Source organism: Columba livia, chromosome 5 (genome assembly GCF_036013475.1).
Source record: "Columba livia isolate bColLiv1 breed racing homer chromosome 5, bColLiv1.pat.W.v2, whole genome shotgun sequence".
NCBI lineage: Eukaryota > Metazoa > Chordata > Aves > Columbiformes > Columbidae > Columba > Columba livia.
This window is the reverse complement of record NC_088606.1, coordinates 18719900-18945494: the sequence shown is the minus strand read 5'-3', so window position 1 is coordinate 18945494 and position 225595 is coordinate 18719900. Positions and strand designations below refer to the sequence as shown.

The window sequence follows — 225595 nt, the reverse complement described above, 5'->3', positions numbered from 1 at the left end:
CTAAATATCTTCAACTCTCTTTTTTCTACACGTTATCATGACTCACCAATTACAATGTTTGCTTCACTTGGTGGAGTCACGGTTATGTTAATTTTGGAATGTACTTTCTAGTGCAGCTGTGATATCATCACTACTGCTGCTGTGTTTTAGCAATCCTAAATTGGGAAGATACAAGAGAAGAGATTTATTAACAGAGGTTAAGTTTCCTTTACTACTACACTTGATATAATGAAAAAGGGAAAAACTGAAAATGGGATGGTAAATATATAATTGAGAAGTTTTCTAGACCACTGGGAATTGCTGTCCCTGCTCAACACACGGGCCTGTGCCCATCCTGGGGCCCCAGTAAACACTGACACACCCAGAAGGCAGAGATCTCTTGCTGGGTAACCTTATAAACATATGAGGTAATTCTTACTTGTTGGTTCAGCACTGGTGAGGTCACATCTCCAGTATGTCCCCAGGAGGACCTGGAACAACCAGGGACATATCAGATGTGAGGATCAAAAGAGATCAGCTGTTTAGAAATCACAATCTGCAAATACAGGCTGAATGAACTGGGGTTGTTTAAACTAAGGGGAAGTCTGAGCTGAGACACAACAGCATCCTTTAAGTACAACCCAGCTGTTGTACAGAGAAAGGAAATAAAGCAATTTCCATGTTCATGATGGATTGGACAGGAAGTAAATGGGGAGAAGTAATGGATGAGAAAGTAATTGCAACAGTGACAATTTGAGAGATTTAGGTTGGATATTAGGAAAACCTTAAACAGGATAGAGATACACTGGAAGAGATTCACTGAGGTGGCAGTAGAATCACCATTAAATGAGGTCTTTAACAACAGGCTAAAACAAACCTCCTTCAGGGTGCATAGCCTGACTTTCAGTCAAGCAGAAAACTGATGCCTTGCAGCCACATCTAGCTTTGTTCCACAAGCCGTGTCTACCACGGCAGTTTCCACACAGGTTCCCACAATCCCAGTGCTCTGTCTTGGCCCTGGTAACTACAGAGAAAACAGTCCTCCACATGTAATTCACCCTCTAAAGGTGGGCAGCATGGGGTTTATTGACTGACAGATGTAGCAGCAGAGATGTCAAACCTCCTGGTACACTGTGCAGAGACACATGATGTTCATATCAGCACGTACACTGTTACATATGCCCTCCCTGAGCCATATTATTTATATGAGCCATTCCGTTCTGCTTGCAGTTATGCAAGTGGGGAGACCTACAAAACACAGCAAGTTCGAAGGGGGCAGTGCCTTGAGCTTGAACAGCACAAGACATGAAAGAAAATACAGTCTTTAGTATCCTGGGAAGCTCCCAAACACTATCTCACTTCAGCCATGCACAGATAGCCTTTATCTGTGCTAAAGAGGAGCACATTTTCTTTCTATCGCAGCAGCAAGATGCCCCAGGGCTGTTGCTTCACCCCTGGTATCATGGCTCTAGAAGAAGCAGCAAGAGAGGTCAGACAGGGCTATAGTTTCTGTAGAGCTACCAACACGCTGCTCAGTTTCTCTGTGTATCTCAACTATGAATCTACTTCTGCATGTCCCCGAGGTGTGCAGATTAAACTTCAGGGCTGTAGCCTGGCTCCAGCAGTGTAGGAGCTGGCACCGGCTGGCTGGGATTGTGACTGTGCACACTCTGCACCCCAGTTCTCTGGGCCGTAGCTCACAGCTTGCTAGGTAAGAGGCATTAGCTGTGACTGGCTGTATTACACTGTGATGGATAGAAGTAGCCCAGCTTCATTTTGTATCCCAGTTTCTACATAACTGTGGAGAGGCTCATTGAACTGCCACTTGCCAGGGGAGGAAAGGAGAGTGCTTTTTAGTATGATCTTTATTTCTTTCCTGGCTGATGCCAGCAGCAGCCACAGCATGAAGCATGGTGACAACTGTGAAGTCCTTTGTTGGCCTGTGGCTTGTAACAATACATACGTTAACTCCCTCAGGCTTTATGAGGATTAATTAGCTAACATTTGTGAAGCTTTGAAGATAAAAAACACTCTGCAAGTGTTAAAGAATTGCTGTCCTGATGTGTCATCAGGATATCGAGGAGTTCCTTCTTGCTCTGCAAGGTGCAGTTACTTCAGGTGATTCTACACAGCAAGCTAATTTATCCCACTTGTGCTAAACTTGGGACTTGATTGGGCAATTATTTCAGTTAAAGATGCAAGAGTCTTCTTTTCATCCCAGGCTCCCCTCACTTACATGGGCCATGGCCCCGCTGCTCCAAGACTGTGTCATGAGCTGTGCTCCTGAAAGGTTTATTTAAGCTTTCCAACACACTTTACTGCAGGAGGAAACACACTGCCGGGATGCCAAGAAGAGCAGATGCAGCACACCTAGCCCTGCCCTCCTCTTCCGCAGCGACAACATGCTGTATTGGTCCAAACATACACCTCCGTGGAGTGGCTTCTCAGGAATCAGGATGCAACTGGAACAGCTTTGCAGCTCAGTTTGTGGCTGACTGCTTGGTTCCAGCCACGCACAACACACCAGTGCTTTGCTTGCGTTGTCCCTCGTATCTCTTCTCTAATAGTAACAGGAAACAAGAGAGACTGTCAGGTTTGGAAACCAATTCACCTATAAAGGCATATACAAATTTCAGAGAATGATAAGGGTATGTGTCTGTAATACACCTTCCTAGACACATACAATCACAAAACGTTTGTAACACATAAGCTGCAGCTCAGACGCCAGTGATCCATCACACAGGGGCTGGACACAATTCACTGCTTCTGGAATATCACCTGGCTCACCTCTGAGCTGAAATCCTTCTCTTCAGAAGTAAGTTAATGATCATTCAACCCTGGATGCTTATAGCTGGTTGTAACTCCATAACAACTGTCACCTATAAAGCATATTAGAAACTAGAAATGAAGTTTGATGAAGGGAGAAAAAAAATCCTCCAAAACAAACAAACTACAATAAAACAACAACAACACAAAACCACTTTTCTAAGCTTTCCAGGAGATGAAAAGCCAATTCCTTGCCTGGCAGTGCAATGGAGGGCCTTCAAGTACTCCACTCAGTCTTAACATTCTGTGGACCAGATTTTACAAAGCTAAGCAGGATCTGGAAGCAGTCTTTAGGTAGTATATTTGGTGGTATCTCTAGGTACCCAATTTCTATCAATACCACTTTGAATCACAAAACTACAATCCAAACTTTACTTAAGAACTTAAATCTCTTCATTTTTCCTTGGTTACTCTGAAGCAAATTTGATTATTAGATTTAAAAATGGCAGAAAATTGAACATATGGCTCATTTTTTCTAAAATACCCTTTGCTCTAGTTGAATGAGGTTGTACTTTCTAAGGGAGATGATGTTTGGAAAGAAGTATGAGGCTTTGCCAAATTCAGGATAGTTTATTCTTTGTCAGTCTCCCTGGGTATAAGGTTTAATATGTGGCATAGGCAAATGCATTTCATCATTCAAACAGAAGTCAACAAAAATTTTGGCAAAGATATGAGACGATGTTACAAATATTATAATTCACAAAATATTGTGTAACTTGGACCTAAAACTAAGCCTGAAGTTCTGAAAGTTTCCTGGTTTGTGCCTTTATCACCCCAAATCTGCTGTTTTATAGAAAGCCAAAGATGCTGGTCTCAACATATTGCATGTCCAAAGTGAGAAGCAGCAGTATCACCTCAAATGTCTGCTGGAAAGAGGGTTTCCTACACCAAATTCATACAGTCATGCTGTAGGACTTCTAAAGCTTGAGATGCACAACTGTTTAAGAATTAGGTGAGGCTGCTTTATGATTTTTCAGCTGATTTTCTTGCTTAGGCTAGAGAAGAGACATCTCTGCGTTTTTACAGGATCTCTTCAGAGCAGTTGCAGAATTGGGACATCAGGCAAAAAATTCTCCAGACTTCTCTGGAGAGGAGGCTAGTGCATAAGCATAAGGCTTCATAATTTTATCCAGAGAAAAGACTTTTGACCTTCTAGTTTTGGACAAACAAGCCATGCTACAGTGTCGCTATTTGAAAACTGGAAGCTCCAGCATTTTTTATAAATCTTCCAAAAGCTTAAAAGCTTCCTGTTATTAGTAGTCAGCTATACAAACATCTTCACAAAAAAAGGGAATAGCAGTAGCTACAGAAAAGAGTTAGACAGATGACCACTCACTCTGTCTCATTGTTTATTTCACAAAGGGACTACCATGTGCTCTCTCAGCCAAAATGGCCCAGATAAGGCAAATCTGCATTTTGTAACCATAACTCGCTGGGACGCAAAGCTAGAAATCCCAGCAGGGCTGTTTCAGCTACAGCAGCATTCCTCTTGCAGTTTCTGGTTTTTATCCCTATGCCATTCACATCTTTTCAGCTCCAAAATGCTTCCTATTTTTAGTACACAATTTGAATTAAACATTAAACAAAGTGGGAAACAGCAGACTGGAAATCACTGTCCCAAGGCACTGCATGCTAATTGCAGACACACTACATGTCTTGGCCCCATTCTCTTTCTACTGAGTTGAATGCAAGTTTAACAGATCTTCCCTCCTTGCTCCTGTACTTGTCTGTTGCCCTTGTTTTGCACAGGGTATAGTCAGTTCCTCCCTTTCCTTTTCTCTTATTTTCCTCTTACTTAATTTCTCATAATGCACTTGCTTTTGGGCTAGTTCTTAATGTGCTTGCACCGATGAAGCTCCTATTGACTAAAATGCTGAGGAACAGCTAGGGGCAGGAGAGGACTGGCAAGGACCGGAGAGGGACAATGACTCTATATAGATGAAAAATTTAAGTGGCACAAATAAAAAGTAAATCTGAAGCATAAAGCTTTTACTCATCCAGAACTGCTTAGAACTTAATAGAAAATAAAGTCTTTGTAAGAACGCATGAGGATACAATCACTGTCACTCACTCTTATTTACAAAGCACAGACGCGTTGCCTGGTGATGCACAGGCGAATAAAAGGGGAAGAGTTTAAATGATGGAAATGCAGAATAACTTCCTGAAACAAGCAGTTATTCCATCAGTATAAATGCCTTCAAAATTGGATCCCTATTCTAAGGGATTAATAGTATTACAGTCTGCTCCAGAGACCTCTGAAATCAGCAGAGATCTTTCAGTGTGTTTTTATCTGTTTTTTGTTTAGCCTCTTTGCATAGACTAAAAACATGACAAGGTACAATAGAGCTGAGAAACAAGGAATAGAGAAGGAAAGTTTTGCCAGAATATTACAGACAACTCTCATTAATTCAAGAGAATTATGATGTCAGGTCCCAAAAGGCTGCAAAATGTTTGATCTAATATGTTCTTTCTAATCCATACTTTATTTTTAAAGTGGAATCATTATGCAAGTGTCATCTGAAAGATCTTCACTGCTTCAATTTGTTGCATTAGCCTTAAAGTTACTGCGTTACTAGAATTCAAGATTCCCAAGGTTAAATAGCAAGTAGCTCTGCCCAGAAACCCCGCAGGTTACATCTCTCCTGGCTATAAAAATCATCAAAAGTCCAGACCCTGGTTCACTGGACTACAGGGCCCAAGCCCACGGCAGCCACACTGCTTGGCTCGGGCAGCTGGTCCATGCAGTATTTTGGTTCCTATCTCCCACACCTCTTGTCTCCGCACGCAGGGACCTTTGAGGACATCCAGCTGGCCTGTCTTATGCTCCGAATCTCCAGCATGGCCTCTGACAAGTGTCCTGCCCACTTTGGGCCCTCAGTGCACAGATTACCCTTTGCGTATGAGCAGATACCCTTTTACACAAAGATGCCCAACTGAGAGACCAGCTCAGAGCAATTTTTCTGAATAAGGCTCAGTCACAACCCTACTATTGCCCTAGACAACACAGCCACCCTCAATTTGGCAAAACCCAGCATGGAGAGAAGCAGTCCATCTCAGTAGGAAAATGTGAATTTGAAAGTCAGAGATACACCATTCCACCCAGCGTTTACAATTGCCAAACACATAGCGCTTTCACGTAAGATGGCTTTGCAAACTACATTAGCAGCAACACACACACATCAGTGATCTGCTGCAGTCTGCCCAGAGGAGCCTAGTGCCATGTGTATACAAAAAATAGTAAAAAAAAACCCAAACCTGCTTTGCTGCAATTCTAAGGGCCTGAGGAACGTCAAGGCCACTTCACATACAACCAGGACACTGTGTGGCTGTACCTTCTGGCCTCTTTGCTGCAAGCCAGGGCCTATTCTTGCTGTGAGTAACACCACAAACAGGATCACAGTGCCCAGTCTCTCATACCAGAGGTGCTCACTATCACCTTAAGCAGGGCTTAGTCCTGAGTGCCCTACAAAAAAGGCAGTAGATGAGCATGAACCCTTACACATTCAACACCTAATGAACAGGGCAGGTGTTTCTATTTGTCTCTGAAGGCACATTTGGAAGATGTGGATGAGCTGAGTCAAGCCAGCTGGGTACTGCTGGCACCTCTATCACTCTTAGGGCTGGGATTTGTGCACTGGCCAGCTTCTCGACACCAGCATGGGTTTAACTGCTTGCAAACCTACTGCAATGAACCACGCAGAAATGCAAACGCAAGTGGAATGTGGGAAAAGGGTGAACTCAGCTTCATCTGACAAGAAAGTTAAAGGTAGCCAGAGAGATGGTTCAGCCACTTAGCTTTTTAAAATAAAGCATTTGGTTCATAAATTCCTGCTGGGTTTGGTAACAGTGTATGAAGATCTCTTTCACTGCAGTTAGCATGTGCAGATCACTGCATACACCAAGTATACAAAATTACCTGCTTGCACACTCAGTGGTTATTTTACAAACCTCAGTATCTTGGTCACCTGAAAAAGTCAAACTGTAACAACCTGTGCAAGGTGTTTGGGCCATGTGCTGAGGCTACAGCCCCAGTCTGTCAAGCCCGTCACACGTGAACTTCCTCATAAACCCAGGGCTAGACACTTTACTTGAAGAAGTAGCCTAGAAGAATATTGCATACAAATAACTCTTCTAATTTTGACAAAGACATTAAACTGTGATGAGGGTTCAAAGAAGGAAGAGGAGGGTTAGAGCATGTTCAAGGAGGTGAATGACCTGAGCTCCTCCCCTAGAGATGGGAGGTTATTGCCAAGTTCCCTTAGTGCAAGTGTCATTGCACAAAGTGCAGTAATGGTGTGAGAAGATCACTGTTTACACAGAAATGAAGCAAAAAAAAAATCTGTTTCCAAACATTGTCTCTTAAGCACACTTCAGTGCCAAGGCAGCCTCTGTGCTGTGGGCATGAGTGCTTTGCAGTGAGCCCTGACTTCTGGTCTCTGGGTTATTTGGGTGGTTCTCCACAACCCTCTCTGTCCTCCTACATGCCCAGGTTTTTTTTCATGGAAAGAAGTATGTGAGGAAAGAGGAGATGTTGGATCTGCAGCTTGTACCTGGGTGTGGGGCTCACAGGGTCCATGGAGCAGACACAGATGGAGCTTAGCAGACCAGCCTCAGGAGTGCAGGGATACAAGATGCTGCTGTCTTGGCTCAGGCTCTTTCTAGAGCTCCAGAAACACCAGAATGAGTTGAACCAACAGTTCAATACACGACTGTATAGACTGGTGTTTGATAAGCAAAACTTGATCTATATTGCTTAACAGACAGGTTCCATGATTACTCTAAAACTGCTCCTTATAAAATCACCTGTGCTTGAAGAAGTATTTCAGGAACACAGCATCAGAAAGGGGAGGTGTTGCTGGACCTATTTTAACAGAGCAGCACAGGAGGTACACAAAAGTTGTTTTACATAATCATAGATCAACAGATATGTTTTTACAGGCTTTCTTTTTTAATTCTTTCCAGATAAATGTGTTTAAACATAAATAAGTATGTCTTGACAGTATTTACTAATTGAACATGGAAATATTATTGTATTGAAACATCAAAGCCTAGAAGTAACATTGACAGAAAACAGATACAAGCAGAAGTGCAATGATACTAAGTGGAAAAATGTGAGAAGAAAAGAAACCTGCTAAGTAAAAGGGAATTAAGATCCAACCTTAGTTTTCTAAGCTGCAGTGTCACAAGAAACAGAGAACACAAGCTCTTAAATGTGTCATCCAGTATGATCATCTCTCATACAGAAATACAGCAAAGCCTCTATTTTAGAATTCAGTAGGTTGAAATTCAGTACTCCAGCCCTCTGCTCCACAGTGGCAGCCCATTCTTTCTTTTTTTTATTACATATTCTTTTTTTCCCCAATGCACAAACTTTAAGGAATTGCTTATTTTGATGTGTTTTATACCAAAATGTTGGGTTTTCTTTAAACACAAAACCCACGTTGCGGTACCTCTGCAGAATACATACCTGCATGAGCAATGGCCACGTGGCAGGAGTGTGCACCTAGTCTGACTGGAGGCATGGTTGCAAATCCCTCAGAGGAGTTCATTGTCCATATTCAGTTTATCTGAAAAATTATTGTTTGAGGTGCTTTGGCCAAGTAATGTAAAGGCCTTCCTGACAATATCAGAAAAATAATCAAGAGAAATAATGTAGCAGATGTAAGTAATTTGCCTGCATCAAGTAAATATTCATCCGCCTGTCTGCAGGTGAGGTTACCCGCATGGCTTTTCAGAAGGGCAGAGGGAATCACTTCTATTCACTACCTTAGAGTCAATTCAGAAATAAGAAGTATGCCTGCTGGGCTCTCCTAACACACCTTAGCAGAGGTATAATAAAGTGTTATGTGAGCAGATGTTGTTACTGACTGACCTGCAGCACAAGTGCCAGTGAGTTTTAAGGGAAGATGAGCTTGTATGTGCTGGAGGAACTTTTGAAATTCCCACCTATATTTTCTCAGTTGTGCCTTAATTTTTGTAATTTGCCACTGGAACTAAATCAAACCACAGAGAACAATTTGCGCTCATTGTGGTAATGGACAAATTGATGTTGCCTGAGGACAGCAAATATTCCAACTACCCAGAAATTTAGGCAGCATCTCAACACTTGCTGTGAGAAGCTGAAGTGTGGATTTTTAAGCCACAGAGCTTGGCAAACTTTGAAGAGGCTTGAAAATTAGATTGATTGAGCATCATACACAAGACCATTATTCTTACAAAACTCTTTAACTGTTCCAAATAAAAAGATTGTTGTAAGCACAGAAATGTAAAGTGCTTGGACTAGAAAAAGCAACAGCAAGAAGTAGACATTGGCTGACTTCTGTAAACCTGAAAAGAATTAATCTTTTGAAAATAGGAGTCAGATTCTCAGCTGTGGGATAAAAAAAGGCTCAATTCCACTGTCTTCAACATAATCATGCTGTCAGAGCCATCTACCACTGTGCCATAGTCACAAGACACTCTTGTACTATTATCAGAGATTCCTCCTTTTTCTAGCATGGGCAAGGAGACTGCAGAGCTGGACATGGTGGGGAGAGAAGTACAAAACATAAAGGGTGGAGGAAAAAACCCGTAAGGAAAAAGAGAAAGAAAGAGAAAAAGAGAGAGAAGGAAGGGAAAGGGAAAAGGAAAAGAGAGAAGAGAGGAAGAAAAGAAAGAAAAAGAAAGAAAAAGAAAGAAAAAGGAAGGAAGGAAGGAAGGAAGGAAGGAAGGAAGGGAGGGAGGGAGGGTAGCCACTGTCTAGATGTGATTGCTTTGAGTAGGGCTGTCATGAGTTTTAGAGGAGTGGCACTGCATAGTGAAAGGTCTACCCTCAGACCAGCTTTCTCTAGGGCATCAGGAATGAGTCTTCTCAGAAACTCACCTAGCACCCCAGTGTCAGAGTACACAGGAGCCAGCCAGACAAGCAGAAAGCCAAGTTCTCAGTCCAGAGGGGACCAGAGATTGCAAGGAAGAGAAGATGGATGCAGTATTGCTCTTTTCATGGGGACTAGCAGGCAAACCAGGCTCAGTTCACACATATGGAATTTCAGGAACAAATTAGAGGAAAAGAGCTTGGCCAAGCGGGGTTCAAGGACTCTCTGTAGGAAGGGACCAAGTAGGGACATAACAGCAGGAGGAAGGGCACAAAAGGGGCCCAGCTGGAGCCTGGCACGGGGCTTAGCTCTGGGACCCCAGAGGACTGGTGTGGTGGTTGGGACAGCCGCAGAGGGCACCCGGAGCTGCTTCAGCCACTGCAACAGAGGCCTTCCCCGCGTTCAGGTGTCCCCTGCTCTGAAGGGACTTTCTTCTCCCTGGCCTTGCTGCCCTTCTCTCTGGCTGGTCCCCTCCCTGTCACCAGCCATCCATGTTCAAAGCCTCAGCACAGCGCCCACATTCCCCTCATCCCCACTTATTCCACAGCAGCCCTGCCTTTCCCTTTGCTGCTCCTTCTCCTGTGTATTTCCTTACCAGCCACCCTCTCCTACCCACCTGTGCTAAGAGGGAGATGCTGGTGGCACCTGCAGTGCCTGAGCCTGTCAGCTGCCATGGGCCTGTCCTGTCAGCTTGGGCCACAGGCTTCTTAGGAGCGGGCACCATCATCAGCTGGAGTCCCAGGACATTAGCCTAGCGACCCAGGGGTCAGCCCTTGAAAGCTGAGTGGTGGGTGCAAGTGGGAGAGGCTTTTTGACGGCTCCATGTGTGGGAGGAGGAAGCGGAGAAGGAGGCCATGAGGCTTGCCACAAGCCTGAATTGTCAGCAGAGAATTTGTTTGAGAGGGACCACAATGTGCCTGTTGTTGTCAGCCCAAAGAAACACAGGGAGCTGTGGTTTAGAGCAAACCGGTGCTCTTGCTGGCTGCTGAGGACCCGTTAGATGACCCAGCGTGGTTGTTCAGCCAAGGAGGACCAGGGGCTGCAGCTTGTTGGCCATCTGTGCCTGCCAGGCTCCAGCCAAACAGCTCCCCGCAGGAACCGCACTGATGCTCGCTCTCATTTTGGCAGGCAGGGAAGGGGAGAGGAAGGAGGAGTGGTACAAAGCTCTGTCTTAAGGAGGATTATTAGTGTCAACGAATTTCTGTTTTCCTGTAAGAGCTGTGACTGATTGCACCAAACTCCTCTTGCAGACAAAATCTGAAGAGTACTGTATAAAAAATGCATGTGTTATGCAGAGCCACACTTGTCTTATCGCTCTCCTACCTGCGGCACATCCTGTGTGCCACTGACTTCATTTAAGCTATATTAGATTGAGGACCTATTTTAAAGAAACACCCACTATCTAACTGAGAAGCATTGATTCATATGAATACCTACACTCAGGCATCAAATATTGAACCCCTTGTCTACTGAATTCATTGCCTGAATAAAGGCAAATTTGGGGCTGAATAAAAACCCCTTGCATATTTATCTGAGTCTAACAATTCTTCATGAAATATTAATGTGCCTGTCTAACTATCTACTTGTGCATTAAAACTTCACACTAGCTTCCCTAACACATATGGCTGGACTTCAGGAGCAGCAACGTGTGAGTAGTTCTCAGTGCAGCAAGGCATCAAGTGCCTGGGAGCATTTTTACTCCTCCAGTGTAATATCCTACACTTCTCTCAGCCTATGCATGGTTATTTACTTACTCCCTTCTCTCTGCCTTAAACATCTGACACAAAACAAAGGTGCAGAAAGGAAAATGGGTGAAGGGTATCCAGCATCCACCTGACTCTGAGCTGTGAAACGCTGCATGTGCTGTGGGTTGTATTTTTGACAAGCCTTCAGATACAGGGGATTTCTCCCAGCAATTCCCCATGCTGTGAGAAGCATAAGCCTGATCACAGACACTTTTCTCATTCAGGGAAACCTCCTGGCCACGTCAGTGGGAATATGAGGAAACACCTCTGCCTTCCCAGCTGCAGGCTGCAGTGCCATAGCCACGTGGAGTTGCTTGTAGCCATGTTTGACATGTCTGAGTCAGACCAGATGATGTAGTCAGAAGATCATTTTGAATTTGTAGATAATTTAAAAAATGAAATCACATTGAATGAAGCATTAGCTTTGTCAAAAAGCCAACTTATTCTGGAGTTACCAAACATCACTCAGCTATGAAAAAACCTCTGTTATTTCTTCTCTGCACTTATTTGCTCTTTTCATGTCCTCCGCATTAATTTGCCTTGGGTTTCCTCTACCCCTAAGTACTGTCTGATGAGAAGAGTCTTGCACTTGGTCCCTGTTACATGAGCCTCCAACTGCCCAGTGACAACAGACATAATTAGCCCGAACAGGAGGGAACAGTCAAAGATAATCCTGTGAAATGACAGCTGCAAACATCCCATCTGATAGTCTTCAGTGTGTGCTAATGACTGTTTTCAACACATGCCAACAAAACACTGCAAACACGGCTGTGGAGCGGGCACACATGAGAGCTGAAGAAAGTAATGCAAAACCTTCTACCAAATAATAAATGGGCAAAGAATCATTATAGTAAGTTCTTTGCTGACACATATGAGCAGACAGATCTCGGTCCATTTCTGCCCTCAATTACATGGTGCGGTGACCAGGCAATTTAAGGGGGCTGGCACCTGTGTTAGTGATGGCACTCTGGATCCTCCACATATAATTACAGGAGGCAGGGCAAGTTTTCAAACATGCCTAAGCACAGCTCACACTTAGTTCTGTGAACAACGCATCTCAAGCATGCTAATATTTCTCCATTGTTCTAGCTTTATATCTAATAATTGTATCTAATAAAATCAATCTAATAATTATGCTATCATTACTAATTAAACAAATACAAAGAGTGTAGCATTTTGTCATAGAAACGTATAATTTTTTTGACTTTCACATTCCTTGGAGCATTTACCTTCGTCTAGTGAATCACGTCTTTCATCTCCTCAGCCTTTCAGAGGATGTATCAGATTAGAAGCAGCTGTAACTTATCTTTACTGTAAAACCACTGAAGTGACTTGGGTTTCTTTGGAGATCAGTTTGTTCAGCTATTTGTACTAGCCTTAAGAAAGGGAAGAGACTTCTGGAACTGAAAATATTCTGCATCTTGGAATACACTTATACATAGGTATTTAAAAATGTATGACTTCATTGCCAGGTAGGACAATGTAACTGTCAAGTTCAAGTTCATTGATAATGTTTTCTGCTTACTATCATTAATAATAAAATGACAAAGTAATTCTAAAAGTCAAAATTGATGTGCTGGATTTAATGTGGACAACAAGTAAAGAACAAGTCAGAATATTCTAGGGAGCAGCTCAAGTCAGAGGTCTTGCTATGTGGTGAAGAAAAGGGAATTTGTTACTTGACATGGCAATGCTTTTGTATTTGTTATGTATATTGACCTACAAGATTCACCGTGAGGTTTGCACAGTCCATAAGTATTAATTTCCTTGCTTTTAAGTCTTGTTTTGTAAATGCTGTGATAGTAATCATCTGTAGCCATTTCAGAAATGTGGCTTTTACGTCTATTTTCTACATTTTCAGGTCTTTTCAGATTTTATTTTTCTGATAGATAGCTAGACAAAATAATAAAATAAATGGGGTCACCAAGGTCACCAGATAACTAAAACAGAGCAAAGGTAACTGTGGCTGCAACTGGATATTGATTTCCCATTGTAATTTCACCTGGAAAGTATCAGGGAGTAAAAGAGCACTGTGTGCACTGAATATGAGTGGTTGATGTGCTCACCAAGGTGCAGGGCAGCGCAGGCACTGGGTAGCAACCTGGGTGCCAGCAGCACCCCAGCAGCTCTCTGCTTTGCTTGCGGACAACATGAGCATCAAGGGGACACAGCGCTGTGCAGCACAGCCTCTGCTTTGCCCTCAGCTCTGCTACGGAGATGTGCTTCCCATTCTCAAACAGAATCATAGAATCATAGAATGTTGTAAGGGACTCACAAGCATCATCAAGTCCAACTCCTGTCCCTGCATATGACAACCCCACAGTTCATACCATGTGTCTGAGGGTGTTGTCCAGTCTTTTCTTGAACACTGTCAGGCTTGGGGCTGTGACACCTCCCTGGGGAGCCTGTGCCAGGGCTCCACCACCCTCTGGGTGAAGAACCTTTTCCTAACGTCCACCCTAAACCTCCCCGGCACAGCTTCCTGCCATTCCCTCTGGTTCTATCACTGGTTGCCAGAGAGAAGAGCTTGGTGCCTGCTGCTCCTCCTCCCCTTGCGAGGAAGCTGTAACCACGATGAGATCTCCTCTTAGTCTCCTCTTCAGGCTGAACAAACCAAATAGAGGCAATTCCCTTTTGACTGTACTGCTTCTCACCTTGAATACTGTCTGATTTAGTATCAAAAGCCTATCTATGTATTGGCATCTCTAAAGCACTTATTTCCATGGTTCCTTAGCATTATACATGGAGTAAAAGAATTACACTAAGCCTACCTATGGACATCTTGAAATGATGGCAAATACTTTCATTTATGCTACTATTTCTATAGGTAGTTTTGAAATAAAAATGTGTACTTGCTCAGCTTCCTATGAAAAGGTTTGTTAGATTTTTTCCATTCATATTTTTTCTGTTTCTCCTGAGTTTCTTCCTTTTTCTCCTCCTACACTTGAATTTCCTCCCTTCTTTCACATTGCCCCTAAAAGAGATGAGAACAGAAAAAGTAAAAACCTTTTAAAATAACATTTCCAAAAGGTTTCCTGAAGAAAATGATTGTGCTGCCTAAAAGAATGTGAATTGCATCTGCTGTTACTTAACTCATTTATTTTAATTTGTAGCAAAGCATAGGACTGGATGAGGCTAAATAGATATGTGAGCTATTTTCTCGTTCAAGCTTATGTTGTCTAAGTTTTAGTTCCATCAGCTAATAAGCAGACCTGTTTTTACTATGCTATTATTTCTGGTGACAAGATCAAATAAATTAACAAATACAATCGGGTTTATTTAAAACAATGATTAGAAGATAGACATGGTTCTACCTAAACTCTGACATAAACCTGAGAAAACTATGAGTTTTCATCCTGAGACATATAAGACACAAAATCCCTTTCTGAGGGACAGCACTCAGATCCGAAAGGAGGCTCAGACATAGTTATGGAAAAGGGACAATTCACTGAAATTATACATGTTGAATTAGAAAAAAGCTTGAATTATTTAAATTGTTTGCAAACAGTCCCTGTTCTCATGCAGCTTATTTCTAAAAAAGATGAAGTGTCTTTTTTTCTATTTTTATACTTCCTATAGACCTTAACTAGAATCAGTTTGCCCTTAGAATCGGGTATAGATCCATTCTTTTACCATATGATTTAATAATCCCCCAAAACCTGTTGGAGTTCCTAAGAGGCCTTTATTAATCTTCAGCACATAGATAAGTATGACGTAAATAACAGTTTATATTGCTATTTACAACAAAGTAGCAACCAAAACTGCCAAACATCTTCCTTCTCCAAGAAAAAATTCATCAGTGAGGTCAATGGGTAAAATGAGAAAACTTGTAATTTACCATGAATTCAACAGGAGAAAAAAAAAAAAGGATTATTAACAAATCCTTGCACATCTTTGTACACATCAGTAGAAAAGTTTGCTGGGAAGCCTCCTCAGCTTGGGGACACCAGATGGGGCCCCAGGGATGGCCCTGGGGGGGCCAGTAGCCAGGAGCAGACCCAGAGCTGCGGGAACCCAGGGGGCAGCAGGTGTCCCCAGGGAACCAGGAGAGCTTCATGGGCTTGTGCTCAGTTTTAGACGAGAATGCTGAGTTTATCTATCGAAAAAGGTTATCCTGGTTTAGTTTAATATGATAGTATATGGATGAGACAAAGCTCTAAGGATGGGACTGTGCTGATGTCTTTTCACGTGCTCGCTTTGAAGGAAGAGAGGGATGTGCCTGGCCCAGGGTACATCATGGTAAGCACTGGTTCACAAAGTGCTGCTCTGCGTGGGGAGGAAAGGGTCAGGCTTCTGCTGGAGTAAGAACAGAACTGCAAAACAGAGACAACTGGATAAAATTTACTTTCTTATTTTTATTTATCCTTTATGTTGCTATGTTCTTAGTGCATGCAGCATTCAGAAACAGTTCCATAGAGGGAAATTTCAGATTCTCAGCCATTGAAATAAACTGAGGCCAGGTCTCTGTTTTTAGGAAAGTGTTATTCTTTTTGTAATCATGACAGATTGTAAAGGTTTTTGAGGGATACAGAGATCTGCTCAGTCTATCAAAATTCTACCCTACAAATGAGAGTTATCTCACCATGCACCGCTTCCCAGAGCCCAACAGCTAGATATGCTTATAATTGGCAGCATCTTGGCAAATTCTGCTCAATGTCTTAAGCAAAAACAGTGTAGAAGAAAGTTTCTGAATAGCAGGTGGCAAGCTGTGCTTTCAGAACACTGGGGGCATGGGGGAGAGCAGTCCATGGGTTTCCATCAGCTCAGCAGTGCAGCAAATGAGCAGCATCACATCCCCCTCACTTCTACCCAGTTCCAAGGAGCATTCGAGCGCTATCAAGGCAGTCAGACATCTATAACTTTCACTGAGCACCTGACTTTAAACACCAAAATTTTCAAAATGTTGAGCAGCCACAGCTCCCACTGAGATCATTGAGGGGTGTAGCAACTCAGCATGTGTGAAAGACCGGGGGATTTTAATTTTGACATTTAAATATGAACTTTGGTGTCTGACTTCAGGTGTTCAACACTTACAATGGGAGCCAAAGCAAATAAGCATGTCTGCTCCTGACTAATACTTTTTGGAAAGCTGAGCACATCAGAAAATAATCCTGGGAATGAAGGCTTCTTTCAGTAAAATTGTTTTCACAAAAAGATTAGCAGAGCAAAGATTTTTTTTTTTTTAAATTTAAGTATTTCTTAATTTATTTGCTCATACAAAATAACAGTAATTTCTAATATAGGGCCATGTGAGCAGAGAAAATAATAGAGTGGACTGGAGTTTGCTCCGGCATATCTTTTCATATCCTCACTTCTGCTTTTGATTAGGTTGGAAGCATGGTGCTGGGATGGAGTAATGAACATCTACCCAGTAATTTATGTGACAGGAAATTGAACAACCAGCTCCTTGACCATTATTTCTGTGAAATTCCCAACCTGTAAATGCATCAAACAGTAACAGAAAAACATACATTCCGTGAAGCAAAATGTCTCATTTTTCTAGGTACATCTACAGGCTTTATGGGAGTAAAATCCTCATAATTAACCTGTTGACAGAAAACCTGTGAGACCAAATGTTTGCTCATTTGATAATGAATTACCATGGTGGCCTAAGCTGTCTGAAAATGTTAACGATTTTAGATGCCCCCTAATATCGGATCTTAAAACCTAAAAAATGGTGTTTTCACAAAAAACCCACACATCTGCCATCCAAACTTCAGACCTTTTAGATAACATTTTAAATTGGGAGTCCAAATTGCTGAACACCTAAACCAGCTCAGAATTTTACCCAACTGTTGGCTGGTGGAATTGGACATGGAGAAAGGGGAGATTCTTGGTGAGGAACATTACTCTGACAAGTCCGCAAAGAGATGTTAAAGTACTGTCTTCCAGGTGTCCTACAGATATAGGACTTTATTTTATTTACCCAAAATTAGGATTAATACCACTAGAAGTTTATAGAATTAGTTTTGAGAAACTGAAGAGAATTACTAACTCTGTGAACCTGCCAGACATAAATTTATAATCTGATAAAATATGATTGAACAAGGAAAACTCTGGTTCCTTAGTTACCAAAACTTCAGTGAAGTTTAATTCTTAGGTGTGTTTAAATTGTCTGAAATATCCTACATCAAAAGCCTCAGCAGCAGCAAAGAGCAAGGTGTCTGTGTCCATTGAGTAAAACAAGTATAAAATTCAATTCTATTTTTTCACTTTGACTGCCAATTTTATGGCACTTCATTTAAGCCTGAATCTCCAAAGAATCAGTTCAAATTAGCTTTATAATTTTCCCCAAAGAATCTGCTTTAAAATAAATTGAATTGAAACGTAAGACTTAGTAAATGAGTATAAAATTCAAGTGAACTTCTCTGAAGGAAAACCCTCTTTTAATCAGAAGACAAATAAAGCTCAGGTGCAATAATATATGACAGCTCTAAAAATAGTTTGTCCTTGCTGGTGGTTTAACATTGGACAAACCATACTTCGTGTAGTTGTGATGTCTAAGGGTATCATGCCATGTTACTGGGAAGACGAGTTGTTATGTAAGATTGTGTTTTAAGGCAGATATAAGAATCTTCTTTTTTATTTTATTTTATTTTTTTTTTCCCCAAGAACTGTCACTTCATCAAATCTTAGTGATGTTGTGGCAGAACATCAGTGCTTTTTTACTTGTTTTTGTACAGTTGAGTGAAATGTATGCAGTTTTCCATCAGTGACAGCGGCATTACTTGTTACAACTTCGGATGTTCTCCAGCAGAGGTGTTCAAGTTTATCCTTCCTAAGCAGCCGATAGGAAGTCAAGGGACTGCACACCTGTGACCAGGTACATTGACCACTGGCAGTGGGCAGAGGCTCCCAGGGACAGAGCAAGGACGTGGGACAGTTGCAGCAGCCTTCTGTCAATTAGGCTCAGGCTTCACCCCAAGGATGAGGACAAGAGCACATCTGGCTCCAAGCCGGAAATGCATAGCTAGCAGACAGTGGAATTGTCAGGAAAAAAGATGAGGACACTCACCTGAGGTGATATTAACAGATTTCAAACAATGACGCAATGTTCAGCAGAACATTGAGCCAGATGTCAACAGTCCTTCTGAGTCCTACCCCCATCATTAATTTTCACTGTGTCTCCTTGACAAGTCATTTAGCTTTCTTTTACAGTTCTGAATAGCAAATGCTCAGAAAGTGCTAAGTTTAATTATCATATCACATATACATATACATAAAAATCACTTTGCATTCTACTTACATGCAGTTATGTTCAAGGTAGAAAGCTGAATTGAGATCATATTAATTTCAGCCGCAGCTTCCAGCTGCCCCAGTGCCAGGTATCCCCAGTAAGCTACCTAGAGAAGGATGGCCAGGACATGGGGTGTTGTCCTGTGGAATCCTGCGGCTCTTGACCCGTTGTTGTTTTCAGAAAGTTCACTTGAAATCCAGATGAGGGAGGTGTCTCTTGTTGCCCCAGCATTGCAGCAGAAATCCAGGTCCCAGCTTACTCAGCACTGATCGTTAGCCCGTTAATAAAGTGTTCCAACGAAAAAAATTGATATCTTAACTTCGTGTGATGCCACACATTTACAGAGATACCGAGTAGTCACTCATGGTGTCACCTTCTTTTTTTTTTCTGTAAAAGCAAGTGAAATCAGCAAATCAGATTACCTCTAATTTTTTTTTTTTTTTTTTTTTTTTTTTTTTTTTTTTTTTTTTTAGTGCAAGGAACAGATAAAATAAGCAGTTGTTTGGAATGGCTGAGGCGGGTCTGTGGCTGAATCCAGCAGCTCCCACCCCTCACTCTGTCCTTAGCTGCTTCATGGACTATGGGAAGGGTCACCCTTCATGCCACTGGTGTTCCAGTGATTTGAACACTTCCTACCACCATCCACAGCAAAATCATGAATTATGGAAGACAGCATCTACATCCAACATGGTGCCAGTAAACAAAAATACCCCAACAATTCACAGAACTCAGTTTCGTATCAGAACAGACTTTACAACACTTCCACTGTAGCCCTTCTACATTTCTTCTGAACTTAAATCTCCTCACAAGCTGCTGAGGCACATGGGCTGGGGCTCCTGTGGGAGCTCCGCGGGGTGGCAGGGCAGGGCAGGGCCCTGCAGCTCAAGGTGGCTGGGCAGGCTGGGGGCACCAGGGGCAGCCCCAGCCAGGGTCATGGGGCACTTCCCTAGGGGTGGGAATGGGCCGAGGCCGAACCGAGACACGGGCCTGCAGCTGAGCCCAACTCTGGGACCCATGGCTGGGCAGGGCTGTGGCGAGCTGGTGACCGGCCCTGCTGTGGCACCACCCGGGGGCTGCCATGGGGTCGTGGGCTGTGGGCAGCGTGGGGAGCCCTGTTGAAGCCAGACGGGGCAGTCAGGCCTGTCAGTGTCCTCAGGACTACGAGGCAAATTCTACTATTCTTGTATTTTATGCTCTCATGCAGACAGATACACCACTGAAGAGCAAAAGCCCCTTTGCTTATCCGACAGCTTTCACTAATATTATGTCTGGCTTCTGCTTGAAAAAATACATTGCTGATATCCATATGGGCAATGTGATGCCCAACAGAGAACAAATGACAGGAGTACAAATACTCCATAGACACTGTCAGTGAAGTCTTCATTCAGGACACCTCATTATTCACTTAATTATTCATTTTGTTTATTTACAGTAGAGATATTACACATAATATGGTGTAAATCCCTAGCATCCTCAAACACCAGATGCTGGTTTTTCTCTCCAGTCCCAAAAGGAAAAACGAAAGCATCACTGTGAGAATTAACAAAAAAGTCCAATTAAATTCCTTGCCAGAATGTTAATTTCATGAAGATAAAAGCAGGAAATTAATAATAAGATTCTAGTCACCTCCCTTATCACTTTTGTGCACATTTGGAACAACAATAATCTGTGTTTAAAATGGACACTATCAGGTAGACAAGCAAATGTTAAAACTGATTTAAAAAACCCCAAATATCTAATGCTCCATCATTTTCTGGTCTAAAGCACAGGTCAAAGGGACGAACTGCTAAGGGCATTGCTCCTTTGAATGACATTACACACAAATGTCGGTATAAAGGCATGGGAGATGAGAAGTCTTCACACAGAATACAGAGGATGACAGCAGGGGCTGGAAGGATCTCAGAGTTCATTCTTTCATGTTCCTGCCCCATGGCAGAATGGACTAAACCTAAGCTTTTCTTGGCAGGTATATGTTCAGCCTGTTCTTAGAGCCCCCTTGTTAATGGGCATTTGACAAGTGCTCCAGGCAACAGATCCCTGCCAGTCACTCCCCAATCATTAAAGAGTTGTTACTGCTTTAAAGTAAATCTCACTTGCTGCAGTTTAATCACATTACTTTCTGTACTATTAATGGACACGAAAAAAAGGTTTGGGTTTTTTTTCCCATATCTGCAAGTCTTTTGTGCATTTGAACAATGTTACCATGTCCTTGCTCACTTCTTCCTGGGATTTTTCCAGATTGCTCTGACACTGTTCCCTGTTTTGGGGAGACAGAGGTAATGTCATACACACTCGTGTCAAAGGGAGTTTTGCCATGTACTGCAGTGGACCCTGGCCTGAGCCCCAGACACCTTTGAACCCCGCTCTTCCCTGCATTTCCTCTGTGCCAGGGAAGCCCTAGTATTTTGTGCTAAAAGGGGCTGAAGGCTTCACACTGCCACTCCATGTGCATATTAGATACTAAATTTTTCAAGCCCAAAACAATCAGGTATCTTGCAGCCAGATTTTCATTAAATTTAGAAAAATTATTATTAAATGCACATTTAAAAGGTTTTGACAAGGCATTGCTCTTTTTTTATATCAAGGTCCTACAAAATCATGCAGGCTTACATGAAACACACTTCCGTTTCATGTGTGGGACCACATCAACGCTTTCATTATCAATGAGCAACACATCTTAAGTTGCAACCAGATGGCACTTGAGCAATTATGCACATATATTATCTGGCGCAGGGAGGAGAAACATCAAACATAGCTTGCCAACATACCGTTGCCCATGTGATTTTTGTGATAATACCAGAGACTGTTTCACAGAGGTGAAATATTTAGGTTTTCTGTTGATTGATTTGGGAAGGGGCATTAACGGGTTTTGCAAAACATGCAAAAAATGCAGTATTTGCATAGCTGGAGATAAGTAAAATTGGTCAGAAAACAGTCGAGTAAGTACGTTATCTCAGCAGGAAGAAAGATGAACTATGCACCCTGTTCTTAGAGGCAGAGACTCTTTTCGGCACGTTTGTGGAGTACTTTGCCTATTGGGTTCCTGTGCAAGGATAGATACTGCTGCAGTAAATATTCCTGAAATAGTAATCAAGTGTATTTAAAGGAAAGAAAAGACTTTTTGCTGGATTACATACAGTTCGCAGCACGGTGGCTTTAAAAGTCATAAAAATACAACGTTTAAGATAACCCTGGTGCTATATTTCAGGTAAGTGAACATCACACACATTTTGTAATACACAGTAACAGTGCAACTGCAGAGTTAGATTAACTGCTATGCTCTCAGAAGTGGCTATAAAATGGTAACATGGTGTTTCTTGTTTATTGGGCAGCAATGATTTTTGAGTAAAATATAAGTTGTAAGTAAAAAGATGCTTTGCATAGATGCAAATCTTCCTACAAAACTTCCAACAGAAGTTGACACGTAACTATATCACTGTTTTCATGCACTATCATCAGAATTAAAGATTCTGCTGATAAAACAAAATCTTCACTGACACCTCTGATTCCATTGACTATAGATGGGATATTGAAAAATGTCCGGGGTATTTCTCCACTGTGGCACCAAATACAGAGATCTCTACAGTTAGCAACAGATGAACTAGCTTAAATACCGGAAGCAGCTTAGCTTCAGCTATTTTCACTAACATAAACTAGTTCATGTGTATCTTTATGTCCCAAATTAAGTCCTAAGTTATTCAGCAATGTTGTACGTAACTTCAGTGACATAGGCCACTAATTTTGGTAGACACTTTTGAAAATCCCACTTTTACCTTCACTGGTGCCTAAGTAGCCCTGCCAGTGTGGGACTTGCATTGGGTGAAATGGATTACAGAGCAGCAGACACAGTTAAGAATGCTATTACAATAATAAAATTTTTAAATTAAATTTAATTTAAATTTTAAATTTTTAAAATAATTACAGAATAAAAAGATATCAAACAAAAAAAGTTTGATGTTCCTATAACTGCTTTTGTATGAAAACCATTATCTCATTTGTTTGTGTATCTCCCTCAGTACTTTAAGTCCATTTCTAGTGTAATTTTCCAGGGTTTTCTCAGTTCTCCTGAGATACTCTGGTCAATCTGACATGACACTGACAGGCTTGGTCTAGGTTGTTTCTGGACCCTTTTCAGTTCTATTCTTCAAAAGAGTGTCCTTAGTAAGTTCCTATCAGCATTTCTGCTATACAATCAGCAGGACTGTTTAAAGACAGGAACATATTTAAACCTTCTCTGTGTATAACAACTTTATCAACAGAAGTCTAAGTTTTGTTTAGACTGGTGTAAACTAAATTAATGCTGTTGAAAAGTAAATAGAAAAGAAAGCAGAAAGGAATTTGAAGTAATTCGTGTTAAGAGTATGAAGATTCAGGCTACCTCTATAAAACACCAAAATACAATCTGTTTAACATGTATCTTGGTTTAGGATTCTCCTTCAGAAGAATTTTTAGGTAGACTTCCCAGGAATAGAGGCTCAGAGCGTCCTTGCATTAATTGAGATTTTATCTCCTGGAAATCTCTACTTTTTAATGTAATAACAGCACGTCACGTCCATAACAATTGTGCAACAGAAAGCGTGAAGAAAACCTCTAAAGTCAGAGATGGAAGATAGGTACTTCAATTATCGCCATTCACTTGGGAAGATGTAATATCTCATGGAATCTGAGATACTCTGTACAACCTCTCAGAGATGCTCACAACTTCAAACACATACAAAGTTACATAAAAATAACCATGCCTGTGATATTCATTTGTTCGTTTTATACCATTTTAGCAATATAAGTGAATGTTCAAAAGAGTATAAACTACATTTATGCTCATTCTAACATCCCTTCACAGTGTGAGAATGGCATAAATAGGCTTAAATATAAATAAGAATTACAGATAACACATGAGATAATACAATATCCAGTCAATAAGAAATCACAGGATGGTACTATACGTATGTCAATCAACACATTTTTTAAAAAATCAGATCTTGCTAAATAAACTTGATACGATTTTCCTATGAAATTACAAGGCTGGTGTATTAATATTCTGATATGACAGCCCCTGTGAGGCATTTGACTCAGTACTAAACAATATTTGGACTTTGAAATTATTGTATAAAAGGAACACAGCATACACTAAAGGGATTCAAGTATCCAAAAAATACCGTCATTTATAAGTTTATGGAGAAACTGTTCTGAATTGTTTTCTAGATACTCATTTTGTGATCTTTATTAATGATTGTATTAGTTTGTAGATTAATGAAGACTTGCAAATAATTAAGTGGACAGCTCATTTTTTTACCACATTTAAACACTTGATGAAATACACAAACCACATTGGGCATATCTTTGTGAAATAGAGGGATATGTCATCAAGACAAAATAATCTTTTTATTTTCAGCCCAAATAGATAGAGGTTTTGAAATAAAATATAACTAAAAGATTTTCCACTTCTGTGTGCAAGTCCATCTTTGGGTCTTTCCATCTTTGATACCAAGGTCTCTGTTAAGACCTATAGCTTTGCTGACAGCATGATAAAAGTCATTTAAAACAAAGTAGGTTTAAGGGAGAGCAAAGCTCCCACTGAAGAACTTCCTCTGTTGCCAGAAGGCTGTGGAACACTATTAATTAGCAGTTAAAATCTGATCTTATTTGTATGCTTCCTAGAAAAAAGGAGCATGCTGTAAAAGAACACTGAATGACATATCTACATAAAAGATCACAAATATACTCTGAAAGCCTTTGACTGTTTACATTTTCTTATGACAAAGTATAGGGTTTTTTTTCCACAATGACTGGAAGGGTCCCTGCCCATGCCAGGGGGTTGGAACTAGGTGATCTTTGGAAGTCCCTTCCAACTGGAAGGGTCCAAGCCACTTCAAGTTCAGCTTAGCCTGTGTTTAGCAGTTCTTGTAAATGTTTGTGGTTTTAGGTTTTGTTTTGTTTTGTTTTCTTCATAAGTCTTTGAAACTAGCAGTGTGCCCTCCAACGTTCTTAATCTGGTGACTATGGATGCTGGGGCAGTATGAAAGGACTGAACTGCAGGTACAATCCAGGCTTGTGGACTCTTCCTCAACAGTGTTTCCCACGGGCACAGTTGGAGACAGGCTATTGAACTAGACAGACCATGGACCTAACCCCATAGGGCATTTCTATTAGTTGTTCTGATTTCAGTAGTACAAAGGTGCCTGAACTTCTTTGTGTCCCTTGGCCTATGTACACCGTTTCTAAATTTTTTTTGTTCTATACTTCAGTTAGAGAACTACAATAGAGAACAGAGAACTGCAATGATGAATCACTGCAATAGAGAACTGGTACAAATCAGAGAGCTACAAATATTTTCTTTATGATCCTACTGTTCTTTTTGCCATGACCAGCTCTCAACTAGAGATCCAACATGTTTTCTTACCCTTGACTTAGAGTTCTCAGTTCTAAATGTCTTATAATTAGCCTTTTCCTGATCTAAATTTTAATACATCACACCAACTTGTAGATTGTGACAGTTTTCACAATTAAGAGCAAAATATTATAATCATGGCAACAATGAACACAGTTTCTGACCAGTCTTTGTCAAAGGAACCTAATAAGTTTCAGTATTAAATGATTTCTTATTAAATCTGGATGACTCATTTTTCTTAAGCTCCAGTAAATTTAGGTGATTTGCTAAGTTTAGAAATCCACAGCTGTTCTCATGGATCACTGTGAACAGAGAAAATCTCTCTACGAAGTAGTCTCTCTCTTATCATAGCACACTCGAGTTGTGGCACTGCATAAAGATTTGAACACTGCTTGCCTAGCAAGGCAGATGAAGCATGGCGGGCACTGCAGAGGTTCTCAGCAGACGCTGGGGAGGATCGCTCCACCACTGGAAGCAGCACAGCTGGGTCGGCACGATGGAGCGCAGGACCCAAACCTTGCTTCTGGACAGCGTTTTGCATGACACTGCCCTGCGGCACATAAATACAGCAGTGGTCAAGTATCAGTCTGAGGATCTACCTTATGTTCTCAGCGAACTGCAGGAGTGAGGCTGTCTGTGATACGTGTCTGATTTTTAAAATCCTTCTTTTTCCTATATATTTATATGAAGGGTCTAATTTTAAAAACCTAAAAATGCAGGGTGATTTCTACAGGATTTTCAAAGCTATGTGTGTACTTAGTGCATGAACTATTAGATTCCAGTAGAAGCCAGCACTTAGCTGCCTCAATCATTTTGCAGATTACAAGAGCTATCTTCCTATTCATTTAGGTTCTTAAATATCACAAATAATCTGAGTTATATTTTTTATTTCTTATTGATGATATATATATATATATTTATGATAGTAAAGCTATATAATGTACAAACAAAGATAATGGCAAAACTAAAGAGAAATCTAACCACTTACTAACATCATTTCTGAATTAACTGCACATCCATTTCACTACTGAATCTTCAAATTGTTATTATGAAAGCTATAGAACATAAAATGGGAAACATTATTGTGCTGCTATATAAAGCTACAGTTATTTCCACAACTTCAGCAGTGAGTCTGATCATCTCAAAAAAGACGGTAGTACGTCTGGAAAACAAACAAACAAAGAGAAAACAACAAAAAACCCATACAACAACAGAGAAAGGAGCAAGTGGGATTCAAGACAGAATCACTTCCACAGTACAGGACATAACAGAGGGGAGGTGTAAACCTCTGGCAGTTGGACACATCGAGCGTGCTGGGGAAACATCACTCTTCTGCACCCCAGCTGCCATGTGCTTACATCACTACTGCCAGCAGTCAGAGACCAGACATTGGAAAAGGTGGGTCTTAGGTCTGTCATGTACGATCGTTACAATTTTATGGCATTTAGCTTAAGTTTCAGGACTCTGCTGTTTATCTTTTATTTGGTGAAATTCAGTCTCTGTCCAGATAGGACTTTTGGGATGCATCACCTGCGCTACTCTGCAATTGTCCCTGTAGGTCTGACTTCAAGGCAGTATTAAAATCTCCAGTAAAACCTGTTCATTTCACAAAGCTAACTATGAAACAAATAAACAAACACAAAACACAAAAAAAAACACAACAAACAAAACCACCCCAAAAACATTTAATTAAACATATTAATTCAGATCAAGTGCCTCTCAGGAAAAAAGAAAGCTAAAAACATGTTGCTAATATATTTGCTAGATTATCAGAATATACTAGTATCAGAATATATTTGCTAGATTATCTTCTAAACAGGAACTTGGAAAATCTAGGAGACTCAGGGTCCTTCTTCAGGGCTGCTCTCTTTAGGCACAGTGTATCAGTTCTGGAATAAGGCTTCCTCTTCCAAAACAATGCTGTCAAAAGTCAGAATTTCATGTTTTTCCTCTTTTGAGGCCTTTTGAGACAGTTAAATGTATTCATGCACTGCTTCCCCAACAGAGTGGGCAAGTAGAATTTCAAATGAGTTGTTATTTGTACTCCTTTATCACTAGAATTTCATATTACTAACTCTCAAGGTTGCCCTCAGCCAGGAATAGCAATGCTAACAAATATATGACACTTGCAAAATTAGTACAATGTTTGACTAAGACATGATTCCATAGCATCTGTTACATCTCAATATGTCACTGAATATTTCACAATTATTTAACATCTATCACAGCTTTCTTCCCCAAGAAAGATTAAGTATTTCAAAGTTCTTTTCTCTCTAGCATAAACGTTCTGCAGCTACTACGGTTTTCTCAGCAGACTTGTTTCAGGTCTTCTAATGCAGCAACTCATCCGAAGATGTACTATTGTAGGTGTCTTATTTTTCATAGCTAGTTTGTAAGCCATCTATACCTACATTCTTCAATATTTTCTTATATTTAGTAAAGTCAATGATAAAAGAAACAAAATTTTTGCCTTACATTTTAAATGTATTTAAATTAGAATGACTCTAAGAGACCTATATATCTAAATGCAAACTTTAGTATTACAATGCCATTGGTGCTGATTCACTAGATGGAATGTTCTCAACACGCATTTTGTTTAAAGTTGTCTGAATAGAAGCTATGCCACAGAACTCTTGTTTTCTTGTCCAGGGGATCCTCCACCCTAGAAAACTCCTGTTGTCTGGCTCACGCAGAAGACAGCATGTCACTGCCCTGTGTCCTTACGGTCTCAAATTGAAAAGCAGCTTTTTTTCTGTTCCTGCTCATTTCTGGATGACACCATGATGCCGGCAGACAATCTCTGCCCTCACTCTATGTTTGATCAACATCCAAAGGTCCTAATGAAGGGACTAACATAGGACTGGAGCTATAGCGTTACCAAGTCCAGTAATAAGACAGAGATCACAGCAGGCATAGGGAAATCACAGATCAGGCACCAGGAGCAGGAGCCCTCATGGATCACAGCCATCAAAGAAGGCCAGTCCCCAGCAATTTCCTTCTTATATATGGAGCATGATGTTCATGGTATGGAATGCTTAATTGAACACACTGGATGTCAGCGTAGGTGCTGTCCCATTATGTTCTCTCCCAACACTATCTTGCATCTGCAGCTGAACAGTTGAAAAGTCCTTGGTCCCTTTGGCAACAGCCAAGATATCAGTGAGCTCTTAATATTCTCTTCATATCAAATCCCAAACACCGGAAACCTACCAGAAGAAAACATTAACTCTGTCTCAGAGTGCTCTCTCATTATTCTCAAACTATGTCCAAAATAAAAGGTGGTGCTAGCTACTAAGAATAAAAAACTAACTGCATGAAAAATTACTTCAATTTCAGGTAACCCAAACAAATCCAAGAGAACATTGTGATGGCAGTGACACTGGCTTTTCTTTCAAATGAAAACCCAGACATCGAGAATGAGATGCCTCGCTGTTTTGACTGTTTTGCTCACAGTTGGCTGGACTGCTTGATATATGCTGGAGGACTTGGAAAACTTCATGGTGGTGCAAACTAGTCACCATTCAGATTCATATCTCTGTTAGGTATTGCAGCATGTTTCATGCATGCCCAGAGTGGTCTTCTGTTATAGTGTACTCCAACATGAATCTTGATGTGCATGTTCCATAATGACTCTGCAAACTGAACCAATACACAGAAAGTGAGGAAGATTGGGAGTTCACTTCAGAACCTGTGTTTTGAGTCAAAATGTGCAATTTATGGGGTCTTATAAAATTCATCACAAAACTTTTATTTCTTGCAAATAAGGGACTCAGATATAGATTCTTATAGAATTATGATTTAAAAACCCACTTGTTATTCTTGTTTCTTATGGGCAACAGTGCAATGTATTTTCTCAAATCATTATTGGCAATCTCCACCCAAAAGCTTACACAAACAGGTCTCAGTTTCTTTATATTTGAGCAGCCTTCCCAAAGAACAGTGTTAAGGAATCAAAGCAGTGATGCAGTTGTAATTCATACTAACTTTAAGGCTGCATTTCATTACCAGAGAAGTGCAAAGCTGATATGTTATAGTAAATGAGAGTCATGCCAAAGCTTTTCTTTGAACTGTGACATTTTGTGTGTCAGCTAGTTACTGGATTTGACTTGTCAGCCACCACCCACCCAGCCGATTAAAGACAGAAGACACAGTAATGCTGCCACAAACCTAATGTACTATCTTTACACTAGGTTTTATTTTAGGAAGCTTATAAGAACATACTGCATATTCTATAATGTACTGCAATTATTATTATTATTACTGAATAAATTGATGAAATACTTATAATTTGATACACAAGGAAGAAAAAGTGAACAAAATATTTCATTGAGGAAAATCTCAATTTTGGGCTTAATCGTCTGAATTATTTTTCAGGCAAAGCTCTCCCTGATTTCAGTAAACTACACTGTGCAGGCTACCAGGAACGTTATGTTGCCCAAAGACTACAGTTTAACAAGTACTCACTCTATCGATAAAACAATAGAATCATAGAATGGTTTGGGTTGGAAGGGACTTCCAAAGATCACCTAGTTCCAACCCCCCTGCCATAGGCAGGGACACCTTCCACTAGACCAGGTTGCTCAAGGCCCTGCCCAGCCTGGCCTTGAGCCCTTCCACTGATGGGGCATCCACAGCTTCTCTGGGCAGCCTATGTGTCTCACCACGCACACTGCAAAACATTTTGTTCCTAATGTCCAATCTGAATCTACACTCATTCAGTTTAAAACTGTTGCCCCTTGTCCTGTCACTACAGGCCCTGGTGAAAAGTCTGAATCATCCAAATCCTTCAAAAGGAAATTACAGCTTACTCGATTTCAGCAGCTATAGTAAATTAAAGAAGCCCCAGGGGAAGAAAACAAATATACTTTTATTGTGTTTATGGTTATATAATTTATCCATTTGCTATAAAATGGCAGCAATAAGCTAAGTGTATAAAGGATCCATTTACAAATAATTTGAACAGATGATTCTTCACTTGAAAACTTGAGAAAAGTAAATATTCTGTTTATGGATATTATTAAGAAGGAAATCCTGCTTGTTAAGTAACTGAGGTGTCAGAAAGCAACAAAAGTCTACATAATAGGAAAGAAACTGTGCTTATAAACTTGGAAAAATCAATATAACATTATGGTAAATAAATCATGAAGATCCACCTCTGTGCTGTTCCATAGAGTACATGGATAATTGTTTGTTAAAGAGCTATGGCTCTTTAGCTACCACAACTAATTTTTTCAGTGCTGGAGGTTCAGCCACAATTCAATTGCCAGGGTTCTGCCAAAGATGGTAGCCATCAAACAAAATAAAACTTCTTATCTGGGCTCATATCAGTGATGTCCCTACAAGCTTGGAAATGCTGCAGATAAGAATGTAACCTGCTAATAAGTGCACAGTCCCATTTTATGTCACACTGGAGTTGACATGCGTTGTCAGGACTGCAGCTTGTAGGCTAAGGCTTTGCCAGTCCTTTCATGGTGACCTTTCATGACGAGTTGTTACATCAGCAACAGAAAACACACAAAAATGAAGAGGACATGGCCTCTTTCATCCAATAGCTGGATAGCTATTGCTTTTGTTGTTTCCCAAGCCATTGCTGAGAATAGGCCACCACCTAACCTGCCAATAAATGCCATTCCTAATTTTATCAATTTGTAGTGATAGCTGAAGTGCTCATGCAGTTTGCTGGCCAAAACCCAGGTAAGCATTAACTAGTAATTAATTTTTATTCAGCTATTCAGTAGGAGGAGTGTCACCAGGGCCTACTAAGTTCCACATAGATGTGGTCGTCTGCAGTTTCTTTCTATGAGTCCCCACAGGAGAAGAAATAAGAACACTTATGATCCTTTAATACAGTTCTGTTTGTTAAAAAAAAAAATCAAAATAGATAAAATATTTTCATTGGCCTCTCATGGAGTTTATATTCTCAGTAATTCAAGTTCATAGCAACTTTTCAAGTTCTTGAGAAAATGAGGATTGAGAGCATATGGAAATAAAGGAGATAGAGAGCACTTTCCTCTCTGGAGTTCCTTGCCATATATACAAGACATATATATTCCTTAAATCGAAAAGCATACAATGACCTTTCTGTTGGTTATAACATTTAACAGAAGACTATACTTGTAAAATATAGCAGATATATTGTCAAATATTTAGACAACAAACCACAGCTGGGCTAGAAATATAAACAAGACACCATAGTCTTCTTAACTGATAAATAAAATCTAGTACTAGAAATAAGAATTCCAGCAGTAGGACATTTCTAAGATCAGCTGTTCCTTATGAACTAAGTAATTATTTTTTAAATAAGTAAAATAATAAATAATAATAAAATATTGTAATAAAATAACAGTGCATGGATTCAGTGTTTAGGAAGGGTACAGGGTCTGAGCACCATAAAAACTGCAGTCTGCTGACCAAAAAAATACAATGTAAGTAATATCACTGCAAATCATCATACTTTTTTTCATGAATGTGTCTAGACCTGTGGTGACTAAACCTGTGAGATAATAATTTAATCTCCTGTGTCTCAGAAGAGGCTGTGACGATATTGGTAATTAACTTACATGATGATGATTCTCAAATGAAAACATGAATCTTTTGGGAAATGGCATTTCTAAGACAAAACCCCCAATCTACTGTCATGTTTTGCCATCAGCTTTGAAAGGTAACACCAGTTTGCTCCCACTGAGTAGCACATAAGGCATGCTATTTGAGCTACGGCTCATTTCACCCAACGGATGTCTGGTTCTTACATACAGAATCAGACATATCTGCTGATACATTCAGTGTCTCCAACTTCCTCCCATTATTTATATACTAACTACCATGTAATCAAAGAAAAAGATTCCACTTTACATGTACCTAGTGAGATACATTTATGTAATAAGAACAGAAAACGTAGACATCATATTATAAATACTTCCCCTGTAAATTGTACTCTGGAATGCTTCACTAAAATTTGGAAGAAATTGGAGACTCTCCTGACTTAAGAATAGAACTGATATTCTCTTGCTCTTACTGATCATTTTTATTTGTTACTTATTTACAGCAGTATTAAGTATGTGCTAGAGTCTGTAAGCTCACTTAAGGAAGGGATTGCTTCTGGACAGTTTCAAAAGAAACATAAAATCCCAACAATTTAACAACTGGCTGGTAAACAGAAACGAAGCAACTGAATGGACCATAATGAAATCTCTTTTATCTATTACTATTAATATGAACACACAAAGGCAGTAGGAAGTAAATTATCACAGATAAAATAAATTGAATAAGAAAGATTTATCTAACTATAGCACAGCTTGGATGGATGTATATATAGTTACAGCAGGCAAGAATATCTCCCATTTACTGGATAAGAGAGAAAGAAGGGAAGATAGCCGTGTAGACAATGACAGATTCTACCTCTTACTTCCTTTCAGCTCTTGGAAAATTCTCTGCTCTTGCTAAAGTACATGTATCCAAATCCTTCCACAAAAGTCAGCTAAAAGTTTCAATACATATTATTTTCAGCCTGCCAGACTGAGGTAAATGATGTGTCCATTTAAAAAAATCATTAAAAATATAGAAAGCTAAGTATTTATGCTTACTTTACTTCCTTACCTGTACAGTTTTTTATAATTGTTCAGACTTAAATAATGAAGCTAATAAAACAATATATGTATAATTTAAAATAATGTGCAATATATAAAAAAGAACAATATATGGAAGTGAAATAATAAATATAAAAATAATAAAATATAAATAAATATATAAAATAAATCTAAAAAATAATAAAAATTATCTGTCATAAATTTAGTAAGTTTCTATACGTGTGAGACATTTTCGTCTGTCAACAAAGGGTGTTGAAAAAGTGAACAAATACATTTCTCAGTAACTGGAAATTATAGTTGCTCCTTTTTCATCTGTTAAGTTAAAAATAAAAGTACAGAGCTGCAGTTCCTAACTAGGGTGACTGGGAATCAATTGAGATTTCAAATATTTTAAGTATTCGACACACACATACACATGTAAATTAATATACCCAACTTGTCAACAGTAAAGCTTCAAAGGCCCTTCTTCAGAGCTACACTTACAGTCAAAGTCCTTAAAACGCTGGCTGAAACAAATGAAGTTTCATTGATTTTTAAATATCTTGAGATCTGAAGTTTTCACTTTGTCTTTCCACCAGAGAATATTCTCTAGGCAAAGTACACTGGTGATACTTCATCTTGTCCATACTTCATTGCAGATTCAAACTCTTTGAAGCTGATGCAGCCATCAGAATCCTGATCGACTTCTCTGTAAGAGAAAAGAGATTTGGTATTTAAAACCCAAAAGACATTATGTAAAACAGACATTACACTTAGTTGTAGATATCCAACACCAATATTGTTTTTGAAGAGCTCAAGAGTCCTAACATTTGAATTTCATACAAAGAATTAATGAACTAAAAATGTTTTTTTGTGTAGTACCTCTCATAAGAGGATCTCAAAGCTTTTTAAAAAGAAATATCATTGTGTATTCAACAGGAGGTAAAAGTTAATTACAATCTGACCTGTGCATACTTAGCACTTTCAGCACACATTCAGTGCTTACACCTCCTTTCTAAATCCCAAAATGCAGCCACCTGTGGCACAGATCCTTGAAGCTTCATAACACAACATGCAGCTCAAGGCCTCTAAGTCTTAAGATACTGCAAACTTATGTTTAAAATTTCCCAAATTGCCCCACGACTTTTCACATGCTGCAAGCGGCATAATTTGAAACAAAGATCATGCTAACAGAAGACCTACTCCTTGTGGTTGCAGGTTTGCTGGCAGGACTTGTGACCCCATGGGGACCCAGGCTGGAGCAGTCTGTTCCTGAAGGACTGCACCCCATGGGAGGGACCCACACTGGAGCAGGGGAAGTGTGAGGAGTCCCTCCCCTGCGGAGGAAGGAGCGGCAGACACATCGTGTGATGAACTGACCACAACCCCCATTCCCCAGCTCCTTGCACTGCTCGGGGGGAGGAGGTAAAGAAATCACGAGTGGAGTTGAGCCCAGGAAGAAGGGAGGGATTGGGGGAAGGTGTTTTAAGATTTGGTTTTATTTCTCATTACTCTATTCTGATTTAATTGTTAACAAATTAATTTCCCTGAGGTGAGTCTGTATTGCTCATGACACTAATTGTGAGTGATCTCTCCCTGTTCTTATCTCAACCCACGAGCCTTTCATTATATTTTCTCTCCCCTGTCTGGCTGAGGAGGGGACTGATAGAGCGGCTTTGGTGGGCACCTGGTGTCCAGCCAGAGTCAACCCACTGCACTTTCTATAACACATATTGTAGTCAAAAAGAAGAATGCTAGGTTTGATTATTTTCTTACTGACTCATGCTGTGGTAGTAATCATTACGCATTTAAATGCATTGTATCCTACATGTCCCTATATTTATACTGATTCTTTTCAGATGCACAGGAACCCCATATGAAAAAAGAATAGGTCTCCCATCCCAGATGATTGGTTCATATACCCAAACATGTTGTTTTGGGCAGAAGTCAATATCTGGATGTGCATGGAAGAAAAGGGTGAGTGTAGTGATACTTCCTTTGTTTATTTTCCCTTGATATATTCACTGTACACTCAGGAGCTTCCTAAACCTCACATGTATGTCTGAATGTAATTATTCGTGATGTGTATTTATTGCATGTAATTGTCTGACAGCTTTTTGAACCCATGTGAAGCTCATGAACACCTGCTCTATGATTAAGTATGGCCTCTTACTTGTTTTGAACCTTCAAGTCATTTGATACTGCTTATAATGTAAGTACCCTTCTCAGTGACTATATGTATCAAAGGGTGCATAAAAGGGATCTGTTTTTAAAGATCAACCATTGAAGCATATTTTTTTCCAAAAAGCCTATTTTAATGACAGTAATTATTATTATAAACTTGCTCTTTGCAAGTAAATTAGTTCATTCAAGGAAAATATACAGATTGAAATGCCTCTGAGAATGTATAATAATCAAATAGCAACATAATATGATATACTCTCAGAATTTAATTCCGGAAGATCACCTCATTAATGTTTTAGAAGTTAGTGCTGACAGTCTGGCTAAACTGAAGTTGGTGGGAGTTTTGCCATTAATTTTCAGGAGGCAAGGATTTTGGCCAAAATATCTGAGTTAAGGGCATAGATCACATATTTTTTTTTTATATATTCACTATTTGTGCCTGTTTGGAAGCTGCTCTTGAAAAATGGCTCTCAACTTTATATGGTGTTCAACACCTGAAAGCCACTAAATGACTCTTTGAATTAAGAATCAGTTTCTGAACAACCTTTCAGCAGAGATTAGCAAGATATGTTGGGTGATAAATAAATGGCAAATAAACCAGTAAGGAGTTAGCTGTTGTAATCTGAAGAAACACTACATTTATTTAAATGTTATGGATTTTTGGAACCTTGCCAAAAGTAATCTGAAAGCGAGAATGGCCTTGAAGTGTTACATTTTCATTTTCATCTAGCTGAATAAAATGATATATTCATCCCTGTGATTATGAAAATACTATGTCACAGCATATTGATCTTTATTTCACAGGTCACTATTCATTTAACACTCTCAGTAAAATATATATAGATATTTCAAGGTACATAGTGCCTCGGGTAGATTGTCTGATCTTTCACTGAAAATTGAGTAATAATCAGCATCACAAGTTACTGGCTGTGAGATATAAATTATTCTCTTATACAATTAGGTAATTGAAGACTCACAAAATCACCTAAGTGTATTTTCATAGGAAACTGGATTAGTCAAATGGTACTTTCCTTCTGACAGGAATATTTTAACTGTACATCTGAGTAGAGTAAATGAATAACCTAAAAGACTGATGTTTAATATAAGTTGCCTCTTGAAGTTTCATGTTTATTAATTCACTGAAATAAGTACTTATCAGAAAAGTATTCACATGCAAATACAGCCTACCCTGTTATTTTATAAATAGCTGTATATATTAATCAGTCACTTAAGCTTTTTCCCAGCTAACCCCACAACAATTTACACATGGTCAGATCCTCTAGTTCCCAAGAGAAAAACACAAATATGGAATTTGGCAAAAATATTTCTTCTTTTCGTATGGAAAAACTCTCACATAAGCACAGCCTCTTAAAGTAGGCATACAGTTTGAAATATATGGTATCTATCTGATTGATACTTTCTTTCTCATTAATCCATCATACCTACCCAAAACATGCAAAAGTATAGATCAAAGGTTTTAATTCTACCCCATATATCTCTAGGTAACTCAGTATCTATTCTATGTGGTAAACCAGAGAATTAAGAAATAATTTCTCTTATTTTCACAAAGGAGTAGTGACTGCAGTGCAGAGCCAGCAGAGACTGCCACTGACTCTGCTTTCAACTGCTTAGCTCAGTAGGACAAGCCACAAGAGTCGAATAAGAGCCAGGATAAATTAAACTCTGCTCAGATCTCTGATGCCATGGCCATACATCAGATATATGCAAGTGAAGAAGGTAGGTGGCTTAAAAGTAGCTTAGATTTCTCCACTATGTAAACATCCTTGGAGATCATTAATTATACTACTAAAGACGGATGATACTCACTCTGACTTTGAAAGAAATGAAGTTAACCCTTGGGAAGGAAGTTTTCCTTTATTCTATTCTACGCAGGCAGCAGCTTTCATAGAAATCACTGGAGAGAAAACACCAATTATGTCACGTAAATTAAATACAGGAAGAGAAATATAACATATGGGATATTCCACTGAGAATGAAAACTTCACAGTTCCTTCTCACGGTGTTCTACATGAATAGGGGTTCAATTTGGTTACTCCTAAAAATAAAAAAGTATTTCTTTAAAAGGGATAGAAGTGGTTACTTGACTTTTGAAATAATCTATTGTCCACTGTATGACTTAAAAACACTAATAGATTTAAGTTTGAGTAAAACAGCATTAACAATTATCATAACTAAATATAAAAAGACAAATAAACACAAAGTTAGAAATTTGAGGAATTTTAAATACTTGTTTCCAAACACTTTTATTTTCCAGTTAACTGAGGTATGATGAAAGAGAACAAATTACAGGTGCCCCTGCTTTCCATATACAGTTGCAATGTATCAAATGCCTACATGCGGAGGCATAATACGTGGCCTTCTATGTATTGTTATACAACAATTTTCTCAGAGCAGATAAAAATACAATGAGATATACCATGTGTATAAGTAACTTATTTTGGTAATGGTCTGTGAACCAGGGCGATTTCCTTAATTGTCTCTATTTTTTCTTCCACTCTAAAAGACCTAGCAATATTACATATTGGTCCACTTGAATTAGAGACAAAAGCAGGCCAGGCACACGAGGCTAGGTCTTCAAATTATGATTTCTCTCTAATTTACATCTGGTTTTAGGACATACCAAGAATAGCAGTGTTTTTTCCTTAGCTATTGTAGCCATTCAAACGAGATTCATACACGTTTCTATCAGAAGTCTCCAAAAACTTTATATATCAAGTTCCCTGCTGTCTCATTATTTACATGTCTACTGTGAGTAAAGAGAAGTTGTGCATTTTCTTTATTTCAGAGAAGTGCTAAGGAGTGCAGTTCCCTGAATTACCACGTTAGATTGTATATGAACTGCTTCTAAGCACTATGAGTCATTCAGCGGAACTGCCTTGCAATTATCACAATATATTTATTGTCTTGTTAAATATTTCCTATATTTCAAATGCTATGTCTTCCTTAGATACCAGAGGCCAGTAGGATTGCTGGCCATGAATGATTTAGGCCTGGAGTCCTTTTTGCAAGTATTTCTAGGCATAGTTCTTTTATGCTCAAGTTCCCGACACCATTCAGGTCTAACAATGTCTGCCTTACCTTCACTCTTCTGACCTAGCTGTGACATTCCAAAACCCATTTTCCATTAAAATAACTTTTCTCATTGTATTATTTATGGAAGTCTAATATGAATGTGATAGGGAGCCAGCCTACAAGGAAACTCACGGTGATTCCATAAGGAAAAGGCACCTAAGAACCCCACTGCCCTTTTCACTAATATCAAATGCTGTTAAATTTTGATCTAACTTGTATTTTGAAGGAAGCAGAAGTACTGAAGAAATGCAACTTACCTTGTGATCCAGGGATCTTCCTATACTGCTCTTCTATTATTTCTGACACTATCCTTCCTCTGCCTCAGTCAGAAAAATCTGGATTCAATTTCCAAGGGACCCATCTTTCCCATTAAAACTTCCTCATCCATTGATGTGCCCCAGTGATAAAATCTTCCAAATTATGTTTGTCTATGGTATGCAAATTAAATTTAACACTACTACTGACATCCTTTTCTTCCATATTCATTTGCTCTACAGAGCCACCTGACACAGTGCCCAAACCCCCTTGATGCACTATGGGTAAATGATACTTGCTCGTACCCTGTTAGCCCTCATTTTAGCTTATTCCTTGTGATTTGAACAATGTCAAGAGATCTGCAGGGTAACAGGTTGCCTGCCTGCCACAAGTCAGAGATGGCTGCTTTTCTGCCTTTTTCTTCAAATTAAATACTAAGAACATGGGGCTTAGAATTTTCATTTATGTCTTCACTATCTGACCCAGAACTTTAATCCTGACTTCTTTCTTTGGGAATTACAATACAAATAACAATTATAAACCCCTAAAAATAAAAAAAAATTACAAACACAGGCCTGTTAAACATATTTTCCTACTATTTGGCTACAGTGTAATAAATTAATATTGGCTGCAATAGGCAACTATTATAAGCTAGAAAAGTAAGTCATATTAACTGGAAAAAGCCCTGGTGGTTTGTGTGTGTGTGAATGTGTTTTGTTTGATTGGTTTGGTCTGTTTTTTTTCCTATGTAAACTGCTTCTGGAAACAGCAATGAAAAGAACAAAATGTTTTCTTAGACTTTGAAAAGTACCAGCCTGTGAAACAAACAGATTCATAAAAATATTCCATATGATTACAATATAATTCCATAGAGTAAGCAGAATCACAGAATGGTTTGGCTTGGAAGGGACCTCTGGAGATCATGATCATCCAGTCCAACTCCTGTTAAAGCAGGTTCACCTAGAGCAGGTTGCACAGGAACGTGTGCAGGTGGTTTTCTAATATCTCCAGAGAAGGAGACTCCACACCATCTCTGGCTGTTCCAGTGTTCTGGCATCCTCAAAAGTGAAATGTCACTTGAATATGCATTCAACTATGTAATGACCATACAGATTTGTAGGTCTACAACAGCTTAATCTCGTATTCACGGCTTGAATTCCTCTGAGTAAGAAACTCACTACTTGACAATTACTCAGCAAAAAAACTACCACCATCAAATAACCTGAAAACAATTGCTAGAAACCATAGAAATTAATCACATGTACATAATCTCAACATGTAAGGAACAAAGTTTTCACATCCAGAGTTTAAAATGGATTCTATCTTTTACATCTAAATTGTATTGCTATTACATTTATTTGATATTTTAAAACAAACCATCAGAGAATAATTTAAATTAGAGCCAAGACTTTCACTGCATTTAGAACCAAAGCTGTCATGCTGATTGAGCAGTAAGAGTAAAAATCACACTTCATGCAAGGAGTCCCTGCCGAGGACAAAATGACCCACCAATTGAAGATTCAAGGATGACAGCTTCTTCAACAAGCTGCCTTCTCTTCTGATTAGCCAGCTGGTTCTTTCTACTCATCCTGCTTGCTTCCTTGTTGATGGGATTCCTGCAGAGTTCCACAGCTGTTTTGTTACTAATGTGTATATTAAATTCACTTCTTTAAAAACCTAAGTGTTGAGAAAAGCCATTCTGAACTTCAGTAAATGCAGGAGAATTATGAGGATACCCCTGGTTTTGCTTCCTGAAACAGGACATACTATTAGAGTACCAACAGTCAGAAGTTTCAGTTAGGCAGGAGAGCTTAAGGAAGCATTTAAACTGTCATAGAACTGTATTACCATTAAGGTAGAAAGGCACTTCACTTTACCTTCAATGCTGTTCAGTTTTTTAGAATTATTTTTAAAAGTGGGGAAGAAATGAATTACCAACTGAGGGGATACCAGCACCAACAACACACTACATCAGTTGTTTCTTCTCTGGGATAAATACTGTCCTTTTTTTCCTGGGCATGCTGCCTGACTACTGCTCTCACTAACTGTAATATACATCCTGATCGATGCTCAATTTTCTGCCTGCAATATTCCTTAACCATTGATGTATACTTTCCATGATTTTCTTCTCTTTGAACAATCAAAATAGTCCTGCACACCCTAGTCCTGCCAAATTTTGTCCCTTCTTTCTTAATTGGTTCTGTTTTCTGAAGTCTTTAGCATTCATACCATGGTTGATCCCATCAGGCTAGTAGTGGTACTTGGGTAGAGTAACTCTTCAGTTTATTTCTCTGAACGTTTCTCATTGAGCAAACTACCACAGAGACCCTCTTCCTGACATCACTTCTGCTTGCTTTTTCTGCTGATCAGGAGAGCTCCACCGAGCCTCTGCTTCTCTGGGTGTGTTTCCTAGCTCATCTTGCATTTTATGGTGTGTAACTGCCCACTGTCTCTTGTCTTCTCACGGCTTCTCACTCTCTTTCACTTAGGAAAAATAATTTACCCTTTGAATATAAATGACCCTTGCTTATGTCCATCCTTTTTACTGATTTTTCTTGTTCTTAAGCTTCTGGCCCTTGGAAAAGGTCTATTGAAACCTACAAGGATGTCCAGGTTTTGTAAGTGAACTAAGAAATGCTTTGCAGAGCTCAAGAAAGAACTGCCATTTGGAATCACTACCAAATGTGTGTGTTTCTGGTGGATTTATTTAATGAGCACCTATAGGAACAATATAATTTAAAAATATTTTCAGCCCTAACTTGGAAATAAGTAGAATTTATAATATATGGTACATGTTATAGCAATATCTAATAACATAATTATATATAAAACACATAATATATAATATATCATATATACTCAATAGGTAATATTTAGTGTGTAATATAGAATATAATCATCATATAATGATTCAATGATATGCAATATTGCAATTATAAATAATACCTAATGTACAGATGATTCAGAGAATGATGCAACAGTATATAACATGGAAGACATGGTAGTTGGATGCAACAGTCTGAATTGTGCATTAAGCTTGCCAGTTCAAACAAAATCACTTTTTGCAGAGTCAAAACTAGAAGCCTATGAAAAAGAAATGCAGATTATATCTCCAATGGGAGGTTTATCACAGAAAGATGATCATAAAGAGCTCTGGAATCTTAGTGGAAAAGCAACCCAGTGTGAGCTTTTAGGAGCAGTCAAGACATAAAGAGTGAACACATTTTTAGTTACACAAATAAAGGAGAAGTGTTATTTATGCTGCAGATGCAAAATGCCATGGATAACACCAATACTGGGATATTGCATTCAACCCTGGTATCTGTTTTTTGAAAAGAATATTTTAGAGGATGCAGAAACCTAACTTGCAAAAAAATTACTTGGAAGCAGAAATTGCCCAAAGGAATTCAGTTCCTCTGTTTCCAGCAGGCGCTGTTGACATGACCCTGATGTACCTCCACGGAGACAGTACTTAATATCAAAGGGCTTGTGCACAAGAACCAGTGACAAAGGCTAAGAAGAGAGAAAAAGAAGAATAAACCAAAAATATTTAGGGAAAAATGAGTCAAATTGTATAACCTGTACTGTACAAGTATTCAAGCTAGTATCTTTTAAAAATATTAATCACTATTCTTATGTCAAAAGTTCAGATAATCCTTCATCTCTTCAAATTTTACTAAGCATAACTGCTTTAAAACCATCATCCTTGCTGAGGACTAGACAACTAAGCTTAGAGCTACTGGTTCTGCCTGCAATTACTGGGTAAAAGCACTGAGGCTGACTCAGAGATTGACTATTGTCTCCATAGTACTAACTCATCAGCTGAGGTAAAAAGGGAGCTTAAAAATCAAGTTTTTATTTATATCCAAAGAATTTAATATTTTCATCCTTTTATCTCCTCTGAATAGATTTATTTGAAAAGATGAAATACCTTACTTCATGGCTAACGTAGTTAACATTTTATCGTTGATATTCATCTTCTGAGAAAGCTGAGTCTTTTCAGCCTGGAGAAGAGAAGAGAAGAGAAGAGGGGAACTCATAAATGTTTATAAATATCTCAAGGATGGATGTCAAGAAGATGGGACCAGACTCCTGTCAGTGGTGCCCAAAAACAGGATGAGGGTCAACGGGCACGGACTGAAGTACAGGAGGTTCCATCTGAAAGTGAGGAAAATTTCTTTACTTTGAGGGTGTCAGAGCACTGGAACAGGCTGTCCAGAGAGGTTGTGGAGTCTCCTCTGGAGACATTCAAACCTGCCTGGACACATTCCTGTGCAATCTGCTCTGGTGAACCTGCTTTAGCAAGTGGGTTGGACTAGATGGTCTCCAGAGATCCCTTCCAACCCCAACCATCCTGTGATTCTGTGGTTTGTCCAAAGCTGCAAACCCATGACGAGAACTTCAAAAGAAGTGGCAAATGTCCTCCTTGATGAACATTTTTCTCACACTTTTAAATGTTTCTCTTTCATGAGCAGCCTACTGGTTGCTCATGCTTTCAAATGCACGTCTGCTCATCTGTGTGCAGCTGCCATGCTGCAGCAAAGCTCATACTTAGAGTTAAGACAGCAACACGACGTGGCAGTACTATCTGCACACATCTGAATCCAGAGTCACATTCAGTATATGTTATCACTAAATCTTGATTATTATATTCTTGTTGCCTACACCTTCAACTGGATACTACCAACCACCTGTTATTATCTGAATTTATTGCAGGACACAGGACAGAAAGCACATTACAGTCTCAGTCAGACAATCCATACTATAAACACTGTAGTTATCCCTGCTCCTTCTTTTCAACTTCTACAGCATTTGACATAACTAATGAACTACAAACTGTATGTAAAAGAGGCTGACTGTTTTGAAACAGTTTATTTCAAGAGAGCCATAACCAGAGAGGAGCAGTAGAAAAAAGTACCTCACAGTTCCCTTTTTCTTCATCCTTATTTAAAATAGAGTTGCAGAGACTGAAAGAACTGGCAAGATGTCATGAACTCCAGTGAAAATACTATGTAGGCATTACAAAATTGAATGCTTTTATCATATTGTATTGAATACAGTAACACAATGTCACCAAACTCTCTCAGTACCTGAGCTCATGGATAAAAAGCAGAAGGTGGAAGCAGAAACTGAGAAAAAGGAAGTTACACTTCGTGGCAGGAAGGAACACTTTAAGGAGCTTGTGACCCAGTGAAGTACCTACTGGCTGATGTGACATTATCCCATTTAGGCAAGTCAATCTCTTATTTAGAACTGATCCTGGACTTATCTCTCTCTGACAAGAACTCTAAAACAGGTACAAGAATTCATCCTGTCCTTACTGTTGATGATTTGGCCTCTGTAATACATGCCTTTGTCACCTTTCAGCTGGACTACAGCAATGCAATATCCTGGGCAAGAAGCCATTAAGCCCTTAGGAAACTCAAAATAGCACAGAACACAGCAGCACATTTCCGCTGCAACCCAGGGTAGCACAAGCACATCAAATCTGCTTTCATCTCCCACACCAGCTCCTGTGAAACACTGAGCCAAGTTTTATGTCTTTGTCATTATCTTTAAGGTGTCCGATAGTCTAGGAACAGAATATCTAAAGGATCAACTGAGAACTTGCGGCTCTGTACCGTTAAGGACAAAGCTTATTTTGTGCTGTATAGAGCTTTGACAGAGAATGGTCTAAAGCGGTGGAATAAATGCTCATAACATCTAAAGCATCATGACTTGTTATTGAGTATAAGATGCACTTTATGGATCTTAATCTAAAGAACTAGTTAAGAATAATAATAATAATAATAATAATAATTAATAATACAGCAGTTTGAAAAAATTCACAAAATTCTAACAATTTTTTGTTCCTTGTAACAGGAGACAATGAGGTAAAATAGAATTACACGTAACTACGAAGATAATAAAGTACATATAAACATCTGAGTAGAAAAGCACTCACTGTTTCTTCCAAGTGTAGTGGCACTGCATGTCTTACATGAACCAGGATATTCCACATCAGTGACAACTAATCTAATTGTTAAAAAAAAAATACATTGGAGCAACATGTTCTAGAAAACTTTAGGAAAAAAAGTAAAATATTAACAGGCATTGTGAAAATTTCTAGAAAACTTAAGAAGCTTGAGAAGCTAAGTGTAATTTGTTTTCGGTGAGACCAAATTGTAAATGCGTAACAGACCCAGAAAGTAACATGTGTGATAGGTATTTTTAATAATTCCATTTTAATTTTATCAAAAGTAATATATATAAGGTGATAGAAATTTGAATTTCTTATGCCACATTTTGCATGCAAAGGTTAAATTTTAAGAAAGGACTGAGAATCCAGTAACACTTTATTCAGTAAAGGACAAACATAAATGAACATTTCTTCAAGGACATACTAATCTTAGTGTTTATGTACAAATTATCAAAATGGATGCTATACAAAATTAACTAAAATATTTGTTTTATCAACAAAAACTGTTTTGTAGTCAATTCATTTTAGGAATACTAACAATTATATAACCACCATGTAATAAACGCTTTTTAAAGCTGACCATTATTCAAGTGAAAGGTCCTGCCTCCCACTAAGCCTCCTCTGAGGTATCAAGTTCCCATTCTCTACACTTAACTCAGTTACAGAAATATTTATTGATTTTTTAATTGTATTCACTAGTATAAATGTGAATAAGAGAGTGAAATCTTACCTCTAGCATATCAGTTCCTGTTATACAGATTTATACTCTATATGTCACTCAAGTCTTCAAGACGGTTACAAGGAACCATAAATATATTAACACTAATGGTAAGAAACACACCTGTCTTAAATGCTGTAATACCAAAGAGGAGATCAAATAATTTATATTTCAAATACATAATCACTTCAGCTGAGCTATCCAGTACCATCTTGAAGTCGATTACAAGATGAAAGAAATGGGACAGAGATGATAATCATTTAATCCCTTAAGAACAGCTATTCTGAAGAGCTTTTAACTTTGTGCTCAACAGTCTTCTAGTATGTTATGATCCAAGTAGAAAAGAAGTATAATGATGAGGAAAATTATGTTTCCAGTAGCAGTGAATTTTCACAGTAACAGGAAGTCCTACAAAAGAAACAATCCAGGAAAACTGAGCACTTGGACAGCTGGTGTCAGAGATGAGTGTGCCAATGCAGGCCTTGACAACAATGAGTTCATATCATCAGGTGTGGTGAGGATTTGCAACTTCAGAACAAATGTAGCAGAGATTAATACATATCTGCCAAACCTGGATGTTGATGATATATCCACATGGGACTGGATAGGATGAGAGACTGCATGGTTCTGACTGTACATTCGCTGATATGTTCAAGTGAAACCCTAGTCAGGATTCCCAAACAGGGGGTGCAGGCAGGTGACCCTTGAATACTCCAGCAGCTTCGACGTGGACTGCGGGAAAAGGATGGACAGGTGCTCAGGGGGAGTGTCAAGCACCCCCATGAGGATGTTTGACTAAGTACGATCTCTCTGTCAATTTACTGGGTTTCTTCACTGCTGACAGACGGCGATGGAGCCCAAGAGAAAGGGGTGTCCCGAGGTCTGCAGGAACTGTTGGCCTTGCTCCCGTGGAAGTCTGACCCCACCTGCCTCTGGGGTGAGCACCAGAACTCCACTGCAAATTTCACTCCCTGCAGAGTCCCCTTTCTACAATGTTCTCAAAGGAGCATGAAAATGACCACATAATCTTCCTATCGGGTGATTTTGATGGGACCACTTTTACATTTTCAGTTACCACGATATTTGAAATGTTTTTGGAGAAGCTTGTCTATTACTTTGGAATGTTGTAAAATGTTTTAACCTGATTCCCTTTAGTGGCTGTGTAAACACAGCACTAACATTGTGATGTGATGTAAGTCAAACTTGCATGCAGTCTATAAGACTAGTTTAAAGAAGAAAACTAGTAAAGATACCACTAAAGCAACTAGCACAGCAACACTTGAATAAACGTAATTAGTAAGGTCTGCTTTGTATACGGGTTACCAATTGTTTATGACTAACTTAATTTCTTTTTATAATATTGTATGTGGTCTAGGGAGGACAGCACACAACATATGCTATCCTTTTCAAAACACAACACAATTTCCTTAAAGAACAAAATAAAACAAAACCAACAGAAAACAGGAATGAATGTCAGTTATTGTGCTACGTAAAGGGAACAGTTTATGTAGTGCTTGTTTCTAATAATTAGAGAAAATCAGTAAACAGGAATGGAATCAATGTACCCTGTCAATTTTTACCTTGGGATGGCTATCATGCTGTCATATTCTGAGGTAGCCGAAGTTTTCAGTATTGTAAGATTTGAAAACATCACTTCAGCCATTAAAGGCACAAAAAAGATACTTCAAAGTTTACACTGTCCCACGATATTTCAGTATGATGAGGTCCACTTTGGTCCCTTGCAAAATATATTTCCTAAATGTTTGGGCAGCATATAAAATTAAAATTTCAAACTTTTAATAGAAAGTCTAGCTCATATAATGTTATAGAATTTCTTTGGACAATAATATTGAGTTTTCTTCCTCATTATATGTGGTCAGTCCAATTTCTTTAGAATTTTGATGCAAACCAACATCATTTCTTCCATACCCACTTACAAAAAAAACAGGTGCAACCAAAACGTAGTCTAGAAGATCAGCAGACTGTTAAATGGATATATGTCTGAAAAGCAGAAGGTATCTGAGAAGATATAATGTCCAGTATAAGTTATTTAGGAAGAAAAACAAAATAAATCACTACGGGAAACCAACACACTTTTATCATGCTCCCAGTAGAAAAGAACAAACGTATAAGAAACCTAACATTCTCTTTTTTGTTTCAAAACAAAGTAATATTTTTCACTAGAATTTCAGTAAAACATAAATCCTTCTGTTTACATGTAACCTTAACAAGCCAAATACAACTGATGGACAATAGATTATGCAAAAGACACTGACAAGTTTTGGCATATTAGGGCTCTGGTTCTTAATATTGCCATGTGTTAGCAGCTGGAATTAGTACACACCTCTTCACTTACTGAAGCACTGAGATACAGTTACAATAGATTCCTACAAAAAGTTCATATGGTAGATCTATCATGCTGCATCTTCTACCTTCAGATTTACATAATTGATTTCTTAAACCATGCATGACGTGTAACATTATTTTGTTATTTTTAAAATTATTTTTTTGAGGTAAACTTCAGATACACAGATTTCCCATAACATTTTATACAAAAGGGAAGAATGTGATCATTTTGTTACGTGTGCTACTGGAAAAAGTAAAATGTCAGCAAGACCTCTTTTCAGAACATGGGCATTCATATGAGATTTCGTAATTTGTATGTATTTGGCTTCTAATAAGAATGTTTTCTATAACTTTTCTACACTTAGTGAAAAATTAATATCTCCTTGTGATTACCTATTGATATTACTAATTAACCAGAACAGATGTATTTGCCTTCTGTATACTTTAAGAAATATGGGCACTATGGTTTCTGTGAATAGCATTCCATGAAAGATATGTCCCTCACAAGATAAAGAATTAGTGAAGCACGCAGTCAGCCTTATGCATTCTGGTTATTGATTATTTGATTATTACATTCTGCCTACCTAAACAATTCCCTGTAATTGCATACAGTAGGCCTTACATATTTATTCCAACTCGATTTTTGCATTACCGTAAGTTTCTGCCACATTTCTCCTCAGAGGTGCCTTTATTCCAGCGACGGGTTAATGAGTTTGCATATATGATTGTGAAATGTGAAGTGATGCAAAAATGCAAGAGTATTTGTATTCGACTCTGTAAATCATAAATTTTCTTCCAGTACCAATCAGTTAGATTATATTATTTGTTTTGAGGCATAAATCTCAAGGAACATCAAGCAGGAGGTAATACAAATTCTGAAAGTGGTATCAAGAATTTACACATTTCACTGACGCTGTCTGCACTCTAGTAAGAGAACACCACATGATGGACACCTTAAAATAAATACTTTCATGCAAAGACTTGATATTTTAGTGTTCTGCTTTCTCCCAGATTTTTAATATGCACCTTCATCTCAACTTGAGAACACAGAAAATTAATTTTTGTAGGTATTAAGAGAGGTCTTAGGAAATTATTTTAAAAACAAATGAACCTGAAAAAAATGGTAGTCACAATGAATCCGAAATCACTTTTGTGCTTTGTTTTTTTTTTTTATTTACTAAATATTATTGGGAAAAAAACATTGTATAAGAGGTAAAATAGCATTAACTGTGTGTCAAATGTTTTTCACTTTGGGCTTTTCAGATATTTACGACTTCTGATTAATTCTTCTCATTTATCTCCCTGTTTAGCAACTGGATTCACCATCTGTTTTAGTATAAAGCATCACAGAGGATAGCATAGAGCTGGATAACATAAACTGCCTCAAAAGTTGCCTCGTTAAAAACAGATGGAATCATACAAGCATAATCTTTAAATGTGCAGTTGCTGAAGTTACACTTTTCCTTTATAAAAGAGAAATTCTAGTATTTATTTAAAGAAACCCAGACCAGCTAGCTAGACTATTTCAGTAAATGACATGTTACTATATACTTTAAACATTGAACTAAGCTATCATTAAACCTGCATGCTTCATTAGGTGTGCTCCTATATAGCAGCACTGTTTTCAACAAGAAATAAAGATATGCATCAAAGCATAAAAATACAAATACATTCCAAGAACAGGTTTAAGAAGAAAAGAGCAGGGGTAAAAACATCTCTTTCCAGATTTATGGAAACCATAAATTCAGAAGAAATCCCAGTTATTTACTAAACTTACTAAAGAAATATCTTTTATACAACCCATTTTTCTACACTGGCCAAACCATATTTTCATTAAACTGTCTTTCTTTATGTTTAAAAAAAATATATATTTGATAGATGGACTAAAGAAGAATAACCTGGTTTTACCAATATGATAATAAAGTTATTTCAAGATGCAAAATACCAGCATACGCTATGCCTCAGAAAGAGAAGCAACACCTTTATAGTAAAAATTCTTAAAGGAAAAGAAGGCTATTTACCAGTCAGTGGAGTCAGAGTATTCTGTTTCTGCAAATCCCCACTACTGGGAAGTGCACACTTTCACTGTTGAAAGCAGAGGTCATTGGACCTGGTTTATGCTACATGATGAATACAATACCCTATATGGACCTTCATTAAAAGCTACGTTCATAGGGAATGTCCACAGATTAATTTATTTTTAAAAAGCCCTAAAGAAGTGGGAAAATCAGAGAATTTACTCTTCAATTCTTCCACCCACTGGAAAAATTCCTTTTTCTTTCAGGAATCAGTTCTATAGTTTTCTCTCTGCTCTTGAGATATGATTGTAACAGATAAGAAAGGAAGTGTGAAAGAATAAAAATAACAAGATGATGTTTCCAAAACAGGAATCCGATTAGACTCAGAGAGTATAATTCTTCACTGGCACTTGGCATTTTTTTCAAAATGTACACACTCCTACAGCAACCTATAGAAAGCTACTTCACATTTTATGGTTAAATGTTCTTGTACAAGTGCACCCTCTAACACCGTAAGAGGATTTAATGCAAAACCTAATCCATTTGCATAGCATCTGAAATGAACCAGTTTCCCCTTTAACCTTATGTTTTCACATTAGAAATGAAGAATACAAACACAAAAATTGCCACACTAGATCAAATAATTGGTTTTATCTTTTACCCGGCCATATACTCCCTTATTGCTGCCTTATACTCTAAGCGTTCATATTTTCTCACCTAAATAAAAATCTACTTATTATAACTTTCTGTACTTTTACTCCTACTCCTCATAGGAGTAAAAAAGGCCTAAGACTTTTGTGAATACTATTGAATATTAGTGTTCTGTGTTCACGCAAGCCTCATTGCCTTTTTTCACATGGTGTTTGTACTTTTATTACAGTAGAAGATAAGTACTAGTTTGGAGTTCCTTGTCTTTTTTAACATCCTCTTTTTTGTTTCGTTCAATCATGCAAGCTCTTATTCATCTCTTATCCAAGTTAACTGATCCAAATCTTTCCAATTTCTTCTCACATGCAAGTTTGCCCTTATCTATAATATTTGCCCATTTCTGGAATTTTTCTATTAAAAGCAGAACCCTTCTGAGTCAGGAGGTAGAATTTATGTGGTTTAACTTGTCATCACAAAGTTCTGTCTAGTTGAAACTGGTTATCTTGTTTTCCTCTAGCCACTGGAGAGAGGGAGAGGCACTTCCCAAGGGGAAGGTGTCCCATCCTACCACAGGCCTTTAAGATAGGTGGGATGAATCATCCCTGCAAACAGCCCTTAAAACAGGATGAGAGATGAGAGTATCAGTTTCCACTGAATCACGAGGAGCAACCAAGGGAAAGGAATAACAGCAGTTTATACCACTATATTACAAATATTCCAATATTGCCTTTTTTCTAGTTCCTTTTACTTCTTAACACTATCCCTATATGTTTTTTATATTGCTGAATACAACAGGAGGTATCCATTGACACAGCTCTGACAGTACGCAGGTCAGTTCCTAGAGCGGCTGTTGAGTTCATTTAGAACTGAGGCTGCACATGACTATTGCAAACCAGTCCTTGGGCTACGCATCACCTTAATTCTTTAGGCAATGATGTTCTCCTATTGGGCTACCAATTTACTTTGCATTGAAGGTTCCATTTGATATCTTGATAAACTCACACAGTCACAACCAACATTAATAATTTGATACTCTTCATTGATTAGTAACTTTGTTATTCACTTTCTTTTAGTTAATAAATGTACAAAAAGAAAAGTAGGATATAATGAGACGCCGTCTCACTATTCAAGTCTCATGATTGCAGTTTACGCTTTATTTTATGTATGTACTTTTCTGTTTTTCAGACACAGCCATATTCTTAATCCTGAAAGAGCCCAAAGCTCCGATCAACACGGAAACTTGTACGGAACAAAAAGTAAAATGTCTACAGAGGAATTCTAGTGCCCTTGTGGAAAGAAACATATTTTTCCCAACTGTAAACTCTTTCTGAAAGTAAGCGTGCTTTTTCTCCTACTTCCACACCTGCCAAGACTAGGTAAAAATCAATTTAAATTAAATACATAAAGGTAGTTAGGTACACTAGATCTTCTATACCCATGAGTCGCAAGGAAAGTAATGAGATCCCGTGATTTAGCACTGTAGATTATGTAAAGAGCCCATATGAAAAAGGAAAGAGCCAACCTGCAATGGTGAATGCTTTAAAAATTTAGTAAAACTTCTAGCACACAACATTATTAATTTACTTATCATTATCTTTATTTATTAGAATTCAGTTTTCTCAATGGCAAAAAATCTCTGTGATCAGATGCAACTCTTTATTTTATGCTGAAATGCTGCGAAGAAACTGTCAACAGCTATATAAGCAGAACAGAAAAACAAATGAAAGCAGAGCAATAAGTAATGTCTATTTTACTATTTACATATACATAGTATATTCTTTCCCATGAAGGCTTTAGTTGCTCTGTAAATAAGTTACCTCTGTTTCTCAAAGGAAATGATATACAATAGGAAAGGCACTGCACAAACATTGGAATGTGTCATTCCACTTTAAAACCCTGATATATGAATTTAATAACCAGTCATAGACAGAATCAGAAAGAAGAAACACGGCTGGCAGACAGATGGCCGACTCTAGAACCAGAGCCTGTGTTCGGTGACCGGTATTTGTTCCATGTGTGACACCAGCCAAGCCATCGCATCTGCTCTGTGCCTCAACTTCCCTGTTCACAACACGGAGCAAATGCAGTCCTGCACTTTTCAAAAACATCTCATTACACACTTTAAAAGTGGCTGTAAGATACTCAGATCCTCCTCTGAGGACATAAAAGTTCCTAAGAAATTTTTTACACTCATCACTAAGCTAATTCATATTTTTTTATGATATCCAACAACAGAATAAATTTTTCCCCTGTTTTGTCTAACATGTAGATAAAATCACAGCTGCTTAGTAGTTTAACCATGAGCCAACTACAGTTAAGGCATTGTTTTCCTCTTTTCATTCCTACTTGTGCTTCTTTTTATCTGTTTTCATTCTTTTTTTTCCCCTTTTCACTGCAGGTATTGAAAAGGAGTTGAAGTAAGGAATCTGTATTTTGATCCTGAAGACAACAAGACTAGGTCAACTTTCTCTCTTCTGGTAAGAGCTTTAAAGCTTCTTCCCTTGTATTGATGAAACTCAGCTTTGTAGTTCACGATGGATTGATGAGTTGAAAAGTAATTACTGGCATTTGGGAAGCACTACCTCCAGCACTTTTAACCAATACTGTTAAAAGTCCTTAATATGAACACTAAACCACCAAATTCAGCTAAGCATAACAGAAAACTTTAGTGCTGGGTAGAAAACATTAGGCTCATGGTCTCAAACAGCTTATTATCTGAGCTACAGCAAAGACTATCAGAATGGAATTGCAGTATCTGCATTAGTTTGTGAAGACAAGCACCACTGTGGCACAGTCCATGTGTTGTAAGACAGAATGCAGTCTTCTATTTATTTGCATGCACACACAAAAAAGATGTGTGTGTTTGCATATTTCTGTCTCACCCAGTCATCCCGTGGATATCAGCTGCAGACTGAAAAGTAACTTAGCAGCTTGAAGAAAAAGTTCCTCTAATCTACCCTTGAACTGTGACAAATATTACAAAGTAAGTTAAAGCACTTCTTCCTACTAATATTATTTGTGTACTCTTTTTTCTTTGCAGAGGTGTTTTAGTCTCATCCAAGCAGATGAAGAATTGGAAGGCAGTGCTATCTGTGACAAGTGTAAAGGAGATGCAGAGCTGGATTGTATCTGCATAGACCAGACATAAGGGACTGCTGTCTCTCCAAAGCCTGCATTAGCCTAACCTTAGCATTAAAAAGGAAAGAAAAACTAACTTTATGAATTTTATAGGCAATTTGTCTGTGATCACAGAAGCTGCTCAACATTATTTTCAATGACAAAAGGAAAAATATTTATAGAAGCAATTAATGCACTTTTCCAGTGTTCTGATTTTTCTCTTCATTGTTGATCAGTTGTAAAAGGGTAGAAAACGTAAATATGGCATGGCCAGACTGCTCAGTCCTCTTACTTTGGGAAGTAAAAGACATGTTATAAAGGGAATTTAATGTCTGAATATTTCCCCATACATTTCCAAGTGATCTGGAACTCCAACATCTAGTTTCTGTAAGACAAATAACTTTTTAGGTGCAGAATATCGGTTGTGATAAAATCAATGTAATGTCACAACTGAGACAGTCCAAGAATTGAAAACTTAGTGGGAAGTGCTAATAACTTCCATTAGACAGATGGTAAATCAGGCAAGATCAAGTTCTTAAACACCATTTCTTTGAAATGAATTATTTTTTTTAACAAACAATAGATTAAACGCAATATTATGATTTAAATGGAAGTAAGATAAAGGGAGTTTTAACAAACCCAAGAATTTTCAAAAACAAAAATAGCATATGCGAGATTTTAGCACATTTGGAGGCTGCCACTGGAAGTTTTTTATGTGTGGCATCTTAACAGCTAATGTACATAATGCTCTTAGTTACAATGAAAAACAATGAGAAATAATGGTCTAAATGTTAAAAGATCGACTATATCTGACTTATTAAACTCTTACTAGAGCTAGTGAAGATATTATTTCACAATTTCTATGAAGAAATTACATTTGAATTTTTATTTTGTCGGAATCTGACAATAATGGTGCAATTTCAGAAGGAAAAATGTTTGCTGACCATCATTCTCCAAAAGTAATTTTCTTCATTGCATCTGATGAGTTTTATCCATTTGTGCAGAACACAGTGCATTTAGTGTTTTAGAAAATACACTTTCAATCATCAATAGTCCAATAGAACAAAATATTGAAGCAAAGTGCTGAAAAGTGTATAGCTGTCTATGAATTCTGGTGGGTATTTATGCAAGACAAACATTATACATTCGTAGTAAGTGGTATTTACCTTCCTTCCATCCAACCATTTTTCTCTCATAGAAGAAAGTCATGCTTTTAATTTGTAGCTCCTCACATTTTTACTACGCAAACCAATGAAGCAATAAATTTGTTTGTAATGAAGGAATATTTCTGCCTCTTGAAATTTTAATGATAATGGCATCACAATACAGATTTAATCTCATAACTATAAAAGAGAAAAATAAAACCAAATTCATATACACTCTAGTGTATCCTCAAAGAAAATACAGTTCTGAAAGGTACAATACTGTTAATCCTTACTATGACTTTACAAATTAGTAGATTGTTCAGATTCTAAGTTCACCATACTTCCCAACAGATTACTTATTAAATACTTTTATGCAGATAACATTGTTTTAATAACAATTTTTGTGTTTGTCTTTCTTTTTGTTTTTGTATGAACTGTTTTAGAGAAAGAAAAACAATCTTTCTCATGTGTGAATGAGTCAGAAAGCAGATATGCAAACTAATAAAAAAAAAGAAGAAATTAGTTTAACATCTCGACTAGTTTGAATCTATATGCTACCTGCTTCTCCTCTATCAACACAGAGGCAGTTAGCAGCCCAATTCCCATTACCATTCTTGAATATTTTCCTTCATCTAAATTCATCTTTTAAAATTCATATTCATCTTTCCAGCCCATCTGACCTTTTCTCCTATTGATTAAATCTTCAATGCTATTAAAGAAAATTCCTTCCTTCCTTCCTTCCTTCCTTCCTTCCTTCCTTCCTTCCTTTTTTCCTTTTTTCCTCCCTCCCTCCCTCCCTCCCTCCCTAAGTTCCTATAAGAGTTGTATTCAGGAACAGTAGCACCTATATGATCTTTCCTTGTTACTCCAGTTGAAAACGTATTAGAAAATTAAATTAGTAATGTACTGGTTGGAAAATAATTATAGCTAAATGGAAATGGTCTAAGTCAAATGATGAACATTTTGGATGTACAGAAACAGTTTTATTTATCACCATCTTCAGAGGGGGATGAGAAATTGCCAAAGTTTAGATGGATTGAGAAGAATACTATTCCAAGCTCAGTGCTATAGGAGCAATACAAATGAGATATTTCCATATGGAAAGATTATGATGAAAGATATTTTAATAAGAATGTTAATAGTGGGAAACTTAGTAGTTACTAATGCAATTCATAGAAATTATAAATACACACTGAACTGTAAGTCTTGGCAAGAACTAGAGAATAGTGCTATAATATTTCAGTGTAGGACACGTACGATGCCAGAGCTGAGGGTCATAACACTCACAGATCAGATTGTCAAGCAGATTAAAAGGAAAGTGACGGCAGAACTGAGACTTGCAACCAGGGGGGAAAATGGATTTAAAAGATTCAGCAAGGAAGGGAAGCCAAGTCATCCAGCCTCTGCACTCCCCTCCCAAAGAAATTCTCTAAATTCTCAATGATTTGCTATTGAACCTTTCAGTAACTGATTTGGTTTCTTTATTTGTCAGCTGTTGCCCTATTTACTGCTGTGGATAGCCCATTTTGAAGGTCCTTACCTAAACAAACATTTCATTTTGACACGGTGAAAAATTCAAAAGAGAGCGGGCAAAGTGATAAATACTTAGTAATAAACAATAAAATTCTTCACATACAAAATCAGACAGAAAAAGAAGGTCCGAAGATGGCTCTATCATCTCTCAAAGCAGGATTCACTTCTGGAACATTTCCACTTTCTTGACTACCAAGGATTTAAATACATTTTCAAAAGTTAACTAAAAGTATTATTTCATATAGGTACAATGCAGCAAAAACCTTTTCTTACTACATTGAACTCTTAACTAGTGAAAAGAAAAAAGGTCATTTTTTTCAAAATACAGAAACATACAGTTTCAAATGATTCTCCATCTGACAACAGTGAAATTGTTCTTTTACCTTCTGGTGGCTCGAAAACACCTAAAATTCAACTGATTACAGACAGATGAGTAATAGATTCATGGGATTAAAAATAAAATGGGTTGCTATAACCATCTGGTCTTCCTTGATGCATAACAGGCCCCAAAATTTCCAACCACTATTGCCTTTGATGAAGTAAATTTTTCAATTCTGTTTTACAGCTAGTCAGTTTAGGTTTTTACCTTACATATAGATAAAACTGCTTTATTTTCAGCAACTTTTGAAGAAGAGCTGCTTTCTATGGGATAGGTATCTATATATTCATTAAATGTTTTAATGAGCTAATTTAGATAAATGGATGAAAGGAAACAGCTTTGATCATAAAATACTATTTCACTCTCGGAAACCATCCCTTCACTATAACCTTGAATTATATTGTTAAGAAATATCACTTCATAACATTTTACACTGTGAAGTTGTAACAGTAGCATTTTATACCATTTATGCCTGAAATAGTCGCACACCACCAAAATATTGCATGAAATAAAACATTTTAAATACTGAATTTTGGTTTAGTCGACTATTCATTAGAATGTTTTGTGACAAAGATAAATGATGATAGCTTAATTTACAAAAATCCACGCCTGGAACACATGCTGTGATGTGCAGTATTGCCATTCTGTGGGAGAGCCTAAATGACATCTCACGTCTCCTTGGATCTCAGCTAAGGTATAATTTTTACCTCTCTGAAGAAATAAGAAGCCTCGTGCTCCTGTCCACACACATAAAATATATCATTTAGAAATGCTCTTTTTATTTTTTATATTTTTTTTTACATATATTAGGCCTGTTCAAGGCTGTGGAAAATACCTTTGATTTTTACATGAGCCTGAAAAAAAACATAATATAGAGTGTATTATGTTAGTAAGGGATTTGAACATAAACTGCCTGCTTTCCATCACTCACAGATCTTAGGAACCTGAAGTTACCAGAAGGGCTAGCTGCAACAAGTAACATTATCTTTTCATATACAATTTCTGCATTCCATCTTCATAGACAAAGAGCTGAAGATAAAATCCCTATCCAAAATCTTTATGAACCATGTAGAAATAAAAACAAAATAAAACCAGAACGTAACAACCTAGCATTATACATCAGTCTGTCCATTTCTCCACCTCAAAGCTTGCTATTTGGAGAAACACTAGTAGAAATCATCAGACAGGGTTCTGTTGTATGCGAAACATACCATATGAAATGAAATACTTTATTTGACAGGTCCCCTCACCAATCTTATATGCCTATAACCATGGAGGCAAAATCTATAATGAAAAAATGCAAATTTCGTTATTGATTTCATTCAGCATGGAGTGTTGCTTCTTGCACTATTTTTCTCATATGGTAAATTGAAGTAAAAGATAATTCTTTTGCCTGATGAACAAAGAAAGTAGAATAAACCATAAATACAAAAAAAAAGTTTAAAGTTGTAAAAAACTGTATCACCAATATTATCAAACATCTGGCACAGTCCCAGATCTTCCTAAGAATGGAACTAAATGTGTACAAAGCCAACACATACAAAGTAAATGATTCTTCGACTAGCAGAAACTCACTAATCAAAAGATTTGCATAATAATCATCCATCTGTATGAAGCACCATATGGCAAACAAGACTGTAATTTCACTAAATATGTTTTCTAGGAGAAACATGTTGCTTGTGTTTTCAACTAAGTAAAAAAAATGCAAAACCCAGTCAGAAATGGCTGATACACCCAAGCGAGGGGAAACTTTTGATGTAAATATGTGGAAGGCATGGAAAGCAGCGTGCTGCAATAATCACACATCTGAAAAGTGTATTTCATGTGTGTAAAATAATATGTAAAAAAACAGATTCAAGAAGATGAAAAGCAGTGGGCTTCTGGCAATGAATTACATTACATCTAATCTTCATCAGTTTTCCTAACAAAAACTGAATTTCAGCTTAGCTTTTAAGATTTACATTTGTACAAATAAAATGAACACTTCACTATTATTCTCTTATACGCATTTGAAATAGCAGGAAAGATAATCAAGATTACACATGCAGGGATACGATCCAGAACTCTTGTATCTCCTTATGTAGATTCTCTGGAAATCAATATTGACAGCTTCTCCAGGAACAGAATCAAATTGTAGCGTATCTATATAAACCACATACCAGTCTATCTATATTCAGACAGCAGTTCTTCACCAGAAACATGAGTACACTGATTTTATAGTAAACAACAATTAGCAAAGAAATATCTTCAGAAAAGATTCCAGGAATGCTGCAGGATTGTGTGTGTGCAGAGAGGTTTCCTGGTTTTAACCACTGGTGAGGAAGCTTTTCAGGAAAAGCATTTAAATAGACTACCCTAGCTGTCATGATATATAAATCCATTGCTTGCCTTTTAAAATTCAGGGGCATAGTAAAATGTCAAATCAAAAGCTCAATGACTGAATGGACCTGTAATAAGGACATATTTTTAGAAATGTGGTAATTGTGTTGAGGAGTCTCTTGCCTTTGAAGAGGATAGGCCAATCTATTTTTATAGGCATCTATTCTTACATCTTTGAGCAGGCTACATTGACAGAAGACCACTCAGTAAGAAGATACAATAAAAGAAAATAATATTTTGCTTGGAGATGACATTTTTGGTGAACCAAGCAAAGCAACGCTGAACAGCTTCTATTATTTAATGTTAAGGTTAGCCAAGAACAGAGAACCTCACATACACTCTACAAAACTTGGCATCTTAAGAAAAAATTAGTAAACCTCAGACTGCTACTAACTCGCCAATAATGATGTTTGCTATTTATATAAAATTCAAGATTTTTGATTACTATAATAGGTTACATGAAGAAAGCATTAATTGCAAAACTACTGTAGTTTTCTGAAGCTGAAGAACTGAACAGATTTATAGCATAATCTACCTATTCTGATCTCAGTTTCTGTAGCTTGGGCAAGGAGGGGATTAAAACACTGAAGTGTTTTTAATATAATAATGGTTCAAGAAGAGTATCTATGAATATCCATAAAAAAGAATATTTACAATCTGCTGAAGTTTACACATGACTAATTAAAAATGCAAACATTGTGCAACTTCAGTAATTTTCTTTACTGTTTTAATTTTACATTTATTTGTACGAAGGTGGAACAGCATAAAATATAAAACACTTCAGTGCAATCACTGCGGAAAACATAATACAAGCGGAAAGAGAACATGCACACATAACTCTACATTTCTTCACATGTAACAAACATTAAATGATCACCTTAAAATGGAATCTATTCCAGAAGCAAAAATTTCTCTAATTCCTGTGTACAATAATGCCATTTTGCTCCAAAACTTTAAAAACTGCAATGAGGTATGGAATTACTGTGTCTTCTTCCACTCTTCATACTAGTAAGTACTTCAAAAAGTTTTATGTTTTGGGGAACTGAGAGGACTTGGAAGAGATTTATAATTGGACAGAGGACTCCACCTTAAATTTACCAGATCATACCTCATACAAGTTCTTGAAAATTCTTAAAATTGTTAAAACCAATGATTGCCCAGTGATAGTGTTAGTCTAGTTCCCTGCAAGTTAATGCCTCTGCCAAAAAAAACCTACAACTTCATTGGCGTTCTCAGCAAAGAACCTGGGGGTTGAAAGCTATGAAAACACAAGAACTGATGGTAAAACTGGCATGAAACTGAATTCTTCTCTTACTGTTAAAGGCTCCTCCAACCTAGGCTTGAGGCACAAGAAATGGGCTGTGTGGAACAGCATATAGTGGAACTGTATCTATAATACTGTCATTCAGTTAAATCAAACATGATGATGGATGTGGTCTACCTTGACTTCAGTAAAGCATTTGACACAGTCTCCCACAGCATCCTTACAGCTAAACTGAGGGAGTGCTGTCTGGACAAGCCAGAGAGTCATGGTCAATGGGGCAGAGTCCAGTTGGAGGGCTGTATCTAGTGCATTGCCTCAAGGATCGGTACTGGGGCTGGTATTATTCAATATATTCATCAATGACTTGAATGAGGGAATAGAGTGCACTGTCAGCAAGTTTGCTGATGACACCAAGCTGGGAGGAGTGGCTGACACGCCAGAAGGCTGTGCTGCCATCCAGAGAGACCTGGACAGGCTGGAGAGTTGGGCAGGGAAAAATTTAATGAAATATAACAAGGGAAAGTGTAGAGTATTGCATCTGGGCAGGAACAACTCCAGGTTCCAGTATAAGCTGGGGAATGACCTATTAGAGAGCAGTGTAGGGGAAAGGGACCTGGGGGTCCTGGTGGACAGCAGGATGACCACGAGCCAGCACTGTGCCCTTGTGGCCAAGAAGGCCAATGGCATCCTGGGGTGTATTAGAAGTGGGGTGGTTATTAGATCGAGAGAGGTTCTCCTTCCCCTCTACTCTGCCCTGGTGAGACCACACCTGGAATATTGTGTCCAGTTCTGGGCCCCTCAGTTCAAGAAGGACAGGGAACTGCTGGAGAGAGTCCAGCACAGGGCAATGAAGGGAGTGGAGGAGTTAACCACGAAGATGATTAAGGGAGTTCCTTATGAGGAAAGGCTGAGGGAGCTGGGGCTCTTTAGCTGGGAGAAAAGGAGACTGAGGGGTGACCTTATTAATGTCTACAAATATAGGGTGAGTGTCATGAGGATGGAGCCAGGCTCTTCTTGGTGACAGCCAATGGTAGGACAAGGGATAATGGATTCAAACTGGAACACAGAGGTTCCACTTAAATTTGAGATGAAACATCTTCTCAGTGATGGTGACAGAACACTGGAACAGGCTGCCCAGGGGGGTTGTGGAGTCTCCTTCTCTGGAGACATTCAAAACCCACCTGGACACATTCCTGTGTAACCTCATCTGGGTGGTCCTGCTCCGGAAGGGGGATTGGACTACATGATCTTTCGAGGTCCCTTCCAATCCCAAACATACTGTGATTCTGTGAAATACAATCTCTATATATGTTCACATAAGTATGCCCTCTCTGTATCTTTATGCAAAATCTTGAGTATCTAAGATAAGGAGATGCCTTGGTTGGGATAATTTCAGATTATGGAATTACTTTGGAATATTTAATTTGATTACAAAGAAACAGGAGCTGTGAATTAATTTTCCTTGATTTGCATGATATCTTCCTACAATAAAATATTACTTTATTTAAACTATTATCAGGTAAACTTTTGTAAATTACTAATGTCTAAGGAAAATTACAGCAGGGTTTAGAACACTGATATTCTTTCAGTCTTGAATAACATTATGTTTTTATTTTTCAAAACCAGAGCACAGATTTTTTTAAGCCATTATTGGGGGCTGAAGCTTCCACACAAGTTCTTCGGGTTTAACCACTTAAAGATTTCAAATGTAATTCTTCTGGAGAACCTTAACATTCACAGTATTTCTTTTACAGAAAAAAAAAAGCATAAATGCAAGATATTAATGGGCTTATGTGGATTGGGAATTTCACACATTAAACTTAAGATCCTCAGTCATATCCAGCACATGTAAAAGAAATCGTTTCAGGCTCCATATTTTTCTTAGGTATCTTTCAGAACTGTTACAACTGTTTATATATATAATTTTTAAAGAGAAGAGGTGGGTAAGATACTTAGCATTGGCTAGTAATCATAAAGAAATATACATATAGGGCAGGTAGAGGCTTCTATTTGAAGAAAGTCTCTTTACCAATGGAGTCTTCCGAACTTCTACATAGTTGCACTATCTATCACATTCTTTTTAATGAGCTCTACAAAAAGGTCACATTTTTGACCCCTGGAGCTCAAAGATCAAGTTATCACAGTTACACTTCTTGTTAAAACACTCTTGAATCTATTCATATCATGGGCATTATATGACCAATTGTTTTAATGAAAATTGGGCAAATACTGAACTATGAGTCAAAGTGATGTGTTGCCTACAGCCCCAGTGTCCATAATTGATTCATCTTTAAATAATTACCATATCACCTATAACCCTGCCAAAGCATGTTTTAAGACTCAGGACTCCCTGGAGAGAACCATGTTTTATTACTAATTGGTGTTGAGAAGATGGAAGGAGAGGGAGGCTGGCTTTAACTCTACTTCTTCAATGCTAGCATAACAATCAAGTAATTATTTCTTTTTTATGCTGGTCTTCAGTGTTTCTATGTTTGTTCAGTGCTTACCTATCTATAACTGGGTAGCAAGGCTAACTGCGGGGTGGTCCCAGGTCTCCAACGACAAAACCGCAAACTTTGCATAATTTTAGCAGCTATGGTGCAGTAATTTCAGTTTGCACTTTGCTTTGCTTTCTGAGCAGAGTTAATGAAAGTGAGGCATACACAGAACCTGAGGCAAAATAGAAAAACATGCAATTATTTCAGAAAGATGGCAGTAGCTCTGAACTTGTTTTCTTTTGCTAAAGTGCATAGACCCATGCACATTCAGGAACAGAGCTACAATACTGAGTGTCTCCTTCACAGTATTAGAAAATGGAGGTTGAAATGGTTGGTAAAACAGTTACAACAGGAATGATGAGTGGGGGAAAAAAGATCCATCCAACGAAAGGAGAATGACTTTGGGGTCACTATGCCTGCCTACACTCATAAACTCTGTGTTCAGTTTCTGTTTCACATACAGATTGTGTTATCTTCTGTATATCTTATTTCTGTGACTCAGTATTCGATCTGTCAAATGAGAATTAAACCCCATATTTATTTCACTTCTCATTTCCCACAGCTCTGGCATAGTTCCATTTGAGAATAAAGCAATGTGAAGACCCTGGATATATTGCCTGATAGTTCAGCTCACCTCTAAATGGTAGCTGTCAAAAGCAGTCGTTACTGTAAGTTACAAAGAAATCCCAATAGCACCTTGTAACGGTTTAGAAAACTCATTTTTGAGCCAAAGAATACCAGACGCTTCAGAAACATGTTAACCAAACAGCATTATTTAAATTATAATTAAATTTCACTCTTTTTGTCCAAGCTAGAAGAGATGTGAACTCTCAGTGGCAATTATGCCTCACTGTTGATATGAGACCTTGAATTTAAGACAGATGGCTGGTTTTGACCCAGGTCGAGAAGCGACACATTCTGCACCTCCCTGGGCTGATCACGGGTGTCCCTGTCAGCGCTGCTGCCAGCAGAGGTCTCGGCTGTGTGTGTCTGCACTGTCCCCTGAGCCTGCAACAACGTCCTTTAGGAGCCTGATGACGTTCTCGGAGAACAGTGTGGCATGCACACAGACGGCCTTAGTAGCCGGGTACGTTATTACACATACCCATACAGGCTGAATGAGGGTTACCAGAGAGTATGCTAATTTGATTTCTTCACGACTCCTCCTAAAAGCAATACAAACAGAATTACTTGCCTTCTGCTACTAGAACCGGCAATATTACTACTGCCTATTGAGACAGTTTTTCATAAAACAGTAAATTTTGAAGCTAAAAGGAATCATTAGAAAATCTTGTGTGACTTCCAGTACTGCAATGACTCAATTTTTTCTGTTAATTGGCTGCACTGAGTCAAATAACATCTATGTAGTTAAGGTAACTGATATTTATTTAAAAATAACAGGTAGCTCTCTATTTCTCTTGCCAATTTGCTCCGATGGTTAATCACCAGCACTGTTAAGTATCAACACTGCATTTCTAATTTTAACTTCCTTGGCTTTAGTTTCCAGATCCTTTTTGTAATACTTTTCTCCTCAATTAGAATACTTTTACTATCTAGTATTTTCTCCCCATAGAGACATTAATACAGTATAACCAGATGGGTCTCAACCTTCATCATAAAGTGATTTCAAACCTCTTAACAGAAGGAGTATTTCTAGATCTCATCCCACCTTTGAGGTGATCTATTATAGCCTCTTCAAATTTGTAAGTATTTGGACATCAATATTCTACCACAAATTTCAATATCAGTCCCACAAATGCTATGCAAGGAGAGAGATAAAAAAGCCCTCACACATTCTTATGTCCATGGACTGCATTTGTGTTCTTTGGGATGTTGCTCCACCCAAATCTCATGTTTGATTGCTTCTCCATTGCTTATTTTTGATGCATGATTCCATTTGTTTCCATTAAAATACACACTTCTGAATTACTATCAAACTATCTAAATCACTCTCTAACTGCCTCATCACCATCATTCTTTGCTATTTTGCTGGTCCTAAAGACATCAACATTTTCTACCAGCACTGACAATTCACAAAAATGTTTTCAAAATTAAGCTTTGTATTAATAACTGCAAAAACCAAAAGGAACCACCTCAATTCAATAATAATTTTCCAATGACTTTCTGAAATCTTTCACTCAGTTCTTGGTCCATATAACACGTCTAATGCTATGTTTTAAGTCAGGGAGTTGTGTAAATTATGTTGTGCAAAATCATAATTATGTTAAATCTACACAATTGTCTTTATCACCAAAGCTTACATCTCAGAGAATGAAATCCAGCATTGTCCAAGTTCTGCCTTGCCAGGGGCAGTAAGCAAAAACTAATAAAGAGCGTGTCACACTATTCATTTGTACTGTCAAACGGGACCCTACAAGACACAGGAAACTTGCATAACTTGGAAAATCACTGCTGACAGAAGTTGTTGAGCTTGTATGCATGAGCCACATGCACATTATAGTGAAAGCCACATTTAACTCTCCCTTAAAAGCAGTATTTCTCAGAGATGTTGGAATAAAAGACTATTTGGCATAAAATATTCAAAAATAGTAGATTAAAATGTGACAGTATGACTTTCAACATAATAGTATTTTTATAATGATAATTACAGTAGATCTAGAAATTTTGTGGGACCATACAACATTTTAAATTATTTTTTAGTTACTGTTTTATTAGGAATGAAAACTATGTGATAATTTTTCTATTATATTTATGGGGTATTATTGAACGCTATGCTTATAAAGACATTTTACCATTTCTACTGTATATTTGCAACTGCCAGCCTTCCACTTCCAAACAATACAGACACAACATAATTTTAGAAACAGGGAGAGAAAAATATATGTTGAGTATATTACAAAGGTGAAAATCCTGTATTCCTTTACAGAATCCATTATGTATCTAGTGGAGGCAGAAAAATAGATACAGACCTTTTAATGCTAATGAGAAAAGTGCTGTTGTGAGAAGAGCAACAATTAATGCTAAGCAAGAGAAAGATATAAACTGGAAAAATACCAGAAATAGCACTGTAACTGTAAAGCACACTATTGATTTTAGGGTAACAAAGGAGATCAGTTAAAACTGGAAATAATTTGTGGCTGTGGATTGTCATTTATACACATACACAGCACATGTACATGGTAGGGTTCCTTATGATAACAGTAATTAAACTGAAATCACTCTCTGGGAGTAATATAAAGTTGGGGTCCCATTCACAACCCAACACTTCACTGGCTGGTTTCTTACCCAACAGCAGAGGAGTTTCTCATCATATGGCTCTAGGAATAATTACAGCAGCAGACGCACACTCCTGAAGAGTCACAGTTTTACTTATTCTGCCTTTGCTCAGGGCTTTTAACAACTGCTACCATCACAAGCTTTATTAACTCCATCCAAGCAAAGCACGTGGCTCCGTGAGCTTTAACAAGCATATTTTTAAGGAATCTCTTTCTTCTCAGGATAGATCTTCTGTTTCTACAACAGGTAACTTGTTACTTTAGGGAAGATTTTCACCAGAAAAAAAAAAAAAAAATCAAAATGAAACAGGGTGTGAGGATTTGGAAAGTGCTTTAAGTCTAAATTATTCTTATCTACTCCATAGTATTAATATCTTACAGAATTTTTACATTAAATCTAAGTCAACGTTTTGGACATTTTATTGTGCACTTGCTTCTGTCCAGTTTTCTGGTTGCTATTTTCTTTAGCCAGCAAGGTGCAGGATCAGGTCACCAAGGTTTGATTCCTCAGCCCAAGCAACTAGATACCCATTTAGAACTGATGAATTCTGGCACAAAACCAGATAAAGACTGAATTTATACTCAAGACTGATAAAGAAAGACTCGGTCTCTGACCTCAATAGAAGGTGGTATATCTGAAAACCCCAGTTTTTCCAACTGCATCAATTGGTCTACACAAAATATTACTTTAAAACACTTTCTCATCTATGTCAGTGTCATAATTTGTCCATTCTGTTACGATATCCACAGAAGCCAACAGCCAGTTCCCAGCTCAAAGACCTTTCATGGTCCTTAAATGATATTCCTGCACAACAAAAATAGAAGATGATCTGCTTAACTGACAAGATAGGTACTTTGTCTTTCAGGTACTCACCTAATGGAGAAACTTCATTTCAATGTGCAAAGAGTAACTTTCTTATACATTCCAAAAACTGCAAACAAGCAACTAAGAGAAAAAACAAACCAAATCAAAAGAAAATACAAGGGGTTTTTGTTTGGTTTGGTTTTAATCTAAAGAACACTCAACAATTGACAAATGCTTTACCATGTTTCATTCAGAGAAAACAGCATTAACAAACAATAAAAAATCGGCATTTGTCTAATATGTCTTGAATATGCCCACTTCGCTTAATTTTCTAGTCAGTTCTGGTGAGGTCACCACATTTTGCATCTGTGAAATGGAAGAATGACACTATCTCATATGCAAAGAGCTTTGTCATGTGCTGATGTCTCGTATACAGAAGGATTATACACTAATTAGGTATTTATGAAGTTTCCACTGCTCACACTCTTCAGAAGAACTATATCATGTTCTACCTTATCTGATTAAAAAAATATTCTGTCTTCAACCAACATTTAAAGGCCGCCTGGCCAGTACACACACAGCTACGATAAATATCATCTTACTTTCTATCCACAATATTTTCCTCTATGCACATCTCCATCCTCTTTCTTCAATTTCCATTTTATTGCTGGTTTTGTCAGAAAACATCATCTTCAAAGTCTGGGGCAAACAATACTCTCATGACAGAAGCAGCTTCATAGCCACCAAGCAAGAACTGGTAAAAATAGTTTGAAAAAAGCTTCCAAACTTTAAAAGGGGATTCTTTATAATTACATATGCTGGACCACTTTCAGAATGAAAGAGGATTTTCAGACTAGAAGTATGCATTTCTCTTTACCTCAGCTCCCTGTTTCTAATGTGGTGGTTGTATGAGTCAGCTGTTTCCAAGAGATCTTGCATGGTGTTGGTCTTGAAACATGAGAATCAACTGAAGACCTGTTTAATTCAATTTCTGCTCTCTGTGAACAGTTATTCCTAGACCCTTCAGAGAAGGGTACCTGAAACTCCATCACAGTAAAACACTAAATAGATTGTTCACAGATAAATTTCCTCTTAATCTAATCCATCTACAGCTGGTGACTGGCTGTAATGTAACTCTCAATGTGATTTAATTAAAAACTCAACATAACTAATGTACTGTCAATGTAACTGCAAATAACTAATGTAACTGCAAATACCTGTATTCAGCACTGGTGAGACTGCACCTCAGATCTGATCTTCAGTTTTGTGTCCCTCACTACAGGCAAAACATTGAGGTGCTGGAGGTTGTCCAGAGGAAGGCGATGAAGCTGTTGAGGGATCTGTAGCACAAGTCTGATGAGGAGCAGCTGAGGGAACTGGGGCTTTTCAGCCTGCAGAAAAGGAGGCTGAGGGGAGACCTTATTGCTGTCTACAACTACCTGAAAGGAGGTTGTAGCATGGAGGGTGTTGGTCTCTTCTCCCAAGTAACAAGTGATGGGACAAGAGAAAATGGCCTCAAGTTGCACCAGGGAAGATTTAATTTGGATATTAGGAAAAATTTCTTCATGGAAAGGGTTGTCAAGCAGTGGAACAGGCTGCCCAGGGAAGTGGTTGAGTCACCATCTCTGGAGGTGTTTAAAAGACATGTAGGTGTGGTGCTTGGGGTCATAGTTTAGTGGTGGGCTTGGTAGGGTTGGGTTAATGGTTTGACTCGATGATCCTGAGTCTTTTCCCACCTAAATAATTCTATGATTCTATGTTTCTGTGACTATTCATTTATCTGCCTCAACTTCTGGAATACAGCAATCCCTAATATTCTGTGATTCTGTGATTCTGTGATGGAATGTATTCTTTAGACAACTATTCTCTGGTCTGGGCAACAACAAATATAAAAAAGTATATCCTTTCAGCAAAATGAAATTCCTTCAGTTCTCTTACTACCCCGTTGCTTTACTACCCTCATCAGATGAAAATTGGAATTATAATATTGTACGTCCATAGTAAGAACTGGTACTATGTATCCGAATACTTATCTGGTAATCTTAAAGAAGAACTAAAGAGTCCATAATTTTGCAGTCTGCTCTCATTTGGAAGTCTAACCAGGTTTGTTCCTGTTTCCTTAAGTTCTTTTTAAGCTGGAGAAAGCTGGTGTTCAAAGGCACAACATACCTTTGATTCACACATTTCTACACTTGTTCACAGTATTTTTTCTACTCCAGTCTTACCAGATATCCTAGTGTTTTTTGAAACTAAGAACACAATTCAAGTGAAACCTCAACATTAGCGCTTCTCTTAATTCAATAAAAGATATTTGAAATCCAATAATTATTCATTCTAATTCATATTATCTTTATTGTTGGACACATCTCTTAACAACCATTTGGCAATTATCAGTCATTCCTCTTAGCTTTACTGGGAGCCTTTGACTCATCAAAACCTTCTCTACATATAACTAAGGTAAATAACATTATGTCATTTGTAAGTATTGATACTTGGTTGTGTATCTTGTACACTGAATTTTGAAACCCTTAGGCATTTCCTTAAAAGTCTTTAGAAAATTTAAAATGGTCTCATTTTCTTACTCTTTTATTCTCATTCACCATTGTACAGAAATGTATTTTAACTGATAGGTAATATCACTTAAGTTTCTCCAAAAGGTTATTATATAAACCCTTCAAATATATTGGAAGCTTGGCTTCAGTTAATATTAATAGAGTTGTTATTATTATTATTCAGTTAGTATTTTTGGAACTGTAATCTTCCCTGAGAAAAGACACACCTATCTTTTAATTCCATGTCACCACAAAGCTGTTAAGGTTGGAATGGACCTCTTGAGATCATCTAAGTCCAACCCTCTTATCAGCAAGGTTGTCCAGGATTGTTTTGAGTTATGTTTTCAGTGTCTCCACAGATGGAGACTACACAAACTCTCTAGGCAACCTGTTCCAGTGTTTGACTACCCTCACAGTAAATAAGTGGGTTTTTGGCTTTCCACCACCATTTAAATAAGATCTTCACTAAAGGCAAGTTGCATATTGAAAATAATTTTCCAATTTAAACTAACAAACAAATAAATAATGTACATATGCAAGCTAAGATTAATCTCAGCATTATCTTGGTTCTGAATTCAAAAAATTTTGGAATGAAAGTATTTTGGCACCTACTGGATCTAAATTTTCTGTTTTTTAAGCATTCTCATCCAGCTATTCTGCAAGCTTGAGCTGTCTCCTCTGGGAGACTTATTGTTGCTATGTTTGTATACAGAGTTCATTGTTTCAAGTGCTCTGCAAGTCAGATGAATAAAGTATTCGTTGTGTTTATTTCACTGCTGCTGAATCAAGACAGATCTACAGCTTGTAAGAATAGAAGTACTTTACACTTCTACTTTTAGAGCACATTCTACACAAAGTAATTGATTTTCCTCATAGGGACCAATTATACAATACGAAGGAAAATGAAACTTACTGATATTGCACCTTTAAAAAGGCCAGCAGAAACAGTAGCAGAAGAAAGATATTTATTACTCATTTTTGGCTTCTTGCAGCATAGGTATTCATCATGTTTTTGTTAGAACACTGACACACTTTGGAGAACTTCACTAAATTTTAAATGTTCATTTAAATCTGTTTATTTCTCTCTGTAAATGAGCTGTGAACTGTGACCAGGGATTCACCTCTTCTTCAGCTTCCCTTTCTGTTCCTTATTCTTTCCCTCTCATAGCTGAAAAGAGGAACAATAACCTTGCTGTTGCTGAACTGTCCCTGTTCCTGACAGGCTTACAAATAGGTGTTCCATGTGCAAAGAGCTAGCAAAGGTATTTGCAGATATTTAAAAAGAGGATTGCAGGAACTGCCCTTATTTGCAGAACTGGAATCACCAACAGTTGTGCAAACAGTACCAAGACTGCGGAAGGAAAACAAAAAGTAGTATTACTGACAAAAGATTTTCTTTTGGTTTTAGTTAAAGTTGCGTTCTGGCTAACAGGGATAATTTTTTTTCATTAACATTTTGGAGGCATTCCTCTTCACATAGAGTACTTAGAGACCAGCAGTCAACTTAATTTGGCATAGTATTACACATTTTATCACTGATTTCAGTTAAAGCAGATTATCGTTTCAGTGTTAGTAACACAGCACACTAAGTTATACCAGAAAAAATAAAAGAATAATATAACTGTTCTGCTTAAATAAATACCATCTTCACACTTAGGTCTGGGATATCCTAATGACCCTGAGACTTTCTTGTACATCAGTACTTTGGAAAACTCTATATCTGGCTGTTCACTGTCACCCAGTTAAGTGGAAGACAGACACTGAGGCAAACACTGGAGTGAAGAAGCCACTGGAAGCGTCACCAGAAGCTCTCAAGTAAATAAATTCCATATGCAGCCTGGAATTAAGCTTTTAAAGGGCCTAATTAACAATGGGATTTTCTTGCAAATTTAGACCTGAGTATCTGTCTATTAGATACCTCCAAAGATAAATGGTAATGCTCCTATCTTTTGCTGTCACAAAGAAGCTGGCTGAGGTCATTGCTGGACCACTCTCCATCATCTTTGCCAAGTCTTGGGAAATGGGAGAGGTCCCTGAGGACTGGAGGAAAGCAAATGCCACTCCAGTCTTCAAAAAGGGCAAGAAGGAGGACCCAGGTAACTATAGACCGGTCAGCCTCACCTCCACCCCTGGGAAAGTGATGGAACGACTTATCCTTGGTGCCATCTCATGGCATATCAGGGATAAGAGGGTCATTAGGGGCAGTCAACATGGCTTCACCAAGGGGAAGTCATGCTTGACCAACCTCATTGACTTTTATGAAGACATAACAAGGTGGATGAATGATGGCAGAGTGGTGGATGTGGTCTACCTTGACTTGAGTAAGGCATTTGACACAGTCTCCCACAGCATCCTCACAGCTAAACTGAGGGAGTGTGGTCTGGACAATCAGATAGTGAGGTGGACTGCAAACTGGCTGAAGGGAAGAAGCCAGAGAGTCGTGGTTAATGGGGCAGAGTCCAGTTGGAGGCCTGTATCTAGTGGAGTGCCTCAAGGGTCAGTACTGGGGCCGGTATTATTCAATATATTCATCGGTGACTTGGATGAGGGAGTAGAGCGCACTGTCAGCAAGTTTGCTGATGACACCAAGCTGGGAGGAGTGGCTGACACACCAGAAGGCTGTGCTGCCATCCAGAGACCTGGACAGGCTGGAGAGTTGGGCGGGGAAATAGTTAATGAAATATAACAAGGGAAAGTGTAGAGTATTGCATCTGGGTAGGAACAACTCCAGGTTCCAGTATAAGTTGGGGAATGACCTATTAGAGAGCAGCATAGGGGAAAGGGACCTGGGGGTCGTGGTGGACAGCAGGATGACCATGAGCCAGCACTGTGCCCTTGTGACCAAGAAGGCCAATGGCATCCTGGGGTGTATTAGAAGTGGGGTGGTTAGTAGGTCAAGAGAGGTTCTCCTTCCCCTCTACTCTGCGCTGGTGAGACCACGCCTGGAATATTGTGTCCAGTTCTGGGCCCCTCAATTCAAGAAGGACAAGGAACTGCTGGGTCTCTTTAGCTTGGAGAAGAGAAGACTGAGGGGTGACCTCATTAATGTTTACAAATATATAAAGGGTGAGTGTCACAAGGATGGAGCCAGGCTCTTCTTGGTGACGACCAACAGTAGGACAAGGGGTAATGCGTTCAAATTGGAACACAAGAGATTCCACTTAAATTTGAGAAGAAACTTCTTCTCAGTGAGGGTGACAGAACACTGGAACAGGCTGCCCAGGGAGGTTGTGGAGTCTCCTTCTCTGGAGACATTCAAAACCCGCCTGGACACATTCCTGTGTAACCTCATCTAGGTGTTCCTACTCTGGCAAGGGGAATTAGACTAGATGATCTTTCAAGGTCCCTTCCAATCCCTAACATTCTGTGATTCTGTGAAGCTCCTATCACCAAGCTGTTTGTTTGTTGTTGTTGTTGTTGTTTTTTTGCTTCGTTTTAGTTTTTGTTTTTTGTTTTTTGCCTTTTTTTTAAAGAAGTTTACACTTTCAAGAACAACAGTCTATGAATCAGGATGTTTCAATACTTACTGGCGGTGCAGGACCAGAGGATATGGTAACATGAATATGGCAACACAGTTGCAATTAACTTTTCAGAGTTGGAATGGCACGGATTAAATCAGGCACAAGGCCTTGCACTCAGCAGTAACACTGAGCAGATGCTCATTAATTGAACAATATCACTTGATGACTATGAACAAAACAATGGAACAGGAATTCCTTCTTTAAAAAAGAAAAGGAAGCAACATGTATTCACATAACTGAAGACTTACAAAACACATAATCTTCAAGTCATTCAAATAAAAATATACAGTCAACCCATCTTTAACTGCTTGATTCTGCAACTTCACTATTCTTTTAAAATAAAATTTGTAACCTCAGTTCTTCCAGGTTTAAATCAGTACCGATATAACAGCATTCATATAGGTTATGACTGAAGTTGGAATCTGTGTATATATATATACATATGTATATATAAACACAACTTTTATCCTTGTGTGTGGAATTGGAGCACTGTAATGATGTCACAAATTCCTGCTGAGTAGGGGAATACAGAATCTCAAGAGTCTTGGGATTTCAAATAATTCCATATTTTTAGGTGCAAATTTCCAAATGTCTCCTGTAGAGTCCTTCCTACTAATTTCAGATTTCAGCTCCTTGTTACCACATGGCTTTAATCAAGTCATAATTCAAATTATTATAGTCATAACAATACAAAAAACCCTACATCTGAACAACAGATTAGAATTTACATTGATCTCTACTGTTAAGTAGCCAGTTTTTCAATAATTCTTTATGAAAAGAAGTTTAATGTACTACCAGACATACATTACAATAATATTTTGCAGTCCTCCATTATGGCACTGCACAAATAGTCAAACTTCGTAAGAACATTTGTGATTATGATGTGAATGTGCTCCGTGTGGCTTGTGAGAAATGCCATTTTGTGATGAGGAAACTGAGGCACAAACAGCACAGCAATTTGTAGAAGGGTACACAATAACCTCCAGCAGGTATATAAACCACAGACCCTCCTACCAGACAACAATTCTGAACATATTCATCAATCTGTGAGTGTCAGACACCCTTAGCATAACTTTCTGATTCAATGGGTGCAGAGGAAAAAAAATGGAAAGGGAAACAGAAAAAAACCCCTAATACTTATTTTGATAGATTTTTAGAAAAAGTGTTCTTCATAAATTCCAAACCATATTTGAAGATGGTTAAGTGAAAAACTGTACTATAAGGAATTTCATCTAAGCTTTAGAAAATTAAGCCTTTAAAAGCACCCACATGAAAATACTCTTTCAAGGATTGATTCAGAAGAAGCAACTGTGGGCAAATTGGATTCTTTCCAAAAGAGAATGGTATTATTTCAAATGCTGGTTTTCTAAGTAACTGAAATCATAATAAATCTGTGTTAATGCTACATTGCAAAACAAAATTTTATTATATTTTGAATTTATTATTTTGTGGAGGTTTTTTTTACATTTTTCTTTACAGTTAATTCACATTTTAAAATTTATGTTTCCTTAGGGTAAGCTATATTATATTAAGGCATTGTTACTGAGGAAGTTGCTGCCTATTTCTTGCTTGCTGATGTTACAAGGAAAAAATCAGTCTACAAAGAATAAAAAAGTTTCAGTATTTCCTTAAATTTGTTTTTTCTCCATCTTTTTTTTTCCTCATATTTTTTGTATTCCTGGTTATTATATTGTATCATGCCATGCACATGCCTCTTTCCTTTAATTACTTTTTGTACTTACTTCTTCATCCACACTTTTACTACCTGTTGCTAAGCAACATGCATAACATTAGGACATATATTCATTTATCTTTGAACATGTTCTGCTTCCTATTTGTGTCATTCTTTTCCAATACTTTATCCCATTCAATATTGCTGTTGATTTCCATATTTTTTTCACATCTTTTTCAGGGTAACTTGCCTAAGAATATCTAGGCAATTTTTAAAGTAATTACTGAACAGCTAATACAATTTTGATACTCAATGTTGATGCTCTTTTTCATTTTTATCTCTTTTCAATTAAAAAAAAAAATATACATTCTGCATGAAGAGATGCATCTGTTAACTTCAGCAGAGGTATGAAGTCAAGAATAGAAGAGAGAGATGAAGGCTACCAAAATAAGGGACCTGCAGGAAGGGCAAGAGACAGCATGAGTCAGCATCTGAGATGGACCTTGTTTCATAAATATGGTGGGGTCTTAGAGGCAGAGAAAAGTGTAGATTTGATGTAGTTAAGGCACAGGAGCAAAGGTAAGATTTAAAATGCAGAATGTCTCGGATAAACCAATTACTTGAGCCATTAGGAAATTGTAGGCTTTGTTCCTGTATGTTTCTTGAAAGCTACACAGAATAGCAAGCAGGGAAACTGCAGTAAGTCTTCTCCGAAATATTTTTAAGACTTACTATACAGACATCACAGGTGTCCACTCTTAAGGGTTCATATTCACATTAAAAATTGAAAAAGTTTGGTTATAAACTATTATAGAATATGAAAGAAATTCAACTACTTGCTATCCTTCAGCCTCCCCTAAGTCTATTCATTTTTTGTTCTCTTTCTTTCAGAGTCATGTAATATTTTAACAAATTATCTTCAAAAAGCCAGACAGGGTTATGACAGGGTAGAAATGGGTTAATAATGTCCTAAGGAATTAGCCTTGCCAAATAACAGATGCTGTCAGCATCAATCCAATTTTCTCTTTCAGAAAAAAAATTACTTAGAAGATCAGAAAGAAGATGTTTAATGAGTAGAGAAATAATGAATCTAGCCTTCTATAGATTTGCTTCATCCACCTACCATAATAACCTGATTCCTAGTGACTTCTCACTTTACAATACCTCCAACTCTCTTCATGCTTCTCACCCTTATAATTTTCCATGTTGTTTGGCTGAGTAAGTGGGAGTATATGGCACAACTGCCCAAAATTGTCTGTATGTTTAAAAACTATATATATGTAAGAAATTGGTAAATACAGCCTTAACAGATAGCCTGCTTTTATTTCTCAGAATTAATAAATAGTATGTCTTCTGCCTCAGCTGGAAAACCACACATGTCGCTAAAAATTTAAGTTCTAGAAACTTAGGATGGCTTAGATTTTTATTTGTCTCCAGTTTGGTTGAAATTGGCCAATGTATTAAAAATAATTAAGGCAGGATAGACAGAAGATGTGAATGCATAAGACTTAATTCCCTAGAACACCAGAAAGGTATATGATGAAATAAAAAACAGAGGTGGCAGTGATCAAAAGTGACCATATAGAATGGTCAAGGTGTCCTCCTACTCCAGAGTAGGCAGGATTTCTTCACCAAAAGGGTTGTTGGGCGTTGGAACAGGCTGCCCAGGAAAGTGGTGGAGTCACCATCCCTGGAGATTTTTAAAAGATGTGTAAATGAGGTTCTAGGGAGATGGTTCAGAGGTGGACTTGGCAGCATTAGGTTAACAGTTGGACTTGATGATCTTAAAGGTCTTTTCCTACCTAGATGATCCTTTGAACCTTCAAACACAAGAAGCCACAAAGAAAAGAGTAAATAGTTGATATAATTATTTCAAATAAGAATTGACATGCCTTTTAAAATTACACAAAAATGTTTAATTTTTTTGCAGAATTATTTTAACTACAAAATTAATAAGAGGAAAAATTTATTAGGTCCTTAAACTAGAATAATACTCATGCTTAAAAATTCTAGTCACAGTGTAGTATGTATATTTATGCATAATAAGAAGACAATGCTCTATGTATTTATATTCAATAACTTACATAAAGAATTAACATTGCATTTGGCATCGTGGTGTATATGCCATATAAACATTACTCATGGGAGAAAAACCCATCAGATAAAGACCAACAGAAGGAAGAATAGAATTTGCCGCCAAGTTTGCGATTTATATGTATAAGACAAACAGCTTAGTATTTATTAGATGAAGCAACAGACACTGTCAGTTAGAGTAGATAAAATGAATCAGAACTGTCTGTTTAGAAAACAAGGGTTGTTCATTCACTCATTTCTTAAGACTGTTTAATTCCAAAAGAGATTAACAGTACTAGAAGCTTATAATCCAAGGACAAAGATGCACACATAAAACACAGTAGATAGGTTGACTAGGAATATACTTTAAAAAAAATAATCCTTAATACAAGATAGTTACAAAAGGATCATTATTTTTGCTCTGCTAAATGTACTTACCAGTTAAATTACACAGATAACAGATCAATTTCTCAACAGCAAAACTTCATTCTAAGTATCGAATTTGGCTTACTTTCAGCAAAGACTCATAACTAGCTTGCAGAATAAGACTTCAAAAAATGAAGGACTTGAAATAACTTATTTACTTGTTTCTGCAGGCTATTTGGCAATATAGACTGGTGGGTTACCCTGATAGGAAGATTAGAATTTGCTTCCTTATGCTTTCCGAAGGTAAGAAATATGACCTCTGCATGTGTCTAAGCAACCCCAGGAATGTACTCTACTGCTTGCAAAGTGAACACGTGTTCTGATGCCCTCTACTCACATAATTCTGACAACAGGCTTTCAATAGGCAGTCAATCAAGTAAATAATTGAAACATCATAACCCAGCAAAAATGTGGTTTTGTTGAAACTGGTTTGCAGTTCTCCAACCAATTCTTTCATAATTCCTATAAAATTCAAACATTTAACTGAACTCTAAAGAAAGCAGTTTAACTGCTATAAGAGACTTCACAACCATATCTAGCTAGGAAGTCTTGGTGAATTCTAGATTGGCAGCAGAAACTTGGAACTGGGGAAGGAAAAGAAGACAGTCTCTGTTTACAAAGTAACCAATATTCTAGACATCAGCAATGTGCTTTAAAGCCTCTTGGTACTTGACAATTAACTTAGAGGAAAACATCGTGAAAGAGAAACAAACATGATCCAAATAGTGGAACAGACTTCTCAGACATTTAGTGTTTGTTAAACACATGTAAGGATTGGTAGTAGATTGAATACACCTGCAATACTCATACAGGATATACATGGCATTTCCCTTATAAAGATATAAAGATTATATAATGCCAAGTAGTCCTAACAGAGGACATAGAACATTGGTGGTATATTGGATTTTGACAAAAGGCTCTTCTGCTCATTTTGTCTTATTAATGCCTGTCTGGATCCAAATATAACTAATAATGAGGTCACAAATAAATAAAAATAATTTATTTGGAAGAGTCTGCATTCAATGCAGAGAATGCAATTACAGCTGTTGTACAGTTCTAGGATATAGAATCTGGACAGGGATTTCCTGGCTGAAATGGAACTACGAGTTTCATATGGGAAACTAATAGTTTGAATTATTGAAAAGTTTCTAAAAAGTATGACACGATTTCTAGGAAAAATGATTTCTTGTTCTACAGAAATATGGGAATAACAACAGCATATCTGACAAGCAAACAGTTTCCTGACCCATTATCTGTCTATCACAGTGGGTATTATCAGATGTTCCAAATAAAAAATAATTATGGAGCATTTTACTAAGAAGTTTTTTCTTATTCCTACGTAATAACTCTTGTAGACATAGGAAGAGAAATAGGAAAAAATAGCTGTGAATTCATGGGGATGTGGCGGGATGAAAGAATTATAAGTTATAAGACTTTAAGGGCCTAGAAACCAAAGACTAATGAGGTGAGAAACTACCATGAAAGATCTTTTTTTTGAAAAGGGAAATAGAATTTAGTGTGAATCAATTACTTCTCCTACAAATGCTACAGTACACACACACAGAGGGAAGAAAACTGAAGCCACAATTTCTGGTCACGTCTGAGAGAAGGAAGTCTAGAGTGGGGCAATTAAAGCCTTCTCACAGAAAGCTCTTTTCAAACAAAATAATAACACAAGAGGGTATGTTTCTCCAGAATATGTGGCAGGTAAGTACCACAAGCGCTCAAGGATGATATTAACAAAGGATCCTAAATGGCCAGCTTTTTATTTGGAATATCTAAAAATTGTTCACAATGACAGGAAATTGAATCCTTCTTGACTGCACTGAATCAATGGGTTGAATAGAGCTTTCTCTGAACCAGCTCCCTGGGAATTACACTGAAGTTCTGTGTCAAAACCACATACGCTCTTTTTTATATTTAGAAGCACAGAACACAAATCCAGAGAAATAGTTTGTTAAAAGAACTGGTTATGAAGTTAAAAAATCTGTTGATTCAAATTACTGACAATTTAGCACTTTGAATTACATGTCAAATAAAAGATGCAGTTTATTTTGCTTTTTATTCTTAACACTGGAGAAAAATCTACTTTTGATAAAAAGTACACTCAGAAAGAGCTTAAGAAACATTTTCCCCTTCAGGATAGAGGTTCAGCTTTGGATGAAAATGAATTGTTGTTATCTAATAGCTCTTTAATAGTTTATTTGAAATTAGTTTCTTGGGATAGGTCTCCTTCCCAGTTTCTAATCATCCAATGAAATTAAAAATAATTAACATTCATGTAGGTAGTCCCGGTAAAGAGATCACCAAACTGAATAAATATAAGCTATTGCTAAAAGAACTGATTCACATTTGAGGCATGTTGGCAGGTGAGAAAAAAGATATCTGCACTGCTATTATCCCAGATGTTATTCGTAACAACAACAACAAAAAAGATGTTGTGAATTTGGTCTATTTTATAGTGGCCACATTCTAATATTTCAATTATATGTTACAGTTTTAGCCCATCTGAAAGAAACTGTCTTTAAAAGAGAGCCCCAAGGACATGACCAGCTAAGCACTTATTGTGGTATTAACAGATTTTAATAAGTTAGATTACCATGGATGTATTATGGTAAGTGACCACATGCATATCCCTATTCCATGGAAATGCAAAATAAAATGGATTCATGTGAACTAAGAATGGTTTATGTTAAAACAATTTGCTCTGTGCTTCAAATACCAATGAAAGAAACCCAGCATGAAGGGAAGGAGTGATAACTAAGAGGCAGGAACCAGTGACTTATTTAAATTTCCCAACATAATTGCAAATACTTGTTTGGACATATCCTCAAAATTAGAAAAAGCACAAATTATTAAGTTAAATAAGAACTTAATTTAAATTACTAACTTTAAAAATATTTTAAGGTTTATTTCAGTTTGTTTTCTTTTTTTTCTCAAATCAGAAAAAAGTATGTTCAACTATTTAGAAGGAATGAGTGTGTAAATGTGTAGCATATTGTATAACACTCGCATGCTAGATTTTGCTCTCAAACCTGCAAAAATTCCTATGTGTGCTTATGTCAATTGTGTCAGCAGTCCCTTTCTCTTCAGATAAAGTGATACACAAAAAAGTTCAAAATGTTAACTGAATTTTCTGTAGGATTGGGAAAATATATACACCTGGGTCATATCTGCTAGAAATCCTATTTAAAACTTTTGTTAGGATGACTGGTGTCAGATTTATTTATAATGAAAGCTCCATGCTTTCACTAGCTGTGAAGAAGATGTACAACAGCTTCCTGCTCCATAGGAACAGTATATGCCCAGTTCCTCCAGGATTTAGCTAGTGATGCGTAACAGACAAGTGTTAGAGTGAAGGAATAATTTGAATTTACAGTACTGTACTAGGTCTGGCTGGGATGGAGTTAATTTTCTTCACAGTAGCATGAATGGTGCCATGTTTTGGATGTGTGGCTAGAGCAGTGTGGATGCCACACCAGTGTTTTGGCTGCTGCTGAGCAGTGTCACGCAGCCTCCAGACTTTCTTTGTCCCACTCCGCTCCCCTACTGAGTGGGCTGGACATGGGCAACAAGTTGGGAGGGGACACAGCCAGGACAGCTGACCTGAACTGACCAAGGGGTTGTTCCATACCATATGAAATTTGTTGCTCATGCTGTAAAGAGACTTATGATATCACCTATTGTTGCAATAAAAGAAAGGCTGAGAGAGTTGAGGCCATTCAGCCTGGAGAAGCTCCAGGGAGACTGTTTTGCAGGTTTGCAATATATAAAGGGGGCTTATATGAAAGATGGAGAGAGACTTTTCACAAAGGCCTGTGGTGACAGGACAGGGGTTATAGTTTTAAAATGAAAGAGGGTAGATTTAGGTTGGCTATAAGGGAGAAATTTCTTACAGCGAGGGTGGTGAGGCACTGGACCAGGCTGCCCAGAGAAGCTGTGGGTGCCCCATCCCTGGAAACGTTGAAGATCAGGTTGGATGGGGCTTTGAGCAACCTGATCTAGTTAGTGAAAGATGTGCCTGCCCACAGCACAGGACTTGGACTAGATGATCTTTAAAAGTCCCTTCCAACCCAAAACATTCTATCATTCTATGACATGTTCAGCAATAAAAGCTTGTGGAAAGGAGGAGGAAGGAAGAGATGCATGTGGTTATGGTGTTTATCTTTCCAAGTAACCGTCAGGAGTGCTGCTTTCCAGGAGGCAGCTAAACATCTGCCTGCTGATGAGGAGTCATAGATAAATTCCATATTCTCTTTTGCTTTCATGTGCAGCTTTGCCTGACTCATTCAAGTGTGCTTATCTCAACCCATGAGTTTTCTTGCTCTTCCGATTCTTTTTGCCATCCCAGTTAGTGACTGACTGGGTGGGTGCTTAACTGCTGGCCAGGGTCAACCCACCACAAGTAGCAGAGGATGTTAAATAATTGGATTACAAAATTGGTAGCAGAGTTATACATACAAAAAACAAACTAAAACTCACAATTAATATTACCTAAAAGATATATTCATGTTTAGCTGTTAACTCAAGATTCTCTACAAAATGTTTTCAACCATATATGTTTTCTTCCAAATACCACCCCGCTTAGGCAGAGTCTGGAACACCAACAGCCTTAATTATATAACAGTTCCTTGTGTAATTAATCATCAAATAATTACTGCCTTGAAAAAGAAGAATTTGTGTGAGAGTACAGATTCAAAAAGTAAAAATAAATCAATTTTACTCTTGTCTCCCTGAAAATCCTTAGTACTTTTTTAGATTAATTACCAGGATCTCCATTTTTATTCCAGTTCCTCTTATTTCTTATGTCACAGAGGGAAACAGAGCGGGTATTATAAGACAGCTGTTGGATCTTTGTCCACCTCCTAAATGCCAGCTCAGAACAGACAGGAGAATCTGTTGGATTATTTTTACTTTCTGTCTTCCTGGAGAGAGATGCTGGTTACAAAAAACACTCTGAAGTCCAGTCCCTCAGGGGAGATAGTAAATAAAGATGCTGAGACAGGTCCTTTCCACTTTGATGTTCAGTATGGTTTACCATCTTCTTTTACCAGTTTTAGGGCAATGGTATACTATTTGTGGGCAAGGGGTGAGTTTTACCAATGATTTGAAAAAAAAAAAAAAGTACATACACTGATATGTAAGGGCAGACAAAAAATGCATCTTTTCTATTAGAGATGGTTCTCAAGAGATAAGGAAAAAGACTTGTATAGGTGATGAAGTGTGATAATATGAAAGGCTGCAAGACAGTTGCTTAAGAAACAAGAACAACAAAGGAATAAACTACTGCAGGCATCACCAGAGCTGGAATGACATTGTACTGTGTACTACGTTTCCATGGCAACTAGCCATAGGAAGATGAATGTCTCATATTCACTGTGCTCTGCAGTACATGTCTATAAATCAAACTTGCATAAAAGAGCATAAGATTTCTTCCATGGGGTGGTTCTGAAAGCCTGGTTATTTTCTCATTACTAGATAATTACATGAAAGAAATACGAGACAATTAGGTCATTTTCTGTATGGAAAGTACGAATATGTACAAAAAGTACTAATATACCTCTAGTGTGTGATCCTATCAATCTAAAGGCACAGCAACATAAAATGTAGATCGTGAATGCTTTCTTTTCTTCCTTAAAATCTGATCTATGCTTGCTAGCTTTAAAAACTCCATGAGACTTTTCTGTCCACTTTTGCCTTGTAAGACATTTTTCATCATTTATAGGTTCACTCACATTCACATGTGATTGGTTTTCAGCTTACTTCTGTTACTGTTTTCATTATTATGGTCTAAGGATTTAGCATACAAATAACCTATTTTTTCTAAACAAATGGCACAGCTAAGACAAATATTTTCCCAGCAGCAGTAATTAATAATATTGTATAACCTGAATATGACACATTCACAACAAAAAAAAGGGAAACACTACTTGAAATATTTTTTTTAAGAATTTGTATTCCACTTTAAAAGACAACACGTTCACTTACAGACAGCTGTTTATCACAAATTATTATTGCAAAGGACTTGTCACATTTCATATCTGTGTAGCTACATGCAGAACGGCAGCAATATTGTAAAGAAATTGTGGTGTGTGCTGCCCATTAAAAAGAGTCCCATCATGGAAGATCCATCATGGAAGATCCATCATGGAAGATCCAACATCGCTCCATTTACCTTAGCGGGAACCTCTGCCAAGAATGTCCTGGAGCTTTACAACCAACTCAAATTAATTTGCTACATCTTTATACATTTATAAAAGAATATGCAGTGCTAAAGTAAAGCAGGGATACTAACTGTATGTTTCATAGCCCTGTACTCCCGTAAATACAGTACAGCTATACCTCGGTTCCATACCTCATTCATAAATATGTAATACCAAGTTTAATTTGCTGGACTGTGATAATGCCAGCCTTAGAGCTGCTGTTGATCACGACATATCTTCTTTACTAGGTACAGAGTATATCTTAACATTTGGTTGAACTTTCCTTCATTTATAGATTCATCATGATTATAATTTAAATTCAAAATTGGGGAGTTTCATTGACAGAATGATGAACCAAAGGTTCTCAGGACTATTTTACAATATGAAGCTATGTCTGAATTTATTTGTCATTTTTTCAATGAGGAAGATAATGAAAAAGCATGTAAAAATGCAAAATAGAACAGTATGAAAAGCAACTACATATGCTTTTTTGACCTAAAAGGTGTTGATAATCAAGAAAAAAACATTTTAAACACTGGGCAGAAAAACTGGCCCTCCATAGAAGTCCCTACAATAAAATATTTAAAAAGGATAACACCTCAAGCTATGCTGCCTACATTTTCCTATTCATTTCTTGACAATATAGCAAAAAGTGACACTAAAATCAATTGGACATCAAAAAAATACACCACAAAACTTTTCAAACCCTCTGAAAATAATTTCTCTCCTCAAAATATATTACATGTTTAGCGCAAAACCACAAAATTATAATCTAAGACACTAGACGCTCTGCACTTTGATTTTGGTATTGTATGCCAGTGGCTTGAAAGATGTACAGACCAATTCCTGTGCTGCTATAACACTTTGTTCCATGACTCGAAATAACTGCAAAGACGAAAAACAACCAACAGTCTGACTCCACCGTTAAAGATTGTGCTCAGCAAACTATCTGATGCTGTGTCTTCAAAAGTGAAGGACTACTCTCAATGACTGAGTTGCTTCCAAACAAATAATTCACATGACAAAAAGAAAGTTTTACACTTTGCAATGCAATGTTTTCCAAAATATTTTAAAAATAATGTTTACTGGCAACTGCAGAAGATCAATTTTTTATGTCTGCAAATGACTTTCAAAACTTTACCCGTTCACTTCTGAGCCAATCTCATTTTGTAGGAAATCTCACCACTACTGCCTTGCAATATGCACTACAGTTTAACTGAATTTTTCAAGAGACAGCTCTTGAATGCAGATTTCCTGATTACAGGAGAAAGTGTAGAGGTAAAAGATTTTAGGCTTCTTAAGAAACAGCACAGGCAAAAAATTACCGTTAATATTTATTATTTTAATTATATTTATTATTTTTATTATTTCTATGTATAGGATTTATATTAACCATTATGTGATTTACAAATATTGTTTATATTTGTAATATATATTATTAAAGGCACTGAAACAGTAATATGCTGAGGTTTGTATTTCAGTTGCCTGATATAATACAATCATTTCAATTAACTGAAATCCTCAAAACAAAAAGCCTGCTATTCAGGAATAAGGATTTCTTTGTTGTTTACTTGAACGCTTCAACTATGATTTTTTGCAGATAACTGAGGAGAAGCAGAATTGAAGGCTTTCTTGAAGTCTTCAAAAGTCAAAAACCCTCTATCTTTTAATTCAAGGATAGGCAAGAGAAAAATAATATGAATGAAGTCCTTCTTTAAAGTACTTAATAAATTATGCTTGCCTGTGAGCTAATCAATCAATCCACATTTCTGAAATGATTTTACACTCTTTAGGTTATTGAATTTGCAAAATGTTTTTGGGTGGCTACATTATATAGACAGCCGAAGAAAGATTTTATACCGACAATTCTTTTTTGCCACTATGAACCCTGTCTGACAGTACTGGGCCTATAACATCTACAACTCTCTTATTTCACTTTTAATTTTAAAAGTAGATAGTTTGAATGGAAAACTTTTGAAAATTTTAGATTTGTAAAACTTTGAAAATACAGACTCTAGAATAAGTTAAATTACCTTTCAAGTCTATCATTTTCATTGACATCTTAGTTATTCTGAGCATTGTTTCAAAAATTGTCGTTCCTTAAAAAATTCTCCTTAAGTCCTTTGAAATAACTCACTAAAAATAACACTGCAAAAGCTCCTTTTAGTTCATGGCAAAAAGCTGAGTGGGTGCTTATCTGATCAGCCCAACGTGTGATCCGCCGTATGTTTCACTTTCCCTCTTTTCAAGGACCAGAGTCCTATCTCAGGTCAGGAAGAAAAGGGCAAAGGATCATCTGAATCTGAGCTCAGAGGCTCCTGATGAAGTTCCCTTATTTCAGTTTGGTGATGGGAGATCCTTTGCCATCTAGCAGAAATGAAAAAGAATCACCACATCTACTTTCCAACAAGAATGATAAAAAAATCCTTGTTGCTTTGGTTTCCCTTCCTCAGTCTATCATGAGAAGTGAAAGAGAACTATAAACATCACCAGGGACACAAATCCATAAAATACATGGCATCAATTAGTAGAGAGTATGAGAAATAATGAGAGGTAGTAATAGCAAGTAGGTTGGGTGAATGGCTAGAGATTTAATAGCTGGAGAAGCTCACAGTACAACAGACAATCCACCTAGAACGCTGTAGCCTACTGAACAAGACTTTATTTACAGTTATATCATCATGATCTTCGTTACTCTGGTAGTGTTCTACTTAACTTTGCAGCATCTAGGTCATCTCATCCTAAGTTCTTTTTATCTCCTTCAGGTGTTCTGTTTTGCTTAATTGTTTTAGAATTAAATTAAGATGCAAAATATTTAGGAGAAAAAAAACCTTGCACATCAAAAACTGTAAATATTTGTCTCGTTTCATTTCTGTATAAATGTGCAGCCTTATTTGCTCTCATGAGATTTAAAAATTTTCCAAATAATAGACCTAGAAAAATGTAAAACATAAATAAATCTCCCTGCAAAAAAGTGAGTTTTATTTTTCTAGTTAAAAATATGTATAATTGTGGTCTAAAAATTATTAATAATTTTAATTAGATAAATAAACACAACAGTAAAACTGAAAGTTAGATCATGATCATGCAAATGTTTCAATAGAATTTAAATTTTCGCACATATTTTCTATATTTGAATTTAATGCTTCTATTTACTTCTGCTTTTTTTCTTCTTGTTACCTGCCATCTCATGTTTCCTTGCACTGGAGAGAAACACGGACTTTTCCACGTCAATAGCACTTGTATGTCACAGATAAAGATCCACGCTGCATAAGCAATCTATCTGGTGTCATCCCCAGCATTGGAAAAAAAGTTCTGAAATAATCTATAACCTCAGATATAGAATCCTATGAAATTCATAATAAAATTGAATGTAAAACTGGATTGGTTATTCTTCCTGTATATGATATGAAAGTCTTTACTTGCACATTTGTCCTTTCAATGAACTGAAAATGAAAGAACTTGAGATGCAAACCTAGTTTATAAGCACTTAATTGATGGTTTATTCTAACATCAAACATAAAAATTAAGAAACAAAAATCTGCCCCTCAAAACTTCAGGCCTCCCCATGAAACATGCAAAAAACTTGATACAAAAATTCTGCAGATACTTAAAAAAAAACCAATCCCACTTCAGCTCAATATTTAAGTAGACAAATATTCCCTTCTCAAAACTTCCTAAGATATGCTTCATGCTCATTTTAAACAACTTAATTTTCTTTAGAAGGCAACATGACTGTATCCTGCAGAAATTTTTCTTTATCAAATAATATAACAAAAGCTCTGCACTACTCTTTCTTTTGATTCATTCATATCCTATTCTTTCTGCAGTGGTTCAAAAGCACAACTCCTTCAGCTCCACCTGCTGTCTCAATGCAAATCTTAAACACCAAGCTTACAGCGCTTCTTATTTCTTCTTGAAAAATCACATATTAAGAACTGTTACAGTCTCAGTTTCTGGGATGACAAAGACTTGCTGCTTTCAACTGCTAGATTCTGTAGATACACAATTTCTTTAATAACAGAGGTTGCCTAAACCTACTGAACTAGCCTGCCTGAAGAGCTTTCCATTCAATTGGAGAACTGTGGAAACGAAACCATAAAAAGCAATATAAGCTTTCCATCCATTTATTATTTCTCTTTCAGAGTAACATACGAGCCCAGAAAATTATAGTATACAATTTTCCTTTTATAGAATGACTCCTATAATAGAGTGCCGCCTATTCATTGAGCTTGAGACTTGGCAATTTATGTGCTACTAGAACAGGCTGTAAAGCTATCTCAGCCACAAAAAGGTCATCTTAAAAAATATTCAGTACCTAATAGCTATGAACAAATCCATAATCTAGCTTTACACATTAGCTCACTATTTTTGGTTCAGGCATTCATATGTTGTTGTTTTCTTGAAAATAATACTAATAAAATCTTTATTCTGTATTTGTTGCCTAACTAAAGACTTTTAAGTAAGGGTGTGGTTTAATGAATATGGGTTATGGCATCAGTGCCAAAATAAACAGAACCAGCCTCCACAATGTCCTTCAAATGTATTGAATACTCGTGGGGCCATGTGGCTAAAGGGATGAGGGAACTTATTGATAAAAGGAACCACATAGTTTCGCCATTTCATTTTTTATATGGATCATTTCTCCAGTAAGACTTGCCATGACCCCACAAACAGATGTATGGGCATAACTGATAAAGTCAAGGGTAAGAAAAAAACAAGCACAACTATGTAAATGGGAAGGTTGTTCCAGAAAGAGATATTTATTGAACTGTGATGTAAGACTCCCGTTTTTCCCTAAGGAAACAGTGGAACCATATAAAAAAACTGTTAGAACTGACACAACCTTTTTCATCACTTACCAACTTGAACAGTAAAAATTACTAATTACTTTTCTCTATCACTAATCTACATAATATTGCTATTAAGAAATGCCACTTCGAAAAGTTAAGAAAAAGTTCAAGCTAAATGTATCGTACAAGCACTAAAAATATTACAAAACTAAATGAAAGAATATCATCCTCTTTAATAGCCATGGTCAGCTCATTTATACAATCACAGATTCATTTAGGTGGGAAAAGACTCATGATCATCGAGTCAAACCATTAACCCAACCTTACCAAGCCCACCATTAAACTATGTCCCCAAGCACCACACATACATTTCTTTTAAACACCTCCAGAGATGGTGACTCAACCACTTCCCCAGGCAGCCTGTTCCCATGCTTCACAACCCTGCCAGTGAATAAATTTTTCATAATATCCAATATATCCATAATATCCTCCCCTGGCGCAACTTGAGGCTGTTTCCTCTCATCCTATCACTTGCTACTTGGGAGAAGAGACCAACACCCTCCATGCTACAACCTCCTTTCAGGTCGTTGTAGACAGCGATAAGGCGTCCTCTCAGCCTCCTTTTCTCCAGGCTAAACAGCCCCAGTTCCCTCAGCCGCTCCTCATCAGACTTGTGCTACAGATCCCTCACCAGCTTCATCACCTTCCTCTGCACTCTCTCCAGCACCTCAATGGTGAGGGACTTATCAATCTTATGATGAGGGACCCAAATCTGAACACAGGATTCATAGAATCACAGAATGTTAGGGATTGGAAGGGAACTCAAAAGATCATCTAGTCCAATCCCCCTGCCAGAGCATGAACACTTAGATGAGGTTACACAGGAATGTGTCCAGGCGGGTTTGAATGTCTCCAGAGAAGGAGACTCCACAACCCCCCTAGGCAGCCTGTTCCAGTGTTCTGTCACCCTCACTGAGAAGAGGTTTCTTCTCAAATTTAAGCGGAACTTCCCGTGTTCCAGTTTGCACCCATTACCCTTTGTCTTACCATTGGTTGTCACCGAGAAGAGCCTGGCTCCATCCTCGTGACACTCACCCTTTATATATTCATAAACGTTAATAAGGTCACCCCTCAGTCTCCTTCAAACTAAAGTGACCCAGCTCCCTCAGCCTTTCCTCATATGGGAGATGCTCCACTCCCTTAATCAACTATCTTCTGAAACCTAGTTTGATCAAAATTCATTTGTTAAATCTGTCTGAAATAAAAACTTTAATAAAAAAGTAGAAAATAATGAGAAGGAAATGAAAAAAACAAAAAACACCACCAACAAAAAAACCAACAAAACCTGTTTGCATCATCCAGCTTCTACAACCGTCCTGAAACCAATTCACTACTGTCTCATTTTGTACTCTCTGTCTCCTTTACTGTCTTTCAATAGGATCTTACCCCACAATTTTATCTGATAGGATCACAGGACTGACACGTTGTTTAGTGTGTTACCAAGATTCACTAATACACACTAATACTAACATGTTATGAATATTCCTTACAGTACAAGAGCAAAAAGCTAAACAACACAATGAAAACGAACAAACAAAAAGACTTTTCAGAACTGAATTAGGAGGTGACCAAGAGCTCACTGGAAAAGATCTTTGAACAATGTAAGGGACTGTATAACCTAGAAACACAGAGGACCATTTTGGGCTATATTTATACTGATTTTTAGCATGACTGAGTTCTCATGAGTACCAACTCTTGCATCTATGCTGTTAGAATACAAGACTGCACATAGCTGTGGCACTGACACAGCTCATACGGGAGGAGACAACATGTTAGCAGCTTCTAGTGTAACCCAAGCACACTCCATTCTGGAGAGCAGACAAGCCAAACATGCCACGACCACTTAACCTAAGACTACATATTCCATTTGGCCTGCAACACTTTTCATGTAGATTGTGTCAGGCATACAAATAGAGCAGGGAGTCCTGTTCAGAAAGCTGTGATGAGATGTGCCAGAAGAGCAGCTGGAAGGTGTGAGCAGCCCTGAGCCCACACTGCTCTGACATCAGCATCTCGATCAGCAGCAGACACCGACCTACCCGTGTCCTGCTGTGCAGGCACGGAGCTGGGTCACGGAAAACACTGGACATTTTGGGAGGCCTGGCCTCCTAGGCACACTGCTGAGAGCGCTTTAGTTAGATCTAGATGTTACAGTACCAGGAATGAAACTTTAGCTCGAGAAACAACATATTTTCACGATTACTCCTGCATTACCCTTTGCACTTGAAACTCTGAACACCTGAATGTGCAGTTATCTGTTTGAATGCTTGTTGAAACACGAGAACATTTTAGATCTGTTAAAATAATTTTGGGGAAAAGAGGATCACTGAATCAAACTTTCAGAGGAAAAAAGTGTAAGTCCCAAAAACATGATTTCCACAATGCTACTAGTTCCCAGAAATTATTATTTTTATATGCTACTAACCAAATATACATACAGTATCAGTCCAACAATCTCTATTTTCATGTTTTCCTAGTTACTTGTCTCAGAAAGCTTAACTTTAATCAGCAGTAAGTTCAGAATCGCCATGAATAACCACACCAATAAAATACTCAATAAAAAATAATATAGCATTATAACAACAAATTACTTTGAAAAAGCAAGTGGAGTAGGAATGTGATTCAAATCTTAGGTCCCACCTTCTCCAGTAAAGAGTTTGTTAATGACATCTAGTGGGTAAAGTTAGTATTACTTTCAATTTATAGAATAAATGAAAACATTACCAAAAAAAAGACGCAGCAACAATTTACTAAAAATGCGGTTGTTTGATTGCAGTTGATGATGCTAAGTAATTGCCATTTCTACTGAAAAGTTTATTGTGGTATCTAGTGTAGTCGAGGAAACAGTTTCACCCTAAGATGTAATGTATGCACACCATTGCCTATTTCTTGTAAAAATCTTGAAAGTACTTTCCTTGCAAGGGTTGTTCTTAGTGACTTCCGAAGACATGCAACAGCTGTTACAACAGTCTCTGATTTTAATCATTTTGACAACAAAATAAAATGCACAATAACATGCTCGACAACTGGACCCTAACAATCAACTTTCAGGATTTTAACTTCTGCATTTGGTTCCTATTTGGTGCACAGAGAAAGTTGTGTTTCTCACAATTAGATTAAAAACTACCAAAATGTTGAAAAGAACACTTACAAGGCCTAGGTATCAGCAAAAGGTCTGGCTGTGCCAAAACCCATAGTTAATGCACATTAGCAAAAGCCACACAGAAAAGTATTTGTCTACCCAGGGCTTCACGATCAGCAGTCATTGGGTAAAGAGCTGCAGTGGCTGCAATTGGGCCCACTAAGGAGCTACCAAAACCACCAGGTAAGAGAATCACTCCTGGAACAAACTTTTTATTTACTTCTTGTGTAGCTGCACAGACAAAATGGACTTGAGCCAGGTAGTGGCAGCACTGCCTAGACACAGCAGGTGTTACTCGGCACCTTTTCAGAAGGAAATAACTAAATCGGCACCTCCACTTCCATTCTCTTCCCAAGAAGGAGCCATCAGTGATTTATGCACAGAACCTGCTCTTGTTTGAATGCATTAAGCATGTTTTCAGTACTTCTACTGGAAGAAAAATTCAGGGAGTTTAACAGAACAGCTAATTTTTACATGAAGGTAAAAACAGGTAGGAGAAGAAAGATAAGGGGAAGCTGAGCATTTTCAGATTCATAATTCAGCAGTTAAGACTCACTTTAGAAGTGTAAATTATTTTTAGACCTGGCCCCGGCTCATTGAGAAAATGTTTACCCTTTTTTTTTAGAAATGTTGTTAGAGATTACTATTTTCACAGTTTAATAAAACATTCATGTGGTTTTACTATAAATTATTGTCAACAAAATTTTGTTTGTGACCTTGTTAAGACTATTTTCCTAAAATATGTATTTAAGTAAAAAATAAAATAGTCACAAGTGTTCCTTGGGGAAGATTACTCAAACTGGAGAAGAAAGATGAATCATAATTTCTATGCTAAATATATGTTCACGGTATATTGGTCATGCCATGAGAAAAACAAACTCTCAGACACATACGTATTTATTTTGAAATCTTGCATGTGTTCTTTTGAGATCACTTGCAGTATTAGAGTAGAAACAAAACTTCCAGAACTACATGAAGCCATACAATTTATCCTGTATCTTCCCGTGATTATGCAAGACATGATTTCTCAATAAATCTTACCTTTGTTAAGATTTTCATACAATGATCTATATTAGAGAAGTCAAGACTAAAAATGCCCAACTGTTACTTGAAACCAAAAACAGCTATCGTTTTGAGAACACACGTTTAGTATTAGGACATGCAGTAGTTTCACATCTACCAAAACCACTGAGTAAAGAAATGGAGTGTACCACTAATAAAAAACAATAATTACTAATAACAAGCTCAGTAAGTCACTTATTTTGTACCTCTTGTACACATATGAAATATAATGCATCTTTCTGCTCATCACAGTCCACAGCAGCAAAAGTAGGGGTTTGATTATTTTCTTTTGAAATAAATACCCCAGATAAGAAAATCACTTTAAGAATCGGTAGGCATTTCTGTTTACCCCAGTTTATGGTAATTTACCCCAATTAGTGCGGACCAGTCAATATACAGAATTCTCAATAGTGAGACATCCGTATAAGCTGAATCTTCAGAACATACATGAAAAATATATATACCTTTGAGGGCTTACAACCAAACAACATTACTACAGCTACTTTAAAATTTTCTCTGCTTAAATAGCCTTTGTTATCTTCATCACATGCTCCAAAATCCTAGAAAGTGATTTGCATTAAAAACCAATAAACCTGATCCATATTTTTTACTTTCAATAACTGTTATAGGAAGAATAAAATAGGTACTTGCTGAATAAACTATACTATTTTAAAAAAGAAAAAAACACAAACCAAACTATTGAAGATTACTCACATCTGTCAGAACTCCATTTACTTTGTTACAGTATCTGAAAATGGACTAAGTGCATTGAATTCTAAATTTTTGTTAAGTTAAAATAAAGTATCCACACTTCCACATTTCCTGTAATTGTTATGAAAAAGCTTTTTGCAAAATTAGAATATATGCTACAGTCTTCTAGAAACCAAATTACATCAAATTTGCTTCTGCAAGATCTTGAATCTTTTCTTGAAAAATGTCAGGCATCTTTAATTCTCTCAGCTAAGTCACTATATAGACAGGCACTATGAGGAGAGACTGGAATGCAAGCGTATTCAGAATTCATCACATTTTCTGAAGTATTTTTGAAAAGAAATACCATTTCTATAGTCTATACTTAAACAATAGATTATGCACACAGCACACAACATCACGCAACTTTCCTAAGAGCTTTTCCCACAGAAGACTTTCAGCAGGGCTTGATAATAAAACATTTAATCTTATAGTAGTGAAGAGTGTATCTGCAGATCGTTTCAGGAAGAGGCATTACATGCAACTCTTCAGAAAAGTACTAGAACTACACGAACAGGTTGAAATTTCATTGATGTTGTTCTAGGTGTAGCTTCCCAATTGTATTGCATGTTGATATAACACACTTTCACTATTCCTTACTGCAGTCACAAGCTCGTAATAAATCAGAGTAACGAGAACCAAATGCTAAGGCAGTTCACCGGCAGACAGAGCAAGCTTTGATGTAGCCCGTGTTCTTACTTGATTAATTTTACACCTGTTTTCCTCCCACTCCCTTCTCGAAGTCGTCACGCAGTTATCTCATTAGCGAGGCACTTCAGACACGGCAATTAACATCGAGCAGAATGAATGGCTATGCAAATACCGCACCTGCCCTAAACTGATGTTAAGGTCAAATAAAGACTTATTAGATTAATACAGGTTATTAAGACGTGACTGTTTTGCCGGTCTAGTAGCTGTGAGAGAGGTGCCAGAGCTGCGTGCCCGCCTCTCGACACACGTGGGCCTCCAGGAGGCCGGAAACGCCCTTCGGGCCCCCCCGGGCAGCGCTGGGCACCCCTCGGGGGCGGCCCCCTCACGCCTCGCGCCGCCACCAGCCGCTGTGGGACAAGCGCAGCGCGGGCTCCCATTGGCTAAAACCAGACGCCCGCCATTGGCTCGGGAGGAGGGGCGGGGCGGGGCCGTGCTGGGGAAAGGCGGGCCTTGCTCCTCAGCTCCGGTTTCGGGCGCGCTGGCTGGGCGCTAGGCCTGCAGGTAAGTCTCTGGCCTCCCGCCGCGGGAGGGGCTCAGCGGCGGAGCTCGGAAGGTCCCGGCGCGGGCGGGAGTGGCCACTGGGTTCCTTGGCGCCGTGTCCCGTACCCTGGCTCGCGCCCCCTCAGTCGGTGGCTGCTCTGGGGATGGTGGCGCCTGCCGCGCGCTGCCGTTGGCCCCGCCCCCTCCCCGCTGCCTCCCCGTGCGCAGGCCCTGCCCCCGCCCCCTCGCGGGCCGGCGGGAGCAGCGGTGCGGTGCGGTTAGCGCGGCGCGGAGCGGCGGCGCCCAGCACTTATTGCGGCTGGCGGCCTCGTCGTGGCACGGGGGGACGGTGGAGGAGGCTGTGGTCCCGCAGAGGCAACCCGGAAGAGCGGCCCTGGCTCGGCTCCGGTCTCCTCAGCAGAGCGCCCGAGACCCATAAGCGTTGGGGTCAGTACGGTGCGAATTGTTCTTTCAACGTTTTAAATACTTTCCTGTCCGTGCCCTTGTCCTCGCTGGTTCTCCATGTGCAGTTTTCCACGTTGGCAGCCTCCCGCTCGATGGTTGCTGCTGTTGCACGTGTTTCTTTGTTTCCTGGATGCAGAAACAAATAGGCCGTGTATGCTATGAAATTTTACTGAGTCAGAAGTTGCATGGAGGTTATACCAAATACAAAAAGCGAAGTTCCTGAGTGATAATTAAATATAAACTAGGAAAGGAAACAGACATGGGCATGGCAAAAATGCCCAATTTTTGTTTGACGTTTTGGTTTTTTAGTCCCTAGGAACATGCTTCAGGAAGATGCACATGGAAAGTGGACAGTATCTAGCAGTGATGAAAGTACTGAGGAAAACTCTGAGAGTGAAAAACCATCTACATCCTCACCTTTGGATGCTGCACATGGCAGAACAAGTGGGCCACCATATCCGTGCTCTGAAGCTAGAAAAGCTGCTCACAAAAGAAAAGCTTCTCCCCTGAAGTTCAGTGATAAAAGTTCTATGGAAGTACCTGCACCAGGAAAACAGAGAACTAGCCAAGAGGGCTCAGGCTGGTGTCTTTCTAGTAGTGATGAAGAGCCTGAAGATCAGGAAAAGCATGCTCACAAAGAAACACTGAAAGAAGAAAAATGTGATGCACCCAAAGAACATTCTCTGAATCTTCACAAAGACGGACTCTCAGAGAAGTGGAAAGAGGAGTATAATGAAACACCCGGTGAAGGCCAGGATACCTGGGATTTGTTGAATGGAGGGAACCCTTTCAGGTTTTTTCTGACTAAAGTCACAGGAATTGAACAGAGCTATAATTCTGGAGCCCTGCACATAAAAGGTGAGCAAGTGCCTTGTACAGAAGGGGAGCTTTGGGAGACTTGTTTGCAAGACAATGCTTCCTTTTAGTTTGTCTGTATTTTTAAATGCATATATTCCTCGGTGTAGCTGAGGCTTAATATTTTAAATGTGCAAGCTGTAGAAATTGATTCTGTAATCTTTGCATTTATCTTTTAGAAGAATAGTGTGTAAAGCATTAATTTGCTGGTGCTGATTCTGTTGTAACTGAGTTATGTTTCATAAATCTCACGTGCATTTAGCCAAGGCAAATCATATGGTGTTTCTTATTGCTCTTTTCTGCGTGAGTTAATCTGGGGAAAACTGCTTGCCTTTGTGGCTCCTAAGGGCATGTTTTTCTTGGGTGCCTAACCATGCTCCTCAAGTAGTTATTTGCACTTGGCTTCATTTTGCTGAGTGGTTTGGACCTAGTAATTCACTATTGCTTGATGCAGTGTTAGATAGTACATCTGAAGTTTTCTGGCTGGGGTTAATGGGCCCATTTCAATTCAATTAGAAGTGAATGTAAGTGAAGGTGGAGTGAAGTCTTCGGTGTATGATTCTGATGCTTCAGGAATGTTGTGTAGTTGCAGTTTGATGTAAGGGGGAGCAGCTTGGTGCACCTGTTAACATCCCCTCATTCAGAAATGAAATCTCTTACATCATGAGACAGAATAAGAAACAAGCATTAATGAGAGATTTATGTGCAGAAGAACAGTAAAATGAGGTAGAAAAATGTTGTAGTTCTTTGAGGAGAACAAATGACTGAAGGCCTGCACAATTAGGTTGTAACTCTTCCTTGACCTCATGTGCTCCTTATGAGCACTGATTGTTGATGGCAGCCTGGTTATCAGAGACAGCTTTAATGCTGCATGTCTTCATCTGCTTTGTGAATTCATTGTGGCTTTTGGCCTGTCCTCTCTCAGGAGTAGTTGTCTTGCTAGGGTGATTAGTTCAGCTGGTGGAGAGGCTGAGTTTTTTTGTTTGTTTGTTTAAGCTGCAAAATCAGATTTTTGTAGAGACAGATGAAATATTTTGTCTATCCTAGAAGATATTTGTAGGGTATGCTTTCAAGTAGCTGCTGTGCTTCAGTTATTTGGGTTACAAACCCTCAGTTGGATTTGTTTTCTGTGTCACCATGAATAAACTAAGGATACACATAACCTATGATCAGTCTGTGACATGTAACTCTTGAAGCATTAATTGTGCCCTTACTGTTTCTACTCTGCCACAGTTCTTCAAGCCCTCTCTAAAGGGGAGAGAATGGTTTGATGTTCCTCTTTCCGTATGAGCTCGGTCTTTTCCTAATGAGTTTAATATTAGTGTTCTACTTTGAGAGGATTAATTATTTTTCTATAAATGTAAGACCATAAGGGTTTCACAGAAGAATCAGTGCCTTGAATAGTCAAAACAGTAAACTTGATGGATGTGTCTGTTATACCAACTCTGTGAACAGTCTAGTACTTGTGTTGTGGCAGCTATGAAACTGTTCAAGATGTGAAATGTTTACTTGATTTTTTTTTTTTTTTTTCTTTTTTTACTTAATTGTGCTTTAATGTTTTTAATAGATATTTTATCTCCTCTTTTTGGGACTCTTGTATCTTCTGCTCAGGTAAGTTTCTGTTTGTCCAGTTGATTTCTCTTGCTTATTTCCCTGTGTTGACCTTAAAATTTGTAATCCATGTTTGTGCCATGTAGCTGATATTAGCAGGGAACTTCATTAAAATATGTAATGAACTTTAAATATTTTCAAGAGTACAACAATTTATTGGAGTATAAAAATCATCCCATGTTTTGCTTAGGATTTAGACAACTATGAGTCTGCTTTCTCTCCTGTTCTGGGATAATGAGCAGCTGAAAAATGTGTATTTATGGGCATGTAAATTATTTCTTTGAAATAAAAAAGTCTTGCAATCTAGGAATTATATTTTCGTTATTGCATAGAAGCTTTTGCTAACAGTCAAGGTATAAGCACATGGCAAAGAGACTGAAGTTAATTCCTGAATTGTTAAGAGATGTGAAAGCAAGCATGTGAAATTCAAAAATAGACCTGTTTTTAAAACCTGCTGTGCATGATGTAAGTGGTGGTGAGTGAGGAATTTACATAGAAGGCTTTTTTGCTGTAGTTAATAGTTCTGACAAACTCTGCTCTTTTTTAATGAGTCTGTTTTCTTTTCCTTATGCACAAGTTTAACTACTGTTTTGATGTGGGATGGCTTGTAAGACAGTATCCGCAGGAGTTCAGGTATGTTGATTTTACAATGATAAAATGATACAGTTTCCAAATCATTCTGTTCATGCAAGTTCCTGTTACAACTGAATGATAAACACTTTGCAGTTTCAAATTGTTACCAATTGTGTATGTGTAGACTCTTGGTTTTCCTTGTATGCTTATTCCACAGTTGTAGTTCTCTATTGTTTTTTTTTCCCCTCTCTTTCAAGACTGTTAATTGTTCAGAGTTTCAGTATGGCTGGTTTCTGATATTTATTAACACTTAGGTGGGCCCATTATAGACCATGGTGACAATGGAGTAGGTGACCTATAAAGATGGAACAAGAAGCTTTTTGCCATGCAGTTTATTGAGCCAGGAGCGAAGTAATGCAAGAGAAAGGGAATGTAGGAAGGGCACAAAATAACTACGTGAAAATGATCAGGAGGTATGTCATGGATATGATATGGTTGGAGTTGCTGAATATTGTAATGAAAGTGGTTCTTATGTTGGCTTGAAATTCCATTCTTATTATTGCAACCTACAGATGAAGTAAGTGTATGATATACAGTTTAATTTTTTTGCATTTTACTGGAAACACAGTAGAACGGAGTATTAGTATGTGAACATGAAACTACTGGCAGAATAGACCTAGCCCTCTCCTTTTCCGTCTCTCATTCCTTCCATCTTCTCTGTAAGGTAACAATGATTATATCCACACTGTGTATATCAGTACTTCTGAGAGCTTTTATATGTCTGTTTCCAGCTATACAGACAAGACTTCCTTGTATTATTAATCTCTACTTTGATGTCTAATTTACTCCATGCTTCCTGTTTTCCTTTTTTTCTGTTAAAGTTTTTTTGTGTTTTTCTCTTAGAGGTTCTATTGTAGCTACTGCTTTTTTGAGTTAGCTAATAAGGCATGTAGATTTTAGTGCCATCTTCCTGCTGGACTATCAGATTTAGGGGCCAGAAGTCACAGCTACATGGAGGAGTGGTTTCGACTGAGTACTAATTCACTTGATGTTTTAATAGTAATCTCCTTCTATTTAAGGAAGAAGCCATTGTTGATAGTTCATGGTGAAAAGAGAGAATCCAAAGCTGAACTGGTTGCACAAGCACGCCCTTATGAGCACATTAGCTTTTGTCAGGTAATTAACATTTGTATCATCCTTTGGTTGAGATTAAGCCATCTGTTGCACTCAAAATCTTGTTATGGATGAAAAGAGACACCTTATATGGGAAGTCAAGAATTTGTTATGCCTCAAGGAATATACTTGCCAGGACCATAGCAGTATGGCAGCTATGTTCCTGGTATCTGTGGTTATGGTAGCCCACAAAAGGTTTGCATGGAATGGCTGCCCACAGAAGTGTCATGGGGCTCATAGAATAGCTGTACACCTTCTGCACTATCATGTTACACTTAAATTCTTGTAATGGCTGAAAAGGAAGCACTTTTTTTATAAAGCACAGAATGTGGTCCTAGTGTCACTGTAATCCAAAGTCTCATCAAATAATTATTTGTCCAAACATGTTTTACACAAAAAAATACTGTTATAAATAGTCTCCATAATACTGTTAAAATTGCTGTGAGTACACTTCTGGCACATGCAATTTTCTCTCTGATGTTGTGCTCACACTTTTGCTGTCCCTGAGTTGTAAAGTTGTTGGGTTCAGCCTTGGGAGACATGTGGTTATGGCAGCTTGCAAATGTTTCAGGATTTTGCTGGGTAAAATATATTATTGATCATGGGGATCACTTACTCTTTGTTAGAAGGAGGTTGTTCTTGGAATTTTCTTCCTTCTCAGGCAGCCTGGTAACCCTGAGCTTCCTAGAGCTTGCTGTATTGATACCAAACATAAGGAGTTCTTAATGTCAGGATTTCTGGGCTGCTGTGTGCTGTACTAATCAGCTGTTTGCACTAAGTTGTGGAGTAGCAACAATTTTATGTGAAAGTTACAAAGATATTTGCAAAACCATGAATTTACTTTTCATAATGTTTCCTTTTCACACACAACAAAAAATTGAATGTAGTATGTCCCATATGATAAATTTGACAGTGTAGGTAATAGTAAGTAGCGGGAGAAAGTAGAATTTGTGATGATTTTCCTGTTTGGGCATGCTGGTTCAGATTCTTCTGGTAGTCTACATGCATTCTGTTATGTTAGTACCACAAAATTAAAGTTTAATGTTTTTAATCTTCTCCTCCATGCCTTTATTAACTAGGCACAATGTTGTAGCCATCACTGGCAAAAAGTATTTTCTTAGCATCTGTAACTCATGTTTCATTGTCTCTTAGAAATTGTGCTGCAAATACTCTCTAATAAGAGCAGAGCACTGATAAAAAGGCATTTCTGTCTGACTGCTGTCCTGTTCTTTGCAATGTTTGCCATTTGGCTGCTTGTGACGGTCATCGTATGCTACAGAATCAAAGAATGCTTGAGGTTGGAAGGGACTTCTGGAGGTCATTTGGTCCAGCTCTCCTTCTCAAGTAGGGTCACTTGAAGCCAGTTGCGTAAGACAATATCTAGATAGGTTTTGAATATCTACAAGAGTGGAGACTCTCTAACCTTGCTGTGCAACCTGTGCCAGTGCTCAGTCACCTTCATGGTAAAAAGTTGTTTCCTGATGTTCAGAGGGAGCTTCCTGTGTGTGTGCCCATCACCTCTGGTCCTCTCAGTCGGCACCACTGAGCGGAGCCTGGCTCCCTCTTCCTTGTGCCCTTGTGCCTTTCGGGTATCTACACACACTGATCAGGTCACCTCTGAGCCTTCTCCAGCCAGTACCAGCTCTCTCAGGCTCTCCTCATAGGAGAGATGCTCTATCGCTTAATCATCTTAGTGACCCTTGATTGGACTGTCTACAGTATGTCTCCTCTGTACCGGGGAGCTTGGAACTGGACCCAGTACCACAGGTATGGCCTTGCCAATGCTGAGTAAGAGGAGAAGGATCGCCTCCCTTGACCTGCTGGCAGCACTCCTGCTAATGCAGCCCAGAACGCTGTTAGTCATCTTTGCTGCAAGGGCACGTTGCTGGCTCCTGTTCAAACTGGTGTCCAGCAAGACCCTCAGGTCCTTTTCTGCAAGGCTGACGGTTTGTGAAAATACTGTTGGTAAGAGATCAGAATGTCTGCTGAAGCAGTTCAGCAAGGAGATGTTTTGCCATTTAAAGTTTAATTTCTAGAAATTAGAGTATATTTGAAGGTGTTGAGAGGAAAAATAATATATTTTGTGATCTGTCCACTAGAGAGCAGTGAAATGAAACAAAAGATCAGCATCTCTCCTCCTTTAACATTCTTGCATATAGGAATGCACAATAGGAGTTTTTAATTACCAACTTTTTAATTTTATAGGCTAAACTGGATATTGCATTTGGAACTCACCACACGTAAGTAACAGTTATGAAGCAGAAAGTTCCACTTCGAAAGATAACCACAGAGTTGGTACATGCAGTTACTGTGAACTAGTAACTAGTGTCTTAAAGTATTTATGGGTTAGGAAGACAGATTGTTGCTGTTGCGAAAACACAGTTCTGAGGGCCTGATGTATATTGGTGAGTTTAAAAGTAGTGTCTTTTATGTTCTATGTAGATCTGTTTAATTTATCTGAAAGTTATTTTAAAGATACAAAACTGGGTTTTATAGGAATTGTGGAGGCTTAAAGAAAAATTTCTTAATTATTTTGTATTTATAGATAATAGGATTGTTGTAGTTTAAGGGAACAAATCAACTCTTAGGTAGATATGTATAAGTTAAACAATTGAAGTCAGTCAGCTGCAGATCCTGGCTCTTAACTCATGCCTTAATAACAAAACTGTAATACAGACTTGATCAGCCATTCACAGGTTGGACACAACACTGATTTACTGATCAGTTTTTGCAGTTAACATGGATGATCTGGAAATAATTACTGAATTTTGGAGTCTTTTAAAAGAAAAAAAAATTTATTTTACAAGTGTGCCAAAGGGAATTTTGTAGATGGCAAGCTGCAGATAAGAATAGGTTTGATCTTATGTGTTGTAGCAAAGACCTTTGGTTTCAGGACACTGCAGTAGTTTTTAATTAAACCTTTTGTTTAACTTGGTTTATGAAACATGGCATTGCATTAAAACATTGAGCCGAAATGCCCATTTAAGGTACATCTGTGTTTCTGGTAGAAAACATACTGACTTCCACATTGCCTGTTTGGAGAAGACTATGCAAATAAGGAAGGAAATTGGCATTTTAAAAATGCGTCTTGCTTTTCTCTCAGATTTAGTGAGGGACATAGAAAGAATTGAGGTTCTTTTTCAAGCTAATAGTTTTTAAAGCTTTAGCTCATTTTCACTTAGAGTTTAAGCAGCAACTCTCATTCTCTGTATGCTCAACTTTAAATTTTTTTTTCTTCCACCACACTTTGGGATAAATAAGTGATAGTGATGTTAAATGCTACAGTTCTTTAAGCCTGTATTTTAAAGGGTTGTTCTGGGTAGTGTATCTCTGAATGTGTTCCATTGCAGATGTAACAGAACAAGTAGGTAGCAGACCAGTAAATTGGGTCTTGGTGGGTAGTGAAAGAATTTGTTCCAAGAGAAACTCAATACATTTCACCCCATAAAATATGAAGACTCAGATTCAGGTCATTCATGTTGTATGGTGTAAAACTTCAATTGCATGTCAGTGATATTTTTATTATTTTTTTTTTAGGTGGGGTGGTTTTGGTCAGTTACCACATTCATACACCTTAATCTTGCATTGTATTTTGCTGTTACTTACTTTACTGTTAATTCAAGTTGTGCTTAGGTCAAGGCATAACACAGATGTGGAGAACTATTTTGTAGTTAGTTGGTCTTGCATGTTGCATAAACTATGCAGTAAGCACAAGTATTTGAATGTTAGTTTCTGAGCTTGATAACATTAAAACCAGAAACCACTGAATAAATCGTTGTCTAAATTTGAGCCTAGTTTGATTTGTGTAACATCTCACCCTGGGACAGCAGTGAAAGCAAGCGTGGTTTTCGTTACGTCTTTCATTCTTGTGCACTGGTTTCTGTGGCAACCATCTCATCCTTCAGGTTCACGTGGATATGCTGTCTTTACACAACTATTGAAAACTCATGTATGAAAATTTGAGCAGTTATGTTACAAAAATACAGACATTTATTTTTAACCTGGTTAGTAGTTTTAAACTCCTTTGTGCTGTAGCTTGAGTTTAGATGTGTGGTAGATAAACAGCTTTTTTACCATCCCCATGGTTGGTTACCTACATACCTTCTTTTATTTTAAAAGTCAGTTTAAGAGAAGCAACGTAGGTTTTAATAAATTCAGCTATATGCAAAGGCCTTCTCGTGTTCCTTAGTTCTTAACTGCCTGCAAAGAAATAAGTTTATCTGAAGAACATGGCAAATACAGGAAGTATTCGGCAAGTATTCGCTGTTGCTTTGGGAAATGAGTTGCATGAGATGTTAAGCTGTACTCTGGAATATATTGTATGATGCTCCTGACAAAATATACAGGAATAGTCTAATGACTGCCATATGAACTTGGCATGCACATGGATTGAAGTCTGTGTGTTTGCACTTGCAGAACAAATCTTTTTAAAATATTTATCTTGGAGCATTTTAATGAACTGTTAATTTGTCTCTTGTTCTCACTGTACTTGAAACAAACTAATATATATCTCTTTTTAAAGGAAGATGATGTTGTTGTTATATGAAGAAGGTCTTCGAGTTGTGATACATACATCCAATCTTATTGCTGAAGATTGGCACCAGAAAACTCAGGGGTAAGCAACAATCTCTAGCAGGTCTATGTTTAGTAATTTCTGTAGGTATTTGCTGCTCCTGGGGACAGGATACCAGGTTACATGATCCAGTGCTACAAGTCTGAGACTCCTGAGAGAGAACTATCTGGCAAAACAACAACAAAAAAATCAAACCTAGAATGGTGGTAGTTGTCTAAGCCTGAACACTACTTGCTTTCTGCTGTAAACAAAATAGTGTCCTAAACTGGGTATTACCTTAAACTCAGTCCAACTGTTTTAATATCGTTCATTATGTCATGGTGTCTCTTTATGGAAAAATCTACTACCTATAAAGTACACCTAATACAAATGTGAAGTAGATACTTAAAAATTATCTTAATACTGCAAGAATAATGTGAATGTGCAAAAAGTCTTCTGCTGGGACTGTATCTAGAAAGTAACTTAATAAATGCTGGGCAGCACTGGTTTTTTAATACAGTAGATGACCCAGTATCCACCCAGTATTTTCTTGAAAGGAATTTTCTTCCTTTTGATGTGTGGGGTTTTTTTGGTGCAGTTAGTGGGTTTGGTTGGTTGATTTTTTTTTTTTTTTTTTTTTTTTCTATTTTTTTTGGTATAAGTTTTCCAACTTAATGGCCAGCTTGGAACTTTTGTGTTTAGAGCACAAAACTTATGACTAAGTGGCACGTTAATGTAAGGTCTCTCAACCCCTTGCTTTCTTGGCCATTTTTATGGGGGCATTTTTTAGTTAGATCTCTGCAGTAATTGATGGTATAATATTTCTTCATCAAACTAATTGAAAATGACTTTTCAAAAGTTACTGTCGCCTGGACATCCATTTTGCCGCTATTAAATATGGCAAGGTTTTGAGGCTTTTCACTTTTCTGAGGCAAGCTCTCATAAGGGTCTTCAAGTGGCAAAAATATAACCAGAGGCCAAAAATATAATTTTGGCCTTTAAATCTCTTACTTAGAGATGACTTAAGTATCTTTTGACAGTTAGCTTTTCAGAAAGCCAAGAAGGCATGAAAATACCTATTTGGGATGTTTAACAAGTTGCCCCACTTGTCAAAGATGATAAATGTTTTTCTTCTTAGCTTTTGTACACCACAATAGTATGTAGTACCACCAGTATGATGGTTCACTGGCTTCTCTGCTTTGTAGGCTTGTGAATTACCAAGGATGGTATCAACATGTTGTAAAGTTGATATTGCAGAACCTTTGGTTTTCATGGCTCCACTAATGTGGGACTGGAAAGAAAAGCTAGATGTTTTCCCTGCATAGTGCCCAACCTGTTTTATTCTGATGGAAGATCCTGAGAGACAAGTTATCATTGTGGGCCACACTTCAAACTATGCAGAATATTCAGACACTCGAATTGCTATTTTCTACATCATTGTGCAAACCAGTAGCTTAGCAGAATGCATTGTGGTGTCCTATTCATACAGAAAATCTTGATGAAAGGACTATTGGTTGGTAAGTCCCAGCCTAGCCTGTTGAACAGTGATGAAAGCTGTAAACATATGCATGGATAAATCTCCTGATATTGTTGTTTTCAGTTAAAAGTATTAATTTTGTATTATTTAATGTAGGACTTGACAGTTCTGTAAATGTAAGGGCAAGTCATTTTATACTTAGTTTCACAATAAATCTATATAGTATTCATTTATGACCTTCAGATGTGTTTTAATAGCTTCCTAAAAGCATGTGTTAATGTGTGGTGTCCTTGTTTTTATGGCTTTGTTTTTAGGATATGGCTAAGCCCTTTATATCCAAGGCTACCTCAGGGAACAACTGGTTCTGCTGGTGAATCTGAAACTAATTTTAAATCTGACCTAATAAGTTACTTGACAGCTTACAATTCTCCTACACTCAAGGAGTGGATAGATCTCATTCAAGAACATGATTTATCGGAGACAAGGTATATATTGTGTTAATAGTGACTTGTGTGCCTTTTTTGCCCCCCAAATTAAACATATGTTAGGGTTTATTTTGTAAGCTTACTTTGTTTCAGACTTTAGTGTTCAAACACGAGTCTAAGTTCAGGCACTTACAAAAGTCTGTTACCCAGATTATGTTAAATTGACCAATTTCTAGTTTTATAAACATACATTTTAAAGGAATGAAAAAAGATGCATCAGCAATAACTTGACAGAAGATAGCTGTAAGTAATTTGGACTCGGTTTCATTTAAGTCGGGCTGGCTTAAATATTTGCTTCAATAAAATTACCAATGGAAAAAACTGTTATATTTGGTTTATCATTTAAGAGGGATCATATAAACAAAGGCTATTGTAATGGAGATTTTATTAAGAATAGGGTTCATTGCTTTTCAGGTGAAATTCAATGAACATTTTGCCTGTTACAGGCATGGATCATGTCTGGTAGGCAATCTTATGTTAAGCAATAGTATACTTTCTCTTGAAACAGTGTTCTCTTATATCACATTGTTGATATTACTTATGATAATTCAGGATGCTTTATTTACTTCTAATAGATACATCCTGTGTTTCCACTGAAATATGGTATTTACTTCAGAAAGTCTAAATTTCCTTGGCTGCTTAATAGCAGTTTTATAAGCTGGCAAAAATTTGTTGAAAAGAAAAGCTAAAAAAATGTCATAAACTGGCAGAAATAGAGACTGAAACCTTGTCTAGCTTAATATATTAAGTAAAAAATGTGCCTTTTTTTCTTTACATGGAATGTTAGAAGATTGGAGGGGGTAAAAAAAAAGTATGTACATTATAGTCAGGTGAGCTAACAGCCTGAGCTGCTGTTCTTATTCACCTGGTCATCTGCATGAGCTTGGACATGTTGGTTGAGCCCTAGCTGATGTGAGTTTATGCATTGGTTAGGGAAGAGTCAGTTGTTAGGGTGAGGATTGGTTCCTTGCCATATAAAATGTGTAGGGAATGTTAATTCATGGATAAAGCTAGGCATGAGATGCAGTAAGGAGCAGCTTCTTAAACCATCTTTTGTGACTGGGCAGCCAGCTCTCTTATTTTTTCAGCACAAAGCCAAACAGGTTGCTAAACCATTATTAGGAAGAGAGTTGAAAAAGCTGTATTTTGTATTCTGAACTACTAGGTGCCCGAATGAAATCTCGTACCTGTATCTGCTGATTTGGATGTAGCAATAGATTGGCTTTACTCAATATTACATGCCCAGTTCTGTGCCAAACAAAGAGCCATTTGTATTTATTGCTAAGGTCATCTATTGTCTGCATTTTTGTACACAGAAATGGATGCAGTTCCTGTCTATGCTGTCGAACAGCCTGGTAGTGCATGACAGCCATATAGGATGCTAATAATAAATGGTACAGCTGAAAATCCACTCTTATAATATAAATCTTAAGTGCGAAAGATTAAATATTTCTGGTTGCACTTCTGTGTTCAACCTTGCTGTTTGTTAGGTTACTTAAATACCTTATACTTTACAAACAGACGCCTCAGAGCTGCAAATAACTTGATGTTGTTTTTTTCTGTTCTGTAGAGTGTATTTGCTTGGTTCTACCCCTGGACGATATCAAGGTAGTGATAAAGAAAAATGGGGTCATCTTAGGCTCAGAAAGGTACTAAAACTGTAACCTTTTTTGTTGATATCCTTTTAACTGTAAATATAATTTTGGAGGGCGTTCTTAAGTCCTTTCAATTTTTCCAGCAATGATTGGTGATCTTTTAATAGATTGCTACATGTTAACGATAACATAAGCTTGCAACTTATGACAGTGTAGACTATGTACATAATGTTCCTGGGCATAATTACCATGGTCAGCTTGTGATCTGAATTACCATGTGCTTACAGATATGTGAGGAGTCACCGTACTTAATCTGCTGGTGGTGTTTCTAACAATTGTGACACTCAGAATCCAGTCTTCTGTGACTGAGAACCAAATATAGCTTCTTTCAAAGGCACTCATTGAGGAGTGACCTGGCAAAACATCAAATGAAAAACCATTTTGCACATGGTCGACGTCATTAAGTCTGTCAGGTTTTTAGTTTTGTTCTACTACATTTCAAAGATCTTGTGTGGTGTTTTTTTTTTGGTTTTTTTTAATCAAGTGAAAAATTAGGAACACGCATCACTCTCCCTCACATTATTTAGATAAGCTGCAATGGTAAATCTTCACGGAAGGTTGCGTATCTCAAATTCTTAGTACCCCTTCTTTTCCAGTATTTATTTAGAATCAGGTAAAGTGTTTCATGTCTTTGGTTAAATGCCTCTCCTAAGTGGCAAAATTTCAACCTGCGTTTCTTGCTGAAGTGCTATATGTCAAATACTGTCCATGGCAAACTTCAGTGACATAAAAAAATGTCCATCGCATTTTTTTCAACACAGGGTAACTCTCTTAGACCTCCCCTTGCTCGTAAAGAGCTTACCCTTCCTGATATATGTTGTCTGCATGTTTCTGGGTTTTTTTTGCGTAGTAAGACACTGAATGAAAACAGTGGCAAATGGTTCTGCGATTAAAAAGATGATCTTTTTTGTGACAATGCAGATAGACCTGGTGACACTACACTGATGAATGTGTCTGTTTAGTTATGTATCCTCTCTAGAGGGAGGAATATGTAGTCACTACCTACAGTTTAATCTGTGCTTGTATCCATCTGTTTTTAATGTGACTTTAAATTCCATTCACAGCTAAATAACTTCTCTAAAAGGATTATTTCATTTTTCTCTTCAATTGTTCTTTTTTTCCCTCCTATTGTAGGCTTCTTTTATAGATGGGGCTTTAGGACATGAGAGCAATTTTATGGCCAACAACCACCAAATATAAAAAGATTCAGTTGTTAAATTTATGTTGACTTCTGAAGCTTATGTTTAATGTTTTTAGGAAGAGCTGCTAGCATTCTTTTTACGTGTTACTTCATGGTTGGCTTTGGCACTTTTGGATGTAACTTGAGATATTTGACCTTCTCTTGAAGGAACAGTGGTTTATTTGGAGAGCCTGATGACTCTTTTATTGCAAAGTTAGGTAGTATGAATGTTAATCTGTTTTGTTGTCAGAAGTGAATTATAGAGGAGTTATTATATTGGAAGTGATTTCAAACCTCTAAGGTTTTCTTTACCTGTTGAAATCTAACCATGTTTTGATTTCCATCGCCAGCTTTTGAAGGATCACGCTTCGTCAATACCAGCACGGGAATCCTGGCCTGTTGTTGGACAGTTCTCAAGCATTGGTTCACTGGGTGTTGATGGGTCCAAATGGCTGTGCTCAGAGTTCCAGGAGAGCCTGGTGGCTGCAGGCAGCAGTGTGACAACTCCCCTTAAATGTGATGTTCCAATTCATTTGGTATGTCTTTTAGATTCTAGTGTCCTTTATTTAACATTTATTCGTTTGTTGTTTAAGTCTTAGTTATTGGTTTGCTTTTAACTTTTGGAAGACATTAATGGAGTTTTCATCCTGCAGTAATAAGGATGCCACTTTAACATTTGTGTATGGCATACTAAAAGATGTACTGTAATTTCCATCTTCATGACACTAGAGTATATATAATCTAATCAAAATGACATTCTCATTATGTAGCTTGTCTTCTATTGAGTTTTGTAGATGCAGCTGTTTCTGATACAGAGATGTTAATGAACACTGAGTGATTAATACCTAAAACAATTTTTTTTCTGAACTTGATTATTTTGGTCAGATATTAGCACAATTAAGTGGAGGGGGAGAAACAAGCTTCTAACAGGAGCTTGTTAAATTAAGGAGAAAATGTCGAACTATGCCATTACCATGTTCTATTAATAATTGCTCCTGCATGCTTGTATCTGAGATCCAAGTCTAAAATCTCATAAAATAATGTTAGGAGCTTACTTTCACCACTGTGGAAAGTGGTTGAAGCAGGATTGAGTCTTGCTAGCTTATTTTAGTAAGCTCTGCAAGAGAGATAAAAATTACTTAAAACTTTTTGTTACTGGTATACAGCTGTTTTTAAGCCATAGTGCAGTATTACTCATTCTGAAAAAAATTAAGCTTTTAATGTGTTTTTCTCAAGTAAGTGTTCTTTAGGGTCATTTTTGTTTAAGAACTGACAGCTTGTGTATTTAGAGCTGCATTATTGAAGTTACTTTTTCCCCCCCACCCTCATCTCCATGAAGGTTTATCCTACGGTGGACAATGTGAGGCAAAGTCTGGAAGGCTATCCTGGTAAGCATATGAACCCCCTCTATTAGCTTTTTGTGGTCATAATGTCCTGTGAAATCATTTCAGTGGTTGGTCTTGAATGAACATGAACTTGTCATCTTGCTGAGAACTTGGTAGTGGCAGTAGAATCCCTGTATTATTGTTACTGGAGCTCTGACTCTGGCTTTCCTATTGCGATTGAAAAGAAAAAGCTTTGTGGGCATTGGTATATAATGTTTAAGTGTGTATAACTGTATTCATATGTCATTGTATAGGAAAAAACAGCTCTTGCTCACTGTTCTAACTCCAGTCATGCTTTCACTTTGGCAGAAAATTCAGATTTGAGTGCGCCAAGTTCTCTGTGTTTTCTCTTTGCGGTGTCATCCTACACATCAGATATAATGGAGAAGATGATGTTTCACTACTCATTAGTCACTTTTTTAGTATTGCAGCATGCAATTGTTCTGTTCAGTCTTCCCATGTTTGTGTTAATGAAGTCTGTGTATTTGTGTAGAAAGCACAGCCCCAGCCAGCCTGAAGGAGGAAGAGGTGCTGTAATATTCTATGTTTCTCAAAAGCAGGCCCTTATGTGGGTTACACCAGGGCATGCTAAGGGAGCTGAGTGATGTCAGTGCGAGGCTGTTGTTGATCAGTCTTCAAAAGGTCAAGGCAATTGGAAGAGATTCCTGAGGACTGAAAGAAAGGGATTCTTTCCTTTCTTCATAAAGGTTAAGAAGGAGGATCTGTGGAACTATAGGCCTGTCAGTCTCGCCTTGATCCCTGGGAAGCTGATGGAGCAAAGAATCCTGGAAACCATTTCCAAATGTGATAAACAAGAAGGTGAATTGAGTAGTCAGCATGGATTTACAAAGGAGAAATTATGCTTAATAAACTTGATATCCTTCTGTGATGAGATGGCTGGGTTGATAAATGAGAGGAGTGCACTGAATGTTGTTTATCTTAACTTTAATAAGGCTTTTGATATAGTCTCCTGTAACATCCTTACAGACAATTTGATGAAGTACAGGCTAGATGAGTAGATAGTGAGGTGGATTGGAAACTGGCTGAACTTCCAGGCCTCAGAGGTTGTGATCAATGATACAAAGGCCAGTTGGAGGTCAGCCACTAGTAGGGGTGTGTGCCAAGCATTGATACTGGGACCATGCGTTTAATATCTTCACTAATGACCTGGATTGTGGTGCAGAGTACATACTCAGTGAGTTTGCAAATGATACAAACTCAGGAGGAGTATTTGATGTGTCAGATGATTGTACTGGCATTCAGAGGGACTGTACAGGCTGGAGAAGTTGACAGACAGAACCCTCACAGAGTTCAGCTGAGGGCAATGCAAAAGTACTGTGCTGCAGCAAGAATAACCCCAGGCACCAGCACACTGGGGCTTGACCAGGGGAAAGCAGACTTGCAGAATAAGAGCTGAGAGTGCTGATGATCATTAGGCTGAAGATAAGCCAGCAATGTGCCTTTATGGCAAGAAGGTCAACAGCATCCTGGGCTGCATTAGGAAGCATGTTGCCAGCAGGCTGAGGGAGGCGACCCATCCCCTCTGTTTAGAACCGGTGAGACCACATCCAGAGTGCTGTGTCCAGTTGTTGGCTTCCTAGTGTAGGACAGACATGGTCATACTGAACCAAGGCCACAAAGGTGAATAAGGGGTTGGAGCATCTGTCATAGGAGAGGCTGAGAGAGACCCATAATTCTTTAGCCTGCAGAAGGAAACTTTACTGGGAGATCTTATCATTGTGTATTAAATACTTGATAGGAAGATGCATAGTAGAGGCAGATTCTTTACATGGGAACCAGTGAAAGAAAAGCAATGGACAAAAAGTTAGATACAGGAAATTTTGGTGTACCCTTAGAGCAAAAATGTTTTCTGATGTTTAAATGGAACAGGTTGCTCTGAGAGATTGTGGAGTCTACATTCTTGGAGATACTCAAAACCTGACAGTACTGAGATAGTGCTGTTTGACTTGCTTTGAGCAGGGAGTTATTCTGGATGATCTACAGAGGGTGCTTCCAGCTTCAGTGATTCTTTGGCATTGCTGAATCCATAAACGTGTTCCTGTTCCACACCAGATACCTGTGCTCCTGTGTAGTATGGAGTAGCTGTTGAACTCCTCTAACAATTGGTAGAACACAGGGCTAGCAGGAATGCTTTCAGCTCTCTTGATCTTTCCTCTGAATTGAGCAGTGTTTGGACAGATGTAGAAACTGCAACCAGTGAGTATAAAGGTATCTATGGTTCCCACAAGTAAATAAGGATCTTTTGAAATGCCTCTGGTTGCCTACAGCATCTGTTTAGCAAAGTCGATACTCTTGAAAGTCAGAGATGCAATCTGCAGTGACTCATTACTGTCACTTTTATATTGTGAAATAACTTGGTGAATTATATAAATCTGTGCAGATGAACAGCTTGCTGGACTCCTGTAGTTAGTCCATCCCTGGGACTAGTAAAGCTTTTATAATAGGTTCCTTATGATGTCTTCCAGGACAGGTTGAATGCGGTAGGTTTTACATCATGGTTTTAGTAAACAGTACTAATATAACTCAGTATGCCATGGCTGATTCTTCTTTGATAAATCCATTTCAAGAAATCACAACATGCTTTAGCCAAAGACCAAATCAATACAAATACAATTTCAGAGAAGCTCTTGCTCTTTAAAATAATGCTGTTTGGTGTTGTGGGTTTTGTTGATGTTTTTTTTGGGGTGGGGTGTGGGTGGTATTTGGTTTGTTTTTCTGAAAGCTATTTGTTTTATTCACTCTAGTTTGTTTAGGTAATTATTCTAATCTATTGATACCAAGTGGTATCATAACAAAAAACTTACCCGTAAACATCTCTCTTCTAAGAGGATTCAGTTCTATGGCCTGTATACTGTTTCTCATTTTCCCAGTGTAAATCTGCTACTTAGTGTTTAGGAACTTGGTAAATTAGAATGAAAAAACAACCCACAACCTATATAACATTTTATGCTACTGGAGCATTTAACCATTTTCTGAAAATAAGTCATAAGGATAGTACAGAACTTATTCCCCAACATGCTTTCTGTTTTTAGAGTGTCTTTCAAAAAACAAATGTACATGTTCTATTTTTTCCTTAAGCTGGTGGCTCGCTTCCGTACAGTATACAGACAGCACAGAAACAGCTGTGGTTGCATTCCTATTTTCAGTAAGTAGAACTCTTGTGTGTGTTTTTTTTTTTGATTGGACTGTACGTTTAAACTCTTTAAAAGCTTTTAGTTCCTTATCTACTGGTCTTATCTCCAAAACATATTCAAAGTGTGCTATTTACTTGCAGAAATGGTATGGGATACTGTTGCTAATGGAGGACACCACCAGATTTTAGATTCTGTAAACTTCTATTTAAGCTTTCCTTCTCTGAACTGGAATAATGTTAATCCTCTTTTCTTTATTTTACAGTTGTATTTCACTTCCCCACTTGTGCCTCAGTATTAACAGGATTTCAGCTGAGCCACAACAGGGTTAGGAACGCGTTTGTTTGTTTTTTGAGCGTACCAGCCCTGCTGCAAAAATTCTCAGTTCCTTTATGGTAACATCATTTGTTCAGTGTGCCTGACGTTTTCCATTAGAAATTTCTATTTTCACTTGCTACTAATGTTGCCAAATTCTAACAGTCTGACACATTCCATGCCAGATGTCTCCCTGAGGCTGAATCTTTAAAAACTTAAGCATGTTTTGAGAACAATGGGAAAAGTTGTTTTGCAAGATCAAAAAACCAAAACCTAAATCTGGTAACCTCTTACAAGACCACAGGTCCCCATTCCTTTCACCAGAAACTTTTAACTCTTCCAGGTGGAGATTGTGCTGGTGAGATACTTTACCGGTATCTAAGTAAGAGTTAGTAAAGTTGTGTACATGTTCAGAGGGCTGAGAACACAGTTGCTGGTTGCAGAGAGCATCCTCTCTTCTGGAGTGAATGTGACTGCTGCTGTGAGCCTTACTGGTCAATGTCCAAGGAATGGATCTGGAAACAGGGAGCTTGTGAGGCTTTGTCTGTCCTGCCTTTGAAGTGTGTGCCCTCTGACCAGAGACAGCAAAGGAAGAAAGCTGCAAATACCTTCAAGATTATTCAGTCATGATTCAAAAAGTGAGGAGATCATAAAGCTGGGGGTGTTTGTGCAGCCGTAATTCAGTTTCTGTAAGCATATATGTCATGATAATATTATTGGAAGAAAAAGGTAAACTTTTTTCACTTAATCTCTTACTCAGCGCACAGAACATTACTTGATAATGAGACCATTCATTGTTTTATTCCCGTTCAATGCAAAAACACCCCCACACCTGTCTCACTGGGCATATTAGGGCCCTACTCTGGCAACAAAATGGCTGTTTTAAATTCATCTCTCGAATTGCTTGCAGCTGACAAGTGGCCCTGCATAATTGCACTATAGTGACTATCCAGAAGCAGATTGTTACCCTGCAGTAATAGAAGACACTAGCCCTTGAGGAGAGCTTGCATGTAAGCTGTTACCGTAGAGCAGATGACATACAGCAGCTTCTTATCCATGATAACCTGAGTGACACAGAAAATGCTAGGTCCTGTTTTCATAGAATGAAGTATAAGATGAACTATTTTAAAGAGTTGCCACAATGCAAAGCTTTGGGCAGTAGAGGGATTATAGGGATTTTTCTTTACCTCACTGGGAAATAAAACAAAACCAGCAAGAAGCTAGAGATCCTACCAGAGCTGAAAGAAGATGAAAACTTTATACCTGAAGGAAAAGGAATAGCTCCTTCTTGCAAGTAGGGAGAGACTAATGGAGTTGGAAAATAGTGTCCCTATATTATCACCCATAGAGTCAGAACCTCTGTTCCAGCCATACAATTTTTGTAATGTCTGTGGGCTGCTTTTCTATCTCTTTTGTTAGTTGAGTGTATTTAACTAACCTGCAGTGCAGCCCTGAATTGTAATTTCTCAAATTTCTAAAAAGAATAAGGTGGCTAAACTTAATATTGATTTCACTTTTCTGATCATAGCAAATGATTACTAGACTGCTTTGTTAGATTAGCTATGGTGAAAATGGTGCAACTTGCTCAGTGTTTTTCTCTGGTAGGGTTACTTTTTCATTTTTGTATTCAGTATTACAAACTGATACAGAGAGATTTGCAGCATTTAACGATTTCTGTTAACTGCTGCTTTTGAAACACTAGATCAGCTTTAGTGTACATAAAACATTGTATTTTAACACTCATTTTAATTGGTTGTCTTTTAGTACCACACACATTGTTTGTGCGGTACCATGTCAAGCTTTATTTTCAAAGAATGGAAGAAGTTGGTTTGACAAGAGCTTGTTTAACTTGCTGCTGGTGAGTCCATTATTGTAGTTGTTGTAGAGCTTTGTGTTCTTTAGGCCTGTAGAGTTTTAAAGAATAATCATCTTCTCAGTCTGAAGAACTACCATGTTGTTCCCCTAACATCATAAAAGATGAGAGAGATGGAGCATTTACACAGAGGACCAACTGTTCTCATACGGTTGAGGCTAACGGTGTGAGTTGTTCTAAGTATGCTCAAGCCTTGTTGCCAGCATCTTGACATGGAAAACCCATTCACTATTTGAAGTAAGAACTAAATGATGAAAGAGGGGATGTTGTAAAAAATGACTTATCCCTGGCTCTGCCTATGGATCGGCTGTGTGTGCACACATTAATTTCCAGGATGTTAGGATTGTTTTCCCTGTCTCAGTAGTTCCGCTTGTAAAGGGGCCTGTGTCTGCTTCCTTAGCTCATGTGTGCCAGAAATATCAGACATTGGTGGCAGTTGATACTTGCTGTATGTCTTCCAGTTAAATGCGCTGTGATTGCCATATAGTCTACTTTTCAAACTCAAAAATTCATTGCAGAATAAACCAAATTTTTATCAAAGGCTTAAAACCAAAAAACATACTTCTGAAATTCTGGAAGTGGTTAAGTACACATGAAAGCAGCAATTTCTAAGCATTCACATTTCTAGTGCAATGCAAGTGAGTGCACAGTATTTTCTGTATTGTAAAAAAATACCTTATTCATTGTAGAGAACTTTTATTTTTCCCCTCGTCCTTTCCCCCTAGAAAAGTGAAACTCAAAAATAGCTATTGGAAAAATGGAGGCATAGGAGGGGCAAAATCTCTTGCATTTTAAGAGTTAGAAAGTAGATTACCTCTTTAATTCAGTGCACCTAATCATCACATTAGAGGCTGTGTAATTAAAAAGAAAAGAGAAAAGCTCCTGACTGACTGAAATGCCACAAAGACTGTGAGGGAGGAAGTAGCAGCAAGTTACTGGTAAAAATGTCAGGATTAGTGGTCTAAAGTCAGTTAAGCTGTATTAGTGATAAGGAGTTCTAGGCATGTAAAAGAATAAAAAAAAAAAAAGGCTTTCATGTTTTACTGTTCGAATTCTGATAATACCTACTCACACCACACTTGAGGTTTTAGTTTATGTGGTGCTGTGACCTCTGACTGTCAAAAAAAGAAAGACTTGAAGCTGTGGTTTTGCTCTGTAAAATTTCTCAAAGATAGTTTCATTTAATTTACTGTATTTATTTCTGAGGCTGAATATGTCTGAAGTTTGCTGCAACATGAGATCAGCCCTGTGTTCAGCCTTTGCCAGTTGCATTCTGATTAAAAGTTTACAGCTCAAAATATGTCAAGTCAATGTGACTGAAAGTAGCCTGAAATTGATGTATTGACATACACTCTCATCCTTGCTGTGCAAAGCAACTGCATTTGTACATTGCTTTAGGCTTTTTCTAATATGTTTTGACTTTTTTTTTTCCTAAAATGGCAGGAAAGCTGAAATTTAGCTGTATTAAGATTATAGCTGTATTAAGCTATAGTGTGTATATATATCTACAGATATATATATATAAAAAATATATGTTGTATTAAGGTGTATATAGATTAAATGAGATATTGTATGCATCTGAAATCCCTTCCAGTTCTTTTCATTTATCATTCTATTATGTAGTCTGGAGATAAGCTGACTTAGTCTGAAAGGAAAATGTTTCTTAAATACTTTATAGCTAAGAATGCTTTTACTATAAGTGTCTGAGTTTCTCAATGAGATAATTACTTTAAAAAACAAAACCAAAACACACTTAAGGGGGAAAAACCCAAACTAATCAAAGAACATAATCACTTTCTTTCCCCTCTTTGTCCTTACATGTTAATATTTGTGCTGCTGTGTTAAAGAAAATATAACCAAAAATGTATGCTTCCCTTTCTGATTTTAACTTTCTGCAATACTAGTTTCAACCACTTGTAACTGAAACTAATTGCAATTAGATTACTGTAGAATGTAAATGAAAGAGAAGCAGTAGTGCTCTTGCTGAAAGATGGTACTTAATTGCATCTGTCAAAGATAAGGAGGCAAAAGGGCAGTAGACTGAGCTAGTATCTCAAAACTATTGCAGATAATGGTGAAGGCAGAAGTTTGCCCTCAAGTAAGGCAGTGAGATAGATCTGAAGAAAAATCTGTGTTCAGTTCCAAATTCTATTGTTTTTCCTGTTTTTCATTCCTACACTGTTACCGGAGTTACCCAATTATTTTTGTACCTTGGACCTACTGTTTTCCTGAACTGTCAGTTGTGAGATAAAAGCTATCAACAAGAATTGTTGAGATACTGTACAGCCTTAAAATCTGTATGTATGTGAAGTATGGAGTGCTGTTTCTATATCATATGTCTTAAGCTGTTCTTCAAAAACAGATTTCAGTGTGGCTTGCATCAGAATATAAAGATCTCAGGGTTGCTCCAAACACATGTTCAGTGTCTCAGCTCTTGCACTTCAGGAAATACAAGACCAGTTCTCAAAACAGTTTTCTTTCCTTCATCGGAGAATAGGGTTGTTATAGTAAGGAGGTCTTGACCCCTGAACTGCAAGCCCCTTGACTCATGTGAAAGTTAGTCCTGAAAGCTGACTTAGGCAAAGGATTCCAGCCCTTACACTTCTGCCTTCTTAGGCTTTTAAAGGAGCACAGTTCACTTAAGAGTTTTTTCAGAGCTGATCACTTCTTTTTGATTTGCCTTTTAGAAAAGAATGCTAAATTAGGGAAATGAGATTGTGACAATTAAGACTACAGTCTATTATAGTCCAGACTGAGGACAGAAGTCTCTGGGTAGAGGAAGGTGTATTTGGAAGCCTTCTTCCTGACTTTCAGTGAGGACTGACAGCTGTGAGTGGAAGGTGCTTCTAAATACCATGATTATGTATCTTCAGTTATGCAGTTGTGTTCTGTAACATTGATGCTAAATTACTCCAGCAATGGCTTGTTGTATTAAACAAGTTTATAGATACATATGTAGATATGACCTCTGCTCTCTTAAGTCCTCAAATTTCTCAGTGACTTAGGGGCACAGCAGAGTGAAGAGGAAGCGTAGTGTCAACAATCTATTGATTATTTGACTGTGCTTCATGCTTAATAAATTGTGATGAGCTTGGGCAATTTTGCAGGGATTAATTTGGTGTCAAGCTCCTTTGATGTAAAAGCATAACCATTTGATAGTCTTTAAAGAAGAAATATTGGTGGGAGTTTTGGACTTGGTTTCTTGAGTGCTAGCTAGAGTAAAGGAATGGAAAAACTGAGAAGAAGGGTTTGTTTGCTGATGTATTTGTAAAGAAAAAAATCCTGCCCTTCTGGCTTTGAGTAAAATTGGATTTCAGAATTAAAAAGTCAGTTAACAAAGTATTTTCAACCTTTCTGTACAGGGGTGGGGAGGTATTAAAAGTGATGGTATTACCAAAAACATGGCACTGTAGTATGGTATCTTTTAGACCTCAGAACTGTATCTGAAAATAATTCCTTTTGTTTTTCTAGCAAATGGGCAGCAAGCATCTCAGGTCGAAGTCATGCTATACCTCACATTAAGACATACATGAGACCCTCTCCTGACTTCCAGAAGATTGCCTGGTTCTTAGTTACAAGGTAAACAGCTAACGAGATACCTCTGACTTAAAAAAAAATAATTAAAAAAAAAAAATATATATATATATATGTGTTTATATATATACATACACACGTATACATATATACACATATATAAAGTTCTTGTCAATTGCAGGCTCGGGTGAGTTACTGCTATAATCTTTATAATATGATAAGCAGTTATATGAATTTTTGTCCATATTTAATGTTTCCTTATTGCGTTGTCCTTTTGGAGGCTGCAAGTTGAAATGATTATGTCAGAAACTGTTGGCAGTCATGCCAAAATCTTGTCTGAGCTGTAACTGCTAATTTCAGGGTTCAGCATCACTGAAATGATAAGTAGTTTTAAACCTTGGGTTGAGTTTCTTTAACATGTGCTGTACTTGAATGTGCTGGTTTGTACAAAATATTAAGCCTAAAATATTAAGCCTAAATCTATCCTTGTGCTGACTTATCATTACAAAACATGTAGACATCTCATGTCTGGAATCTGACCTCTTGCCAGATTGAGTTGTTCAGCAGTCTAACTTGAAGTCTAGCTCTGTATTTCTGTTGTTTGGCTTTTAAAGAAGCCAAAAGAGGAAGCAAGAAATTTCTTGACGTGTCTTGCTGTGTAGGAAGAATACAGATATGTTTCAGTTTTGTCAAAACTGATTTTTATGCTAACCTATATACTGTTGAACATGGTTGTTGTATCCTTACTCTTTTACTTTAATCTTTTTCGTCTTTATATTCTGGTTCCTTACATTTCATCATTCAGTGATATTGTTACCTGCAATAACAGTAATGATTAGGGTGCTTTTGAATGGATTTAAGTCATTCAGATTTGATTTAAGTCATTCAGATATGATGCTGAATCCACCTAATAGGGAGAATCATGGTTGATTTTTATTTTTTCTTATGTTTCTTCTATTCCACCATTTGCTACTACAAAAAGCATCCCGTATGTGTCAGTTAAAACAAAATGTGTAAGCTTTTTCTTTTGTTGAAGTGGATTTTGACAACAGAACTGAGTTTATTTTTTGAATCCAAACTTGATCTATTTCATAGCTGATATTGTTGGAGGATCAAATATGACATGGTGCTGAACAGCCCATTAAAATAAAAATGCCTCTTCAATAAATACTAGTTTTTATAAATATTTCTAAGAGCAAAATGCCAGGAGCGAAAGATATTTTTAGCACATGCAAAATGCTCTATACTAAATGTATTATAATGTAACTAGTTATGATTGCACTAGCCTTTGATTCTCCTAAGTCATCAAATTGAAGCTATTTACCAAGTTCCTTTCTGAAATATGCAGAGAAGATTCAAAAGGTTGAATTTATCTTGTAGGTCTGTATGACACAAGTAGACTTTTATAATTATCTATGTGTTGGATGAATACCCTTCTGTATATTGTCTCTGCTGCCCCCACTGTGCTGTAAAAAATAGCAATAAGGAATAACACACGAGTCACTTCTTATGAAAAGACAGTTCTGATTGTACTCCTGCTGGAAGTGCATTGCTACAGCTGTGGCATTTGAGCATTTTCTGCTGTGAAGATTATGCCTCACTGAAGTGCTGTGTTTCTATTTACAGTGCCAATCTATCTAAAGCAGCTTGGGGAGCTCTGGAGAAAAGTGGTACACAACTGATGATCCGGTCTTATGAACTTGGAGTCCTTTTCTTGCCTTCAGCTTTTGTAAGTTCACAGATCAAGTACCAATCCTGGAATTTGCTGAGATTGTGAATCCACTTACTAGGTTCTGTCTTTCCAGGTTAGAAAGCTAATAGCAAGTGATGTTTACATAAGGTATTCTTTAAAATAGAAATACTGTTTTCCTACACAATGGGTATGGATTTGGCATTGATATGACTTCAGTTGTTTTACTGAAAGGCAATAATAATAATAAAAAATTGTGACATATAAAAAATGTTGCTGGAAACGATGACCAGATTTATTCATGCTTCTTGAAACTAGGCTGTGAGTGCATATTCACATTGAAGTGATGCATATGGGTTATACCTTGAAAAATAGTTCCATGTATTGCACTGATTGCTGTTCTTGCTCTTTCCATGAAGTGCAATTGGAAAGTCATCTGGCTGTCTCTAGTCAAACTTTCTGCTTTGAGAACAAGTTCTCAAATGTATCTTCTAAAATATCAGGTACAGATCTAAGAACATCTTCGTAAAAGGCTGTTTGAAAGCTCAAGGATTGTGCCTCATTAAACCTGGGTGACAGCAGTCTTCTTATGTAGAAGACAAGTCTGATCCATAATAACTATTACTCTAGTGTATGGAGCACAGGACTGGGCAGTGTGAATTGTTTTTGTGGTAACTAAGGTCTTTCTAGCTTGTAGTCTAGTGCAGTTGTAGCAGATGCCATGGGGGTGTTAGCATAATAAACAGTACGTATGTGATATCCCTTTACTATATGTTCCCTATGATTACATTTAAAGGCTTTCTGGCTGTTTCTGGGAAGACATTGGTTGGGTCTCCTCTCATGAAAGGCTTCATTGAAACACTGCAAAAATTTGACCTCTTCTGTCTGTTCTTTGGCAAACCTCTGTTTATGGACTAGAGATAATTCTGCTTGGGGAGTGGAGGCGGGGCTGCATTGCTTTGAATTGTAAAGACTTTTCAGCAGTTTTCACTGCCTTTTACATTGATACACACCTTCTAGAACTGTTTATGGAATGAACCCCAAAGAAAACTTAGTTTTTAAATGTGTAACTGTCCTTGACTTCTGGTATTCTGTTTTTTCCTTTTGACCAATCTTTTGGAAAAGTCAGTCGGTGTGTCCTTGTTCCGGTTCCAGTCTCCAAAAAGAACAAATTCACCTGTTGCTATATAGCTCTATGCTATTGACATTAGTTGAAGCAGCAAGCAGTATGAAAACTTCCTGCAGTGCAGAAGAGTCACTGCTGAAAATTTGACCATTAAGGGTATTTTAAAGAAAGTTTAGTTTATTTTTAATGTTTATAGTAGCAAAAAGGATGGAGACTTCATACATTTCATACACTGGGAGCAAGAGCTGTAGTCTTGTATAATATGCCTGCAAGGTAATATCGGATAAATTAGAGAAGCAGGATTTGTCTGCTGACAATCTGCTCCACTGCTCCCTGTGCTGGTTGTTGTGACTGTCCCCTAGAAAAAGACTGTAATAGTGTTATTGTGGTGCCTTAGCTACACTTGTATAACTGTCAACTTACCGCAGTAACAAAGTTCTAGTTTTCACTTTGGCAGTACCCACCTTCTCTCTTCAGAAGAAAAAAGTATCATGAAGAATACAGTGTCTGTGCTTCTTAAATTTCTTTTTGAAGTTGAAAATAAACATGACTTTAATATAGTCAGTGTCAAATTCAAAAGCTAGGAACCAATATTTTCCAAACTAAACTTTCACTTGTACCCTTAATGTGGTTACAGAAGCGTAAATAAGCTGCATGGTGGGGAGGGTAGGGATGTGGAATGGGGTTGTTTGGGAACCCAATGGATTTTCAGAGCGTGCAGAAACATTACATATCAGGAAGATGAGTCACTGCCAGCAAGTGAGTAAGTACTGCTGGAAACAAATTGAACTGTAGGCATCAAGGATTTGAATGGCTGATGTTTTTTATTGCAGTGTAAATTGATCGTTAAGATGCATGCATAACACAATTTTATATCTAAAAACCAAAAACAGCTTAATGCACACATGATGCTGCTTTTTGGAGAATTGCCAGTTGATGGTTATAAGACTAGAGTTCAGTACAAATTGGCAGAATTATCTAAGAACTGGAGCTAATACAGAGCCATGGTAAGTATCATGTTATGATGACTGCGTTAGGGGGGTCCACATTAGTTTAAGGCGTCTTCAGGCATATCTGTACAAGCTGCTGTCATCACAGTGACATGCCTTTCATTAATTAAATGCATTTGTAATGTTTTAGTAGATACCAATGCTTTTGGCAAAGTTTTTCCTTTATGTTGCTCTAGGAGTCTGCACCTCAAGAAGACGGTTCCAAATATCTTTAAATGGTACTTAATTTAGCATCTGTTATTTGAGAACTTCCTCTAAGGCAATGTTTCTGTCTAATGATGCTCTGCAGTAGATTTTCTAGTGACAGGATTTGGCCTTTGGGATCTCAATCTATCAAAAATCATTAATTTCAACCTTTAAAAATGAAAATTTTGTCTATTGGGCCATCCATTGTCATCAAAGTCCATGGAAATTTTGTATCTATATTCAATAAAAAAAGGAGGCTTCAGGAGGAATTGAAGTAGTTATTCATTAGAGTAAATTAATCCCATTTCTATACATACAGCATATCAAAACAACAGAAGTTGCTGATACAAACCTGGCCAAGCTCTTGATCTCACTGAGTAGTTGTAGGGCGAGTTCAGGTTTGCAGAAAGGATGCTGACAGTCTTGGGATTGCGACAGCCATTTTTGTTTGATGTTCACGGTCTCTTTTCCTTAAACCTACAACTGCTGCAGGCTTAGGCTCTCAGCCTAGGAGGAATAATATACAGTGAAGCTTTGCTGTAACTTAAGATCATGTTCTAGTGACGATAGGTTGCTGTACTGGTCTGACTCAGAAGATGAATCTGTTGGAGAATTAACCACCTGATAAGGTAGGTTGGAATCTGGCTTATCTCAAACATGCCAAAGCAATAAATTAGTTTAACGTGTGCAACTAAATCATCAGTTTGCCCTACTATAACTGCAGCCTGTCCATGGCTGTCTTCACTCCATTAGTTGTACTGGCACTGGTGCTTGGTGAGTTCCTTGTGCTTTAAACCAGCTCAGACTGACCAAAACCAAATTGCATGAGTTTTCAGTGTTGTCCCATGAACCAGCTCAATGTGATGAGCTGAGCACTGATGCAAGGAAGAAGTAGGAAGGCAAGTTCAAGGGGGCAGAAAGCAGGGAGGTGAATGTAGGATCACACTGACATAATCTCCTTTTGACCTGGTTTTGGAACCAGTGTCTGTGGAAAAGGCTGATCAGTGAAGTTTTGGATAAAGGTAGTAGCTAGGGTGTGGCTGAGGAAGATGTATTGTGCGCTATAAATGGTAGAGCCAAGCCAGGATCTGGGGATGTTTCTCTTTTTGTCACACGGGTTTAGTCACTATTGGGGAAGTAGAAGGCTTTAGTTTGCACTTCTCAAAACTCTCAGTGGCCAAAAGCAGGTGCTTATAGAACAGTATAATGGGCAGGTATGTGTGTAGTAGTTTATCCCTGAAGATTTCTTGACTTAGAGGTTGTAGCCTCTTCTATGAATATCTCTTGTTTTCTCTTAAATATCTGTAAGCTTCTAGCATTCACAGCCTGCTCTGGCTGAGTTCCACAACTTAATGTCACATGAAGCACATTGTTCTGAAAATCAGTTTCATTTGATGGTTTTCCTGTTCTTGTGTTGAAAGACACAATGTGTGATCCCTGCTCACCTTTTCCATACCACTCTTTCTATAGATGTTTGTTTCTAGGCTGAAGAGTCCTTAGCCTGCTCAGATGCTCCTGGGGTGGAGATTGATCATGCTTTCTGCTTTTCTCTTTTTTGTTGTTGTTGTCCTTCTGTATCATTTGGATTGGGAGGGTAGTGAGTAGAGGGACAAAGGTTCGCATGAGATGCAGGTGCAAATCTGGAGAAACAGAAATCTGTGAGGCAATGACGTTCTCAAGCTTCTCACTGAGTCTGTTTGACCTGCTGTATTTTTTACAGTGGTATGTAATAGGTTAGCCTCTGATTCTCATTCACTTGCTGAAAAACAAAGTTGTTCATCCAGGTTTGACAGAAATGTGTACGCATGAGAAACATAATTCTAATATATCACACTTCATGATAAAGTTGAGTTGAATTGCATAATTTAAATGTGTGCAATACAAAGATGCTTTGTGTAGGTACAATGCTTTCTCTACAGACCTCACAACTCTTGTCTTGCATAAATTGTAGAAAGTGTGCAAATATGTTCTTCTATACAGGTGGCTGTACTAAAATCCACTAGTGTGCATGATATAGGTTTGTCTCTGAGTTTTAGGTGTTTATTAATGTTCAATACATGTTTTGGAAGCAAATACTTAATTCTTTTCCTCTCAGTTTCCTAAATATTGATACTTAACTGTGAAGACTGGTAGTCAGAAAAAAGTCTCCCATCAGCAGCCACATGATATGGTGCATATGGGAGCAATGTGGGGAGGGGCACTGTAGCCATCTTTATCCACTGGGAAGTGCCTGTAGAGACACCTGAGAACAAGGAGGTAGTCAGAGACAATATTAATACTTGCTGTATGTACATGCAGTCATCTGATACTCAAGCTGCAATGCTTAGCTTGTGAATCAATCTGCTGTATATGCCCTGCAGTTAGCTCTGCATAAAAAGTGCTGCTTTTGTTACTTAGTCTAGTTGTCATGACTCTTCTTGGTTCAGTGTGGTTTTAACATGCTATGTGTCAGAGTAGTCTAAGGTGTAGATAATGGTAAACTAGGAATAGATTAACATTTTTAGAAACTGATTTTTTTAAAGTTTGCTTGCAATTAAAAATATACAGAATACAAACTAGATGAAGTGCTTTGAAACATAACTGAGCATTCCTAAGCCTCAGGAGACTTGGAACACTCTGGTTATTGGAATGCTGATTTAATACTGCCAGTTTCTGGTAGCTGTATTTTTTCAGGTTGTTTCATACAGTTTGATCACAAAGTTAATGACACTTATTCTGGTAGAAGACTTGCATAGCACATACTTAATATTCCTAATCTTAAGAACTCACTAGCTCTGTAGTTTGTGCCTGAATACAAATTTGGAAGATCGTTCCTCACTCGCCATCTGTTGACTGCCAGTTTTTGTCTGTTTTTTTAAATGTTTCCAGAATTTATGCTTTGAGGTTGGGTCTTGGCCTGGTGTGCTAATGCAGACTCTCAAATATGCTGAATGCTTGTTCTCAATGTACCAGCAGCTGTCATCATTTACAATTTTAGTGTTTAGGGAAAAATCAGCTGATGCTTGACATTAGATCACAAGGTTCTCTTGATTAAAAAATGTTTATAAAAACTAACATGTCCTGTGTTTGAACTGCATTTCCCTTTCTATCTCCATTTCTATTTCTTACCTCCTACATCTTCACATGAACACTCGTGTTCAGCTTGTTCTTTCAGCTGCTGGGGATTCCTTCCCAGTGGCTGAAATAAATTACATCTTTAACACGTAAAACATGTTGAGAAAACGTCATCACCTAACAGTATGGATTTCTGGGAAACATGTTGCAGCAATTATTTTGTTTGAAAAATCTTGGAAGTGTCTAATAGAAAGGTTTGTATTTTTTTTTTTAATAGAAATAGTTCCTCTTCAGAGCTTCCATGCCTGGTAAGGTTGTAAGGTAAACTGAGCTTGATCTGTAAAATGGTATAAAAGTTTCTGAAATACTTCAATCTTCTGAATGCTCTGAAAAATATGGTATGATCCAGTGGGCTTTTGAAATTATGAACTCGGAGAAATATAGTAGTTGCTATTAAACTGAGAATTTACATGATTGCCTACCTAGTGCTATCAGATGCTGCAATTATACATAGATAATCAGACAGATAAGTAACGATAGTATTTCAGATTCCGAAATGCTGTATTTGATGGTAAATACTCAGTGGCAATGAGTAAAATATTCATTTATAGTTACCTGTGGCGATGGGTGTATGAGCTGAATCTGGATTGGAGAGCAGCCAGCCATTATGTGTGTGGGATCAGAACTGAACTGCTTAAATTTTTGCTGAGCTCAAAAAACTGAACCAAGCACCATCAGTCATAGCTCAACTTTGACTAGAACCAAAATAAACTAGGTTAAGCTCTTTGACTGTAGCATTAACTTCCAAGTTAATGTAGTACCAATTTCTTCTTTGATTTCTCTAGTTTCAGATGAAGTCTTCTATCCTGTATGAAATAGAGTGGGGGTGAGGAAGTGAGTACAGTGTAGATAAACCAAGACTTTATACGTGGACTTAGGATGTTAAGCCTTGTTTTTAGTGTTGACAGAATTGCTACAAGCTTTTCAAACTCCAATAGTAAAGACACCCAGAGACACTTTCTAAGCTGAGGAACTTTGAGTTTAGATGCTTGAATTTGTTACTGTGGGCCTCTTACAAAAAATGTTCTGTACAGTTGAGTAACGCTCAGTTTTGAATAAATGGCCTCAATGTTGAGGAAGAATTTCATTGTGTGTTCTCCTGGCCAGAAAATCATGGTCACTGTAAAGTTTGTATGTATCCCTAGTTCTTTACTGCCCAAAATAATAAGTTTTTAAATTGTTTTGCCGAAGATCTGGCTTTTTTTCTGTTTACTGGCATAGGAAAGGACAGTCCCATAATCATCCAGTGGAATAATCAGCAGTCTCCTGTAGAGAGTTAGTTCAATAGTATCAAATACTGTATTGCTTTGTGTTAATTCCTGCTCAAGTAGAAATAACAATTCTTACCTCTATCTTGTGTGATGTTTTTATAGTCTGCAAAAAAGAAGGCCAGAAAGCAGAATTTTAAAAGCTGTTCTGCTTCCTTTTCCCATTCTTCCTCCCAATGTCTATTTTTACAATGTGTGATGCTAAGGCATTAATAGAGCTACAACAGCATCTGAAGTTTCATAAGTACAAAATAAATATGCTTTCTGAAATGAGAAATGTATCTCCTAACATTTCAAAGTGTATTGCTGTGAGCAGAAGTCGAAGAGTAAAATATAACTGCAGAGGGAAAAATTCTGAGAGAATAGAATATGGCTGTGGAAAATTTACAAGGCAGACAGGCTATTTTTTTTAGGCAAGATCCTGCTGGGTTTTTTTGAAACAGCAATGAGAATTGTCAGCATCCAGGAAATGCTCAAAACAGACAAAATGTGTGACTTATTTCAGTTTCTGTGTGATCTTCTGTGTGAAGATAGACACATGAGAGTTATTTTTAAAAGCATGTGAATCTCCTCAGAGAGCCTTGTTAAGGAATGTGTTCCATAACCTAGAATCTTACTCTGGGATGTTTTGAGGAAAACTAAGTATCTTTTTCTAGATTAGCATTTTCTGAATGGAAGAACTCTACAGATTAAATTGATGGATAAATAAAACAATTTTGGGATCAACTGATGGAGCCCATTGGGGTTGGAGGACACCATCAGTGCAGAAATAACTCTCAGAGAAGAAAATATGACTGGTGACTAGTGAGGAAAGCAAAGGTGTAGAACAAGAAAAGGAAGCTAAATGCTTGAAAATAAACACACTGAAGTTAATAACAGGGCACAGAGAGCAGAAGAAATGAAGCAGAAGCAAAAAGCATTATTAGGTTGAAAAAAAAAAAAAAAAAGAAAGAAAATGAGATTTAAAATGTCCTACAAGTAGTGGTTTTTTTTTCCATATTGTTTGAAAAGCATCCACTGCTCTGAACTGGGGTGTAGTTCTTGACACTTGAATGAAACTGAGCTTGCTATGTGTGTACATAGATGCCTAAGTAGGTGTTGTTCTGCACCAGGTGTTTTGGTAGCAATGGTTGTACGAATTTCAAACCCGGGTGGTGTGTGGCAACAGCTGTGTGACTTTGGTGCTCTTGGTCAGGCAGGTGTATGAAGGTCACTGTAGAATGACAACCAACTCACAGGACAGCAGAGAAGCCTTCTCTGCTCTGCCACATTTCTCATGTATGGAAGACGAGAAAAGCTCACCAGTACTCAGGGCAATCAAACCTCATACAAGCCATTTTAGCTTGCAATTAAAACGTCACCTTATGAGTAGTATCTAGGACTGTGCTCAACTCAAACCTTCCACTGACTGAAACCTAACTACTATGAGCTGTGAAGAAAGCTCTTACCACTACTCACACAGTTCCTGTTCTTTGTGAGCTACAGCATCGCTGGCATATTTCATGTTCTTCGCACTGCAGATAGAAGTATGGTTATTTGCATTTTTATACAAATTTCTACCAATCCCTCTGTGATTCATGTTTGTTGGAAGTATAAAGCTTTACAACTTGGTTGTTGCATATTTTTCTAAATTAATTCTGAATTTTGAATTTTTCTATTCAGTTTCAAACCTGTAGATATTTATCAGCTTTTAAAAATAATCTTTCAACTTTGCATGGATTTGGTTTGAACATATTGCTTGTTACTTAAAGGCTAAGTTCTACAAATGGCTGTAGCCTGATTATAATGAAGTTTTATCCAAATTCCACTGACTTTCATGGTATAAGAGGAAGTTAAAGTAGATTTTCATTCACACTCCTTTAGAGTGGACCTTGTTTGTTTCCCCTGTTCTTTCATTTAAAAGTCAATGACTTTTACCTAGTCCTTGAAATAATACACAGTGTTTCTTACATCGTAACTAGTAGTTTCCTGTTACTTTCAGTCATGAGACAAAAGAAGCATCTATATTCTAAAGGAGTTTCTTGAACTGACTTGCTAGAATTGCTGTAATGCAGGTTGACATGGTCTTCGGCAGCTTTCCTTTATCTTGGTAACTCTGCTTCTTGAATATCAAAGAAAAAGGTGTAAGGCTGGTTTGTATCCCCTGTTTTGTGTGGTCATAGGAATGTTGCTTCTTTCAAATTACAATGCTAATGTTTGATGAAGTAAGATTGCAGTAAAGACCTTAGTGTAAAAGTACTGTATACAGATGGAACTCTCAGTTCCTTCAGCATTTGTTTGAATAAAATGGGATTATTGAGTGATAATCAAGAAGCTGCTTCTACTGTCACGAAACAGTAATCCAGTAAACTTGGATTGATGGATACTACAGTTTGGATGGAATGTGTAAGTTAATATTCAAACATTTTAAAAAGGAAAATACAGTTGTTCAGTAATGTCTTAAAAATAAATACTAAAAGCTTTTAAACTTTTAGTCTATTCTAATCAAATTGTACTTGATTAACAATAAGCTATTGGATATTCAGTATTAGAGATTTGCTTTTGTATAACTCATTACAACTGATGAATGGGATTTAGTTCCTCTGGAGAAGTGACTAAGCAATATCATCTGCCCAAGTTATTAATACTTGAATCACTTTAAACGTATCTGCCCTTGTATTGCATTATAGCTTTTTATTGCATCCCTTAATCTTGAAATCCACTCTCGTTCTAATATGAGTGTAGTCTTTGAAACTCTTATGCAAGCAGTTTCAGCTGTTCATTAATTTTTTGTTATGTACATGGATGGTGTTACCCAAGATACTTGAAAAGCATGGGATTGAAAAGTTGTTTCTGTATCACAAGTTGTATTTTAATTCAGTTTGGGAAACACACTGAACATCTAACTAGTATGGTCAGGATGAAACTAAACAGCAAAGAGAATTTTCAAAGCTCTTTCCTTTAGTTAAATATTAAACACCAAAGGTGTTGATATTTTGTTTAATAATTAAAATGTAATTCCAATTTCCATAAGTATTTATGCAAAATGAGCAACATCTTGTTGGTTTGAGATCTGCTGCCCATATGGTACTAGCAAAGGCCTTGAGCAATTCTATCCAAATTGCCTACACAAGCAAGGCCACCAGCATGTGCATGTGGAAATAGATTGGTGTATGTGTAAGGTACTGAGAAGGGTAGGGTATATCCAGTGTGGACCTGCCCATGGAGCCAAGCCAGTGAATGGAAAAGAGAAAATGCTGAAATACTAGTAATGAGAGAAACTCAGTTCTTAAGACAGAAAAGTGCTTTAGGATGTATCTAATCTCAGTAAGGGAGGCAAAACATTTTGTTTATTAAAATAGCTCTTAAGAAATAATGTGTATGGATTAGGTTTGTCTTTTTCCCCCCAAAACTGCTAAGTCTTTCTTCTACATGTTTTCCTTCCTTCATAGGGGTTGGACAAAGGTTACTTTTGTGTAAGAGGGAAAACGCTTTCAGAAAGTAAGGAGTCAGCAACATATTTTCCTGTCCCTTATGACCTACCACCAGAGCAGTATGGAAGCAAAGGTAAGCTGTGACTTCAGAAGAACAGTGTGTGTATTGTATATGGAGCAAACTAATTCGAGTAACTGAGTAAATTGAACACTGCTGAACTTTTTTTTTTTGAGGGATGACTGCATTTGAGCTTGTATCAGTCCCACATTCTACTTGAAACTTCAGACACAGCAACTATGAAGTTTTTTGGTTCTAACTTTGTTGTTTGTTTCGTATCAACCTAAATGTTTTTTCATTCCTCGTCTGAGATTCTTGTATGTATTAGGAAAATAATACTCCTTACAGCAACAAAATGTTTTTCTGCAGAACTGATGAGAGAAGGGGTGTTGAAAGAGGAATGTTTGTAAGAGAGCAGATGTAAGGGGGAAAAAATCCTCTGGAAGTGCGATGTGAAAGAAATACCATACAGCAAATGTGAAATAAATTGCCATAAATCAGAAGAAACAAAACTTGCTTTTGCTTCATTCTATATTTCATAGTTCCGTAGTTCATTTTCTTGAAGATCTGTGGTGGAATTCTCCTTGGAGGGATAGAGGAGATATATTTTGTAACACTTGAAGAGATTTTCAAAATCTCAGCTTCTGAGACTGTCTCTAGAACATGCAAATCAAGAAAGTGATAAGTGGTGCTATGGGGTGATGATGGCTTGAAAACCTAAAAATGCCTTGGGGATAATGATGTTGATGTGCAACCTGCCATATGTGGGAAGAGTAACTTTTAAAATTTTTCTTCTAAACTAATGCAAAAAGATTGTAACTTTTTTGAGATGCTATGATTTTAAAAAAGACAACTACAGTAGAGTTTGAAATGACAGAGAGTAACAGTTCAGGAAAGAGAGTGTTCATAGCAACCAATGTAGAGAGAAAGAATGTTTAAAAGCTGTGAAGTAAATAGACTCATAGTCTTTTATAGTAAATAAAAGTAAAGGCACGTGATTGCAGGATGACTGAAGTCCCCCAGCAGAATCAGAGCCTGTGAGCGTGATGCCTCCTGTAGCTGAAGAAAGAATGCTTTGGCAGCATCCTCCTCTTGATAGGGTGGCCTCTAGTAAACAGTAATCATGAGGTTTCCTTTGTTGGCTTCACCTCTGCTTTTTCACCCATAAACTCTCAACCTGTTCAGCCCTGGCTTTTTTGTTTGTTTTTGTTTTGTTTTTTTCCAAACACAGCTCTGTGCAGTCAATCCACCTTTTTTTACATAGCAGGCAAACACCTCTCCCCCACTTTTCTTCCTTGCCTGTGCCTTCTGAACAGTTTATAGCCATGGATTGCAGTGCTTCCAGTCAAGTAAGTGATTCATCCCACCAAGTTTCAGTGATGCTTATTAGATTTCAGCTTTGTAGCTGCACAGTGGCTCCCAACTCTTGTTTGTTACTTACGCTGTGTGCATTGGTATAGCTGTGCTTCAGCTGGGCTGTTGACTGTGTCACCTTTTTAGAGAAACAAGCCCTAATTCCTTTGCAGCATTTCACAGGTGTTTCCCTGATGGTTCCTAATTCATCAGCAGCTCCTGCCTCTTATCTGTTGTGGAAAACTCTATCCATTTCCACCACTGAATCTGGATTAAAGCCCTACTTAAAGTCTGGCCAGCTTGTTGGCAAAGAGGCTCTTGCCCCACTTGGTCGGGTGAATCCCATCAGTTCCCAACAAATCTGGCTTCTCACAGGTAGATGCATGATCATAGAAGCCAAAACTTGGGTATGGCACCAGCTATGCAGCCAGGTGTTTGCCTGTTCAATATTGATGCCTGTTACTTTTGTAACTTGCAAAGATGATTTTTTTCTGCTTTTGGAGCTTGCTACTTACTTGAAAGAATTCTTAAATGGTATTTCAGTTTTCCCAGAAAAAAAAAATACTGTCTCAAAGTAGAAATTGTAATACAATCTATTATACTGTTTTTTTTAGTATAAAACGCCCTGTCCATTTAAGAACCGTTAGTGTTGTTTTGGGGAAGAATGGCAGGGTTTGTGCCTGGGTTACTACCTAACTAAAGGGGAGGAATCTATTACATACTGTCATTACCTGGATTGACCTGGATTTCAACTCTTCTTAAGAAATCTAAGTGGTCAGATATCAGCTGATACTCCAGTAAGGGCTGTGAATGTTTACACTTGAGGATGAATTCTTACATACAACCAGTTTTAACTGTTGTGCTCTCAGACATGTATGCACTGTATGCTTGGTAACTAATGCTGAAACTGATGTGTTATGGAAGGTTTTTTTTTTTAAAGGTCATACTTACATTTTTGGATATTTTAGAACAAATATTAAAAATTAGAATATATGTGTATTCTCAAGTATAGTACATACACTATCTTTCTTATACAAAAATGTAGTTGTATAGTTAACGTTCTTGTTTTAATTCCTGCGTTTAACCTACTGTGTCAGTGAGTTCTCTACATATTTCAACTAAATGTAAAGGTTTTTTTTTCCAAATAACTTTTTTCACTTTCTTCATGGAAAGCTTTGATCTGTAGAGAACTTGCTTGTCTGTAGTTCAGCTTTTGGGTTTCAGCTTTCTCCCATGATATGAACAGATACCAGAATTAAAGTTATCTGGGCTTTGGCAATGGAAGTGAAGTCAGATGCCCGTGCCTTTTCACATCTCTTTCCCAAATACATTGTTGTAGTTCCTCATCCTCCTGGTGGAAAAGGTGTTTAAAGAATTCCCATGTTATGGGATGGATTTGTATAATAATTTCTCCTTAACAATACAGTTATCAACTCCCAAGGTCCCTAGAGAATGATATAAATAGATTTATTTTAATAAGGTCTTGAGAAGCAGAAATGCAAGTAATTATTGTTTCCCTAAAGAAACCATATTGACTGATCCCTTTAATTGAAGGAGAAAAGGCTCCTGGGGATTTTCCATTAACTGAGATTCTTTAATCATGGGAAAACAAAGTACAAGTCTCTTTCATATAATCAGAAAAACCCTATCAGCAGCAGGAGGGAGGAGAAATGGGCAGAATAGTGAACCATCTGCTCAGGAGCAGGGCTGTACATTTGCCATTTTACTTTCTAAGTAGAAGATGGGTATATCAAAATACCTGAACTTGTGCAAATTTGAATCTTGGATTGGACATGGAACTGCTGGAGGGGGTCCTGTGTAGGGCAACAAAGATGATGGAGTGGAGCATCTCCCTTATGAAGAAAGGCTGAGGGAGCTGGGTCTCTTTAGCTTGGAGAAGAGGAGACTGAGGGGTGACCTTATTAATGTTTATAAATATATAAAGGGTGAGTGCCATGAGGATGGAGCCAGGCTCTTCTCGGTGGCAAACAATGATAGGACAAGGGGTAATGGGATCAAGCTGGAACACAAGAGGTTCCGTTTAAATTTGAGAAGAAACTTCTTCTCAGTGAGGGTGACAGACACTGGAACAGGCTGCCCAGGGAGGTTGTGGAGTCTCCTTCTCTGGAGACATTCAAAACCCGCCTGGACACATTCCTGTGTAACCTCACTTAGGCGTTCCTGCTCCAGCAGGGGGATTGGACTAGATGATCTTTTGAGTTCCCTTCCGATCCCAAACATTCTGTGATACTGTGACATACTTAATGTTACAGAATTCACTCTGTTACATAGTATAATAATGTAAAAAAAAAAAAAGCAGTTCCTTGGTTTGTGGAAATAGTTTACTTGTAGAAGTTCTTCGTCATTTTGTCACAATGGCTTTCTGTCATTAGTCTAATCCCATCTGATTAACACTTCAAGCGAGAAAATTGTTACAGTGAAGTAAATGTATCCTGAATCTTGAAAAGCGATAAAATAATTCTCAGGGCATCCAATGATAAACTCATCAGTAAATGATGTAAATAATCTGTCTGATTTCAGTTATAATAATTCATTTAGTTGATTTGGTCTTTTGAAGTCCATTAAGTTAAATAATAAAAAAATTATTTTTTCCCTGTTCTAATTTTGCCTCACCTTGTATAACAGGTTGGAAAAAATATACAGAGAACTTATCCAGCTTTGCCTCGTTTGCTTCTTTAGTCAGTGAGTTTCATTCTAAAACTCAAATCTAGGCAAAATGAAAAAATATGGTCTCTTGGAGAAGCAATCAAAGATTTTCTTCTTCTGAAGATTTCTAAAGAGTATAAATTGACATCATTGTGAGGCAGATAACTTTTTTTTTTTATTTTGCACTGTTTTTCTCTCCCAGAAGAACAGATGAGCCTTCACTGAAACATAATCATAGGCTAAGCTTTAGATCACTGAAGGATGTATTGATGTGCTTTAAGATGTCACTGGTAGGGTAATTATGATATATTACCTCTGTGGCACATAATATATTCAAAATTTTCACATTGCTTTCATTTAGTTTTCAGTTGTATTTTAGACTTGCACAGAGCTACATTTTATAATACATAGGCAAGTAAATTCCAGCTGCTTGTGCTAGCCAGAGTCCTTTGATCCAAAGGGAGCGCATAATAAAATTTAGCTCTATCTCAAGCCATAGTTGGCTGTAGCCAACACTCTTCAGGTTGAGGTGAGGAGTTTGTAAGATTTCTTCTGTGGGAGAAATCACACCAGAAGTATTTTCAGGTCAAGTAGCTCAATTTAACTACATAGGATGACCTTTTAAAGAAGGGAGGAGAGGGGGAGAAAGAAGTCATGCTTGAAAAAATATTTTTGGACCTAAAAAATGTTTTAAAAAATTATATGATTACTTATGTAATTAATCAGTGAATCTATGGTTTACGTGTATTGTCAACCATGTTGTTGTGTTACAATAAGCTTTGCTATTTTGGGCTACTTCATCTGCTTTTTTTCCACTGAGTTACACTTTCCAGGTATATTTAAGTGTGATTACATTTCTGCTTAATTGGCTCTGTTTGCTGCTTTTTCTAGGGAGACTTCAGCATATGAAACATTTCAAAAACGTTTCTCTGTATTATTATTCTGCCAGATTTCAGATTTATCTCATGTACTTATTACAGAACTTTCTTACAGCACTACTGAAAAGGGGATGAGCTAAGACTGTGTTTATGAGGAGCTCTTTGAATTGTGACTGGGTTACACGGCAGGAATGTATATAAGCGTTTTCTGAGCTCTTAGTTCAAAATGATCTGGAACTGCTTAGACCTCTGGTAGAAAAACCTACGGAGTAGGTGGTGATTTCTGATAAACAAGTTATTTCTCATTTGGTTTTCAGTGTATGCATTTAAATCAAAGAAAGAGTGGCTGTTCAGTTGGCTAATAGTATACAGAAAATATATGTATATACAAGAAAATAAGACAGGTTCCAGCTCAGTTCAGGTTAGTCTAAAGTTAGAGTGAAATTACTTTATTACTCTCTGTAATTGCCAATTATGTGAATTATATTAGTCATTGGTTATTTTGTTCTTTGTGGAGGATTTATTTTCTAACAATTTGAACCATTTGTACAAATGTATTAAAATGTATTTATTTTCCAATGGGAAAAATCTATTTTACCCTTGGTAACTGGAGGCTAAAGCTGTCAAATCTCATGTTATGAGAGGCTGGAAGAATGGTGGGCAAATGCGATGGAAATTGCTTTAATGCAAGCTGAAGCATTGTGGAGAAATGAACAGGCTACTTAATTCATTAATTCTCTTGCAGTAGTTTGCGGCCTCTGCCAGCTGTGATTTCATTTTCTTAAGGATGCACAAAAGGATCTATAACATCTTTCCTGTGAACAGTTCTCTTGCTTGTTAAGGCCCCAGCTCACTGTTCAATATCCCATTGCCACATTTATGTGGAAGAGCAAATGGATGTTTTATTTTTAACTGGAGATAATCAGTGCTTGGTATTTTGTCCAGTTTTCTATGATGAGTGGGAATTGGGAGTATGGTGTAATTAATCTGATAAATATTTATAGTGATTTTAGGAAACTAGTAACACCCCATCTTGTTTATTACACATGAAACTGCTGCTATATTGAATAAAAATTCAAAGCTTCATGGTATATTTGCCTCCAGCTCTGGTAGGTGTGATATTTGTGTTTATGCTACTATTTAAAGAGTGGGGATAATTTTCATTTATCCTGTTTTGTGCTAGTGACAGGGTGCCTAAAAGAAGAGATCAGTGTTTTGTCCAGCTAAGCGAGAGGAGTCCTTTGTTACTCTGAGCTCCTTCACAGGGACCTGCTGTATCCTCAGGTCAGATAAGTTCTGGGAAAATGTCACTGTTCATGGTCTCTACCTTTCTCCCACCTTTGTTTTTTGTACAAAGTTGTAGAGTTCTCCACTTTCTCTGTCAAGAAATTAAAATATTTTGGAAATTAAAATTGAGATAAGACTTCTGGTGAAGTAATTTGTATTTGTCAATAACTTCCCTTTTTCTAATATTGCAAAGCTACACAGAACCTGTTTACTTTCTAGAGTTTGAAAGAACTCAACTGGCAGCATTGGATATGAATTTTTAGAGAACTTCAAGTCATCTGCATGCTTAATATGGTACAAAACCTGAGACAATACCATTTCTTCTGAGAAGGCAACTAGAAGTTAGTCCTGTTTCTAGTGATACTAATATACTGAATAGAAAATATTTTGCTTATGTAATGCTCAGAACAATGGCAAATGTAAATCTGAGTATGTTTAGAGGATTAGTTTTGAGTTTTTTCAAGCAGCAACTATAGGTTTTCACTGTAGTTCATATACTGGGTGGGTGGTGAGGAGCAGAGGTTGGAACCAGTTTCAGTCATTGTTGGTCTGCATTTCCTTCCTAGGTGGAACCCAAGCGTTATTATTGACTGGTAAACCTGCTATTAGAGGCTGAATCTCTCTTATCCTGCCATCAGACACTTCCTCAGATGGTCCCCAAAGCCCAAGTGTTGCACTTGGGTACATAGCAAAACCTGGTTTTCTTTGAAGTTTTTATAGTGACCATGAAAAATTTAACACTTTATAAGAGGGGAAACTTGAGCTACAGACTCATCATTTAGTTCTACTTCTGTGTATTGTTTTGATAGGAGTACAGACTTGATGACCAAAAAGGGCCCACTAGATTGTCTGATCTGCTTGTGTTTGGCTAAGAGGGATCTTCCAAAATATGTTTCAGATCATTAGTTGGGAGCATCATCATAAGATGGCAAACTCACCAGATGGCAAATATTTTTGCTTCAATAGTTGGCCAGCCCAGTAATTTTAAAAAGCACTTTATTTTGGTTATTGTTTTTCAGGATATGTGTATGATGGCCTGTCTAGTTGTTGAACTCCGGTGTGATGTAGTCCATCTTGTACAGAGTGCAAGATTTGTAACTGAAGTCTGAGGAAATGTAACAATACGTTATCTTAGCATCAGGGTTGCACAGAGAACTTTACTTGGGCACTTTCCCTTTAGGCTATTTCTTTCCAGCTGCTTTAAATTACCAGCACAGAACAGTTTTATTATGCATGATATACATAGCCTGCATCTTTTTCTCGCTGCAGGGAATAACATGCACATTTTACATCTGGCAGTTTTAAAATAAAGATTAAGATAATTCCCACTTTGAAGTGATAAAGGACCTCATCAATTTTTAGGAGGTAACACTTGTTGTATGTTGTTAACTCCTAGCAAATTGCTGTTTTGAGCAGTTGTGGTAGTTCACCTCCAATAGTCAGCTGAACAGCAGAAGGCCATTTGTGGGCAGCAGATGCATCTCCAGGGCAAAACATTTAAAGACTTTTTTAAAAAGAAAAAAAATCTGGTAGTTGATGTAGGAAACAATTATTTTGCAAATATAAGGCCCAGGCAGGATCTCTTGGCAAAGCATATTTTAATAACAATTTTGCAAGACTGGGTGTTCTACCTATAGGTAGGCACACCTAATAGGGCAAAAAGCCCCTGTTCTATCTCCCCAAAATCCCGGCCGCAATTTCCCTCCCCTGTTCCCTGTTGGTCGGGTACTTCAGGGTTTACAGACTATCCCAACACACACAATACCCTTCCCCTTATCAATCTATTTAAGATATGGATTCCTGGCACTTTGGCTACACTTGCCCCTAAATTAACTTATCAATGTATACAGGTGTCAGTACATATTCCAGGAAGAGACTGTGTATTACATTAAGAATTCATAGTCTGATGTCTCTTGGTCCTTCCCCCATGCTGGGATCGGGCACCAGGTCCTCAGTTATGTAAAAACAACAGTTCTTCATTAAATGTTCCTTACAGTTGACAATACTACTTAATACCTAGACAGATAAACCATGTAGATACAACAATCTCCTGAACAATCTCCTGTGTTGTTAACCAACAGATTCAGGCTGTCATAAGAAAAAAGCTGTGACAAAGCTTAATGTATTGATGATACTAAGGTAATAGAAACCTGTAGACCAGCAGTATAATTTGGGAGTTTCTTGGAAGGAAGACATAATATGATCCAGTGTGGTATTTAGGAAACATGCAGACAACAGCCAATCTTACCTAGCAAGATATCTTTATAAGTAAAATTTTTGTACCTTTGATAAAAAGATTTTTCCCTCTAGAATCTTTCAGATCAGGACTTGCTGTTTTGTTGTATAAAGTTCTCTTCTCACTGAGCTCCATTGTCACATCGCAGTTTCTGTATTGCTATTATCTCTCTTCCCCATACAAGGCACCTGATCCTCTCATGAAAGCCACAGCACTTCATTTAGAGTGCTTGAGGACTGATTCCCTTAGCACTTTTGTTTCACCCTGTTGAGAAGTTTTTTACAACATACTTAAATTACACAAAGGGATATGGCCCCAGGGTTGTTTCGGTTGTTGAGGTTGGTTTTGCTTTTGTTGTTGTACCTTTGCATGGGAAAGGTACAAGCTGCTTGCTGTAGTGGAGGAAAAACCATCTGTGATTTAGCTATTACACAGTTTACTGACTGGGGAAATCTGCTGAATGAGAGGTACCTGAAACGTTAACATATGAGTATATCAATATGTTTTTGTTTTAAAACAACTTGGGGAAGACCTCAGAAAAGTGCAAAGGGCTTTTTTTTCTCATCATATCAACATTGAGAAGCAATGCATATCCTGCTTTTAAACTGCAGTACTGGTTTTGGGGTTTTGTTTGTTTTGTTTTGGTGGGGGGGTTTGTTGTGTTTTTGTTGTGGTGGTTTTTGTTTGTTTTGGGTGGTTTTGTTTTTATTTTGTAGTGGTGTTGTAGTGGGCTTTATAGATTCCACATCTATACCCTATCTTTTTTTTCCCCTTGAGATCTTTCAGGTATGTTTTTTGGATTGAGAGGAACAAGATGAGTTCCTTTGTAGATGCCACATTCGTCCAAAGGGGGGACAGAAAAGAGGCTGAAGTTCAGCGTGCGCTTTCTGCAAGTGCTGGGAGAACTTCTCAGCCTCATGCAGCAGGGAGCAGGTTTGCTGTGTTAGAATGTATATGTAGAATGACTTGAACTCTAGTTATTTGTGAGTAACCTTTCTACATATGTGAACACTTATTACTTTAAAGCTGCATTTTTCAGTTGGAAGACTCATGAAATATTGTGAAAGATGATGTAAGAACTCCGTCTCTGCTTTTAGAAATTAGCCAGGAATCACTGTCATCCAGATTTCCACTCACAGTGCAAAAGACTCTAGTATTTTCAACTGTAGGAAGAGGATTTGCATTTATTATAATTAATGCAATATAATTAATTTATACTATGCTACTCAGTTGCATGTTCCTGTAATTCACAGACTTCTCTGGTTGTGGTTGTGTGTGCCGTACTGCCATCTGTCATACTTACAAGAACGTGAAGTTTTAAGGTGGCTTGCTGGCATGCTTTTGACCTACATTATATACTGCTTTTGTGAAATAGTATTGTTAACATTTGCAATACAACCTTGTGCTTGTGCCAGCTGATGATTTTGTGTTCTGTAACCCGATCTCAAAATGTGAGGGATTCCTTGAGTGATTAATCAGGTGTACTTGAAAAAAATGTGTGTGTTCTCCAGGGCCTCTTCATCTTAAAATGAAATGTGATAGTCTATTCAGTTGTGAGAGAATCTTCAACAGTCTGTCTGAGTGTAACTGAAATAGCACTTTGTCTGAGATTTCAGCGGGGTAGGAATGTTCCTGTTCATTTTGCTGTGTGCTACCTCTGGTGCTGCAGTTCTGCTGGTGAGGCAAGGAGGAGGCAGTGGTACTGGGTCACTAGGTAACACTAATTCCAACAAGGTGCAGTAGAGATAAAATTAAGGTCTCAGAAATGAAGAACCAGACTGAAAAGGTGTGGAAGGTAGGTCCATTGAGCACACCTATAGTGTAGGGCTATAAATTTGGAACAGTGATTTTTTTTTTTCTTCCAGATGATCAAAGGATTTAACTTTCAAAAGTTTTACAATCATGTTAGTGTGCAACAGAAAGCAGCTACAGTCATACAGTATTTGTACAGTCATTGTCTTTCTCTTGCTGCTATAGCTCTTATTAAAAGTGATAAATAACTTTAAATTGGATCTGACATTTTAAAAATAACTGAATTATAATTTGCTTCAGCAAGTTTTACATATGGCTTATTAAAATAGTATCAGGTGTTTTATAAAACAAACAGCATCCCATTAATAGAACAAGGTCCCAAGTATATTAATAGCTACCCTAAGAAAATTTTGAGATAGAATAAAAAAATAACTAAATTAGGTACTGAAGCCTCTTGGAGTGCTTTAACAGGTGACTGAAGTTTTTTGTACATCTAAGTCTTCCTGTGCTCTAAGTAATGAGTACTTAGTAGTAATCCTGCTCCTTGTTTAATTGGGTGTGGTACTTGTCACAATGTGCTGTTGTGTAATTACTGCTTCTGTCACTTCCTTACTCTCTTCTTCTTGCTATCGTAATTCTCACTTCATGTCCTGTGAGAGCTGGCATTGGATCCTGTAAACTTAAAATTGGACAACTGTAATCATAATCAATAGCTTATCTAAAATTTCAATTGACAAACATATAGCAAATCTTCTTTAGCAAGTATACATAGTATGTTGTGTATATGAGTAGCTTGTCTTTGATAAATGAACTACTCCTGTCATCCTTAGTACAACTATGTTTAATCTATGTGCTGTACAGATTAATGTCACTGTCTTCCTTCAGGGCTTATTTTGTAGATGGAGAAAAGAAGCAGGCTAGATTTATATAAACTTATTTGAGAAAAATTGCTGAAAGGACTGATGGAGGTTTCTCAGTATTTCAGTAGGAAAGCCTGAGAGAAGCAGAATAATAGCTTGGCTTCCTATAGACCAGCTGCTTTTCTGCAAGATGTGATGGTGGGAGGGGGAGCCGGGCGCAGGTTGCAGAGGCAGCAGTTGGCTCCTGCCGAGAGAGGGAAGAGCTGCTGCGTTCTGAGGAGCAGGGAGGGGGAACTGTCTGCTCTAAACCTGTTGCTTATTGAAAAATGTAATGTTTGAAGAAGTGAGGTGTGAATTTGAGAACTTCAGAGTTCAGGCAGTGTCATCCTTAGATACTGAATTCTTACTGTCCCTGTGAAAAGTACTAGTATGTTACAGCACTTATTTAGAACTGCATTGTGTTAAGAGATAGGCAGCTGCCTATGGGCAAGACCAAATTTGGCCGCGTTACTGTTCTTGTGTACTGTCTGAAATACCTTTATTTTACAGCTGGTGGGGAGTATGTTGGGTTATGATAATTATATTTTAAATAATGTTTAGAAAAGTGAAGCCTTTTGGAAACTAAATCTTACCATTCTAAAAAATAGCTGAATAAAAATTTCCAGTGAACTGAAATTGCACATAGGGTTATGTGGAAAACAGTGGGAATTTCAACCTTCTTGCTCCTTCAGGAGGGGAGGAAGAGGATCAGAATTTCACATTTAATAACTGAATTTGTCATGAGCATGTTTTTGTTTTGGTTTACAGACCAACCATGGATTTGGAATATTCCTCACACTGACGCCCCTGATACACATGGAAATATGTGGGTTCCGTCATGAATGTTTCCAGTGTTCTGTGATGTTTCATCTGCTGACACTGAACCCTAAAATGCTCCTGGCAAGACTGCTTACTTCTGGGTGTTTGGGGTTTTTTTAAGCAATGATGTCTGCTTTATTGGCTAATTTGTAATTGAAAAAAAACATTAAAATGTTGATAATGGGGAGATTCTTGGAGAATCTGTAACCATATTATTAGAAATTAACTTGTAACACTGCATTTTTAAATACCTTTTTATATGTTTTTTCCTTATCGTGGTTTCTAATACACTCTTCAAGATGAAAACAAGTGTAAACTGTTCTTGGAGATTCTCTTTGTGTTTTTTAGCTGTAACAAATGTAAAGATTACTGTTCTGTGACACTGTCAGTTGGCCCCAGTGGCTGGAATAAAAGTTATTGTATGTAAAATTTAAATAAAGTCAATCTTGTTTATATATGCATTGTTCTGTCTTCTATGTGTGTACATCTCATGTTGGACTGGATCTTTGCAGTTATCACTTATAATGCAAGCTTTAATATTTGCTGCTTGGGCTTCTTGTCAGTGACTTCCAATTTCTTTTGTGTGTTTTGTTTTGTCTTTCCCTTGCAGACATCCAAGTGCTGTCCAGAACACTAAACTGAAGTGGGCAGAGTTGTGTGCTGAGGAGTGGTCTCAGGCAGGGCAGTGGGATGTGTGAGCAGCTGGTGGTGCAGGCCGGACAGGCTGTGGTGTGGTGTGGTGTGGGACCCATCTGCGGTTCCCTCTGGCTTCCAGCTCATCTGCCCTGGTGGCTGTTCAGCGCTGCCTGGTGTGTTTTGTGCTGTCATTCCCCAGGGTGGTTTGGAGTACATGATTAGGAAATCATGGCATTTGGCTAGCAAGGAGAAATTTTCTTTCCATTTCCTGTACCACCATGTACCGATCAGTAGAGAAACTATGAAGTACTGCTGCTTTTCCATCTTTCATACCCCTTCCCTCTGTAGTTGAATTTACGTTTTCTGGTGCAGTTATCAGATGGTCTTTCAAATCAGAGGTTATGACTTTGACTTATTGTCCGGGAAATCATTGTAGGGTCTCTTATACAAAGGGCAAATGGAGCTGGATAGTGGAATAGCCTTGCCTATAATACAGGGGAATCTTACACTTGCTTTTCACAGCAAATACCAGAAACTTGGATATTGAGGTTGTTCACTTCCTAGCTCATGTTGGCAATTTAGAGACCCAATAATGATTCTTATTGCTTTATCTAGTTTTGAGAACCCTGCACATAATGCAAACGGAGTGTGGCTCAGAGGGCTGTTGGGATGTCCACAAAACAAGTAGGAAGATTGCTTTCTCTTTTCACCCCTCCTTGATAGTGGATGTAGAATCCACATGCAGAAACTGTTCAGTTCAGGCCAGAGAGGGTCCAGAAAAGAGCCACAAAGGTGATCAAAGGACAGGGAAGCTGCCATATGAGGAAAGGCTGAGAGAGCTGGGCTTGTTCAGCCTTGAGAAAAGAAGGCTTAGGGGAGGCCTGATCACCATGTTCCAGCATTTAAAGGGTGGCTACAAAGAAGATGGAGACTCCATTTTTACAAGGAGTTGCATGAAAAAGATGAGGGGTGATGGGTACAAGTTACTCCTGGGGACATTGATTGGAGATGAGGGGAGTTTTTAGTGATGAGGACAATTGGCCATTGGAATAATCTCCCCAAGGAAGTGGTGGATTCCCCAACACTGAACACTTTCATGATTCAGCTGGACAGGGTGCTGGGTCATCTTGTTTAGACCGTGCTTTTTACAAGAAAGGTTTGAGCAGATGATCCCTGTGGTTCCTTCCAACCTGGTATTCCATCATTCTAACCCTGATGGGCCCAAAAAGACAGGGATCAGGGAAACTAAACGGAGCAGTGTTCCCTGAAAGCAGAGAGAGAACTTCATAGACATTAAACTTTACTTTTCTTAAGAGAGTATGATCTTATTGTAATTATTTTCATTCTGTGAGAATTAGATAAGATCTAAGTAGAAAGATGTCTTCATCTGAGGAAAGCTTTAAGACTTGTAAAGGGTGGACAAACCATTAGTAGACAGTTATAAATTTGTGAAGACTGTTACAATTTATTAATGCCACATATGTGAGTATTTCTGTGTTTGGCACAGGGTGGTTTGACCAGCTCCAAGGCATTCCTGCTTAAATTCCAGCTGGAATTTTTTGTTTTCCAGGAACTTGATATGATGTAACTTCACCCATCCAGAGTTCAGATTAATGCAGTGTTAGAAGATCATTCCTAAGTCCATCACTGGGAACAAATGAACCAAGTGATCAGTTCTGCTGGGAAGGCTTAGGAAGCCTTTCCAATGCAGAGCTGTGACCCCAAGCGACCGGGACCGTGGCAGAAGTGTGGATGTGAGGCGCTGCTGAGTGGCAGAGGTGGGGACAGAGCAGAGGCCGGGGGCTCAGGGTGCTGGACAGTACATGGTGTGAAGCAAACTAATGGTTCAAATAAAGGTTGAGTTTGGTTGAAACAGGTATGCGTGTACTTCTGTTTTAACTTCTGCTCTTCCACAACAGCAAGGAAAACTTGTATTGAAGAAACTGTCCAATGATAACTAAAGATCCATGGTGGCAACAGTCATTTGCACTCAGCCCTGTGCAACCTGAGCACAGCTGCGCTTCAGCACATCTTGGAGCTGACCCTGACCCGAAGGCTCTTGATAAAACCCTTGGCCAGAAAATGCTGTCTAATCACAATATTCTACATGTGCAGCCTCTTGGGTGCCAGGACAAACTTAAGAACTATTCTTAAGTGTCAGAATAAAATTTCAACATTCCTCTGTGCAAAATATTTTGAAATTCCATTTTTTTAATTGGTTTTTGGTTTATTTTTTTATTTTCCTCTCCACTCCTATTTCACTAAATTCTGATAAGGAGTTAAGGTGTGTATAATCATTTTTATCTAGAAGATTGGTGTATTTCAGATTTCTGTCTGAGGAAAAGTAGGGGAAACTCTTAATAAAGAGAAAACAAATTAGCCTAACCCACAGCAGAGTGTCTGACATATGAAAATGGATTTGACTCTGGAATCTTTGGTTAAAGTGATATTTAGGTCAGAGACTTGTACGCTTCTCCTTTATTTTTAAAAGGTAGTTGGAATTTTAAAAACAAAACAGGCAATAGCATTGTTTGTAGAAGTAATTGTTATTCAGCACATCATCTTTTTTACTCAATAAATTTACAGCTGAGGGTGAATCTGTACTGCTGCCCCTTCAAAATTAAGTGCTTTCCATTAGAACAACAGCGTAAGAGTTTACCACAATGCACATCAATACGCGCTGGTGCAAACAATGTGCAAACATTTCTGCAGCGCTGCTGATTAGGTTGGAAAGAAGGAAGTAAGGCATTTTTCTGGGCCTGAATGGCTAAAGCCGTTTGATCGAGCCCTAGTTGCTTTTAATGGCTAATGGAACTGATTATGTTTTGTAAAAGCTGAACTGGCTCCTAACCCCAGCTGTACAAGGTCCCGTCCTGGTGTCATAAACCATCCACAGAGGTGACAGCAAGGAAGGGAAGGCAACCGCAGAGCTGCCAGACATGCTGCAGAAGGAGGGATCGAGGTGGACAACTGGAAATTTGGTTTCACAATGGCACTTCAATACTGGACTGCATTGCTGTAGTGGGACAATAACAGTTTACTTCTACCTGGAACAAGGAAGGAAACTTAGTGGTTACTTGTGATCCTGAAAAGGTTAAATCTTCTGTCAAGGGCAGCATAACATTGTGCATTTTCTTACCGGAGTCACATAGAAATGCAATGATCTAATTTGGGTTTGTTCAAGATGTTGACACAGTGATCTATCTAGTCTATTCATAGTACTCTAGATTAAATCCAGCCTCACAGAAGGTAAAAAGGTGTTTTGTTCCATGCCAGGTGTGCAAACGTGCAATGGTATTATAGCTGTCTCATTTGGTGGTGTCCATGTGCTTTTTTTTAGCAAGTAGTGATATGTTAATTCCTGGTACTTTCTTCTGCTAAAGCTTTTTATTGTTTTGATATTCCAGCCTGTCTTCCAGTAAACAACTATGAATAAAGTAATAAATAACTGCACACAACATTCCAAGTAAATTAAAATTAATAGAGATGTGATACCAAGAACTAAATATTGAAATCTGTAAATTAATGCAATATGTAGATATTCAGTATGACATACTTTGGATACGCCACGTGTGTATTTAAAAAAGCTAGAATGGAGATGTAATGTTTTTAATAATGCCAGATGCTACCTAATCCCACAGATATTTCTACTGAAATCAATAAAGTTGCTGACATTTTACAGCTGTGGAACTAATCCCTGTGACCCAGGATGTCAGAATTTTAGCTGAACACTGACAGTAGTCACATCATTCCCTCTCCCTTCTGAGCCTCTCTTAATCTGAGCAACTGCAGTTGGCATCCTGAGGGGCAAGAGAAAGAAACAGAGCGAGAAGTACTGGAGGCTGAAATGAGCTGTGTAAGTTTGGAGAAATAAGTGCTTGTGTTAATCTACAGTCTTTATATCCTTGGCTCTTTTTGTAATATACTAGCTTTTCCACTTCTCCGTTTATCAAAATCTTATCTCAAAATAATTCCCAGTTACCACTCTGTAAATGTTGCTGCAGTACTTTCAAGGTATTGCGACCTCATTGTATTAATCAGAGTAAAAAGTTCATCCTTTAGTTGGAAGTATTTTCCATTGCTTAGAATGGAGGAATGCGAGGGGCCTCCTGGGTTCCTTTACTAACTCCTTTTCTGACTCCGTTCTGACTTTGCACAGGTTGATTTGTGTGTCTCGTTTTCTCCCTTAACATGCAAATCCCTACAGTACACAGTTCTCGTACCAATGTAAATAAGCATTAGCAAATTGTGGTGGTTTGTTATGCAGCTTGGAAAACTAAGCTGTTGACCTGACTGTTTTTTTTACCTGTTGAAATAATGGAAGTTAAAAAAAAAAAAGTCCCTTGTAGGGACAAGCCTGTCTATTTCTGCCTCACTTTCCAAACTCTAAAAATAATTTCCAAATATCTTCAAATAAAAATATCCCTCTAGGGTATTCTCTAAGTATAAATGAAATATTATCTTCCGCAAAAACACCGAAATAACTGATGTAAGTGATGTGAAAGAGATGGGAAAAGGTTTCACATTTCTCATTCCTAAAAAGCTCTTTTATACAGTCCCATTCACAGTATCACAGTATCACAGTATGTTTGGGATTGGAAAGGACCTCAAAAGATCATCCAGTCCAATCCCCCTGCTGGAGCAGGAACACCTAGGTGAGGTCGCACAGGAACATGTCCAGGCGGGTTTTGAATGTCTCCAGAGAAGGAGACTCCACAACCTCCCTGGGCAGCCTGTTCCAGTGCTCTGTCACCCTCACTGAGAAGAAGTTTTTTCTCAAATTTAAGTGGAACCTCTTGTGTTCCAGCTTGATCCCATTACCCCTTGTCCTATCATTGTTTGCCACCGAGAAGAGCCTGGCTCCATCCTCCTGGCACTCACTCTTTATATATTTATAAACATTAATGAGGTCCCCCCTTAGTCTCCTCTTCTCCAAACTAAAGAGACCCAGCTCCCTCAGCCTTTCTTCATAAGGGAGGTGCTCCACTCCCTTAATCATCTTCGTTGCCCTACGCTGAACCCTCTCCAGCAGTTCCCTGTCGTTCTGGAACTGAGGGGTCCAGAACTGGACACAATATTCCAGATGGGGTCTCACCATGGCCGAGTAGAGGGGAAGGAGAACCTCTCTCGATCTACTAACCACCCCCCTTCTAATACACCCCAGGATGCCATTGGCCTTCCTGGCCACAAGGGCACAGTGCTGGCTCATGGTCATCCTGTTGTCCACCAAGACCCCCAGGTCCCTTTCCCCTACACTGCTCTCTAATATGTAATTTCCCAACCTGTACTGGAACCTGGGGTTGTTCCTGCCCAGATGCAGGACTCTACACTTTCCCTTGTTAAATTTCATTAGGATATTCCCTGCTCAACTCTCCAGCCTGTCCAGGTCTCTCTGGATGGCAGCACAGCCTTCTGGCGTGTCAGCCACACCTCCCAGCTTAGTGTCATCAGCAAACTTGCTGATAGTACACTCTATTCCCTCGTCCAAATCGTTAATGAATATATTGAATAATATTGGCCCCAGCACTGACCCCTGAGGCACTCCACTAGATACTGGCCTCCAACTAGACTCCGCACCATTGACTACCACTCTCTGGCTTCTCTCCTTAAGCCAGTTTGCAACCCACCTCACTAGTCTATTGTCTACACCACACCTCCTCAACTTAGCTGTGAGGATGCTTTGGGAGACTGTGTCAAAGGCTTTACTGAAGTCAAGGTAGACCACATCCACCGCTCTGCCATCATCCATCCATCCATCCATCCATCCATCCATCCATCCATCCATCTCAGCTGCTAAACATCTCCTGCTTTGTGAGGGATGAGTACACCAGGTAAAGGCAAGAAGCAGCATTTCTTACTTCACATTCGGTAGGACTCCCCTGGAGATACAATCTCTTTGAAGCTCCTAGCAAAGCAACAGGCGTGTTGAAGAGTTTAGCCTACCCTCCATTGCCCCAAGTGTCACATGTTCATGAAGTTTGGGGATTTTTTTTTTTTTTAAATTAGTTTGTTAACAACAAGGTTATTAAGTTCCAGGGGTTTTGTTCAGGTCAAAGGTAATAGAAGGCTGGTTTATTTGCTCCTCTAGCAAGATGTTTCATTAAATACAAAATTCACTCTAGAGTAAATTGCAGCTTTCCCATAGCTTCTCCAGAGATAAGCAGTGCATTTTAGTTAAGTGTACCAGCTTATCGCTTCCAAAGGAGATGTTTAATTAAAAAGTGCAATGAGATAGAGTAAATCTCAGCATGAGTTGTCCAAGTAATTTGCTGATGCATTAATAATAGTTGGATATTTGTTATTAATTGTTACTAGGGTACTCAGTGACTGTAGCTTTCTTAATTACAGAGTTATCATTCAGAACTAGTAAAGACATTGATTTTTTTTCTATTATTTGCACTCGTGCTAAACCTCACCAGCATCATTTTTTTTGTCACAGAATACCTGCACACAGAAACAGAAGGCAGCTGTGTGCTTGTGGTGCTGAGGAGCTGGGTGAACATAGCAGGTCACTGTACTGAGGTTAATGGTGACACATTTGGTGTTCAGGCTCACAAGATGTTAATTTCAATTTGAAGTTAACTTAAATGTCAGCAATATGTTTAACCTGAAACAGAAAGATATTTCTTTCCTTATGCCAGTGAACACATTGCATCTCTTTATTCAGCCTTGCTTGAATGCCCTGAATGGGTGACTGCATCATTATGCTGTTTGTGCTCTTAACACGTTCAAGTTTTCTCAGCTACCTACCCAAGAGCAATGAGAATAGTAACCCTTTTTTTACAATTAAGTATTCTTTAAAATAAATACCTTTATTAAAGCAGGAGAAGTAAAGGAAGAAAAGGAGCTGAAAACAATAAAAAGTGCCACACCTGTGATATTTGTCAGCCACCTACTCATTTTCTACTTAGGATTCAGGTCAATATCAGCTCACACTTGCTCTATCCCTTAATAGGGAGCATATCCTTAAAAAGCCACTTTCTCAAGAGACTGCATCACTGTACGTCCTTATAGTGTTTTAGTTTGGTGAAGATCAGATTGGACCAATTAAGAGAACTTGCCCAGTGACAGTAGTATACATAATTGTCTTTCAAAACCATGCCAGATGTTCTTAGCTGCATTAAGGTAATGCTCCCTCTACACCCACAACCAACACGAAAATAACTATTCCTCACTAATGAAGTAATACGTAAATAATAGGAGGAACTCAAAATCCTCGGATAATTCTTTGGGTAATTTGATTGTTCTTCCCATTCCTTTGGGCAATCGCATTGACATCATGGTTGCAAGCAGTGAAAGGCTTCCACTGTGCTAATCCAAGCCACTCAAGGGCAACTGCGATGAACGGAGACTTTCATGCGGGCCACGGGTGCTCTGCCAGGTCTGCTGCCTCTGCTGCCCAGGAGAGCACTGATTTACACCCATCTTCTTTCTGGCTGGCAAAGCAGGGAAATATACGTGGGCTTTCCTCTAGCACGGACTATCAATAATTTTAAATATACACCAGCAATTTTTATGGAAGCATGTGGTTACCTTTATCACTTGGCACAGAGTCTGGTTAGTTTGACTGGCATCTTGTCTTCCTCTTTTTTTGGTTGTTTAATGTCTTCCAGCATTGCTGCTAATTTTAATTGCCATATGTCAGTCTATGCTGAAGACTAATGAAGAGGGAATAAAATCCTGCAACATGATGCATTATGTATCACCTATGAATAACAACAAACAGGAAAAAACAGAGAGGAAACAAGAGTCCCATTCATCCTCAGCTGTTGGTTTACTCTGCAATGTGAGAAATGAACTTGGCTTCTCTCTGTGCCGCGCAGATTCATTGCCACGTGGCTGGTGATCCTATCTTGAACACAGGCACAGAATTGCCCACAGTCCACCCCCAGGAGTCCGATCAATACAAAAGATGCAAATACACCTCAGGTGGTGAGACCATCAATGGCTCTTACACTAAGTAGACGATTATCTACCATCAAGGGAGATTCATAATTACCAAGACCTTACCATTATTTCCATTGCATTTTAACTGCAACATAATTAACAGAAAATGGGGGAAAAAAACAAACCAAACCAAACCAAACACAACAAACCAAACCAAAAAGAGGAAAAGACAATCAAGCAAACAAAACCCCAAACCAGTAAATGTCGTAGTAATACCTCATTAACTTGGTTTCTAAAGCAAAATACATGTAGGTTAACTTTCACTGAAGAGAATGCTTATACACTAATACGTTTTCAGAGTTGAATTCTAGCCCCAAATAATTTTAAACTAGAATTCAGCAGTGTAGCAATTGCCATAAATTGCTGAGTTTAGCTTTTTCTTTTTATAGTAAGAATGATTTTTCCAGAGGGTTTGGATCGAGAGCTCCTTGACCTTGAAAATAACGCATTTTAAACCACATTGCAGTGGGAGAGCTGCCAGTGTCTTCCACACACGATTTCCCTTCGACTCCCCAGTGTTGGGAGGATGGAGATGTAACAACCTGTCGAGAAGGCAATCAGCCACCAGACCTGCAGAGAACGAGGTGCCCTCTTTTGGCAAAAGGGAGTAATTTTTCTCGCTTTGGTAGCGAGGAGATTTAATCAGCTGTAGATTGTGACTCCGGGTGTCTGTCAGCGCCCGCGTTCCCCGGGCTGCACAGCGCTGCGCAGCCCCGCGGCCCGGGGCGCACGGCGGCCCCAGCGGGCGGGAAGGCCGCGGGCTCTGGGGAGACAGCTCCCCGCCAGCTTCTGAGGGGTGGAGGCCGCGGGCAGCCGTCCGCCGGCGGCTCGCCCTGGCAGGTGCCTGCCCGCCCTGTCCGGGGCACCGGGGAGATCCCCGGGGGCGGCCGCCTAGCCCCGAGCGGCGGCTGCACCTCTGCTGAGGGGACCTTCCCTCAGGGGCACGGCGCGGCCCGTGGCTTCCCGGTGGCCATGGCGCGGGCGGCCCGGGGTCAGGGGCAGCCGTCCCCCGCGGACCGGATCAGAGGAGCCCCGCGGCGCCGGGGGAGGGCGGCGGGGAGAGCTGCCGCCGGTCCCGCCTCGCCCCCCCGGCAGGCAGGAGGCGCCTGGCGGTGCCTGTCCCTGCGCCCCGCTCCGACGTGCTCGGGGCGGGGGAAAGAAGGGGATATGAAACTGGTGGAGACGGGGGCCCGGCGCGGGGCGCAGCGGGGCTGAGGGGCTCTGCGGGACGGGACGGGCGGTTCCCTCGCCCGCAGGATGCGCCGCAGCCCGAAGCCCGTCCGCCGCGGGGCCGTGCCGGGCGCGGCGGGGCAGCGCCCTGTGCCCGGGGCGGAGGTGCCGGCCGGCTCCCGGGAGCGCCGCTCGCTGCCGCCGGGCTCCGCGGCTCCCTGAGCCCTCGGCCGCGGCCCCGCGCACGCCTGGCCGGTGGCGCCGTGATGCCCGGCGGCGGGAGGGCCCCGACGTAGCGTGGCGGCACGGCAGCCCGGTCCCGCGGGGCGGAGGATGGCGTGTCGTGGCGGCTGCTGCTCCAGCGCGGGTCGCCTGAACGCGGACAACGCGCGGTTCCTCCTGCTGGCGGTGCTGATCGTGCTGTACATGCTGTGCGGCGCCGCCGTCTTCTCGGCCATCGAGCTGCCCACGGAGCGGGAGGCCAAGGAGCGCTGGGAGGAGCGGCTGGAGAACTTCACCCGGCGCCACAACCTCAGCCGCGCCGAGCTCCGACACTTCCTCCGCGAGTACGAGGAGGCCAGCGTGGCCGGCATCCGCGTCGACGACATCCGGCCCCGATGGGATTTCACCGGCGCGTTCTACTTCGTGGGCACCGTCGTTTCCACTATCGGTGAGCGGCGGGACCCGCCGGCGGCCGCGGAGGGACGGGCGGGGTCCGGGGCGGCAAGGCGAGGTCGGCCGGGGATGCACAGCCCCCTCTCCTCCCCAGCTCCCTTGTGCTTCGCAGCGGGCTTCGTGCTGGTGCCGGGCATGCTCCTGCCTCCTCGTTTCTCCTTTTTTCCCCTCTCCTATGAAAGAGGCGCGGCCGCGGGCAGCACCCGCTGGCGGAGAGCGCTCTCCCGCTGAGCGCCCAGGTGCACTCGGAAGCCGCGGCCCCACTGGCTGCCGCTCCCCGGCGCGCTGCTCCGGGCGGGCTCCCCCGCGGCCGCCAGACTTTTCCCCGGGAGTTTCGCCCGCCTGCGCGGAGGAACCCGGCCCCGGCACGCGGTGGCAGACTTTGTGGGAGGGCAGCTGCAAAGCCCAAAGCTTTTTAACAAACGCTGTATGTCTTTAAATTCTGGGAAATCTTAGATCAGGAGGTAGGTGGTTTCATAGGCTGTAAGCTCAGAAGGGACCTTTCTGAGGATCGAGTCTGGTCTTAACAAGAACCATAAAATACCTTGTGTAGTGTCCAGCTGCAGAGTGTACAACTTGGAAAGGCTGCATTTCAAACCACTTGGCTTTTTGCTCTTCTGGCTTTATGAGGCAGAATCAACAAGTCGGTGGGCACTGCTTACTTTGCGAACAAACTCAGGTTTCTTCAGGCTGAAGGAGCCTTCGAGGGAAGGTGATGTTGACTAGAAATTCCAGGGGGGCTGACAAAGAGTACATTAAGATGAAAAAGGACACCACCAAGAACAGACTTCTGCACCTGAGGGAGCCCATGGATGTCACCAGAATGTTTTCGTTCAGGCGGCTGCGGACAGCTAAAAGCCCCGGAGAAACGGAGCTTCAGTTAGAGACAGGCAATCTTGTGTGCATTTACCACTGTGACAAATAGGATCACTAAATCTTGGTAATGGCATTTCCAATTCTCATCAGTCTCCACGTGTGAAACGCACACTCAGGAATGATTGTTTAATTAACAACAGCAATTCTTCAGGAAATCTCCATTAACACTCATTCTCTGAAGAGGAAGCCATGCTTTGTGTGGGATGTGTGTGAGTTTGTGCTGTCCTGCAGTTTGTAGAATACCTGACGCTTTCCAGTGGTTCTGCTCAGCCTCTCCCCAGTACTGATTTTCTTAGATCTGGAGCTAGTTTTGTTGTGAAAGATGTGATCAGGCTGGTTTTATATTTCATCAAGGCATCAAGATCTGGATGTTTTGCATCCTTAGACCTTAAGTCCTTAAGACCCAAGAACTATGCCTAAATGTTCTGCTGAACTGGTAATTTAATTTATAAACCCATTTTTGCAAACACCGTTCAGGTGTTCTTGTACGGTCGAAATACAGTGTTGATGCTAATCTTTGTTACAGCCATAAAGTCATAGTAAAGTCATAGTAAAAAGAGCTCTCTGATCTCTGAAGTCCACCTGGTCCACCTCTGTTCCTAGAGATCAATTATATGCGACTTTTTTTTTCTTTTTTTTTTTTTTCCTGATAGATGATTGGCCAAGCTGCCATTTTGAACCTGCACTGTTGGAGATCCCACAACTTCCACAAGGAATCCAGCCTTGTGTATTATTATCCTCATAAGAAAAAAAAGGTTTTCCTGATGTCTACCTTACTGCAGTTCAGTGACTTGCATTATTCTTGTCCTACCATCCTTCATACCCCAAGAATAGCCTTTTAGGTACACAAAGACTGTTGACGTGTCTCCCTTAGGTCTTATCTCAATTCAAGAAGCCACAATGTTGTCACCTCCCTTTGCAGTGATACAGTTACTCCTCACATGTGTTAACCGATGCCAGCAGTTCTAAACATAAATGTTTATCTTATATAAATGAGGTTATTAAGAATGGTATTTGTGGTCTTATTAACTAACTTCTTGCAAACACAAGCATCCACTTATCGACTCACACTTTCTGGCAATTTCTCTGGCTTGGTGATTTCTGTTGCCCACAATTTAGACCTCCATCAATGTTTCTGCAGAAAACGCCAAGAACCGTTTTTCCTTTGGCTTGTGTATGGTCTGTAGACTTCGGCATTTTACATCCTGTCCCTTCTTTTGACATGGTATTGCTCTTCCTCAGTCTTATCCATGGTGTCACTCTCTCAGCGTGTTTTATTAGTTGCATTGTCCATTAATCCCATCAGTGGCATTGCACTTTTTCAATCATATCAATAGCATCCCTTTTTTTCTTAATCTTCTTAGCAGCACTGCTGCTTTGTGAGACTCACTGTGCATTTCAGGGCTTTATCTTGGCTTGTGCTGCGGGCCGGCCTCTCCAGACGTTCACAAGCCTCTTGTGCTTCAGTCAGATCCCCTCAGCTGTGCCACCCAGGAGCGTTCTCCTGCAGACTCTGCAACCATACACTTACTTTCATCTGCTTTATTGGGGTCCTAACAACAGATTTTGTTTTACACAAATCCATATTTTTGCACTCTTCTCAGCCCTTTGCAGATGGTCCACATCTTCTTTCATGCCCCAGTACAGTGCCTCAAAACAAATGTATTAATATTATTCCAACTGCGACCTTGCTAGTTCCAAGGAAAGTGGAAGGATTATTGTTTTATGTGTTTTCCAGTCTATATTTCTGGTGTCTATAGAACTTTCTACAGCTGAATAAAATTTGGTGCCTTCAGTTAAAAGCACTTTTTAAGGAATAGGTGCTTTTATGGCATATTCCTAATATCAGCTAACTTACATTCAGTACTATATGCTAGTATAGATACTTTTGATTTAGCAGGTAAATTGTTGTAAAAGCAGTTATCTTTTATTTCTTTCATAAACTTTTTTTTTTTTTTTCTCTTTTGCATAGTGGAAATTATTTTGCTACTCCACCAAAGAAAATTTATTTCTTCTGCAGTAAATAAGGTAAACCTAACCACTTCAATATACTGGTAAAGTGTCACTCAAACATTACGTGTAGCATCAACTGCCTCCTGTACTTTAACTACAAAGAAATACCATAATGTATTTTTGGCTTTCAGAGGAAAGAAGAGAGTTTTGCAATATCTAAGGGAATAATACTGTCTTTTAAATTAAGATTCACATAAGATGTTTGTCACATAGATATCAAAGCATGATATCAGTGCATCTAGGCAAGAGGTCGAAACTAAATATAAACAAGCTAATTTAATTTGTCAAGAAAATATAAAGCTAAACAGAGCTGAGCTAATAAAAATAAATAATTTGTCTTTTCTCAGTTTAGTAATTTAGAATTTGTTCCGTAAAAGGGTTTATTCCTATCAATGCTCAGCCTGTAACACCTTATTTTGATGTGTCTTTAGCTTAGTGTGATCCAGCACTAAGGTTACTTATACTGGAAACATTAGAAATATAAGAAGGTAACCACAAATACCTGCCCAACTAGGAGACTACCTAGGCTACCCAGGAGGTGATGCCAAGGAAGAAGATGGGGTCACAGCCTCTCCATCCCACAAAGGCAGGTGCTGAACTCCAGCCCGCAGGGAGGAGCCCACATGGGCTTCTTCATAAGCCCTGTTGGGTTTCCAGTCAGCCCTTTGTCACTTAATGAAGTGTCCCTTTTGCCTAGAAATCAGGTGGTAGTAGTACTGTCTCAGGATGTGAGTGATCAAAGCAACTTATTTCTCAGACGGGACTTGAAGCCACACCCCTGCATTGCAGCAGAGTGTCCTGACCACCCGTCTGGGGAATAATTTTTAAGCCAGGACTGTCAGTGTTTTCTGTTGAAACTCTTCCACTTTGCATGGACTAATCAAATATTCCTCAGACCAGAAAGTAAAACAAGACCTGAGTCCCAATTTGTTCTTCAGTGCATGTATATGTGGTTTATACAGCATTTGGTGTGCTCTGGGTGTTCACCAGCATTGGACTGTAAGGTGGCTATTATCAGCAGGCATTTGGCTACTGAAGGACCTCTGTGGTACCTGGGGGCAGTAGTGCCTCCAAAAGATAGGGAGATGCTGTCCAGGTGTTTGAAGATCTATGCACTGGATCACTGCTTGTCTTTCATGACAGACACCTGAGCATCCTCAGTTCCACTGGAAATAGGTGGATACTACTACCTTTGAGCAACGCAAAGGGTTAACATACTGGGATATTTGTAGCATCTAGAACCTTCTCAGCTCTTTGAAACCGCTCGAAAATAACTCAGTTGCATCAAATGAAGAATGTATCAATGGATTAAGACACTCTTATCTCATTTACAGCCTTTTTACTTTGAATAACTTAAGAAAATTGAAGGACTTTGTTTGCTTTTCCCTTCTTTAAAAAAGCCTATGCCCATCACAGCCCCTATTATGATGTTGATTAAATCCTGTTTAACTGTAAATGGAAAAAAATGAATCTTGTTGTAAAGACATAGCCTGAAGCAGCTCCTAAAACTGTCACATGAGCTAGCTGCCCTTTTCACAGGCTGCTGGAGGCTGGAGGAGATCTCTGGAGATTGTCTGGTCCAGCCCCCGCACTCCAAGCAGGGGCAGGTACAGCCGGCTGCTCAGGGCTGCGTCCTGTCGGGGTTTGAGTATCTCCATGGATGGAGACTCCATAAACTGTCAGGGCAACCTGTGCTAGTGTTTCACCACCCTCACAGTAAAAGAGGGGTTTTTTCTCCTGTTCAAATGGAATTTCCTGTATTTCAGTTTGTGCCCATTGCCTCTTGTCTTTTCTGTGCAAACTGTTTATAAGCAGTGAGGCAAAGGAGGAAATTATATCATCTTCACAAAATGAGGTACATTTTCTGGAGAAATTGTCAAAATTTGCATCATTCCTTTCTGCAAGCAGCTGCAGCATTGTGGGCTGGAGGTGTAAAGACTTTCTGCAAGGTGAGAAAGAGATTTGTCCACCAACGCGTGACCTGAGGCCCAAGAGGTGAAATTTCCTTGAGTGAAGGGTGAGATTTTTACAGGAGAGAGTGATGAGCAACCACACGGCATATTGTCCAGAAGGGGTAGAAGGAGTCACAGCAACTTATTTAAGCAGCCTGGGGAGGGTTGCTGACGGGAGCATTGTTTATTAACAAGGAAATCTGCACGGGGTGAGACAGCCGCACTGTCCATGTTAACAGCAGTGGGTTGTGGAGCGAAGGAGGGAGCGCTGATCAATGCCAGAGAAAGTGCTGCTTTCCTCATTTTCACTTGTGTAAATGCAGTACCTGCTACTGAGGCTGCGCAAAAAACAAGTGTGTTTGTGGGATGATACCCAGCAAATTGCCAAGCTCATTCAAACCAGAGAGCTGGGGTACTGCTTGGAGCCTTCAGATCACCCTGTCTTTGCCATGTGCAGAGTGAATGCGGGATGACAACTGCACCGAATTCTCTGCCTGGGCCCAAGGGACAAGCTTATTCCTGGTGTCAAAAAAGGATGTGCCATTACCTAACTATACCATGCCTGAAATACTGGAACTTGTGCAGCACAAGGTGCGTTGTTCTACTAGCTAACATTTTTCTTCTTTAAATATTGCTTATGCTGCAAAAATCTCTAATAATTGAAAATAGCCCTCTTTAGCCACTGAACTATGACCAGGGCTCTGTAATCCCAGGTGGCATAATGAGATAAGCTCACAGGAGCTAGCATTTTCTTTTTCGTAGATTTATTCTGTTTCTGAATTTTTCTAAACATAGATTCTGGTCATCTCTTTTCTGTTGGTGAGCTGACACTTCAAGAAAGTTGTGCATATGGGGCAAGTGTGTCCTACCCTTTAGAGCAAAGCAATACAAGTCTGTGCTTTTAGTTATGCTCCTAGCTGTGCCCCTCATTCATTAATAAAGTGTGAGTGTCATCTCTCTGCTTCACTTTATCTAGCCCAACAGTGAGAAAAAACTAATTTTTGACTCAGAGAGGCTAAGCTCATTTTTATGGCCATAAAGCATATTGTTGTTCTTGTCCCTGTATGTCAGTTGCCTCACCGTGAACTTCAGAAGACACCATCAGACCCTGAATCCCGTTCTGAATGCAACCCTCTATACATTTTCTTTTGGAGAGATCCATCTTTTCTTTAAAAAAACTGGCATGCAGTTGTTGAATAAAAGCATAGTAATTAAAGTTCTGCCACAAGAAAGGGAGCTCAGGTTTTGGTTCCCTGCTTTGACCACAACTCTCACATTCTGGCTGTTCTTGATGAAGGCTACATTTATTAGAAGGTGATGTGTACATAATTTCAGTTTTATGGATCCTTTACTGATTCCAAGATGCTTTTCACCAAGGCTGCTCTCAGTGATGGAGACATTCCTATGAGGAACTCCTTGTTCAGAATGGGGGCTGTTTCAGAAATCCTTCTGAGGTGCCCACCTCCACCCTGGTATGATGTGCAGAACCAGAGCATGCAAGGACTAGTTTGCTTTCCTGGAGCCACAAAGCCTCTTGAGTCCTTTCCTGGATATAAAGTACTTTTTGTCATCTTGCTGTACTCATCAACAGAAGTGCAAAAATTGCACCAGGCCGTTCAGATTCTCCTTCAGATAACTAGAAATAAAACATGTATTTCCAACATGCTCTGTTGAAGGTAACATATTGATGGCTTCTCTGCTTTCTTCTATTGTAGAGTGGCCAGAAGGATAGGAAAACACCAAGTATTGATGCAGTTCATGACTGTTTGTGTTAGTGTGACACCCACTCTCTCTTTCCCTTTGAATTTACCACATCCTGCAGTGTCTGACTTGCTGAGCCTATTCCACGTGTAGCCAGAAAATGTGGAATACAGGTTACTGAATGCCGTGTCTCCTGTCATTTTCCTTTTGTCATACTTTAAAAATGATAATTAGTTTCCATGATGACAAAATATTCAAAGATCTCATTGTTTTAGTGTGAAAAACTAGGAATTCTAATGAGTAGAAATAGTATACAAGAAACAGCTTCATAAAAATGTCATTGCAGTAATTAATGTATCAACAACTGTATGGTGATAATTTAAAAGTGAAAAGTGCATCTGGCTGAGTAAATAACATTGTGCAAGGAGATGAAATTTAGAAGGGAAGATTTTGCTTTGAAATATTTCACAGATATACAAGAAACAAAATTAAAAAAAAAAAAAAGTTACACCGGTTGCTTTGGAGGCTGTTTTTTTCAGAAGCTATTGAAACAATCCTGCTGGCTTTCATTGTGTAAATAGAACAGAACTAGTTTTTTGTTTTTGTTTTTTTTTTTCCAAATAATGTAGCATTTGCATTAAGAGGAGTGCAAGATAAAAAATATCTTGCTCAATAGATGTCTTAAAAGTGGAACTACAAAAGAAAGAGGAACAACAAGGCTTATCCCATGCCAACAAGAGGAAACAGCAGCCAGAAACGATGAAATTAGAAGCAATGAAGAGCAAGGAGGTTTATTTGACATGTAGAGAGCTGACAGAGTTAAAAAAAAAAAGGGGGGGAAGAATGTTTCCTCTCTCATTTTGATACTTTGAGAAGAAACTTTTGTCTAGTGTGTATTAAAAGGTCTTTTATTATAGATTGTGTTTTATAAAGCACTGTAATACTCCTGCATTGATAGCCCTGAGCACCTAAAAGATGTGTGTGCCCTGAGAGTGAGGATGGGACTGATTCCCATCACCCGGGCTTGGGAGGCTACTTCAGGAAAGGCATCTTTAGAGAAAAAGCCTCTTCACTTTCCATTCCCGTCCTTCATCTCTCCACCCTCATTTCCCCCTTTGGTTCTGCGTCTGCCAATAAGGGGTGCTTGGGTTGATGCTCTAGGGAAGTTGCAGGCAAACTGACGCCATTTATGTGCTTTACAGGACCACCAAGTAGTTGTCAACTCACTTAATTTTTAATTTCTACCAGCTGAGGACTGCATCTGTTAATAAAACTAGAGCATTCCCCACCTTAGAAAGATTTCCCTGCTCAAGTGAACGGTCCATGAAAACTTCAACTGAAAGTTTTCTGTAATATAGGACAGATCTGTATAAAGCAAAGATGTAGGAAAAAAATGGGAAAAGGAGAATGGGGGTTATAATGACAGAATAGCCACCAGTCTCTGCTATCTGCAGAACGAAGTAGAAATCTTCAAACAAAGCAAACCATGTAATAGAAAGGAAGTATGAAATTAAATCAACCTGGAAAGCCTTTTAGAAACAAGATCTAAAAAGTTACGGGAGTGATAGCCTGGCAGGCTCCCTCTTGGACAGGGGTTGAAACGCAGTTTAAACCAGGTGGTTATAACCCACAAGGTTAGAGAAAAGGCCAGGTCAGATCTCCTTTGTCGATTTTATTACTTCTGTTAGTGCCAGAGTCTTCAAGTGATCTTCAAGTCATACAGTTTTATGGAAGATATCTAAAATAGGTCACGTGAATTAATATGTCCTAATGTGTCTGTTCCTCCTCCCTGACTGGAAAAAACAAACAAACAAAACCACACAGCAAAAAAACAGCTGAGGTACCAAGTGCGAAGTAGATGTTTATACTATTGGTGTTGAAATTTAGGTGAGATAAATCCCGCACCCAGGCAGGAGCAGAATTGAAACAGCACACCAGTGTTGGCAACACTGACTGTAACTTCTCTGCTACAGGTTTCCTCTCTCTTAAACAAGATCAGTAAGTAGTTAAAATCACTCTGAAGTCTGTAGAGGAAAAAAAAAATTATCAGTGACACTCTCTCAAGAAGATTGGGAACAGTTTTTTTTTTGTGAGGAACTGGCAAGATTCTCCAGGGCATGACTTGATCATAACAGGGGATTTATCTGTAATATTTAGTGGCTTATGTGCTGGGAGATGGGCACACGTTCTTCAGCAAGTTTTTGAAACATACAAGCAACTTAAGAGGAAATCTTTCTGGATTTGACCCTATCCTAGTTTCACTGGCAGTTCAGAAAGCAACTTCAGTGACCACAGTGTGGCAGAGTCCATTATTCTTTAAAAGAGAAGGAGGAAGAACAGAAAACCAGGGAATTTAAAGAGCAAAACTTTTAATAAGCTCAGAGATCTGCAATGTGCAATCTCAGAGGAACCAAAACTGAAGCAAAAGTGAGTTAAGGCAGGCTAACAGTCTCTTGGACAAAAGATACTAAAGATGCTGGCTCTAGTAATCCAAATGTAGAGGGAGGACAGTAGTAAAAGACCAACATGTCTAAATGTTAAGTTAGTTACTGATTTCAGTCACAAGAAGGAAGCATATGGAAAATCAGTGAAGACAATTAAAAGGAATAATATGCAAGTACAGGAACAGAATAAAATGTCCAGTCCCTCAAAACATGATGCCATAAGCGAAGGGGTATCAAGGGTGATGTGAAGTCATTTATCAAGACACTATTGATGAGAAAGACTGAGAAAAATATTGGTCTGCTGTACAGAAAAGAGGAAGAGCTCTCAACAAATTACTCCAAGAAGACTGAAATGTTTAATGCCTTTTTCCGCACCCATCTCCTGAAAAGACCAACTCTGAACTGATGTGTGATACAATTAACGCTTGTGATAAAGTGGAAAGTAAAAGAATGGGTTATAATCCCTAAATCTGTCAGTTCTTTTCAAATCGCTTAAGCCAACTCAACTTCATTCTAGAATATTCAAAGAGATTACTAAAGCAATAAGGAGCCCTTCAGCAACTCATGGAAGGGGATGAAATTCCAGGCAACTTATAATAGCATCCAGTCTTTAAAAAAGGGATGATGACAGGAAGGAATTTTAAAAATAAAATTATAGCTCAAACAACTTAACTTCAGTTCACCTAAAATTGCTTGAATGGGTAATCAGATCAACTATTTGTAAACATCAAAACTGAAACAAGGAGCCAAGTAGTGATCAACGTGAAATTACCAAAAGTAGGCCCTGTCAAATTTAATCTGTTTAGTTGTACGACAAGGTAACGAGCCTTATGGTTAAGAAATAAGCAACTGATATCAGATATCTTGACTTTAGAATGACTTTTGACATTGCCTCACATTTGATAAGTAACCTGAAGAAACGTGGTTGTGATGAATTTGCAATGGGACCAGCTGGAAATTGCATTCACTGAATAGGTTTCATTGGATCATTTTCAGAATAGAAGGATTTATCAAATGGGGTTCTGCAGAGGCCTGCTGCCTGTATCTGGTCTAGAATTGCTGCTATGCCTTTGTAAAAAATTTTTTTTAAAACTCACATCGACATGTATGAGGAATATTGTAGCGTAGTATTTCCACTCTGTGCTGTACTGGGAAGCACTGTCTGGAATACAGTTTTCAGATTTCGTCTGCTTCACTTCTAGAAACAGAGTCTAGAAGAAAGTGATAGGTATAACCAGACACCTAGAAAACAAGACTTATGCAAAGATCAGAAGAAATCAAGGGACTGACACAGCCAAAGGAAGGGAATTAGTGAAGGAGAAGAATGTATGAAAATTTGATGCAGGAAGGATTGCACGTTCTGTTCTTGAAGTGCATGGCAGCTTGGACATAGGTTAATGGGCTGAAATTGCAACAAAGAAGATCCAGATTATACACTAGAAAAAGTTTCCTAAGTCAAGTGAAGCAGTTGTGTCTCCCTAGAACGCTGTACAGACCCCATCACCAGAGTCCTTTACAAGCAGGTTAAGCAAACATCCCGCAAGAATGATGCTGGAATCTTTAATTCCATCATTGGGCAGTGAGTGGATGAGATGACCTTTTTATGCCTGTGTCAGAGCTTTTTCCCAGATTCTATGATAATATGTATTAATTATCCTTGTTATCCTCAGAAAGAAAATGCAAGGTTTTCGGCACATTGCATAGTTTTTTCTTCGGAACTTTTTCACTTGTATTTTTAGAATGCAGATGAAAATAATTTTGTGGCAAATTTACATGGAACTTCATAGATTTTTTATAAACCTTCAGGAAATCAAAGCAACATTTTAATATTAGGATGAAGCAGGCTTTGACATGTGCAGTTATGATACTCTGCTTAAATAAACTTCAAAACAGCCTAAAATAGAATTGATCATGGACTGAGAAGCACTTAATTAAAATAGTGAAATCAGATATAACAATATATTTACTGCTTCTGAAATGAAACAAACAAACAAACAAACCAACCAAAACCTGAGTCAAAAACTATTCATTTTAAAAGGCTAAAAATAAACAGATCTTAACTTTTAAGAACTTGTTTCTTTAAGGAGCAAAGTACTTTGCTGCAAGTCTCTATTTCAGCAGCTGTAATTCATTGTACCTCCTGCTAGAGTTGCTCGTACTAGTATGACTTAGAGACAAAGAGCATGAGGAAAGTACTGTTATCTGGGTTCAACAGATGAAGGCAATTAAAGGCAATGAAATGAAACTTAAGGCAGTGAAATTCCATTTAAACCAAGTAGTGGATATTCTCAACTGTGCCCTCCACTGCTCCCCTCATGTCCAACTTGTTGAAAAGAGAGACCGAGCAAAATAAACCATTGCTCACTTTGGGGCTCTCCACTTGCATTGTTTTCCTGCAGAAACCAGGGGATGGGGGGAAGGGAGGATGGGGGCCTGGCTGTACCCACGCCTTGCCTTTGTGTTCAGGTGGGACGTGGCTGAGGCCGCTGTTGCGGGATCCACTTCTCAAACACAGACAGATAATAAGTCTTAGATAATTGTTGGAAGGCCTAAATAATTTGGATGGCCAAATCCTATATTCGGAAGTGATTTAACGCAATTAAACTTTCTAAAAGCCCATTTACTCCCAAGCCAAGGCATTTTTTGCACAAAACACTACTGCAAATGGAACATAGTCCCTCCAGTGACATGCAGCTGGGACCTCTGTAGGCGGTCTGTGTGTCCAAAGGAAATGGTGTTCTGTAGGTGAACGTTGCAAGAAGATGGCAGGCAGGGCCGGCTGCCCAGCCTCCGTCCCCATGCCATCTACCCTGTGGCCCTTTGCAGAAGGGTGGGTAGGTTGGAGATGCACCGTGCTTGTGGCTGCTTCTGCAGCAAAGACTGTGCAGACAAATACCGGGCCAAGGACAGCCCTGGTAGATGTTGGCTTTCTCCAGATGGGCCAGCTGGAGGAAGTGTCTGTTTTCCAGACGGGCCATGCTCCAGCCTGCTCACCTTGTGAAAAGATCTCTCCGCTGTAATTCTACTACTTCTGCCTAATACTTCTAAGGCATCTATTATTTTCCAAGCCAGAAGTTTCCCGAGGAGCTGCAGGCTGAGCTGGAGAATAATTCTACATATTGGAGTACACAGCTCCAATTTTTGACTGGAGTGGTGACACATGCACTACTAAGTTTTCCTGTTTCCTGGAGAGAAAATTACTTTTTTAATTGAAAGCAAAAGCCTAATCAGGGCTGAGAACATTAGACATGCCATGAAGTGGGATAAGCTGGGTGGAGAAACGAGAAACACTAATTTCAACAAATTACTTGCTGGTTATGGGAGCAGTGTTAATTTGTCCTACAGAGGAATTCTAAGAATAAAGAGGGTCTAGGTATACCGAACAGTGAGATTGTTATAAAATATATATATTATATTGACTTAAGAAATGAAAAACTAGTGAGTTCAAATAACATTACATCATAGTTGAAAATATATTTTTAAAAAATCTTTTAACTTGGATTAGCCCGTATATAAAAAGAATGGGAAAGTTGTTCTAACTAAATCAGGGAAGGGTTGCAAATGTGAATCCAAATATTTGCTGACTGTCTTAACTGAATTTTAGAATAGTTTAGTCAAGATATAGAACACTGAAAATAAAGGCTTTGATTACAATTTATGTTTACTTGTATGGATAGTACTGTCTGTTCAGTAGAATTATTTCATTTGTTAAAGAGAAGCATTTGTTGAGATGATTCATGCATCAACAGTTAATTTATTAAAGCTTTTCAGTGCAGTAAAAAACACTTCAAAACAGAATTGTTTCAATATTAAAAATGAAAATAATACTTTAATAAGTGAATAGTAATTTTTGAAATATTATTATATAATTTAGATTGTCAGGAAAAATATTTAGGATTATAAGACTGGGATGTTGATAGCATTCGTGTGGCTGAAGTGTTCCATTGATTTCACGCTGCCAGCCCTGAGGGAAGAATATAGCTTGTGGAAGTGTTTCAGTCTTCTTGACTTGTGAAAATTCAATATATCAGAAGGTGCTGTTTGTTGCAAATACAGCCCAGGCTTTTTGTAACCTCAAACCAATTTTGAGTTTGAGGTGGTTTTGTTCTCAGAGTAAGAATGCCAATAAGGCCCTAAACGTGATGTTATTCATACACAAGAAATGATGACTATTTTAAGTGTGACACTTTTTAATAGAAAGCATTTCTGCTGAAAATCTGATAGGCTTCAGTTATTAGAAAAATAAAGAAGTAGAAAGCATATATTGCTTCAGTGTCAAGCAGTAACATTGTAAAGAAGTAAAACACGTAGCAAAACATTGAATTTAAATGTACTAAGGATGCTGACTAAAAAAAGTTTTCTATTTTAAGCATGTATTTGCATCGTTTGTACTTTTCTGCAACACTCTTTTGCAGTAATTAGTCAGAACTTCACAGCAACTGCTGTGCAGCCTTCTTGCTAAAATAGACTGTTCCTTGTCTACATCTGTACTTGTGATTCTCTTATTCATGCCAGAAATATCAATGTAGCCTGTACAGACTGCTGAGCTCCTCTGGCTCTGTCTGGTGGAGGATAATACTCAGCAAACAGGCATGGTACTGATTTCCATGTTCTAACATACACGTAGTTACATATGAAGTCAAGCTCAAAAATCATAAAGCTAGTTAGAGCAAAACCAGCATGTTCCATGAATTGCTTTGAAAATAAGGAAATATTATAGGCCAGTTAGAAGCAGAAACAGATTTTTTCTTCTGTGGTTATTTCTATAAAAATAGGAATAGTGCCATTAGGGTAGAACCTTCGCTTTAAACGCAACTTTTCTTTCATATTGCAGATTAATTTCTTTTTTTTTTCCCCTTCCTTTTGCATTCTCCTTACATCACATCACTTTTTCATTCTCTGTATGCTGTGCCTGGCACTGTGGTGCTGTTTGTTTTAAGAAAAATTGCAATTTGTACTTGGCAGTTTCTCTCTTTTTCTAAATAGGAGTTAATTTTGTTATACAGGCTTCCCTTCTTCCTTTCATCTTTTACGTGTAATGCTTTAAATAGGCATTTTCACATGCCCAGGGAACTGGAGTCTGCATGACCCATCTCAAGCTGCAGTATTCCTAGTTCATCGAGTAAGCAGGTGCAAGTTTGGTTTGTGGCTTAATGAGAACGTGCTCCAGACTGTCCTGTGTGCCCCAAGGAGCAGTACTGGGCATCCCTTCCTCTGAAGTGCTGCTTCACCGCAAATTCAAACATCCTTGTGCTGAAACAGATGCCACCTTCCAGACAAGCTGTAAAACAAATTCCCCTATTATTAGAACTGTCCTGGCACCCTCTGTAAGAGTGAGACTTCAGCCTTGCCCATGTTTTAATTTGAATGCTCCTGGTACCAAACAGGAATCCTCCCCACGTTTTCAGCTGGACGCTGTATTCTGGCTGTTCTCTGATACCTCGTGGGTTTTTGCTTGCTATTACATTACAGCCTTGTTTCATGTCAGGACTGCTGGAGTTCAGTGCCATTGACAAGAAACCCCTATATCATCTTCAAAACATCATTTTGGAAGGAAATGTGTTTTGGAAGTTATAAGTACTGAAGTATTGCAAAGAAATAAAACATTTACTCTTGAGCACCCTCATTTACTCTTGAAGGCCGTGACAGTTTCAAGTTTCCACAAATTTGTTCCTTCCAATTTCTGGGTCTGGAATCTGAAAAAGCAGAGAAATAGCAAGTGGCATATAATAGGCTTGTCATAACTAGATACTAAATATTTTGTAATTTATGCTGCAGCAAGAGCTGGGTTGCTGCTTTTCAAATTGTCCTTTTTTTTTAAGGAGAAATACTCCTGTTCGTGATGTTTTTCTCTGATGCTCCCCCAGGATGAATTATCTCCTGCTTCAAGAGCTGATTTAGGTGGATAGTGGAAAAAGAAATTAACCAGATCAAGTTTTATTGCAGAAATTTGGAACTCTTTTCCTGATGTGTTTAAAGTTGAGCATGTGAATAACCAGGTGAGTGAGTCTGCAATCAGTTTAAAAGCCATCTTTTCCAGTGTACTTCTATACCAGTTGTAAAGTATTTTGCTACTCAAATCAAGGACAGAATACTGCTTTTGGAAATAACATCTTATTTAGTCTATAAGTCTATTTCATATCTTGGAGAGGCTGTTGCACTGAAGGGCAGATATTTTTAAGATTAGTTTTTTATCTTACCAGCATTCAAGGGGCTACATTTGATGTTCTGTATAACCTGTCTGCAAAGAAAACATTGGCATGACTCAAAATACACAAGGAACAAATCTGGTTTGTTTACTAGGCCGTTTTACAGCCATGTTTCAGAGCAGATTTGCATTTTAAAAATCAAAGTTTGCTCCCATTGAATAAAAGCCATCAGATGTCATCCATTAGTACTAGTTTATGTATTAGTTCTCCTAAAGTTCTTTCCCTTTATTTCTGAGCCTCATTAACCTAAACACCGCATCAGAAAAGAAGATGTAAATCCAACTTTTAATCTTCTGTCCTTGCTCAAAGGCAGAACTGCAGTCAGCTGGGCATCACCACTCTTTTTAAAGCAGGTGCCTGGGCAGTGACCCAGCAGAAATTAGGAAGAGGTGGCCAGTGGAAGTGATCAAGGCAACTGCCGAGATAAAGGACCTCCCTGTAAAGGGCCAGTGGGCAGGCAGGTGTTTAGGATGAAGATTACAGGCTTAGAGTCACCTGCTGAGCTGGAGCAGCAGCACAGGTGCTCACTACCCATTGCTCAAGCTGAAGTGATCTGGCTTTTAGTGCCACTGATAATTATCCAGGCTAAATCCCTTTGTCCCTCCTTCACGGGTATTCCAGATGATTTGAAGTCGTAGGTCTGGCTACTAACATGTTGAATATAGACACTTGCCTTTCAACAATGAAGCTATGCTTCAGGATCTTTTGGCCTCTGTGTTCCTGGACTGCTTGATTTAGTGAGTCCTGAGACAGATTTTGTCCCATACCCATGACAGTTACAGCATCACACAGCCGCTTGATCCTACAACATTTCGTGTCTTCATTAAGAACTCGGAGTTTGAGACTTGGTTGCTAACTGGCATATCTGCAGTTCCTGAAGAGGAAAGACCTTCAACATAATGAAAAGATCCATTCATTAATGGTGTCTATCCATTAATTTCAGACAGAGAGTGCCTGTCACAAGGAGTGTTTTTCTTTTCACCACTTCAGTAGGAAGCATTTTAATAACTTAGAGCATTTGTAGAAAATATAGTCACTTGGAGTGTTTGTATTTTCTTTTACCTGTGGTAATGGCTAAAATTTACATTATCTCATCCTAATCAAACGCACAGAAGTTAAAACTTCATCTGCATGTATGGATAAGGATGGGACCCACCCTGTGACTGTTATAAGAATTTCCTGAACAAGGAACTAACAGGAACTAGGAAGTTAATTAGAGTAAAACCAATCTCTCCGTGTACATTGCTTCCCTCTGTCTCAGCTTCAGCCTGGCAGTCCTGCTCAGAACCTTCTCCCATGCTGTCTCAGCGTGCTGGGAACCTTCCTAAGGATTTTTAAAAATATACAGATATCTGCACGATCCTTGCTGCAGAGATCTAAATCACAGCACTATAGCTGCGCCATGAGTACTGCTGATAGGACCTGCTTTGGTGGCAGAAAATTCTCCTGCAGGATGAGAAGTTGCCCCAAGAGTCAGATTGGTTTTCAAGCAGTTACTGGAGTTGATGGGGAAAGGGCACAACAGGTGGTTAAGTGTCACTGGTTCTGCACACTTTTGGGAAATCCTTTCTCAGAGTCTCTTGTGCAGTCCTAGCTGGAATTAAAAACTGCTCTGATTTGGTGGGGTCCCTGAGGTGATCTTGCTGCCATTCACATACACACACCCCACTTGCCCAGGAGAAAATTCCCTTGCAGTAAAGCAATGTCTCTGGCTATCTGGTGTGTAACTTCATCCATATGAGGGTAAATCAAGTGCTGGTTAGAATAAATAACTTAAAGTAGTATTTCTTCATATACTTTTGTTTTTGTTGTTGTTGTTTTCTTCTTAGAGCAACACTTTCAATTGCAAACAGATCATTTTTTCCATGACAGAACATGTTGCATGAGAAGGAAGTAATAGGCGGTGTTCCAAACCTAGCATGAAAATGAGCAGCTCAGAGTCATACAAAAATACCAGCTCAGTTTCCAATGTGTTTATTTGCTGCTAGAGCTGTGAGATAGAACAGTCTCATACCTAGAATTGCCTCCCCAGCAGATTAAAGGGAGAGCATTGGCAAGTGTTTGCAATCCTGACAAAATCATGTCAACTCCTGACGTGATGAGTAATAATAAAAAAAGAAAGCATGAAACACATTTAAGTATTGGCTTGAGATACCTTAAGGATGACAGATAATCAGCACCTGATCAGCACAGAGAAAAATCAAAGCAAGAAATATGGGTGAGAAGAAGCGCTGCTCTGAATTCCATAAGCACTTCCCAGCACTTGCTGCAGGTGCCGGCCAGCGGTCCAAGGTTCGGCGGTTGGTGGTGGGGAGGCTGCGGGGCTCAGAAGGCAGCCTGTGCCTTGCTGTGATGTTAGAAAGCTCAGGTGACTAACCTGTAAATTAAAATAGCTGTGGAAGAAAGGGATAAATCTAAAGGGCTAGGAATTTACAGGAAAACAATAAGTATCCACAGCAGGGGAGACTCGTCTCATTAAACTGAAACATTAAAATCAAATCGTTCATTTACCTTTCATCTTAAGTAGTCTTGGTTGCAAATGCAGTCCCCTCTCCTCCCTCTGTGCTGTTCTGACTGTTATCCTATCTACTGATATTAACTGGAGCTGTGCCTAAATTACATCTTGGAAAAACTGAACCCACATGCCTTGACTGATGGCTGTGATTTGTGAGAAGGAAGATGCTCTCAGCAAAGCAGTTTGTAGAAGCCTTTATCTAATACTGGCTGCTCCAAGAGTCTCCTGTAAGCCGGGATGTGGGATATCTCTTACTGGTCCACAATATCAAGCCCACCGTTCCTCAGCTGCCAGGGATTAGGCCTCTTGTCCTGAGGAAGGACTTGTTTTCAGCAAAAATATTTTCTTCCTTTACTTCTGTTCTGTTCTGCAAGTCTTATTTTCCATGTAATGTCTAGTGGACCTTGGCCCTCTATTCTGCTGTACTGCCAAAGTCATGGAGTGCAGATAACCAGCAGTTAAGAGGTGGATATTAAGGGGGGCAATCTCCTCCTGACTCTAGCTGAATTTCATCTTCTGACCTGGAATAATGAGTATTCCTCTTTATTGAAGCTCTTGTAAATCCAAACATTTGGTCACAATTTTATCTACCCTTTAATGGTAAATTAGGCTGCAGGATATCTCTGACTTCATTTCTGCAGTGCTACTGCATAATTTAGAATTACAGACCAAGTTATGAAAAGAAAATGTGTTTCTTAGCAGAACTGTTTACAAAACAGATGCTCAACTTTATTAAGAAAGGAGCTAGCTAGTAATTGGTAATTGGCCCACTAAACCCTTGAACTCTGGAACTGTCCCAGGACACAGTGTCAGCATTCAGTTTTAGGTTGGTAGGGAAAGTTTGCAATAACAACATGTTCAAAGGAGGTAGGGGAAGCAGGTGCCCCAGTGCAGCCAGTTCAGGCTTGAGATGCCACTTGCACAAAGACTGCAAGTTTCTACAAATCGTGTACAGAAAGTTGTCTGCAGGAGTAGATTTTTCCCCCTCATTTTCAAAAGCAATGTGGAGCCGCCAGATATGTAATGTCAGGGTTTCAGCACGCTGCCAAGTGCACCAAGGACTCCACTTGCTGAAGCTAAAAAGGAGAGTGGTTTCTGGAAAGTTTCTGGCAGTGGGACATTCAGAGACCTTTTCCCAGAATAAGGATAATTTCTCCTGATGCCAAAGAAGCCTGAGGAGCACTGTGTGTCTGAGAGCCGCCAGCACAGCTGGGCTGTCGTGAACCTCTGGCTCTGCAACAGGTTGTTTTGGGGTTATGAGTTAACTTGTCACCGGACAACCCACAGAGCAGGGCTGTCTCTCAGCCACACACAAGGACACCAGGGCTCTTTAGCAGGCCACAAAGGCAGATGGCTTCTCAATTGTCAGAATCCTGTTTCTGTTTTGGGAAAAATATGTCAAACCTCAAATTTTTCTGTGAACTGCTTGGGTTTGATGCTTTGTTATTTCCCATGAAAAAATGTTTTTGTTAGAAAATTCCTACTTAATTTCACTACACAGAAACAATTAGAATATAAGTCATTTTCTTTATTTGTTCCCTTATTGTTTTCCATTTTAAAAAAGATATTCTATTTTTAAAATTAGAAACAAATAAAGCATCTGGCAATTTCAGCTTTTCTTCACATCAAGTAACTATTATGTGACTTGGTAAGAAGTCACTTTGTTCTGCCTAGTGAAGTTCATCTACGGTGGCCAACAGAATTTTACTTGAATCCAGAGAAAACAAGCAAACCTTTCTATTCCATAGAGGATGTCAGAAACTTCTGCCTTAACCACAGAGCCAAACTCAAATTCTCCTTGGCAAAACACCTGACACCTGATGGACGTGAACATCAGAAAAGTGAAGTGGGCCTTCCCCATCATTTCTGAGGTTTGTGCTCTTGTGGGGCTGTGACTTGGAGAACAGATAACTCTCATCAGTGGTAAAACATGGATTTAGCCCTGCAGAGAAGTCTAGCTCCCTTTCATGGATTTAATGAGGCTTTGTCCATAGCAAAATAAGAGAACCCTAATGCATTTCAAGTCTTTTGTAGACTTCACTTAGAAGAAGCATCCTGAGAGACACAAGTTATGCAGACATTTCAGCTCCTCATGTTTAATTGCCGCTTAATTTAAATGTTAAAATTGAATAACTTTACTGATTAACGCTTCCAGCAGCAGGAAGACAGAAAGGCAGAAAACGGTGAGGTTGTAACATTATGGTAACATACAAGAAAGGGAAGTTAAGTGGGCATGACAAACTTTAACAATATGCTTTGTGTTAGATGTCAATATAATTGTTTGCCATTATTTCATTAATTAGAAAGTGATAAAAAGTCCTATAGATAGAGAGAAGCAAAAGCCTCAGTTTCATCAAATACAACTTTTAAGTACTTGGAGTAACAGCCATTTAAAAAGAATGGGCAGATTTTTGAACCATATGACAACTGATTTTCTAGCAATGTACTGGCTCTAGCACTTGCCCTTCAGAGGACATCCAAAAAAAGGTAAATCTATGCAAGATCCCACAAAACTCAGCAATGTAAAAGAAGATACTCAGCAGAGTAGATGCATAATTACACACCGCACAATTAGTTTTCTAAGATAGGTCAGGCCCTGAAAAACTGTGAACTGGTTAGTTTTGGGGTTTTTTTTTATCATAAATTCAGTTTTGGTCAAATAGAAGCAGTAGCAGTAGGGTTTTTAATTTCAGAAGTTTCTTTCTAAAATGAAGAACATTGTGTTTACAACTGGTCCATTCAGAGAAGTATATCCCTCTCAGAGTCTCTCTGCGCCTTGTTTTTTGTTTCAGGACTCAGTAGAGCTTTGGGGTCTGATTACAGCAGGAGTCCAACAGACACTGTTACGAATAGCTTAATTTGGATGCTTTGTCCACTTTATATGAAGTCGCTTTCAACAACCACAGACTTTGCACCTGATCTTTCTTTCCCCCCCCACTTCTTTCCTTATTGTCTACTTGTTTGCTCGTTCCTGACCATTACCTTGTCTCTGATGAAAACACAGGCTGCATTAGGCTAGATCTTGCCTTTTCTGAAGAGACTTCTTCTAGGAGGGAGCTCTGGAGAAGCCCCCAGGGGCCCTTGCCTGAGCCGGCTTTGTGGTGCAATAAGCTATGGGGCTGGTAGGAGCAGTTTTTCCAGGAGCGGATTCCTCTGAAGAATCTCATTTTCCTCAGGCAGGGATGAAAGCTGACCACTTAACAGCATTCGTAAGTGGTGACCATCAGTGTCAGGACTTTGCTATGCTGTTAAAATAAAAAAGCAGAGGTGATACAGTCATTATGTCCCCTGGCAGCATTATGTCCATGCTCCGTTCATCTTTCTGTTAGAGTTGGCACCATGGCCCAGGTTCTCCAAGGAGAGACAGACAAGGCTCTCTCCCAGCCTTGTGTTCAAGTTGGTGGTTTAGATACTGCTCCGGGGAATGAGATGTATGCTTGAAACCTCCCTGTGGGCAACTAGGACTTAGAGTTGAAGCTTCTGGCTTCCCAGATGAGTGGTTGCTTCAGTCATTGCCCACTATATGCAATAAAATTAGGCACCACCACTAATGATTTTGATCAGAATTTGTAATTGCTAGTGCCTAGTAAAGTCAAAAAATGTAAGGGAAGAGATGAAAAAAGTTTAGACAACTCCCTCTATGACTCCTGGAATGCAAGATTTGGATAGTCAAGATGAGTTGCTGCATTCGTGGCACCTAAATAGGTGCTTTGGGTATTTGTGAAGGAACAACAAGGCTCTAGGAATTTTGTAAGCCAGGCATCTGCAGAGGGGAGAGAGACTGAATAGCACTCTTGAATTTTTGTGTTGAAAATGTGCCTAAAATAGATAGTGCTGTAGATAGGATCTGAAATACAACCCAGATTTATACAGATGCTTAATCTTACACATCCTCAGTAATCACCCTGAAGAAACAGAAATAGTTACTTTCTTCCCAGAGGAAGTAAAATGTATAAACAGCTATATGTAGAAATGAGTTTTAAATTTTCCTTCTGCAATTACACATAAAACATATGATTAATAAAGTGGAAATTTTTTTTTGTTTTTTTTTTCTCCATTTTTTTCTTCACAGGACACCAAAGTACAGCCAGTTTTCTTCGTACTGGCAGTTCTTACAGCAAGGTGCAACAGAAGAGCAAGTGAAGTCTTTTGTAAAACCATGAGCAATCAATCTCAGAAGGACAAAAAGGGAGCTATTTTTCAGATTTATTAGATTTCAAGTTTTTTGTATCCATTTAATTTTACATTTAAAGTTTTTAAAGTAGTACGACAAAAATATGTAGGCTTGAAGCTCTGATGTGTGAAGTCAAAGAATAAACCCAACACTTGCTGTTGAATAAATCCTTCTGCTGTTGATCTGAGCATTGCAGAATCTACCAGACCTCATAGCAGCACCATGGGAACCTCTGGAAACAGCAAAGGGTTCAGTGATTACTGTCAAAACATGCACAATTTAGCAATGAAAAACAACAACCCTGCAGCATTTTAGGGATTATTATCTCCTTTGAACCTTTCTGCAGAGTAATTGATACCAGTTCAGTGTCACTAAATTAAGAGCATTTTGTTGGAAAAGCAGTGGTTGTCCCTTTTGACATGACATACTGAACCACGAGCAGTAACAGTTTCATGGTTATCAGTCAACTCTATGCATGAGGTGTGCAGCCTGAAACGCGTGGCCTCCTCCCCTCATATCCCAAGGCCTTGGCACGAGATGCCGCGCTGCCAAGGGCCACCGTGATGCGGCCAGGGCCACCGTGCCTACGAGCCGTGCTAATCTGCTGTGATATCAGCTTGGATTTGGGTATAAATTACTTTTTTCAGTGCATCGTCACTTAGAAATGAAGATTTCTACTCTTACAGAGTGCATCCTTGCAGAAGAAGACAGAGAAGGGCTGCCAAGGCTACTGGGACACCTCAGCCTGAATGTATATGTGACATACACCATGCCACAGAATACCTGTGTTCGTTTACACGCCTACACACAAACAAGTGAAGTAATAAATAGGAATGAAGCCAGCCCGCAAAATTTTCCTCACATTTATCTGGTTTTGATATGGGATTTTCCTGTTTGCAGAAAGCATGTTTTCATGTAGAAACCATATATGTAATTTATCTGAGTTCTATGTTTGGTAGGCGATTGAAATGCAGGAGTAATGCTCCTGTATTGAACACCAAAGTATATGTATCTGATCAGAGTCATGGAGGAGACCAGTGATGACCATGAAGTCCACGTGGAGGAATCAAGTTTAGGGATGGTTTTGAAGCTGGTTCTAGCTGTACCTGGTGCCCTCATGCATCTGGTAATAACCTCAGGAAACAAAGCTGAGGTTATAACTTAGGTTTTAACTGAACTGTGAGTGCCTAACATCCCGACTGGCCTAGATGTTTGTAAGGATGTATTGAAAATTCATTAAGATTGTATTAATTATATCTGATTTTTTTTTAATCTCAATTTTTTACTTGAACTCAGTTTCCTTTAGTTTGTTCCTGTTATTGCCTCAGCCAACTCACTCTACAGTAACAGTTAAGTGTCTTCTGAGCCCTTTAATTTCACAAAAGTCATCTCTGTCTGCTACCCAAACTCTTATTGTCAGAAAACCCGGGGGATTATAATTATCTTGGAGACTTCTAGCCTGTTTCAGATTTGACAGAGACTGCTCAACAGATCCAAAAATTAGTCAAACAGAATATGACTGACAGATAATCAGAGAGATCAGCAGGTGGGCACATAAGATCCATTTTATTGCAGAGCCCAACTAAAACTATATATGTGTTTATTTTTTCAGTTGCTATCACTACTGAGCTTTCCTATGTCACGCTTTTCTTTAGATCTCTGAAAGCTTCAAGCTTCACAACGTATCTGTGGGTGTAATTGTTTTCTTGTTAATTGCTGGCTAGGCATGCCTAGAATGTTTTTGCATTTACATGTTTTATGTGTACATACATAGGTTCAAGAGAGGTATAGAGGGCTTCTCATAGAATTAGGCAGAGCACCCATGACTAATAGGTCTTTACAAAGTAACATAATCTTTGCCTAGAATGTTTTTGCTTTGTAAATAATCTCTATTTAGAGAACTAGAATGTAAAGGATGATCAGGAAGAATATAGACTGTGGATGTTCGCACACACTTGGATTAAAACTTGAGCAATTTCTGAGCAGCAAATGAAAATAAGTAAGACAAAACTTTACCTTCATCTTTCAGACACTACCATCTTGACATCATTATTGTTCTCTCCACCATTTTTTCTGCTGAAAAATTTGATTTCTTCTCATTGCTATGGGACTATGAAAAAACTTGCTGGGTAAAAATGGAACAGCCGTGGTTTTCGCCCCATAAAATCCAGTGAGTCATCTTTGACTCTTACATGTTGCTGATGATCACATTTAATGAAAATCAAGAGCACGATGGATCTTCCTCAGCAGCCATAAGAAAATAATTACTGGAGAAACAGCCTTTGAGTCAGTTGAGGAAAATTCTGTGTGGGAGATTTTTACTCTTCCTTCCCCCAGTATAATCCTGGGGCTCATAAATTATGAGAGCTCTCAGTACCCCATAGGGAAAATGCAGGACAAATGATCATAATTGAAATGTAAGGAATGGAAACCATTCACTGCTTCACCCAGGTATTCATAACTTTAAAGATATGCAACCGTTGTTTAGAACCAATGCATAGTTCCAGCTAGAAAAAATAGTATTGCAGGCATAGGCAAGAAAGCCTGCTGTCCTGATGATGTTTGTTAGTTGCTAGGAAAATACAGCCACTAATGCCGTCCTGTACCCATGGCAATATGAGTTTATGAAGCTGAATTTGAGGTACTCAGGTTCTTGTGGTTTCCCTATTGAAATGCAAATCATCCTAAGACTTCTCTCCTCACTTCAGGAGCCATATAGAAATGAAATTAGTAGCCCTGCCATTAGGAAAAAGGTCCTGGTGATTGCACATTTTACAATGCTAATGTCCTTGCTTAGCGCATTGGGATATGAAACTCACTGTTAATGGTGATTTTTAGTTCCTCACTGATAGAGGCAGTGCCACTGATTATTGCTGGGAAATCAATGTGCTTTGAGCCACAGGTCTGCTGTCTTAGATTAGAGCCTGATGGTAATTATCTAAATCCAGAAAGTCTGGAATTTGGAAACGCAGCAACACTTCTGTTTCTTGGTAGTCCATTCATAAGGGAAGGAAGAAAGGAAAAGATATCACAGTTTCTCACCTACACAAGTTTGAATTACGTATTTTTTACTTTATTCCAAACTCTGTATTGATATATTCCTTGAGAAGCGGTGCTTTGTTCTTAAAAATAAATGTGTGATCTGGAAGGAAAGAAGTGTCTTTAAGGAAAGGATAATATCATGTTTTCATGATTATGCATCCAGTTATGTTAGTTGTAATGACTTGTATTTAATCTTGGAATATCGTAAGATTGGATCAGTGTTTTGGAATAGGAAGTGTGCCGAAAAATCAGCAAGCTACGCTTGTCAAGTAATGCTCAAAGGTGTGACTTGACTGAGATCTTTACGATACTGCAAACCGTGTCATCTTGCAAAGGTGCCTCCCTTGACAAGGTATTTTAAGTAGAAAATTAGCATAAAATTGTCTTTTTGGACTACTATGTGGACTTGGCTAGCTCAGTGCAAGAGGCTAGACCCTGAAATTAGTTTTCACACTTGGACAGAAGTGGCAGCCAGAATGTTGCTGTCAGTTTGTTACAGATGGTCTCGAACATTAAATTTGAAGTGGACTACTGCTATGATCTGAGTTTCAGATACCTCAGAGTTCCCATTTATACAAAGTCAGGAATGATTTGCAAGGTACTGAAAGTAAGTGTTTAGTTGGCTTTGAAGAGATGTTTTCCTGCAGATCTTCCTGTCTTTCCAAATTTGATCTACTATGGTGCTTTGTGGGGCTTCCCCTTCTCGAAGTGAAAAGGATCCTTCCTTGGCAGATGGGAAGACTGGAGCGTGGTGAGGACTGCAGGACTTCCCCACGCTTTTTAAATGCTGTGGGATCGTCACATCCCACTCCACAGCAACCGTGCATGAACAGAGGAAACACTGGCTTGATATCTCAGCATGAAGAGAAGCGTTTGTTGTTTTTTGGCTTTACATAAGCACTGATCATCTTTCCTTGCAGGAATAATTCCAAATAGAAACAGAAATAAAGGCAGAGTGTCTTCACTGGAAGAACATGTCTTGTTTGCCTAAAGATTTCTTCACAAAGAACCGGGGCCAGTGTATACCTGCATCTCACAGGAAAGCTGTGCTAGTGCCACTCAAAACCAAGATTTTATGCCTTTTTTTCTTCCTACATGTCAGCTGAACAGCACAGTTAAATCCTGCAAAAGAAACTTGTGCTCACTGTCACAGATTATCACACTACACCTTACTTTGCAGAGCTACCTCATTTAAAGCTTGCTAGATTATGCTCTTGATAATGAGTATATGTATTTGGTATTATTTTAATACAACATTGTTGTTAACTGTATCACATCAAAAGGAGAGCCTGTCATATGGTTCCAGCTCAGAAATTGCTGTCTTTGCTGTTTTGTAATGTCAGCTGGCCATAACATAGAGACCTTGCACACTGCATCTGAGACAATCTGTCCCCACCTGTGTAAGCAGGAGAAAGAAAGAAAATTGAGTATATCCCATGCAATAATATTGTTGAAAATAAAAGGGCTAAGTTTAGCTCCTATTTTGTGCAGCTGAATAAATCAGAGTTTATTAGCAAAGCAATCCTTCAAATACAAATTATGACAGAGCCAAAATATTCAGTAATTAGATCTTGTTAGTACCGCTGAAGCAAATCTTTTAATGCAAAATTTGGCTAGCATGGGATCCCAAAGGGTTAAATAAACTAAGGAGAAGAAAGTACAAAGTCCACTGTCAGTGGGAGGCAAAGATGAGTATGCAAAAGAAGATGCCATAGAAATTTAAGCAGACATAACAGGATTGTTGCTAGAAGTGAAAACAGGAACCATTCTCAGATCTTTTATTATTGTTTTTTCCCCTGTATCTCTGCTAACAATGAAGGCAGCGTGATATCTCCTACCATCAGCACAGTCCTTTAATGTCTGTCTCAAGTGCAGGAGTTGTCTTCTCCCAGAGGAGAAGAGATGGCTGTGGCTGAACTACACACTGGTCAGTGATTCCCACTCTGAACTGGACACCAGGCACTGATTCCTGCTTTGAACTGCACATTGGCCAGAGATTCCCACTGGGAACGGGACACCAGGCAGTGATTCCTGCTTGCTGGTCCAGGTCTGGCTCCCCACTCCAGTGAGACCTGAGCACACCTGAGATGTTACTCCAAACGATCAGAGATAGAAAATATATTTTTATGAATTAGCCAAGTACATAATGCAAATAAAGAAAAAAATGCTTGCATGCTTTTAAGGTATGCGCATATGTATTATAAGAGATATACAAGATGTGTTTTATGTATATGTGCATATACAGTATTTATGAAGTATTTGTGAGGGTGAACACATTAGCGTTATACAGACGTTCTTCATGTTGTTTTGCAGCTTGCACAAATGCTGTTGAGCCTCTAGGCCTTTGCTGCAATAGAATTAATGATCTGCTGGTGTTACCTTTCTCTGCTTCCCTGAGAAGCTCTCTAACCAAAAAGAAATAATTTGTGATGCTCTGTCAGGGTAAAAAGCAATCAGGAGAAAAACGCTCACCTTCGTGAGGTTGTCATCACACATCCTCCCATGCAGTGATGAAGCATTTTGCTTCACAGTATCCTCTGAAAAAACAAGTAGGCAAACAAAACAGAACATTTGGAAGACTGTGACTTACCAGTATTTATTACCACTTTTGACAGCTTTGCTGCTTGCTTTGAAATAATCACTTACTCACTTGGAACCTAAAGACGATAGAGAGACAATAAAAAACTGTGAAGTTATCCACTGAAAAGGAGCAGGTAGAAGTTTAGAAGAACACCAGGAAACTGGTGTTGCTTTCCTGGAAGAGGAAGGTTGGAGTCTGACTTAACAAATTGGCTGTGAACAGCTGGGCACAGTTTGCTGAAGGAATCATTAGCTAGTTAAGAGGCACACAATAAAGACAGATATGAGGTGGACCAGTGACTGCTGTAGTGACAAACAGACAGACAGAAAGACAGCTAGAGAGTTACTGTTATCCCAGCACTGACATGCAGCAAGCAGGTACAGATCAGGTGGTAACTTCACTAAAAAGGAAGATATGGGAAACAATTATCCAATATCTTGACAAGTTAAGCCGTGACAAATACCAGTTGACTTCAATTGACAGCTTGTATTTATGAAAAGAAAATGTTCTTCAGTAAGTTATGATATTTTTATAAAATGAACCACCTGATTCAGGAGATGTTATATACTGTGCTATGCCATGCTATACTATATACTTTTTCATAATATTTAACCTGTATATAGGACTGTGTACTCTTATATATTTGATAATTTTGCCACATACTGATTATTTAATTTGAAAGTAACCCCTCAAATTCTTATTGTCCCTTTGGAAAAAAACACAAAACAGGTTAAGTAAAAAGTACATTTTCCAATGAACAACCAAAACAGAAAAAAAATTGAGCCATAATAAACCAAAAACCCCCAAACAAATAACAGAAAACAAACAAACAATTTTCAGGAAAATATATCTGGAATAAATTGGAGCATGTTCGCTGATTCAAATGGCTTGTTTATAGCAATTGAAAGGTTATAGCTGTTTATTACTGGTATTAGATTTCGGGTTGAAAATATTCAGTTGCTATAATTAGAAAATATCCTTTAAAAAAAGAGATTCTTCTAAAGAAAAAAATTGCTGTGTTTTTGGGGTTTTTTTAATGAACAATAAGTATCAGGAAGAAGAAAGAACAGGTCTGAGAATCAGACAGGTGAGTGGGCCATGTTAGGTGACAATTCGTATAGTTTACAATTTGGAGGGGGTTTTTGTTTGTTTTCTGTGAATTGTCTTTTGCCTCCTGGAACTTTTTGTTTTTCACCTGGAAATTCCTACCTGGTCACACTGCAGTATTTTTAATTTTAGGTAAGTCCAATTTTAGACCATTTCAAGAAAAAAACAGGTTTACTGGTGTGTGTTGCCTGTTTCTAGTCCACTGTAATTATGAAATCAGGGAAAAGAGCAGTCAAAGTTTGGATCCCTGCATCTACAGGGACTGTGGTTACAGCCAGAATCTTTCCTCTATGGACTGGATGTTTTTTTTTTCTTCCTTTCTTTATAATATGAAATACAGAACAACATAGACACTTTTCAGGCTAAATATATATATATATATATATGCTGGTATACTGACAATAGATGGAAAAGAAAGAAAGAAAACTATTTTCTTTCCTGTAAGCTGAGAAAACTTGAGTAGGAAGGAAATAAGGGGCAAAACCATGAAAGCCAGTGTATGAAGGATAGCCTGTACGAATAATTTGCTTTCCATGACAAGGTAATGGGCCTTTTCAGTGGGAAAACAGAGAAATCATCATTACAGAATAAATTTTGATACTGTCTCACATGGCTGTTCATGCACATCCTGCATAAACACTGTCTAGATTAAATTACTGTAAAGTGAGTATAAACTGCTTGCACAACTGCTCAGGCAGAAATAATCACTGCGAGTGTGTGTACCTGCATCAAGTGGTACTCCTAAACAGGGTAATCTGGTCCCAGTGCAATGATTCAGGATTTTTCCTAGAAGTCTTTCTAGGAAGAAAGAGAGAATTAGCTTATTGAACTCACAGCTGATGATGGGAGCAATGCAAGCTTTTCGAATGGCAGGATGAGAACTCAAATTGGAGGAACAATCTGCAAGAATGGGGCAAAATCTGATACATGGGAAATGCAAAATCCTGAACACTGAATGACCAAGTATGCAAGGACAGAAGCTGGACAACAGGTTGCGTAGAATTACTTCAGTAACACGTGGGCATTGGAGAGGATCACAAATGGAACATGAGAAGATACCTTGCTGGGGAAAAAAAACCCAAACACACACACATAAAAAAACCCAAACAAAACCAAAACCAACCAAACAAAAAACCCCAAACAAACAAACAACCCAACAACAACAACAAACACCAAAAGAGGAAGGTCTCCCTCTGTGGCGTATAAGCAGGAATATTGCTTGTAAGGTGTGCAAAGTAACCACTGCTGTCTGTTTGGACCCTGTTTGCAGTTACTGGTGTACTCCCCATTTCTGGGCAGTGCACCCTGAGAAGGAAGTGGAACTAAGTTGGAGAGAGTCCAGAGGAGATGGCTGAGAGTGACCAGAGCCTTAAAACATTGTCTGTTAGCAAACACTGAAGATACAAGATTGTATTGATGAAAGAAGAAGGAAAATGGGATAAGGATCTTCCACTATGTGATAGGACCCTGCCCAGGTGGCGGGAGCCACCTGCTCTCTGCTGGGCAAGCAGACAAGGTGTGTTAGGGGGACTGAGAAAGGCTCAGCCTAGATGTCAGCAGAAAGGGATTTCAGTGCCTTTTGGATCCTACTAAGCAATTAGACAACCTTACTTAGTGTTCTTCTGGGTGGAGTAATAGATAAAATAACCTTTTGGGTTCACACAGATTTACATTGCAGTGGTGTATAGAGTTCTTGTGCCCACTTCTGGGTTGGTTTGTGCAAGTGCCTGGTAAAGTGCAACCCCCATCTCTAGTGACTTATGTAATGTGAAAACATGTTATCTTCTTCATCAGTATCTGTATCTAAATAAATAGCCTCTTGTTCTTGGGTTAGAAAACATAAGTAAGGATGCTTCACTTTCTTTACGCCATTAAGTATCTTTTTTTATTTTTGTCATAGTTTAAACTTCCCTTTATATTTAACAGCCAGGGCCTTTTCAATCTCTCTTCTTTCAGCAGTTTTCCCATGCTTTTCATCATTATTGTGACTACCCAAAATCCTCTTTCTCCTGCAGGGAGAGAAGCCCACAGCTGACAATAATATCTGCTATGAGATCACACCAGCCATGCGAAGTGAGGCTTTGCAGTGCTGCACACTCTGACCCTCAACCCCAGCAATTTACATAAGTGCTTAACTTTAATTATAATATATATAGTACCTCAGCCTGTACCGTATTTTAGATGAATCTCATCTCCTATTGTTTACGTTCTAGCATTTCTTAGCTATTTTGATTGTGACATAGCTCGGTCTTTTTAATGATAATTCTGTGTGGCAAATCAGCATCTCTTTGTATTGTGGAAGGCTGTGTTCTCTCTTGTCATTCTTTCCAGAAGCATGTGTTTGACTACTTTAGGCAGTTTCATATTAGGCTAATTCAGTTCATTAACCTTTGTATTCAAGGCCCAGTTGTGGTCTCCCCGGCCAAGGATGAGATCAGGAGGAGAGCCCGTGCATGCGTGATGCCGTTTTGGACAGGATCAGATCCAGATGCTCTGTTGAAGCTGTCATGAAAGCCTCAGAGCTGTGACCAATGTATAAGGACATGGGCTGGCAATGTTTTTCCACAAGGGAAAAGCCAGAGGTGGAGGTAGAAGTGATTCTTATATGAAAAAGGGGTTTAAGTATCTCTGGGTTGGTTTGTTCTTACAGAGTTGTGAGGATAACAGCATGAGGGCTTACTGCACTGCAAAATCCTGCCTTAAATAATGGGAATGCTTTCACACTTGCCATAGTAACAGTAAAAACGCTAGTGTAAAATTAACTTAGCCTGCGTATACTTTGTATTATTGCCATTTTAGCACTTTGTATGCCTTTTAACTTTGCCTGTGGCCAGGATATATAAAGAAATCAGAAAGGCTACAGTCTATTAGAGTAGCCCTTGATAGTGGTTGTAGTGTATACATGTGAATGGTGGTATAAAATTGATGATTGGAAATAAAGTTTTCAATTCGGAGCCTGCCTTCATCAGAGAAAAACTGAAAAAATTACATTTAATCTAAAACACAAGACACTGTGAGGGGTAAATTTACTGCTAACTGTGCATTTTATAACTGAGGCTGTGTTTGAATTTTGGAGAGTCACCACAAGCTTTATGAGGGACCTACCTGCAGACTTTCTTCCTAAGTGCTTGTTGGAGCCACTCTGAGTTAACTCCACTAATAGATCATTGTTCAGAACATGAACATCAATGAAGACTGAGTTTTAGAGCAAATGATAGTATTAGGCTGCAAACAGCATGAGTTTCCTAATAGATATATTAATGCAATTATTATTGGTTTTGGAAGAACTATGAGGAATCTAAGCGACTTTTACAGACTTTTTAAATAAAACCTTCCTTTTCTAAGAAAGTATTCCAGCAAGTATCCTTGCTAAAAAAAACCCAACAGTTCCCTTCCCTCCCTGAATCACAAACACTAAAAGCAGTAATAGCATGTACTCGTGATAAATGTTTCAGTGGCAAGGAAAATACAGTTGTTTTTTACAAGTCAAATTATGTATTTCCACTGTACTGCTAGAAACCAGAAAACTCAGTTACTGCTTAATCAATTCATTGAGTTTTGTGGAGGTGACAAGGAACTAGAGGAAAGATGTCGTCCTCTTTGCCCTGCAGATGTCTGCAGTCAGGAGCTCGTCCTAGAGCACCTCTTAACCGCCATTATTTTGGCAGCAGGGTGGCAAAATTATTATTTTTACAGAATAAAGGGAGTTTAGGGGAGACCTACAGAAATTTCCAGTGGGTTGAGGTGCAGATAGATGAGAGAGGATTTTAAAAGGCAAATAAGGCATGGTAAGAGGCAGTTAAGTAAGTTTTACATCTGTTGTTTACAGAACATTTATATGTCACTGAATTTGCTGTCTTGATGTCTGACTTATCATTGTTTTCCCCAGTGTAAACAGATTTTTTATAGTGGAGTTACAAAGGCATAAGAAAGGAGTAACATAGCACCAGATCAAACTCTTCAGCTACTGTAGAATTTTCCTATGTGAATATCTCTGCATGGCTGATGAGATTATACACAAATAGAGACAATTTTTCAGACATGTTTTTTGTTTGTTTTCATTTTTATAAGCTGTGTAAATAGTTATGCTTTGGGGTCTAACCTGATGTCTAACTGACACAGAAGGAAACCTTCTGTGACCAATTTATCTTATAGTCAATTGGCAGCAGCCCTTCCCTTTCTGAAGACTAGATATCTGTTTATTTTCAGAAGTAGGATACGCTATGTTGGGCATGTAGGCACCATAATGTCATATCTATATTCCTTGGGAAACCAAACAGCAGCACATGAGTGGCGAAGCGAATGCAATTTTAAAAGCATGCTCTCACCTTTATTTAAGGCCATGTACAATCTTCCAGTTTGTGACCCAGAGCAAGGCTCCCATGCTAAGTATATTGCCTTGTACTGTGTAACAGGCAGAATATTTGAATATCAATGCTGAGGTCTCTTTTAAAACTGCAGATGTAATTAGGCAATGCTGACATGTGGGGCAACACACAAGAGTGGGGGCATCCACGGAAACTGGCCTCCAAACCTGGGTGGGTAGAAATCCTAACTGCGCTGCAGGGTTAACGTGCTGCCTCGTCAGGGAGGCTGGAAATGCAGGAATATCACAGTGTATGGACTGGAAAGATGCGAGGCCATTGCTGTTCATGGTGTTTTGCAGTTTGTCCTCTCTGCCACAGCAACAGTGTACTGGAGCTTTTGTGATGAAAGTGCTGCATGGCATCAAATGTCGAATAACTAGTCAGTGGGGAGTCAGTCAGAGGTCAGCCATGCACTGCGTGAGATGCCTTATGCCATGGCATTAATCTGTTAGAGGATAGGAGTTAAAGAGTCTTTTTGTTGCATTTAATACTTTAATATGTTTTCCTGTTAAACCTTCATTTTATACTCATGGGACAGCTGCTTGGTCAAGGAATTAGTGCTGTAAGCTGTTTAAAGAAATGGGGTTCAAAAATTTTTAGCATTTATTTGAGGTTCTGCCATTAGCTGCTAGACAGGCTTTGCCTCTCCTATGCCTCAGTTTAAATATGTGCCAAATGAGGCAAAAATGATTAATTATCTGATACAACTGCAGCAAGATACAGTTTAATCACATTCGTAATGGAATGTAGTATTTGAGTTTATGAGTTATGAAAAGTAGAAATAAATACCAGTTTTAAAGCCTTGTTAATCATCATTTTCATTAGCTGCTTCAGTTTTCAACATGATGCTTTGCCATCAACAAGCCAAGATTCTACTTGAAGTGCAGGGTTTTTTTGCACATTCAAACCCATGGAATAGTTTCTTTAGCTTACCCCATTCAGCTTTACGGTTTTAGAGAAGCATTTGCCTATTGCCTGACGTGGTTTGAGAGCAAGTACTGTCAGGGCACTGGTGGTCATTTCTTATGACAGATTCTCTTTAACAGCCTGCTTCATTACTTGGGGTTTTTCACTTCACCTGGTTTTTTAAAAAGAGGCCACCTGAGATGTATTAGTAAACTCTTCTCCAGGTTTCTGTCTCTTGGTCAAGTCCACGCTTTAGCTTGTGTCAATTACATGAAACGAACAGAGAAATTGCAAGAGGAGGTCAGGCTCCTCCTTTGGTGAAGGAGATATTTGTGTTCCTAAAAGGAGGTAGAAACCCATGTGGCCGGGTTAGTGCCAGGATATCTGGGGTTTTACGGGGTAGTGAGCAGTAGCAGGCAGCATGCTTTTCAGTTGAAGCAAATGGGATACACTGTGCATTTTGCAACAACGATTGCAGCTGGTATTTGCAGGATGGAGATGTTCCTCAGCAGTTAACATGGTCAGCCGCACCGTGTGCAACCTGCACTGGCTTCTGCAGCTAGAGAGCAAAGGCTGATTTTTAACTGTCTCGGCAAGGAGATGTTGAGAAGTGGGGAAGTTACAGCTCCACTGGTGACTTCACAGTGTTGGGTGCCAGTGAATCTTTCTCTTGCAGGGAGCAGATAAGGTTTTAGGAAAGAGTCAAGGGAATAGCAGAGTATCATGAGACTTGTTTTATAAGAAAAGTCTTGAGTCCAGTCTAATTTTTTAAGAAGGAGAGTGCATGATGCTTTTGTGACCTTGTGAGGAACTGAAAACTGATTTCAGAGACAGCCAGTCTGGTAGGCTGGTTTGTATGGTTTGGCCAGCTCAGGCTTTCTGTGGTTGTTCTAGCTGCTGGAGTTAACCAGAATTTGTCTATCAGCATTTACAGTTAGGGATTCTTTTATTCAGAATCTATGAATAAATATTTTTTGCCTGCTGAATATTTCATTACCTTCCCATGTCAAAAACTACTGCCAGCAAGAATATTGGTATAACTGAAAGTAAACAACTATGTATTATTTTTCTTAATCTAAAAAAAAATATTGCTTTAAACACAATCTTCTTTCTGACATAATATGTTTCCTTTCAGACATGAACAGTTTTCCTTTTTCTTATTTGCCATATTTTCTGAACTTCATGTGATATATGGGGAAAAAAGTGACTCCTCACATAATTCTCTGCATTCTAGGCATTGAAATACACGAGAAGATGCATTGTGGAAGGTATTTGTCTCCAGGGACAGTTGAAATCGTAGAAAGAAAGCTAATTTAATGTTTTTTTCTAGACTTTAATTATCATTCCATATGCTGATGAACAGATTATTGTGGCAGGCATGGTGATTATTTAATGGAAATATTTTTAAATCATTCTTTTTCTGTAGTGTTTGCAGCCAAAATGTTATGGCATTGTATATTTCTGCCTGAAAATCTGCGCAGGTAAAAAAAGCAGAACTCATACCTGTTTCCACTAACTGTAAAATAACTGAAAAACCTCTCAGAAAGGCCACAGATGGCAATTACTGAAATGCTTTGTTGTTGTTTTTTCTGACTTCCAGTAGTCTACAACTGGGTTAATAATGCTGAAGAAGAAACAGAAATACTTGACTTTTGAGTTGGTTTTGGTTACATTTTAGAGGTAAAATTTATCTCTGGGAGAACCAATAGTGATTTTATCAGGATCAACTTAACCCATTAAAAAAAAAAAAAGATAAAAGCAGAGAGCGTCATATTTATGTATAATCGAAATAAAATTTCAAACTGATGCATTGTAACTAAAAGCGTGGCAAAATTTATCAGTGGGATTGAATAGCCATCTATCGGTTCCTTCATGTGTCTTTCAAAGATATACCTATGCACTTCAGTTTGTCATGGCTCCAAGCCAGTAATTTCCCACCATAGGATAAACTGAGCAGATGTGTAAGTTTTTCAGAGCAGTGACAATATTTTCTTTCACATTTTGGTGAGAAGCTCAAGGAGAAGTCTGTGTGTTTGAGACTCTACCCCACACATTGCACACTCACTTCTTACCTGCATGTGCCATCGCCAACTGTTTTCTTTTTAAAAGAGCTGAAGTTCCTGTTTCCCATCACTTCTTCATTTTTTCAAGGCTTAAGCCCCACACCATCTGTGCACATTTCATTGCAAGACTTTAATTTCTAATTTAAAAAGGAAGCATCTTTTCATAGCAGTTCAATATTACTCATTGCAATTCAGTGGGATTCATCCTGGAAGGCAGGAAGAAACATTGTCAGAAAAAAAGGAGTTCTGGGGTGTGGGAATAAGAGTCAAAAGTGTCCATTGCCCATGGAGATAAACTTAACTTTCCATGAGGAGTGAACATGGCACTTTCCTGCATCTTGTTACTTTAAATTGGCAGGACCCCCCTTGTATTAATGGAATTATTCACTTGTTCTACAGTGGGAAATGTTAGAAATTATTTCTTAATTATTGATGTCAACAATTGCATCACATCCAGTGTGCCAAAACCAAATACAGCTCTTTTAAGGGGACATAAGAAGGATAAATTTCATTTCTCATTATTTTGACCTTTAATTTCATTCAGTGAATTTCTTCAATACTTGCCCATGTTGGGCAATGGAGAGTTTTTCATAGACATAGTGCTTCATCTGTGGATGCACACATGCTGTACATCTGCTTTAAAGGGAAATCTTTTCCTGCTCTGTGTTTCCTGTATAAAGCTATAATTCTCTCTTGCAATGTTCCAGTTAGTTTATGTGCACGTAAATAGCAGGGAAGAGAAGCTTAAAAACTGAAGAAAATTACATTGTTGATTTCTCGTGAAAAATATGCCTGCATCAAATGAGGGAAGAGAAAAAACAGGCAGGAAAGCTGGATGCTGTCTTCAGGTAGAGTCACACCTAATTATAAGATATCTCAGGTGTTTCAATGAGGTGCTAGGAGACTTCTTACTGTAGCTGTTTAATGCTGCTAGAAAGTAATTGGAGACCTGAAGATGTGATAGTTCCTGATATGTTTTAGTTGAATTTATTAAAGTTGGACTTGGATAAAAAAATCATCCTTCATTGAAAAAAGTCAATGAAATATAAACTGGCAATGACTATCTATGACTTCTTTGTAGAGCTTGTTTATATCCTCTGGGAAACAGAAGACTAAAATAAATTATATGAAATTAAAGAGCTGCTTTCAAATTTCAGGGTAAGTTCTTGTATTTCTTTGCAATTGATTTCTTGCCTTAGAAACAAACATCATAATGTGTGAAACTCAAAGCTGCGCATGAAAAATGTTTGGCTGAATGAGATCCCAGGAGACTTTAGTGTCATTTGGGTTTGTGTTAAAAAGTGACTCATTTGCTATGTTTGAAAAGAAGGTTGATTTAGCTGAACCACCTTGGTATAAAACAGAGGTGGATGGAGTCTGATCTGGACAATTGTGTCCTGAAGAAGCCAACCTCTGTAATGTCCTGTCTCAGCCACCTCCTCAGCTGGCTGGACCTCACTCCGCGGAAGTGCCTAAGGAAAAGAGGCAAACAAAGTAAAACCTTATCTTGGATTTGGAAAGAGAAAGGCAACAGCAACACTATGGGATGCTAAATTAAGAAAAATCAGTGACTTGATTGTCCAGGTGGCCTTTGAGACAGAAGCAGCAGTATCGCAGTCCTGGCTCCCCTGCGCGAGGATCGAGGGCAGGGCAGCAGGGCAAGGCGAGCTGAAGGATGCGGAGCAAAAATGGTTCTTTTACTGGCTTCCAGCAATAGCACTGACATACCTGATATCTGGCTGTCACTGTGCTTTCTGGCTTGATGCTGTATAGTCATGGGAAGGTTACCAAAGTTGAGGCATGGAGTTGTCCATCTAAGAATCCTAAAAGCAATTATTAAGCAACTGGAGGTGAGGTGAAAGTCAGCCTTTAAACTCAGGTGTATAATAGCCATTTTGGCCACCTTCTGTGTTAATGGAAAGAGCTAACGTTTTTCTTCAATGGAGGTTGCACAGAAGGTTAGCTGCTCTTTTCCTGGACAGGTAAACTGCTTAGACTACACTGGCTTGTATAACTGCCTGTCAGACACTCTGCAAGGGCCTTAAGAGAAATTAATTTCCCTGGTTGTTCAAAAAAAAAGTATTAATTGTGCCCAGCTAGGTGTGAGGAAGGTAGTAAATTGATCGTGATGGTGCAGAGCTGACTGCTTTGCCTGAGTCTCTGCAACTCTCCGTCTGCTCCCAGTCCTCAGAGGAACAGGCACCTCCGCACCCTCATTTCAGGAAGCTTGAAAGCTCACATCTGCTGCAAGGAGTGATAACTTTTAGCCCCTTGGTGTATCGGCTCTGATTTTTTTGCAACTACTGGCAGACTGCTCGAGTTGCCATTATATCAGCATTTATACCCACTCTGAGAGCTGTTCCTGCTGGGCTCCTGTTTCTACTTCATCCCTCTGGCTTTCTCTGCCTCTAGCCTACGTTCTCTTATATACAGTTGCCCATAGCAACTCCCATTTGATGAGGCCCCGGTGTTCTCTCTCCCGTCCTCCAGAGGGGAGCTCTGCCAGTGGCAGCTGGAAGAGCTCAGCCCCCTCAGCCTCCCCTGGTGAGCAGAGTCTGAAGGAAACATACCTTCAGAAAATAAGTGTTTCCAGGAATGAGAGGACAGCATGTCCAAAACCAAAGGCATTTGATGAATCACTTACTAGGAGCTGGTCTGCTGGAAATGCTGCAGATCGTCCTTGAGAGGCAATGCTGCATCCTGTAGCCCTGAAGCTCTTCCATGTCCAACACCCAGCACCACCTCCTCTCTCTATCCTACCTGCTTCTTGTTGGGATGTGCTATTAGCTGCATCAAGGAACTCATCTGGTTAAAAATACTCTGACAAAAGGGTTGTTTTTAACCTCTGCTCTGGATCAATGTTTGGCCACAGACAATTTCACTGTCACGACAAGAAAACCAGCACCAGGGTTGAGTGGGCAAGAGCTGCTTCTGCTGCCATTATCACAGAGATAAATGCTTCTCAAATTTCAGTGTAAATTGAGAAAGCTCCTTTTTTTTTTTTTTTCCCCGCAGTATAGCTGGCAACTTGTGCATTTATGCTGGAGATGCTGAAATAGCTACAGCAACAGGGCTCAGAAAGACTTTGGGATGTGGGACCCCCTCAACCTGGAGTCTCACACTCAAATTTGCCATCACCTGAAAGTAGAAAGGATTTGGTAAAAGATGCCCAAATGCTGATATAAATCCAGCATCTGTCAAGTCTGTGTTCATGGAGATCCAAGTCCCAGACTTTTTCAAACTTAATGCTGGGGTGTTTGAACTCTGCTCTAAACTCCCTGCACCAGGTCATTTGAGCTCACACCAAGCTCCTCCTGCATTCTCATTTTTTCCTGCTTCCACACCACCAGCTGCCAGTTATGAGACATCATGGATCTGTACCTTTCAGGCCATCAGATTACAAAAATTACATTTACTTAAATAGGAGAACTGCAACAGCATTTAGCAAGGCTTGACACAGTGAGGTGTCTGAGCAAGGACTGCTGAAGTTGGTAGGCTGCAACTCAGAATACTGGTGCAGCTCAAAACTGGGCACTGACGCTTTGAGATCCTCAAGCCTGTATCTCACCAATGCTAAAAATACCTTCATTTTCTGGTGTGCATTACACTGAATTTCTCTTAATCACTTCCTGAAGTAGTTCATTATTTCTGTTCTCACAGCTATGGCTGTTCTTATGTCCAAATACAAATTAGAAAAGAAGTGGATGTGGCAAACCTCTAATAAGCAGAGTGAAATAGAAGTATGTTACTGAAAGTGAATTTCTATTTGTTATGTAAAGCATGTGTTTTAAAGACACTTGGAAAACACATAGTAGGTGTGTAACTCCTGGAGGAGAAGCTTATGGAAACGGTTGCAGGAACCTAGATTTTCCTTAGCCAGTGCAGTGGGTAGGAAAGCTCAAATACTCACAGATACCTTCCTACTCAAAGCAGTCAACCCATGCTTTAAATTTTAAAGTAAGTTCTGCCTGCAAAATTGTTTGTATGCCTGATGCAGCTCTCAGGGGATCAGTGCAGGTGGTGCTGTGTGCTTTGCCTCACTCCAAAGGCAGCATTGCTGCAACAAAGGGTTGTGTAAAATGGGGAATTCAGAAGTTTTCAGATGATGTGCTTGCATCTTACAAACCAAAGCAGTAAAGAATGTTTCATTTTAAAGACACCTATACCCTACCAGTCAGTATTGTCACATTGTGGAAGACCTGATCCTTGAGCAGCCTGCTTTAGCTTGTTCCTACTCAGTGCAATAAATCTGTCATTTCCTCACACCTGTTCACATCATTAAGTTAGGCTTATGCTGAATTACTGCCCTCACACTGCTGAGTTTAAAAATAGTCACTTCAACATATTTAAAATAGAATTAATTAGAGGATGCCATAATAAAGACTCACAATTTACTAATATGAGTAGAAGAAGTAAATTAATATCTATTTGTAATATAAGAAACATAACTGCACAGTCTCCTTAAAAGGATGAACTCAAATTTTTACCATTTGCTTTTTATGAGGACGTATAAAGGGTGGCAGGTTGTTGTGGGGTTTTTGGTTTTTTGTCTGTGTGGTTTTTTGTGATTTCTTTTTTGCATTTTGTCATGTACCAAAGTAAGAGACACATTGAATAAACCTGCAGTGAGCAAAGTCCCTGAAAAAAAGTAGTTACCATTCCTCATGCTGAATGGGCTGCAAAGCAAATGATGTCTCTGCCTGAATCATCAGTGATCTCCTCAGACTCAATTGTTCCAAGGTAAAAATAGCAAAGTCTTTAACTGAAATTGTGGATGTTCGGTGGAAAGACAATAATGCAAGAACTGCACATCCTCTTCCTTACAAGGTCCAAGGCCTCGGATGCGGCAAGAGATGTAGGACGTCAAAATACACAGCACCATGTGTTTTTGTAATTGAGTTGTGAACAAAAGTTGAAGTGTGTGTAATCGTGATTATTCTGTGTTGAGGGGAAATATGTACCTTAATAATACATGGAGACACTACAGTGATTTGCAATTCAAACTATGTGTTTTTATGCATAGAATCTTGTACTCAAATTTAAATTGACAAGTAGTAAAGTAATCATGGTTTGCTAATATCCCTTGATAATTTTACGAAAACAGATTAGTTCTCACATCAAAACTTTTTGGGAGCAAGTACCCAAAACTTAATCACATGCGTGATGTCAGTCAGCCCAGCCTCCCTCATCTCAGTGTTGGTTTTCATTGTATCAGTAAGTGTATCGTGTTTGATCTCTATGAAATGCTGGAAGCTGATTAAATAGTTGTTTCTAAGATGTTTTCATAGTAGTTATTTTCTGAGATATATTCTTTATTAAGTAATTAAGCAAGCTAAAATGGAATTTCTAGCTTGAATTAATACTTTTGCTAAGGAATACCATAGAAATGTGACAACTAGCCCACAACTAAAAGAGAAGGTGGGAGAAGGACAGAGGGAGCCCTCCTACCAAATTTTCAGCATACTTGGAGTAACATGAACACCCTGACTGGGTGACACGTTCTTTTGAAAACATGAGACATTCCCAACAAGACCAGATCAGTGCTCCCTTTAGTCCACTGTTGTGTTCCAGCAGGAGGTTCCAGCAGGAGGTAATGTCATTTGGGGATGTGAGCCTGGTCAAAGTCACAGCTCCTTGTACTCCCTCAGCATCCACAATTGTTGGATATGGATGTTAGGAGGTGTGTTCTGACCCATTCCATTTCCTCTCTGCTTGTATACCCTAAATCTATCAATTTGTCCAATTCTTTTTTGAGTTTGCTAATACTGTCTGCCTATATGGTCTCCTTTTAAGGCAAATTCTAGACATTCAAAACCCTTTGAATATAAAAGAATTTTTTTTTTAAGTTTTAAAGCGGTTTCTTACTTGTTTCACTGAATGATGTGCTAGTTCAGAATCTGGTTAACACCATACCCCAATTCAGCTTTTCTACCATGTGGATTTTGCAACCCTTAGTTATATCCATCCTCAACACATTCCTCTCTAAATGGAGTTGTTCTTTCCTCATATAAAAGCTACTCCATTCCTGTAATCACTTTAGTCATTCTTCTTTGCACCTTCTTTAACTCAGGTAACTACTTCTTGAGATGTAGAGACCAGAACAGAGTGCAGTTCAAGATGTCTACACCAAGAGTCTTACGTAGCAGGCAAATGATGCCCTTATTTCTATTTATTTTTTGAGTGCTGCTACACATTGAGCAATAATTTCAGAGAAATGTCAATGTTTACTCCAAGATCTTCCTCCATAGTGAAATGTCCAGGTCTGAGTTCAGCATTGTACAGGCATGGTTTAGGTTATTTTTCCCTCACTGTTCTAGGAAATCCTTTTTTGCTATCAGTGGCATTTAATTACCCAAATGAACTTACTGTCATCCACAAACCTGGAGATATCACTGTGCACTCTCTTCTCCCAGTCATGGATGAAGATGCTAAATAAAACTGGTCCCAGTACCAGTTCCTGGGGAATCAGCACATTCAGAAGATCTCCTGTCTACGTCAATGTACAGAATCTCTCTTCTACATTTTTGCTGACAGTGGTATAATGATAAAAAATAAAGAACTAAGCTAGCTTCACTTGAAGGTTCAGATGGACTCACTAATACCTCGTAAAGAAGGAATACAAGAAGAAAAGAAAGTTTGGATGTGAAGTAACTCTTTGAATAGAATGCTTATGATGCTGGGTCCTTAGTTCTGACCCCTAAAGTGAAATGCTGAGTTAGAGTCTGAACAGAGACATTTTCAACTAGGTATTTGATTTTTTTTTTTTTTTGTAACATTATTTCCATCAGGTGTGCATCCTGATACTTTGTTAAGCAGTTGTGATTTATTTCTTTCCTTATTCTTGGCTTGCTCTAAAGTCCATGGAGACACCTGGCATACTGTTCTTCATGGAAGCTATCTAGTTGGTGTGTAGGTGTATCTGGTGGCACCTTATATTCAATACATGTTAAGGAGATGTCAGGAGCCTGACACATTTCTCATAATGCTATTAACATCAGTTTAAATGTTGGTAGCACGAGGGGCCAAATTAATGTAGAGAAGCCTTCACTGCCAGCACCCACTCACCAGCAGAAACGCGGGTGCTGGCAGGGCACAGGAGGAACGTACAGGTTTGCCTGCAGCAGCCACTGCATAAATCCTTTCGAGCATCATGAGGGGGTCTTGCTGTCTGTGTGTGCTCTGAGACCACGTGCTGGTAGAGGAAGAGGAGACACAACAGTGTGATTACAACACTCACTGCTTCGGCTGCGAGGTGCTCAGTAGCCATACTGGGGCAGGGAGCACTGGAAAGCAGCTGGAATGGGATGCCATACTTCCAGACACCAGCTTTGCTCCTCCCGGTGTGGAGTGGAGTCCCATTCCATGCTTTACACAAGGTCCATGTACACTGCTTCCACCCAAGTGCTCTGCATGAAGGAGTGATGTCAAGAAGGCTGAATCCAAATCTCAAACATCCCATAACAGGCAGACATCGCCAGCTGGATTTTTATGTTGAAACAGCAGTAGCTGTTGCCTTTTGTGCTAAATGCAGTCTGGCTGCTCTGTGTTAACCATGGGTAGAGTGCATCCAGGGGTTCAAATGCTGTGGGGACCTCAGCAGAGGACTGCCTTGCTTGTGCATCCCAGAAATGCTCAGGCCAGTGGAGGTAACAGCATCTGTGGACACAAACGGGCACAACTAAGCATCTAGAGAAGCGTCAGGGTGAGGGGGGGAACATAATTACCCGTAGACTTTTCAATACCTAAAGAAAAGCTGAGGTTTTGTGCATCTCTTTCTTACACTTTGTCACCTGTATTTTTCATGATGCATGCTTTAGGGGCTGATGTACCATTTTGGCTTTGGTCTTTGGTAAGTATTTAAAGTTTTACTTTACAATCAGTATATCCTCTTGTCTTCTGCCAACAGTTCTTTGACATACATCCAGCTGCTAGGTGCTCTTCACAGCACAGGAGTTTACTTCAGCAAGTAAATTCCCCGCTGTGCTTGTTTCCAGGGAATGTTAATGAAAAGGTCTTATGCTTTTTTTCTTTTTTCCTGGGCATTGTGCTTTAGCTTGCTCAGTTTGATTTTGAAACCTTTGTGGTCTCCCTAGCATGTTTCTGGGAGAGCACTGATTTTTTTCCATTTCATGGATCTCACTGTTTGGCTTCCATGACTTCGAAGACTGATACTGATCCCACAAGACACCCTGTCAGCATAAGTATCACCTTTGCCAAGGCCTTGGCCCCAGGGAGCTCAGGCATGTGGTTTACCTCTCCAGGACCACACAGTGAAGCACATCCCACATAAACCCTTCAAATATTTAAACCAAATCACGGCTTTCTCTGAAGAGCAGGTGAAATATTCAAACTGGGATGAAACGTCTGTTTGCTAAGATGGACTAGACTACTCTCTTTCCAGTTTCCTATAGAGAAACATGTCTTCTGCTCCTGAGGAAGTCCCATTCTCTGGGGACTTAAAGACTTTTCTTCTACTGAAAGCCTTTGACTTTTTCTCTTTAAAACAGTTCTGTGTGTTCCTTTGAAGGACCTACCATCACACATGGTTCCTTTCCTGAGAAGGAAAGGAATTAAACTGGCTTTAGACCCTTCATGGCATCTTGATCAGCTACCCAGAATTTGGTTATTGAAGTCAACTTCTTTGTTTTATTCTGTTTCTTTATTTACTTTAGAGAGGAGGTTGGTATGTGTCAACCCCAAGCTGACTTGCCACATATTGAGACAATTTTATACAACTGCAACCTTATCTTTGAACTTGCCTGTCTTGCTTTACACAGAGTCCTCAAATCATCATTGGATATCATGTGGCTTTTTCGTTCATTCCTCAGAATCAGCTGTCGGGCTTTAAGAGGCTGAACAATCTTGATACAGGTTATACAAATCTAGGAAAAAGCAAAAGCAGCACACAACATCAGTATCACAGCATCACAGAATTGACTGGGTTGGAAAAGATCTCAGAGATCATCAAGTCCAACCTTTGGTCCAGCTTCAGTCCCTTTACTAGATTATGGCACTAAGTGCTATGTCCAATCTCAGTTTAAAAACCTCCAGGGATGGTGAGTCCACCAGCTCCCTGGGCAGCCATTCCAATGCCTGACCACTCTCTCTGGAAAGAATTTCTTTCTAATATCCAGCCTAAATTTCCCCTGGCAGAGTTTAAGCCCATGCCCCCTTGTCCTGTTGCTAACTGCCTGGGAGAAGAGACCAATCCCCACCTGGCTATAACTTCCCTCCTCTTCTCCAGACTAAACAACCCCAGCTCCCTCAGCCTCTCCTCATAGGTCTTATGTTCAAGTCCCTTCACCAGTCGTGTTGCTCTTCTCTGGACCTGCTCCAGCACTTCAATGTCTTTCCTGAACTGAGGGGCCCAGAACTGAACACAATACTCCAGGTGTGGCCTCACCAATGCAGAGTACAGGGGAAGGATCACTTCCCTTGTCCTGCTAACCACGCTGTTTTTGATACAGGACAGGATACCGTTGGCCTTCTTGGCCACCTGGGCACACTGTTGGCTCAAGTTGAGCTTCCTGTCAATTAGTACCCCCAGGTCCCTTTCTGTCTGACTGCTCTCCAGCCACTCTGTGCCCAGCCTGGAGCACTGCAGGGGGTATCTATGGCTGTCCGTCTACACTATTCCTTTGCTTTCCGTACTTTGTTTCTGTGATATGATATCTGTTCTCATGACAAAAAATAATGGCAAAACTTGACTTCCTAAGACATGAGTAAGAGTTTCCAGGAGTTACATATCAATAGCAGCAGGTAAACCCCCAGTTTCTAGACAAGGTAAAATGCCAGCAAATGTAACCATTCTATTTTTAGCATTTATGCTTCTATCTACTAAGATATTTTTATTATGAAGAGGTAGCCCCCAATGGATCTCAAGTCTGAGGATCAAATTTTACCTCACTCGTATTGCTGTAAACCAAATATAATTCTGTTTCTCTTAATAGATTTATGTCTAATTTGTAGAATATGGTTTGTATCAAGGCCAAAATCTGATTGTCCAGTGAATTTCTCTAATATGCCGTCAGGTACAAAGGGTTCAGAAATCTGGCTAAAACTACTTTGTAATGGCTGCTTGGTGAACTGGTTTTTCCTGCCTACTGAAGATAAAAGTAATGAGCAACCAAATTCAAGCATTTCTCATGATTTTGAGAAACATTTTCAGCCTCAGCTGATTAGATGCAATTTGATTTACTCCCTCTGAATTTCATCATCCTTAAATGGAAGGGTATTTCTTTCAAGGATGGGAAGAAGATGTCAAGGACAATATATATGGAAGTGCTTCAATAAGGAAGAGGCTGCAAATGTGAAAGGAACAACTAATAATTCAGAATTCTCCTTAGTGTTTATATTAACACAGAGCAAATATTTGCTAATGTCAAAGCTTCTTGTTGAATTGAAAGATTTAACTAGCTTCTTCTTTTACTGCCAATAAGTTTTCAGGGAAGGGTGTGCACATGCATATAGTCATATTGACCCATGCTCTGTCTTCATATTTAAATCACTTATCTTTCCCATGACATTGACATATCTATTAAATCTGGGAAACATGTACCTATCACATTATGTTCTTTGTCTAGAATATAAGAACTCTGGGCGTGACACCTTATGGGCAGCGATAAGAAATTAAGTAGGAATGCCAAGTGTGTTGTTCTGTCTGTATACAGTCTTTTAGGTCTGGCTTGCAAGAGATAGGGAAGTGCATTTATGTAAGTTTTAGAAAATAACATAAACATTTTGGAGTTGGCAAACTTTCCCTTCTGTGGCAGAATGCAACCCCCCTCCCTCCTTCAGTATGGCACATCTCCCTCTTTCTCTGCTACTTGAGGCTAACAGCTTCTTTTGTTTGGCCCAGAGTACCCTGGCTCCTGGGACATTAGAAGAAGGGAGTGCCAGGCACACTGAGCCGCGCCCAGTGTGGGGGATGTTTGGAGGCTTCAGGGGCACCCACAGACAGTGTGGGGGTGCAGAGAAGCTTCTAGAGTGCCTACAGTCAGATCTGATCAGCCAGTATAAAAACGGGACTCTCGTCGAGACTCCGCCCATTGCCGCGGGTCTCTCGGAGCACGAGCAAGATGCTGCCGCTGAGAGCCTCCTCCCTGGGATGGGGACTCCGCTTGCCTTACCGCCACAGGTGTAAGTAAAACTTCTCGCAGGATTGCGAGTATATTTATACTTTCGTGCACATATGCACGTATAACTTTCCGTGCTCCATATGAGCACGTGTAAAATTAATCCTCGCAGAATCGCGGGTGTATTTTCTTTCCGTGCACATTTGCACAAGTACTTTATTTCCTCGCACAATCGTGAGTGGCCGCCGAGAGCCCCTCGCACAATCGCGAGTATATTTTCCTCCCGTGCTTCCACATAAGCATGTGTAGGATTCCGTGCACATTTGCACGTGTAAAATAACTCTCGCAGGACTGCGAGCGTATTATAAATTTACTCTCGCGGAATAGCGAGTGCACACTTTCCGTACTCACTACAAGTACGTGTATCTCTTTAAACATAATCCCGCACCGTGTTTAGGCAAGTGTGTACTCCTCCGGGACTCGGGGACGGCTCCGGCATTGTTTTGGGTGAAGCCACGTGCATGCACATTGTGGACCGCCTGTTGGTTATATCAGTGGCTGCCCCTCAAATAATCTTCCTCAACTGATATCCGAACCTGTATTTAAGTCACTTTTGGAGTGCTAAACCCTGTTCCTCGCCGGTCTAATAAAAGTTGGTTTTGGTCCTTGTTGTCCCTTAAATTGACCTGTGGGTTGCCTCCGTGACACCTTCCTTGTGTTGTCACTTGGAAGAGAAGGCAGCAATGGGATACTCAGGTTGGGGCTGTACTCAAAAGCAGCAAGTTTCAAACCAAAGCAGAAATTATTCTCCCCAGGAGCCGGAATGTAATGTGGAAATGTGGATGTCCAGAAAGCAGCTCCTAAAAACAATTAATCACTTTACCTCCATCAATCAGTGATGGCTGCCCAGACAGCAAGGAAAAAAAAAAACACTCTTGGTCTGAACTCTTGTTGGACAAATGTGTTGGTGAAGCCACAGGATGGTTTGAACCAAGGAACAAATTTTCATGGGCAAGTAGATAACACACAACAAAAGGGACTAAAAATGAAAGACAGCAAGAAGCCAAGAGAGCAATTGATGCACTATGTGAAAATCAATAACTGTGGTTTATTGTTGTATTTTCTCTTGATTCTCAATAGCTCGATGATAAACTGCACACTGGCAGTCCTGCAGAAGTCAATATATTGTTCACCCTCCATTTCTAGTCATGCCTGACAGGGGTGTTTAAAAGGACACTCAGAATATGAAATAAATTATACGAAAATCATCTCAAACACCATATTACAATAGTTTGCAAAGGAGTTGCTTTTATCAAGCAGCTGTAAAACACTATATTATCACCTCATTACATAATTTTTGTTTGTCTTATTCAATATTTTTATATTCTAGGTAACCAATATGTCTTCTCTGCTGAAAATATTTCAGGTAGAGATAGATTCATACGGAAAGCATTTTTAAAGATGATGCATCATTCCTCAGATGAAGTGGGTATTTTGAAGTAGTAAATGTGGTTTTTTTACAAGCAGCCAAAAGGCTTTTACTGAAACAGCAGGTAGATAACAACTCAGTTTCCAAGCCAGGAAGTTTCCACTGTAACCATCAGCACAAACACGCAAAGACTGATGCTTAACTTCAGCATCAGTGCTTCAGCTAACAATTTTCTGTTGGTTTATTTTATAAATATATCTGGCGAGACATTAAACAGAAGGGGACAATAGGGAACATGATTTAAGAAATAAGTAAAACTCATTGCCAGAGTGAAAAAATAGACTTTCTAAGTTACCTGATTTTTTTCAAGACAAGTTTACTAAAAGACATGGAAGTGGAAATGAATATGATTTTAAATAAGCTCATCTGCTCAGTTTGTGAATATCTAGTCAAATATCTTCTCCCAAGTAACAAGCAACAGGATGAGAGGAAATGGCCTCAAATTGCATGAGGGGAGGTTTAGATTGGATATTAGGAAAACTTTATTCACAGAAAGGGTTGCCATCTATTGGAACAGGCTGCCCAGGGAAGTGGTTGAGTCACCATCCCTGAAAGTGTTCAAAAGACGCATAGATGAGGTTCTTAGGGATACAGTTTAGTGCCAGTGTTATGTTATCAGTTGGACTTGATGATCTTGAGGGTTTTTTCCAAGCAAAAATATTAATATTCTATGATTCTATGGTAAACTACAGGCTGCACCCAGACCAGGATTTGGGAAAGAGGTGAAGGTATTGCTGGGCCTTACTCACTGTGAAATACAGCAGAGGTTATACTGTAATGACATGCAGATGTTCAAGCAGCTTGAGGAAGTTCTCTAAGCCAGGTGTCAGGTTTTTTGAAAAGAATGTCTTTAGTAGAAAGTCTGCTAAAACATCTTCAGCTTTAAACATTGTGCTGTCAATTGTGAGGCTTGTAAGTAGTCATTGAAAAGATCCTGATACTCAAAACGACAATATGAGGTCAGTAGATACATGGAAAAGAAATAAATCAGCTGCAACGTGCATATGAATCGGCTGGCATTGATAGCCAATGGTGATCTGAATGCATTCAGATCTTCTGTCTGATGATACCTTACCATTGCCATTGCATGGGTGATTAACAGATCTTACACAAAATAAAATTTCTTTGGGGTGGCAGGCTGTCTTGTCTGCCTTGGACTCATCTGTCAGTGAACATTCACAGAGATGGATAGGGTTTAGTTTGCTGTCCACTCATTCCTCTTTTCCTGAACTGTATATACTGTTCAAGAATAGTCATTAAATGTTTAAGTAAGAGTAGATTTTATGTTGTATTTTGTGCTGGATACTTACAAAACCTCTTACTCATGGACAGCATTGGATGCTTTTTTCTTATTTCAACCAGAAGGATTTATCATTTGAATATACGCAAAGCATGTTATTCCCATGCTTCTGTTAAAGAGGACTTTTAGTGGTGTATTTTGTAAAAGGTGGATCACAAAGCCATAAACATGTCAAGATCAGCTGAAAACATGTTTTAGCAAGCCCAGACATGCATCTGGTAAAGAACGTCATTGTCATGTTTCTAAGTAAAACATCACTCTTGAGACTGCAAGGCAGCTGGTGGCTGGGTTTATTTTTTGTGTTAGTTTTGTCTTAACCGCTTCTAGGAAAACATTCATTGTAACGTCTTTTAAGGCAAAATTTTATTCAAAGTCAATCTTTAAAATCACATCTTTAAAATTCTAAATCTTTAAAATTCTATACTGAGCAAAAAGTGTTTTAGCCAATTTTCATCTTCTAGGATGCCAGAAAAGAAAGGACAGGGGTGGGTTTTGGTCAAATCCAGTGTGTGTGATGCAGATTTTCAGGTGTTCCCAGAGATCCTGGAAGACAGCGACACTCAGCACAAAGCAAAATATGGCATCACTAGTTCAGCCATAGTTTTCATTGAAGTATCAGCACCCCAGAAGTTCTAATAGCCTCAAGAAAGCTGAGTGCGTTGGAATAATTACTAACCAATATTTGGTCTACAGCTCCCTTTTGTTATTTCACAAAACATTTTAGTACTGGACCAACTAACTTTGTCATTCAGCATTTTAATGTTAGCACATATTAAAATCATACTACTAGCAACAGCCTGGAGTGTTTGGCAGCTTTTTTTTCTTAATTTTTCACTTGTGGGACATTGGCAGTTATGGTCTCCCTGTTCTGTTGAAAAGGGCTTAATCTTTGTCTGTCTATACCATTCTGCGTCATAGATGTTGAGAATTTTTTAAAACACAGCAACATAAAAGCTTAAGCTTTTCCCATTCATTGAAAACTGTTCTTTGGAGAATGTCACTTATTTCTCTGCTTGTTAAGAAAGTTGCTGTGACTTTGAAACCATTAATTTCTTCAGCTCCTGGCTGGGTGAAAAAAAAATATATATTTTTTTTTTCAATGTAGTTCACAACCCTTGTTGAAGGAAATGAGCCTCTAATGGAAGTCTGATAAACTCCATCTCTTCAACTACTTCACTAAAAGACTTTTTATTTTAAAAGAGATTCCTTTGTGACACTAGCTTTTGCACCCGTTTTTCAGTGTGTGCATTATATGCTGTATGAAAGCACTATTTCCTTTTCATGTATGACAAACTGGTTTGACTTGGCTTCCAGGAACCTGCTACAGAGACACAAAAGACTGCACAGACTCCTTTTAGTGCAGAAAGGACTTCATAAATGGCCTCAAAACTTTCCGATTTGTTTTCACATGGTTAGTCACGGAACTGGTCGCTTACACTCCTGAGAAATCCTATTGTTTAATTCTGTGCTTCTTTTCCAAAGTAAAATGTGCTGTTGGGCTGGGAGATAAGCACTGTGAATGATGAGCTTTTAAACCTATTACCAGTACAGACAGGTGTCTTCTTCAGAACTCCTAGAAGAGCCAGAACTTTGCTTTGCTGTTTCATTATAACTTTTTTTCCAAGGGTTTTAAAATTAAAGAAGTGCTTTCTATTTAGACTTATTCGTGCATTTCTTCTTTCCCTGGCAGAATACATTATGAACTGAATAGGTGATACTTCAGTTCCTGGGATGAACATACATCGTAAAAGTTTTTTTGGCTTCAACGTTTTCATAGGCAGAATCTGCAAAATTATTTTCATTAACTGTTGTTGTTTAGCTGATCAACATTAAAAGTATGAAGTAAACCATGATACATCTGTGAAAAAGGTACTTGCAAAGGAGTGTTGTTTTGTATACAGGCTTCCAACAGCTGAACCTCTCGGCTTCCAGGCTTAACAGCTTCTGAAAGACTGAGAAAAGCCATCTTCCCAAATAATCTGAAATCTTGGGATAAGATTCTTGGGATAAAATTATCTTTGTGCTTATTGAAATGGCTTTCCTTCATTTAACTCCAATGTTTGAAATGATGGGCCTTCATTAAGTGACTATTTCTTAGCGCAGGGTCCAGGACGTAGCCCTGAGTTAAGTCTTTCAGAATTTAAGACAGTCTGTGTGTTGCACTCCACAGTCCATGTAATCTCTTTAAAGTTCAGCCAAGCATTTCCCCCAAAGCTTTTTAATATTTGTCTGCATTATGATTTCAACTCAGTGATGTCTTCCGGTGATCATTCAGAGAAGAGCTCACGTCTCCTGGGATCTCACAAATACTGAGCTCTGGTAGGAATCCGCTTTGCGGGTCTGGAGGCTGTGGGTGCCTGTGAGAGGAGGTGACAGCCCCTCTGAAATGGCTTATGTTTCCAACAGTGCTGTGATTTCTCACAAACAAAAGCTGTCAATTCAGTTAAACCTGCAGAGGGGAACCTCATAAAGCAGATTAAAAGTAAATAAAGATTTTCTGTGGGTCTCGCAAAAGCTACTACTGACTGTTTAACCTTTAATCAAAAGTATTTCAGAAGCAGTTTCACAATTTTACTGCTGAAATAATTCACTTCAGTTTTGTCTTTGCATATATGAACATCTCTTTTTCCAGACATCATTAAAGTATAATTTTATTTCCATAAATCTATAAATGCCTGACTGGAAAGCCTGGCATCCTTTTTATCCTCTGGATGAATTCACATCTGACTGGACACCTGCTGTGTGTGGGAGGCCCTGATCTGAGCTGGACTAGGCAGTCTCTAGAGCCATCCTCTGATTTTGGGATGTCCTTAGTACATCCCTTGTCAAGTTACATCAGAAAACACACAGCTTTGTAGCTTTTGACCACTCTTTATCTTCTTGTTATCATCTCTTTCAATTCTACCCTCTGCGTGCTTGTCTTGTTCTTATTTAATTGTTTGGGTGAATGAGGCAAGTGATGCTGAGATTTTAAGTTTGGCTGATGCACAGAGAGCAGGATTGGTCATCACCCAGGTAGGTAAGAAGATAATTGGTCCTTGCAGTAGGTATTGTGTCGGGTTTTCTTTTTTAGCATTTGCAATGGCACAATAATTTGACAGCAAGACAAAGTTGCTATGGAGGATTTGGAGCACTGCAGTGTGAACCTTCCTGCTACATTTTACATATAGGTCTTTTTCTACATAAATGTTTGGACCTGTAAAATAATATGACTAGGCTGGATTATTTAATTTATGCTTGATTTACAGACATATGCCACTAGACCTGTCACTGAAGGAGCATCTCTGACTTCACAAGTACATGTGCATTTCCTTTAGGCAATCCATGAACCAGGGCCTTAAGCAGGTCCTTGCCTTTTGAAAAAGCCAGACATTTTGGAAACAAAACTATGCGTTTTGTCATTGTGCAGATAGAAGCCAGCATGCTGTTTGGCAATTACTCTTGTCTCCAAGACAAAATTTACTGCAGTCACTGTCGCGGTTGAGACGGACAAACGACATGGACCAAGTTCTTTCAAGATGAAAGTAATAGAGTGCCATTTATTGCTACAAGTGCATTTTTATACAATTCGATCAGTTCATGTGTCTTTTCACTATTGGTTACAAGTTACAGCACTAACATCTCATTGGTTAATTTTTCTATCATCCATGTTATTCTTCTATCCCCTTCTCTCTCACAGGTACATCTCTCCTCTCTCCGGATACTCCTTTACTCCCATCCTTCTCAAGGCTAAATCTTAATATCTCAAGCCTGATCTCTACTCTCATATTTTCTGTCAAGGATTCCACAGACCCGCTGCAGTTTCCCACAAGTCACTAACGTTGCCTCGATTCTTTTTTGTTCTGTGTAGTGTCCTAAGTTTGTCTGGACATTCTTGCATCTGGTGGCAATAATGCTTGTTTTGCAGGTGATGTGCTCTTTGGAGCTGCTTGACATTATTTAGGTTGGATGGGCTTTTTAGCAACATGATCTAGTGAAAGATGACTCTACCCATGGCAGGGGGGTTGGACTAGATGGTATTTCAAGATCTTTTTAAACCCAAACCATTTGATCATTCTGTGATTATTTCACAAACTCAGTTTTTATTCCCATGTGTCCAGCTCTCAGTGTCCCCAGCATAAGTTTTTGCTTTTAAAATAACAAAAAATATGAGAGTCTTTGCCCCCCTCATAATTCTTAGCTTTTAAGGTATCTTACACAGAATAATGGATAAGAAATTTCAAGATGATAAAACAAGTGTTGAAGTTTATCATCATATGCTCATCGTAAGTACTCACAGAACTGGCAGTCCTGCATCACCAGTTCTTCAGTGATAAATATTCACTGCAATCTCTGATATTTGCTGTCAGCACTGCCTACCAGTTTTTGCAATTTTAATCACAACATTAATATCTGCTTCCTTTTTCATATGGAATATTTTAATATCTTACCACATACCATACCAACAGCCAATATGGTATGGACTCATGGTCCTTGCTTTGCATCTGCAGTCACTGCAGCACCTGCTTGGGAACTGTGAATTTTTTGGTTTTATTCTTAGCTTTTGGGGGCTTGCTGTCAGTCTCCAGGGAACTAAAGCAGTGTTTGTGCTGTCTTTTATGCTGTGGTCCTTTGATCTGTTCTTGAGTTTGATGTATCCAAGCATCATGCTAACCTGATTTTCTGTGTGAGGCTGTGGAAGTAGCAGTATTGAGGCCCTTGGCAAATGGTGGTTCTGGTAGCGATGGCTCCCAGCCTTCCTCTCTGCCATCAAGATAAGGCTTCAAATTGGTTAGGAAAATGTAATCATACAGAAACACATATGCAAATATCGTGGGCTTTTTTACATTACCAAAAATAAGTTTTCCTTATCTGTGTCCAGCTTCCTTCCAGCCTGTAATGCTGGAGATTTTTGTTTTCCTTTTCTTTTCTTTATTTTTTTGACTTTAACACTGTCAGCCTCTGTCTTTCTGCTTTAGTTAAACTGCAAGTGACCATGTTACATAAAATTGCTCTGATTGTGTTGGTATTTCAGGCCAAGGAAGAGCCTTACTGTTGAAAAATCCCGTTCACTGAAAATGCCACTAGCAGAGTTTCCGCAGGCTCATGTTACCAAGAGGATACAAACAGACACCACATTTTCTCTCTTTTTTCCACTGTGAGAAACAAAAATAACTGCGTTACTCCTCATAGTTTTACCTCTAAATGAGAAGAAACACTAAAGCTGCAGACCAGAGGACAATTCTATTAATACATTTTGGACTAAAAAATCAAATCAAAGCAGCTAACTTTCCTACAGTATTACATGAAAAATGCCCTCCGGGAGACACAGGAACACTTTTTTCCTCCAAGGAAAATAAAGATATCTCATGTATCCATGCCAGGAATAAAATTCACAATAACCAAATTTAAACTAACATTTGAAAACTCCTAAAATGCAGGCAGATTTGTACTATTTAAAAGGAAAAATTTTGTGTACATTAACCTATGGCTAAATTAGTACAAAACATGATGTTCCGCTTCCTTAATAGCTGAAGTTATTATGTTTACACAGACTGACTGACTGGAAACAAGCCCTTGAAACAGTGTTAATTACATTCACAATTCAGATAAAGTATTATCCTACCAAGATGAATTATAGCTTGAAGTTATTGCCTATTGTTAGTAAGGGAGACTATCAATAGAAAAATAAAATGTTTATGTACATATATATGTATTCATCACACATACACATGCTTATCTAATGCAGATATAATGATCTGTATTTTTCAGTTTTGTATATATATTAATCCATTCATTTTCTCCAAGCCTGTTGAAGAAATATTTATAATCCCTGTTTCAGTCATACTTCAAGATGTTTAGGTCTGGTTTTGATTCTTCAACACATCGCAGACACTTCATATATACTGTGTGTACAGTGTATACCTCTTCTGAACATACCCTTCTGAAATCAGTAAGAAAAGCCAATTTTTTAAGGCTTTTTTTTCCTATAAATATGTTTTTATGGGGACTTCTTTTGGTGCTGAATGTTAACCAAATATAGATTGCAAATCTGACAGTTACTGCATTTCCATGCTCAATGACCTTAAATCCAAAAGCATATGCCTTTGGCTTTCATGTTGAAAATATTTCTATTGTGATTAAAATTTTGATTTGTTATTTTTATTTTTGTGCTGGTTTTTAACAGGAATGGAACTGATGATAACTATGTTTCTTCCTACATTATATAAACTGCCTTCTCAGGCATTTTTTAACTAAGGAAAGGCTCTATTTGTTCTACCATATTTTCTTATTGTTCCTTGGATAAATTTGTGTGTAGCTTGGAGTCTAGGATATTATAGCTATTATAATTTTAAGGAAAATCTTTAAGAAAGGTGAATATGTTGTGTATTAAGATTTAAATACAGCATATGTTCAAAAACCTGTACTCTATGCAATGTTTGATGGTATATTCTCCAGAAATGTTATGACCATTTAAATATTTTCATTCAGTGTTAAACGCTAATACTTTGCTGTAGTTTGAACTTGAGTCACACTTATTTCCCACAGTTTTGCCAGTCTCTGTGAGGTGTGTTGGCATCGGCCCCGGGGAGAGGACTCAGACGGTGTGTTGGGCTGGAGGCAGGGTCTGATGAGTCCCTGGCTTTGGTGCCAGCGAACTGGACAACAAGCAAACCTTCCCCTGCAGCACACAGCAATCTAATTATTTTTAATTTATTTACTTGGAACAAGAGAAATATTACTGCTTTAGCATCCTTCTCTTATCAAGACATCAAATAGAACTTTTTTTTTTTTCCTAATTGTTAAACGTTAGGCTTTCATTTCTCCAAAAAGAAACAGCAAAAAGCTTGTTCCCCATAGACTCAGTGGCCTTAGGGCTGCAGCCTCTGCCTGAGGCCTGAGACAGGGGACGGGGGCACTGACACCTGCACTCGCTGAATTGCAGTTGGTGCTACTTGTCCACAGAACTAACACTCTTCATTACTCCAGTACCCACACCAAGGTATAAGCTGCTAAGTGCGTTTTGGCACAGGATTTTAGGTTGTCTTGGGGCCATGCACATGCAGGTTTGCATCCAAAGAGGGCTCTGAGCACCCAGCAAAAGCTGCGCTTGGTGTCATAGAATCATAGAATCTTTTTGGTTAGAAAATACTTTTAAGATCATTGAGTCCTAGACATTTCTCTGGAGGACAGAGGTGGACGTTGATGTCTGCAGCACATTTGCAAACAGCTGCAGGGACTGAACTCTTATCGCCTTCCCAGGGGCTGGGAAGTATTAGTATGTAATCGAGCACTCAAGCACTCCTGCAGTGCCAGCAGTTATTGATATTTTTCTGCCTTTTAGAGCCTGCCAAACTATTGATGACTGGCTTTGATGGGTGTTCAGGCTGGACCAGATATGCTGTTCACCTACACGTAGGGATTGAGTACCTTTTCACATGACATATTAATATTTAATTAAATATTAAATACAAATGTGTTAATAAAATATAATTATTTACTTAGATAAATGTTGTTATGTGTTAAGGCTAAATAAAAACTACACAAACGTTTAAATGACTTTTCAACAAGTCACAAAAAAAAATTTAAAATCATAATAATGAGTTGTTTTCAAAACTGAGCCCTTTTCTATCCCTATAGTAACACAAAAGGTTTACAGACGTACAAATCTATCTAGGGATGGCAGAAAGGCACTGGGCATACACCTCAGGCTTCAAAAACTACATAAAATTATAAAGGGAAACCCAAAGTTAGGCATAAAGTATTTATACATTGAATTAATGATAGCACAGAAGCTGTAACACAGCTGTGTACATTTCTTACTTAAGACCTTGAATGAACTTTAAATAAAATATAACCCTCATTATATAAAGCAGAATGGCAGGGTTCTCATAAATTATCTCATACAAAAAAATTACAATAATGAAAATTACAGTGGTTCTCTCTCCCAAAAAGTTATCTATCATTTAAGGGCTGCACAGACATTATAACCGATACATCAACAGATCCCTAAAGATGTTGTCTATTAAAATTGAATTTTAATTCTATCTTTCATCCAGTGTTATCCCTTTAGTACTTTTTTTACTTATGTGTTTTAGATTTCTTAACACTGGAAGCTTTTCTTAAGATAGGTTTCTCTTCAAGGCAGAACATGCAGATTGTATGGAAGGAGAGAAGAAGGGCAGTAACAGGTATCCAGCTCTTCAGACAGGTTTAAACAGTGGCTCACTGTGAGCTGAACTTTGCCACGTTAAATACAGTCATTGCCTCACACACACTAACACAAAACGAGCTTTATCTTATGTGCTGCAAAAACAAATCCATGAAAGCCTCAGTATTTTGCTATTTCTACCCTTGAAGTCACGTTCACGCACTTGGCATGACAAACCTACATCTGTGTTACAAGATTGGGTTCTCAGAAGGTTTTTCTCACAGGCAAAGTAATGTTATGCACAATCTTTCACACAGACCTTGTAACCCCACAGTGGCACAGGCTGAGCATGGGACTCGTGCCATCCTTGAAGCAGTATCATCTTCCTTCTGTATTTCAGCCTCAATGAAAAGTGGTGAGGGTGTTGTCTGACAACTTTGATGACTCTCCAAACAAGTTAGAGAGGGAAAAAAAATCTCAATATATATGAGAAAGTATAGGTTGTAGTCAGGTAACTATATCTATTGTTTCATGAAAACATCTTCTGTCATTAGTCTCAGCATCAGCATTGCCATTTAGGAATGGACTTAACCCTGCTAGGAGCCCAGCAGAAGGTTACATCTCTCTCAGCCTGCCCAGGCACGACATTGCGGGTGCAGACCAGCACAGAAGGAAGCGGTAGCAGTGGCATTCAAGGCAGGGTCCCAGGTCACCGAGCAGATGATCACTCAGCATAGCAGTGTATCTGCAGATGTGACTCAGATCTAATAGCCGTGGAGACATTTCCAGCTTTTACAGCTCCACAAGGTGCTTGGGATGCCAGGGCAGGAGGCACAGAGCTCACTCAGGTGGATGGGTCTGGAAACAGAAGAGCATATAGCACAAAGGAGCGTTGTTATGGCCATACATCCCTGCCTGCCTGGGCAGGCTGAGCCCTTCACCATGTAACCATGTAACCATCTGCATGAAAAAATAGCATTGCCAATGAAATAAATGCTAACATACTCCAGGTTGTCCCTGATAAAATATTATTTTGTCAAAAAATTGTTGCAGTAAAGGAGGGTTTAAGGATGCAGCTAGCTCTATCTCCCCTCATAGTTAGAGAGAGGGTCAAGATGTTTATCTGAGTGGTTCTGACAACATGTATGAACATAAGTATGTCTCACCAGGCAGCTATACAGTTCAGATGCTGAGCATCCACTAATGGGAAATCACAGAGGGGCTTGTGTGTGTGTGGGGGGGTGATTTGCTGCATACACTTAGCAAAATGAACCACACTAGGCATCTGTTTTCATATCAGAAGTTAGATCCAAGTCCCAGTTTATTGCTGTCAGGTAGCTGTGACAGCACCTTGCCTGCTTCCATGAGCATCTCCTCTCACACAGTAAAAGTCTTCACAGAAATGTGTCTTTTTCTTCTCTTCCTGGGGATGACTTAATGCCCCCATTCCTTTCTAGAGCAGGGCTCTGTTACAAGCTTGCTGAAGCAGCAGTGTCCTAAGGGGACTGATGTGACAAGTGACATGATCTGAGAGTACTTTGGCTCTTCCTACAAGAGTTCCTATGGGTGGCAATTACTCCAGCAGAAGTAGAATTTTCCTTTTTGTGCTCTGGCAGCACCAGAATAGGCCATCATGGCAGAAGTGAATTTTGCCAAATAATTAGTGTCTGCACACTGTAGGAACAGTACACAGTACAGGACTTTTTATCAGTGAAGCCTTTGAAGCACAGCTTCACTTAGAGTCATTTCTTCTGCCTGTCTTTTAGAAGCACAGAATGTCCTTACGCAGATAGTTCAGTGCAGAACGTGTCTGAGGGAAGGACAGTCAGCATCTTTGCAGGTATCTAAGACTTTCCATATTTCTCTCTCCTAATAACTATTTTCTTTATGATCTTTTCACTGCAGTTGGAAGTCTTGGTATTTAGCTCAGTTCATGTCTGTCACGATCTTCAGTTGTTTTCCATTGACCATTCCACTGGTGAAATTAATCATTTCCAGAGTTAGTCATGACCAAAGTAGAACTGATAGACAAAAACAAGGAAAAGAGTTAATCAAATAAATAGAAAATGCATTAGGAATACAGTCACAACATGACAAAGAAGACTGATCGTAGGTTAAACTGGAAAGCTGTTTTATCATGATATTTCTAGCATCACAATGATTCATTACTGTTGCTATAGTGTTACCCCCTTTTTCTACCCACTTCCTCTTAGTGGGAAAGGCAGGAGCAGTGAACTGCACGCATTCAAAAAGGAAACGAAACCTCTCAGAAAAAAGTGCTATTCTGCAGAACAATAGAAAGACCCAATCTCATCATCCAGAATTAACTGTAAAATCTGTATGTCAGTCCTAGTCTTCCTACACACAGGTTATATTTGGTGCTCCAGGCTTTGTTCATGAGGGATTAGGATTGAGGAACTGTTTCTAATGCTCATTCATAGCATCAAGCATACCAGGAAATGAAAACTGAAGGCTTAATTAATGCAACCTGTGAATGTCAGGATATCCAGAATTAAAAGAGATGCCAGACTGTGTATCACCAAGCAGAGGGAGATGAGTGTGGGTAGTGATCTGGGAGAAACGCTTACAACAATTGGTAGCGATGAAGTAGTTTACAACAGAAAAGATGAAATTACCTAATATTGGCCTGGAGTTGGCAGCTGGATTCCCTGGGGCTGTGCATTGTGTGTGTGACATGGCAGGATGTTGTGGCACAAGTGTCCTGGGCTGTGCCCCCTTGGCTGTCTGGGGGGATGTTGTGGTGCTGGGGGACCTAGGCAGAGCCAGAGTGGCTGGGTGGGATATCTGCACCACGTCATCTTGAGGGTCTGGCTTTTAGGCGTTGGTGCTTGTTTTAATTCAGCTTTTGTAGATTTTTGGAGGAAGATGAATCAAGATATTGATGAACAAAAAATAGAGAAACTAGATTTTTTTGTAGAGTTGTTTAATTGTAGAAAGTTGATGACTCTTCCTCTTGTGAGATTTCGATACAAGCGTGTTACTGTTATATTAAGAACAATATTTGCTTCATGTTAGTCAATATTTACCTTCTGTCAAAGGATTCTGCTCTAAGAGAACTTCTGTTGGGCCTCAGTCCTTATCAAGCTGACTATTTATAAGAATTACAGCTGCTTGCTTTTCTTTGGTTATACCCAGTATTTGCTTCAGGAAATCATGAAGCATGATTATATTATACTATCAATGCATTTACATTTTTTAATTGTTCTTTTGTATAAGTAACCTCTGTCTTCTTGGAATATGCACACAATATAACCTGAAGACACGGGTAGATTTTAGAGCACTTTGCAGTAACAATCTTTGTGATAGAAGTTTTACTGCCAAGACAAAATCTGCAAAATAGTTTTGCATAAGAGGTATGCAGTGCTTTAGAAAACTTTTACTGACTCTACTTGGAGTTTAAATTCCTTCCAGCTTCTGCAAAATGTAGTTCTGCTACAGAGAAACTCAGAATCAGTACAAATACTCAGCAAACAAATCTGAATTCTTGCCTAAGCAATATGTGAAAAAAGCCAAACCACAACAGTTAAAGGAAAATTGAAGATACAAGGAATGTATTTGCTCAGTTCAGCTGAATATTAGGAAAGGTAACATCAGTTTATAGTAGTCACTGGATCATGGGACATAGGTAAATCTGTGTCATACTCATTTCAGAATAGATATCTGAAATATTTACTAAGAAGGCCTTCTTCATTGTTGGGCTGGTAAAAGTTAGGGCTTATCATGCGTATCTATTAATGGTGATAATATAGTGCCATATCTGCGGACATATCTAACAAATCAATTGAAATATTTTTCAGTACCTTAAAAATATTCAATTTTCCCAATTCAGAATGATCTGATTCCCACTTGATTAACTGTAATCTCTATTTCTACTTGAAATAACTCTTTTTCAAGAAGTGTCACCCAGTTCGTAAAATAAAGTTCACTAAATTTCATCAGCATTCTCTCATACCATAAAAAATTAGCATTTTTTTCCTGCGGTTGTTTTCTGTTTTCTTTCTTCATCACAAGAAGCAATCTTGTATAATATTTTCAAATAATCTGCAAGTGTCAGCCACTGCTATTATTTCCTCTTTTATATGATTTCATAATTTCATTCTGTATTTGCTTCCCAGTCTGCCAATTTAACTTCTTGCTCTTTCACTGTTATGCCGCATGGATCAGATTTCTGCTCTAATTGCTCACTAAGTCATTTCCCTTCCATGTATTTGGCTCATGGTTTCTCCTCTATTTCTCCTACTTGACTAAGCTCTTTCAAACTGCCAGGACTGAATTTTTCATGCAGGGCTCATAAAAGAGCTCAAACATAAAAATGCTGCTCAACTAATTGTGGTTTATAGCCTGAAATCAGGTTTGGTGCAAGGAGAAGAAAAGATAGCAGATGTAACCACAATTTGTGGAAAAGGCTACAAAGATGTTCCTGGAAACCAGAGGCCAGTAAGTCTGTCTGCCATGGAGGAACATTAGGAAACTGTAAACAAGAATATAACTAGTCAGAATGTTCAAAAAAGTGATATAGATTTGCAGAGGGAAGTCATGCCTCACAAAAATTACAGTATACCTGGACATTATAAAAGCTTTTTTGCAAAACTCTTCATCAAAAGAAATAAACAATACTCCAATGGGATGAAAAGTTGAATCACAGAATGTTAGGGATTGGAAGGGACCCCAAAAGATCATCCAGTCCAATCCCCCTGCCGGAGCAGGAACACCTAGATGAGGTTACACAGGAATGTGTCCAGGTGGGTTTTGAATGTCTCCAGAGAAGGAGACTCCACAATCCCCCTGGGCAGCCTGTTCCAGTGTTCTGTCACCCTCACTGAAAAGACGTTTCTTCTCAAATTTAAGTGGAACCTCTTGTGTTCCAATTTGAACCCATTACCCCTTGTCCTACCAGTGGTTGTCACTGAGAAGAGCCTGGCTCCATCCTCCTGACACTCACCCTTTATATATTTGTAAACATTAATGAGGTCACCCCTCAGTCTCCTCTTCTCTAAGCTAAGGAGACCCAGCTCCCTCAGCCTTTCCTCACACGGGAGATGCTCCACTCCCTTCATCATCTTTGTTGCCCTGCGCTGGACTCTCTCCAGCAGTTCCCTGTCCTTCTGGAACTGAGGGGCCCAGAACTGGACACAATATTCCAGATGTGGTCTCACCAGGGCAGAGTAGAGGGGAAGGAGAACGTCTCTCGACCTACTAACCACCCCCCTTCTAATACACCCCAGGATGCCATTGGCCTTCTTGGCCACAAGGGCACAGTGCTGGCTCATGGTCATCCTGCTGTCCACCAGGACCCCCAGGTCCCTTTCCCCTGTGCTGCTCTCTAATAGGTCATTCCCCAACTTATACTGGAACCCGGGGTTTTTCCTGCCCAGATGCAGGACTCTGCACTTGCCCTTGTTATATTCCATTAAATTTTTCCCCGCCCAACTCTCCAGCCTGTCCTGTTAAATCTTATCCTTGATAAATAACTGTTTAAAAAGAATAGATGAAAAAGCTAGGCATCAATATTCAGTTTTCAAAATGGTAGCAGATTAACATCAGCGTTTCTGGGGCTATTTGCTGACACCTGCACATTTCAACAATCTTAAATAATGTAAGAAAAGAGATAGAGAAATGAATAGATAGCAACCTTTCCTTAGGACAGAGAAGTATTCAGGATAACCAACTATAAACCTGACTGTAGTGAACTATAGAAGAATCTCGTATTCCTGAATAACTAAGTAAAAATGTAGATGTAATTCAGTGTTGATTAATGCAAAGTGATGTACACGGAAGAAGATAGATGTAATTACAGCCAGATAGTGAAGAGCTCCAAGACAGCCATCAGTTGTTGAGCAAGGACCCGCTGTGGACAGGTTGCTGAACATATCGGTTCAGTGGTCAGTAGCAATTAAAAAGACAAATAGGAATGCCTGTGAAAAAGAGAGCAAAGCACAACACATCAGCATGCCCTGCATAAATTCAAAGTACTTTTGCATTGCAAATACTGTGTATTTCTGGTCCTGCTCCTTTATCTTTGGAAGACTGTATTAAGATAGAAAAGAAACAAGAAAGGTAGTAGAGCTAGTTAGAAGTATGTCTTAGCAGAGTGAAAATTTGAGACTAAACATCATAGACCTCTCCAGACTGGGGAAGAAATGAGAAAGATGGAAATAATAGAAGTCTATAAAAGCAGAAGGGGGAAGGTGAAGGGATAATGTGCATGGAGAATGACAATTGCTACAGCTGACTGCAAAAAGCAGACCCCTGAAATTAATTGTCAGACAGCAGGTTAGACAAAGATTTCTTTTCCACAAAACATAATTACATTGTAGAACTTACTGCCTTAGTTTTAATGGAGACCAACAGTATAGATTATTTTTAAAAATTATTTTACAAGATTGATGATTGAATTATTAAATGTGATGTCCTCTAAACTGCTGATTTCTGCAAGATGGGAGAGTATCCCAGAGAAAGATCACTCTGTTCATATTTTCTTCCCTATTCACATTTTCTTATATCTTTCACTGTCAAAGACAGCGGTCTGACCCAGTATGGAGATTCTGTGTCCTCACAAAAATGCCATAAGAGAACATTTAGTTTCATTTTCACTGTTGTAAGCCTTTTGCAATTTTGCCCTCCTGCATTTCTTGACCGATACAATTAACCAGATTTCCTTGGATTTACGAGTATTTCAAACACCCCAAAAGTCCATTTGGAGAAAAATGTACTTACTGTCAAACAAGCCCTAGTCTATAATACAGCATTCCGAATTAATCCCGGGTATAATACTGTGATAGCCAAAGTTAACCAGGCATAGTGTGGCCCAATACATGGAAATACAAGGCATTTAATGAACTGAAATTATTTCTGGAACTAAAAGCTTATAGCTCATTTTTGACAAATTAACTTTGAAGGAAAATGCTTGTTAAATTAATATATTTATATTGCTTTTAGGTTTTCCATTTTAGTGCTTCCTTAGAAATCTTAGCATTGAATGCTACACATTGAGGTTTATAAATAGAAAAATGAACAAAAATTACATTTACTCCAGGAGGTCAAACCAGTGCCCCTGCTGACGAGGAGGAGCTGACAAGGGACAGAGTCCCCATCAGAGCCTCACTGACTCTTTGGATCGATGTTTTGCATCTTCTGGTATTTATAGCTCACCATGCATTTCCCATCATGCCTGCTTGCTGCCTTTGTTAGTGGCTTTTTATGCACACACATCTCAGTTCTGCGATAAAATCCAGTCAACTAAACAAACAAAGCTGATGAGCTCTGGCCATGATGCCAGTGGTAGGATCCAGAGAGGGGCCTGTGGGAAGCAGCCCAAAGGTGTTGTGCTATGCTAGAAGTGTGAGCCTGATCTACATGTCTCTTCCCAGGGCATTTGCTTTACTCTGTGGGAGATGCTGCCCACTGCCCTTCACCCTGTGCCAGAGGCTCCCTTGCCTTTCCGTCCCTGCCCAGCCTGCACCCCTTCTGCAGTGAGCAGGGGGGCCCGGGACATGGCGGCCCCCAGCCTCCCTCACACTGGCTGCTTTGCGCAGAGCCCACCAGCTGCAGAGGTTCCCCTCATCCATCGGTCTTCATGGGTCTGTCCACAGGGTGGAGGTCATGACTTGCATACAAGCCAGACTGCACAGAAAATAAACATCAAAACTAGGACTATAGAGGGATCAGTTCACAGAGCAGAATGGGAAGGTAGAAAGTGAGTGAAAACATATGTGTGCCAAGGAGAACATCAGCAAAAGGTTCTTGTAATGAAGAACATTTTGTCCATGTGGTTTGTGTCGCCATGCTGTTGCCCACATCACAGAGCTGCAGTCCGGCTGTCTCTAGCACTGACATTTGACAAGGAGGCTTGGGCCTCCTGTAGCTCCTCTGGAGGCTGCAGTTTGGCCGCAGATGCAGGTGAGGATGCAGTGACCCTCCAGAGCCCACGCTTGGGGTTGTCATTTAGAGGGGGTCCTGCCGGGGGGGGGTGATGGTGAGGGCTGTCACTTGACCCTGTGAGGCAGGAGCAGTGTTAGAGACCAATCTGTGCTGGTGGCAGGTTTCCAATGAAGGGGAGTGCAATTCAGCGGTGTTGGAAACATGGGAGTCTCTTCACTGACTCACATCACTGACATTGCAAGTCAGTTTTGCCATTGGCTTCCAGACCGAGCAGGTGAGAGGGGGGCAGAAACTTAAACCCTACAGATAAGAATCACACATGCACGTGTTCCCCCTGCCCCCCAGCTTGCAGCAATGGGATGCTGACCCCGTGTTGTTATTCTCTGTTGATATCTGCTGGCGTATTCCCCTCTGAACACACATCCCTGGCGTATTCCCCTCTAATCACACCTGTCCTTCCTCCCCTCACTGCAGGCCTCACACCGTTACTCCTGCAGCACTTTGCCCTTCCCCAAACCAAACACTCCCACCTTCTCTGCTGGATTCCACACACCCCACATTGCAGTTGTCTGTCTTCCAAGCACAAATGTATCGCACTAAATATGACTTCCTTTATTTCTCAGAGCCTAATGCCTTTATCTCATAATTAGCATCTCACAATACAAAGACAGGGAAATAAATAATTGTGTCTCTTGTCCAACATGATTGTTCTCTCTCAGCAAGATTGTCTTGGCTTAATTGGTCAGTTATGTAATCCCTTATTAATCCTAATAAACCAACAGGGACTATTACTCCAGTTTGCTCAATGATGTTTGGACATGCTTTTTATTCTTTAATATCTTATTACAGTAAGATTGTCTTATCAACAGTTTTAACCAAAACAAAATTACTGTTTTCAGGCTTTAAGAAGGGTTGAGGAAAGCCTGAAGCATCTCTGACCTGAGAAATCCCATGATGGGAATGATGCCAGAGAACACCTAAGTAAAGACTCACATACACATTTGAGCTGTGGAATTGGACACAGAGAAATATGAAAACTTCGTCAATGCTGATTAGAAAAAGGGCTGATAATGGGTGACATGTCCCGGCATCAGATGCAGGGCAGCTCTAATGCCTGCTGGGGACACTCATGAGGGGCTGCTGACCCTGTCAGGAGCTGCCTCCTCTGGCGTGTGCTCCCAGCCTGGGCTTTCCTCCCTGGGCTGCGGTGGGTGCTGGATGCTGGCTGATGGGCCACCCGCACTTACAGCAGGAGCTAAGTAAGGGTCAGAAAAAACTCATATTGGGTTTACTCAGATGTGGTGGGGACAGACTCCTGTGAGTCAAAAGCCACCCAGAACAGCATCAGAGAGAAGGAAGTGGGTGCGATAACCCCAGAGCCTGGAAGTGATACCAGACGCAAAGAGGGGTGGAGCAAGCCTAGAAACCAGAACAAAATTCAGGCCTGCACTAAAGTATATTTTCTTTCCAGCATGTTTTCTTCTGCTTTTTGTTTCATTCTAACTTTGGAGGAAGTGCTGGCATGAATTTCCTTCCCCTTACTGCTGGGACATGGTCAAGCACAGGTGGGTAACAGCTGGGGAGAGTGTTTTCGCTTTTTTCCAGAGCTGAGCTGTGCCACAGGGATTTGCTGACAGTTCATCAGTCTTCCATGTGACAAAACTACCAACACCATGATTATGGGTTTATTTTTTTCAACTGTTCTGTTTTTTCTTCCAGGGTTTGGCATGACCACCCCAGCCACCGTTGGAGGCAAAATTTTTCTGATATTTTATGGCCTTATAGGATGTGCAGGGACCATTTTGTTCTTTAACCTGTTCCTGGAGCGCTTGATCACAGTCATAGCCTATGTCATGAAGTCCTGCCATGAAAGACAGCTGAGGAGGAAAGGGGTCCTCCCTCACAACAGCCGGCGGGGCTCGGGGAGCTCTGAGGTGGACAGCCTGGCGGGCTGGAAGCCCTCCGTGTACTACGTCATGCTGATTCTATGTGTAGTGTCACTCATCATTTCCTGCTGTGCCTCTGCAATGTACACACCAATCGAAGGGTGGAGTTACTTTGACTCACTTTACTTCTGCTTTGTGGCCTTCAGCACCATTGGTTTTGGTGATCTGGTCAGCAGCCAGAACACCAAATATGAGAGCCAAGGCCTTTACCGCTTTGGCAATTTTGTCTTCATACTCATGGGGGTGTGCTGCATCTATTCCTTATTTAACGTGATCTCTATTGTCATCAAACAATCTATAAACTGGATATTAAAGAAGCTGGACTGTAGGTGCTGCCACAGATGCCAAAGAAAATTATTTCGTTCACGGAGGAATGTGGTAATGCCGGGAAACGTGCGTAGCCGGAGAAACATCTCCATCGAGACTGATGTTGTCAATGAGAGTGACACAGACGGACGCCGGCTGTCAGGCGAGATGATCTCCATGAAAGACTTCCTGGCCTCCAATAAAGTCTCACTGGCCATCATGCAGAAACAGCTGTCGGAAACTGCTAATGGCTATCCGAGGCAAATGGGCTCTAATTCAAAGCAAAACGGATTCTCTGGTGGGGTTGGAGCCTTAGCAATTATGAATAACAGACTGGCAGAGACAAGTGTGGATAGGTGAAATAATAACAATAAGAAAGTTAAACAGTGTGAACCATTTCAACAAGTATAGAAACAACATGAATCAAGTGGAAATAGCTAGGGAGAGAGTGTCGCCAGAGGGTGGGATGGGTGGGAACAGCATACCTCCTGCTGGAAAACCTCTGACACTTTTTTGGGGACTATCACTTAGCGTGTTTGCTCTTTGAATTGCACCAGTCTCAGCCTGCCTTCTTCCCCCTCCTTCTGCTCCTCAAGCAGGTCACTGCAGGAGAAATTTTATTTAGCCTTCAGATCAATTTTCCATGTCCTGTTCTCCTCCATTTATATGAAAGGCAGATTTCAGGTAGAGAAGTCTATGGTATGAGAAGCAACCAAGTGTGTCTACTGAGCACATTCTTATTTCTGAGCTTTTTGTCTTACTCTCTGTATACCTGTTTTCTGAAAGTAACTTATCTGAGACCAAAAGAGGAATCAGCCTTTCTCTGTGATATTGCAGACCCAATTTAATGAAATAAAACAAACAAACAAACGATTTTCTAAATCACTTCTTAAAATGTATTCCTATTTTGAAACAGCTGGGCTTGAAAGGGCAGCTTCTGCTGCCATTAATATTTGTGTAAATCTGGAGTAATTCTATGAAAGTTGGTAGGACTACTCTGGAGCTATTGTGATGTGAATGAGAAGAGAATTTGTCCTTTAGAATTTAATTTAGTCTTCCCTTTAAAAGGATACTGTCAAAAGTGATGGAATAAAAATTTATCCTACTTTTGTCTTCTCTCCATTTGCAAAGCGTGATTTTTTTTCTAGGCTACTTTTTCTTCTATAATTGAATCACTGTGGCTTTCTGTTTCAAAAATATCAAATTAAATTGAAAACTGCCACGCTGACAAGTTGTATGAATTATTCCACAATAACAGAGACTTTTCCAAATTTCTACTCATATTATGTTCAATTGTAACTGATGCGATTGAGCATCAGCATTATGTAATGCAACTAGTAACTGAGTTTACACAACAGGCTTTAGTATGCAATTAGATTGCCATGCCAACTATTGTAACAAGTGACTGTGATCACAAAATCACTTTGGCAGTGTCTTTTTTACCTTTCATGTAATTCTGTCATTCTTCATCTGCTTTTCTGGCTTTCAGTGATGATAATGACAGGGTCTTGATTAGGGAAATAGAAAATGTTTAACTCCTCATTTTTCTGAGTGAAATGCTCTGAGTGTTCATTATGACTAGAAAGGAGACTTCAATGAGAAGAATAATAACAGTGAGAAGAATACAAAAACAGGTAACAAAGTGATGTTTAATAGTGCAATCATGCTTTGTATTAGGTAACTGGAGAAATAAGGGATTAAATTAACACAAAGTCTAGGAAGAATTTAAGGAAGACTAGGCTGAATTCCTGATTCTCCTTTAACCATGCAATGCACTGGAGCTAAACAGTATATGAGAGTGTAAATAATCAGAATTGGTCACAAAAGTCCTGATCCAGTTCCCCCTGAAGAGAACAGTACATGCATTAGGATTGAATGTTTTCTCCCAGCAAGGAAAGCTTGTAGAATACTACAATTTTAGGAAATTTAAAACATCAGTATTCAGTTCTTAATTTCTCTTATTAGGAACCATGCAGATAGCTTCTTCAGTTTAATTTGTATTAGGAATTAATATAATATTCTTTTTCTTCATTCTGACCACAAGTTCTTTTATTGAGGTTCCTGATACTGTAGGATAACATTTTAATGCTAATTTTAAGCAATATTTGATTTTCAAAATGAAAAAATACCTCTTGGAATCCTTACATATAATAAAGTAAAACCAGATATTAAACAACTGTGCTTAACTAGTGAGAAGAATTGCAAGCTCTTTTTGACATATTACAGCTAAAATATCCTGATTAAAAATAAAATCCTGCTGTCCTTAGTTACAAAGAGAGCTTCCAGCTGAAGCCATTAGTCCAAATACTGATATGAACTCAGCTGTGCAGCAGTGGAATGTCCCTAATAGTATCTCTTCATATTTGCATCCAAGTAAAATCTGAATCCACTCCCAAACTTTAACTTTGGTGAGAGAAGCAGTCTGACTTGTTTCTGGGGGGGATTATGTATTAGCAAAAATTGCTACTGAATTATTTTAGATGATATTATAGCACCCGAGATCTGTTACATTGTTATACTTTTTTTACTTTTTTTTCATTGCAAGACCTTCTTTGTCTCAACCTCACTGAATAAAAATACTTGGATATAAAAAGAGAAAAGTACTGCTCTGAAGCCTTTGTTCCGAATTCCTTCAGCAATCCCTCTGTTCACTGCCTGTAACCCTAAAATCTCATTGCAGAAGTTTTCCTCATGCTGCTAACTAGCAGAAATAGTTTAGGATTTGACCCCTTGCTTAAGAAGGGCTTTCATCATGGGCAGAAAAGCCACAGTCTCGAAGGGCGCAGCTTACTTCTCCATTTATGCCAGTAATTAACTCCAAGTTGCAAATGTCATATTTTGCTGAGCACTGAAGACCAAAGTTACTCAACACTACTCTGTTTTCCAGATGATGGAGGCAACACACATTTTCATCTTAGGCAAATCATCAAAACATGCAAGTTTCTTTAGTTCATTTATTATATAGTTCTGTGTCATTGTCAATGAAGGATCTGGCTTCCATATAGGCTTTTGACTCAAATCCTTCCATATCTAATTAGCTTTCAAAATTTGATTCTGGAAGCCTGAACACAGAGCAATATTAATAGAAAATAGGTGAGAAATCAAATTGAAAGAGAAAAACCATACATATATACACTGATGGAAATAGATAAAGCATTACCATCTGTAAGATTATTTAGCTTTTAGATCATTAAGATGGTCTTCAGGTGGTTTCAGCTGCTCCCAGGACATAAGGCAGTTATGTTGCTCCTTTCCATTCTTTGTGATACTGAGCCTCAGCCACCCATCACCACAGAGGCATCTTTATCAGTTCTTTTCAATAGATATGAAAACATCTATGGTTATGAAAGGAAGGGACTAATATGCAGCCTTGATCAAATAGCCTGGGCAAGGCTGTATGAGATCTTTGGTGTATGCTGGCTCTGCGTTCCATCGATGGGTCCTGACCTGCTCTCCCAAGCAGTGGCTTCCTCATGACCTGAGCCTGCCAGTCGCAAGGCTCTCTGCAGTGGTTCTGTGGTCTGATTTAATACCCATTGAAGATAAAGAGGGAATAAGTGCACTAATTTTGTCTAATCATCTCTGTTCAGATGTGAATTGCCGTTCCAGAGATGAAGGACCAGTACATTCTGTGACCGTGCCATCTTGTATCATGATGTCATCCTGTCCCCAGAAGACCTATGGCTTTGTCGTTGAGTTCCCCCTCTAGCAGCCATGCTGAACATTGCATGAGGCAGCTTTACCTAGGAGACCAGTAGAATTCTTAGAGAATATTTGGGGATAAATAAAAAGACACTTAAGATTGGAAAGGGAAATTTCTGACTTCAGTCCAATGATAGTATAGAGACAGAGAAAACCTCAGAACTCAGTTCATAATGTAACACTAGTTTATTAACACTGAAAAAAATGTGGAGACATACATGTGCCAAAAGAAGCAAAATTTGGCATAGGAGTGACAAAAATACAGACAACACTGCATTCTTGCATGACTTTTTAAAGTAGTGATGAGGAATGAAATGAAATACTGCCAAATAGCCAGGGATCTATTTTCAAAGCTATATAATCTAAATGTTAATGCCATATTGCGTAACATTACAATCTCAGTCAACAACACAGAAACCTGCTTTCAAAAATACTGAGTTTCCTTATTGCCTGCTATGAATTGCACAATGGTTGCTGAGATATGGGTGTGATTTAAAAAAAAAAATAGAAAAAAATTAAAAAAATAAAGTTTAGATTCCCCCTTGCAAAAAGTTTTGAGGAAAACCTTGGATGTACTGAGTCTCTGAATCTGCACTTACCAGGTCAGGAGTACCACTAAAAATCAGTGGGTTAAACTTCAAGTTGCAGGCTGGCAGACTGAAACTTAAAGTCCTTGATGGAGTAATCTCTAGGAAGTTGGTCTCATAGTTATGCCACACCTTAATAATATCACTATTGCACAATGTAATTATTGCACATGGAAATTAAATATTTAGTGTTAACCAAAACACATGTCACGGAGGTACCCCGAGGTTAGTTTAAGGGACAACAGGGTCCAAAACAACTTTTATTAAACCAGTGAGAAACAGGGTTTTAATACTCCAAAGTGACTTAAATAAAGGTTTGGATATCAGTTGAGGAAAATTATTAAGGGGCAGCAACTAATCGAACAGGCAGTCCACAGTGTGCATTCACGTGGCTTCACTCAAAACAATGCCGGAGCCGTCCCTGAGTCCCGGAGGAGTACACACTTGACTAAACACAGGGAGGGATTATTTTTAAAGAGATACACGTACTCGTAGTGAGTACGGGAAGCGTACACTCGCGATTGTGCGAGGGTAAATTTATAATACACTCGTAATCCTACGAGGGTTAATTTACTTACACGTGCAAATGCGCACGGAATATTACACGTGCTTATGTGGAAGCATGGGAGGAAAATAAACTCGCGATTCTGCGAGGAAATAATTTATACACGTGCTAATGTTGAGCACGGAAAGTTACACGTGCAAATGTGCACAGAAAGTAAGCGTGCAAATGTGCACGGAAGGAAAATACACCCGCGATTCTGCGAGGATTAATTTTACATGCGCTTATATGGAGCATGGAAAGTTACACGTGCATATGTGCACTAAAAGTATAAATATACTCGCAATCCTGCGAGAAGTTTTACTTACACACGTGGCGGCAAGGCAAGCGCAGTCTCCATCCCGGGGAGAGGGGCTCTCGGCGGCAGCATCTTGCTCATGCTCCGAGAGACCCGCGACAAAGGGCGGAGTCTCAATAAGAATCCCGTTTTTATATTGGCTGATCAGATCTGACTTTAGGCATTCTAGAAGCTTCTCTGCACCCCCACACTGGCTGTGGGTGCCCCTGAAGCCTCCAAACATCCCCCATACCAGCTGCAGGCGCGCAGTGGCTCACTGGGG

The 225595-nt window shown here is 39.0% G+C and overlaps 3 protein-coding genes and 1 long non-coding RNA gene across 10 annotated transcripts; 2 read left to right on the top strand and 2 right to left on the bottom strand.

Moving 5' to 3' along the window:
* Positions 1-24: 24 nt before the first annotated feature.
* LOC110361399 (uncharacterized) lies at positions 25-6262 on the bottom strand. The gene is made up of 3 exons (XR_010473296.1): positions 6061-6262; positions 2767-2858; positions 25-2539 (listed from the first exon to the last, which is right to left on the bottom strand). It is a non-coding gene; the product is annotated as an uncharacterized LOC110361399 (long non-coding RNA).
* Positions 6263-32738: 26476 nt separating this feature from the next.
* Positions 32739-94053, bottom strand: EFCAB11 (EF-hand calcium binding domain 11). The gene is made up of 5 exons (XM_065065808.1): positions 93934-94053; positions 92140-92235; positions 84217-84366; positions 67908-67933; positions 32739-33303 (listed from the first exon to the last, which is right to left on the bottom strand). The coding sequence occupies exons 1-5, from the start codon at positions 94051-94053 to the stop codon at positions 33204-33206; spliced, it is 492 nt and encodes a 163-aa protein (XP_064921880.1). The 3' UTR covers positions 32739-33203.
* On the top strand, positions 93480-142112 carry TDP1 (tyrosyl-DNA phosphodiesterase 1). Of its 7 annotated transcripts, none has more exons than XM_065063696.1 (16): positions 93481-93637; positions 94391-94939; positions 96504-96547; positions 97125-97180; positions 98200-98296; positions 100499-100533; positions 102816-102908; positions 104637-104807; positions 106378-106456; positions 107993-108178; positions 108982-109030; positions 112127-112193; positions 117839-117946; positions 119528-119630; positions 129727-129841; positions 141607-142112. In XM_065063696.1, exons 2-16 carry the CDS (start codon positions 94402-94404, stop codon positions 141678-141680), a joined length of 1815 nt encoding a protein of 604 aa, XP_064919768.1. In that variant the 5' UTR covers positions 93481-93637; positions 94391-94401; the 3' UTR covers positions 141681-142112. The 7 variants fall into 7 exon arrangements, with proteins under 7 accessions (XP_064919769.1, XP_064919768.1, XP_064919770.1 ...); XM_065063691.1 differs by lacking the exon at positions 93481-93637 and adding an exon at positions 93853-94063; XM_065063697.1 differs by lacking the exon at positions 129727-129841 and having other exon boundaries at positions 93480-93637.
* An 8706-nt stretch (positions 142113-150818) lies between these two features.
* Positions 150819-222784, top strand: KCNK13 (potassium two pore domain channel subfamily K member 13). Its single transcript, XM_065063699.1, has 2 exons — positions 150819-152080; positions 219652-222784. Exons 1-2 carry the CDS (start codon positions 151744-151746, stop codon positions 220542-220544), a joined length of 1230 nt encoding a protein of 409 aa, XP_064919771.1. The 5' UTR covers positions 150819-151743; the 3' UTR covers positions 220545-222784.
* Positions 222785-225595: the final 2811 nt, after the last annotated feature.

Coding starts and splice junctions, on each gene's coding strand:
- TDP1 (XM_065063696.1), top strand. CDS start 94,402: ATGCTTCAGGAAGATGCACATGGAAAGTGGACAGTATCTAGCAGTGAT. Junction 100,534..102,815: donor GCATTTGGAACTCACCACAC/GTAAGTAACAGT, acceptor CTCTTTTTAAAG/GAAGATGATGTTGTTGTTAT. Junction 119,631..129,726: donor TTTTCTTGCCTTCAGCTTTT/GTAAGTTCACAG, acceptor CTTCCTTCATAG/GGGTTGGACAAAGGTTACTT.
- KCNK13 (XM_065063699.1), top strand. CDS start 151,744: ATGGCGTGTCGTGGCGGCTGCTGCTCCAGCGCGGGTCGCCTGAACGCG. Junction 152,081..219,651: donor CACCGTCGTTTCCACTATCG/GTGAGCGGCGGG, acceptor TTTTTCTTCCAG/GGTTTGGCATGACCACCCCA.
- EFCAB11 (XM_065065808.1), bottom strand. CDS start 94,053: ATGGGTCTCGGGCGCTCTGCTGAGGAGACCGGAGCCGAGCCAGGGCCG. Junction 92,236..93,933: donor CCACGACGAGGCCGCCAGCC/GCAATAAGTGCT, acceptor ATCACTTTCTAG/GATTTTGGAGCATGTGATGA. Junction 67,934..84,216: donor CTGCTTCTCCTCAGTTATCT/GCAAAAAATCAT, acceptor GAATAGTCACAG/AAACATAGAATCATAGAATT.